Source organism: Melozone crissalis, unplaced genomic scaffold (genome assembly GCF_028551555.1).
Source record: "Melozone crissalis strain CALT ecotype California unplaced genomic scaffold, PUWL_Pcris_2 ptg000042l_1, whole genome shotgun sequence".
Taxonomy (NCBI): domain Eukaryota; kingdom Metazoa; phylum Chordata; class Aves; order Passeriformes; family Passerellidae; genus Melozone; species Melozone crissalis.
Genome location: NW_026535820.1, coordinates 17,263,398 through 17,551,755, shown reverse-complemented (window position 1 = coordinate 17,551,755; position 288,358 = coordinate 17,263,398). Strand labels below are relative to the sequence as shown.

At 41.4% G+C, this 288,358-nt stretch overlaps 3 protein-coding genes across 6 annotated transcripts; 2 read left to right on the top strand and 1 right to left on the bottom strand.

The window, feature by feature from the left end:
• Positions 1-85,119: 85,119 nt before the first annotated feature.
• RBBP8 (RB binding protein 8, endonuclease) lies at positions 85,120-119,326 on the top strand. Its single transcript, XM_054284893.1, has 19 exons — positions 85,120-85,176; positions 88,120-88,340; positions 93,416-93,458; positions 95,811-95,906; positions 97,935-98,047; positions 99,581-99,656; positions 102,716-102,882; positions 104,315-104,416; positions 105,086-105,183; positions 105,805-105,932; positions 106,858-107,743; positions 107,829-107,955; positions 109,814-109,914; positions 110,303-110,417; positions 111,318-111,470; positions 112,082-112,151; positions 113,113-113,209; positions 116,791-116,932; positions 118,779-119,326. Exons 2-19 carry the CDS (start codon positions 88,229-88,231, stop codon positions 118,874-118,876), a joined length of 2,724 nt encoding a protein of 907 aa, XP_054140868.1. The 5' UTR covers positions 85,120-85,176; positions 88,120-88,228; the 3' UTR covers positions 118,877-119,326.
• Positions 119,327-149,303: 29,977 nt separating this feature from the next.
• CABLES1 (Cdk5 and Abl enzyme substrate 1) lies at positions 149,304-220,026 on the top strand. Its single transcript, XM_054285308.1, has 10 exons — positions 149,304-149,821; positions 182,963-183,034; positions 185,280-185,372; positions 191,976-192,053; positions 201,811-201,910; positions 203,406-203,562; positions 204,329-204,432; positions 214,106-214,212; positions 215,121-215,328; positions 216,878-220,026. The coding sequence occupies exons 1-10, from the start codon at positions 149,304-149,306 to the stop codon at positions 217,016-217,018; spliced, it is 1,578 nt and encodes a 525-aa protein (XP_054141283.1). The 3' UTR covers positions 217,019-220,026.
• A 13,188-nt stretch (positions 220,027-233,214) lies between these two features.
• Positions 233,215-288,155, bottom strand: TMEM241 (transmembrane protein 241). 4 transcript variants are annotated; one of them, XM_054284881.1, is made up of 15 exons: positions 288,046-288,155; positions 284,552-284,598; positions 282,984-283,061; positions 278,520-278,601; positions 275,239-275,316; positions 273,838-273,863; positions 272,097-272,148; positions 271,318-271,366; positions 269,281-269,326; positions 268,285-268,320; positions 261,988-262,022; positions 260,681-260,750; positions 257,969-258,062; positions 237,612-237,676; positions 233,215-234,221 (listed from the first exon to the last, which is right to left on the bottom strand). In XM_054284881.1, the coding sequence occupies exons 1-15, from the start codon at positions 288,115-288,117 to the stop codon at positions 234,161-234,163; spliced, it is 891 nt and encodes a 296-aa protein (XP_054140856.1). In that variant the 5' UTR covers positions 288,118-288,155; the 3' UTR covers positions 233,215-234,160. The 4 variants fall into 4 exon arrangements, with proteins under 4 accessions (XP_054140856.1, XP_054140857.1, XP_054140858.1 ...); XM_054284882.1 differs by having other exon boundaries at positions 273,838-273,860; XM_054284883.1 differs by lacking the exon at positions 282,984-283,061.
• Positions 288,156-288,358: the final 203 nt, after the last annotated feature.

Genomic DNA, 288,358 nt, shown 5'->3' with positions numbered 1-288,358 from the left:
CAGCAGCCTGAACCCACACCAGTTCACCCAAAACCAGTTGATCTGCCAACCTAATTGCTAGTAGGAAAAAGGAGGTGGGGAAAAGGAGTTGATATTTTGAATATATCAGAAAATGTGTCCCTTGCACAGTCTTTCAGGATCCCCTGAATGACCCTCATCAGGTGGCTTGCTTTACTAGATGCAAGGGGCCACTGTTGTATCAGGCTGTATCAGAAAGCCACCTATACTCTTTCGAAGTGCCACAGTAATGTGAACAACCACAAATCACTTTTCTTCTTCACAAGGAGTGAAAATTGTGTTGAATTAGGGGCTATTGGCTTGGTCCTCCCACCATGTGCTTTACATGTACATCTCAGCCTAGTGATAGCCGGGTGTAGCTGGTAGGTACAATAATGAGTGTGAGGAAGATGATGGGTAACAGGGATACATTCTCAAAGCTCTTGGTGAGGATTAAGCTACTCAGAATAATAGAATAATAATAAAAAAAAACTTATCAGGATTTTGGCTACAGCTATATATCCCTTTTCTAGTTCTCAGAAGCTGCAGGTCATCCTTTACCAAGGGTGAAGCTGTGAGGAGATGAACAATCTCAAATCAAAGGACAGGCCCCACAACAGTAACTGTGAAATACAAGACCTGTATTTACTGCTAAATGGTCAAATGCCGTCATTCTAAGACCATTGTTGGAGACATTGAAAAGGTGGCTGGTGGCTTAGCTGGTGGCTAAGAATCCACTGAGTTTTTAGGTATATCTGTAGCCCAAATTTAGGCACCTACAGCATCTATAGGAGGCATGTAGACTGTTAAGCATCTCAGTTCTGGCTACCTCCCCCAGTCAGGAAAAATACCCAGGAGAGGACTTTGATTTAAGCTTTTCACATTTAGAGCTTAAGCCATGCTTTAAAAGGGATCACCCTGACTTCATCTAAAAGAAGAGGGCCATTTTCTAAAGACAGTCCTTTTTTAGATAGCTTTAGGGCCAGTGACAGCAGCAGTAGAACCATGTTTGGAGTTATCACTCTGGATATTTAGGCATTTTTGTGTTGAGGATTTATTGTAGCAAGCACTAGACCCTGGTTCTGCTCCCTTAGGCCAGCTCCATAACCACTGGGCAGGTACTCTTTTTTTCTCCTCACCTCTATGCTGTGAAAGTACCTAATTTTTACTTCTAATTTAGTTCCATCATTGATTATAAAAATATCAAAATATTTCTAAGACTTGATGTGACATTTGTGAAGTTTACTGTGATAAAGACTGTGCTGTTTGCCCCATTTTGACTGAAAACTCACTAATATTTTAAAAATTTAGGTTTTGCATACAGAAGTTTTAAAAACATGGCTCAGTCAAAACACAGAGGTGAAGCCTCCATGGGATTTTCTACATTTTTTTCTAGAGGTCATAGCACAAGAGAATAAGGTTTTCTGTGGAAAAACTGACAGATTTTTTCCATGTGTACTCTCTTGGTCAGAGTTTTCTGCCGAAACAACACAAACACTTGAATCATGAAGCACATCCCTTCCTTCAAGCACTTCCAAGTCACCCTTTGCCTGTGTACACTACTGTGTTAAACCTGGCCTTATGAGTTTTACAGATGGACAGGAACAAGGAGTGGAGGATGGTGGAGATCCAGAGCCAGCACAGAAATAGAAGGAAACAACCAGCTTGGAGCCTTAGCAGACATGGATACGCGTTTTTCTCTGGAAACCACTGGAACACATCAAAGAACAGATTTAATCACGTAGAACAGGTTTAATCACGTACAACTGAGTGTGAGCAAGTGTCTCTTGAGTGCTCCTTTCTTGAAACTCCAGAAAAAATTTCAAAGCAGCCTTTTTTTTTTTCCTGATAGCGTCACACAGTCCTTCTGCCAGTCTCTCTTCAGACAAAAGTCCCTGCCAAGCCATAAGTACAACGTTATGCATAGGACATAACTTTACAGCCACTTGATACAAATAATTTATGTTAAGGAAGAGGAACAGAAAAGAGCTAACAACTTTGCCTGCTTGACATAAATGTTTCCATGTATTTAATTTTACAGTGAACTTAGAAGAAGAACAGCTAGGGTAAGTTAGAAACATAGAGAAATGTATAGATCTAGAAATCTCTCTGTCCAAGATGGAGTAAGTATAAACATTACTGCAAGTATGCAGTGCCAGCACTGTCTATTCTTCCAGTTAAATCAAAACTCCTGTTAGATTTTGGTTTTCGTTCTTACAGCTGTGCCTCCCAGAATGATGTGATTTTATGATAATCTCAGCTTTTCCATCTTCATGTTTGCAGTGGAAATCCTGAATCTATGTTCCTGTGGGCTGCTGCATCAGGATGCAGGGGAACAGGCCCATTCTAACAATGCTTAAAAATATCCTGATGTTTAAGAGAATGTCACAAATTGAAGTTAGAAAAATGATGCTTAGCACCGTTTTCTGTTAAATCATGAGTGTCCATTAAAGTTCCTCTCCTGCCTACAGGCAGCAGCAAGGGAATAAACTGAGTATCCCACATTTTCCCTTCTCATCCTCTCTGTGATGCTAGGAGTCATGAATATCCCTTGATCAAGTGACACACAGGATGAGATACTAGAGGACTGATTCTTACCCTTTGATTCCTTGTTTTCATTTTACTATAAAAGACCCTTATCTTTGTAAAGCAAGAGGGGGAGTTCTTCCATTGGCACAGAGCAGAGATCTCTGTGGCTCTGACAGGGCCTTGCAAGCTTTTCCCACCTGTCAATCTTGACCCAGAGGTATTTGCACAGACCTGTTGATTTTGCACACAGTACCAGTTGAAGTTTGAAACTTTCCAAAAATCATACAAAGAAAAGAACATTTCTGTCTGTAGTACTTTTATGGCAAGTTTCACAAACCCTTCCAACAGTGTTTGTAGTTGAAACACTGGCAGCTGGTTTTTTTGTCCTTTTCTCTCTCTTTCTCCTAGTGACATTGCCAAGCTGTGTTCTAATCTGGTGGGCACTGGGAAAATGAAACAAAAAATAGTTGAAGGGCTTCTGGTAAGCTTGATCTTTCTGAGTCAAGGACGTGTGCTGTGAAGCAGTCAGAAATCCAAGAGCTCTCTCCCAGTGCATGCTCTTTGCCATCGAGGGGGCTATGTCATTTCTTTGAAGCAGGCTCTATTTTGATGGGCAAGACACCAGAGGATGATGTAAAGCTCTAAGGATGATTACTTGGGTCCTGTGTCTGTCTTAGTCTGAAAAAAACTGCCTTGAGAAATCTTTGGAGCTGCTGCTCTTTTGTCAGTCAGCAATGAAAACGAGGGAGATGTTACTGGTCACGGAGCAGCTGAGTCAAATGACAGGCATTGTGCTAGGAAAAAGTTCCCTATGATGTTTGCTTGTCCTCAGTACAGTTAGTCTTCCATTTTTGCTATGGAGGTCTCCATATAGAAGTGCCAGCTTGGGGGACGCTGTGCCAGATCTCAACCACATCATGTGCAGTTTGTCTTGATCTGACACTGTGAGTTCAGGGCTCTCCCAAGAGTGCTGGTGGTCCTCAGGCCTGTCACCCACATGGGGCTGGCTGGCCAAGCCTCTGGCTGGGCTCTGTAGCTGCTAGGGCACATTTGGGAATGACAGTGATGCTTTCCCTCAGCATCTCGGGCAGCACACGGGCACAGAAGTCAGTGAGGGTCTGCAGTCACCCTGTGCACCAGCCCCATTGCAATGGGCTGAAGATTTGGACAGTCTGTTAGTGAGCTTCTTGGTGCTCTTGTTCTTTTGATAATGACAAAAAGAAAGATAGAGAAATGGAAACGTTTCTGAGATTCGTCATGTGTCATAAACCTCTAATCTTAATCTCTGTCTTTTCAACCAATAAGCCTTCCTTCCTCATATTATCCTCCTACGCCTGCCCACCATTCCCGTTCCCAGAACAAAGCTCCCAAATTCCCATCAGTCTTGTGGCAGAGTACCAAGATCAAACTAATAATCTCAGAATTTTTCCACTTTCCCAAAATTGTCCACAATGTGACAATAGCCATACATAACAAAACAAAGTCATACTCATGCTAAAATGCTGGTGTTAAGGTTTATTTATCCTATTTGATTCTGTACACACTCTGATATCACATTTGTCATGGGAGTATCTGAGCCTCTTGCAGTGATGCATTCAGGAATGTCTCCCTCTTCCTACAGCAGAAAATGTGCAGGGAAAGGTAATATAGAAATAGGCACAAAACCAGATGAAGTACAGAAAGTGTCACTGGTGCCAACAGTGGAGAGCTGTAAGATAAGCTTTTGAAGAGGTCATTTAATTCCGTGCCACTGGTCAAGACCTGAAAAGTCCCTGATTTCTGTACAGTTTTCCCTTCTTATGAGGGGTCCTGTTAAAGGATCTTTGACCACAACTTTTGTCCCAGAGCTTAACTGCATGCCTTTTTAGGCTCCCCACTCAGGCCAAGAGGACATAGAGATAGTTCATAAAACCATAAACTTGATTCAAATTCTGCTTGGACACCATTCAAAGGAGTAGAGGACAAATGTGGCAAATCTGGAATAGCCTCAGCTGTTGAGAAAATGCAGGACCAGTTTCTGCACACGTTGATTCACTGAAGGCTTTCTGCCTTGCTGTAGCCTGGCCAGGAAGGGGCACAGGCATGAATAACTGGAGCCAGACCAATGACTGTCAGAGTGGGAGAAAATATTTTGAACAGCTCCAGATAGAACTGATCATTACTCTTGCTAAACCTCTTCAATAACCCTCTCTATAAGAATAAAAAAGAAAGTAAAACACACATCACATTACTGAGGAGAGATGTAAGGAACATCACTGGCCATAGAGAGAAAATCGGAAATGTTAAGGCAAAGCACAAGTCCCAAGGGATGCAAAGTAAAAATGAGGCATTATTTTGCAAGAGTATTGATCCAAGTTGGTTCTTTTTATTTTGGTCTTCACTAAATAGAATGAACGGTGAACAAATGCTTTATGCCAGCTCCACTGGCATAAAACTAATTTGTTAGAAGTTTTTAGTGCACCTTTAGTCAGGGGTAAAGTAGAAAATTCCAGATTGTTACCTCTTATGGAGTTAGATATTGTCAAAAATTGACTAAATATTGACTAAATTCACTACAACAAATTTGGACTCTGTATCAGTGATCCAAAAACTCCAGATAGATGGAAGAAGTCGTAGAGCGCCAGAAGAGAGCAAACATAGCACCTTAGTTTTTTTTTTTAATGAGGAGAACTCCACAAACCATGGCCTGCCTTCTTTATTTTAAATTCCAGAAAAATAATAGAGCATAATGCTCTACATGTATAGTAAAGTACAGCCATATATATAGCCAGAAGATCAGATGACAGTCAAACTACTTAGGAGATAATAGCTGCACAGGAGCATGGTTTTGTCAAACAAACACTAGCTCTCTTAAGCCTAACTCCATTTTCCTGTCTAGCAGGATATGGGTCTTTGTGAGCTGATGTCACACTGATCTGGATCCTAGCAAGGCTTTTGACGCTGTCTCATGTGACAGTTTCCTAAGGAAATTATAAGAAAACATGAGCTCAAAACTATTGTAAAGCAGGTGCTCCGCCACTTGGAAAACTTTACTTAGCAAGTAGCTCAGAACACGTCATTGCCAGACTGCAAAATTTCTTTGTAGTTCCGCAGAGGTTCCATCTTGGGTCAACATTTTTATTAAAAACTTGGAAAGTATCAGAAAGGATTTCTCACTTCTTGGAAGATGGTGGAAACATTTTGGAGGTTAGATTAGAATTCAAAAGATCTTTACACGTTGAAGAAACAGTGTTTAAAATAACATTATCAGGAGGGACTAGAGTGAAGTACTACAGCTAGAAAGACATTTTCAGCCAAAATGAAAGTGCAGGGAAGAACTGAATAGGCAACAGTTCTTCTAAAACTGAGCTAGAGAATGTGAGGACCACACATAAAGGGTAAGTCAATTTTATGACATTAATGTAAAAACTCATCTAAATTATGGGGATTTTTAGAAGGGAATATTTTATTTAAGACTAAAAGAAATCCCTCCACTTTGCTCAGCATCTAGAAGGCATCTGTGAAGAACTGTGCCCATATTGAAAAGACATTTCATAAAAGACTTGGACAAACTGGGAAAAGTCATGAATAATCAGAGGTTTAGACAACATGACTTATAGAGAAAGAATGACAAAAATATGGGCTTGTTTAGTCCAGAGGGAAGATGTGATAATACATTTGAAATACATAAAATGCAGCTGGAAAGAAAGAGTAAAAATGAATGTTCTTTCTGTCCATTAGATAGATAAAATGAGAAAATGTTAGGTGAAATTGCAGTGTGGGATGTTTTTCAATGATAAAATGAAAATTTTCAGTTCACAAAGGCAGTTAAACACTGGCATGGAAAGCTAAAACTACCATGGGCTAGTGATGATCAAGAATGTTGTGTGTTCCTCTCTTGCAGTCCAATCACAAGGCTTCTTCCAGTCCAGTGGTGCCTGAGGTTCTGAGAACAATGAGGAACACAAGAGTGCCCTTGGTGCATGGGAGTGACTGACCAGCTCTGGTTCATGCCTCCCACCAAGAGGAGCACATCTCATCCCAGCCCTTCAAAAAAACTTTCTTCTGTCAGTGTTTCTGGGTCATGACAGGCTTCAGCTTTCAGCCAATAGCTCTAATCTGTGTATTGCTCTCATCTAGATAAAGTCACCTTGGTCACATTAGCCAAACAGCAGGAATGTACCACAAGAAGGTGGATGAGAACTATCTGGGTGGTCCAAGAGTTGGGACATCATCCAGCTGGCAAGAACATACTGAATAGCAGAAGAGAGAGAATTGATCCTTGAGGGACTTGACAAGTGCTGCTGTCCTCCAACAGCAGAAACAGCTTTCTGCATCTAGCATACACTGCCATCCCTTCAAGAGGGACCTGGCCATTTGTTACATTGCCCTGTCCTGCTGTTAACACTCTGAAATGAAACAGGAGGATCTTCAGGTCAAGAGTGTAAAATGTTGAAGAAAGATCCAGGAGGATGAAAATGGATGGATGTTTTTCTATCTATTGACAAGGAGAGATCATCTGTCAATGCCACTAAAGTGGCTTGACTTCAGTGTCCCAGCCTCAATCCAAATTGAGTCATCTCTCACACCTATTATCCCTACTAGATATAAATGTTCAGGGCGTATTTCATTTTCCCATCAAATACTGGCCTGAACAAAAGGACATCTATTCTGGTACACAGCATGCCTATAGTCAGTATATGCTCTGTGCTTCTTTCCCCCCATTGGATGGTTAGTTTTTTGTAGAGAGTAGATTGCTAAGCAGCTTATTTCAGAAGCAACGTCTCACAGCTCTACAGGGAAATCGAATTATCCTGTTGGAAATAAAGATGAACTAAATTATCCAATAAGTGAATGCCAACACTGGAATCTTTGTAAGCACTCCTAGGTAATTCCTTAAAAAAAAGAGATCCATTATGCCCTAACCTGCACTTTGTCACCAGTGTTGTTCCACTGTCAAGGTAAAGAACTGAGGAATGTCCGCAGACTTGTTATGACATTAATCATATTAAGCAAGTTATGTGAACAACAACTGCAATTAAACTGCAGCAATCAAAGTCATAGGAAGCATTTACATTTTGGAAGACCATAAAGTGGTATGTTTTACTTAGAAATAGCAAAGGTTGTGTCAATCTGTAAGACAGGAGCTATATACATACCCTTCCTGAAAACTATCCCTATCTCAGGCAGAATTTGTCTGCATCTCCAGTGAAGAGTCAGAGAGTTCAAAAAGGAACTAAAACTTGACCCTGGTACATAGTGGTATAACCTCTTCAGACTCTAATGAAGTATTAACAATCCTAACTTATCTCCTAGCATTCACTTCTCATATGGCTACCAGAAAAATGCTGAGCAAATAGTCAAGGTAAATAAATTTTAGGCTCCTTGTACAGAACTATAATGCCTCCCAAACTTCTACTTCACCACTGGGAATACTGATGGGCTGACATGAATCACTGATTGCAGACATATCTGCACTGAAGAAATAAGATTTTTTTTCCCCACAGGGTTTCACATTTCTATGTGAGAAGTCTGATTGGTGAAGTCAAGATTCCTGTTCTAATCTGGGGTTGCTTAGTTGCCCCAGAGAGCTCAGGTTTGTACCTGAGCTTAGGGCAAATGAGAAATTGATCCTATGCCACCCCACCCAGACCCTGGTGACAAGCAAATCCTCCCAGACTTTTAAAGCATTCAGGCCTTGGGCATAACATAAGAATATTCTGAATATAAACCTTCCATGACTATACACAGCAAAATCAATGTCAGAGTAGTGGACCTCTAGCTTCGAGTCATAAAGGTGATCACCAAGTATGACTGAAAAGTGCTTCACATGTTCCACTTTACAACATGCTTTTCAGGGTTAATGTTATGAGAACCAACTTGTTCATGTACTGCTTTGCAGCATCAGATGAGATCCTTACAAACAAGAATGAATAATGTGCATGTGGCTACACTTAGGCATGCATCTGTCCAAGGCATCTGTATGAGGAAAGAAACTTTTGAAACAGGAAGATTCATTAACTTCACTACTGGCATTTGATCTAGGAAGATGCTTCTCATTACTCCAGGATTTGGCAAATTCAGGAGCAGAGTATGTTAGAATTTCATCTTCTGTGGCCTCCTGTCACCAAAGCTTAGTTCTTTTCTTTACTATACTAAATAATTTTGAATGCTCAGAGCAGCAGTATTCCAAAGACCATAATAACTTCCTTGGCTTTCCACTGCTCAGTAAGCACACAGTGCTGTAGGTACTGATGTGGTGATTACAGCTGCCTTTCAGCTGCAGGTCAGCCAGACCTGCTCAGTGGAGTCACTGCTCTCTGGTTCCCCAGCTTCAAGGACACTACTCACAATCTTTTTCTCTGAGGCTGAGCTGGCCTACTGCCACTGTAAACACAAAATCTCACTTACATGGTTGAAAGATTAAATATCTGATTAAAATTTCTGGCTGATAATTTGTTGAACTTGGCCATAGGGGTATATTCAATGCTACGTGCTCAGGAGTAGGGGGAGAAGAGAAAGGGGGATGTCGTATTTCAAGAAACTGCAAGCAAGCCACTTCTCAGCTGAAAATCAAGATGTAGGATATGATTTGGCCATGTCCAAAGCAAGAGGTGAACTGCATTTGGGCAGGTTGTCCTCCTTGGAGCAGCCTCTGCAGGAGCACAGCTCTGTGTAACCAAACCATGATGTGAATTCACTGCAGCCACTTTTGAGATGCAGTGCCTGACTCCATGATTTACATGGCTGTAAAACCTCACCACAGGCAGAATGTAGGGATAGTCTGTAGTTGAGGCTGAATTCAGCACGAGATGTCAGTGGGTTAGACCAAAAACTTCTCAGTCTCCATGAATAACTCAAGGTACCACCTGAGCCCTGATTCATGACACTTAGGAAATCACATGGGTTTCTGGGGGCAGACATATCAGCCTCCCTACCCAGCTTCTTCAGGGTTTGTTGGTAGCAAAGAGACCTGGACAACCCACTCCCTTTGTCACAGTCCTTGAAGGGGCTGGGGCGTGCTCAGCTGGCAGATCATGCTCAGAAACATCAGGCAAGTTGTACAGGTCATAATAAAATAAAAGGAATGGGTTTGGATTTTTTCATTACAGGGCACAGGCAACTCTGAATTAATTTGCTGGTTTTTTCAGAGACATCAAGCAGATCCATTCTAATTGCAAGTCTGACCATTTCCAAATCTCTGGGAAAAGAATTTGAATCTTTTATAATGGGAAAACTTAGGCAACATTAATATAGGAACTTTTGGTGCTCCTGTACTAAGTCTTCATTGTTGTGGCTTAATATGACATGATGGTCTCAGCCTCAAGCCTCATATTATTTCCTTGGAGTTGTTCTGACAGGACAGGAGCTTCAATCAAGCCTGTTTCCCCATGGATGTTATAATTCACATAATAAATATCAGAAAAAGCACACAATCTACTTATAGCAAGAACTGCAAATCCCCCATCACTTCTGCAGCCAAAATTCACGGATGTGGATGTGTTTAGACAACTACAGTTATATAAAAGGATATATATGTCAGGACTGTTTGTCCTGACAGTTCTGGTCTGTTTTGCCCATACACCTGTGGAGACCTAGTGTAGTCTATGGCTCCTCAAGCAAGACTTTCCAGCATTATTTTTAGCATATTCTTAGCAGTCATGTTCCTTTTGGACTCTCTTTTCACTGCAGTCTTTGTAGAGACTCAACACTGCAACAATTCCTCATACCAACCGCATTGCCTCTTTCTCTGTGCAGACGTGATCGGGCTATGTTTTTGCAAATGTGTGCAAATCCCTGGCCTGTGTTTTATCTCTTTGGATTCAGTGCAGTGAAGATAGATCCTGAACAATCTTAGCTCAGCCTGGGCAATGACCAATTTGTCTTAATTGGCGAGTGAAAGCTCATGGCATTGCTTCTGTTCTCAGCATCAGGTTTCATTCAACAAAATCAATGAGACACATCCATGTACTTAGAGTTAGTAAGTATGTTTTTGAATTGGGGCCTGGTTGTTCTTCAGAGCAAATATTGACATTTCTCCCCGAACTGGCTTTCCTTAGCACATTTGTGCCAATAAATGTCACTGCTCAAATGGTAAACAAAAGTGCAAATACAGCCAAAGCAAATTAATTCAAGCAGATACCCCCAGGCAACGTTTTGGTCTGCCACCAGATGGCTGCAGGCAGGACTGGGAGAGAACACTCTCTGTGCACGTTAATGGCAAGAAATTTCTAAATGCTGAGGGGCCAGGAACACTGGGGAGCTCTTCACAGCCACTCCACTGCTGGCAAGACATGAGACTTGACTTTTCCAGGGTTCAATCACACAGAAAAGCTCAAATAAAATGAAGAACATAGGAGGCAGCAGTGGAAGCAACCAGCAAACCCTTTAGGTTTACCACCCACAATTAAATCTCTCCTGCAAATGGGAGAAAACAAGGGGAAATTCCAACAGGCACGTTGGGGGGCTGAGCTTCTGTTTCTCTGCTGCTGCATAAAATTAATTATCCAGGTAAGGCCCATGAAATCCTTGTAGCCTGTAAAGGCTTTTGTAGTGGTGACCCAACAGGTAGTTTCCATTGTGGTCATCATGAAAAACTAAAAGGCTCAGTTTTGCTGTGAAGGCTCCAGCAAAGCATCCTACTGCTCAGGTGAATATTCATCAGAAAATCTGGGAGGGTCCCATTCAGAAAAAATTTTTTGTTTTGTTTTTCATTGGCCTACATTCCTTCATGATTTTGTCATGTCCTGTTACATTTATCCCAGAAGTTGCCATACCCTAGAATGGCTGGACAAGCCTGGTCTTCTATCACTTCCAGAGATGAAAAAGATGCTGGACTGTGCTGCTTGGAGCTCTCTGCACAAGGAAGGGGAAACCTGAAGTGCAGAGGGAAAGCAGAGCAGCAGACTCGGCATCACACTTCTGAGCAAAATATGCAACTTGATAGCCCAAAAATGTCATTGGCTGGAAGGCAGCCATTTACTTTTAAGAGTATTTAAAGTATGTTAACTACAGCCCAAAAGAATACATTGTAAACACAACATAATAACTCCTCTAACAGAGGAGAGAGGTTTTTTATTTACCTACCAGAGACATTTGATTATCAAGCAAAATTGCCATGTGAAAAGAAAAGCACTCCATCACCTTGCAGCCTCAAGTGCCAGCATACCACATATAACTTTAATGTGGTCTGTACCTGTTTAGAGGTCACTTAAAAAGTAGCTGTTTCAAAAAATGCATTCATATAAATGTTCGTTTTAATGCCTTTTGTGTGAAATGCTGAAGTTGAGTCTTGAATGCCTGTGCTCACGAAAGATCATGTAGTATTTTTAGCAAGATTAAAAAAGGGTAATCCTGGTCAAATTCCACTTTGAATACTTACACTTGGCCTACTTTAATTCTCCTGAAGTTTCAACTGTACATTGTGTTCTCCCTGGCTTTTTCTCTAATGTGTCAGCACTACCTAGCTATGACTGCATTTCAGTAGCACACTCAGTCGTGGGGCTCTCCGCCCTGCACAGGTGTGCCCTGATCCCTTTCCTTCTTCTGACACAATTGTTGCATCCTCGTGGGCCATTTCACTGGGACATGAACAAAACAGGCTTAGCCAGACTAGATGTGCAACAAGGGAGGACATTTCACCCTTTTTTTTTTCAGTGTTAAGATATTAGAGAAACAAAGTGCTTTGTAAGTAAGAAGGATCATTGCTGTTAATATCAACAGCAATATTTATAGCTCTATCTATATTCCTTTTCACTTAACTTTTTTGGTGATAAAAGAGTCCTAATTAAAAATATAAACAGGTCTTTCACTTTTTGTTTTATATTTATCTTCCACATGTGCTTGTAATAATCTGCCTTCTTGCCAACACCATCTTGTAAATGAGATCCATATCTCAAGGGTTTATCCTGGTTAAATAAACTGAATTCAATAAAACCCATCTTCAGATATTCCACATGTGAGAGTTATTACTACACTAACATGCTACTGTTGCTTCTGTTACCTAGTGTTACAGATGCATTAACTTCTCCCCTTTGCTTGAGTTATGCTCCACTGTATATCTAAGATAAGAAAATGGAGTGCCTGGAGTCTGTTCAGTGTTATCGTATAACAAACAGTGACTTTTTTATTGAAGGAGCTCCACGAGCGATGCACGTTTTATTGAAACTAATTCAGAGGGGAAAAAATATTTAAAGATAAATGTTGAACTAAAACCAAAGTAAGTAATGATGTTATTTGCCCCCTTTCTCTCCCCTTCCCTCCTCTTTGCCCCCAGATCATAAGCTTTGTGATAGTGTCACATGGAGCTGCACAGCATTTCTTTGCAGTCAGAGCTCAAAGGTTGCAGTGCAGTCTCCTAGCTGCTCCCAGTAAAGTTAGCATCAGCATTTCCTGCCCCCTGAAATTCATTCATTTATCAACCTACTTTCTGTGAGCACGTCTGCGAAGCCTGCAAGCTGGACTGTGTTCAGCATAAACCTCAGAACAAAACAGTTGTATTTGAGCTCCACTGTGCTGCCTTTTTTTCTTTTCTTTCCTTTTGTTTTTTTCCTTTTTTATTTTTTATTTTTTTCTGGGTAACTTCTTGTAGCTGCCTAGCTTGAGCTTCCTGCCTTGTTACTGCAAAATGATCTGATCTGCTGTGAGACACCGAGCCCTTGGTGTGTTTTCCTGACAGAATTTCTTTCTCAAAAGCACCCCAGGCCATCCACTAATTCAAGCAAAGTTATATATTAAAAAGGTCACTGCATTCCCTCCAGAATCCTTCTGTTGTTGTTTGGAAAAGAGTGCAGTGGACAACTGGGTGTTTTTCCAAAATTAGGGCACAGACCCCTCTGAGAGCAGGATCCCAGAAGAAGAGCACAAGTAAAAGATAAGATACAGTCACTCTTCCTGGTTTCCTATGGTCAAGCCTCCCTTCATGTCCCTTGCTATTTGTTTTTTTAATCTCTTTTTTTCTGTTGCTTTCCCAGCAAGGAATCCGCTGCATTTCATCACAACCATCAGATGTAAATCTCCAGTTGAGTTTGCAGGGATCTGGGCAGACTGAAGGTCCAGCCCTGAGTGGTTTTGACTGGCAGTGAGAGCTCAATGTTCAGAATGATTCCAAGGAATGAGTTAGAAATACAGGACCAAGGCTCTCTCCAGATGGCCACAAGGCGATTCTTGGCCCATCAGGAAAATAATTAGAACGGCATTGCAAATAGTGAGGCTTCTTTTGCAACATTTATAGCAAGTGGAGGCCTCTCAGGAAAGATTTCCAGGAGCAGAGCCAAATTCAGAAATAAAAGCCAACAAAAGGAAGATTTACACCTCCCCCGAGAAGATAGCCAATAAGATTTCAAGGTGGATTTTGAGACTTTGGCGGCTGAGCTACATTTCTCAGATTTTTCTCTTTGATTTTAATGAGGTGAACTAATGTGTTTGTTTGCTTAAAGGAATAATAATAGTAACACACAGAAACGAATACCAAAGGAACATCTTTTCTGAGCATCAAGGCCCACTTTCAGCATTTCATCTCCAGCTACACTCCCTTCTTGGTTTTTAGTTGCCAAAGCACATCCTCATGATGGGGTCAGGGACACTATGCTAGGAACTGTTTAAACAGCACAGAATAAACCTTTTTCACATAAAATTCACAATGTCAGCTTCTGCTAGAGGAATAAAAAGGAAAATAAGAAAAAAAAAGGAAAAAGAATGAGAGAAACTAGAACTACTGCAACAATAAAGTCCAGTGTGCTGCTATAAATCATACCTGAGACACAGATTAACATACTGTTCAAAATACTGTAGAAATAAAACTATTGTCATGCTCTCCTATTCTAGTTCTCTAAGAGGGTTTTTCTTTCCTTGACCTATTTCTTGTCTTTTTGTCCAAGAGATCTCCTCTTTGTCCTTTTTTCACCCTCAGCTACCTTTTCTTTGCTTGTTGGCTTGGGGTGTCTCAGCTACACCTTGTTTCATTCACTGGTCACAGGAGGAAGTGGAAGATTCAATGAATGAGGGAATAAGTCTGTTAATCAGGTAATCACCTTTTTTCCTTGTTGGATTCCTCCTTATCTTAAGTAAATACTAAACTCTATGTCAGGAAGAAAAGGTTTCACATCTCTGAAATATTAGAAAAAAAAGCATATGACAATGTCTTTTTTCTTGAGACTTCATCTATTAAACATGAAATTACATCAGTTTCTTGCATTTGCAACCCAGGTAAATAAATATGACATGATCAGAAAATGTTAACCAGTAGTTCTGTAAACAGAAAAGGCTTCCTACATATAGGCCTTAGGTGATACTGCTTTGAAGCATTGTTTCAAGCCATATCTTTCTGGCCAGGCTTAAAAGCTTTTAAGTGGTAATATCACACTGGGAATTTTTATCCAGGCTCAACAGCCTGTTGTTAGAGGAGGAGCTGAAACCTGAGTGTCATTCCTGTACTGGCCACAGCTCTCCCCTGAGATGCTGTGCTGGGTTCCAGAGTAACTAGATTTCAGAATGACAGGGTTTCAGACCAATGACTAGGACTACGAAAGAAAATTATCAGAAGGCATTGAACTTTAAAACACCCTTTTTTGTTCAAAGCTGGTACTTGACAGATTGATTGAATGTGAGGTCTCAAGCTGAGAGAGGCAATGATCAGTCTGTCTCTGATTCCCCTTCCCTGTTGCCAAGGCCTGTTTAGGCTCTAGCTCCAGGTCTCCCATAGAGGTTTCTTTTCCAAGTTGAACAGCCTTGCTCACACACTCATGACATGTGTGGAAACCTTCAGCTGCCTTCACCACCTTGATGGGACCTACTTCTCTTTCGCTGCAGAGGTGGAGAGAGGATTCAGACCTGCATGCTAGTCAATAATCATGGAAACCATGAATCTATACAGTGGTGGCACCCTGACAGTCACTGTTTTGTTCTGTATATTTTTCCTAATGCTCCCTAACATCTGATTTGCTTTTTAAGTGCTAGTGAGCACAGGGCTGACTTTTACATGCAGCTATTATAGTGCCAAGATGTTTTTCACAAGTGACAACAGCCTGGTCCTTGGCATTTTACATTTAATTTCCAGATAATTTTCTCCCATGTGCATCACCTGATGTTTATTTTCATGCAGCTTCATCTACCATTTTACCATTTGGCCACGTAATCTTGTAAAACTCTCTGCAACTATTCACAGCCAGCCATCATCTTACTATCCTGAACAATCTAAAAATGTCCCCAGTGTTATCTCACTACTAAGCTCTTTTACAGATCCCAAAATACAAATATTTTGATCAAGGGTTTTATCACAGGTCTTCTGGAACTCCACTGATAACAACCTGCCATGAAAATATATCGTGTTTTCTACTCTTTCCTTCCTATCTTCTAAGCAATTATTTATGTATACAAAGACTTTCTATGCCATGTTTTTTCAGTTTCTCTAGGAGTGACTTCTGTGGTCTCATGAAAGACTTTTAAGAATTCAATAGACTGCATCAATGGAATATCCCTACATGTTTGCTGAGTCCTCCAGAGAAATAACATTTCATAAATAATATTTTAATAGAATTTCAACGATAGACTTCCCTTTACAAGCATAATTTTGTCTTTTGTACAGCACAGATGTCAGGACATCTGTAGTTCCCCTGAAATTCCCTTGAACAAAGTTCTTTTTTAGGTAGCACAATTAAAAATTTGGTGTTAGTTCGCCAGCTGCCAGTCCTCAGCTACCAGGCTAGCTTTCAGTGTACATTTAAACACTGCAGTTCAGTTGTTTGATGCTTGGATTCCTGCATAGCCATTGGGTAAATACCATCTGGTCCTGACGACTTGGCATTGTTTGCTGTGCATATGGAGCCCATAACCTCTTCCACCAGCACTTCACTTAGAGACAGGTCCTCTGACGAGTCCCTCATAAATTAAGATCCCATTGTGGGAACCTCCCCAGATCTTTCCACACGCTCTTTTTTTCAGATGAAGTCTTGCATTCTTGATCTTAAATAATATAATACACTTGCACAACACTTTTAATGACAAAGGGTCCTAAATTTTCTTTGGAAGTTTGCAAAGCCATCATTTCCATTGTGGCTGAAAAGAAAGAAGGGGCGTAAAAATAATTTCCAAAATCATCTACCTACCAAAAGAGCTGCTGCTACAGTAAACCAGAATAGGAAAAAATTGTGGTATGTATAGTGATTTTATCTTAAATACATGTCATGGACCAAATACTGCCTGTACTGTATGCAGCCTGTGGGATCAGTCAACCTAGTACACAAGGTTTTGAAACTGACAAAATCATTGTGATTTAAAGGCTAGTATAAGTTTACTCATACACTTTTATTTGCTCAAATTACACCCCTCCATGGATCTGGAGTGTGACAACAAATAAACTGGTGCTTTTCCATTAAAATGTCAAGAAAACCCCTCCCTCAAAAGAAAAAAAAAAATAAAAAATAGGATTGTCAGCTTTACCAAATAAGTGTAGAAATGATCTTGTTTGGAGCAGAAAGAAGGAAAGAAGGCAGTAAGTGTCAGACAACTCATGGTTACTTATATAGAAGTTTCTGAATCGCTCATGGCAAGACAGAGTGCAAAGAGTGTGAATCATAAAAAAGATCTAACAAAGCTTCTAAGCACAAAACTCTCGAAATGTTTTTCATTGTTAAAACACATGAAGTCACAGAAAACAAGAGGATGCCTGCTAAGGAAGAAATAAATTTATACCAAAATTCTATCATGCTCACACTTCAGTAGGCGAATTTGATTGCGAACATCACATTTAGTCTTTTGAGGAATATTTTGTACTGAGTGGTTCATGAGCTTTTTTGTACATGCTGTAAGATTTGTGCACAAAGAAACGGTGAAAATGAGATTATGTGATTTCCCAAGATTCACTCAGAGCTAAAATCACATAACTTTGTAGGACAAAAGCTTCTGTGTGTTGCCAACACCAAATGCTGCCAATTGTATTGCTTTTCTTTCAAATAATATAAAAACTAAATCTTTGATAAAGAGAACAGATTTTAGTTTGTGGCCAATGACTCCCCGCCATTGTAATGTCAAATGTTTCAAATAGCTGTTGCTCACTAAACAGTTAGGGGAAATAATCTGTCATCTGCTGGACTGCTTTCAATGAGGCACTGAGACTGCATTAAAATATCCCATACAAGCAGAAAACATGCTATGATCACAAAGGTCCTTGGCTTCACATCACTGTTTGCACTGATAATGCCTATGATAACTCTGCGAGATACCTCTCTAGCTATCAAGTAATGAAAAATGAAAAGGATTATCAACTTGCAGAGAGCTGGTGAGCTTATGTGCTGGAAAATACAGTAATGTATCGTTTAGATAAGTTACTATTTGGTCTGGAAAATTGTGAAACATAGTATTTCAACACTTTTCCTCTCCTGCCAAAAGAACTTCAGAATCACAGAAGACAGTTTATTTCAAACATATGGAAAAGATGAGGAATGTTCTCCCAGAGATAACCATCTTTATAACCTGCAGTTGAAAGGATCTTCTTTTCCAGCTATTGGACACTGCTTTTGTATTTTAGGTGAGCATTTCCCACTTGCACTTTTAAATATTTGGAGGGAATGGAGAGATATTTAAGTGACTGAATACTTCTTCCATGTCTCAGGCAAAACAGTCTTAGTGCTTTTATGATAGGCTTAAAACTGGAACAATATGCTGTTGGATGTGCTAAAGTTTATGGCATGCAACTACAGGGCAAACTGCAACAACTGATGGCAAATTACTTGTTCATAAATGTAACCCTCATCTGATATAGCAAAGGAGGAAAAATGGAAAAGAATTTCATTCACAGTGGTACTTCAGCTTTAAAATGCTTGACTTTACCCTCCACCTTCAAGAAATTGCTCTATCTTGATCTAGACTTGATTCTTTGGAAATGGTGCTTATTTTTCAGGAAACAGCAGGCATTGATAAAGGGATAAAATTGGACAAGAGGCTGGGTAGTGACTATTTTTATGAGAAGTACTTTGTACTGAGACATTCACAAGTGTGTGTGCACATACTCTAGAGAGTTTTGCATAAAGAAATGGCGAAATGTTCAAGTTTTACTTACTACTACACAGTTTCTTAAAAGTTACAGTTTATTATACTATTCCCACCTCAAATTCAACAGTGACAAGAAATTTTTTTTCTGTCAACAGTCTAGGAGAAAGCCTGTTGATTATGTGCTTTTAGTTGAAATTTAAGGTTAAAATTATTTGCAGTTGCATAGATAATTTTTTTCTCATTTATTTAGATTGTAACTAATAACTAATTAGATTTTATCTAATTAACTAATCTTTTAACTAATAACTCTATTTTAACTAACTTTTATCTAATTAAATAATCTTTTAATTAATAATTAATAATTTTAATGTAACTGATTTGGATTTTAACTTTAACTAATATGGAACATTTAAAAATATTTAACAGCATTTTAAATAACTTATTGCAACTTTATGATGACCACGATGAGTCATTGTGGGGTGCACTACCCCGGTGCTATTTGCCTCAGCTGTAAATACAGGTAGAGCTACCTGGAGTTCCATGGAGACTGCAAAAAACATCCTGCAAAGGTGAATAAAAGCAGTGTTTCCACCTGGAGGTCAATGGCACAGCGAGCTGACTGCTAGCAATACCCAATTGAGGTGTAGTAAAACCTGGCTGGGGATGTTTGCGTGACCTGGTGCCAGACATACACCTGGCACCAAGGTGCCTTGTGAAAGTGTCCCCAGGGGCCGAGCCCACACAGCACAATGGCTCTAATGTCCTTCCAGTGAAACATCCTGGCTGGACACACCAGGTGTGAGGAGCAGGGCATGCATCCACAAAGCATCCAGTGGAGTTAGCCAAGCGCGGAACGGCTCCGTGCGCTCCATCGTGCCCAGTCTGAACATCTGCAGGTCTGGCAATGCACTGCCCTGTGTCACAGTATTTCAGTTTCTTTTTGTTCACAAAGAGCTGCAGACCCCTACAGTGCCATAGAAATAATATGCACTTTAACTTGCCAAGGACAAATCAAGTGTTTTAATTTTGCACTCTAACATAAGATAAGAAAATAAACATGAGCTGCTGGGGAGCTCAGTAAACTTGCTCATGAACTGGAGGGGTGGAATGGAGGAGGGGCAGCAGTATGTGAAAAACTTCCATTCAGTGGGAATTGGATAGAAAAGCAAATATAAAGTTACACTGCACATGAAAAATCTTGGAAACAATTCTGAAAATACCCAGGTATCACTGTAAAAACCAGGAATATGTCTTGACACAAAAAAATTGTATTTTTTCCAAAAAGCTCCAGCTATCAAACTACAATAATGCTGATTCCTATTTTCAGTCTGTCTTCAGGTTTCTCTAGCAATTTTTTTATATTAAGCCCAGTGCTGAGGAGAAATCTAGTTGACAACACTGTGGCAGTGCCAGGTTTTAGAAGGAATTGCAGATTTTTATGCTTTTACAGGGATTGTGATGCAAGAGCACAGTCTGGGTCACAACCCATTAGAAAGACATTTATTGCGTTGGCGAGTTTTCCCTCTTTTTTTGGCAATTCACAAGAGCTATAGAATGCCTCAAGAGAAACAAGAGGTTTTTTTCAATCTTGATTCTTCTTAATATTTCAAGAATTCAGAATCATCTGGGGAGCTCTTCATATCTGGGGAGCAACCATATCTCTAACACCCACTTCTCTGTCTCATGGGGCCATGAACTGCATGTTCAACAAGTGAGCAAGCCAGATCCGAGGGAGAAGGATACTTCAAATCATGAAACCATAAAACACCTTGGGTTGGGAGGGACTTTCAGATATTATCTAACTCCTCTGCCATGGGCCAGGACCATCTTTCACTGGATCCAGTTGCTCAAAGCCCCATTAAACCTGACTTTGAATGGCGATGGGATATCAACAGCTTCTTTGGGAGACACATTCCAGTGTCTCACCACCCTCATAATAAAAGAATCTCTTCCATATATCCAATCTAAATCTACCATCTTTCAGTTTAAAACTGTTGCCCCTTGTCCTGTTACTAAGGGCCCTGATAACTACTTTGTCCCCATCTTTCTTACAAACCCCCTTTAAGTACTGAAGGGTTGCTCTAAGGTCTCACCAAAGGCTTCTCTCCAGGTGAGCAACCCATCTGTCTCGGCCTCTCTTCACAGGAGAGCTGCTCCTTCCCTCTGATCATCTTCATTGTCCTCCTCTGGACCCAAAAGATCCATGTCTTTCCTGTACCACGGACCCCAGAGCTGGATGCAGCACTCCAGCTGGTGTCTCATCAGAGCAGAGCAGAGGGGCAGAATCACCTCCCTTGGCCTCTTGGCCACACTGCTTTAGTGCAGCCCAGGATGTGGTTGCTCTGCTGGGTTTGGAGTGCATATTGCTGGCTCATGTCCAGTGTTTCATCCATCAGCATCCCCAGGGCTGGTCCCAAATACATTTTCTAATGAATTAATAATGAATCGGTCAATCAATCATTCAATCAATCAATCAACCTTTTTATCAGTGAATACTTGCTACTACCTAAATCCTTTTTTTCCCAGAATGAAGTTCCCGTGTAAGACACCCAGCTGTGGCACTGTTACTAGCCTGAGTATAGTTCCAACTTTGCTTAATTGACAGCTTCAAATCAGAGCAAAGGTGCATCCCTCATTTTTTGTTCATCTGATCACAAGTCACTCTGTGTCATTCAGTGGACCCAGGGGACTACAATGTCAGCAGAACACGAGGATCAGCATCAGCTCCTTTGACTTCCAACCTAGCACTTCTGAGGTAAATTGCTGGGCTCTCAGAGGTAAACCTGGTGTTCTGATATCTGGCACAAGTAATGATTAAACAATGAGCCTGTTTTGCTGTGAGCAGGCCAAAAATGATGCATAGTTTGGATTACTTCAGGACTGTTGTGCTCATCAAACGAAACAGGCATCCAAAGCTTCCATTTTCTTGTGCATTTCAGGAACTTGGTGGCATGATCAAAAGACCAAGACTTCCAGAAACAGGAAGCAGTGATCTGTTAACTAATAAATTCTGGGGGCAGCTAAAAGCATGAGGATGTAAATTCCTCTGGAAGTGCCTTTTCATGACACTGCAGGATCATCTGATCCTATCTGTGGGTGTCTGCAACATGAGTGCTGTTCAGGAAGGAGGACTGGTCTTTAAAAGCCTCTTCTGAACATTACTGTTGTATAGGATCCAGAAGAAACTGGGCCATGAACATAAAGGTTTTGTTTTCTTGAATCAACCATTCTGAGAAAACAACAGTGTTATTAGCTGGGGCTGTATTTGATCATATTATTGTGTGAACTTTCATTAGTTCTGATTCCAGGGGGCGATGCATAACTGTAAATTTTTACAACAGGACAAGATTGGTTTGCAATTTGGGAAACAGATGGTCTGAAATACTTTCTCTAACCACACAAAAAAGGGGAAAAAGAGAAAAGTGTTCATTGCCTATCTTGCTTTTCAGATTTTCTCTGCATTTTTAGCAGACACCAGTTAAATAAATGCATCTAAAGGGTACAGAAGTGCATCATTACAAAAGGGAATAATCACAGCGCTACCTGCCTTGGCCACTGGGTATAAATCATACTAATCCTACAGATTTCTAATAACTAGAAAAAGTCTTTTCCTCCTCCTCCATGTAGTGACAGAGCAGAAGTTGTTCCTCAGTTTTTAATAGAATGGCAGACATTTCCCATAAGACTAAACCTTGTTTTCACATTTTTACATCTGGTACGAGTCTCCACCTAAGAGTCTCGCAGAAGATGACTGATTTAAGGCAGCTCAAAACATCCATAAGAGGTAGCTCTATAAAGCACAGGGACACTGACCTCCCAAATGAATTCTGTAACTCAGGTTCAAATGCTTGGTGACACCACCAAGCACAACCAGGAAAAACTGTGGGGGATAATCACAACTGGCTGCATTTGTTCCTCAGTACATTTCTCAGGACCAGACTGGCTTTTGCTGAGAAAATGCAGGTGTGGCTTAAGGCTCTTGCAAAAGGCAGCACCAGAGCATCACAGTCCCTCTGAGTGATGTGCCAGACCAGTTACTTGTTCAGTACTGACTCAGAAGAAAAGTAAAGTCATCTCCTGAGTAATCAACCCCACATCCTGAGGGATGTAATTGAATAAATCCTTTGAGATTTCCCAGGAGCTTTTTTTCTCACTTTTCAGATGTGAGGTGTCCCTACCTGAGGAATGGTGTATCTGGACCTGGTGGCAGGGTGTCTGCAGGCAAGGGGATGAAGATTGGCAAGAGCACAAGGACTTGGACACACCCTGCACCAGCATCCACAGGCTATGACAGCTTCTGCCTTGCCCCCAGCAAATCCCATTTCCTCAATGGCAGCCCAGGTGAGTCAGAAGAGGCAGTTGGAGTGGCTGAAATCTCCTACAGATGGGATTACGGATGCTTGAAAGAGAACGAAAAGTTTCTTTATGCTTTACTAAGTCATGAGGTATCAGAGCTGGTATGTTCTGGAGTTGGGATATTTAGCTGTGAAAGAGGTGAGACCCAGCATGACCCTGGGGGCAAGGAGGTCTGAGGAGACACAATCTGCCACAGGGACGATATGGCTATTGGCCCCTTCCTCTTAGCTGGGTTACCTTCCTTGCCCTTCCTGGATATTTGGGGGGTGGTTATTTTTTGGGGTTATTTTTGTTTTGTTTTGGGGTTTGGGTTTTTTTGGTAGATAAAAAGAGCAGGTGTCACTGTCACATTCAGGCCAAACCACTTCTTCGGGTAAGGAAACAACAGTAAAAGGGCATTTGATGTACCAAGGAGAGACCTCACTGTGGTTTTCTCCTCACGAGGGGAAGCAGAGGGACGGGTACTGATCTCTTCACCCTTGTGACCAGTGAGGGAGCTCGAGGAAATGGTATGCAGCTGAATCAGGGCAGGTTTAGGCTGGGTATCAGGAAAAGGTTCTTCACCCAGAGGGTGGTTGAGCACTGAACAGGCTCCCCCGAGAAGCAGTCACACCACCAAAACTGACAGAGTTCAAGAAGCCTTTGGACAACGCTCTCAGGCACACAGTGAGATTTTTGGGGTGTTCTGTGCAGGGACAGCAGTTGGACTCTATAATCCTGATGGATCCTTTCCAGGTCAGCATATTCTATGATTCCATAATTCTATGATAATAAACAGGTTCTTCATTTTCATCTTTCAGAATACAGCAGCTTTCTTTTTTTCTTTTTTCTTAGCTTTATATGGAAAAACTATAACGTAATGGAAAAAACCCTAAATAATTAAAGACCTATGCCATAATCAGTCTGTAGCCTGGTTCAGCAGTACGAATTAAAGACCTTACATAAAAGAAAACAATCTTGGTTACATAGAAAGAATAGAAAAGTTGAAATAATCTCTAAAATCTTGAACCACATATTTGCTTTATGGTCTATTAATTGGGAATTTTCAAGGTTTTTTATCTCCCAAGAGTCCCTACAGTTCCTGCAGTCAGAATCAAGTTCTATTTTAAGAAAAAATTAACTATGAGACAACTGTTAAACTGATGTATTTCCCTGTTCAGTACACAAATAGAGTTATTAAATTCTCAAAACATAAGATGAATTTATCTTCCTGTGGACATTTTAGATGGTAGCATAATGATAATTATATTTTTTTAATTGTATAAAAAATACAATTAAAGAATGAAATTATTATGTTGCCATCTAAAAAGTCATAAGACTGAAGCCCTCCCATCACGACTACTGCTATTTTACTAATTCTCTGTGTTCTTTTCAGAGGAGAGGTTGGACTGGCTATGTAAGAAACACTAAGGCAGCATAAAAAGATAAACAAGACATCCAAGAAAAAGGAGACAGGAGGATACTCAAGCAATGTCACAGGTTTTGTGCTGTCTGTACATTGTGTCATAGTTTCTCCCTCTGCAGAGCAGAAATACCTGCCCTCACTGACCACAAGAGACATTACTCAGGAGGATTAGAGATGATGAGTACATGAGCAGTTCCCCCTCTCTCAGGGATGCTTCTCTGACAGCTCTCCCTCCCATTTCAGCCTCACTGCCAGCAGCATTTCCATGAGAAAATGCTAGTTTGGCCAACTGCATCAATTCCACCAGAAACACCGAGAGAAGCCACGGTGGGTGTCCAGCCCCTCCGGCATGCAGCCTGCCTGCCTCCCTGCCAGACCAGATCCTTGACTCCACAGTGCTTTTAAATTTCAGTTTCTCTGGAAATGTTGGGTTACTGAGTTAAAATTTAAAAAGGAATCTTTCTCCTGCATTATTATTTCTAACTGTTGCATTTGGGGCACTTAATTGTTTAGAAGAGCAAGACCTGAGCTGAACAAAAAGTATCAGTACCCACAGACACTTGGCAAGCAACATGAATTTCAATATTTTCACAACAGTAAGACTAGTAATAATTCTTTAAATCCCCAGTTGATTGTTACTTTAAAACTACTGTATCATAGAAGTCTTTAGGCTGAAAAGATCTCTGAGATCATTGAGTCCATAGGTACACATCAAGGTGTACAGCAAGCTGAATATTGAGAAAAGACATGCTGTTTATTGTAAAAGAAATTAATCCATTCAGGTCTGCTGTGCAAATTATTTGCCTGTGAATCTGCTTCCAAATTAAACTTACTAAATTGAAAATTGAGTTCCTTCCCCACTTACACTATGGATTCTTTTGTTTTTCTCAATTCCGTTGGCTGTTACGTTATAGTCTCAAACAGCGTCTCCCAACTGCCTCACTGAGACTAACTGAATTTATTATATAATCTCATCTCCATTTCCAAAAAATCCAAGAGCAGTCTCAAAGAGCAGTCCTCTGAACTTGGCAGACACTCGTGTGGGAAAGTCTTTAAACAAAAACAAAATTGTTTATGTGCTGGGAGAAGGAGCTCCGCGAGGAGATAACGTGCGCCGTGAGCCAACACTGCCCTCAGCAGCGGAGCTGGGGTGGCTCCCACAGTGCAGGGGCTGCTCACAGAGCTCACAGAGCTGCTGCAGCCCCTCCACTGCCACCCCCAGCTCCTGCTGGGCACACGAGGCCTGCTTTTGCATCAGGGAAGAGGCAGACTGGGCAAAACAGCCAGCCAAGAATGCCTGAAGGGTGAAATGGTTTCACACAAAGTCACTTTGAATTTGTGGACTTCGAGGACATTTTTATAAGACTTATGTTTTTCCTCAGAAATTATTTGAATTTGTAGCAGGGTTGGCTTCCCATGAGGTTTAGTCACAAACCTTGGGAATTTTCATACTTGCAATCTAATCCCAGTTTTGACAGGACACGCAGTCAAATTTTCTGGATGGAAAAAGCCTATACTTACTCAGGATGCTGGCGCAAGAAGAATCCCCCAGTCAATTCCCACAAAAGTGGTGTTTAAGGGCTTTCAAAGAGTGTCTGTATGATCTACTACACTGAATTAGTTAGTCCTAGAGATTTAGATTATGGGTATTTTTTCAAATATGCACATTATTACCTCTTCTGGAGAGAAAATTAAAGAAGTGTGCCCTTGTGACATGGCTGGGAAAAGATGACCATGTCCCGTGCTGTCAGGTGAACCTTTTGTACTGAAACCACAATCACCAGGTACCTGCTGGCACCTGAGTCGTGGCACAGACCACCAACACAGGAACCATGCACACACCTGGTCAGCGAGGTAAACAGAAGGGCTGCCCTGGGTAGTTTTGCTTGCTTGAAACAGAGGAATCGGGTTAGCAGGCAGTGAGGGATTTGCTAGACACACGAGGACTGTTTTTGCCTCTTGCATGCAGGTGTCAAAAGGCACTGCAGTTTCAGGGTTACGCAGCTATCTCAGGTACACAGATGCCACAGCAGTCGCTGCTGTGACTGCAGGGTACAGATATCCTCTGTCCCATAGGTTAGGTTTCCTAGTTAGCAGCAGCAGAGGCATAATTTCTGAATAATGTGATGTTAAGAGCTTTATATGAAGAAGAATTCCGAGAATCTAAACCTAAGTGGTGTAAACAGTCAAAAATTTTATCCCAAGGGGCAAAAGCTGAACATTTTCCAAAGAAGCTGTGTCTTCTTTGACTGGGTTTTGCTCCAGTCTTGATTGGTCATGAGTCATGAGAGAAGCTGATCTCCTCAAAATGCTATGCCATCTTGAAGCGTGGGTTTGTCTGGCAAAGGACTTGCATGTGGCTGGTCCTTCAAGGCTGTGGCAGTCAACAAGCCCATGAACATTTCAGTGAGAAAACATGAAACTTTATTGTGCGCAAAATACAGGTGTCCCCCAAATCTAGCTGTCCATTAACATATTTATCATGGAGCTTTATAAGGAATCCAATTCAATTGCAAAGGGAACTCCCTAAATATGAATCAAATCTATCAGAAACAAAAGTGGACTGATAAACAGTGGAAGGTATGAAAAAAGAGAAAGCACTTGCCTGGAAAAAAAAACAGTGTCCAAGAAACTCCATTTTATCTGTTGTCCAAACAACAGTAAGTTCAGATGCTCTGAAGATGACAGAGAGGAGTGACACAGCCAGGCTGCCTTGACAGATATCGTTTTCCAAGCCTCTCACAACCATCACTAGTCTCACAGGAATACTGTCCAGATAGCCCCCTCATGAGTGCTCCAGAGCTGTAATCTCACAGGAAGCCAACACCTGTATGTACTAAGATCCAGTGGACAGCATCACCTGAGAATGGTACCTCTGCAAGGAAGGAGATCTCTTAATGAATGAATGAATAAAGCTGATGCATGAGACTGCCACAGAAAAAAGGCTCAGAGACACCTTGTGTATTGAGCTGACTAAGGTACGGAATCTGGAAACGAAGGGATTGGATGGAAATCACAGAGTGCCTTGAAGCCACTGGTTTTGTGGAGAGCTGTGACAAAGGCTGTGGCATTACGGGGCCCTTATCCATGTAAGGTATGGACCTTACACCGTGATGCATGTTTGGTTTGTGCTCAAGGCAGAATAAAACAGAGCCTAGTTTCCCACTAGATCCCCTAGCTTACCTTCCCTTGGCTGCTAACCACTCTGACCTGTGGCACCAGTGCAGTCACACTCCCAACACACTTCACAGCTATGGGACAAGCATGGCTGGGACCATGGGCTACACCAAGTGTAGAAGGACAAAAAAGTTCCTTTCCTGTGGAGTGAGGGGAAACCCAGCAAAGGGATTACGAGGGTGTGAGTCACCGTGTGCCTTCTGCATGACTCTGGGGACAAGGCGGCCTCTTGTTCCGGGGCTGGGGCAAAGTCACAGCTTCGCCTGTTATTATTGTTAGTCACAGCCCCAGCTATACAAAGTCCAGCAGAAACCACTCTTGCAAATGCCTCAACCTGAAATGTAAAATAAACACTAGGAAAATAGCTGCTACTTGCTTTTTCTAAATATACCCTTGAGGCCAGATCTGCTTCCACTGAAGTCAAGTCCAGTTTTGCAATCAGCAGCAGGGGCAGTGAGATCCAGGCCTTTATTTAGAAAGATGTTAATAATCAAATTGCAGTTTTAATTTGTCACCAAGGCAGGGGTGTGAAAAGACATTTTTGTTGCTGCTATAAGTAGCTCTGAGAATTTAGAGGGGCTGTTGTAGGTGCCAAAGACTTTGTGACAACCTGGCATGGCAAGGAAGGGATTCTGTGACTCTGGCATATGTCCTTGCTACAGGGAGGTGAAGAAATCCCTCTGGTTCCCCTCTGAACACCAAGGAGAGGCTGCAAGAGGAGTGGGCATGGAAAAACAGGAAGGTTGGAAGCTATAGGTCAGCTTCATTCAGTGATCTTATCAATATTTTCAGTGACTCATCTGTGACTTTTTTCCTTCTGAGATTTTTATGATGTATTCACTTCCTTCATTGCCATATAAAGAGGGGGAATTTCAGCATGAAAGGTGGAAAAGTGCTAAGTTAAGGCAGTGAGAAAAACATAACTGTTTTTAGCTTTAGCAAACTGCTGGGTCAAATCCTCCCACACTCATGGACTTTCCCAAATTCATGGACTTCATTTCATGGTGGTATTTGCTGGATCGTGTTGGCAGAATGGATGACGCAGGCTCTAGATGGTCACTTCCCAAGAACTGTGTTTCTGTGATAAGCACATTTCCACTGCACCATGTCATCCACTGTGTATCCAGCACAGTTCTAATTGCTGTGGTGTCAGCTGGAGCATTTTGAGTTGTTACTGGAACCCACCTGGGAAGCAGGGCCAGAGGAAGAGATGAGAAGGAGAAAGAGACTGCTACATTTCACGTTTCAACTCAATAGGTGCTTAGGACAAACTCTGGGAGGCATCCAGAGCTGGAAGAGCAGAGTCACTCCTGAGAACAGTTCTGTATGTCTTTTAGCACGTTGCACATATTGAAAGTGAAGACTGGTCAGCTTTGTGATTGACTCCAGAAAGAGTCAATGTAAGTTTAGCCAGACTTATTAGCTCCAATTCAGCCCTGGCTTTGCCAGATCCAACCTGCTGTTTGCACAATCTCTTAGGTATTTCTGCACTCTGCTCCAAGAGGGTGTATTAGCTAATGTGCAACCCAAAGTATGTTTGCAGCACTGCAGCCACAAGGATAAATTTTGCTGGAGCCAGGGCGTACTTAGGTGTTGCCACACAGAGTTCACTAAAGCTTTGGACTGGATCCTGGAACACTGTGCTTGAGCACATGAGTACAGATGGACCTCCTTACACAGTGCCAGCTAAGTGTCAGGGCCTTTGCAGCACAGTTAATCCACAACCTGGATAAACTGCTTGTGAATAATTGAGAATTCATTGTACACCCACCTAGCACCTCTCTTTTATGGCAGGATAAACACTTCTCCGTAAAAGTACTTGTAAAAGTGAATTCTACCATTATGAACACTCACATTTTATATATATTTCCTTGATGTTTGGGGTTTTTTTAAATTGTAACATGAATCATGCCTTTTACTGCAGTTGAAGGTACAAACTCCAAACACTGTAGGAGCAGAAGCATTTCACCTGAAGAGCTCAGCTTGAAGTGCAGGGCACACCCAGACAAGTAAGCAGCAGGATTCAGATCACAGCTTTACAAAATCTAATCACAGGAAAGTGACTCCTGTTAATTGAAGGCTTAATTTTCTGCCTTTGGGCACTGTCCTCCAGCTCTCACGTGTCATTTAGCTGTCAGATATTCTGTTGGCTCCTGGACAGTTGTATAGGGTGATTTACAGTTCTGTGTCTGTCTACTGAGAAACAATCTACTGCATATAAAAATATGAATTTAACAGCCTCAGAGGTAAGGCTTTCCCCCTTTGTCCATCTAATAGCTTTGAACTAAATTCATTGTTGGAAACGTTACAGTGGTCTAGAAAATAAAGCTCAAAAGCAGTTTGAAATAGTTGGTACAGTCAGTGGAGTCTGAGCCTGCAGCCCATGTTTCTGTGGTCCAGTAATTCCAGAGTCAGTCCTTAGCTGCATCCCTAGCACTTGGGATTTCTAATCAGTGGCCATGCAAAGGTAAAAAAATTACCCAGGTTACTTTCCAAGTTACTTTCCAAAACTTCAAGACTTCAAGTAAGACTTCAAACTAACTTTTCCTGAAAAGATGAGGGAGATTCAGCCCAGAATGACCAGGTGACATAATCTCTCTAGGCACCAGGAACAGCAACACTGTCACAGCCCCTCTTGCCCTCTGTCTCAAAGCTGTGAAATTCCCCTAATATCCATAAGGACCAGGAATTTCCAGCTAAGGTACTGACATTGGATGGGTGACTCTGGTGAGCATTTTATGGCAGTCTTTGTAGTCATTAACAACCTGACTGAAGATTATTTGCCAATAGCTCAAATACACACCCTTTACAGAGGAAAAAAGGCTAGTTAGTGGATTTAACTGGGAACAAAACATCAGTTACAGGAGCATATCATAAAAATAAAGTTTGAGTTAAAGAAAAATTTCCATGAAGTCATGAAAATATCCATGGTTGTATCCCTTGATATAGCTGTGACAGAGTGCCAAGAATGGAAAGGGGGGAGCAAGAGGTGGTCTTTGTCAGTTAACATCATTTAAGTGGCTGTCCTCTGTCTTTGCAGTTTTCTGCTTCATTTTTTCTTCATGTAAAAATTTGCTCATGTGCCCATTGCTTCTTACACTGAAGATGAGGTAAGGGGAGAAGACATAAACCAATTTTCCTTGAGTAGAAATTGTTACAAAAAGCTCTGAAAGAGACCGGCCGCGGTGACAGCCGAGGGCATGCCACCACCTGTTTTCAGCAACATGGCGGTGTTAATTCCTTCTCTTTACTCTCACCACTGTTCCTATCCCCACTGAAAAGTAAAATAAATGCCTTTGTTATTTACAGTCTGCACTGAGGGCAGGCATCAAGGTTGATTGCAGGTTCATGGTTGCCAGCCAGCCTCCCTGCTCCAGCAGGTGCCAGGCACCCTGAATTACTCCCAGTGAGTAAACTGATGAATTCTTATTTTGTCTGGGAGGCAACTGCCTCCCTCCCTCCCTCCACAAGGAACATCCCACATATAATAAAGGTTTATAGTCAACCAGAGCAAGACTTCAAACTCATTCCTTCCAGATTCATTCATGACAAGGGTGGGGATGCTAGACTGCTCAGCAATGTTTAACTCAACAAATACTAAAATCTCCAGAGCAATGGCCCTTTATCACCCATGCTTTCTTTAGATACAGAATCAAAGACCTAGCAAGAAGATCCTGCCAGTTTATGGTTATCAGAACTGGAAGAGAAGCAAGTTCTTCAGTGACAGAGTTTTTATTCAAAATAGAGTAAAACACAGTAGAGAATACAAGATTCTGGAGGGGGGCTCTGGCCTTAACATGGAAAGCAAGGCAGCATTCTCCCAAAAAGTTAATTTTTAATTATATAAATAATTATATACTATATACATATTTATATATTATATATTTATATAATATATTGTATATTGTAGAAATAATTTTTAATTATATAAAAATTTAATTATATAAAATAAAGTACTTTATCTATTAAAATAGCCTCACATGTCCTACTCCACAAGGTAAGGAGGCATACATCATCATCTTAAGGAGAGTGCTGCTAATGCATCAGACTCAAGCACCTGCAGTGTGCCCGTCTGAACCACAAAGCCTGAACAGCAAGAACCTTTATTAGCTATTTCTGGTCATGAGAAAAAAGGAGTATTCAATTTCTTCAAACAAAACAGAAAGAGAGACTATCTTATTGCATCTGAGCAAGATCAATGGCTCTCCATTGCAGGGGACCATTTTCCATGTCCTCCAAAGAGGACTTGCAAATGGCCAAACAAACCCTTACACTGTCCTGCTTCATACAACTGACAGAGCTGCAGCATGTCAAATTTTATCAAGTATCACTTTGGAGATAGCAAGGAGCAGCAGAACAGGTTAGAGAGCAGAGAAACTTGTTAGTGTCAGAAGGTCTGCATGGAGAGGGATCATGCAGATTTTCAGGGATCTTTCAGATTTTGACTACTGATTTTGACCACTCACAGAAATACTAGAGAGCAACAAGTGGCATGCGTGTCTCCAGTATGAATTCTCTAGGATTTTGTAAGCTTGGAAGTCTCACTAGGTGAACAGAGATTTAAACTACCTTCATTAAAGGAAATTCAGGGCGGGAGGAGGAGAGATCATCTTGCATTATTTTATATTTCAACTGGAAAACTGATTCACCGCTTCTGAAAATAAATTTTCAGGGGTATTGTTGACAATTAGGGGTTTTAAACCTGGAAACAACTGGTTTCAGTGTCTTCCATTTCTGAAATCTGTCTTCCTTTTGTCCTAAAAGACTCCTGTGTATTTAATTCCTAAAGTCTCGCACTATGAACAATATCATGGCTTGGGCTAGCACACTGCAAGGCCCCAGCACATTTTCCATCTCAACATTTTACTAATTTTGCACATTAGACATAACTAAAAAACACCAATTTAATTTTTGAATATTTCTGAATTTTGCTCTTCTGGCATGGAATGAAGGCCTTGAAGATGTGTCAAGAGAGTGTCCCAAAACCACCGAGAGTCAGGGAAACTGGGCTGGGATGAAGAACAGAACTATATTTCCAAAACCTTAAATGCACCAGATTTCTTGAAGTCTTTACCCTGTTTCTGTCAGCTCCTAGAAAGGGCCCTAAGGAAGATGCGAGCTGTACTTTCTCTTGACAAGAGGAAGAAAGAAAAGTCACTGTAATGGACACAAGTTTGCAAAATGGATCAGGCTATCTGAAACAAGACTTTATTTCGATAGGAAAGGGTGGAGAAGGGTGTCATTAGAAAAGTTACCTGGTTCCAATAGGAATCTCTTTGACACAAATAGATGAGCCTACCAAGTTTCATGGCGAACTCGTGAAATGAGAGAATATCACTGAACACCTATTGCAAAACCCCAAAACAATTCCCTTTATGTAAGCTGGACTTGCATCAAGCTCTCCAGTGTTCTTGAAGGGCCACATAGGAAGAAGTCAGGCAGGAATGAAAGATTTGCTGTCAGATTTGGGGAACTTTGTACCAGAAGTAGGATGTGGTATCAGGCCTCTTAAAGGACAGAAGTGCTCCATGTGAGTTTGCAAGATGAAACACAGTCTTAGGCACTCCTATTTATGAGCTTTTAACTTTACAGTGCATTTAAAAATCAGAGTTTACAAATACTGAAAAAAAAAAAAATTCATTTGAAATTGGCAGCTGTGCAAGTAGGAGGAAGTATTACCCGCCCCACCTTGCTCCGTGCCTGGCTCTGGGAAGATCCTGGCTCATTCCAAAGGAAAGAGTCAGTGAGTGTGGTACTACCCGGTGGAGCTACCCAAGCTGAGTCTAGGAGAGCAGCACTTCCCAGCATGGACCTCTAAAGCAAGAAATACTCCTGCATTATTTTTTTCCAAGAAGCCCCAGAGTTTGTTAATTTTCATTTGCAGAGCATCAGGAAACCATTCCTGCCAAAACTAATCAGCAGCTATCCCCCGATGTTGAAGGATACCTTTAGACTCCTCTGGACTTGGCACCCTCCAGACTGGTTTGTCAGACCCCATAAATTTAAAAGAAATTTAAGAAAAAAATACAAAACAAAAAAAAAAGAAATACCCTGCTGAACTTTTCTGTTTTGCTGTTCTTGTAACATATATGAAACAGATCTGACAGGAGAGTTTCCTTCAGCTCATATCTCAGCAGTAAGTAAGGGTATGGGCTTTTTTTCTTTCTTTTTTTTTCAACAACTTTTTCTAAAAATAACTCTTTTAAGACTATGGAAGGAGATTTCCAGCCATGTAAGTTCAGATGTGCCTGTGTTCATTCAGAAGGTTGATCTGGATTTAATATGCACAGCGCTGTCAATACCGTGTTAAGCCCTCTGGCACCAGAGGGTCCAGGCAGCCTCTCTGTATTGTATCCCAACCCCAAGCATCAAGAGGGGTGTAATCCATCACATCAGCTCTTGAACCAAAACTGCTGCAATTACATGCTCTCAATACAGGCCCATTAACCTATCAAAAGCATTTGAGAAGGAGTGTAATGTTGTCAGTTATTGTTCACGGGGGAGGAGTGAAGATAATTCTTATCTTGCAAATAGATTCATGCAAAACCAATTGCAATTTGTGTTTCTCTAATTGATTTAACCCATTTTCTAGTCTATGAAAATTCCAGGGTCGAGTGCTCACACACACACACACAAAGGGTAATGCCATTTCCCAAGAGTGAATTAGAGGTACACCCTGTGCCTGGCCCACTCCAGGAGTGCAGAATCTAGTCAGCCACAAAGAGCCAAGCATGTTCCCAAGAAAGGCAGGAAACACCAAAGGAGATGAAAAAGGTGGCAAAGGCAGTTCCATTCATACCAAACAGCAATGGATGGGGCAGTGGTAATATTCACATCTCACTTAGGTGCTTCCATGCATCAGCAGCAATTAGAGGTAAGCTGCACCCAGAGCACTTTTTGTTTCCACAAAATAAGGCTGGAGAGTTCAATAGCCTCCAATAACCTAGTCATCCCCTTTGCAAACAGGATGACCCCCTGGCACTCAAAGCAGTCCTCTATTGGGAAATAATTGCTACAAGTAAGAATAATAGTTTGCTAAGCTTCACTGAAACAAAGAGAAAGGGCTCCAGATCAGGTAAGCCTGGATACAAAATGTTCAGAAAATTTCCTGTCCTGTTTACCAAATGGGAAGTATGCCCTGTAAACCCTCACTTTGGTGGAGATCTAGAAGAGGAGATCATTGTAATGGTGACAGTTCTTATGCTCCTTGAGTAGTCAAGAGAGAAAGCATCCATATAACTTAAATCTCTGTCATGATGAGATAGGGATTCTTAGAAGCCCTCCTTAGTCAGGGACAATAGTTCTCCTAAATTAGTCACCAAATAAGTGTCTGCAGTTAAGCAATGTCCATACCTGTTATCTGCACCTTCCCAGGTAATCCAGGGCTCTCTGAGGTTTCGTGCTGGCTCCGAGCTGATCAAAGCACAGATGGGCCTGAGTCACCCTTTCCCAAGAGGCACAGGAAAAGAGCTGTCCTGCCCAAAGCCAGGGGATGGAGCAGCCATTTCCACACTCCCCACATAACAGAGAGGCCTTGGGAGAGCTCAGCTCCTCACCAACAACACCCTCAGCAGCATTCAGACCCTCATCAGCTCTGTGTCCCACAGAGGAAACACAAGGCCCACTTGCTCATGCTGGACAACTCAGAGGAGCATTTTCTGAATGCACATGACAAATTCATGTGTCTCTGTCTCTTTTCCTCAACACACCATACTGCACAGCCTCCTCCCAGGTGACCACCCAGCCTCTGCCATGACTGCCAGAGGAGAGTGCATGATGACACAGCCTACATTCTCAAAAATAAGGTCCTGTCCCTCCTTGTGACTCCTCCCAAAACAAATCTCCTGGTGACTTTTTTCATTGTCGCTGGATTCCTTCTGTTGTGATGACTTACACATGTCACAGAGAATGCTGCTCCAAAAATAATAGGAAAGATTCTTCTTTGAATGTTTGCAGTCTTGCGGTCTATTTCCTTAGTTTAAGCAGTGGAGCAGTGAAACTGTGTTCGTCTTGTACTTTGCCCCAAACCAGGTTGTAGTCACCACTGCTGGGGGATTCCTGGGCTGCTGGATGGCAGGTCAGACCTACCAAGGCAAGCCTTGTCTCCTTTCTTCTGTCACTACATCCTTCCTTGCCCACGTTGTAGTTGTGGAGGACTGTATTTTCCTCTGTTTGTTTGTTCGTTTGTTTGTTTATTTTTAATTCCAGGGGAAAAAAAAAGCCATTCCTAAGATATTTCCATTTGCTGTGGAGAAGGACAAGAAATACAGACATTTGGAGAATGAAAGCTTGGAATCTCTTTAAGTTCCTAGTTCTCTCAGATGAGTGGGGCCGGTGGATGCAGACTGCATGGAGCCTAAGGGCCAGCTGTGTACAAAAGGGCAGAGGCAGTTCCTGTATGTGCTCCATAACAGCGTGACACATAGCAGGGTTTTTGGACGAAAGGATGTAATTTTTATGTGAAATTGTTCCTTAGCTGTATATTTCTTTGTCCTCTGCCCATGGGAATAATGCTATCAGGCCAAGAATGAAAGACTCCTTTAAATTTCTCCATGAAAATAGATTTGTTGTTAGTATTTCTTCCTGACTGGAGGAGCTGACAGGTTGAGGCAATACTAAAAGCTTCATGGCAATGAAGAAGGGTACCTGAAATCTGAACATTTTTAAACGCACACAAATACACACTCCATTGAGAGCTACCCTTTCCAAAATGAGGTGGCGTGTGGGGGGTGTTCAGATAAAATTACTTCAGTAATTCCTCCCTGTCCTATAAACTGAATTGATAAGATTTAAGCTAACATTTCATCTTGACATTACTAACACATGTGTGTGAGCATTCAGTTTACACTTTCAATACAGCCTGTCAGATTAGATCTGTATACCTGCTACCCAATAACAAGGGTACTATTGATTTTTCATTATATTCAAGTATTTGTTTTCTTCACTTGAGCACATTCTATTTATTTTGGCATGGCTAACAGAGAAACCAAAGCAACTTAACCTCTTTTCACAGAGAAGATTTAAGACTTGACAGGCATTAGAGTTTCAACAAACTGTTTGTTCCCATAGTGGTCTGTAACAAAGAACTGTTCTGCTAATTACTTTATTCACTGTTTATTCACTTAATTTTATAACTAAATCTGCAGTGCAGAGTGCAGGCAGAGGTGGTCTGCAGGTTATGGAGCAACTTTTCTTCCAGAAAAACTTGAAATGTACTAGCAATGTGTTTTGTGATCTTGTGGCTCAGTTCTGAGGCTCAGCCAGGTACCCACCTGGCATCCTCCATCTCAAGTGTCATCCCGCTTTCTACTGCAAAAGCATCTGCAGTGAAGAGCAAAGGCAGTTTATAAAATTATTTATACTCAGCAGGAGTTTAGCAATGAGTGTTGCCAGTTGGTTTAATGAAAATAAAAAAGGATCCCAAACATGTTTGTTTTTTTCTGATAAAACCCTTGATTTGACAATTAGCTATTCTTCCAGCAGCAAGTACCATCAGGTGATGTGGCTGCTTCCCAGCTAGATGGAAGTGGACAGGCTCTGTCCATGGCAACCCATTTAGGGCTGGCATTGCCCAGGGAGAGTGGGGGCCACTCAAAGGCTGCAGCCCCTGGGTGCCCTCTCTCCTGATCCACCTAACATTTTAATAGCAATAGTGGCCTGTGGGGATTGGTTTAGACACTACTGGCCACCCCCTGCAAGATTCAGAATTAAGTAAAATCTGAGGACACTACAAACACATGTCTGTTTAAAAACACATTTTCAAGCACATGTACGTTTGAAAAGTCTTAACCATGCCTTTCTCTCCCTCCTGGAGGCGGATGTGCAGTGGTGCGCTCCTATACTGGCACCTAGTGGGGAGTGCTGGGGAGATGGGCAGATGGGGAGGGCAGGCTGCGCTGACAAACACGCTCACCCTGCCAAACACCTGGGACACTTTTTTTATCCTGGTTCTTCAGAAGCGCTGCTGGATTAGCACATTTTTAGCAGGTTTACTTCTCGCTGCTGATTTTGCAGCCTTCCTCTTCTGTCTAGCAGCTATGCCAGATTCTCTCCTGAGAGTCCTCACCATGCCAAGCCATTGCTCCCAGCCAATTCTCTGGGACTGTACCCTCCTTCATACAAGCTGGCATTCCCACCTGCTCCCGTGGTTTTTGCTGGATCCCCTCCCAGTAGCCAATGCACTTTTCCTCCTCCAGGTCGCCCTGCCTTGACCTGGGCCTAACGGGTCTCTCAGGAAGGCTGGTGGCCACTGGTGCTGCTTCCTGCCTCGGAGCTTGTGTTCCCTCTCTGGCCTCAGAGGAAAGGGCTACCTCTTACCCAGCAAAGGACTTCCTCCACCAGTTCCCATCGCCCTCAGGAATCTTGTGTCCCACAATTGTCCCATTTTAGCTGAAACAGCAGAAGTCCCAACCTACCACTTCTCCCAAGGTCCACCCTGCCTCGTTAGAGCATCTGAAAGGAAACACTGCAAAGACAGGACGTTCTGCCAAAAAACATTTATCTTCTTCTTCTTACCATCTTTACAAAAGGACAACTCTCCTGAGGAATCTCCAAAGTTGGTCTCAGATACACCAACCCAAATTAGACCTCCTGAGTATCCCAGTGATACCAACATAATTGTATTTGCCCTATAGTCCCTCTGGTTTATACCACAGCAGTTAAGGCAAATATTTTCAAGCATTTAAAGCAGCAAGAGCATTTTCAAGCTCAGCTTCTTCCAGCAAGGAACTGGAAAACAGGAGGGATAGGTGAATTGCAGTCCTACAGGACAGCTGACCACCTGACAAATGTGCTTCCCAAGCATGGCACTGTTTTACTTCTAAATTCAGTGAGGAGCAACAGAAACACCTGCTGATTCCCTAGGGTTATTTCTTGTCCCACCGAGGATTTCCTAAACTTCTCCCACTTGAGCTAGAAGTTCAGTCAGAGGGTGATGTCTTTCCTTTTGTCTACCCATTCATTTTCCATTGTGGAAGAATTCTTTGCTTCCATCTTGAAGGAATCTTATTGTTGGTTATGTTGTTAAACAGCCTCCATACCTCATGACCTGGAGCCATGATTTACGGCCTGTTTCTGGCTCCACCGTGATTCAGCTGAGTTTTCCATAGAGCAGTCGATGTGAATGCTGAACCTATTCAAGCCTAGCAGCATTTCTGTGATTCATTCAACTTGAGGAAACACTGGAAATTTATTAGGATGCCTTTACAGTCCCGGAAATTGCTATGGGACTCTGTCAGTAACAAAGGAACAGGAATGGCCCACAATTTTATTGCTCTTTCTCATCTGCATTAGGTAATGTGGCCTTTGTCTTTGTTTTGGTTTTTCAGTCAAACTCTGTCATGGGCTGAGGGTCTGTGAGACTTCCTGATCCTGCAATTTTGTCATTAGTTTCACTATTATTTGGTGCTTTGTGTAATGCTCCAGCTATTGGAGTCACTTGATTTTTCTACCTGAGAACCTGGGCTTCATGAAGAAACCAAAACTCCATCCCTTGCAACAGTGAAGAGCAGCAAAAAACAGGAACTAAAGATACTCCCAAGCCAGACAGCAAAGGAAAGCTAGATCTCATGTTTCCAGACATTTTTACACCACTGATTTTGGCCTGTGATATCTGAATCTCTGAGTGCTGTTGGGGATGTTAACTGAAAGAAAAGGGAGAAGGAAAAGAATTCACTTACAGCTCTTTGTCCCTCTGTTTGCAATAGCCTCAAGCCACCTTAGCACACCAGCTGAAATCAGAGAGTGGTCAGCAAGTTTGGCTTATTTTTTTTCCTTTCGGGCTCTATCCTCCAACCTAGAGAGGCAGGTATCTGCAGAGGCAGCTGCTCTGCCCTCTCAGCAATGTGTCACTCTGGACTTCCCTCCCCTGATGGCTGCCAGAGCAGCCGTAGCCAAGCAGCGACAAGGCTTGGGATTAAGGTAGAAATTTTTTTCATAGTTTGGAAAAGAGGAGCCCGGCTTATGCAGATGGCTGCACCCAAGGCACAGAGTCCTGGGGAGCTCTGCCATGTGTGCTTTTGCCCTTATCTCTCCCCGACAGCGCTGCGCTGGGTGTCAGTCACAGCGGCGCCAAAGGCCTGCTGGCTCCTGACACCCAGGGACAGATGTGGGGAGCTGTGAGCCCTGGCCATGCTGCAGAGACAAGGCACAGCAGGAGGGCTCACACTCGCCCCTGCTGAAGGCCCAGATCCACTCTGAAGATATCCTTGCATTTAGCCAGCCAAGGAGAAGGGGATCCCATCACATCTTTCCCTCCCTCACTCCCACTGGGAGCTGGCACATCCCGGGCTGCTCCTGCCAAGGCCACACGGTGAGTGGGCAGGCTGTGCTTGCCCTGCACCAGCATGGTGGGTGCAGCATCCCACCTCCCATGGATATCTTCTCTGTACAGTGGGGTTTAGTTCAGCACTGCACACGGCCAGAGAGGAGAACATGATGCAGCCTTAGCAGCCATGGCAGGGAACTACACCACTTACACCACTGAGTCAACCTAGTGCTCAGGAGAAGGGTACAAACCACAGTTCTGGGAAGGCCATCCTTTCAGGTGACTGGTCTCTTTCCAAAGTACCCATAGCAGCGATATCAGGGCCAGCAGTGTTCTCGTTAAAGGAAAAAAAATCTTCTAGAGTAGTGCATAGTAGCCCACAGCCTTGGCTCAAAGCTCTTTCTGTAATTTAATACAAGATGTAACAAATTGCTGTTACATAGAAAGGGAGGGAGCAGCAGAGATAGCAGGGTGGCACTTTGGATACTTGGATCTTGAGCTTCATGGCTATGAATCCTTCAGGCTGAGATTTTCAACCAGCCTTAGGTAGTAGGACTTGCAAAAGGATAGACTGAAAAAAAAAAGGCATAACCCATTTTTTCCCTTAGTATTTTACAATATCCATAACCTTTTGAACCCTCTACTCACATTCATGACTACTTACTCCAACAAGGAGTCATGTTATGTGCTGCAAAAAGAAGCCTCCTTGTTTTTAAGACATTTGGTTGTGTTTCAAAATAGCATAAAATCTTTTTAGTTGCTGATAGAGAGAGGCCACAGTCAAACAAAAAGACTGGTGGATTGGAACTCAAAGGGAAAAGCAGCCTTTAGGGATACCAAACAATGTTCACACAGCACTCAGTTATGAAGATTTCATTATGTACCAATTTAAGTTTATACATACCAAATGTTCTTGAGTCAGCAAAACAAGAGGGTCTGCCTCATTCCAGAAGATCTTTTTTCCACCCTTACGATGGATTTTTTAAAATAAAGGATCATCAATAACCATGACAGGGTTCCCTCAGAGGATGGACATCCCAGCATGCCATGAAGTTGTCTCTCTCGAGAAGAATTTCCACAGGCTTGAGGGAAATCATAAACTATGTAGGAGGAATGAGATTCACAAAGCCCTCCCAGCCAGCTGCATCACTGCTTGTGAGCAGGTCCTGGAGGACAGCTAAAGACACTGGAGCCCATCAAGGAAAGTCAACAGCCAAGAGCCTTGCCCAGTTGTGAACAGATGGGAAAGACAGAGGGTGAATCAGAAGACAAAAGAGAAGAGTGGGGAAGTTACAATCTCCTCATGCTCTCTAAACATTGGCTTTGGGAATATACACTATGTGCATATATTGCTTACTATATAACAATACTTGTGTCCGAAGCTTACAGAGGCAGTCACCAAATAAATTGAAGGAGATTTTAAGAAAATGACAAACTTGCAGCCCTGAGGAGCCTTTGCTGGGGAGCCGCACCAGTTAAGGGTGGTTAATGTATTTTACAGATACTGCTGTTCAGATACAGGTACTGTATCTGCACAGGTACTGTTGGACAGGTACTGTAGATATTGTACCACACCATCAGCAGTGATTCATGCCAAATTTTGTCCAAGGCCTTGATGAGGAGGTCAACAAAAGAACTGAACTAGGCTGGAGCTAGCTTTAAAGACTGACCAGTTTGCTGAATACTCCAGAATCATTTTGTGTCAGAACAGGAGTCTGGCAGTGGCAACTCTCTCCCCACCATTCAGACACTTACCCCACCCCTTGCATTAGAGGTGTGCCCACCTCTGACTACAGCTCACATAAACAGCAACAGCTCACTGATAAGATAATCAAACCAAATGGTTTGTATTAGATGGCAGCTTAGTCCATCTTTCAAAGAAAGCCATTCAGTTAGACACAAAAGTAGCATCCAAACCAGCAGCCTGTTTTCCAAGAACCATTAAGCAGCAGGTATATGCCCTGCATAGTTCCAGCATACATATATATATATATATATATATATATATTATATATATATATATATATACCCCATATTTGGGAAACTGACTTCAGGCTTTTTTTTTTCCTTTTTTTCTCTGTTTTTTTTTCCTCCTTTTTTTATTAATCTTGGCCATAAATTCTATCATGAATGAGTCAAAACCCCATCTGCTCTAAATTTACACTTGATTTCATGCACAAATAGGGTTCACACATGTAAGTCCTGTCATTTGTGTGTTCCCAGAGGCAGTGCATAAATTACCTGTGCACAAAACAAGAGGTCGGTCAGCTTTACCTCGTGTGCTGCTGAGTAAGTGCACATCAAAGAGCATATTGTGCTCCTGGAATGAGAATGAGGAGTCCTGACATGGGTCTCCAACTCCACAGAGAAATTCTGCTTTCCTTGGGCACAAAGAAAGCCCCTAAAACCTTTTTTAAAAGTCTGCCAGAATTATTCAGCCAGTGGAAAGTTCAGAAGGAGCCAGGGCTTGGGCTAGCACTAACAACTAAACAGTAGATCTCACAAAGTTGTTTGAAACCTGGTTTTGGTCTTAGAACAGGCAGTAGATAGAAATAATGTCCATTTTATAACAGAGGTGTGAGAAGTTTAATGTGAAGTTAAAATGCTTCTATGTGATCAGTATGAACGGAGGTAAGACATTCAAAACCTGTTAGATGGAGACTATCAAGCTCTGTGAAAATCACAGGGTAAACACAGACCAGACAATGTGAAGTTCAATATGGAATGCTCCTGCAATTGTGCTATCTGCAAAAGGGTGTTCAGCAGCACAGGGAGCGTCATGTCACTCCTTCAGTCCCTTTTCTAGGTGAATTTTTGTTGGAAGACAAGTGCTTTGAAAAATTTGTCATCTTACTTTGGCTATTTTATGCTCTGGTCATAATCTGTACAAAAAGCAGGATCTTAGTGAGAATTGAGGAAGGAAAAACACTGACTCTGAGTGGATCTTTCCCAGATAAATAAATTAAAAGCATAGTAAAACACAATGACTACCACAGCTTGTAAATTAAGGGAGTAACTGGTGCATAGTGAGGCACTGATGTATAGCCTGGAGGAGGAACAACTTCATCGAAACTACAAACAATTCATTTTTTGAAAAATACTTTGAAGAAAAAAAATTGTCTCCAGACCAGCTTGTGAATAAAGCACACCAAAAGGCAACTCTGATGCTCCATTAGCAGCACAAAAATGGAACTGCCCTCTAAGTCTGGCATAAAATTTAATTACTTTTTGTTAGAAATATAGTTGTTTTGACATCTCAAGCTAACTGCTCTAGTGCTGCTTGGACAATACTCAGCACCAAAAAATACAGTGCCCTTCACAGGCATGTGAAGCTGTTTGAATGGAGCTCAGGCCAGGCTCTGCTCTGAGCCCTGTGGGGCTGGCAAAGGCCATCAGCCCACACCACACTTCTGCTGCCGGAGCTGAGCCATCCTGGCCACGAGGTAGCGCCTCCAAAGTGAGACATTGGTCAGAGCCACCTGGCTGTCTCTGAGTGGTGACACCCTGTGAGGTGCACCTCGTGTCATCTGGCCGCATGGGCCATGGGAAGAGGGAATTAATTTTGTTTGTCTTTATTTCATCCATCATTCCACTCCCAAGGCCAAAGCCATCACCTTTAAGCCAGCCTAGCAGGATCCCTCTGGTGACCTGATGAAAATGGGAGTCACAGCTTCAGAAAATGTGCAAGCAACAGAGCTACAGATTTACCAGATTAAAGTGGAGGGAAAAGAGAGTTCAACATTTCTCCCTCCAAAATGGCCACAGCCATTTGGGTTAAAGCAAGAGTGAGATTCCCAAAGTGGTCATAGGAGGCTAGGCACAGCCCTAAAGGCCTCCAAGAACCTTTCAGTTTCTGGATGTGTTTTCTGGAAGTAGTTTTTTATTTTCCTCACAGATGTTCCTTTCTTCCAAAATCCTGAGGGACGTTATTTTCCTTTTTTCCCCCCTTTTCCTCAAGGATAACAAACAGTCCCATTTGCAGTTTCCTGTTGCATTTTATGTTTGTTACTTCTAAAAGTTACAGAAAAACTATCTTCAAGTCTTACTCAAGATCTGGATGAAGTTTCAACTGCTTTAAAAAACAAAGTTTTGGCCTAAACTTACTTCACATTAAAAGTCAGACTGGTGACTATTTAACATTAAGTGTCTTGCTTCCCTTATGAGCAGAATTTTGTGAGTGCTACTTTAACAACCACATGGGTACAAGCGTGGAAGTCCATAGTGACAAAGAGATTTTACAGAGGCAAATGTGTGTCTGGGTAGGTTTTTTTAGATGTTCAAGTGATACAAAGATGTAACATATACATGTTCAGGATGCAGGTAGGTACAGTCAAAATCTACATCTCAGTCTTATTTGGAAATAAAAGTCAGAGAGTAATAGGCAGAACTTGGCGAGACATCTTCCTTGGAGTTCAAGTAAGGAAGACTTTGACAAAGAATGCTTCAGTAAAAACATGTCTTAAGACTCTTTTTTCTCTACTTCTTCAGTCAAAATACCAATAGCAAATAATTTTTTAATCACTTCCCTGACTTTGTAATACACAGTTAGGTTACACTGTCTATATGCTAGGAGCTCCATGCACAAAAATGATTGATTCCTCAGTCATTAAGAAAACATGCAGTACCAGCATTAGCTTGTAACTTTTCAAATCTTGGCAGAGCTTGCATTCAACCTCTCAGCTTCCACTCAACTTTCTTGTCTTGTTTTTAAGTTTGTTACTTTTAACCACAACTAAAGGAATTTGCTCTCCCTCCCCCCCTCCTCAAAACCAGACTTTTGCATCAATCAGTCTCACTGGCACCTTCACCACTAGGCTTCATATATTTCTGTGCTGTGATTGCAGATAAGTTCTTTAAAACAAAATCTTTTAAAAATCCAAGTTTAACAGCATCTGAAGGGTAAATACTGTGCAAGGCAAGAGAAGACAGTGACAGGAGAGCACTCAATCACCCTATAGTTTCTCATCCCAATGAAAGCATCCTTTGAGAGTGTGCCTAGGTGTTGTCTAGCTGATATGATACAGTGCAGTGCCCATCAGCACTTCTGTTTGGAAGTTTGCTGCTTAGAAATCACCATCAGGCTCATTACTCATAAATCAGGAGCAGGCTTTCAACCAGGCCTGGGAATCTGGATGCACTGCATGCAGAGGAAGCTCTGTCTGCTCCATGGGTTTCAGGCTGTGGTGGGGGCTGGCTTGGCTTCCTACCCCGGTGCATTCAATCAAGTGCATTGCACAATCCTGCTGCTTGGCTCCACTTCACGTAACATTTCCTGAAATGTCACTTGTGAGCAGTGTAAGTTATGGTTGTTGGAAGGGGTTACAGTTATTAATGTAAAAGAAGGTATCTAAGGGAGAAGGGAAGACAGGAAAGTATTCTGACCATTGGATAGATTGAAAAGTGCCTGTGTAATTAACACGTACTTTTTGTCCCTGCAACACCATGTTGGTGTTGCAGGGACAAAAAGGGAAGGATCTCCTTGCAGCTAGATAGGTTCCTACTGATTATCGTAGTCATGGGTTATCTTGTTGGCTGCAGTCTGATTTTGCAAGTCTTGACCTTAGAATTTGCATCTAAGCGTTCTTTGTTGATGTTTATAAGTCTCACCTAAACTGAAAAACACTCAAGAGAAGAATACTTGGAGAAAGAATTCTTGTCCTCAGAGGCTCTGGAGATGCCTCATCCCTTCTCCTTTGACAGGACAGAGGTTGTACAAAAGAGATTGCTCAAGGTCTGTCTTTCAATACGATTTCCAAAACAGGAATTTCTGCAGATGGACAAGATAGCATTAGTAATAACTCCCTCACAGGATCAGGACTTCAGGCTCCAAAATTTTCCAAATTCTCTTTCCAAAGAGAAGGGTCAATGGAAATGAGTATTGGTCCATTTTGGATACATATGTGTAGAGACCAAAGATACAGTCTCTAAGCTGATCAGTACACACACCAATTTAGTGTGGTCTCTGTATTTCAACTACCCCAGAGGTTCCAAGAAACTGCTAAATCCAATGGGAGTTTTCCAGTGATATCAGTGTACTCTGCAGCAGGGCATTCACCTAAAAACCCAAAGGTAAGAAGCTTTCTTGTACTTCTCTTATCTGCTGAAGAAGCCAAGGTGCATTTTTGTGCTAGTGTAAACAGAAATGTATGTGGTTGAGGAACATCAGTAATTTAAAGTATCAAATAACTGATTTCCACCTGGGATGATTATTATATGAAACACACTAGTGATGTCTCCAACCTCTTTTATCATGGAAATGCTGAATAAGGAAAAAAGTAGTAGGGTGGGTAATAGCATATTCTACAGGGAGAACAAACACTATTGCTAATTCAAATCCATCAGCTGTGTTAAGAGAGGAAAAGGTGGTTCATCCCCATTCTTCTCTACTTCAGTACACAGCAGCTGCTTTTTAGTCGTCAGGGATGCTGTGTCACTGAAACAGAGACTGCTAGCTGGATTACCAAAAAAACTTGCCAATTAATTAATTAAATTAATTATTTTAATTAAAGCAAAAAATAATAGCACTTATATAGCACTCATTTGGCCTGTATCTGTAGAGAACAGACATCTCTTTGCTCTGGTAGCTATGGAGAACTAGAGCCTCGAGGAAAAAGAATGCAATATATTGACTGATATCTGAGCATTTTGGAAAGCTCACTGGCTGTTCTTTATATTCTTCACATTTCTGCCTTTCAGTCTGTACTTCTACAAGACCCTCCTGTAGAATAAGATTCACTAATCTGTGTTATTAGGACCACCTCCATGTGCAGCTGCTGTTAGCAACCAGCATTGAGGCAAACACATTTCTGCTTTAGAATAGCATAAAAAACCTACAGTAAAATCATGGAAATTACTAGTAGTCAGTAAAAAATTAAAAATAGTTCGGTACCACAATATGCTTCTATTTCTGTATTTCCAGCCATACAGTTTTTCAGTAGGTAGTGGGAATGTGCTGTCTTCTTCTTACCATTTGCCATCATCATGGCATCACCACAAAATCTGTAAGCATGCACAAGACAACCTGTGTGTTGTACGCCCCACTGATAAAGTGAAGAAGTGCTCTCAGAGGATAACAAAAGTAATGCTGGGTATTTGCTCAACTGCTGTACTTCTAGACTCATTTTAAGTCTATGTGGCCAGTAATCCACCATATTTCAAAAGGGTCCTGCTAGAAAGGCAGGGGTATTAGTAAATATTTTTCTGTAAATTTTGCAGAACTGGGACTGCAACTTTGTATTTGTTTATTTAAAACTAAATGCTTTGACTCTGACTCAGTTCCTTAGAATCATTAGTGAAACAACTGACAAAAGTCAAATGTTATTTTAGTGACAATATTTCTAGAAGAATAAAAAGAGGCTGTGCTGGTTTGGGCTGGGATAAAGTCAGTATTTTTCATGGTAGTTAGGATGGGGCAATGGCTTGGATCTGTGCTAAAAACAGTGCTGATAACACAGGGATGTTCTAGTTACTGCTGAGCAGCACTTGCACAGCATCAAGGCCTTTTTTGCTCCTTACACCATCCAACCAGTGACCAGGCTGGGGGTGCAAAAGGTGTTTAGAGGGGACACAGGTGGGACAGCTGAGCACAACTAACCAAAGGGATATTCCATACCATATGTCATCATGGTCAGCATATAAGGCTGGGAGGAGAAGAAGGGAGGGAGACATTCTGCAGTGATAGTGTTTGTGTTCCCAAGTCACCATTAAACATGATGGAGCTGAGCTTTGCCAAGGATAGCCCAACACCTGCTCATGAGAAGTGATGAATGGATTCCTTGTTTTTCTTAGCTTGTGCATGGCTTTTGCTTTACTTATTAGACTGTCTTTAGCTCAAACCACAAGATTTTTCACTTTTACCCTTCCCATTCTCTTCTCCATCCCACTGTGAGGGGAGTGAGTAAGCGGCTGCATAGGATTTGGCTGTTGGCTGGGATTAAACAATGACAGAGGCAAAGATTTGTTTTGTTCCTTGAGTACCTTTTCTGTATGTCAGTCTCTTTTGGTAGGTTTTTATTTACTGTCTCATGTGACTTCTTTGCTACTGAAAATTCTTCTGAATCCATACCTGAGGGAGAATAAACATCACTCCCTACCTCAAATTCATCTATATGTATGAGATATATTCAAACAACAAACTCCATGTTGTTTGCCTCTGTTACTATTGCTGATTGTTCTTAGAGATGCTACCTGGATCAAAAAAGATGTTTGCTCTGCGCTAGATTTTTAACATTTTCTAGCTGGAAAAAGTTAAACAATTTGGATGCCAGATAAAAGTGAACATGCTATCCATGTTCACTGGTTTTTCTGAACAAGAACTGTCTTCAGTGCACTAAAGAGAAACAAAGCCAGGGTAAGACAGAGTAAATCTTGCTTAGTCAGTGCCTTCTGATACATTTCATAGCAAAATAGAGTGTATGCTGCCTTCAGCTTGCTTTAAAAGCACAGTCCTGATCAAGTCTGGGCTGGGGTTTTCTTGAATCATGGTGTGCTCTTTCCAGCTAAGTGATGTTTTGCTTGAATTTCATCCCTTTGATTAATAGAGTGTGTTTACACCCCTTCCCTCTTGTTTGTGGATGGAAACAGATCTGCTGAATGACATGGGGAAATGTTTCCACCAGGGACTAATACTATAGAAAATAAAACGTGTATGAGAGAGAGCATGCGAGTGGGAAAAAATGCCTCCCTTTATTTCCTGTCAAACTGCTGGTGAGACTGGAGAAGACCCAATTCCTCTGGAGAGTTCATTTAAACCATGATACAAAAGATATTTTGAAAAGACAGAGGGACCTCTGGCATCACTCAGCTGTTTTATTGACTGTGGTAACAAATTTGCTCTTGGTTTGAACCCCTGGACCAAAAAGTAGCTTGAAGGAAGAATCTGAGCTTGAGGCAGTTAGAACTTGGGGAAGGATTTGGGATAAGGAGAGCTGCAGCTGACATGAAGTTTGTTGCTGCTCAGTGGTTAAAATTGCTGAAGCATTCTTTAGTGTGGACACTGTGGAACTGAGATTCTCAGTCTGAGGAGTGTTTTGCAGGTATATCCTTCATCACACCGAACTTCACACACATCCCATGGAGGGGCAGAAGTACCATTTTACCCATGGAAGGGGCAAGGGAAATACAAAGCTACCAGGAAATTTATCTGTGAGTTTGTGGGTTGTCCTGCTGTAAGTGGGGAGTGAATTTTTATTGACTCTCTATCATTGAAGGGACTCATGCTAGCCAGTAAAGAAGATCCAGAGCTCTCAATCTGGCTTGGGCTTTCAGTCAGACTGTCTTTGCTCCTGACACACCCCATGAAAGGAAAACCTGGACTTGTCAACATGTCTCTGATGGGAATGGTCTTGTCCCATGTCCCTGAAAGAGGCCAAAACCTCACAGGGACTGTGGTACCAGCTGAACATCATAGGCAGGGATATGCCAGTGCTGAAATTCTGCCCAGATCCCATTCTTTTTGCTAACATAGGTGCAACATAACAGATGCCATGCAAGATGACTGATGTACAGTATGCATGAGAAAAGGGGTCCAAAATAAGTAGTTTAGCCTGATTTGAAAGAGAAGGTTTTATGCTCTGTACACTGTTCCTTTCACATTCATCTCAAATCTGTTGATCAGTAGGTTGGAGATGACTTACAGAGTTTGTCAGTTCCTAGAAGCTTCATAACAAGGAGGAGAGCAAAGAGGGTAATGCAAACAGCTAAGTCAGGGTCCACATTGAGATGAGACCATGATTTCAACCTTGTTTGCATCCAGAGGCTCTTTCCAGCAAAAACATCTTACACTTGTCCTACTATTTAGGCTCAAATTCCAGCCTACAACCAACAAGTGCAATCATTTCTGGATGAAACTAGAAGAAACTATGCTTATTTAATCCCAGTTCTCAGGCAGCTGTGTATTGGTCTCTGGTGTGCACATGATTGCAGGGAGGTTTTGTGTTGTCCTGTTGTGATCTGAAAGTTCTGTTGTGGGAGTGGAAAGCCCTAAAGTGGTGACCACCTGAAACACCATGATATCACCTTGAGGTGATTGTTTCCAGCTACAGGTTTCCTAGCAAATTATCAAGGTGGAAATAATTGCAGTACAATCTGATAGAATGGCAGGATTAAGTTTACAGGCAGGAGATGTGGAAAAGTGACTCAAAATGTTATTTCCAACTAATAATCTGTTACTATTTTAAATGGATTTTTTCTGATAGCAGTCTGAAGTCATCCACAGGAAGGACCATATGATAGCCATTTCTTTCCTTCAGGATTTAGAAGCTTGTAACTCTTCATGAAAGGCAATAATCCATTTGAATATTTCTTGAATTTGGTTTTAGATGGGGTTGTATTAATTGTTGCAGTTGGTTGGTAGAGTTTATGATAACATTAGGTACACTACTGAACTACTTCATCTGTCCTGAGCAAATGCTGTCAGCAGGTGGAAAACTGCACAAGGAAGGGCTAGTGGAAATCTGGAAAACAGCTCTGTGTCCTTGAGATGGCACTTGGGGACCTCAGAGCAATGGAAAGTTTATTTTTGTTCCCCAGGCCAGACTATTTTCAGGCAATGAGTTTTGTATACTCTACACATCTGTTATTGGTGGGCAAGGCAGCACAACGTGTACTGCTGAGAGATTTCTGCTCTTCTAGTGGGATGGACAAAGAGGTGAGGAAAGATGTGTTTAAAAGTGCAGGTATTTATTAGCATGTTAGCAATTGTTTTGCAGCATTACAGCAACCAGCAAAGTCAGCTGATGAAGTGCTAATGAAATCAGAGTTGAATAATTTGAAGCTTTTTCCTGCCATGTGATGCCATGGGATTGCAGGATAAATGTTATAGTTTGATATATTGTACAATTTTTGAGAGAAACCCACAGAATTAATTAGCTAGAAGAGTATTTGGCATCTGCTCAGCAAGAACATGTGGGAAACTCAGTAAGGTGAGGGTGGGCAGCCTAGTCTCCCTGGTCCTGGCATGGTTTAAATCTCACAACTAAAGGAGAACAATTTGTATTTAGCACTACTGGAAACAGAAGTTATTCTTTGATGAGTAGTACACTATGAGTGTGACATGGCTGGGTTCTCACACAGTTAGAAAAAGAGTTTCAAACCCTTCACTTCCACGTTCTCTCCATCCTTTCTGCAGCATTTTGTAATCTTTCAGTGATCTCTTACATACAGGCTTGTTCAGATCATTATTTCATAAAATCTTTTTCCTCAAGGAGAGAGGAGGGTTGGATAAGGGGAACTAGAAGCAAGTCATCCTGGACACAGACTGCAAAACATCAGCCACCATTTTCCATTTTCACCAAGAGACAAGAGGAAATACCAGGGAAAAGCAGCTAGAGGTCATGGAATGGCACATTTTTTTGTGTAGTTTACCAGAAGTACATGAAAACAGCTGTAGAGAGAATGGATAAATTATGTTTTAACTTTGGATTGAACTCAGAATTTTGAACAAAAAAAATATCTACCTATGCTATTTATAGCCAGTTCTGTCACAATATTATATGCTATTGCAAATTTATTAGCTGGCAATGTTTTCTAATAAATCAGTGTGCAAGCCATCCTCATAATAAGGATGCTATAATGAGAAGGATTTTTGATTGAGTTCCTTGATATTTTTTTCCTTGGGACTGTTTATCTCCTGTCTTTTTAGGAAATGTCTACGTTTATATGCCCATATGCTGAGAGAATGAAATACCAGCATGCCAGTGGAAAGTTTTTGTTCTTATGGACAATGTTTCAGTGCTGGTGGCCTCTGCAGAAGATGGGGTCATATTTTTTTGACATACAATTGCTCAGCTGCCACCAGAGCATGAAACAATAACGAATTATTATATATTATGTATGGCAAAACAGTTCTTAGCCAGACACGGACTTATTCACATGAAAATTTAGCTTAGAAGCAGTTTTGCATTCATTCTTTTGCCAGTAATATTTGACACAAAATAAAATGTTACTAAAAAGCGTTGTAATTGTAAATAAAAAAAATTTGTAAATTTATACACGAGTGAATCTAGGTACTCCCTTTTGTCACTGTGAATTTTTATTAATCTTGAAAGATTTAATAAACATAATAACATGGAGAAAGAAATCACCTTGCCCCTTAATGCAAATATTTAAAGAATGCAACAGGATCATCAGTGAGTTTAACTCTTAATTTGAACTATTTTGTGAAGTCTTAGAAATCATATGAAAAGAATGGGCTTAGGAAAATGCTCATATTTGAATCAAAGGCAAATTTAAATTCAAGTATTTTCACAGCTATGAGTTGCCATTCATTTCTAATAATACTGTTTTCTTTTCTTCTCCTTTTCTGAATAGTACAATAAATGAGTATTGAATTTGAACATGCCACTGGCAAACAAGGGATATTAACTATCAAATAAAATTCATGGTTCAAAAGTCATGTTTTCTTTTGTATTTTTTACACCCCTTCTACCAGCCTAACTTACATAATTAGCAGACACTGATTGCTTGCAGACTTTCACTACAGAACGTGGACCATTCATTGTTGGAAAACTACCTGTTAAGGAGGCAGATTCATGAAAAATTTCAATAAATAATTTCAAATTTCCTAGAAGGGAGATGACAATCTTAACAAACAGGTTTTCTCAAACTGCTTGCCCAGATACATATGGGGGATTTCAGACAATGACAACTGAGCACTGTGCTTCCCCTATCACATTCCTTATTGCCTTTTTTTGCTTTGATTATCAAGACAACAGAGCTCTCAACTGCAAAAGATACAGAGGCTGGTGGAGCCCAGCAGGGCACAGTCCTGTGGTACAAGATGTAAAACACATCAACCTTCCCACAGAAGGATCTTGACTTCAGTTCCCAGATGCTTCATGGAAGAAGAACTCACTCCACATCTTCATAGAAACATCAATATGTTTATTTTGCTTCATTTCTTACAAACCAGTAATTCAATAAAATTTCATCTGTACACAGAAATGGATGCAATTAACCAGAAATCCACTGAGTGCCCCAAAGAAAGGCAAGTAACTGTAAAGTGCATTAAATTTCAAAGTAGTGATTACATGCACTAAACTCAGACCTTGACCAGCAGAGCTCCACTGATGACAATAATTGTTTCAGCTTTAAATGAAGATCAGAACCAGATAAGGACTGATTTGATTCTTCAGGGTGCTATTCAGTCATAAAGTGGGTGACTGTGAGCAAGAGGCAAGGTAGACAAAGGAGGCCAAGTCAGCTCCCTATGAAAGTGGTGATAATAAATGTTGTCAACTGCAATGGTGAAAGGGTTAATGTTTCCCTGCTTATGCACAATCAATAATTTTATTAACTTGTTTTCATTCCATTCTAATGTTTTTGTTCATTTTCAGATTCCATTTTTAATATTTTAAATTCAGCTTTAATATTCTCCACAGGAATTTAAAAACAATCTTCTCTTTAAAACTTAATTGTAGCATTTGTTATGCCATAAAAATACGTTTTACATTTTCAGAGCCAATTTTGTGAAGTAATTGGATAATAAATGAAAAATAAGAACAACCAGACCCTTACTAACTTTTTAGTCATTAAAGTGACCTAACGTTTCAGAAAGAACAATAACTTTTCCAATAATGTTCCAGAATAGTGATTATAATTATAGTGCACCAAAACAAATGTAGAAAATGATGCTGTCTTTCTTGGACAGTAGGATGGAAATTTGTAATTATTTGCATTTTACCCAAGCAGCATAAATCACCAGCGTTTCTGTCCCAGAAGGAGCTGTGCCCCCTCCCTTTGTAAGGAGCACAACCAACATCTCAGCCTTCACAAGAGTGACCCCTCAGCAGCGCTGCCAGGCAGTCCCTGCAATGAACCCCCTTCTCCTGAGCAAGGGTTTGAGGCACTGGTCAGTGCTCTGGGTGCTCCCCTGGGGTCAGCCTGGGACACAGCTGGTCAATCCAAACCCCTGCCCATCTCTGCTGTTGGAATAAGGCCCCATAAAAGCTCAGGAGATGCCACCAGCTCAGCTGTCAGCAGCGCTTTCACAGCACTGCCATACCAAGCACAAAGAACAGCCTTCACTGTTTCCCCAGTGCCAGCTCAGGGTAAGAGGAGATGCCCAAAGTGATGTAGAGCCTCTTTCACTGCTTTTCTTGTCACAAAGGTCCCCCAGGCAGGGGCTTGGCCTGAGCCAGGGTGCCTCAGAGAGCTGAGGCAAGGCTGGGCTCTTGGTGCCGATATTGTGAGACACCCGCGCTCCTTCCCAAGCGTAGATGTCAGTGGAGTGCTCCTACACCCTTGGGACCTCCCCCACCAATTAGTACAGTTTATTGTCATGGGTTTGGTCCTGGATGGGGTCAGGAGAGCCTCATCTGGAGCAGAACAGATCAGCCCTGTCTGGCAGTGGCTGTACCACCTCATGTACCTGCAGAATGGTCACAAGTGATACCAGAGAACATACTGCTATGTAGTTAAGTCCAGGCCTCAACACTGTACAAAGTACCACTTTGGCACCTCACACCACTTTACAACTTATTCAGACTTGTCAATCCATTATCTCAATCACCTAATGCTCTTTTCCTTATTAAAAAAATCCAGGTGAAATCTGGAGAGCAAGAGACTCTGGAGCCCCCAAATTATTTGTAACACCTTACAACCAAACATAAGTGGGTACTCTGACAAAGTGTCGACTAAACTTTTCCTGTCACCTAATCAGCTGGAAATCTCCCAGTACAAAATATCTTCTGTCTGAGTAAGAGCTGTTTTTCAGTCCTCTCAAGCAGTCCATGAGGACTGGACTTCAGCCTGGTTTCTCATCCCAGTTCTCATCACTCATGCTGCCATTGCAGTTCAGGAGGAGACTTTAAATGCATGCTAACCCTTAATCATGCCAGCACAGCCTTTGAAGTCACAGAGGACTTAATTTTAAACACTTTTCTCCCACAGTTCTAAAATAGCCACTGATACAATAAGCAATGGATGACCACAGCGTTTCTCAAGCAGCACTGAGAACAGGGGTCATGTCACAGGCAACACAAACTTTGGAGAAGTCTGGGAGAAAGAGCACTAGCAAGAGCACTGCCCTGGCTGCACTGAGCAGGACTTTGTTTTTTAAGATCAAGTAAATACAATTAATCTCTTTCTTTGAAAAAACAAACAAACAAAAAAAGCATCAGTTGTCCATGGGCTTTCCTTTTCATACTTAGGTATAGTAGGTTGAAAACCAAGGGACAAAAAAGGACAGGTGACAACAATCTCAGCCCAGAACTATTGTGTTGGGCCCAGCTCTGCTGCCCCAGCCACAACACTTGGAGGAAGTGCCACACAAACAGAGGAAGCAGGATTCGGGCTGAGAAGGATTTAGTAACTGCATTACTACGCTCTCAGCACTGATGCCTGTAAAAGATAAAACCTGGGAAAAGACCTCAGGTTCCTACTCCTTATTGTTGCTGCCTGGGATTTAACTTGTATGTCTGAACTATGTACATATTTCACTGATTTAGGTGGGGCGCCATGAACATATTTATATGGGCTGAGACAGTGACAGGACTGCTGATGTTTACAGTAACAGGTTAGAGAGGCTTTGCCAAAGCATTCTTAGTTTTTAAAAGGATTGGTCCGACCCAGCCTCCTTCCCCCTCTCCATTGTTATTTTGTCTGCTGGATTTACGGAAGGAGGAAATGGTAAATTACAAGAAAAAAATAGCATTTATCTTGCCAGGACGTGTTGCTTTGAACTTGGATGATATTAACATATCAATCAGATTCAGTGATATGTTAAACAAGGTTGTCCCTGGTTTATGGCTCACCAGAGCTGGGAGTTGAACCACAGCTTTGTCTGCAAGGTGGGTAGGGAGCTTAACTCCACCCGTCTGAGTCCTTCACATGGCACAGGGCACCATTTATTTCTTCTGAGTTATGTTGATCCAAAATAAAGTTCAGTTTATAGTTTAATTGGGACTGAAAATTTGCCCAGGTGAGGCAGTTACAGTAGCCACAAATACAGTGACTATGGCTGAAAATCCTTGTAGGATAAAAACACAGAACTTAATGCAATGTTCTGGGAATAAACTGGGAATATAATGACAGGCTACAATCACTCTGTTTAGAGTAGTCGTGTAAGAGGAAATATTTTTAGATGACATTTCCAGTTCCCAATCAGAGCTTGGCCAATTAGATGGAAACTTAATTCAGAAAGGAAACATTAATTAGGTTTTGATGCAGATCCTAATTCCAACATTTCATGAGGCTTCAACGATTCGTCTTCTCCCCTCCGCCATTTCCTTACTATGGAATATTCATTATTTTACAATAACTCTTCAGGCTGGGGACAGCTTAATTTAACTAGATTGCTTCCTTTGGGGACAACTGAGGACTTGCTTTTTAAGTGTTAAATGGCAGTCCTGAACTGGATGGTGATTTGAACTGGACTGAATTGGATTTACCATGCAAAGAAGCATGCCATGCACCAACAAACTGGCTACATGGAATTCAGAACAGAAGAAAGAATAAATAAATTAAGTAATTCATACAATTAATAGCTTAAAGAAAAAAGTTTTACCCTCTCCCTTCTTGGGAGAGAGTTCTAGGAAAGAAATGAAGAAATGCATATAAACAATATTTAGTCTTGTTTGTTACTGCTTTTCCTCCCATATGTAAGCCAAGAGTGAAAACAGATCTCACTAAATAAATGCTATAAAACCAAATAAATAATTTAATAAACAGTAAAAATTCCCCCAAGCAAATTAATCCTCAGGGATTTAAATAAATACAGACAAGTTAACTCAAAAGTACATTTTTCTCCTCAAGGAATTGTAAGCCAAGAGCTATAGTGAAATCTTGATGTAACCATAACCACAGCATCTACTATAAATGAGTTGCACACACATTATTGTTTGGAAAATTAAATCAGCCCTTGGAAAGGTACTTTTACTTACTATCTTTACAAGCAGTAAAACTCTACAATTAATCAGCAGACAGACATCACAAGTACATTTTGAATACTCAGACTTACTACCCACACTTTCCCAATTAACTTTTACATTCATGAAGCATTACAAACTAATAGAAAAAGAGCTGCAGTTAAAAAATAAAAATGCTGTAAGTTCAAAGCCCAGGATCATAACACAGTAATAATTCTCTGGAAGTGAAGAGAGGGGAAAACCCCAAATATTCTGATTTAAGAAAACAACTAGCTACAGAAAATGAAGTCCATTTTCCTGTGGCTTTGCGTCTTGTGGTTGAATTATCTTGTGCCTAATAAGATGCAAACTCTGATTGAAGCTTTTCCTGAGGTTGAGGCATCTATTGGGTCTTTTTGTCTCCCATGGAGATTTTTTGATGTCCAGTGATAATGTTTGGCTCATAATGAAGTCTTTCCCTCAGCAGAAACATAAGCCAGACCCCTCAACTCTGCTCAGCTACTAATTTTCACTAAACACAGAAGAAATTATTGTCAACTTTCCTACATCAAATAAACAGAAATTCATCAGCAAATTCAAGGATTGTACCAGGAGAGGGTCAGATTAGATATTAGAATAAATTTTCTCTACAAGAGCAGCTAGGCACTGGAACATACTGTCCAGGGAAGTGGCAGAGTCACCAGCTCTAGAAGTGTTCAAGAGGCATCTGGATGTGGCCCCTGGGATAGGGGTTTAGGGGTGGTTATAATGGTACCAACTTGGACTAGATGAACTTGAGGATCTCTTCCAACCTTTACAAATCTGTGATTCTGTGAGATTCAAAAGTTAGAGGCCTGAAAGATAGGCACCTGAGCAGTGTGAGAAAAATAGACTTTTTTTTATGAAGCAGATTGAAAGTGAAAGTAATCTGGGTGCACTTGCTTTTGTTGCAGATCAAGTTTTCTCTCTCTGAGTACCAAGCTTTTCCTCATATGCCAGTTTTATATAAACAAGGTGTGTGTTCTTTTTGTAAGTAAGAAAAACTGTAGTAATAGTGGGGGAAAGGAATCCAGCAGAGGTACATCAGGAGAGGAAAGTAAAAGATCTGTGAAGCTGCTACTCAGTACAGCTAATTCTGGTAATGAGGCTAAGAAAACATTTCTTGGAACATATTCTGATGTGCTTTAATACCATCAAAAATCAGGGCTCAAATAAATAAATCTTAATTCTGTACTCTGCAAGAGCTCTTTTGTGCTTAAAGTAAACTCTCTTTGAGTGGAGAACAAAGTTTCTAGGGCAAGGCCAAAAAGGATAAAGGAGGACATATATTCTGCTTCAGCCTTTCCTTATGTCTGTATTCAAATATTCACTTTGGCATTTTGACTTCAAAAAAAACCCCTTCTCCTTGCTCAGCTTTTGCCTAAAATGCAGTTACATCCTTTGTTGAGAAGAGCACGCAGAAGGATGAATGGCTATATTCAATTCTGAAAGTGCTTCCATAAAACATCTCTACAGCAGGGGTAGAGGCTGTACAGCCAAACCTTGCCAGCAGCCCCTCTGCTACTGCAGGGCAGCAGTGGCACTGTTCTCTCCTCTCTGCCAGATCTCCCAGGGGGTGAATATCAATTTACTGCTAAGTGTGGATGAGGCCTCAAAGACCTTCCATGACAAGTCAAAGCAACACCAGGGTCTTATTTGGCTACTCAAAAAATAATTTAGTGTATGCTTTTAAAACTAAAGTCATCTGATGAATTTAAAGATGTATTTCATCTGGTGAGACAAATTTTACAACAGGGAAGGATTAGCAAACTTGTAAGAATATCTCTTTGTCACAACAATTTCCACTCTTGTCTAAGTCTAACAGATTTCAGCTATGTTCTCCCAGAAAAAGAACCAGAGGTCATGCATATTGTAGCTATGGTTTACCTCAGCCAGTAAAGCAAATTGTTCTTTGCATCCTTCTCTTCACTTTTTCATAGGGAGATAATTCCTTCTGGGACTGTTGACTCATGACATCTGGCTGGGATCTAGGGATATATTTGAATGTCCTTTATATGAATCCTTAGGTCAGAATTAGCTTACACAGGGATGCAGAAGTAACCCACCAGATACAAAAAGCTTTAGTCATCAACTCAACTCTGTTGACAACATTTTTCCATCTAGCTTTCTTTGAGAAGAAGGAATCTGATGAGTTAAGGCACATGTTTGGGATGAGTCTGCCACAAGTTTGAGACCCAGGGTCCCAAATTTGTACTCTGTTTGTGAGTATGAGAAGCATACACAGGAATATACATTAGGCATACAAGTCTCCTCTCTGATGAATCTCTGGTGGCACTTGGGTCTCCATTTAGGAACCTCTAAAACACATCTGTTATTTGATCCTTCCTGAGCCAACTACATCTGGTACCTTCAGTAGGGAAGACCAAATGGGATATTCTAAATACCATCTACTTAAAACTACTTGGCCTCAGTGGCCCAGAAAGGTCATGGATAAAATTTAAACCCTTCAAATACTTTTTGCTGAGGTTTTGAAACCAGTTGTTGGAAATGAGCACCTGAAGGACCGTGATTTTCATAGGCTGTCTGTGGAAGTCACTTCTTAATCTACCTGGACTACCGAAACCAAGAGAGGAGTCAGCCAGCACAGATTTTCCATGTAATTTACCTTAGATTTTAATTACCAGCCAAACCAAACAGCAGAGGGTTCAGGAAACACAGAATCCACTTGGGAATTCACCACCTGCCTGGTTCAAAAAGCACTCACAAAACCACATTGTTTTATATAGGCTTCAAAAAGAGAAGGAGGATGAAAAATAGTAAGCATTTGATTGCTTTTCTTCCAGAAAATCTCTTTTTCCAGAAAATTTCTCTTGCAGTTCGATTTTAACAGAACTACTATAGGAAACTGAAACATTTCAGTGGTCCAGACTGTAACTTTGGGTCCATCCTCTGCATTTTACCAGAGATAAAACTAATAGAATCTGGATATTTTTTTCTGAGAATATAGCCCAGACTATGCAATTAAGGGCTCTATGGGGAAAAAGCATGTAAATGTCATGGACATGGAGGAGACAATGTAACAGAGACAACTTATTTCTGATATTTTGTTACTTTGTAGTGCTTGACTTGCAAGCTGAATAATGTAGGTTTTACATGCAATTCCATTAAAGGAAAAAAGAATGAGGGACAGACAACTGGAAAACTTCATGAGTAGTCATCAGGTCCCAAAAGCTTAGATCCACAGCACAGCCTACGATTGTCCTAATCTGCTTGAGCATTTGGTGACACAGTAGAAGACTATTGTCTATGCTCAGCCACGGGAGGCAGATGAGACAGAACTTTAATGAGTATATTTCAAAGCTATTTGTTAGACAGCAAATGAAAGATGAAAGTTGGGAAAGCACAGTTCAATCACAGAAGAAAAATATATTTTCTTTTTGGAAAACTCTGCTGTTCTTATTCTCCCTGGCTTGTCTCTCCATCCCCACATCTGTTCCCACTTACCCTGCGCCCATTTTCTCACTGGGAAGCCTCAGACAATCTTTACTGCAGGCACAAATATCCATTCCAAGTGTCTTCGAGGGAATACATTCTTAGTCATGCCTCTGCTCTACTGGGTGTCCTTACTTTATATGCAAGTCTGGGTCCACATGTGTCCCAGGCTTCAACTCAGCAAAATACTTGTGCAGGAATCTCACAGTACAGATGTGCTTCACCCCCCAAATGTCCAGCACACATTTCATTTTGAGAATTCATTCCACTGAAGCTGGCAGAAGTGCAGTGTTTGTCACTGTCTTCTCCTAAACTGAGGCTTGAGGCTTGCATATTGCACTTTGTGACACTGACAGCCAAAATGCACATTAATTATACCACAAATGTAATGTTTTTGTTTTTAAAAATGTGTAAGCTGGCAAGAAAGTTGGCTGCTATTTCCCCCACACTTTCTCCAGATGAGTTAATAATTTTCTCCCTTATTTTGTTACACACTCAAAAACTCAGAGCAAGACTTTACTTGTCTGGCTTGTGACACTGCTGTGAATTTTTTTGTGTCCCTTGTGTGTTTCCCAGGAAGAACCAGTGGGCCCTCGGGGGTCTCCTTCTCACTCCTTCATTGACTTTCTCCCAGGGAAGTCTCGTTCCCCTCAGCCCTCTAGGTGGCTCAGGTGTCCTTTACCGACAAAGCAGACCATGAACACTTGGATGAAGGGGGGAAAGATGCCCAAAACCACAACAACATCCTTATTTGCCTATTGCTTGTGGGTAAATGATTGTGATCCATGGGAGGAATAGAGAACTGGCATGGATAGGGAAACAATACCATAAGGCAAACAGGTTGCTATGCAAAATTATGACTTAATAGGCAATGCCTGTAAGCATTTGTTATTAAATAATTGCAATTAACCTGTTTCAACTACTAGGAAGATTTTCATTCAGTTAGAAATACTAATGTTCAGCATGCAATGAAGCCACTAAATGTAGAAAATCATTGCTCAGAAAATCATAACTTTGCAAGAAAAGAACATTGTTGCCAGCAGTTTTTTATTTCCCCCCCCCCCCCAAGGAAAAAAGCAGCTGATACAACAGGACAGGACATTTTCCACTCAGAAAACATGCATGCTCAGGCAGGCTGGAGGACTGTGTAAAACAGGCAGCTGTGAGAGATGAGTAAGTCCCATCCATTCAGAGATAAAACAACTTTTTTTTCCTTTCTTTTTTCTTTTTTTTTACATAGGCTAGTCTAGTGTGGAGACTGCCAATCCTTTCCTCTCACTACTTCTTTGATGTTCATTTGCTTTAAAATTTTTCCCCATGATGAACAACAGAGATTGCCAGCAAGTATTTGCAAGCTCAGCAGCAAAGCAGAAGGAGTTGAAGACTTGCTGCTCCAAATGAATCCTTGAAAATGACTCTACAATCATTCTCTTCTGTTTGCCTCACTTAGTGAGTTATAGGATAAAGGGAAACAAAGAAAGTATCGTGGTAATAGCTGCAATAACAATAACAACTCATTACTGTTTGTAAAATCTCTGTTGGAGGCATGTAAGTGTGCAAAGTATCACTCTGAAAGGGATACTGAAGAAAGCCCATTTATTTCCTCATGGGCTGCCTCTTATTACTAATACATTTTTGGTTTTGATAACATCACTGATTTTTGATAGCAAATTTCAATGCCATAAAAAATACCACAAGAACAGTGAAAAGTGTACCCAAAGCAGTGCACTGTCCATGATGCTTTGGGAGGAGCGCAAGAACAGTGTTAGAATGTTGGAAGGTGGCAATATCTCCTCCAGACAGACTCCCCATCGCAAACCATCGCCTGGGTTGCACATTATGAACACGGCGAGCATAACCTGCTCCTTCAGAAGCCAGCCGTGCTGGGAGCTCCCCTCGCCGGAGATGTCACCTGCCCGGAGCAGGAGGGTGGGTGGCGGCACTAGGTGGCACTGGAAGCCCTGCGGTTAAGGCAATTTTAGCGCTATTTTGGGCTTTAAGCGCCATCTGGCGTTACTGTCGGCTTTTTCTTGAAAAGTCTGGTTATGAGACCCTGACACCGGCCACCTCCACTTTTCATGGTTTGCAATAAATGTGCATAGCTAGATATTAAAATACAGTACCATCGAGTTTTGCTGAACAGATTAGTATTTCCCCTCCTTTCTTGTAGTGCTTTTGGAAAGGAGCTCAATATGCAATGCACTTATCAATTCTGATTTTTAGCCAAAAACATTTAATCAGAGAAGCTTTGGCTTAAAGGCATGAATGTGCTGCCAGATGCACTCCTGCTTCTGGATGCAAGAGCGTTTCAATGCCCTTTCCTTCGCAGTTCCTTGGCTTCCCCTCCTTTAGGCTTCCTCTTGAAAACTCAAACAGGTTAGACAAATCAGAGAGACTGCCATGGGAGGCAAGAGCACAAAGATCAAACAAACAAAATCACACATCCATACTTCCAGCTCCCGTCCACCCTGCCTGCCCTTACAAAAAGAAACACCAAACCAAAACAATAACAAAGATCTAGTCCTTCACAAACCCCCCAAAGCCTGGAATGGATCTCATCCATCAAGATGCTGAACACAAATGCCAACCACCCAGTAAGGATTTTTTTTCTATGCAAGTTTATTGCAAATCTTCTCATTCCTGTCTCCATTCTTTGCTTGTTTGGCCTGAAATGCTTTAGAAACAAATGGCAACTTATTTTATTCCCCTAGACTATTCCTTCTGGATAGAAGAGTGTATTATTTGTGTATGCAAAACTGTAGATGTTGTTTTGCCATTTCCTGGACAACATACAACCTGTGTTGAAGGCAGTGTGCAACAGGTACACACCAAGCTTCCCAAAAGCAAGCATCTGTTCCACATTTTGAAAGACTCTTGCACTAATGTAAAAGCTGGGAGGGCAGGGGCAGGCTTCTTCTCAGTCTTGCTCATGTTGAGTCTAACAGAGAAAGTTTCTTTCAGTTTCTTTTGGAGCATACAGTGGATTTTGTCTTTCCTACTACCTTGTAAACTGATGCTGTAAGAAGGAATTGCTGACACAGTGTGACAAGGAGAAAAAGCTCTGTCTCTAGGAGCTGGTGGGTGACTGATGCTGGGGCAGCAGCTGGCTGAACCACCCAGATCCCAGCTACAGACAGGGCAGGGGGCTCCACTGACTCCACCTTGAAAGGCAGAAGGGCCAACTTCTTCTTCCTGGCATTACCAACACTGGCACACTAAAGCAAAAACTCAGATTTCCTTTGTACAACTTGCCAACAATTCATTTTCCCTGTTGTTATCCAACATCCCATCACCTGGGGGCAAGGATGGAGGGCGGTGGCAGGTAAACACCAGGGCACAGGGTGGGCACTTCTGCAAACTGCCAGACCAAGCAGGTTAGCCAGGGGAATTCAGAAAGGAGTTGACCTACCTAAAAATGAATCCTCTCACAGACATAATGAAGACAGAATTTGCATTAGAAATTCATACAGCTGTTTGGAAAGGAGAATGTTGCCCTCAGGGACAAATCCACTCCCTAACACCCAGCCTTGGCGTCTCCCTCATGCCTGGCCAAGGTCCTCCCCCTCATGAGGAAGAATCCTGCCCCCGAGGCACCTAAGCAACAGTGGAGCAATCCTGAGGAGGCTGCTTTATTAAATTAAATGTCCTCGTGGGAGGATGCAATTCAGGGTTATTTTCCTTTTTTCTTTCTTTTTTTTCCCCCTCCCCTCAAATGAAGTTTCCTTCTCAGAGAAGAGAGTTTCATTTGGAAAAATTAATTCTGTGTGGCATGATTCAATCTGAATGTTGTCTCTTTGTTCCTTTTTTAAAGTCAAGTTGCATAAAAAGTAATACATTACCAAAATCAGATTGTCTCCTTCTTCAGATCTGATTACTTACTCCAAGTTCATCATTAGGATAGTGTAATGTGGATCCATGGTTTAAGCAGGACTCTCCAGTGAAAACAATGAGTGTTCTGCCTTCTGCCTAAATTAATAACACAACATGTTCAGCAGAAAATGACTAAGAGATAAATCAAGCCAAGTTAGTTTCATTTAGGCTAAATGTGGGAGTTTTGCTTTGAAGTAAGAACATAGAAATTTGGTCTTGTTCTGTTCTAAAAGAAATTAATTTGAGAAACATATCCTAAATAATCAAGACAGGCAAGCATTTTGTATATAAGTAATAAGGATTACATCCCTGAAATACAATCAGGTTTCTTTGCAGTTTTAATATAAGGTTTTCCATACAAAATACTCAACATAAACTCTCAAATCCAATATTCCTCTTCACTTTTTATAATTAGCTTTTTTTGTTTTTTTTTACTTTAGTCAGTGTAACTCCTTAACAACACACTCCTTTTGCCTATTTTGTACTATTCTGCTCATACTAGACCACAAAAATAAAACAATTTCTTAGAAGAAGCTTAGGAGGTCTGTACTTTTCTTAAGTATGTGCTTTACTTGGTGTATCTGCACCACAAATAAACAGAAGCAGGAGGTCACATCATTGTGCCCCTGTGTGGCTCCAGGACTTTGGGCTACAGTCTGCACAGTTGTGGGCAGCACAATGGTCACTTTTAGACTGCATTTCAAGCTTGTGTCCCAGTGCATGTTTAAGCTCAAACTGGTTTCATGTCCAAATAATTTCAATATTAACACCCAAAACAGAGCTTCAAACAGAGATCTGGAGTCATACTACTATTTAGTCCAGATTCAAACAGGTTGGCATGCAGCAAAATCGCACAAGGCAGACAAGGCAGTGTAGGTGCCTTCTAAAAAGGCTGGTACCTGCAGCAAGGATAGGTAGGCTGCTGAGCTGTCCTTCAGGGCCAGAACTGCAGACACACAGATGAGAAAGTGCATTTTGTTTCACACAGCTTTCTGTCTTGTGCTTTATCCACAAGGGTAGGGGAGATGCAGCCTATGTGGCCCAATATTTCCTGATTCTTCTTAGAAAAAACACAATTTGTTAAGTAAGTCCTATTTTAACCTAATGGCCACTTCCACCTCTGCAAGACAGTCCCCACATGGAGATTCTTTTCACAGGACAGAAAAGACAGTTAGCCTGTCAGAAGGGCTTTTCAGCCTGCCTTTGTTCATTATATCTTTTCAGCTCTTGAAGGTGCCGAGCAAAGTGGCAACAGCTGTTGTGAGAAGGGAAAGTGCATCAAAAACAGACCTTGTGATCTTCTCTTCCTACCAGCCTGTTCTCACTGCCTGTGTTCTACCATCTTGTACTTACATTGTTTAGACATTTTACTCTTACCAGGGGATTTGTGTTGTTTTCATCTAAGTATCTTTCTGTATAGAACAATTTCACATAGAGCAACTTCACCCAGCTGAGAGAGAAGTATTCAAATAAAATTTTCACTGAACTGTAGACTGGAAGAATGAAGGGTGGTCACACCTCATCTACCCATGCTGTACAAAGCTCTTATTCATGTAGGTATGGTCACTGATGTAGAGTGGGCTTTAAATAACTTGTTAAGAAGAAAATGAGTATCTGAAAAGTAAACAAAATTACAAATTTCTTGACTCTTCAGCTTTGCTGAGACCCACAGCCTCCTTCTCATGCCTTCCTCCAAACATAAAAGGCACCTTAACATTCCTTGTCATGCAAAAATTCTCAGTTGTGTGAGACTCTAGTGACTTGTCTCACTGGCCTTTTAGGGCATAAATACCTCTTCTAAAAAGAAGAAAAAGGTCAGATTCGTTAAAGACTTCACTCTACTCATGACTACCAGGCTATTGCAACGTAATGACTCCAGGAGATAGGTCTTCAGTCCTAGTGTTAAGGAATGCGATTTGAGCCGCTGCCGGTACAGACATGTCACTGATGCTACTAAAACAAAACTTGAGCTAAAATTTGTTTCAAGTCTTTACTTGCTTGCAATGGAAAGTTTGCTGGCAGCTGTTGTCATCATTAGCCTTGTGGCGATGTTTTTTTCTGAAGTGTCTTGTGTCTTACTGAAGCTTAACGCTTGTTAAGTTGGGAGGGGACCTTGGGTGATCTGCCAGCAGGAGACAATAAAGTGTTCTTTTCTCCTGTTGTAACAGAGTCGTAAGTTTTGGTTTATGGATAATGGCAGCTACACACAGTAAATTAAAGCACACACAAAAAAGAGGAAAACATGAGGGCTTCTCTCTAAGTAGTCTATTTAGCCTATTACAGGCTCCCCTCGGGTTTTAAATACAACCATAAAAACACTCTAATTTTTCATCATTAACTTTTTTTTTTCTTAGTAAGCTAAGAGCAGGCATTTTTATAGCACTGTCCCTCTCCAGGGACCCCAGCTTTACATGATTTGAGCAGCATTACCCCTTTGCTGTGGGTCCCTAGACATGCAGGGAAAGGTGTGATCTGGAGAACACCCCTTTCTCTGCACAGCTCTCTGGGAAGGAGCTGAAATTCATCATCTGCCAGTACACTGTCCACTGGTTTTGCCTTCTCACTCTGGATTGCTGGGATGGATGGTGGTCTAGCTTTTAAATATGGATCAACTACATCATCTTTATCCTTTCAACTGACACAGGGCTGTACCTCAAAGCATGCCAGAAAGCCCAGGAAAGAACCACTGAACGAAACAATGCAGTCTCAAGTACATTGGTTCTATGCAGTGAAGCCTCACATATGGCTTAGGAAGGTCTGTCAGGGCCATGGGACCCAATGCAGACATCTGGTAATTTGTTGGTATAAAACACCAAATGCACCAGAACCACTTAACTTCAGCAGCTTCTGTGCAGAGGCCCTGTAATATGTCCTGCAAGCAGATGGGGAGGTACTATATCACTCTGCAGAAACACACAGCAGTCTCAGACTGCTGTTAGGTTCAAGTTTAGGTTCATTATTCTAAAACAGGTCCAGTGAAAGCTAATCAGATTAAGATAATTAAAAAGCAACCAGGCACCTTCAGCTGAAAAAACAAGACTAGAAGTCCGAGCAAGGAGCAGCATGTTTTTGCCCATTGATTGTGGTTTTCCTTGTTTGCTCAAGTTACCTGAGTCCTTGAAGTTACATGGAGCAAGCATGGCCAGGTACTGGCATTGTTTTAGCAGCATGATGAAACTAAACTGTAAAGAAATCTCAAAGGTTTGTGTGATTTAACACAGAGTTCTGTGGCTAGGTCCTGGGCTGGAGACACAGGTTACAAAGGGAATTCGGTTCCTTACAGTAATCCCAGCTCCTCAGGGCAACTTTGGACTCATCACTTCAACTCTCCGTGTCTTTTCTCCTCCTTCACATTACAGCCAGAATGATGATGCATTGCTGCCTTACCCTTTCCTGCCTCACCTCCTGGAACAGGAGCTCCATGGGAAGCAAGGCACTGGCAGCTGCTTGCAGGAGCGCAGCCTGGCACAGCAGAACCACTGGTGCAGATCCTCACAGCTCCAGCAGCAGCAGCAGGGCGCATGGCACTCCTGTGTCACCACAAGAGCACACACAGCAAGGTTCACTGTCCCTGCCACAGCACAGACAGAAAGACAGCAGGCAATAACCACCCTCTGCACACTTAATCATTTAAAGGAGGTAATTGCCATACATAACTTAAACCTTATGGGTAATTCAGGGAAAGTGGAATTAATTAACTATCTTGGCACTTGGTCTTGATTCTGCTGCTAGGACGTATTATAAAACATATAAACATCATAGAAGTGTTGTTCTATTTGTCATGCTGTGTAACAAACAGGGAAAATACTACTGGATAGGAAGCCAACATATTTCCTCACATACACTCTGCCTTAAGAAATCATCTCTTCCAGTACAGATCTGAGGCAACAGCATTCCTGCCATTAGCTATCTTCTAATTACAAAGAAATATGAAGTACAGAAATAAAATTCCACTTGTATTACATCTGCCTTTCCTAAGTGGCCAGTGAATACACCTTGCTCAATTTAATTCTGGAATCTCAGGCCCAGCCAGAAGCCAGCTCAGTCTCCTCAACACCACTCACTTGGCAGTCTTTTGCCAGGTTCTTTCCACTTGCAGCTTCTCCTAATTTTCTTTCATGATGTTTGTGTGTCTTTTGATCTATCTGAATGATAAAACAAGGTAACCTAACAAAAAAAAAAAAAATAGGAAAGGAATAGAAAAGCTATTTTAGCATGTGTAACAACAATCTCATTGGAATTTCTCTGGAAGGCTTGTAGTCTGATCTTGTAGAGGCAAACACCTCAGACTGAGTCCTTTTTCTTGTTCTGACCCAAACATTTGCATAAAATGGGCAGTCTTATCTCTTTTTTTCTCATAGGATCTAGATTTTTTAAAAAGAATATTTCACATTTCACACAACAGCTTTCACTTAGGTATTGAGACAGCCCTGATGGAAATGCAGAGATCCCAGCTGAGCTGAGTGTCCCCTCAAAGTAAAAGTAGGGTAATGGCAGTTTAAAATAAGGCAACTGTCATGTTCTCAGTGGCAAAACTTTATAAAGAGACCAGACTAAACAACTGTGCCAGAGAGATGTTATGTTCTTTTGCTTTTAAAGTGTCCCTAAAGCTCAGGTTTAGGCACCAGGGCTTTCCTCAGGTGCCAGAGCTCTGTAAGCAGCAGTAGCATATGTATTTCAAACATCAGCCACTGCTGAAAGACAATGAACAAAGGGCATGCAAAAGGGAGGAAAGAACTCAGAGCCAAATTCTCTCAGGTCACATACCAGGTGAGATGACACTAGTTCAGGCTGTGCACTTGCCCAAATGAGGCCCTCCTGCCATCTGCCCACATATTTCTATCTTTCCGGTGTTGTTGTCACAGCAAGTCCTTCATTCTTTTGGGAAAAAAAAAAAAAGGAGAAAAAAAAAAGCCACCTGAACTATTGTATGTGTATTGATTTGGTTGATTTGCTGCCTGTGTAACTCAGAGCATCGTTAATCTGATACAGAGAGCACCATTTGAAAGGCTTTGACTAAGTACAATATCAAGTGTCACCCTGGGCTTTAGAGTACAAAAAGTACAGATAGCACAAACAAAAGGGCCATATTCACCCTGGTTTAACTCTTCCAGCCTTGCTAACAACTGCCATAATGTGCTTATTCTGGAGTCGAATCAGAGGAAAATCTGAACCAGAATAGAAATGGGAGAAAGTTGCTTGGACAAAGATGTTTTCTTGATTTCTTTTGCTTGACTGATACCACTGAAAACACCAGATGATTGGAAACATTCATGATGTTGTTTCTCAGATGTTGGAATTTTCTGGTTTCTGGATAGCAATATGCTTATCAAAGGTGCTAATCGCTTCCTCCACATAAATAAGATTAATTTCTCTCTTGAAAATTAATATGCAGGTAGCCTCTGACCAGGACTGGTGAAGTGCTTCATAAGCAGTTGGGTAACAGTAAAACCCCCTGAGAGTATATTTAGAGGAAGTAGCAGCAGACATTCACTTTCACAACAAGAAACCTTTAAAACTCAAATACACCTTGTGTTCTTGTCCAAATTCCTTCCCCTCACCTGTATTCTGGTCCATACTTCCATTGCTGTGTCAGCTATCATCCTTGCTGTTCCCATGCCCTCCTTCTCTGATTCTCAACAACTGCTCTTAGCTGCTGCCTTCTCCAACAAGACTTAACAACTACAGCACACAGGGCTGCTGTACAAGCTGCAGGTCACCAGCCATGTGCTTTGGAGTATGCTCTGTGATCCCACATGCATTTTCAGTAAGTTTCCCCTGTTCCTACAACCTGCACATATGCATCCAGAAGAAGAGGTAGACTTTCATTATGCCAGCTAGGAAAAAAAAAAAAAAAGGATGTCAAATCTCCAGTGCAATAAGGCCATCATAAGCCTGAAGCAAAACAAATCTCAGCACCCTGTCCAGCCTTCCTGCCCTTGATCACTCCTGATATTACTCACCCACAGGGGCTCAGTCAAACCTTTATGTCATGCCTGTGGCAGACAGAAACTCCTATAGTTTTATGGAAGCTGAATATTTTCAGTCTTTCAGGTGTCCTTTAAAAAAAACTTAGTAAGGCATTTCAATTACTTGACCTGTGTCCTACCAATAAAATCCTTTTTCTGTTGAAAAGGGTATTTTGATCTGAATGACAGAGGCTGGGCTGAACCCTGCCTTGTTTTCAAGCCACCAAAGTGGTAGAGGGCCAGGACACACTTCAGCTTTCAGGTTTTTACACAGCCCAGAAATGGGCAAAACATGATCTAGAAACTTTAAATAAGATGAGAGGGGGAAACCAAAACAACTGTGAGCATTTTTAAACCAGTTCCAGTACTGGTCGAAATCAGCCCCATGTGCCTTGAAATTCGCTGAGACCAGAACATATGTGTGTGTGTGCATGTGTGTGTGTGTGTGTGTGTGTGCTTGTGCTATTCTTCTGGTTTAGCACTGCAAAAATGTAAAACAGTAAAAAATTCTAAATAAACTCATGTTGCTGCTGACCCAGGTAGAGTACCTATGACAAAAAAACAACTTCTCTCTGTCACTGAATTATTGTTTCTCGCTGACATTAAGAAAACAACGTGGAGATTAGGCATTGATAAATGGTTTCTACTTCCCCAAAGGGAACTTTCTCGTTCTACGCTGCTGTGCAGACAATCGAGCCTATGTCAGGTTGTCAGCAACGCGTGACACAGGCTTCCTGTGACAAACAGGCCATGTTCCAGTCTGTACATTCCTATTCCATTAATCCTTGTAGTGCTCTGTGTTTAAAGTATAAGTAGCATGATTGGAAAACCAATAAAGATATCATCTGTGAAATAAGTATATAAGGGTGCAGAATTCTTAGAAAACAGTATTGCTGACACCTGACTGTCCCTGGTCTTATCAACATGTAGGGAAGATGACACCTTGACACCCTAAAAACAGGTTAACATAATTCACATGTGCTGACAAAACTCAGGAACTGAGGGTTTAACCCCTGCTGCTGCAGTGAAGAAGCAACAGATTGCCCCTGCAAAAAGCAATCACCCCTCTGCTCTCGAGTCCCCATTCATCTATTTTGCTGGCCTTTTACTGAGGAGGAGCTGGATAGCTGGTTGCACAGGGGATGCAGGTGTCCCTTCCAGCACAGATATTCAGGCAGCAGAATCCTTGCCAGCCCAGTTTATGAAAAGGGGGACCCATTTCATTCCTTGGTTTTGTGTGCCCCCACAGACTAAACAGGGACAAGTCTTTGAAGAGCCCTAAATCACAAAACCTACAGAGCAGCAAATTAGTGAAAGGAGAAAGAACAACTGGACAATTTCCTCACACACCTACAGTGAGATCACCCATTTCAGGATGAAAAATTATTTTATGCACTTCCTTAATGAAATAACAATCCCTTAATTTCTAACACGGAAGCTTGCTTTAACAGTAGCAGAGCCTAGATCAATACCCTGGATGTGGTTTAACACTTTATGCTTTTGTTTCACTGCCTTTTAAAGCATAACTCAAGAATGAGTCCCTGATATTTGTTCTTAGAATTAATTATATTCCTGTGTTTGCTTGAATACAAGCCAGAAAGTAATGAACTACAGACCTGAGTGTTAGAAAAAATATATGATCAAAGGTACAAATACGCTATTCACTATTCCATACATTCTTTAAATTGCTGGGGTGGGTAAAAATGTTCTCCAATTTAGCTCACACATTTTCATTTATCGAATTAAAAAACCATTTGTTGGTCAGTATTCTTTGCTTTCTTTTAGGTTCCTAGTTGCTGCCATTTTACAGAGCATAGTGTCTGGTCCTGACTGCATATGAGTCAGCCCAGTTTTAAGAAGGTAGGTGGAGAATTAGTGTTTGGGCCAAGTGAGGAGAGTGATATTTGTTTCCCAGTTAGTTTTGACTAGAAGTAGTTTATTGGGGAGCATGGGGTGGGTGCCTGCAGAAATGCAATTGTGTTAATTCTAGAGGGTGCATCAGAGTGATTTTTCTAGGTGTTGTGCCCAGGAAGGAATGGTTTCACCACTGTGTTCTGATTTTGCATTTCTAGATGCTTACATAAGAAAAACACCTTGCTGATTTGCAAATAGAAACACACAAGGCCTACACACTGTATGGGTAAGTCCCTTTTTTAAACTCTAGAACAAATTTCAATTATTTTACTTTCAAAAAAGCATCTGTCAAAACATTTATTTCCTACAGAAGACCATACTGCAAGAACCTTCACAAAGGATGATTAGGACAATTCCTTTTAGACAATTGTATTACATAGCACCAAATTAAATGACACACTTTACCTGTAAAAGCACCAATTTAGAGGACATGCTCCAGGTCAGCTTTACTGACTTTGTTACCCACTTTTTGCTTATCATGGAGGAATACAAATTAATCTCACAAGTGGAATATGAGCAAGTTTCAGTGGATTAAGTCCCAGCTATAAAAGGTAACCCCTGCCAAAAGGACTAGGGACCACCATCAGAATTCACTGGTTAGTCCACTTTGACAGTAGGATACATTGACACTTCCTACAAGAATTTGTTCAGAAGGGACTAGGGCATGGTATCCAAAATGCTGTAAATTTTCACCTTATCTTACTTCTCTCTAATCTGCCTATGTTAGACACAGTAATGAAAGAAGAGATTTTAAACTGATTACACTGAGCAAATCCAAAGTCTGATCACTGAAGTTCACCTTCAAAACCAGACTTCCTGTCTTAGCTTAGCTGATTCAGAATGGAAGTCAAACTAAGTGGCTGCAGATGAATTTGGTCTAGCTTAAGTGAATCATCCAAAAAGCTCTTCTTCACTAAAATCCTGTAGTATCTGTTTTCTCAGAAAACATGACTCAATCCTTAGCTATCAGCTGGATTCTGACCTTGCCTTAGGTGGAGGCTTGGACAAAGGCAACCTGAGCCATCAGTCCTGACAATTCTGCCTTCTGTCAGGAGCTTATGGAAGCACCAGAAAAAAAATACACTTTCCTTAAGGCAAATTAGCACTTCCCTTGGAATTTTCAGAAGCTCATTACTACTTTAGGAAACAAAAATTCTTACATTGTGTCTGCATTGTACTGCCTTTTTTTTTTTTTTTTGATCACTAGAGCATTGAAAAAGCCATGGTGTTATGCTCAGCACAGTAAACACAGTGCAAAACAAAATTTGACTGGCGTCGTGTAATGAAGAATCACTTCAAAGTTCATATCTTTCCTGTGCAGGTGAAGAGTTTATGTTTTAGCCATGCGGTTTTCCTGAGGGAGGAAAATAACTGTAATACAAAAGATACTGTTAAATCACCATTAACTTTTCTGTGTTTGTCTTTTGTGGGGTTTTTTTCAGTTGATCCCACCTCTTTAGTGATAAAGCAGTTGGAAATTAGGAAAATATATAGTTTCATTTCTCGACTCAGTTCAGTAATGTGCTCATACCATAGCTGTCAGCTCATTATACAGTTTCTTCATGAAATTTTAAAGCCTTTAACAGCATTCATATCATACAAAGTAAAGTTTTTGGTCACTGTGCATGTGCCAGTTTCCCAAAAGTTTGATCTCTGTCATGCATTGAAAAGTTTGGAGCATGTGCTCCTCAGACATGCTACAACTCCTTTATTTCAAAATGAAACGTTTTGCTTTAAAAAATAATCCCGTGAGCCCACCACTTTTGTCTGCCCTGCCAAGGTTTGCTGGTACTTTGGCTGTCCTGATACAGATTTTGTGTGGTTGTGCTATTATATTTATTTAATAATTGTGGTTTTAAAATTTCTTTTGTTTAAGTATAAAATTTTTAAACCAGACTATTCCACTGATACCCTCCACCAAGAAAGCCCACCAACACTTTCATTGGAATATTTTGGAGACAATGGCAAAGTTGGCTTCTGGACAAATCAAAAAGGTGAGTGACAGCCTCTCTGCCACTCGTGAATGTCAGGGCTTCAGATGTGTGTCTCAGAGGAAGGTGGACAGAAGCTCTGCAGAGACCTGTGCTGGGGAAAGGCACTGCCACATCTTTTGCACTGCTCTTCCCCTCCTTCTGCCACAAGATATCTCCTCCTGGAATTTCCCAGAGGTAGCTAATCTGAAACAGGATAAAGAAGAGGGACTGAATGAGGCATAAAAAGAAGACACTCTGTTCATGAAGTTTCAATAATGCTGCAAGATTGCTGTGAGCTCTTCCCTTTTAAAGCCCTAAGAGAGCTGGGAACAGGTTAAACAGCGTGACTGTGGTAGCCGCTGAGTATTAAAAACTGATCAGAAGTTGAACAACATGACAGAAGTTGAAGAAGTGAGAGAGAGAGAAGATGTAGAGCTAGTGATCTGCTGGGTGATGTGCTGAACTGATACAAGCACATTTATGGTTTAAGTCACAGGCTGAAGGTCAAAGGTGGAGGCTTGAAGGGTCTGTCTTGATTTTGTGTTTTTATCATCCATGGTCAGGAAGGGAATCTTGAGTCACAATAAAGCGTGGTTCTGGATACTGTGTATGGACCAGCAGCACAGAGAAATGGCTGCCTAAGTTTGTACTTCCCCCTTGCTTCAAAAAGTGAGTGGCTCCCTTAACCGCTCAAGCCAGAAAACATACACTGGAACAGTAATTTTTTCAAAATTGTTTTATCATACAAGATAACAAAAGAGGATTAAAAATCTGGCTCCAGTAAGATCATTAGCAAAGCTCCTTCTAACTTTAGAAGCTTGGAATTTTCTGTGAAAGACATTAACTGCAAAAGTCAAAAGCTTTGCTTTTGAAAAGTTGGAACATATATTCACATTCAACTAATGTTTTCCTTATACTCTCTTCCTCTTGCTGTTTTTAAGTACAAGAACCAGGAGAGACCAACAAAGCCTTAGGTATTGGAAGAAAAAATTCTGCAGCAGGACTGAACAAAGTAGCAGAATGTAAGAGTGGTTGGGTTTTCTCAATGTTCTGAATTCTGAAGACGCTTAATACCAATGTGGCATCTAAAGTTTCTAACAAAATATATTGTCTCAGTAACATTGGGTTTCAGAACAAAAAACATATTTTCTCACTCAGTGAACCAGAAAGCAACAAATAACATATTCTTTTTTAAAATACAGACCTATTGAAAGTTTAGTGAGTCTTTCTTCAGTAATAGCTTTATTTAAACTACCTTTTTGTTTTGCACATGAGACACAAAGAGAGATCTAATGTGCTAAGAATATTTCAGGAGGACTCCTACAATAGAAAATTGTAACTCCTTAACAAAACTATCTGGTGTATTAGTAAAACAGTAGACAAACGACTAGTAGACAATCTACTCAGATTTTCTAAGGTCTTTGACCAAGACCTGCAGAGGATACCATAAATACAGATTAAGGGATGGGAAAGTAGTTCTCATATTTAAAATAACTGAAGGCCTAGATGAAAACAAGAAAAATTCAATATCTGATTTCACTTTGTGAAAAGATAGCTGTGAGGTCCATGATATCCCATGCTTCCATGTCTTCATATAGAAAGCCTTTTCCCTAATACAGTATCATTTGAAAAAGAAGATTAATAACAAAAAAATGTTTATTATTCAGACACTCAAACAATGACAGCAATCCTTCTTCTGGTTCCTGCTTTATAAGTCTCTCTTTACAGCAAATACTCACACTTCTGTAAGGATTAATCTCCATGAAAAAAAGGCAAAGCAGTCCTAAATGTCTGTAAGACATCAAAAAATAATAGCATTTCAAGACTTTTTCCTCTCAGAGAAAAATTGCAAGATTTTGTATCAGGCTTACTTTTATAGCGAGTATAGTGATAGTTCTCTTGTAATTAATTTTTATATCCTGCTGTCTCAGACAAGGTAAAGGAGAAACTGTTGTTATCAACAAATTAGTTACAACAAGTTCTAAACCTGTTTTTGCTCAGGAAAGCATCAAAAATGCTTTAGGTTGCGTCCCTTGGCTCACTTGAAGGCATTTTTCTTTAGTTAGCCTCTAGGTCAGAAATTAACTGCTGCTCCCTCTCTTCCTTTTCCAAGGTTGGACTTGGCCTACTTTTCATTATGCCCTTTAAGAACCAACAGTCTCCTGCCCTTACAGTGCTACACAACTAGTCAAGAGGAAAGAAATATTATCTAACTGTGATAAGGGGTGGGAGCATGTGTGTTATCTGAATTTGCTTGTGAATGTACTGAACAGCTCTTGATAGCTACAGGGAGGTATGTTGTAAACTCTCTGTAATGAATACTTGTAGACATGAATGTTTGTGCATACCTTCACTATAAGAACAAGTTGAAGCCTGCACCATTTATATTGTCTTACTTTTCAGAATTGCACCTCTCTGAGACTCCTCTCCTGAGGAAGATTTTATGTGATCACTGTATAAATTGGTAGAGTTCACAGATAATTATTACAAGACTTTTCTTGATGGAAGCTGGAGATGACAAACAACTTATACTTTATTCTCAACTGGAAAAACATGTAACAGTAGGTTTGATTTTGAAGAGAATTTATCTGTGAAATCCATTTAATGCAAATTATATTTGAAATAAGAGAGAAATAGGTCCTTCAGATAATTATGCTGCCTTCTTCAGGAGAAAAAATTATCTCTCCCACAGAGAACTCCGAGGAAGCCTGATACTACAATATTTATGTTTGTGGTAAGTTTACATTTAGAACTGCTATGAGTTATGAGGATGAGAACAACAGTCAACTGATGTCAAAATATGTGTTGATACATACAATAACTTCCTTGTCTTATACTTTTGCCTTTCACTTATGAAAAATTAAATTTCTGTAACATGTGGAAATTATTATAAAAGCATAACTTAAAATTTCAGTCCTGACAGTGACACTGTATGAGAAGCCCTAACTAAGGAAAAGCCCCTGCTGAATCTCTAAGGTGTGTACATGGTGGGCTTTGTTTGGGGGGAACAAGAGTCTGGAAGCAACAAGGTCCTTAAAAGCTCTCAAGTCAAAGGTAGAGGGAGTAAACATCCCCTTTTCCCTAGGCTTTTCAGAGTCAGTAAAGAGTTCAATGGCAAGTACAATGCCTTTAAAGACCCACCATCAGGTTCACTATAAGACTCCAAGTTTAATGGTGAGCTCAGGACGCAGAAAGGAACATTTCAGACCCTATCTTTTATGAGACCAGCTGACATAGTTGGAAGCAGACCAGCTTTGAAGCAAGCACACCATCCCTCCTTAAGTCTAGTATACAGGCAGAACCTTAGCCACATTGTACATTCTTACAGCTATTTTGGGTGGTAATTTACTTGTGTAATCAGTTACACCGTTTGTACAATTATGCGACGCTCATAAAACCAAATCGTAGGTAGACAACAGTATACTCACACTGGATAGGGATTTACAGTTCAAGATTAAGAGCTTGTGGAAAGAGCTTTGGAGTTTATAAAACTTCCGTTTAATATGGCACCAAGACTGGGGCATACCCAAAACCCAATGTCCCCGTCACATTTGGCAGTGATGCCTGATTATTCAGTACAGCCTCCTGAATCACCAAAACCACTTCCTGCAGCGGACTCTCTGTAAATCCCTTATCCAAGTACTGACCCAGCCCAACCCTGCTTAGCTGTATGCAATCATAGCCTAAGGTGGTGTGAGTGCAAGCACAAACAGCATACATCTGGCATTTCAGCTCAGTTAGCTGCCTTCTTCAGAAAAGAGCCTTCCTTTCAAGGCAGTTTTATAGGAAAGGTTACTTTTCTGTAGGAAAATCATCTGAGTATATTCAAATGTCAGCTTGTTCTTCATATTCAGGTCAATGGTGAAAACACCATTGCCTATCCTACACAGCACCATTTGAATTTGGTGGTAACTTCCTGTTCTAATCACAAGTTGTCTAGTAACTATTACTAAAATCAGTAAGAAAGAAAAGATGATCTAAAAAATGATAAATATCATTGTGGAATCATTTTATGAACAAACACAGCTTTCTAGAGTTACACATAGCCTTTGACAACATTCAATACAGCAAACCTTTTCAAGCCTGAGTGTTTCAATTCTGGGTGCCTAAACAAAAAAGCCAACTGATTGTATATGTACCCATGATTACACTTCCAGAAGTGTTAATTACAGTTCTTACTGATTTAACTCAACATCTACGACAATCACAGCAGGAGACCTAAAAATTATGGTCTATATTTGTATTTGAAAAAAAAAAAAAGAGTACTAAGTTTACACAGATGCAGGCTTCAGCTTCTGTCAGGGCATATGCTGATCACTGCCTACAGCCTGAATAACTATGCAATCTGCAGGAGTGCCGTGCAAGTATTCTTGCCCCACAGCCATGAACAAGAAGCAGCACAGTTGCTATTGCAGCCCATGTGCTATTGTAGCTGGGCAACTGCTGTAGTTCCTCGCAGTTATGGCCCAAATATGCCATGTTCTCTGACCTGTTTCACCTTGAAATAGGCTGTGCAGTAACTCAGGGTCAGCTTGCACAGACTTGGGCTCCACCAAAGTCACAAGGTGGATATTCCACGTGCAAGCTCCCAGTATGCTGTTTCTCATGTGGTAACAAAGATACACTGAACTCTATGAACACCATAAATACACTTTTCATTGGAAAGAAATCTGAATTAGTGCATAATTTTGGGTGTTTTAGCTGGTCACACTAAAGATTTGGTGTTACATTATAATAAGTCTGTACTGTTAGTGTTATAAAAAAAGGGCATTTCCTTCTCTGTTTCTCTTTGCACTTATGCTGGGCAGACCTCTAGCCCAGTTCATCTGCATATAAAATGAAAAAAAGTTTATAACAATAAGATCTTGCTACACTTAACAAGGATGTATCACTCCCCCACCCCTCGGTAAATTATTTTGCTGGAGGCTACATCATTCCCTCGGAGTAGTATGTTGGGAGTTGACAGAGGCGTGAATAATTCGCGGCGGAGCAGCCTCCCCAGCCGAGCTGAGCTGCAGCATGTTGGGCTGGCCTTTGATGCAGACTGGTTGGGCAGGTTCCTGGGTGCCCCGGGAACCGGTCTGACGGGCCTGTTATGCCAACAAATTCTGGTATGATTCCATGCTCTCCAGAATGCAGAAACCTGCCCAGCCAGTTAAATGAAAGGCATATTAGGTTATCCATTGCACATTGTATATATCTTAGGTGCAGCAGATCTCCTCTCGGCACTCTCTAGTGTGGTCCACAGTGGCTTCCTCATCTCACATACACTTGAGGTTTATAGCTGGAGGGGAAGTCAATAGTAAATATTTATCACCCCGACCAAGAACAGAACTTTTCACAATTCAAACAGAAGGGTGAGTTTTGAAAATCTTTCTTTAAAATTAATTTAAGATAACCTTAAGCAAAAAATTTCTCTGATGCTTGAAGTGGTGTAGTGTCTATTTCCTTAATGTGTCTGAGTACTGCCAGTCTCTACAGCACTGGTTGACAGAATTTTGGTAATTGCAGCTGTTTGAGCTTTCTGTGTGCAGCTCAACAACATCTGCTGTCTGCAGGGTATTTACTGCAAAGACAGTTCAATGGACCTAGCACAGCAGTGAGAGATAGACACTCCACAGCCAATGACTTGGTATTTTGAGCAGTTCACTTAAGTATTGCTTATATTGCTTTTCTTTTATACAGCATTTTTGTAATACCTTCATATAACAGCAGTGTTGTGATAAGGCACAGTGTCATTACAGTAAGGTGTGTGGTTACTAATTCCTGTCAGACTAATTTTTTTAACAGTTCAATTTTATAGAGTGAGCTACTTAAGCCTAGATTTACCTATTTCATGGTGAGATAGGAAAACTACTTGTCATTCTTACTGCTTTCTTTCTACATACTTATTAGAAATTTACCTGTTTAGAATGAGTAACGGAGGTGGTAATGGCAATAAAAAGCAGTGCTAGTCATAAAGGGTAGGCTGACCTGAAAGTTGTACCTGTATCTGCAGCTGAATCCATTCACAGGTTCTGTGTCAAATAAGAAAAATTAAACAGTGTGAAAACAAAAGCTGTGGAATCTGGTAACTGATTAACTACTGGGGCACAGAAGTACTTGCTGAGCTGAATAGAAAGGAATGAAGACAGGTTTTGTCATGCCTGTTAGGACAAAATAACTCTTTAACTTAAGTAAAAGTGAATCTTCTCAACATCTGTGTAGCTACATTTTTAAAAACCCTCACATAGCTACTTCTGTCTCCTGGGAATTCTCAATTTTTTTGCTAACTTTAAGCAAAACAATTACCATTCTCTTTTGCGATGTGAGAAAAACCCATATCAGAATCAGTGGATACAAACCACTAGATACAAAATATCTATATTGGATTATGTAAGATTTTATGGTAGTCACATAACAGGAAGCTTCAATTATGTTTACTGCCAGCTATTTCCAGGCTGATGCTAGAATTAATATTATTCTTTTGTAGAGTGCCAAGAAAAAGGCCCCTTGAGCCTCTTAAAAAAATCAATGAATTGAAATCACTTTCTCATTAGCTGCACTGTAAGTGTGTGTAAATTTTTTTCTTCAAAGTGTAGATAAACAGAAAAGAACATAGGAAAATTTTATAGTCTCACAGAGGCTGATAATATTCATCAGAAAAAAAAAGTTCCATTTTCTTATATTCAGTTGATTCTACTATCAGTTGATTCTACTATCAAATACATAATGAAAACTTGGTATGGGATAAACCATTATCCAAAGAAAAATTACAGCTGGCTGAGCTATATGGTTTGCATAAGAACTCTGTGTAGAGCCTCTAAAATGCTACAAGAGAGCATTGATTTCTAAAGCTATAGGATTTTAACACAGAACATGTTGAATATATTTAAAATTCAAACTAAATAAACCACTTTTTCAAAATGCTGCTTGCCATCCCCTCTTCCCCTCTCCAGTTTACGTGTTCTGTTTTGTTTGGGTTTTCCTCAGCTGCCTTTTCTTTTTTTTAGGGGGCTGGAAGCACAGGGGCTATTGTTTGGGAATTTCTTTTTCCCAAATGGTAAGTAAAATATTACAAATATTACTTCCTATATGTTGTTTCTTTTCTGTCCCTGAATTCATGTTGTTTACTACAGGAAAAGGTAGGTGGCATGATTTTTTGCACAGATCTGTTAACTTTTACTTCAGCCTTCCAAAGCTGAGATAAATATGCATAACTACTCAAACTGGTCATGTTACCCTAAGTAACATTAGTCTGAGCAAAACATTTCCACATGCAGCTAACACAAATAGGTGCTGCTGCTTAGAGCCTGAAGACCAGGAACACCACACTGGGGTCCTGCAACAGCATCCCTCAGGTTGCCTTTTTGGTTTTTCCCCCTCCATCAGGTCTTCCTAAGAGACCTGAGAGTTTGAGTTGAGTAAGCCCTGGCAGTTTCTGACTATAGATGAGGAGCAGTGAAAGCACTTCAAAGAAGAGGGCTCCTTAAAATGAACAGTGCTACTGGCATCGGGAAATTTGATCTTGGCTCAGTTTCAAATGTGGCTACGCAAGCAGCTTGAGAAGAATCAAATTCAACTAGTGGGGTGATGGAGTGGCTCCTCCCTATTTTTCCAGAGAAAGCAACCACCTGTGCCAGTCAGCAGTGGTGGGGTCTGTTGCCTGTGTGCCTTCCCAGCTGTAAGAAATCATGCTACTCAGAGCACTTCCAGTTCCAACACTTCCAGTTCAAATCCCATTTAGGTAGCAGCTGAATTGTGCCACATACTCTTATTTATTGCATCTGAAGTTGGGCTCCTTTTGATGTCCTTATTGGCAATTGCAACGTAAAGTGCATTAAATGAACATGACCAGAGAATTAAACAATATATTTACCCTTCAGTTGCAGATCTGCAAGTCGAGGAGGTTGTGAACACACTGGTCATGTATATATATGTGTGATCTATTAAATGTGATGCAAATACATAAAGACCTCACTATTTTATTTTATACACACACACATATATATATATATTTATTTTATACACACATACATAAATATATGCAAAGAACGAAATAGTTACCTTTGTGCATAAAGCAAATAAAATATTTAAACAGGACTTCCCATTGTAATTAAAATCTGGTTTTAATCTTTGCATCTAAATTTAAAGTAATAGAAACAAACAAAAAAAAAAGTAAGCTTTCTGCTAACATCTTTTAGTCCTACTCTGTATGCATATGCAGTGAACTATGTCATCTGCTGCTATCTGAGTGGTTAGAAACACTGATGAAGTCTCTGTACTACCCCTCAAAAAGGGAGGGGGGTGTGTGTGAATTAAAGGCTATTTTTAATTTTATCTGTGCTGCAACATTGCAGTACTCTTACAACAGAACTTCAGTTATTAGCTGAATTGCTGGTAAATAGTCCAGCCATCAAGAAGAAAGGCATTGCCACTAAAATGTAACTGAAAATTGACAGCTCCACCTACTATTATAGGATGAAACAGTTCAGACCATCCAGGACTAAAATGGGCTAGGACAAAATAAGATTCCTGCTGTGCAGAATTGCTCATGGATAAAGGTTCTGTCACCTAGTTCAATGTGCCACAGTAAGGGTTATTTTGAAATCTGGACACAAGCCACGACACCACAGGAAGTTTCATATCTGTTCAAGCGCAGCAACGGTGAAGCATTTTTCCCACAGTTTTATTGTCTAGGTGTGTGTGTTTACTCTCATGAGGTGAATGAGATGTAGTTCCAGTTAGACTAGTCATCTCAAGACACCCAGTGTGTGAATGGGGAATATCAGACTCTCCAGTAGTTTTCTGGCACATTCAATGAGCCAGGAATCTATTCAGTGGCCAGCTATGTGATTATGGAGTACATAAAATCAAATAAATCTGGAAGGGAGATAAAAGTAAAGTTCAACCGTTAACGTTAATCCGTTTTCACTTACTGTGGTGTAGATAAGGATAACGCTGTAGAAGTCAGTGGATTTATACTGCTGTAAAGATCAACATGAGAGACTATGAAAACAAACGGCTCAGAGTTTATTGGGAAATAAAAGGGATGACATAATTATTTGCCAGAGTGCTTCCTATAAATAGTAAGAAAGGTACAGTTTATGGTAAAATATCTGATCGATCAGCAAGAGGACTATTTTATTGCTACTTATCAGATCTGTGCGTAGCTTTAAGACATCTGCTTCTCTTAATATGAGGAAATGATTGCTTGCCTACATCACAAATTTTTCGATTACAGAAGTTTCAAAAGTAGAATGAAAAGCTGCCAACAAGCATTATTTAGAAAGACTGGAGCGTCTATCACAATCTATTATGACATGACAGCTTCCTCCAAAACAGCTAGCGAATTTTAGTTCTACCATATGTCTACTGATCTGATAATGCATCAAACTTACAATTTGATCTTACAATAAGTAATCTGCTGCTGAGGTCCTGAACAACATGTTCATTTTATTTAAGTCAAAAAATAAGTGGTTAAACAATGATAAGGAATGAGTAGAAAAGTTAAGTACATGATTTTTTAAAAATACTTCAGAATTCATGGTACGTACTTGGTGGGAAACCAAGAATATTTTCAACAATGGGAACAACAGATTTGAAGCTTGAATCATGAGCCATCTCCTGTCGGACAGTGTTTCAAAATACCTCAAAAATGTTGAAATAGTATTTCAGATACACTTTTGTTTATGCTGTAGCTCCTTATTTATGTTTTCTTGAGACCTGAGTGATCTGAGTAATGTAAAAAGAATTAGATGGAACAGCTATTAAAAATTATGAAATACCAAAACACCTAACTTTTTAAATATTGCTATTAACAATCTAGAAAGTATGAGTTTGCAGCACTGTCCCTTTCAAATTGATCACTATTATGTATTCTAGTCACGCCACCAAGCTGCTTCTGCACGAGTTCCTATACATATCAAAATGGTCCAGTGGAATCATGTGAAGACAGAATAGTAATAGTGAAAAACTCTGTTTTGTTTCTATTTCATCACTAAGAACTACCTAAAATCAAGAGGTTTATCTCATTGCAGACAGCAGGGCTGGTCCCAATGAATGAAGGAACATTGATCTGCAATTTGGGCAAAAAAAAATAACACTGAGAAGTAACAAAACAATTTAGCAGCCTTATATTGTACTAATTATATGTGTCTACTGGTTCCCATGCTCACATAAAACACAAGAATATGCCTAAGCTGCTCTGTTGTACAGTAAAATGATGAGCCATGGAAACTGTTAAGATCAAGAGAGTGGGGGGAAGCCCTCCCACAAACTTCTGTGTGTAAGCCCCAACAACCAGAATACACATACTGATTTGAAACACAGACAAGATTTAACAGCATAGCCTTAAAGGCAAGGCCACTTCTGGCACAGTTGTACACCCCGATGATCCTTTTTACATCTAAACCAGCAAGAACTTCTTTCAGGAAGGCAGGGGCAGCATTTGTTTCAATGCAGGCTCCCGCTCACACCCTTGATTTTCCAGAGTGTTCTGTGCCTGCTGTGACACTGAACTGTGGCACCAGCCAGGGCTTGGCTTGTCCCCTTGGCTGTCCTCTGGCAGCTCTTTGTGGAAACCCCAAGTTCTGGGCCAGAGAAGGAAAGGGCTGAGACAACACCTAGTGGTGTTGATGAACGAACACAAGCCAGCAGTGTGGCCAAGAAGGACAATGGCATCCTGGCCTGTGTCAGAAATAGTGTGGCCAGCAGGATCCTGTACTTGGCACTGGTGAGGCCATCAGGCTTGGGCCCCTCAGTTCAGGAAGGACATTGAGGTGCTGGAGTGTGTCAGAGAAGGGCAGCAAAGCTGGTGTAGGGTCTGGAGCACATGTCCCTGAGGAGCTGCTGAGGAAGGTGGGGCTGTTTGGCCTGGAGGAGGCTCAGATAAGGCCTTATGGATGTCTACAACCACCAGGAGAGAGGGGGCAGCCAGGCGGAGGTTAACCTTCCCTCCCAGGCAACAAGTGACAGGACAAAAAGAAGTGGCCTCAGATTGCTCCACAGGTGGCTTAGGTTGGACATTGGGAAAAGTTTCTTCACAGAAAGAGTGATTAGACATTGGAATGGACTACTCAGGGAGGTGGTAGCCACACTCGCTGGAGGTGTTAAGGAAAGACTGGACGTTGCACTCAGTGCCGTGGTCTGGTTGACACGGTGGTGTTCGATCAAAGGCTGGACACGATGACCTCAGTGGTGTTTTCCAACTCAGCTCATCCTGTGACCCTGCCACTGTGTCCCCCCCGCCACCCACGCCCCCCGGCGACCGCCCAGGCGGGCACCTCAGACCCTCACGCTCCCCTCTCTCGCGAGAGCAGCGCGGAAGCCTCGCGAGAGCTGCCCTCGGCCCCGCCTCCCCTGGCGGGGAAGGCGCTCGCTGCGGTTTTTCCTAATTTCCCGCCGCTGGCGCGCGGAGCCGCCGGGAGCCAACCAGGTAACGGCGCGCGCTCTCCTCATCCTCCGCCGGGGAGCGACCGCGAGCGCGCCGCCCCCGCTCCGCCCCGGGGACGGGCCCAACACGGCCCCTCCGGCCCCGGGACCCCGCCGGGCGCTCCTCAGGCGCTGCCCCGCCTGCCCGAGGGAGCCCCGTTCTCTCCGGCTGGGACGCTCCCGCCGCTCGGGACAAGCGGCGTGTGGGACATGCCGTACCCCTCCTCCGGCGTCCCGGCGGCGGGGTGTGACCCGAGCCTGGCGGGAAGCTCCCAAGTGTTGGTCATGGCAGGATTTCCCAGAGCATCCCGGCGTGTCTGTGAGTGAGTTTTCTGTGCGGTGTTGGTGCAGGAGGGAAAGGAGAGCGAAGTTCACCGCCGGGAAGTGCAGCAGAGTTGAGTTTGTAGGAGCAGCCGGCGGGGATCGGGGCCGTGTGCTCCCCGCAATCCCGGAGCGGCGGTGTGGCCCCGGCGGAAAGGTATCGGCACCGATAAGCGGCCTCGGTGCGTTATCGGTGCTGATGGATTCCTGGAGGCAGTCACTGCTGAGGCCGTGGAAAGCCTGACCGTGCCGGAGGGAGTTGGGTCGTGGAAGAAGAGGGAAATAAATGGACGCTTTCAGGTGGTTCTATGGAAGCGGCGGTCGGCAGGATGGCAGCAGGGCAGGACATCCGGGAGAGGGGCTGGCTCTGTGCTTCCATCCCCAAACAGCTCCCAGTGCTGACCCTGCCTGCCAGTGTCCCTACATCCAGCTCTGGCGCTTTTCCCCCTAAGGACTGGAACGCGCTTCCTTGGGGCTGGAGACTAAGCCATCACTTTTACACCTGTGCAGCTGCCCAGGCCCGTCAAAGGCTCCACTTGAACGCTTCTTGCATTCCCTGAGTTTTAGGAGAGGTTGAACCATCTGCAGGAAGCAATGTCTCATTTTGGGATCTTGAAGCAGATGAAGCTTGGGAAAATGCCTTGCTCTTTTTTCCCTGTTTGTAGTCGGTTGATGCACTAATAATTTGCAAAAAACTTTGAGTGGGTTTTGTGTATTTTTTTTCTTGCAGTCATCTTGGGGATAAAAAGCCCAAAACAAACCCTACGGACACCACTCACGGTCTAGAGTCAGGTGGCTTTTCCATGGGGATGAGTCATCTGACAGACTTAAATGTGAAACAGTAAGTGAAAGCAAGCATGTGGTTTTCACTGCCCTAGTGCTTGATAGAGAAAAAGCTTGATCCTGAAGCATCTGTTGAAGGTGCAAAGCCAGAGTTTAAAAGCCATTCCTAATTTGACTAGGCAACTGGTTCCACAAAGAAGCGTTGTAAGATGGCTTAATGTAGCTGCACACAAAGTGGAGCATTTCAGCTGCAAAGATGCAAGCAAATCACTGCTCAACTTCTGTTGAAGACATGTAGGCATTTCTAATTTCAAAGGGTAATTTTATTTTCTATTAAGGATTTCTCTGAAGATAACATTTGCTAACATGAAGCCATATCCTGAAATAGGCACTGAATTTGCTATGGACGGAGCAGGTTAAAGCAAATGTGGAGCTGCTGGCTTCATTAGTGTAACATTTAAATATCCTTATACTATAGAAAACATACAGATCAAGTGTTTCTGTTAAGAATAATGTTTTGATCCATTATTTTTATTCCGTTGTAAAGACAGCCAGACTGCAAAAAAGAGACTTAAAACGGTGCACAGAGAGATGAGACAGGAGAGTAGAACCAAAGCCTCCAGGCCCTACACTTGGTTACTGACCACTGGACTGAACATTTTACTGTGGTGAATCTGGGGGACCAGCTAAACCAGCAGCTGCATTCAGATACTCTAAGTTGTTTGAAGGCTTTCAAGATAAGAAATGCAGCTTCTTGACTAATCATACACCTTGTATCATCTCAACTATAGCTTATACCTCAAAAATTTGAGAGAAAATTGTTCCTTCCATTTGGCAGTATAGGCATGGGGGTTTGCTTGCTCAAGTTGCTAATTTAGGAATAGTACAAAATATCTAGGGTTTTTTTTCCTTACTGCATTTTGTATTACAAGGTCACAGAGATAGCTATGTCCACCTGGCACTGACAGTCCCTGTTTAGAAGTGTTTGTTTTAAACTGGCTGCTTAAAAATGGGGGAAACTTAGAATGTCCAGTTTCACACAGAGGGAACTGAAGGACAGAGATTACAGGAGTATTGCAGTATTGGACACCCAGTGCCAGTAGAATTGAATCTTGCCTTGGTTCAGAGCCAGATCTGAGGACCCTGCTTCCTCTGCAGTTTGCCTGAAGGCATCATCTCTGTAAAAAGACCCTTTTTTTGGGGGTTTTGAAAATTACAGGTAAGATTATCCTAAATTTTGTAGGCAGTCAAGCTTCTAAGATAGAGATAACTGACTTTGATTATTCTTCTCAAATATTAATGTTTAGGTGATTTATAGATTTTTGTGATTACTCTCCAATTATTTTTTTCAACAGTGAATGAGAATCATTTTAATATAGAATTGTGAACACTTTAAGGGCATGTGAGCTTTTCTTTACAGAAGTGTGTCATTTGAATCCAAGTTTATATAAAGGATGTATACAGACAAATCCATCTCTGATAAAACTTTTGACAAATGCTTTTGCTGACAGCCAGATTTTGGCACTATGGCTTACTTTTGGAAAACAGGAATTCGGTAGAATTCGGTATAATTCTATATTGAGATTAAAAAAAATAGAGACTCTTAAGTGTTTTAGCCTAATTTTAAATTGATAGCTTTTTAAGGAGAGGAAAATTCTGTTAGTTTGTAATTAACTGCAGCAAAATACTTAGCAGCATCTAAGCTTTCAGGGTGGCTGTCAGTGTGAAAGTGTTTAAATACATATCCTCAGCAAGGATAGACAGTAAATTTTGCATTTGATCCATGGCTACAAGTTATGCTCTGATAAATTCAAATGTAAGTGTTTTCATTCTGTTGTTACAGATGTACATCCCTCTTCAGAAACAGTTTCATAACTATGTAGTTTAAAATATAAAGTTTGAGAGTGAGCCAGCTCTGCAAGTCAAAGAAGCTGGGAGCAGGAAAAATCAAGATGAATGCATCTGGAGGAAGCTGTGGCAGCCCTAGTTCTGCAGAACCTGCAGGAGATTTCTTCAAAGAACTGTGGTCCAAACTGAAGGAATGTCATGATAAAGAAGTACAAGGTAAATCATTGAAGGTTGGGTTTCAGGTTAAAGTTGGTGTTTGTCAGTTACCACAGGACAACTTTGAACCAAAATATTCTGCATTGAACTAAATAGATTTTTAATGTTTTCAGTTGTGCAGAAAGTTGGACCTGATGATTACAAATGATCCTTAGAGATTGACCACCTAAGCCTGGTTTAACAAGATTAAACTATCAACACATATAAATAATTTGCTAGGTCAGTGAATAAAAAGTAACACAATGTTACATGGAGTCTCGGCTTGCCTACAAAATATCTATGTGTTACTTCACCTTTACTGGATTGTGATTCAAATTTCCAAACCATGTTATTCAATGGATTATTTTCTTTTTCTTTGGGCTTTAGTTACTTCAGATACATTAAAATTATTTGCATTGTTTATTTCCCCTATTGATTGTGCAAAATCACACTGCAGAATAATGTTACTGAAGGGAAAATTATTACTTCAGACTTTAGTGTTCTGCATTTTCTCAACAGAATTTGTAATTTTTTTATAATATGATTATTCTTACAATATGTGACTTTTAGTAACAATTTTACTACAGATTGGCTGTTACTGTCTGTTCATTCTTCAGTAATTCAGAAAAGATGAATTATTGCACTATGTGTATTGCTATTGTAATATTGTTTTACAAGGACTATTCACAAGGGATTTTTGCTAAAAACATTAAATAAGTTAACATTTTGTTCTGCTAATCTAAAGTCACACAATCCATTATTTTTGGATGGAATTGAAACAGTATTAGACTGTCTTCTAAGAAGTTTATCCTTATGTATGAAATAGTATTTATATTAGGCTAGAATAAAAGTAGTTGAGTTTTTGTGATTTAAGAGCTGTAGTTATGCAAGTGGATCTTTACCTAGGACATTTCAGTGGCCTTGGTTGTTTCTACTAACTTCAAAACAGTTTCAGGTCTTTCCATTTTGGCCCAGTTAGACCATCACTTCTTGGTTTCAAAAACTCTTGGAGATTGTTTTATAATTAATAAATGTTACATGCCTCCTACTGAAAGTCTTGATTCAATTATTTGCAGCACTAGGCTGTGACACTTTGTTGTTGATTATTAAAAAAACCAGACCAAACAAGCAACCCAAAAGCATATACCAATATGGCAACTGGAAAAAAACTATAGCAGACAGTAGCATTTCTTTACATTAACATATGGGCTACAGTTTTACAAAAAAAAACCTTTTTTTAATAATTATTTTTTAAATTGTTGATGGTTCTTTTTGGAGTGGGTGTGATGTCAGCCACAGATAAACGCGGAAGTGCTGACAGAATGGGATCTGGCAATCTATGGCATGTCTGAACAACAAAAACTTAACAAACAAAAAGCTCTGATGTAGAGACTTATGTTAAGTGACCCTTTCTCTAGTTTCTTGGGGTGTGCAGCATGTGATTTGCAAGTTTGGGTTTTCTTTATGCCAGCAAGATACTCTTTAGAATGCATGCAGGGTGTGGCCAGGTAATTTTGCCACCAGGCAGTCTTTTTCATGCCTAGCCCTTTGTCAGTATGTCCCACACTGTGTTAGGTAAAATTAGGTCTTCCATGATAACATCAAAGACATGCCTGAAGGATAGTTAATTTTTTCAGAAGGTGGGGATCCTCTTATAGAAAATGGTACTGGAAGATATTTTAGAAACATCAAATACAGACTTGCCTAGACTTTGCTTGTTTCTGAAGTCTATAAATAAGAATTAAAATTGACTCATGAGTTTCCAATCTGAATGTCAGCAAAAATTATTTTAAAGGTGGTAGAAGGTGGATTAAGGGAAAGTTAGTAGTTGTTGAAAAAGCTTCTTTCATGTACAATGTACTGAACACTGAAATGGTGGAATTCTTCTTACTTAAAATCCATGAAAAGTAGAATTTATGACAGATGAACTTGACATGCTATATGAGTTGTATCTATAGAATGTAGACTGAAGAATACTTTAAACTCCTGCAGTTTGAAAGGGATTTTATTGAATTTTGATATTACTATATTGTAAAGAATGTGTTTTTTCACCATTATGTAAAGAAATCCAGCTTCTTGTTCTTTTAAACTGATCACTTCCAAAAAGATCCAAATTTTGGCCTTCCTCAGCCAAAAATAGCTATTGCTAAACTTAAATTCATTATGAAGCAATGGATAGGACACCTACATCCCAGTTTCCAAAATGTTGGGTATATGGTCAGTGTCAGTTGACTTTTCATGGAGCTCAGAAGTTCTCAACAACACAGAATAATGGTCATTAAAAAACTCTTTGCTTTTATTTCCTATGTGTGAGATACTTCCACAATGCCCAGAGGATTCAAAGGAATTTAATAATGCTTTTTGTGAACTGATTTATTTCTACAGGTGGTAATTTTTACCTCTTGCTTTAAATAATTATATAGATGCTTGCTGCATATGGATCAAGATGGTTTCTGAGGATTAATTTAAATCTAAAACTCTAAAATATCTATCAGTGTAGAGATGTGAGCAGTATTTTATGTAGAAGAATGGTCTAGTTTTTTTAGTTATTGCTTACCTCTGAAAAGCAGAAGGTATCAATGGACAAAGACTGTAGTCATAGAAGGAGAGAAACTTATGAGGAAAGCAATCTCCTTGATAGATTGCTGTAGGAAAGGAAATGGCTGGAAGTTCCTCAAAAGTAAATAATTATAGAAAACAGAGCTGGAAGGGATTTTAGGAGGTCATCTAGTCCATCTCTGTACCCTTGAGGTAGGATTATCTCTGTGTCATTGCTGACAGTAGCTTGTCCAACTTGTTTCAAGAAATCCTCAGTGATAAAGATTCTGTGGTCTTCCCAGGCACTGTCAGCTTTAAGGAAATGCATTTAATGCTTTTGAAAATTCATCAGAACAGAAATCACCATAGCCATTAATTGAAATATTACAGCTATTTAGTCTATTCAAATAAAAAGTTTCATAAAGTAGTTTAATTAATCTGCCTAATGATAGTTTAAATAAGGTCTCTGTTGCTTTAATAGGTGTAGAATGTCATTTACTAATACACTTACAGGCTCTAGGTAATGTAGATTTATATAGTCTACAACTTGTCTATTCCATAAAAATATTGTGCAAAAGATAAAATTGAATTGGGAAGGGACATAGTGTAGTTCCACAGAGTTTTATGTGCTCCTTATGTTAAATAAGGAAACCTGAAAAAGCAAAGCTCCTTAAATGAGCATGCTTAAAAACTCTCAATGCTCTGGAAAAGCAAAAGGGAGAGACTGCAGCAGATGGAGTAATTCAAGGCTCTTGGATAAATGTAGCAGGCTGGTTTCCTGCCTTCTCATTGCAGTCATTTGAACTAAGAAAAAATGCAACCTTTAAGTTCCTAGTTTAGTTCCTCCTGAATTCAGGTGAGAGGGGAGATAGTGTTACCTGTAGCACAGTACTGGGCCTTTTGAGCCCTGCCTCTTCAATTGGTTGCTCAGGTTGCCAAAGTTACAACCCTAAATACTTGCTGAAGAGAGTACCTGTTCGTACAGGAGATGCATTGTTGTGCAGCTTCATTCCTTCCGATGGGCGTGGGGCAGCTTTAAAGCAAGCTTTATAGGGCTTCTAATTGCAGATGCCTAATTGACTTGATGAATAGCAACTGCTTAAAAAAATAAACCCTCTTTCTGTGCTGATCTGCATGATAGAACATAACTTCTCACAGGTGCTGAACACTTGGAGATAAAAGAACTCTTGCTAGATTTCCTAAGAATTTTTTGAAGTAGTGTGTCTGCGTTTTTAACTCATTGTCTCACTGGCATCTTGTAGCAAGTATGGGTTCACTGCGTCTGTGGCTGGCTTGACATTTTAAGTGGCCTGAGGAGTGCACCTTCTCAAGCAATTAATTTTTCCCTTAGAGCTATTCCTAGTTGAGTGTGGTAGTGGAGAAAAAATAGTCTGTTAGCTGCCTTAACCTACATTTTCTATAGTAAGATGTAGTATCAGCTCTGTATTTAGGCTAAAATTCAAAATTGTCTGAAGTTTTCTTACAAGTGTTGTGGTTTTATAAGTTTATCCTGCTATCCTAAATGCATAATGCTTTTCCATGAGAGCTTACAAAGCACCTCGTGTTCAACCTGAAGTTGGTAGCAACCTTTCATAGTTAGAAGAAAATAACCATGCTAGGAAATGTTATTTTCTGATGTGATATGGAAATTTCTCTTGGATTTCTGTTTAAGAAACTGTTCTGTCATTGGGATCTGATTATTTCTGTTTGTTTGGAATAGGAGTGGCCAGCATGTGTGTGGGTAATATCGTATAAATTTCCATAACACCCAAGTCCCGCTTGTTAAATTTTGTGCATGAATATCTTCTTGTCTCTGTGCACATACAAATGCACCCAAGGCCTTGCAAGCAGATTGGCTGGAAAGTGTTCTGTCCCCTGGGCTGTCAGCTGCCCACTCCAGCTGAGAACATCAGTTGTATTTGAAAACCTTTTTCCTTCTGCTCAGAATATAGAGTTAGGAGTGTGGAACTCTCAGGGGGAGAAAGGCCACAGATGAAATATCATTCATCAATTCACTTTCAGATGTTTCAAGGAAGCTTTGACTGAGGGAGTCTGGTAGCACATCTCTGAAGAAGGATGATGTCCTTCTGTGCTTTAAAGCCTTGAATCACATATTTTTATTGTTTCCTTTTTGTGTATACACTGTAAAGCATTTCTCAGTTCAGTGATTGGATGCTTCATTTCCAGTGTTGTATTATGAATTTATGTGCACACAGAACATATTTTATGCTAATTCTGTGGGTATAGTCAATGAAATATTGACAGTGCTCGCTATTCATATGTGGTTATTTCACAAAGGTGTTTGTTTACTTGTGTAAGTTGAAATCTGTGTGTTTGCTTAAGTCCTTATTTCCTGGAGATCACAATGACTGTATTTGTTTTCAAGATCCTGTAGAACACACTCAAAAAGTCCAGAAGGAACCTTTTTCTCTCCAGATTAGTGACATTTTTTGTCTCTCTTTGCAGATAACTGTGGCAAACAGGGAGTTAATTTGTTGTGTCGCTCATTTTTTAAAATCAAAATTCTATAACATGTAATTCTTCTTTCCACTTTTCAGGCTTACAGCTGAAAATATCTAAGTTGAAAAAGGAAAGATGCTTGTAAGTACTCATCCTAATGGTATAATTTATTAAAGGAGAGTCAGAGTCCCATTAATGAGATGCAATTCTTGTAAGATCAATTAAGGTTTCATGGATTCTTCCTTTAGATGTGTAAAAAACTGCTTACTTTAATAATTCAGCTAAAGTTGTCTGAAGATGTACAGTGCTCTTTACAAGGTGTCTTATTTCTTAAGTATAATTTTTAAATTAAATAGTTGCTCATTTTTAATCTGAAATTATGAAACTTACTTTTGATATTAGCCTGCTGTATCATAAGTTGCTTCCCTGTTCTGGAATCTTAAATTGATCATTCAGTTTTCTAGATGAGAAATATTATCAGTGATGTGGCTGAACAAGTACCAAATAGGTTAGTCATTGTTTGTTGGAATCTTTCTACAGCTGCCACATTGTGGATACAGTACTGTTACATAGGAGGTCTTGTTCTCCTTGCTGCATCTGAATACCTGGGGTTTAGTATTTCAAACTTGGTAATCAGCTGACAATGAGCACCTTATTTTGTATCCCACTCCAGCATTGGAGCTAATGACTTGTAAACCCTGGGTCAGAGACCGGCCATTATGCAGTGCCTTCATAGCCACAGAGTCTGTCGTGTTTATCAGGTGCACTGGAATTATTTGAAGGAAAGAAAACCCAACCAAAAGCCTAGTTCCTTCTGTTGTTCTACTGTCTTCATGGGGCATTTTACAGGGTTTAGGTGAAAGGCATGTAGTATTAGTGTACATTAATATCTTACTTATTTATTGCAAATGACTTATTCCATAGAATGTCATCTAATTGACAAGAAACAGTTTTTAAATTTGCTATTTTAAGCCTCCTGTGAGTGGCATAAACAGAAAAAATAAGGGAATTTTTTGTAGATTTAGTTTTTTGTTGGAGGGAATTTTTAATGTCCTAAACATCAGGAAAATACAGCCTGCTTTTGTCAGACTTTGAATTTTGCCATGGCCTGGCTGTATTAGTTAGTGAACTGAGGTAAGAGAACTTTAACATTTTGTGTTTCTCAAGTAGAAGTACAAGCCTTAAGTAGTCCCTCATGCTGTTTACATGTAACTGTTTTATAGGTTGAATATGCAGTTGGAATGGCCTATGTGGGTCTGTGTGATAGTACAGAAAAATAAGGCATCTGTTCTTAAATTTAAAGATTAATAAAATGTGACTGCCCACTGTAGAAGCTTCCAGCTATCCCATTCACTTTATGACCTATGATTGCTAGTTTCTTGAACTACTGTAATGCCAGCAATATGAAAATGTGGTTGGCTAAACATATGTTAAAGGGATAGTGCCAATTTAAAAGTTTGTTTGTGTAAAAGAACTGTATCAAGTTAGTAAATATGTTTTCATTTCCTGGTGTGTGTGCTTAACAGCCTTTCATGAGCCAATTTCATGTCTTCCACAAATAATCCATCTCAGGCACACTGAAAACAAACAACTGCTTTCATGGATATATACAAAGGATTCCATGATAGAAAGAAGAACTGGGAATTTCTCAGAAGTTAGTCACTGTCACGTTGCACAGATTCAGGCACTTAGCTTTTATTGAACATTAATATCCCTGTAGAAAATAATCATGTCTTGTCACTCGTACCATGTTTGCATCTTGAAGAGATGTTGTGATCTGATAGTAACATTCAAAGGGAGCTGAAACTGGGGAGTTAACATGACTATTTTTCCTTAGCTCTTTTAAGGAGAAAATATTCTTTGTCAATTAGTTAGTTTTGATTTTTAGAGAAGGAGTTTTCTACAAGATGAACTGCTTCTGAGCGTTTTGTAAAGAGACTTCTTTTGTCTTTATACATATTATGGGAATACATGCTCTACAGAGAATTTCTTCTTGAGGAAGTAAACCTCGAATGGAGCTAAAGACTTTTCAGAGATTTCCAAACTAATGTGGTTTGCCACACTGCAGAATTTACTCACTGATATGCCAAGAACAAAATGACCTTATTGTGAAAGGTCCCATTAGATTCCCTACAGCTCCACAACACAGTAAGGTGTAAGAGAAGTGTTTGAGTTTATTCTCTGAAATTGTTGCTTGAACATTGTTAGCTTTTATGTCTTGACTGTCATTAATTCTAGTTTTTACCTGAACAAAAGGTATATAACAGAAGATCACCTGTATTATGAATTAGAAACTAGCTGCATCTTTCCTCTAATTTGTAAATTATTATTAATCAGACACACTAACTTCTTGTATGTTCAACATAATATTTGTACTCATGATAATCGCATTTCCCAAGGATATGAAAGAAACATGCCAGAGAAAATTCTCTAGTGAAAAAGTAATTACTGCAATTTAAAGCTAGAACTAATTTTTCCTCCTTTTCTTTTCAGGGATGCAGAGAGGCTTGAAGAGTTCTATACCAAAAACCAACAGCTCAGAGAACAGCAAAAAGCACTTCATGACACTATCAAGGTTTTAGAGGACAGGTGAAGTACTGTCTTCTGGCTTTTGACTTGGCTGAATTTTACTCTTGCAGAGTAGCTCTGGATACTTTGCAAGTTGAGTTTGTTGTGTTTTAGTGTGGGATTATTGATTTTTATTTTTTTTTAGTGAGCCAATTCTTTTCTAATGCAATGCAAATAGTGTGTTATGGAGAAAGGTGTAGAATTTACATTTTTCTGAAGAGCAATCAATAAATATATAACATATATTTATTTATCTCATCTATATAATTAAACATAAAATCAGTAATGAATAAAATAAATAACAATTTCTGTTGTATTGTTATCTTCAAAGTGCTTAACTTGTTTAGTTCAGTTTCAATAGAAGTTAGACTAGAGCAGCTTGGAAGCAAACAGACATTTTAAGGTTTGTTCTTTTGTATCCATCTTTGTACAGTTAAATTTTAAATTGATCAAGATGTAATACAAGTACAAAACCCAAAGGCTATATACTATGTTGTGAAACTAATGAAATAACTCACTAGGAGATGTTTTAATGTGAGGGTGTTTTTTACCTGTTTTACCTGAATTAGATCCCATGTTCTGTCTGTTACCATATTTTGGATTTAGGTGCTCTCCTCACGTTTTGATCCATTCTGCCTTTTCCTAATTTGTTTCTGTTTAATCTAGTGCAGCAAAGCAAAACCAATAGACATGAAATTACAGTGCATTTTTCCTTCTTTAAAAACTATACCTGTTTTGGAAAGTATATGTGAAATTTGCTGTTAATAGGCTCTCAGAAGCTTTCTAGGAGCAGGAAATGGTTTACCACTGTTCCTGTGCTACCTCAAGTTTTGAGCTGTGATACTCTACTTTTACTTTCAACTCTATTCTCATGAAAGGCATTAGGGATAAGCTTGTAGCCATGCAGGTAATAAACTTTCATACCATGTAAGTAGAGAGGATGGTCTGGATGGACCTTTCTAATCCCTTGGCAGATTAATTACTCACATTGTGAAAAACAAAAGAAGTATTTCAACTGACTTAATACAAGGAAATTGTAATGCTGTGTTTGTTACACATTCAGATAAGCTAGTATGAAAAGGCATTTCAGTATTTTATTCTTGCCATAATTCCACAATACTAAAACACCAATAAATAAGTGTGGTTTTTGCTTCCAATATTCAGCTGTGAAATTGGAAAGTTACACAGTTTGTTTAGTTGGGATTTAATACTTGATGTAGTAGCATCAGCAATGGAGAACTTTCGACTAACTGGTTTCTTATTTAGCAGGCAAAGGAGAGTCTGGTTTTCACTTTGGTAATACTGTTAGCTTTTTGCTGTGTACCAGAAATAAATACATTCCATTTATCAACTATAAAATGAGCACATATTTCATTGCATGAATGAATGTGTCAGGTAAGATGGAGTGATTCTAACCAGTCCTTTTCTGATCATGGATGTGTTTTAAACAGCTAATCTGAACTATTAGAGACAGTGGAGTCAATGCCTCTCATGAACTTTTGCGTCCACTTCAAATTATTTGTGCTTAGATAAAGGATTTCACATTTACTTGGCAGTTGTTAAGAGTCAAATTGCTTTTTGTCCCTTTTATTTTAGTATTTTGCTTAATGACAGTACATATCCTTCTTAAATGAGGTAGTAATTCTATCTAGTGAAGTGATTTGCTTATTTGTGTTTTCTTGAATGAACTTTACATAAAATGGTGATTTACATCCAACAGTATTTTTAGTAGGATGCTTTACAAAGGATTTCAGTGGCAAGGTGTAGCATGCTCCACTTTGTTATATAAAGTAATGCAGGTTGCTTTGGTATTATCCAGTACTTACAATCATTTATGCAAATGTTAGACCATATAGTATTAGATAGTTCAGAAATCTCAAAACATTGCTATGTGAACATATGAAACCACAGTACTTAGTGGTGCTCTGCATAGCTCTCATAAGTTCTCTGGTTTTCATTGTTCAAAAGGTCTGTTAAACATTGGTATCTGCTTCATGCATGGCAATATTTTTTTAACAGAGGGACCTTTTTCTGTTCATTTTTTTGTAGATTGAGAGCGGGGTTATGTGATCGCTGTGCTGTAACCGAAGAACATATGAGAAAGAAGCAGCAAGAGTTTGAAAATATCCGGCAGCAGAACCTCAAACTTATAACTGAGCTTAGTGAGTTTTATCCCCAAGCCTGAAGACAAAACATGCTATTTTGTAAACTAGTTCTCCAGTAATTCCTGTAACTTGATATAATTTATATGTGGTGTGTTCAGTAAGCCCAAAAAGTTCAGTCAGGGGATACTTAACTGTACAGTCTGAAAATATGTAACATACCAGTGACTAGTCATTTGACCCACCTTCTGAGATTGAAGTGCTGATACTGAAAGTGAACTGACGTGGAAAATCTTACACTGTAAAGTAGCTACTTTAGATAAAATGTGACTGCTGCTGTTTATTCCTACAGCTAGAATGATTGCCAGCTTTCCTAAGAAAACCCTGACTTCAAAAGGAACTGGTGATTGCAAAGTATCAAGTTCAGACAGAAGTGGATCCAGCTTGTGTCCTGTAGTTGATCTTGGACTTTAACTGCAGTAAACCCATAACTGTCACATAACCAACTGAGGCCGCAAAAACTAGCTGTATACCTGGCAGCTTGTAGCCAGCTCATTTTGAAATCAAGAAATAGAACATGTGACACAAATTACTCTGTTTGTTTCGGGTGATACACAAGCAGGACAGGAATATGTTCATGAAGAGTGTTTGGAAAGATTGGTTGTATAAAGCGTACAATAATAAAGGACAGAATTTTTAAATGTTAATGGTATCTTTACCATTAATTATTTTGTATCATTTAGTTGTCTTTATTTGTCAAGAACAAGCAGACATTAAAAGAGATTTAAAATAGAGGAAATGCTAGACAAAAAATACCTTTTTGGTGCTTAATTAAATTATGGAAACATTATGCTAATACAGAACACATCAGTGTTTTAAGCACTTCTAATATTGAGTGCTTACATAAAATTATTCTGAGTTGTGAGTTTAACGATGAACAGCAAACAGGGTACAGCCAATCTCTAAATATAGCTCTGAACCTTAAAAATCAGGGTGGCACCTATTAGGTACAAATCTTGACCTGTGACACAGCAGTAGGCTCCCATGGGTTTGGCTTGAGATCTGGAGAACAATGAAAAAGATAATTTGAGGAATCTAGAGGCAAAATAGACAACAGCAAAATAAAAACAAAAACATAAAAATTAAAGTGGACAGAAGAGTTGGAGCTATCACTGCATTAGTTTGAGACAGCGTGGAAGAAAGGCTTAATGGTTGTACTAGTGGCTAAAAGCAAATTCAAATTGCTTTGTATTTCATAGGTTATCCTTAGTCTAAGGTATAAATTTTGTCCATGGAGGCAAGTGAGCAATTCACTCATCTTTACAACACAGTCTCACTTGTGTGTATGTGGACAAAAGTAGTTAATGATTGTGTAGAACTAATGTTGTGATACAGTAATTGTGTCACCTCTCCCTTTTCTAACTTGTCATTTTACTACTTTTTCAATAACTAGCCTGAAACTTAATTTTTGTAAACCACAGAGAAGCTGTATGGTATTACATTTTACAATTGGTTCTGTTTCCTTCAAGGACAAGATTGTTCTGTTAACATGTGTATATTGATTTTTTAAATACTTTTTTCTATAAATTTCAGTGAATGAAAAAAACAACTTACAAGATGAGAATAAAAAGTTAACTGAACAGTTCCAGCAATTACAGAAGGAGCTAGAGTAAGTTTTGGGTTGTTTGGGATATTCCCCCATTCCTCAGTAGAAATGTCTGGGAATATAAATATCAGCTTTTAAGTCTTAAAATCTTGTTTCCTCTTTCTGATAGATAGACTGTGAATAAGGTAGCCTACTGCCACAACATAAGCCCAGCTGCTTTCTGTTGTGCAGATTTTTATTTTCTTTTATCTGTGTGCATCTTGCTTTAAACTGAGAGTAAAACTGAGAGAAGTGAATTTATCATAGAAATTTTTCTTGACTTCTGATCACAGTGTATAGCAAAGCCTTACATCTCATGCTTTTATTCCTTGGTTGCCTCTTTACCTTTTCTTTCCTCCTAGACTAAGACTTCAGAAAAGTATAGTCAAATAGTCAAAAAGTCCCAGGATCTTGCAATACATTTTTAAAATAAACTTACTATAATTTTGCAATTTTAAAAGAGAAATACTGTAGTAAATTTTGAAAAAAAGACATAGAAATAACGAGCTACAAATTGACTGAAATTTTAATCTGCTATAGTAAGAATGTGCCATCTAATGTTGCTGTTAATATGTGAATGTGGTGTACTGTGCAAGGCAGCAGTAGTGTTCCTTTCTTGTTATGGTCTGACATCATCTGAAACTTATCTCACTTTTCCCTATCTGTGACTAAGTTGTGTACATGCCTGGGAGAAATGAGACAGGATGTGTGGACTTGATACAGAAGGGTTTTTATGCATGTGGCTTATTTCTTGTCTCTGTCAGAATTCAACTTCAGTAGGGAGTGAAACAAGTAGAGTTCAGATCAGAATGACTGCAGCTCTATTCCTTTGTATTTCTTGGTTTGTCTCCCATCTTTGCACCTTCATTGTCCTTTCTATTTTATGTATGCATTTAATTTTCTTGGGGTAACATACTTCATGACCCCAGCTTCCACTAAAAATCTCTGGCCAATGCAGGAAAACTGACAATGACCAATGTCACAATACTTTATTTGCTTTGCATGTTAGGTGATCATTTAAATAAGTGCAGAGTTGAGTGGATGAACAGTAATTTACAAGGATGGAACTGCAGTTTTAATACTACTGCATTTGGTTGGTTTGGTTGAGCTATAGTCATGGTACTTTATTTAGAATTAGCAACTTAGATTGATATAATATCACATTGTAGGTGCAAAGTAGCAGATTGTTTCTACTGCATGATATGAAATGAGATTTTTGCATTCTTCTGTATTTTGTAACCAAGTTATAATATTAGGAATAAAAACCTGAGAATTCTCCATATAAGTGAAATCAGTGGAAGTGTAGAAGAACTGTGTTATCTGATGCTTTATGACATTGAGATTTATGATGCATGGATGGGAGCAGCAAGGAAATTTCTGCAAAAACCTCTCCTGGGGCCTCAGATAAATCCATGATTCAGAAGTTATTTATTACATAGTTATGATGTACAGTATGTATGGCAGCTGCTTCATTTGATGGTTTTTTTCTGTGATGGGATGTAGAAACTACCTCTTGGTTTATATAGAAGTATGGTGCAGAAAAATATATTTTTAGTAGGTTCATTTGTCAAACAAGGCCATGTGTGCCAGTAAATTTAAAGAGAACTCAAACAGCTAACTTAAATTTGCAAAGTAAATTGATTAGTATATTTCTCTGTTGTTTATTTTGATTTTTGTCTTAAGAAATTGCTAGTAGATAATACAGTTTTCCAGTGCTTTCTTTGTAAATGTGCTAGAAAAGAGAAATTACAAAATCACACAAGGGATTCATCAAGACTTGAGAACATTGGTGCATCAGTATTTGTCATTAAGGGTTCAAAGTTAGTAGTGGTAAAAAGCCTAACTGCAAAAATGCTTTTTGTCTCAAGCCAGACAGCTTTTTTAAGTTTTCCATTACCTTATTTTATATGAGATGTTGTGGTTCAGCTTCAATGCAAGCAAAAATTTATCTGTATTTCCTCTTCTTCCCTTAAATCAAAGCCTTATATCCTTCTCTTTATAGTTAGGAAGTTATCTTTTGGCCTGTGTTTTCTCTTGAGAATCTTAAGGGAAAATGCAACTGCAGGAAGATGACCAAGCAGGCTGAGTTAGATTTCTGTGTGCTTTTCTTTAACTGTCTCTTCCACATCTCACTGCTACTACCATAGGGCAGTTAGCCCCTTGTGAAGTACCAAACAAACTATTTTAAATTCAAAGATCCAAAATCAGTCCTTTTTTGTTGCTATTTCCTTGCTATGTATAGATAGAATTTTTGGAAAGAAAAGACATTGTTGTTTGTTACACCAGTTTTTATATACTGATGCTCCAGCAGGCTGCTAGAGCTGACAGTGTGAGAGAAGGTAAACTTCATAACTCATCTTGTATTTCACATTACTCGTTTTCCATGCTTTTTACATTATTTCCTGAAGACCTTTCTGAGTTGAGTTCGAGGTAACATCAGTGCTTTGGAGGGGGATTGCTTTGAATACAGTGCTATTCAGTACTATTTGAAATTATCCAAAAGCTTTTATTTTGTATTTAAGGCAGTATTTCTGATCACTGAATATATTCTGAATTGGAAAGGACCCAACAAGTCCAGCTCTTAAGCAAATGGCCCATGCAGGGGTTGAACCCAGGATCTTGGTGTTATCCAGCACCATGCTCTAACCAGCTCAGCCAATCTCAGGGTCATAAACTGTGAAGATGTACAGGGATTTCCATACAGGGGAGGAGACACTGATCCATCCATTTCAGCCTTCTTTTGCTAAAGAAGCACCTGCTTCAGAGGACAAGCTATAACTTCTACAGTACCTACCTTCTTATTTGCAAAGGGTCTTCCATAATGCAGTTGTATGTTGACTTCAAAGGTGAAGAGCTAGGGTTGTATTCTGTTCTTGGGCTTGATGGAGCAATTGTCAGTCTTTTGTTAGATGTATCTAAAAACTGGGTTGAATATAACTTTTTTTACAGTGTAATGTTATTGAGGTGGCTGTATTTCCAGAATTGTTGGGCTCTCGTACTGTGTGATTGTCCTGCTTGCTGAAGTGAAAACTCTTCATCTTGCTGACTTGGACTTTTATTTGACCATTTGATTTGGTCTCCAGGGTGCAAAAGCAGCAAGCAGTGGAGGCAGAAGAAGTTATTCCAGATTCTCCAGTTCTAGCATCTTCGTTTTCTGTGGTTAATCGGATGAGAAGGAAAAAAGAGAATAGGCATGTCCGGTATGCAGAACATGCACCCCCAGATTTGGAACTTAGGGAAAGCAACAGTGGTAAGAGTAATTTTTTTTTTTTTGTAATTCATTAAGGGCTAAAGAAAAGATGGTATATAAACTTGATTGCAAAGGGCAAAAACTAAAAAAACCCAAGCAACTCCTGTGCTTTTTTTTTGCTCTGCTTTTTCTCTTTTGGTGTGATAATGCATGAGTCCGGGGGGGGGGGGGGGGGAAAGTCTATAGCAGTAACTGTTACATCAGTTCAACTGTTACATACGCTCAGAACTTATCTCAACCTTCTACTTTTATTCACCCATGTGCACATGCAAATGTAACCGTTTTCCAGTCTATGTTTCTTTTCTACGTGCAAATTGGCTGATAAACTATCTGTTCGGGTTTGACTTGTGCACGCAGCAATGTCACCACCTAGTGGAGAGTGAAATAGATATTTTGCCACATTCTGAAAGTATTCTGCAACTGAAGTAATGTAACTGGAACTGGTAGATATCTACATGATCTCTCTGTATTCCACACTGTTTGCATTTCTTTTGTGTCTTAAATTCAAAAGTACTGTGTGCCTTTAATTTCCAGACTTTGTTCTGTCAAGAAATAGAAATGTGTCATAGAAATAACTCTAATATATTTTGTCTACAAAAAGTATTTTTGTGAAATAAAGCACTTTGTGCTTGTATTTTATTGATACACAGGAAATATTATAATCCAGGTAAATTCATCTTGTGGCATAAAAAAGGTATTTTAAGTATGAATACATCTAAGTATTAGTCTTGACTAAAAGCCTCTTCCCAAGAATAAAAATAGGATAACTGTGGGATGAAAAGGGTGGGCTGGTTATTCATGCTCTTTATTTTGCATTTGAAATTTTAAGTGCTGTGAGTAGTTTCTCCTTTCTAGGCATACCTGTCTCTCTCCATATTCTGTATAAAAAATGGAGCTACTAAATGAATCCAAAGTTTAGTATGTAAGAAGTGGTGTGAATACCTATCACAGTTAATGGCTTTGAAAAGCTTTTGGTCATCAAGATAGAAAGGACTGCATGGCATATGTTTGTCATGATTCAGATCTCAGGTTTTTCACCTTTTTATTACCTTAGCTGATGCAGAGCATTGTTGCCTTTGGTGTTTTATCCTTCAATAATTTTATTGCCCTATTAACAGGCCAAATACAGCTTGAATAACTATTTTTATGTGGTCAGATTAGATGGTGGTGTCATTTTGTGTCAGTAGTGTTTTAGGCCTGACTGGCTGAGATCATATTTGTGAGAAAAAGGATTAATATATAATATTTATCATATTTTTTTATTCTGACACATCATTGTCACAAATTATCAGATGTGCTTACATTGCTGGATCTACTGAAATATTAAATCTCGCATTTAAGTGCTTTTAAGATCTAGGTCATTGTTTGTATCTGTACAAAATTATCACAAAAGGATAATTTCACCATGTGAAAATGTTTCCACATTTCCTAGAGTTTGGAAAAATTCCATTCTTTTCTACACAAGTGAGCACTCACCATGGAGGAGAGATACTAGTGACAGACACCTGCGATCCACAACTGTCCCCTGTGCCAAGTAAGTGTATTAATAGATTTAGTACTAATTCCATTCAAAATAAGGCAAAAATATTGTAAAACTGAGGTTTAATCTCTTTAACCTTTTTTAACACAGAAACCTAATAAAGTGCAAACCTTTTAAAATAATGACTGAGAATCAGCATGGAATTATTCATGCATGTCAGGATTGTGGTGGTTGCTCTTCTTGTGCTTTCCAATATTATTGTCTTGCCCCAGTTTAATGAACAGAGTAATGTTAAACCCCTCAAAGAGGAGAAACTCTTGTTTTCCTAGTAAAAACAAATTAAAAATAATGGAAATATGCAAGACAAGCATTGTATTATAAATACATTATCTCTGTTCTACATGCTTTTATCAGATTATTTGTGTCCTGGACCAGGAGTGTGAAAAGCAACTTATACAATGATTTTTAATTCTGGGGAGCTGTATGATTCAAATTTGACACATATTTCTCTGTATCAAACTGATACAGCAGTTTGCTCTCATCAGAAATTCTTTTGCCACTTACAGCTTCCAGATACGACTTTTATCTGACAGAGATCTATTTCCATAAATGCCAGTTTTAATTTGTGATCTTTTTTCTTCTATGTTTGTACCATCTCTGTGAGTCAAGCAAGATACTATAATGCATATGTATCTTATTGTGATCTTCTTTCTACTCACAAAGATAAACCAAGGGTGGGAGGATACCCTGTTCCAAAGCCATCTTTTAACTTGGCTGCAGTCGTTGCAGAAACAATTGGACTTAGCGTTGAAGAGGAATCTGTAAGTATTACCAAATTTCTTACATAACCAACTTTTTGGGCCAGTTGTTTACAAAACCAGTTTTTCTCTTTTGCATTAAAATTCTGCAAAAGTATTCTGAGTTCCAGTAAGCTCACTTTGGTTTGCTTATCCTTAGTCTTTGCTGACTTGAGCATGAAGAGATATTACTGTGCTGACCTGTCTGGGGGGGTTGAGGAAGGTAGAGACATGGTTCTTCCTTTCAAGTTTTGTTAGTACAGTGATCTAAATCCTTGGGTCTGGTAAATTCCCTTTGTGCAGTAATCAAATCTAAGACATTGAAAAATGTTTCTTGGCCATGAGACTGGTCGGTGACTCAGGTGAGATTATTTGATGGTTTTGGTTGGTAACTACCTTGAAAATTATAGTATGGAGAATATTTTTGTGTCCATGCATGTGAATGAATTTTTTCAGTTTCCATAAGATTTCTTTAAAGCTTCTGGTCCAAATTTCATCTCTTAGCTTTCATGATTTTTCAGAGTTTTGAATGTTTTGATTTTAATTGGTCTTCAGAATATTTATGTGCCAACTGAGCATATTTCTAATTTTAATTCCAATATCTTCTCACACTTCTTTTCTTTGTTTTCCTTCACCACTTGCAAGGAGTCCCAGAGTGTACTGAATCTTCCCCTCACTAATACAGTTATGAGCCAGGCCTCAGAGACCATGCAGCCTGAAGACTCAAGAAAACTGCCAGCTTCTGAATCAAGAAATGATGACAACAATTTAGGGTGTGTTTCCACTCAGTTATAATAGTAATAATTGTTTTAAGTAGGCTTATAGAAGTTTGTAGAATTTCAAATCATGCAGCATTTTGCTTTAAAGGTATAGAAATGGAAACAAATATTTTGTATCAGAGGGGTTTCTTTCAAGTAAATAACATGAGAAGCAGTGATACTGATAGAATGCAAAACTGTAGGCTTTTACTTAATTCACAAACTTCTTCTTTGGGCTTCTTGTATACACAGTCCCTTCTTTCCTAACTTCTCATTATTGCAAGATATCTTCTACAGTCCATAACCCTGTGGACAGTGGGCCTAGAGCTGGAATGCAAGAAGGATCCTATTGCTCTGATTAGGTGTCAAGCCAATTGACTGCTGCCCTTCCCACTCTCCTCAGGATATTGTAGTCTAAACTGATTTTTTTTTTTGGCCCTATTTGTTGTCTTGAATCTATGTTTTGTTGATGACAGGCAAAAAACAGTACCTGAAAGGAGCTTGCAGTTTTTTCCTTCACTTGCAGAAGCTTTGAGAATCTGCTGTGGTTTTAAGATGTATACAAGAACATAAATAGACTTCTGTTGCAACCATTCTCACTTTCTTCCTTTTCATTGCACTGAGAAATAGGGAGTCCTTGGATAGAAGAGATACTTAGGCAGACTTAACTCTGTCCTTGGTTCTCAGTTGAATGTGGAACAGAATTTCACACCATACACCAAAGTGAAGGATGAGATCTGTATTTTGTTTGCCTTCTATAGCTCCAAGTGCAACAGTACCTATCCCTAGCATTTTGTTTTTCCTTCCATTTTCAGTTAATACTAGCAGCTCACACAGCTTTAAAGCAGATCAGCAATAGGAAACGTTATATTTTTTTAATATCACTTTCTCTCCTTCCATCTGTACACCAGAAAAATCTCTCATGTTTCATTGTATTCAGTATTTCAGATCCATCTCATAACACTCCACCACGTGATGACTGGGATTCTCGGGTAGCTTCCCCTGTTTTTGGAGCTTCTAGCACCATGAAGAACAACTCAAGTACAGTTCATGCTCCTTGTATTTTAGATTCGGGATTGAAGCCTCATCTCAAAACCAACCTCTTCAACAATCCATCCAGTTCCAGATCTCATAAAAGTAGATCAAAATCTGAAGATGTTGCTTTTGTTGCACCTCTGAATCTTGGGACAGAAATCAACTCTGTTATCAGCCAGGCCTCTGTCCATAGGCAAATGGTTGTGAGAAAGAATTCTAATGAGGCTGTGACCTGTGCTGGAAACACCTGCACAGCTAAAAATGAGGTGATCAAGAGCGATGTCCTGCTTGTATACCAGAAGCAGCTAGAAGGCAGGTGTGCTAAGAGAAAGAAAGCTGAAGATGATAATGGAGTTAGCTGTGAGAAAACATCATTCAGCAAGGAGACCTCTGTGCCCTTTAGGTCTGATGTTCAGCAGGTTAATGGGGAACATACAGGGGATAAGCCCTTGGATCTGTCTGATCGCTTCTCTGGAGTTCGTGGGCAAGAGAAAAAACAAGGAAGTGAGGAGACATATAAAAACAGACTGAAGCAAGTGACTCTGCATGACATTTTTTCACACATAGGGAAGACCATTCCTGAAGGTTCATCATCCATTCCAAATGCCAACAATGAGAGCTGTTTGTTTGGCAGAGATGTACAAGAGGAATCCTGTGTACAAGAGGCAGTGCTGGGAAGAGCATTCCCTGACAGGAAAAACCAGATCCCAACGAAAGAAGAAGTTCCCCCCTTCAAATTTGCACCACTGCCGAGTTCTGCAGAGACAGAGGAACTTTTTGATGATGTAAAGGTATGCTTTTCTGACTCTTTTTTCTTCTCCTTTGAAGTATTTTATTTGAGTTTTGGGTAATAGTAAAGTTGCAATATGTTGTTAGGTTGCCAGTGGCCATGTACCCAGTAGAAAGAAAACAAGGACAGGACATGGAGAGTCTGAACCAGCATCTGTACTTCAGCCAAACCCTTGTAGACTATCAAAAAGTAAAGCACAGCAAAATGAGCAAGGTAACTTGATGAAAATATTCCTTTTACTGCCTGCCTACCCCTTCAGCCTGTGCTCAGATTGAATAGAATTTTTCCTGTCTTCCTTTCTTCCACTTTAATCCTTTGCTCTGCTTCTAACTCAGTCACATTCTATTTGGGATTCCTCAAGATCACCCCCAACATGTACAAGTCTCTGTCTTCCTGGCATACTTTTGCCACTGTATAATAAAAATATCATTGGTATTCAGGTGTACATTCGACAGGCTAGGAATCTTCTTCTTTGCTGTTTGTTTAGCATTGTTATTTATTACAGTGTAATAATAAAATCTCATGAAGTTTGAGTTTAAACTGTCTATATCAAATACTTCAAAACTACTCAAGTGTAAGCATAAGTCATTTTTTTTATTCCTAATGGTCTGGTAAGGAAATTTCTATCTTCATTGATAATCAACACTGGCTGTCATATATTCTTTCCAGAGCATGTATCTTTCCTCTTAAGTTCTCCCAGGTGGAAAACTTCTTGAACTAGCATTGTAGAATCAAAGCTTCTGTACTCCTCAGCCAAGCTGTTACACTGCATACTGTATTTAGAAATACTGCATTATGAATTTAAAAGATATTTGCCAATAGTTGGTGTGGCCATGTAGCTTGAAATCTAAATATTCCCCTCAAAGCTAAATCAAGAGGCATCTTTGGAGCAATGACCAGACACTTGTACTCTTTGCTTAAACCTGACACTTGAATTGTCATTGATGTAACTTCAATAGTGACCCATCTAGGGAAGGCACCTCCTGGACCTGTTGTTTGTAAGCAGAGAAGGACTGGTAGGTAAAGTGATGGTTGGGGGCCATCTTGAGCATGACAGTCACAAAATGATAGTTTTCCATTCTCAGAGAAATTAGTGGGAGATAGCAGAACTGCTGCCTTGAACTTTTGGAGGGCAGATTTTGGCCTGTTTAGGAGATCACGTGGTAGTCCTCTCTTGGGAGGTGGTCCTGAAGGGCAGAGGAGTCCAAGAAGTGTGGGAATTCTTGAAGAAGGAAATCTTAAAGGTGTAGGAGCAGGCTGTCCATGTGCTGCAAGGTGAGCTGATGGGAAAGAAGGCCAGCCTGTGAACAGAGAGCATTGGCTAGAACTCAGATATAAAGAGTTTATGACTTTTGGAAGAGGGAGCAGGCAGCTTCAGGAGAACTACAAGGATGTTGTGAAGTTACACATAAAATAAGAATATAAAGTATGAAATATAAAGTATGAAAATAAGAATGGCCAAAGTCTAGTTAGAGCTTAACCTGGCTACTGCCATAAAAAGTATTTCTGAAAATCCATCAACAACAAAAGTAGGGCTAAGGAGAATGAGCTTTATTGGATTTGGGGGAAACAAAGGATGAGGAAAAGAATGAGGTACTTAGTGCATTTTTGCCTAAATCCTTAGTAGTAATTCTCAGGGTACCCAGCCCCTGAGCTGGAAGACTGGAATAGGGAGCAGATTGAAGCCCCCATATTCCAAGGGGAAATTGTCAGTGACTTCCTGCACCACTTAAACACACACAAGTCTGTGGGGCCAGATGGGATCCACATGAGGGTACTGAGGCAGTGGGCAGAAGTGCTCAGCGAGCCACTTTCCATAATTTATCAGCACTCCTGGATAACCAGGGAGGTCCTATCTGACTGGAGGTGAGCAAATGTGACACCCATGCACAAGAAGGGCTGGAGTGAGGATCCAGGGAGCTACAAGCCTGTCAGCCTGACCCAGGCTGACCCCAGATCACCTTGAGTGCCATCATAAAGCACATACACAGGACAGCCAGCAGATCAGATGCTTCTGGCAGAGTTGCATTCTAATTATTTGTCTTTTGTTTCTCATATTCTGTGCATACAGACCTGAAAGATAAACCTTCTTTAGAAAACTTCCAGTGGAGCATAGACCCAGGAGCTGATCTTTCGCAGTACAAAATGGACATTACTGTGATTGATACAAAGGTGAACTTTTATAATAAGTCTGCATGTTCTATGATATTGAAAAAGCCTGCAAAGCAGTATTGTGAACATTGTTCTGGGCAGACCAAACCCACTTTGTAACAAAATTCAGAATTTGGCTCATTTGATATTGTTCATGCTACAGATATCCTAAAACATGTCCACTGTTTAGTTGTATTTCATAAACTCAGCAGGAATAATCTCAGTATGAAAGTGGACAAATGGTTGTGAGAAAGAATTCTAATGAGGCTGTAACCTGCAGGAAAGAAATAAATCAGTGTCCAAAAAGAAGCCAGTTTCTGCTTTGAAAGTATTTCTGATACACAGCATTGACACTGACTGACCAATTGCTTCTGGGTGGAATTGTCATGTTTGCTTCTTTTTCCCCTAGGGCGGTTCTCAGACCAGAGTTGGAGGGGAAGTTGTTGATATGGATTATACTTATGTTAGTGACAGTGTGCTATTAGAAATGAAAAGTCAACAGCAAAATCAGGAAGGCAGTCCACGTAAGACTTTTTTTTTCTCTTCAGTTTAGTTTGCTTTTTTGTGGTATGGTGGGGGTTTGGGGATTTGTTGGAGTTCTTTTGTTTGGTTGGTTTTTTGAGGAAGAGGAGGAGGAAAGAGTAAAAGGGCAGGTTTTTTCCTATATGGCTAGATAGTAGAAAATGATTTGCAGTAAAAAACTGGTGATGAATTTTTATAGGTTACACAGGGTCAGTCTGTTTCCTAGAGAGTTGGTGGTGGGTTTTGAGGTGTTTTTTTTTTCAACCTAGGTTAAGAAAAAAGACAGGATTTGTGCTGAGAGAGCCAGTACCTAGCTATTCCTTTACAGTGCTTAAAGGATGAAATACTTAACCACATAACACTTCTGATCTCACCTGCAGTGAACAGCTTCAAAAGTTTTCTATGTAATCACCTCATTCTTTGTATGAGAAGACTAATTTCATTTTTAATGACATATAAATAGAACTAGTATGTTTAAAATAAATCCAAATGTGTTTATATCACTTTTACCATATGGTATGTGGTGAATCATGGCTGCAGGGCACTGACTATTTCCTACCCACAAAAAGTATTTCCTTTTGCTTGGATAAGTCCATAATTACAAGAACAAAAATTTCACATATCCAGTATTAAGGTTAAAGGTACCTCACAATGATTTTAGCAGTTAATCAGATTTTAGAAATGGGATCCAAGGTATCTGAAAAATAAATAAGCATTGGCCACATTTGAAAGATTGACAGAGAAGTTGCAGCAAGAATTAAGGTGTAGCTGTTTTTGAGTTAATTGGTACTGGAGCAATAAGTAAATGTTAATTATTTTGATACACATTTAGTCAAAATGCAGTTTCTTGACTAAAATCATTGAGACACTGATTTGGATGTTCTTTGTGATTTTAATAACAGGAGGAGAAATAACAGATATGTTTGATCGGACAAGCCATGAAGAATATGAATCCTGCCTACCAGAAGACAGTGCTCCTGCATGTGATGAAAGAGAAACTCTTCATGATGAAGAGCAGGATAAGGGAAGAACAGCAGCAAGCAAGAAACTAAAGAGTGGGATATAATTTGGTTTTGTCTTTATTAGCTTACTTAAACTACAAGAGTTGATTTGAAATCAGACTCTGTTCTTTAGGAACAAATATGCCAAATTAACCACCAGTTCTTTTTGCATCAGTTTGTGGTAGAGTTGATTACTTTTAAGGACAAAACATAAGGCAATATGAATTTCTTTTTTTGTTTTTTTTGGTAGTTCATTTATCACCACACAAATGTGGAATGTATAGTGGAAGTTGGCACAGCAGCAGAACATTAAATTGACTCTTAAAAGAAACACCAGGTTTTGGCTACAGTTATTTACTTCCTTTCTTCTCACTATTCTAGGTTCTGTGGAAGATTTTACAGTATGTTGTATTTTAAGCAGCCTTTCCTTTGATGTTCTTCTCTTTTTTGCTTGTGTCACTGCTGCTTTCCTTCTGCTCCAGTAATGCTTTTTGATTGATGGTTCTAGCAATTCTGTATTATTTTTTGTATCTATTTGAATCTGTCGTCTCAGACTGAACTGTACATGGCATTTTTGTATTTCTTAAAAGTTAATTAATAATTTTACAGAAGTTTCTGCAGGCAGTCTGTTAACCTTATATTTCATTTTGCATGTCTGTTTACAGAACATGAGGATAAACAAGATAAAGCCAAGCAGAAAGCTTTTGTGGAGCCTTATTACAAAAGTGATGAGAGGTAATTTAGTTTGTTCTCTATGGGCATTTTAAGGCTCTTTGTATCTTCCCTATAGGAAACTTGATCCTCCATAAAATAAATGTGTTTGTGTGTAACAGCCTAGCAGTTGCAGAAGATGCAGAAGTAGATCTACTACATCAGATAAAAGACTTTAGATAAAAACTGGGGTAAGGGAAAAAAATGTTGAAATGCCTATTACATTTGCTGAAGAGAAGGGATTGCCTCTTCTGCTTTTTATAATTTTAGTGAATGCAGTGTTTTGTAATCTGTGTGGCTTCTCGCAGGTGTGTGGTCATGCCTGAATTTATGAGCCAAGGACCTGTGGGCTGCTTGTACAAATGAAAACTTTTCCTTCTCTGTTTTTTTTACCCCTTGCTCTCTAGGCAATAAATGAATAGTTTTCAACAACTGCACCTCTTAGTGCCTCCTCTGTTGCCTTCCAGTATAATCATAATTAGAAGTCTGAGTCTTCCTTTTGTAATGACACCAAGCCCTTCAGTTAACTTATATTTTATCTCAGTGCATGTTTTCTTTGTGGAGGAAAACTTGTTTACTGTTTTGAAAGCAGTTAAGTTGAAAAGAAACTACTGATCTTGAACCCCAACATAAGTTCCTCTCATGGAAATCATTGCAAGCACAACTCTGTCTTGGACAAAAAGATTCTATAGAAGATCTCTATTTGAGTAATTTCTATATAGGAATTACTGTTACACTATGAAAAGCCATAATAATGAGACACACATCTCTGGTTATGTAAAAGTTCATATTATGTTTGAAAACTGTTTTATTTATAGAAATTGCCCAGTTCAACTATGAAAGGCAGTATGATTTGGGTTTTGTAGACATTTTCTGAATTATTTTTTAACTTGTCTGTCTATCATTGTGTTGTAAAAAGTTTGAAAATTCCAGTCATGTGGAAGAAATAAAAGTACTATTATGTGAAAACATTTTTGTTTTTCAGAAAGAATACTGTGTTAGATTTTCCTCATATTGAGGTTATTCGGAAAAAAGACGAAAGAAGGAAATTACTTGGCCACACTTGTAAGGAATGTGAAATAGTAAGTAGTGCTTTAAAATTTGTCAGTCTTCCATTCTTCTAACTCCAGACAGTATCTTAAGTGCTGAAGTGCTGTTTTTAATTGTTAATCTGGTTGCATCATCATCATAACCTACAGTAGCTGGGAAGTAAGTGTTTACCAAAGCTGGATAACCAAATTTGCAGGTGGTTTGTTTGTTTTTATTGCAGTAACCACATATAGCATGGAAAGACTTGGGTTTCATTTTTTTGTGTGTATCTGCATGACAGAAGAGCTTCTTACATCATGGTTGCAGTACAATTACTGTTAATAAAAAATACCTTAGTAGTTCAAAGAGCTATTACAGGTTTCCATACTTTAGCTCAAAAGCTCTACTGAACTTTATGGGTGCTGGAATAAGTCAGTTCTGTATCCTATTGTACCTTTATACGTCTATCTATAGACAGATCTCGTTTTGGTTGATTTTTTCTTTCTTTTCTGGGTTAATTTTTTCAGGTAATTACACCAGCATAGGAGACAATGTGTATATTTATGCAAATGCATGCAAAAGTGTTTAAAGTTACTTGTTTAAAATACTTGTTAAAAAGTATAAAATTTTTGATTTCACATTGCACATTTTTTTTCTCCTTTCATTTACTAAGCTGCTTTCAGATACTTGGTGTAGAGATAAAATATTGACGTAATTACATGTGTAATAAGAACATATTTTATTTAGCCATTAACAGAGTTATGAGCTCATAAATGATGACTCAGTAGAAGTGTGGATTAATGACTGAACAATGATGGATTTTCTGGAATCTTTCCACTTAATTTCCACATGTATCTAGAACTAACATTTTTCAGAGATTCTCCTGCTATTCACTTTATAGTCAAGTCCCATTTACTTAGATGAAGAAATTAATTAGAGTATGTTTTTAATGAAAATATTTTCTGAAAAATATTGGTGAAACTCCCTAAATACAAATACTTAATTTTTACAGTCAACTATAAATACCATTTAAAAAATATGTTTGATTTAAAGAGTTTGGAAGAAAACAAAACAACCCCCAACTCTCAGTCTGTTTCATGGTTCCAGAGCCATGTGTTAAGCATTTTAATTTCCTGTTTCTGTAAGCTAGAGATCTTCCTTCTCTTAATCCAATTTGTGTTACTTTCTGTCAAATTGGAGTGATAACTATAGTGTCTGGAAACATTCACAGCTCCAGTTTTGTAACAGTAGGTTTCTACATTAAATGCTAGGAAAGTTTGGGTTTGTTGTTGGTTTTGGCTTTTGGGGGCTTTTTTTTAAGTCTACACCATTCAAGATTAATGTCTTGGAATGTGTGGAATGCTTGGCTGTGTCATTGCACAATAATAAAACTAGCTTTGAATTAAATGCCTGTGAGAGAAGGGAGTATTGGATAAAGTATAAATGATGCTTTAGAAAAGTCTTGGCTTGCTGATTAGCCATATGGGTTTGAAAAGCTGCCACAGTCTAAGGGAATATTTAGGGAGTGGAGAGAGATCAGTAAATTGATTCTGGCCCTGTACTGCAAGTCATGCCAGTGGGGTTAGTTACTGTCACTCTGAGAGGACCTGGGATTTAACTTCTGCACATGCCACAGCAGGCTGATAATAAAGTCCTTTATAAGCTTTATCTTAAAGCTTTGTGGAAGCATCTCATTCACTTTACAGTGTAGAACTTTTGGTAAGTCTTGTTTTGGTTTTTTATGACCTTGTGATGCTATCAGAGAAGGACTGTAGGCAGAAGTTACAGGTAGCTTGTAAAAGTAACATTTGTTAGTGTGGTTGTTAAGTGTAGCTACACTTAGGTGAGTAGGAGGATCACTCAGATGCATTTTTACATGCATTTAGATTACAGGAATTATTCTGCAAATTTTTGCTAAACTAATGGGAGGAACATTTTTAGGGTTTGCTCGCTTTCTGAAACTGCAAATTGTAGAGTTCTATAAACAATTCTTTTACAGGGAAGACAGGATGAGATTGCAGTATCTTCACACTTGGAAAAGCCTGGCTTGAATGTTTTGTGTGGATTAAAAATGCTATGGACAGTGAGATCAGACCAGAAAACAGCTGAGAGTTCTTTTTGCGGTTTAGCTGACTTACATAAATCTCATTCTCTGTCAACCCTAATAGATTCCTAAAGAAACCAAAGAAGAAGTTTCTTTCTAATTTATTTTTTAAACATGCTTATCTTGATTTTTGATTGTTCTTATTTTCTGTTCCCACTAAACTGTACTGTACTTTTCATTGTTGGATCTGTAATTATGCCTTACTTATCATGATTGTTTAATTTTAAAAAATGCAACACACCAACAACTTTTAGTAGATTAATTTCTAAAATTTCAGGCTATTTACAGGACAAAATAAGGAGCACTGCTAATTATCCCTAAGTAAAACTCAGCTATATTTGTCTTATACAGACACTCTAGAATTCTTATAGTTAATTTTGTTGACTTAACACCTCGTTCTTAACTTTTGTCAGTAAAAATTGAATGAGCATACTTTACAATTCCAAGTAGGTTTTCTGAAATCATGCCAGTAGCTGAGAGCATGAAATAATTTCTTTTGATAGAGGTATCCTGTTCTCTTCCTGAGTTCCCCAGTCTAGGTCACTTTCCATCTGATTGAATGAGTTATAAACTTTAATTTGCCTTTTTGAATTGCAAGACTGACATTTCAGTAGAATTGTTTTACTGTTTTCACAAAGGTCAGGTTTCTTGTGTGGCTCTGACTGTTGACTTACCAGTTGAATCAAGCAGTGCGTTCACTTTTAAAATATTTTGACCCTCTATGTGCTCTAAGGTCCAGATTTGTATTTTTAGGAAATACAACTAGAATTACAACTAGAATTAAAACAGAGAAAACTGCATGGAAAAAAATATACTCTACCTTTCTATGATGCTACTCAGGGAAACACCCAGCAAAAAGGTTTGGAGGGAGTATATACTTTTCTCACTGCAGCCCCCAGTACAGCTGACAGGGGTGAAAGAGTGTAGCCAATTTACTGTAGAGAATGCTCAGCTGACAGATAATTTCTGGAGTCCCAGTGTCAGTCAGCTATTTAAACTAACTCTTTATTTACTTCTAATTTGAGGCTAAGTAAGTAGGAAACATTTTGACTTAAGTTTGCTGTTACTACTGTAAATCTGGATACTGGAAACAATTCTGCAGCATGGGGTGTGTAGTGGGTTTTTTTCCTTTTTTAATTTTATTTCTAGATGCAAGCTGACACATAATAAATTTCAAAATTCCAATCTCTTTCAACACCTGTGCTACTTAGCTTTGTAAAATCAGACAGTAGACTGTTGACATAAGTAATTGTACACATACCTCAACCTTGTTATGGTATGTTAAAAGATAGAAGGTTAACAGATTTGCCAGAATAAATTTGTTATACTTAGTCTGTAAATTCAGTGAGCTTTTAGGATAATTGCCAGGTGTTTGTCACTTGGATAACAAATCTCTACTCTAGCTGTCCTCACCATTGTTTTTAGATAACTGTGTTAATAAACACAGTGATTGATAATGTCAATTGTGTAAAGCAGTTTCTATTATGTATGAATTTGTTAACTGGGATTTTTCCCCCTGCTTACATTCAGTATTATGCAGACATTCCAGAAGAAGAGAGAGAGAAGAAACTCGCTTCCTGTTCAAGACATAGATTTCGCTACATTCCTCCAAATACTCCTGAAAATTTCTGGGAGGTTGGATTTCCTTCCACCCAAACCTGTGTGGAAAGAGGTTTGTACCAAAAAAATCTTGAAAAGTACTTTTAAAGCTGCTCTTTTTTTTTTTTTTTTTTTTTCCTCTCCCCTGAAATTATCCACCATTGTCTGGCATTAGCAGTTCCTGTACTACTAGAAAGGAATATAGGGAGATTTTCTTAGAGAAGGCATTGGGAAATAATTGGGATTTTCACAGAACTTAAACTCTATATTTTGACCATAAGCAAGAATTGGATTTTCAGAGTGAAAGGCCAAGAGATTGTACTTACTCAGGAGAGACAGGCAGCACTATTGATGTCCATTGTCAGTGTTTTTAGAGTTTCACAATACCAGGTAAGAATGGAAATGTTGCAGGTAAGGTGTAGTTAAACAGTTTTTCATACATATACCCTGCTTGCTAGTGACAATGAAAAGATGTGGTGTTTGGTTTTGGGGTTTTTTTTAACTGATCTTCACATAGAAGTTTGTTCTTTCTAAATAATTTTTCAAAATCTTAGAGCCTGGTGTAAAAATGAGGTTCTACAAATTATGTTAAAACACAGTGAGTTTGTAGTGTACTCTAGGTACAATTCTTCAGAAGTGGTGAAGTGCTGGGGTGAGCAGGCCCACAGGAACTCTCTGAGTTCCATTTATATATTTACTTGTGCATTGGCTGTGAAACATTAATCTTTGCTTTTATCTGTTCTTGTAACAGTGTCAGGTCAGGCGTAGGAAAATGTAGCCAGAGTTGTGTATGTGTGTTGTGTGATAGTGTTGCAGTGTCATCCTTAATCTTTCACAACAGGGAGCCTTGATTTTTATGGACCATGTAACTTGTTACTACCCATTTGGAATCTGCTTGCAGCCTCATTAAAAATTAGCTTCTTGGCTGTCTCCTTGTTCTTCTGGAGGAAGAGCTGTTCAGATGTTGATGGTTCTCAACAGCATATCAGAGGCAGACTTTAGATCAACCCTCCCTTGGAAAAGGAAATAATTTTATAGCAGTGCAGCAAGAGAATTGAAACACGAGGGAGTTCCCATGATGAGCAATTGCTCTTGCCACTCTGGTGTAGTGGGGTACAACATAGGTATTTTCTACTCCTTATTGGTATCTTGAACTGTCTGTTTGTGTTGTTTTGGTTTTTTTAAATAACTGAGTTACATAGACAGAATTTCCAACTATGAAGTAGAAATCTCCTACTCTCATTTTGGTGGGCATTGTTGCTGATCAACAGTAAGGAATTGACAAAAGCCAGGTGCTGAAACTGACTTGCACAAAATGTCTGTTCACTGTCAGTGTTAGCTAAGTTGAGTATGTTATAGAAATTTTCTATCCACTTCTCTTATCAGAGAGCTTTCACGGTGTGTTTGATCCATAGGCTCATGTTCAGCTTTTTCCAGTCTTTATAAATCTGGGTGCTCTTAAAACAGAGGGAGGTACTGTTTATATATGTGCCTGAAGTTTCCTCTGTATGACTAGGATTTACATTTTCAAAAGTGATTTTTGTTAGTGAACTGAATTAGCAGTTCTTGCATACTTTGTTACTCTTAAGTAAAATCCTTGGTAAAAGAAAATGACAAGTGCAGTTTTGTTTTGAATAGATGAACAATTCATAGTTTCCAGTCTGTTCTTCACTGTTAACTGTCTGTATGGCATTACTGTGCAGTCAAACTTTCTAGCATTACTAGAAAGCTGCTGTGTATTTTAATGAATGATATTTGCACACTGGGATCTCCAAACTTTTATGTGAAGTCAGAACCCCAAAGTTCCCCAAAAAGAAAAAAAAAGTTACAAGTCATTTTTTGAGGCTAAACACACATTAAAGCTAAAGTTATTCCTGTTTTTGTATAGTATTTCTTACCCCAGGTTTATTCTTTTTAAGGGTACATTAAAGAGGACCTTGCTCCCTGTCAACGTCCAAAGAGGCGGCAGCCTTACGCTGTGATGTTTTCTCCAAAAGGCAAAGAGCAGAAGACATAAAGGATGGGGAAGTGAGGAGTGCCTGCCTGAAGTGGATCTCTCCTGTCCGTAGATATTTATAGTTAATATAAACTTGAAATAAAGAACTGTGTTTTCCACAATGATAGATAAATTGTTTAATTGAATATGTAAATTTTATAAAATTCGTTTGCAAGTCTGATGTACCAGGAGACAAAACTATTTAATGTATGTGTGTTTCATATTGTGTTAATACATTTTGTATTGTTTTTGCACCTGCCAGAGAAGTCTCCTACTTTTTTTTTTTTCTTTAAGGCCAGCAGCTGAAATTCCAGCAATTCCTGTCTGAACTTTGTGTCAGTGAATAACTGCTTTGAAGTCACTGAAATCAGTTGTTCTTGCAAGAGTAATGTCTGTTAATGGGAACAGAAATGACAATTTTCTAGGGTGCTTTTATTTTGCTCCGGATTTTCTTGTATTTCTTTTCTCTTATTGCAATAATGGTTGTATCTATTTGGAATAAAGCTGCATTAAATACGAAATGTGTCTACTGTTCATACTTTGGGAGTGTGAAAACCAGGAAGTCTAAGTGTCTTTCTTCAGTTCTGGTGTTAAATGTATAGCACCATGTTTTCCTCAGTGTTTAAATTAGAATGTCCAATATTCCTTTTATTTTTTCCTTGAAATCTCTTTGCAGATATGTGTCTCATTTATTGGTAGAGATAAGCATTATTATTTCTAAATCTGGGTGACAGCTCTGCCCAGAGTTCTCCTAGTGGACAGCAGTAGTCATCACCTAGGTTACAAATTATTATCCAGGGATAATTTAAATTAATCTTTTGTAGGAGGTGATATATTTCCATACTTGCATTGGGAAAGTAAGATCATACAGTATCACAGAGGCAGGGTAGTACCTACATAGGTAGGCAAGCCAAAGATCACCATAAGATCCCTAGGAATAAAGAAGCTACAATCAGAGTTAGGTTCAAGCACTGAGAAAACTCTTTTTAAAAGAGATCATCAAGCAAGCAACTGTTGAAATGCCTGAAGTAAAAATAAAAGAATAGAAAGTATACATACATCTGGGGGTTTATCTGTATATATATAAAAAAAGGGATCTGTAATTTCTATTCTTATACTTTATGTATAGGTATAAAAATATATTTAAAATCTTGATGGATAGGACTATTTAAATTCAGCTATTTTTATATAGGAATGGTGGCAGGTTCTGCTGGTGGAGAAGTTGTAGCATAGGTCCAAGAAGAAAACTAAAACAAATGTGATCAATTTAACTGTAACACTGAGTGCCACAAAATCCTTTTAGGTTGAAGTTACTGGCCTTGCAGAAAAGTAGAAGAAGGGATAACATTAGGCACTGTCCCCATCCTACCTGCTTAGTTGGTTTTCTTACTTCAGCACTTCACAGGGGTGTATCCTAAGGAATGCCAAAGGCATAAAGCCAAATAACAATGAAAGTCTTTAGTCCTTCCCATATATACGAATTCATGCTGACAATAAATGTTTACAACAATGTGAAATCATTTCTTGGAACAGGCAGTCAACCCATTCCAAAGTAAGTCTGGTTTCCTGGAATTTTTTTTTAATTAAAAAAAAAACAGGTGCTGCCAAAAAGTGGAATTCTTGCAGGTATCTTGAAAATTGTTTTAGAACAACTCTGAGATGGTCTGCATAAATATTTATCCATTAGAAAAGATGTTTTAGCAAGAAGAGTAGGGTAGGAGACTGCTTTTAACTAGGGAGAGCCTTTCCACAGTAAAAGCTACATCCACCAAAAGAAAAGTAGAGGCACTCTGCAACTAGTCAAATGTAAATTTTGCTATGAAGTAGGCTGTTTTGATGCCTTAAGTTTTAGTTTCATATTTTCCAGATTCTGTACTGCATTAGCATATAACTGAACTTTTATGTAAAGTGTTAGCAAGTTCTCTTCACGGCTTAGTTAGACAAAACAATCCTTTTCCAGCCTGGGAACCAAGGACACCATTACAGCTTCAGGCCCAAAAAGTATAAACAGCAAATTCAGGAGAGCAATCTGGGAGGATGGGACTTCATAACCTGAAGCTGTAATTGGACAATTAACCCAAATATGTAAATTTAGACCAAAACTTAGAAAAGTGTGAAAACTTGGGACCCGCCATCCATCTTGGCTGGAGCCATGGCCAGGCTCTTGTACTGCCCAAGATGTATCCTTTGAAGGCCATTTAATAAATTATTTATTCCTTCCTCCTTTATTCCTTTAACACTATCTAGCCTCTGTTCTAGGTAGCCTCTCAAGGCATCAGTTTGAGACCGTTTCTGAAAGAAATAATTATAAATCCTATTTTGAGAACTTGATCAGTTAAAGTGAAAGGTAAAGTGAAAGATCAAACAACAATGGGAACATTTAAAGGTAAGATGACAAGGAAAGATGGGATTTTTACAGCAATGTTCATTATGGAAGTGCCTGGGAACCTTTCTTTGCAGGGTGGGTGGGCAGAGCTGTTGGGAACTGAAATGGCAGAGAAGGTCAATGATGTGGGTGTTGGCAAGCGGACAGGATTGGAGCCTGCTCCCATGGATTGGAAAGTGAGAGAAAAAACTGCTAAATCCCTCACTATAGCATGGAACATGAGCCTCAAACCAGCTGTGGTTGTCAAGGAGAACAAAGTAACAATTCTGCCTTGAGGCCCTAAAGAAGACCCCAAGGACATCAGTGGGGCTGCAGCCCGATGAGTTTTATGGAGTCATGGGAGCTGGGCTAATTGATAGAGGAGTGTAATGAACAAAATTTTCAGACCTTTATAAATACAGTGTGGAAAGATGACACTTTTTACAGCTGCCATTCTGATGGCTTTTTAGATACTCTGAAGGTGTCAAAATATGATTTATCTGACAGCCTGTTTAAAGGCATATAAGACATTACAGTGGGATTCTGCTACATTTTAGCAGAATTTTATTCAGCCTATTTGTGTTCTGAGAAAGGGTGAAGGCAGAAGTCTGTTAAATTATTAACTGCGCAAGTGGAACTGGGATATAGAAGAGGGGGAAATTGCAGAGCAGAACCCCTTCACACGCAAAAGGGATGTCATGGATGCTGATGAAGTCATGAAGAGGAAAGGAAAGAGCAAGGATTGCTCTCCAAGGGCATCAGGTTTAGTTACAAGAAGAAAGGAGCACAGGGTCTATGAAGATATTACTGCCCCACTAGAGGGCAGTAAGGAGCTGCTTTTGAGCTTAAAGCAGTGTAAGAATTACTCTCTTACCCTTCGATAGTTGGCCAGTTTTATAAGATTTATATTGACTTTTAAAATGTAGATCTCTTGTCTAGCTCTTCTAATGTCAGAAAAACTGTTTCACTTCATCTTGAGAAGCAAGAGATCAATTGTAAAAATCAAGAAACAAGAAGAAAAACAGGCTGATTTCTCCTCCAAAAGTAAGGATAAAGAAATACCAGAAGTCTAAGCACCTTTGTGTACCAAAGAGATTATTGAAATTTGTAAATTTTAAAAATTTAGTTAAATATTTCTATTTGCAGAAATTTATGATTATGACTTGCTTGCATTTTTAGGACACTCTTGGAATATTATGTATCTTTTGCCCAGAAGGAATGGAAGAAAAAAAGGGACCCAATCAGAGCCAGTAAGGAAATTGTGCTAAAAATGTCACTTTAAATATTGTTATATTTATACATATTGGGTTTGTCCTCTTTATGGCATGGCAGCACATTATAATTGCAGTCAGCTGGGCTGTCAAGAGGAGTGGACTGTGTTCTTTGAGATTTGTGAGGTTTTCCACAGTTGGCAGTGGAAAAAAAAATCAGATAAAAACCATGAGCTGAAGGAGGTTTCTGTCTTTGGAGGAGATTGGGGCTAAAGCCAATGTTTGTGAGCTAAATATTCAATGGCTTCTTACCTGAAGGCTTTACTCAGAAGTTGAGAGAGTGGGAGAAATTTCTTCAGGTTTATTGAAGTACGAGCATCCAAATGGGAATCTCTGGTGACTATTGGGTCGTGCATCCACCAGCTGGCAGAACAGCCAGGACAGCCACAGCTGTCTCCTAGTTTCCTGTCCTCTGCTGGGACTAAATCTTAGGATTCATGCTGCCTCTTCTCATTTTATAAGGGAAAACTTAGTAATCAATGCCAGGATTTGTGTATCTTGCAGTTATGTAAATAAATGCTGATATAGTATTGGTCATGACTGGAAGAGCTTGAGGACATGACATTCATGTAGGAAATACCCCCAAAGAAACAATAGTACCTAGGAACTCATCCATTCAACAACAGCAAGAACAGCCCTCCCTGGAATGGGCTGAAAACTGGAATGGGCTTCTGAGTTTTTCTGAACTCAGATCGAGGTAAATCTCTTGGCTTCCAGCTGAGGTTATGGCCTGCTGGAGTACAGCACATTCCTAGTGATTCTTAGCATATATTTCAACCTGTGACATTCAGACACTGTGTGGACCCAACAATTGCACAACTTCAAGTTGGTGGCTTAGTGTCATTCCCAAAAACATAAAGATGGCAAAGTCATGGCTTTAGCATTTCCAAAGTGTAATCTGCCCACTCTGCAAACAATCTCAGCCTGAGAAGGGAGCCTTTGACCAAAAAAAATGGTTTTTTAGACTGCTTGGAGCACAGAAGTCAAATTGCTGGTAAAATGTCCACAGGCAAGCTGTTTCCTGCACTGCCCATGAGGCCAACTTGGTTGCTAGTTGCTTTTAATTAGATGTGCTTTTGAACTTTGCCTTTCTCATGCAGAAAGGATAAATGCCTTGTCTCTAATGAAGCAGAAGGAAAACTATGTCTGTGTGCTGGTAATTAGAAATTCCCGTTAAAAGAAAAATAGAAAAATAATACAAGAGCAGAAAAATCATAGGCCAGGGGAAAACAGGAGAGAGCAGAAGATAATGATGAGGTTCTTGTTGGTGGTACATCATGGGATATCAGTGGACCCTTGTTTTTAGAAATAATAAACACCAGCCCTGATCCTCAAGAGAAGGAGTTTGCTATGTTTAAATAAATCAGCTGTGGAGCATTTGGAAGAAGAAGCTGACACTTCCCTTGTCCAGTGTGTCTCTTAGTGTAGAAAGACTGCTCGTTCTCAACATAATCTGTCTTTGTTGTGTTCCTGCACAGAGCATGAAGTTTCCAGGAGTGTTCTCTGTCTACAAGTATGAGCACCTAACTATGAAGGAAAGGTAGCAAGATACTGCAGAAATAAACCCAAGGTTTACCTCGCTGGAAGATGGACCTTACCTTAGGCTTAGTTTCTTTCAATAAAACCTGAAATGTAGAGTGTTTTCCTCTGATTTCATCTTGCTTTTTTAGTCTGTGCATTGCAATTTGTATGTCACTGTATCAAAAAATTAGGTGCTATAAATGATAAAAATAGCATTGTCCTCTGTGAATTATTTTACAGGTTACAAAGTGACAGCACAGCTTGGGTTGTTGTGTCTTAGAACAAGGATGTGCTATAAAAATACACAATTCATTTTGATCATCAAGTTCAAAATTATGATTCCTCTAAATATACATCAATCTCTCTCAATGATAAATATGAGATTTTTTTCCTGAATTGCAATTGTCTTCTGTCTCACAGCACTCCTTTAAAAGCTACTTCTCCTCTTTAGAATATTTTTTAGGATACATCTGTGGCTGGATATTTGGCATCCTGGGCACAGTGCCTGAGGTGCAAGCAGCATCACAGCAGAGCCACGTGGACTTGCTGGGGCCTGGGAGAAGTTACTCTATCGTGTTCTTTGTGAAGAGAGCCTCCAGTCAAGGGCAGTGAGGTCTGTCCCCCACACTTGGCAGTGGTGGGAGATAACCCTGCCCTGCAGGAACTTTGAGAAGGACATTTGAGGACTGCTTGCCCTTGGGTGGCTTTTGTCTGCATTCCAGCTGCAGCCATGGACAAGGCTTATCAGTCTCAGTTATAGCCAAGGCTCCTGTCTAGCATCTCGTTAGGAAAATCAGTTGGCGTTCAGGTCAACATGGGAGAAAGGTTTTTTCATTACAGATGGGAAAGCTGATTTAAGCTAAAAGTGTGCATTTATTGGGAAGGCATCCTCAAACTAGATAGAACATGTTATCAAATCAGGACAGTAACATTTGTTACATGCTTGCTACACCGGTTAGTGACTACACTTGCAACTAATCAATGCACCAACAAAGTTATCAGTACAAACTGGTGACATCCATGACATACTCAGACAAAAAAGTGAGAAAAATATTCCCAGAAATAATTGCAGGAAGGGTTCCATGTCTACCTCTATTCTTCTACAAAGATATTACACACATGTGGCAATAATGCTCATTAATATATTTCAGGTACTGTACCAGAATAAATAAAATATTAACAACAATTTGGAAATACAGAAGATCTCCCTTTCCCCCCCTTTCTTATTTCTGAGTGGTCTACCCAGGCCTTTAAACTTCAAAGAAGATACCAGTTAGATTTTTGGGTTTGGTTTGGGTTTTTTTCACTTTTGATAGTCACTAACTTTAATAACTGTTTTGAATTCATTTATTTTCAGTTACTTAGTACCTTACTTGGCATGGTTCCTACTTAAAATAACAATTTCATGCAGAAAATGCTTTAAGAAAAAAAAATGTAGTGATACAGAGGAAAAAACCTTTCTATGCCTGTATTCCAGAGCCAGTAGGAATAGACAGGAGACAGTGCTGTGGATCAAACACACATAAAACAAGAAGCAGAGGAGACAAAATTCAGATCTAGTCATCGGCTCCAATCCATATGGTGATAAAAGCCGCTCAATTCCCTCACAGTCAAAATTACCAACTCTATGAGTCTTTTTAGAACAGTTTTAAATAAAGTGAGAATAAAATAAAGCTAGATAAGGAAGAAATAACAATTTAGGGGCTTTTAAGAATATGTTTTGTGTGCTTTACTTGTGCCCGTGGGTAAATCAGTTGTGGGAAAAGATAAAGAGATTAAATACAGTCTTTGAAATTACATTCCTAATGACTCACCATTTCAGAGAGCTTGGGAATTTAGGCTGCAATTGAAAAGAAGCATAAAATGAAAAAAAGCTAACATTATCTTGGATAATGTGTATCAGATAATGAGTTGATACTCTTTTAATGTTGAACAGATGTCCTAGAAGAGACAATTATTTTAATTCAAATTTTCTTTTACTTAAGCCAGTTTGCAAAAATACAGGTACCCTCTCACACAAATGTAAGGATGAATATCATTAGAACCAAGACGCTATAGCTGCAAGTCAGAAAATCTAATTTTCTATTGCTATTCCATGGAAATATCCTGCATCGCAAATTGTAGTAGTCTTACACTTTGGAACAAAATAGCAAAATTTTCCATTAAATGAAATCTAAAATAATTGAGTTTGAAATATTAGACTTCTTGAAGTATTTCATTCTGCCCTAGCAATTGAACTTATATCATTACTGTCAAATTAATAGAAGCAGGCAAGAAACTCAAACTCATCATGACAACCCTCTCTGAAATCACTGCACTCTTTATATGAGTCTCTAAAGTGTTTTGCTTGCTGGATGTGAAATGAATACTTCCCAGCTTGCTAGCCTGCCAAGCACACTCTAATAATTGCTAATAGATCAGTAAATGCTTGGCAAACCATTCAGAGAAACCAGTGGGACTTTTGAAGTTTAATCCTAATAATTTGACTTCAGCAAGGAAAAGAAGAAATGTAAAATGTCCTAAGAATGGTTTTTTAGCCATACTTCCCCCTACTTCTTTTTTGGTCAGTAATAGAGAAGCACATGAAGTTATTTGAAATATGATTCTCTTCTTCTCAAACTTGTGTTGGAAGAGTTAACTGTTCAGGGGGGTGTCAGAAAGCCTTTTTTATTCCTCAGCCTCTGAGTATTGACAGAGAATATTTCCTTAGCAATCCTAGAAAAGTATTATGCATTCCCAAGAAAGAAATTCCATTTATGTCCCATCTGCTCCATCTTCTGCTGTGGTAAACAGAGAGCATTGAGCCAGGGAGCTCTGGGGTTGGTGGCACCTCACCGTAAGGATAAGCAAAGGAGGCTCTTTTGAAAATGTTGTCAAGACATTAAATGGCCATGTTGTTCTGATACAATATTGTGGAAATACATGTGGAAATATATATGCCTTATTTCACACATCATTACATCTGATCAATATTTCTTTTAAAAGACAGGTATGTGCTGTGGAGACTGGTGGTTTCCAGGCAGTGCCAGCTCTTTGAAGTTACTGCATGTATGATTTTCTCACAGAACTGGGTTCATTTATAAAAAGACATTTATGTTAAAGCAAATGTGAGCTGGCACTGAAACAATTGCTATTAAAATATATTTCCCTTTGAGATGTCAACAATTTCCAACTCAGTATATATAAAAATAGCTGTCATCGGCTTTCTCAGAAGAAAACTTCTGCAGAATCTGCTTATCCCAGGACTGACCTGGGAGGGACATGAGAATAGGAACAGTAAGATTTAAGGCATTTATTACTCAGAGAGGCTACAAATTGTTATTCCAAATGGGTCTGTAGACTTGACATGACCTATTCTAGAGGCTCTCACCCATGTCCCCAAAACCCATGGCAGCTCTTTTACACCCAGCAAAGACGCCCATGAGCTGCGGCACACACTGAGTCATTCCAGAGGGAACTGCCTTCAATATGCAGTTATGAGACTCACAGGAGACTCCCAAAGACAAACATTTCTTCTTTTTGTCGCTCTAATTTGCTACCTAGAGGCAGCAGCCTGCTTTGTTCTGCTCTTCCAAGTTCTAGATGTACCTCCACTTCCAGGAACAAAACTGACGCTTGCCTGCCAAGGTCCATCAAGGGCCTGCATTCCTGGTGGTGAAATCTTTTCCCTCACAATTCCCCATCTCTCCCACAATTCTGGATTCAGGCTTTCGGCTCAGACTAACTGGAAGTGTTTTGAAAAGGGGCCCTTACTTCAAAGAGACTCAAGATGCTCTAGAATGTGACGGAGTTCGGCAATCAGAAAGGGAGGTGCTGTAATTCACATCCCATTGCAGAAAGCTCAGATATAGGTGGGGCACTGGCAGAGAGCAACTCATGGGGAGGGAGTTTTGTGTGAAAATATTTCAGTTTCTCAAAGAAGCATCTTAACTTTAGGATACTCCAAGACCATTTTGGCCAGATCCTGGCCTACTCTACTGCCACTTTTAAAACTCACTCATCTGTAAAAAACCTACTCTAGTAGCTTTCCTTGTGCCACCATGCAACTGATGGCTGTTGAATCAAATGCTTCAAGCTGGCTTACAGTATTTTAAATCCTATTGCCTATTTGTTGTGGTTTTAGCACTCAGACAAAGGGACCTACAGCTTTTGTATAGATTTATGCTATATAGTTGCCAAGAATAAATCATGCAAGTGGAAAAATATCAAGGACAGAGTGTAGAAAAGTAAGATAATGTGATTATGTGTGTGGCTGCTGTCTTTGCAGTACTCAAGCAGAATATCTGCTGCTCTGCACATCTCTCATTTTTTTGAAAGCTAAAAAAATAAAAAAACATAAAAGACCTGCTATTCCTTGGCCATGGCTGAAGTTGAAGGGAAGAATTTTTCAGGGAGGATTTCCAAGCTCCCACTCACTAGTCAATTCAATTTTTTAAGGCTTTGGGATAATACAGACTCATTTATTGCTCAGAAGTGGCCTGCTTGTAACTTTATACCAAGGAGGTTTGATGAATTTTCAACATGTGAAATTCCAATGTTTTCCTGGCCTACTGCCAGCACTTCTGAGATCTTCCTCTTTTACTACTTATGTGTCTGCAATCAGGTATTTTGGTTGTGTTTTCAGACCATTTCCCTTTCCTATTTTCATTGCTGCGCTTTGAGGATCCTGATCTCACCACCAAGCCCACGTTTTTTTGTATAAACAAAGCTGCAGCCTCTAAAATCCAAAGATTGTATAAATTTCTGCTTTTCCTTAAGCAAAGCTTTCAAAGTCACCTGAGAGGGCAAAAAGGCTTTCATATGCCAGACCCAGTGCTGTTATAGGACAAAAGGTAGGGGACCCTGGTGGCCTCACTGGGGACATGATCCCTCCCTGCCCTTTGCTGGCTGCCCCAGGGAACCCTCAGCCCCATGGGCCAAGGGTGACATCCATCAGGGTGACAAAACAGGAGAGGCTCACCTGGGGGGTTTGGCACATTATGGAGTGCAGGGGAAAATGTCTTGGGATGCAACAAATTTAGAGGATATTATGGGGAGGAATCAGTGTGGCAAAAGGGAGGGATCATGGTGGCTTGGGGAATAATGTGCAGGCGAGAGTTAAGGGATATAAGAGACCAAGAGACCAGTCAGTGCCCTTGTCTGGCCATGCCCTGCACCTCATTGCTGCCATCTATCCTGTCTGCTCATCAAACTGTGTCCATACACATCCCTAGCTAGAGGCTCCACTGTTGCTGGCAGGCAAATGGAATAGGTGGCTTGGGAGACAGATAGCAAAGCAGAAATATCCTGGGCCAGTTATTTCTCCATCCCTACCTGCAAAACAGCTGGAGGAGCCGGCTACTGATCCAGGCCAAACACAGGGGAGAGTGTGAGGTCTGGGGTTCACTGTGAGACCTGTCTGCATGTGTGTGTGTGTGTGTGTCCAAAGATTGATAAGGGCACCCAGGGCCAGCTGCCAGGTGGGCTGGGTGTCCATGCCTGGTCACAGGAGGGGTCCATAGCCTCATGTGGGTGTGTGTGTGTTTGTCTCTGCACATGAGTGGGGCTGGAGCCCCACTGGTAGGTGCTGGATAGATTAGATTGGATGTATGAGCACAGTTCCTGCCCACATGGTGTGTCTGCATGTATTTCCAACACAAAAACCTTCATGTGGATCACACACAGAGGGGGACAGAACTAAAACTTTTGTGCTGCTTGTGCAAGTGCTGTGTTTTCTAGGTGTGCTGGTTTTGACTGGGACAGAGCTGGTATTTTCAGTGCAGCTGGTGCAGGGCTGTGTTTTGGATCTGTGTTGAAAAGAGTGTTGAAAACACAGGGATGTTTTTGTTGTGCCTGAGCAGCACTTACACAGGTCAAGGCCTTCTGTGCTCCTCAGTGCCCCTGGCAGGCAGGAGCCCGGGATGCACAAGGAGCTGGGAGGGGTCAGCTGAGCATTCCAGTGTAGCTGGTGCATTCCAAACCATATGGCATCGTGGTCGGCATGTGGAGCTGGGGGGAGAAGGAGGAAGGGAGGCATGCTCAGAGTGATGGAGTTTGTCTCCCCAAGCCACCATCAGGTGTGATGGAGCCTGGCTTTCCTGGAGGTGACTGAACACCCACCAGGTAGGAGTGAGTGAGCACTGAGCTCCAGCTGGGCTTAAAACACCACACTGGGTTGTGGTGTGTGGCCACATGTATACAGGGTTTGTGTGTGTGCCAGTTTGGAATTCATACTCAACCTGCCCACAGACTGTTTTTAACTGGTGGGCTTCTGAATCCAGTGACCTCCAATCCCACATGCCCAGGTCTCTGCTGAATGCAGTGGGAATAAATAAGTGACCTAAAGTCTGATACTAACTGAGTTTTAGACTTTTGGGGTTTCTAAATGAAGGTTTTTTCTTACACGGGGAAGGCTTACAGACACATGGGGTCCACCCATTCTCTGCTGGTGGCTGCTCAAGGACCTGCACAGGGGAAAGCAATTTCTGACTGCTGCACAGCCACCATGCAAAAATTAGAGAAACAAACTATGGAGGGAGAAACTTTTAGCTGCCATTAGTGTAGAGGCTGCAGCTTCTCCCACCAAATTTAACTAATGCAAGGCCATGCCTCCGGGATGGCCGTGCCTGTGAGTCTCATTCTCTCGTGCTGAGACGGACTGCACAGCTTCCTGCTCAGGATCATGAGATACATGACCTGGGGCTGCAGGTCCCTCCCACTATCCAGTTACTAGGAATTTTCCAGTAAGTGAGACCCCATAAAGAGGTATCAGTGATAAAAGCCAACCTGAGAAGAACCCTCTCAGCATCAGCACTGAGCACACTAATAAATCATTTAGCCCAGCACCTCCTAAATCCCAGCCTCAAAGCAGCAATATTTATACAAGTTTCTCCAGCCCATGCACAGCTGGTCTCTGATTGCTCATGTCAGAGAGCTCTCAGCATGAACAAGAAGTGCCCTGACTGGGGGAACAGCTCAGACTTTTCACAGGGACAGTTTGCATGGTTAGCTTTGGGTACTAAACAGTGCAAAATAAAACAGAGAGTATTTCCTACGAGTCTGGGGATTCTGACTTAATTCTAAACAAGCATCTGTTTGCTCCAAGCATCAAAGCCATGAATAAGCACAGTAAAATCCTTCTTCTAAGAGTGATGGAAAGCTTTCAAACCCTTTAAAATCCCTGAGACTCTTTAATATTCCCTTTCAGACTTGTGTGTTGTGGTATCAAGTAGAAATGTCACCTCAGCACCTGCTAGGACGACAGGCTGGGTTGGCTGTGACACTGTTTGGAGCACCTGAGCCACCACCCAACTGAGAGGACAGGAGATTGTACAGGTGACGCCTCATGTCCTCCCACCAGGACAGCAAGCAGCACAGTGGAAGCAGGTCAGCCTTATCTCCTTTTCTGCCTTTTGGGACAAGTGGGACAGTTTCTCTCCTGCAAACATTGCTCAGTGTGAGTAGCTGGTCCACACTCTCACTTTCCCTCAAAAACATAACCTTTTTAAGCCATGCATTAATACAGGCTGTCCTAAGAGATGCATCATCAAAGGAGATGCACACACAGCTGGGGCTGTGACATTGTCCTGTGCTGGAGTCTTACACTGCAGCCCTAGGTTAAAAAAAAAAAAGAAAAGAAGCATTAATTCCTGATTTCTAATCTTTTGCATAAAAGAGGCAATAGCAAACACAGAAAAAAAACCCCAAATCTAACCAACCAACCAAACAAAAACCTCACCCAAAACCCACAGGAAAAGAACCCAAACCAAACGAACAAGAAAAAGGAAGCAATAAACATGTCAGTTCCATAGGGCTGTTTTGGAGGTGTCCTGGAGGCAAGGTTGGGTTTACCTGATGGTATTTGCAAGTTGGGCATACAGCATCATTTGGCCTCCTCTTTTTCTCTATATTGTCATCTCCTGTTTGCTGCTGTTGGAGCTGTGCTTCTGCAGGGGCTTTGATAGGCAGAACGCTCACTCAGAGTCCTGCCTGCAGGATGGGGACAGGCACCTGTCCCCATCTGCATCACACTGCACTGACATCCACCCCCCCATGCAGGAATGACCATGCTACAACAAAGCAGGAACATCCTCTGCCTCCAGCAGCTGTGCCAGCAGGAGTGTGGAGTACATCTCTACATGATAGCCCCTCAGCATACACCACTTTCCAGCCCCCACTGACATTTTCAGCTCCTAGATGGGTGTGAGTTAAGATTTAATTCTACCCAACAGCCTCATGATAAGAAAAAAAATTAAAACTTGGAGGAGCATAGTAATTTAAAAGCCATAACACAGAAACTGTGGACAATGCACCAGCTGCATGGAGTAACATGGAGCCCAGAACAACAGTGCCAGGGCCCAAGACCACCATGCAATTTTCCTTGCAGGTCTTTTGTCCCATTATGCAGCACATTGCACACCTCAGATTGTTCCCCCTTTTTTACAACAGACCCATCTCCCTGGCTTGTTCCTGTATGCCAATCTCCTCTTTAATGCCAGAGCATTTCTAGCTTAACTGAACTCCCTTCTCTGAGACTGGGAAGGAGAAATTCCTATGGTCCCCCATCTCTTCCCTTGCTTAGATAAGCAGTTCATTCTTCTTAGTTTAGTTCCTTGAGGCAGCAGAGCAGCCATGAACATGGGACCAGGGGGCCTCAAAAGACAGGGGAGACCCCCTTCTCCATCCTCCTGTGCCACTTGGGGAAAGAGGGAGATAAATTGGGAGTGAAGTTAAGCCCAGGAAGAAGGGAGAGATGGGAGGAAGGTGTTCTAAGATTTGGATTTTATTTCTCATTACCCTACTCTGATTTGATTAGTAATAAATTAATTTCCTGGAGTCAAGTCTATTTTGTCAGTGATAGCAGTCGGTGCATGATCTCTCTGTCCTTATTTTGACCCATGAACTTTTCTATATATTTCGTTACTTTTTAACTCCCCCCTGTTGAGGGTGTTTGGGCTTCTTTGATGAACCCCTAGCATCCAACCAGGGTCAAAAGACCACAGCCTGTGCATGCTGTAAGCAAAGGAACAAGGATCTGTCTGGCATCCACCCAATATTCAGTCTGCTCCCTCAGCAGGTAAATACTTCTGGAGCAGGGATTTCTAAAATGTGTGCTGAGGAGATGCACAGTGAATCACCCAGGTCAAAGTAAGCAGTCAATAGAGTGACCCAAATGCAAAATGGTCTGGCACAATCTGTTCCACACCAGCACACCGAGCACCCATGCATGCTGCTGGAACAGTCTTCCTCACTCAGAGACAGACCCCAACAAACCTCCCCTTCCACCTGGCTGGAAATTTTAAGAATGGAAGGCAGCGGTAGGAAGAACACCTCCACTAAATTACTGCTGTGCCTTGAAGAAAGAGTCTAGAAAAAGCACAAAGTGTAGCAAGCCATTCTTCCTGCAGCGCAGCATCCCAGCTCCCAGAAGTTCAGAGGTTTCTCATGCCAGAGGTTATTCACTGGACCATCATGTGAATACACAGCTTGCTCTCACCCTCCATGGAGGAGGGAGGCTTGTTCCCATGTGAAATAAGCAGATATCTTAGTGGAAGTGAACAAAATGTGTCCAAGGGACCGTGCCACCTCATTTGGCCCAACACCAAGGCGCATCAGCATCCTGCCATCCTGCCCAATGCTGGTGCAGCTTGGAGTGAGCTAAAGCTGCGAGTCAATAGCAGGATCCCTGTGCTGTGCATTAAAGGAGATATTTCCATATTCTCCTTTCAGATTGTGTTGAGATTGCCTCTGCGCTGTGGCCCTGACTTGGTAATGCTTGCTCACAGCAGGAAAAACCCAAGTGTCAGGTGATGTGGAATCCCTTCCAGGTCTCGCCTTAGGTCCCTCAAGCAGAGGAATGAGCTGTAGTCCAATGAGCTTTAAGCCAAGGAGAGGGAGCAGGCCAGCCAGCAGAGGCTGGCAGTATCACAGTGACTTGTGACCCACCTGGAGGTGCCAGGAGGAGCTCAGGAGGTGCAATGTTCAGTTGCAGAGAGGGACTTTTCCCCCTGACAACCAGAATGCCAGCTTGGGGCACTGCTGCTTTCCATCAGCTGAGCTAATGTTACAGTATAGACTGTTTCCTAAAAACCCTCAGGGAAAGCAATCTCCTGACATTATGCTGAGGAGGAAGAGGATGCAGTCCTCAGAGAAGCCCTGCTGGAAGCTGAAATCTGTCCACCAGACTTTACCAGCTGGATTAGGACAGGCAGGGGAAGAAGAGGGTTTCCTACAGCCCTTCATCTCCTCGTTTTGGCACGTGCATGGCTCCAGACACAGGCTTGGATCTGTGAAGGCTAAAACTTGGTTTTAATCACATCTCTAAGAGAATATGACAAAAAGCTATTAGCATGTTTGTTTGCAGTATGAATAACTAATGAAGTAAATACCAACCAAAACTAAACCTGTTGTAATTAACCACTGTGTAACAGAGACTTCAGTTCAACACAGTACTTTTAAATTAGGGGGTTATCTGCACATAAATTGTAAGTATTATTTAGAAAGGGAGAAATCTTAGAACAACTTGATTTGTGCTAGGAACACATTCTGGAAGTCAAATTTCTCTTTATTTACAGACAACCAAAATGAAAATATTATGTCTATTTTCATGTGACAGGCTTAGAAAACAAAAACAGTCACAGGAAAAGCATTTCTGATGGAAAGTTACTGTTCTCTCACTGGGACTTCTCAGACTGTGAGAAAAGACAGAAATGGGAGGGAAGGAATATATATATGTGTGTATGTGTGTGTGTATATATAGATGTATATATTTATCAATATATATTTAGTGCATGTTTATTTATGCATATTTACATAGAGAAGTAAGAATCACAATGTTGGGAGAAACCAATATGAGTATTTTTAGTTGACATGAGAATAAATAACATTGTTTCTTAGGCTGGAAGGGAGCAATGTGTGCACACAAATGCATGCATCCCTGGTGGGAACTGGAGCCTGAACTATTGTAGTTTTGATGATGGCACAAATGGAAGACAACTAAATCCAGGCTCCAGCTGTCACCATAACTCATGTCCTGAAGGCTGGGTATGGAGAAGCATGAGGGGGCGGGCTGCAGTTCTTCCCCAAGTTTCCCCTGCAAAACCTTCAGAGGAGATATGTGTTCTATAAAGACCTTATACACAGCACTCTGTGAATGTGGAAAGTGACTGTAGGGACAATTAGCATACTGGTCTCCTTTCCCTGTAATAAGGAACATCTCTAAGAGAGATACACAGAAAGAGAAGGAACAGAGAGAGAGCAAGCAGCTATCTCACTCAAACTCCTTTGTTCTGCTGCACCCTGTATTTCCCCAGCTTTGATTAAGCCAGTCCCAACAAACACCAGCCCTGACCTTGCTTCTCCCTCCATCTGCCCCAGGGGCTCAGCCCCTCTGAGGAAAGACAGGGAAAGAGAGAGGCTGTGGCCCAAAAAATCAGCATGTCAAAACGTCAGCCGGTGCTTTTATAACTGAAAAGGCAGAGCCATTGGATGAGCCCCTGCGAGGCCAGGGGGATGCTTGGAGCCCACGCCTGTGCACAGACACGGTGCCACCTGCGCGGGTGGGCGTGCAGCGGGCAGCGAGGCAAACCTCACGTGCAGCAATGCTGCCTGACTTGTGGAGAACAAAACCCTCCACCAACCCTTCCAGAAAAGAAAACAAAAGCCTTGAACAAACCATGCCCAGGCCATTTCAGCCAGCAACAAAGCTAACAAGCAAATCAAACAGAGAAATATCCCAGCAGACCTCAAATGGCTGAACAAACAAACAGAGAAACTCAGGTTCCAAAGAGCAGGGGGGCTGGGTTATGAAACAAGATTTTTGATACAAAAGGAAGCTTACAGCTATCGCTGGTGATTAGACATGGAAGAGAAAGGTCACTCTGGGTGCTAGACCACACTTCACACACACATACACACAGAGGTTATTCAATCAATATTTGTCCTGGAATCACATGCAGTAGAAAAAATTTCAAGTGAATGGTCAGCAGAATTTAATGCTCGCATTCATTCATGTTGTGCTCTTGGATGAACTTGTGTTTTTATATCTAGTACAACCTAAGCTTCAGAATCCACGAGGTTTTTAATCAAAATACAGGCAAGTCTTGGAATTAAACACTATATTAGTATATGCCTTTCAATTACATTTTCAGCAGGACAGGAACACCTCCCTATTTTAGAAAGGGATCTGTGATAGGAGGGAGATTATTTGAATGTCCAAGTTCTGGAACTAAGAGGAAAAATAATTCAGTTAATGCTCCAGAAAGACAACACTGTCCACAGAAACTTCCCCAAAGCAGAAGGGAGGGACTTATTCCTGCCACTACTATGTCCTCCAGCCATGCTGCTGTGCTGGCATTAGAGGTTTTATTTAGGGTCACAGCAGTAACAGCAGGAAGATATAATCCTCTGATGAACAAGCAGCTGTTACCCCCCGCCTTTGTGAAAATTATGATCTCAGGTTGAGGATATTGTTGCCTTGAATCATCATATTTTTTTACCCCCCTGTGAGTTTGTCACAACACACTGTTTGCTTATATTCAGATCATAAAGCCATGGCTCAATTTTCTCCCCTCAGCAAGAGTTAAAGAAAATTTGACCGTAGGTACCCTAACCATGGACTTTAGAATTTGGGTACAAATAATGATGATCAAAGCACAAACAAAGCAAAACAAAGACAAAACCCAACCCTCTTGCCTAGTGACTTAATTACAAAATATTTGTGAGGCACAGCAGAACATCCAGTTTGGGTTATGATATACCTGATGGGTGGCATTCAGTCACAAAGGCAGGATGCCTCTAAGCCCTTCAAACAGTGTCACAGTGTGACCAAAGTGACATATTAGTGCTCTCTAAGGTTGCAGAGGGGTTCATTTCAGCTGCACAGGGGATAGCCTTGGAGAGGAGAGCCACAGTGAACACCAAAGAGAGTAATAGCACAAAGGCAAATACAGGGTGGCTGCTTCAAGGCAGAAGCTGTTGGAAATTCACTGGAAAAACAGCTCCATTGGCCCTGGTCAGGAAGAATGAGAGGGCAAAGATGATGTTCTTCTGGCAGTCGGTCCTGATGAAGCTCCCGTGCTCCAGCTCAGGACAAAGTGTTGCCACGTCCTGCATCCAGTGGCTGTGCTTTCTTCCTCATGCAGCTAACGCAAAAGAAAAAAAGCCGTAAGTTGGTCACACTGCGTTAATGATCGCTTTGATGGACTTCAAAGAGCCTGCTGAAATCACTGCTGTGCACGCAGTGCCAGAGGAGATGCTGCAGGAGGGCAGGGAGCAATCCCAGGTCCGGCACCGGTCCCGTTTCTCCTGCAAACCATTTTTCTTCACCTGCGCACCTCCTCCCCTCTACAAACACCCTCAGGGAAGTGCTGATGACCCACGCCGGGGCTGTCTGCGGAGAGGAAACTCCCTGTTCCAAGCGGGACACCTTGGCACAAATCAGGGTTTATCCTGCAAATGGGTTGGCAGGTTTCACACGGGGATTTGCTCTTTCTAGGTTTCACCCACATGAGGCTATTGAATTTATATTTTGTAACACTTGTAAGGGAATATTCAAGGCAGAGAGGGAAAACAAAGATTATCCATGGGTGTGATTTGTTACCCTCGGAGATTTGGCTCTCACTCTGTTGGGCATTGAGTGCCCTGTCTCACTGCTTCTCCGGCTCTGCATTGGGGCAAAACTGCACAGATTCAGGCATAATTAAAATGACGTTTCATGGGAGTCACTCAATGCTCTGCAATGTATTTCCTTAAATAGCCACAGATTTGGCCTAATATTACTTGGCTTGATGCCCTTTAGAGATGTCCACTTCAGAAACAACTGCAAGCTGGATTTGAGCATTTGAAGTTTTGGGGCTGATTACCCTACATGCATTTGTCTTCCTCTTACCTTTATGGGCCATCATCCTCTTCCTTCCCTCTGCAATCCAGGAATATTGTACAGAACAATAAAAACAACATATCCCTCACCTATCTCATTCTATTGGCAAGCAAATACTAAAGGCTCAAGACCAGCAGATGGCTGTTCAAACAAATTCAGGTCTTATCAAGCCTAGGAGGGATTGACACACCCATGTTTTCACTGTGTGGCTCTCCTCTGAGCTGTAAGGGCCATTCTGAAGACGGAAACCACAATTTGTTTTTTCCAAGGGCAGAGTATGCTTCATGATACAGTATCAAAAACTGCATTTGGTCCTGATTAGGTGTCAGACAGTTTAAAATTCCTATGAATTCTTAAGAACAAAAACAGGGAGAGGTGACAACATGTCATTACTGTTTAGAGCAGCATGAAATTCAAACTAGGAAATTTCTTGACCTTAGAAAGAGGAAATTCAACACTAATTGAAGTTCTGCCATTTTCAAACATTTCTCTACAGCCTGTTCCTCTTGACATTTTTTTCCCTCACAAACATGCTTACACCTCCCAAAATACACAATCACTCAGGTGAAACTGTACAGGCAGGTGGCACCTCAAGGCATCTTGTGAGCTGCTGAGGTGGTCGAAAACACCAGTACCACAAAAATCAGTGAAGACAACTCCTGAAACGTGCTTCAACTTTCTCAGCACCAAGTGTCAATCCCACCACAACATGACCAAAAACACCCTTGGATGTTTTCACTGGTGCCTCAAACATAAGGGTTTCTTAGACACCTTCAGGATTTTCTTCTTAGGGCCTCCTCACCACACTCTTCCCTAAGGGTGACAGGGGAAATGGCACTCACAAATGGTCCCCACACCTGTGGCATGTTAATGTCTCATCCTGGCCCTCAGAACCTCAAGCAGGGTGCAAGAGAAGCTGTACTGGTTTAAGAGCAGCAGTGAGGCCAACCAGGGCTGTATCAGCAGATATAGAACAAGATACAGATGAACCAGGACTAAGAACAGAGCCAGAGAAGGCATTTGAGCAGTGGTTAAGAGGGGTCTTGGAGGGGTAAGACCCTGACTGGAAGACACATCCAGTCAGGGTGGACATCTGACATCCTTGTTTTATTTCTTTGCATTGGAAAACTTGTATTTCTGCACTCCTAGTACTAGATGGAACATAATGAGACCACACTTGGGGTTTCATTTACAGATCTACCCTTGATGCTCAGGACTTCTGACTCCTTTTAACTGTGTAATTCCCCCAACTTACAATCTTGCCTTGAAATCTGAGTTCTAGTGTCCCTCTAACTTCCAGTCTGTTCATTCATTGCCTGCTGACAAAGAACTGCAGGTGAAGTTCTGTTTCCCTCATATCACTTACAGACATAAAAACTACTTTGCTGGCAATTGTAGCAGCTCAGAGTTAAAAGTAAAGCACAGATATCTTTGATCAGCTTCACATCAGGGAATGAACACTCAGAATACAGATTCAAATAAGTATTCAGCTAACTGTAGCAATTGCTCTGGTCTCTGACCAACTGGGCAGATGAGTGTTTTTCTTCCCAGAATCCCTTCTTTTCAAGGCATATCATAGAGCTGCAGAATATCCCAAGTTGCAAGGGACTCACAAGGATCACTGGAGTACAGTTCCTGGCCCTGCACAGGACAAACCAAGAATGGAGTGCCATGTGCCTGAGAGCATTGTCCAAATGCTTCCTCAGCTCTGTCAGGTCGGGTGCTGTGCCCACTTCCCTGGGGAGCCTGTTCCAACCTCTGGGTGAAGAACTTTTTTCTAATGTCTAACCTAAACCTCCCCTGACACAGTTTCATGACACTGCCTTGGGTCCTGGTCACCAGAGAGAAGAGATCAGTACCTGCCCCTCCATTTTCCCCTGAGAGTAAGCTGCGCACTGCTAGGAGGTCTCCCCTCAGCCTCTTCTTCTCCAGGCTGAACAAGCCAAGTGACCTCAGCCACTCCTCATATGGCTTCCCCTCTAGGTCCTTCCCCATGGAGCCTCCTTTGGATGCTCTCTCATGGCTTTGTAACTTCCATATATTGTGTTGCCCACACAGGGCTCGAGGTGAGGCTGTCCCAGTGCAGGGCAGAGCAGGACAATCCCTGCCCAGCTGGCAATGCTGTGCCTGAGGCACCCCAGGACATGACTGGCCCTCCCAGCTGCCTCATATCCAACTTGCCATTAACCAAGGCCCTTTTCCACAGTGCCACGCTGCAGAGTTTCATTCTGGCCTGTACACATATCCAGGGTTGCCCTGTTCCAGGTGCAAAATCCATCACTTGTTAAACTCCATACACTTGGGAATTGCCCAGTCTGATGTCACCCCACTCACTTTGCACTCAAGCTGTGAGCAGTTACTCACCCATCCCATGATGTTTATAATATTCAAGAGAGCTTTGAAGTTCCAGAGTTTTCTTCTAGAAAACATTGTTTGCACTACAAGTCAACATTAAGACAACATAAACCACTTAAAATATACAACACAGGACCTTGTTTTTCAGAAGAGACCTGCATTTAAGGCAAACACTAACCTAAAGCCAGACCCCAGTGTGCTCCCTCCCACAGTGCTTAAATCAAGCAGCAGTCCTATTAAATCCCCTATGGGATTACACCTGCAGTAAGGTGCTTTTCACTAGGATGCAACTCTGAGAAGTAACACTGTTGGTTGCATGGAGGGTGCAAACAAGCTTTTACTGCCCAGGATGTCCTCGTTAGTCCTAATGACAGTTTGAATGTGACTGATTGCATCTTGCCTCGTTGGCAGAGTCGAAAAGAACTATTTCAATTAGTTTTGAAAATGAGTGAATTTAATTAGAATATTGCAGAATGCTCCATATTTACAGAATATTTAATTTTGTGCTAAACACCAAGTTTTTAGCCAGGATTTTTGTACTCTTGCTATAAAACCCTTTTGCTTTGAAGGAGCTTGTTCCCATAGGAACACAGTCACTCTGGCCACATGGAGACAGCTCAAACATTTCCAAAATCATCCAGCAGAATAATTCTGCTATGTATTCCTTCTACTGCTCTGGTTTGAGTGTATGTATTATGTCCTATTATATCTAGTTGGAATTACATGCCCACAGGGCAAAGTGAAAAAAAGAAATATATATACTTATGCACAAACACACACACACACACACACACAGAGAACCAAAATCTTGTTAATTCTTTTTGCTGTGCACCTGAACTATTTCCTTGTTCTTCTCTTTTTCCTGGGGGACTGGCCCAAAAAACAGCCATCTCCAAAGACATTGCAGTAAGTTAGAACTAAATTATTCACTTATACTTTGGAAGAAGGAATCACCAGTGTGTCAAACATCCCAACAGAGACACCTGCAGATGCACCAAGTATGTACCAAATGCCACGCCAGGAGAGCTGTACCCTCCTGCTACATAGTCATTTCTTTCCATTTCTTTTCTGGCCCCTAAGTAAGTTTTATTTTGTCATAAGTTTTAGGAGGGATCAGACAGATTCTTTCCAGGTCTTACTCTTCCCAGGTCTTATTTCTTCACAACTTAATGGATTTATCCTTTCCTTGGGGCTCAAGAAAGCATGAATTTTAATCTTTCAAGCTGAATGCCATCTCTCTCTCTTCCCTTACTTTCTTCTACACTTGAATGCTTCATTTATTTAACAACCTCATTGATCTCAACATGAAAATTATTACACTGAGGTGCTATTCAGTTTGAGCAGAGAAAGCAGAACACTGGATCTGTCTTGCCAGGGGATTGCCTTTCCGTTTATGTATTTTCCATTTGTTGCGTACAAAACTTCCCTGTCAAAACACTGAGAGCACAAATGTATCCTGTTTAGGACCAATTTTTAGCAGCTTTAATTGCTATCAGACCATGTGAAACATGTATGTGGCAAGCTGTGGTTATTGGGGGTAGGACTGAGCTGCTGTTTTTCCCTGCAATGGCAGTAAGACATCCCCACCCCACAGGCAGGCCCCACTGTGCACGCATGGCCATTCCTCTGGAGGTAAATTTGCTGCTCCTCTAGCAGCAACATGAAGGCAAGCGGGAGGATTTGGGAAGTGGAGGCAGCAGCCCCACAAGAGCACCACAGCCATGGTCCAGGGCAGCAGGGAGCAGTGAAAGACCCCTGGAGGGCTGTGATGGGAAGCCTGTGACTTGACCTGGCTGTAATGAGAACTGCAGCCTTTGGCAGCTTACAGGTCTGGGGACAGAGAAGCTGCCCATCATCCTCCTCCCACCCAGCCTGCAGCTGAGGCTGCACCCAAATTCCCCTGCCACCAAAGTCGCTGCCATTTCACCTTCCTTCTCAGTAGCCCACTCACTTGTGCCTGCTTTTCTGACCACTCTGGAACAGAGGCAGAGCTGACCTGGCTGAGTTTTATCACGTTGGAAATTTGCCAGTGGCAAATATTTAGCTGGGAATATTGCTCAGGGGATCCAGGCAAGATCTGTGCCCTATCCTGGGGGCAAGGTGAAGTGGCTGCAGACCCTTGGGACTCCCATGCAGGTGGCCCAAGGTGACAGACCACAAAGATGGAGGTGCAAGTTTTATTTCTCCCCTCTGACTGCAAGCTTTCCACACCAGCCTGCAATGAGCACTGCCCACTGAGGATCTCCCAAAGTTAAAATGGCTCTGAAACCTTCCCTGAAATTTTGGAACGAACCAAGTGTGGTGCTCATGGGATATCGTGTTGCCTGCAGACCGGAAACCGCCACGAAGCTGAACACAAAAACCCAGCTTCTGCCACCAGAAGTTTTCCATTTGCTTCCTTCATTCCCCTTTGAGTCACACTCCTTGAATATTTTCAAGAGGAGGGGGGGAAAAAAAATCCTTTGAACATTTTTTTTTCTTTTTCTTGGATATTAAACATTTCCAGTCAAGCTGAACTTGTAGGAGAGTCTCTGAAACACTCCACCAACATGTCCCTCTGGGAACTTTAGATTCTGTTTATTTAGTGTTTTTACTCACTGAAGGCTGTGTCTGAGAAGGTGTCAACAGTGTTTTCCTTCTCATCCAGCTCCTTGGTCTAACTGTCCTGTGAATTGGAGGGTTTTCTTAGTCTCAGCAACCAGCAAAGTGAAAGACTTGCCAACATGAATGTTTCAGAGACCTGCAGCCTGTTTTAAAATTATCCCGAGGTGATTAAAAATTAACAGACACTGTGACAAAGACGGATGTTCTTCCAGGCTTCCCTCTGAAATCTTAATGTCCAGTGATTCTGTACTTGATTCCAAATTGCCTCAGAAGGGTAAAGAACAGGATAAATCATTGCTGTCACTTAATGAAAACCTTAAAACAGCTCTTCTTAGCAACAAGTCATTCTGTTCTACTGCAGCTGGAAGTTGATTTTTATTTACACCACTGCCTAAGGCGATTTCCAAGCAAACAGGACATTTACCCCTTGCTTGTTTCAATAAAGATGACTCCATTTTGAACCTCATGCCTATGTTAACTTATGACACTGAAAAAAACCCAAAACCCAAACTCTGATTTCAAAGAGGAAAACTGCAGGAAGACAAGGACAAACAGAAACAGGGGTTGTTTTCTGTACAAATGCCCACAGTTTTTGTTTTTCAAGGGAGGGAGTAGCTATGTGGCCCTGTTCCCATTTAATCACTCTAGTAGAAGCCAGTAGGAGCCAGCAACAGCTACATTCCAGTTGCAGTTTCTACATGGCCACCCTCTTTGTTTTGTCTAGTAATCCTGCAAGCTCACTGAGACATGGGAGAGTATTTTAGCAGCACCCAGTAAAATGGAGCTTCTGGTGTGGTGTGGTGTGTCTAAGGGATCCAATGGTATATAAAGTGAAAAAACAACAGTAGCAACAACAAAAAATCCTCAAAGCCAGCTTAAGTTGAATGAGGAACTTTTAAAATTCAGGGATGCAAGAAAGAAGTGAGGAGGAATCCATGCTGGATGTGCAAGCCCTCAGCCCCCCTGCCGTGTGCATGCATGTTTTTCATGGTCTGGGCCTTGGTGCCCACATAACCATTTTGACCAGTTTCCCAAGAAATGCTTGGCCTGAATCAGATCTAGCATGGATCTAGCAATGAAAAATATTAATTATCCTTAGTGAAGGTGCAGTAAATTGGAATAATGATACAGAGGCCAGTTTTGACTTAACTAGAATGTCCTAAATTCCTTAAGAGACAAACAACTATCAAATTGGTTCTACCACCAATAGACTGGTAGTGCATGTGTGTGCACTACCAGCTCATTGATGATCTCAGGAACTCAACACAAACACAAACACCGTGCATGCCACACCTCTGACAAGCAAAATAATTGGCAGGTTGGGTGCCCTGACCATCCACCCCTCAGCTGATTTGAGGAAACACTGTTTCATCTTTGCTGAGGGCACCTGCCTCTGTCTATGGGTCCTGCCCCACAGTCACATACACCGCTCCAACCATGATGGTTGGTGCTCACAGATTTCTCTCACTTTCCCACTACTGCATTTGAATCTCGTTTCATGTCAATTTGGTGATGACAGCACCACTTGGAATGATGCAAGCAAAATTAGGTTCTGCACAGAGAGGCAAGCATGGACCAGTCCTACCCAAGGAACACTGCTTTTCCAAGAAGGTGACACTCTTCTTAGTCTCAAAATTCTACATTTTAATTAGCAAAGGTGACCCTTAACAAGAAAAACATTCAGGCTCCTCAAAAATCACCAGTGAAAAGCACAAGCACTTAGCATTTCCAAGAATCAGGCTAAATTTACAACAGACTGAAGGTTTGGGCCTGGCACTAAAACAGGTCTTGCTATCCAGATGCAGTATTAGTCCTTTGTAAAGAATTTGTACTGTCTTTATCCAATTTCCATTCTTAACTATGGCGCTCAGTGAAATTTCTTCCAACTCCCCCAACATTTTTTCTGCCAGACACTCCTTCTAAACAGAAGGATTATTAAATTCACATTCCAAACCTTCTCCAATGCTACAACTGCTGTCCCCTTTTGAAGTGCAATTCTCTTCTGCAAAGTAAAGGAAAAAGAAAGTGTTTATAAAGATTGGATTTGGATCGTTTCTCCAAAGTCTTGCACAGCAAGATTAGAGTACTCACATGCTACAGGCACTCTGCCTGGCTATGGGGATCTGATAGTGATATCCAAGACCACTGGTAATAATTATCTGTGTTCTCACCTACAGGAGCACTATCACCAGACATCTTGGCTGAACTTCACATAACAGCATTACCTGACTGAGCCTGACAGTCAGGAAACAAGATTGTCAAAATTACAAGTAACAATTGCATTTACTCTTTCTTCCCCTCAGCTGCCCAGGTCCTGCAGCTCTAACAAGTACCAGTGACAATAAGAAACTTGTTTTTGTCCCCAAAGCAGGCAAGCACTGTGCAGAGGCCACTCAAGAACCAGCCTGGTGACTCACACTGGTGACTCAGGACTGGTTATTCTCGCAGGGTTAACTCTCAGTAAAACACAAATCTTGCCTCTAACTCAAATCCTGGGTGAAGTTTTCAACTCATCTGCAAAGATATTTTTAAGCTTGGCCTGACAAACTACTCAGGACCCCAACTTTAGCTCAAGGTCTGTGGCCTTTCTGGCTGGCTTTTCACATCCTGCTGGCCACACTTGCTTTGCAGCAGGACTGCACCCACACCATTTAAACTAAACTAAAGACAACATGAGGATTCTACATGTGTTAACTTTCCTCTGAGGGCAGGTACATAGAGGCACTGTTTCTCTGATCCCATTCTTCAGAAAGGTAAACTGCTAAGCTTTTGTTTTTGTCCAAACTCCTCCACCCTCTTCAATCTCTACAAAGAAAGCCTCTCCATCACCTGTGTTAACAGGACCCCCAAATTCCATGCTGCCACTGAACACCCACAACCAATGAGTCTCTCCTGCAGGTCTTGGTGCACTGGGTGAAAAAGCCATCATGCTCCATCACTCCCATTAACACTTGTCATCTAAGCGCTTACATAAGCCTGTGACCTCTGAAATAAAAACATTTACTTGCACTTGGGTAGAGCTGGTTGGTTGGAAGAGAACTTGGAGAAGGAAATGATTGAAAAAACAGTCACAGAAGCAAGCTTCCAGAATGTGCCTTTTTGGTTTTCCTTTCAACTTTGCTATTTCCTCCAGTCAACCACTGCTTCTCCATCAAACAAAAAAGTTTCAACCAGCAAAATCAATTTGTTTAACATTTTCACATATCCTCCAGCACACAGGACTTCTACAGCTCATGCTTCCACATAAAGTTTTGCTAAGCACAGATCAAGAGAACATAAGTAACTGGAAAAAGAAATTGTATTATGTTGTGCACATTAATTTAAATTTGCTACTAAATGTATAAATAGGTCTAGAGAACCGGGAATTTCTAACTTGCCAATTATCTTTGTACTGTGGTACCCAACTTGTTATCAAAAATAGCTTCAGACTAGAAAAGTAATTTTCCTCTTGCACGTGGGTTTCTCAAATGGGCTTATTTTCACTTGCAATGGACAAGATGTTATAACCAACCTTCAGTGTGATTTTTGGAAAAGACAGTATACCCCAGAGGCAGCTTGTGCATATTAGACCAGAGCATCTGTTTGGGTCCATGGGAGGATTTAGGATTTAGTGGGCACAGAGATGCACCTTGCAAAGTGACAAAGTGAGCTCAGCTGGATGAGCCAGGCCTGGAAACACCTACAATCCATCCTGACCACTCTAATTTTGATGTAAGGAAGTTGATAGGCTCAACCATTCACATAAGTGTTCCTGATAGCAGAGACTGTAAAAAATGATTTTGTAGAATTCAGGTGCCAAAATCATTTGGATGCACACATGGACAAGGGAAGGGCTAACGTTTCTCTCTGGGTCAGCTGTAGAGGAGCTCTAAAACAGAGGTTGTGGATTCATTTAAAATAATGCTTCCAACAGACAGAAATTTACTGCATCACAAGAGTAATCTTGTGAAAGGAGTGCACACTTCTGCACTCATAAAAGATGTCCTAAGTTAAACCAACCTCTGGAACCCCATCTGGCATCTTGGTGGTGGTTCTCTTTCCCAGACCTGTGTACTGTGAGAAGCTGAATTTGGGACATACACACCAGCACTCAGTTGCCATACAGAGTTTTTGAGCTCCAGAGGAAAGTACACACTTGCTGCTGCCCCACAGAAATGTAAGAGGAAAAAAATATTCCAGTGTGTATCTTACTTGGTTCCAAGGTGGGAGGCCCGAGTTCCATCACCTATTTACCATTTGGTAGTAGCCCCCGACCAGGGGTCAGCATTCGGTAACATAACAAGTGCCAGGCTACAGAGCTGTGATATTTTTCTGTGACCCAGGAGTCCTCCTCCAGAAAGTCCTGAACTCTTTCAGAAGTGATAAAAGAAGCCTGGAACTCCTCCACAGGAACCAAGTGCATCAGTGCCCTGACATCTCACAGGTTGCCACAATGCCGTAGGTCAGAAAAAGGCATTGCCATCAAATGAAGGTGGCAGGCCTGAAACTCCTCAGCCTACCTCTCCCAAACAGAAGTTTGAAGGAACCACTTTGCAACCACAGGGGTACAGAGCATCCTTCCAATGGATGGGACATGTCAGTTAGGCTTTTCTCTGGGGAGGAGAGTTTAGCACTCTGGCCTACCCACTTTCCATCCAAATGATCCATCCTTGACATGCCACAGGGACACGCACAGAAGTACCCTCTGGTAAGAAAGAAAAAAAACAGTGTAAACCTCAGGAGAGCAGGCTGAAATGAGAATGTCCATCTCAAAATAGCACTCACCTACCTCTCTAAGAAGGTGTGACATGGAAAATATCTCTTTCCTCCATCATTTCCCTTCCATTTCTCACTGCTACTGCTCAGGATGCTGCCCATGCAGTGTCCCTTACCAAAAAAGTATCACACCCCAGAGACTTGGTGCCTAAACTTGGGAGTTATGGTACTCAGTGTTAGTAAAGGCCAAAGGTTCAGAAGTAAATCGAAGTCAGAGTGCGATTCTAAGATCTTTGAATGTTCAAAATATCACTTTTGAGAGAAACACATACCTGGGTCCAAATCTTCCTCTAACAATGGGATCGGGTTCTTCTTTCTTTTTTTTTGAAAAAAAAAAATTTTTTTTTTCAATCATCAAATTAGCAAGGTTTTGATAAAATTGTAGGAGACATCACAATATTTTGTGACAGTTTGGGATGGCTTGTGAATCATCCACCAGCTATAACTGGAATGCAATACAAGCCATTGTAATGCTTTATGAAGAAAGCACGTGCTGCTATCTTGCGACAACCATATGTTCCTCCGTTTGTATGTATCTGTTATCCAACCCTTACATAAGCCCTTGATGAAATTATCATCACAGGACAAGCACGCTTATAGCACGGTTGAGTTGATCACAATAAAGTAATGAAGGAATGGAGGAGTTCGATGCTGAGGTGGACTGGCCACCCGCCTTGGCAGGCCACAGCTGCAGACGGTGCAGACCTGCAGTCAGCTCTGCCCAACAGCCCTCACTTTGGGGACGACACGAATACAGACATTTGGGGCTTGGGCTACATGCCCTTTTGGGAAAGAGTGAAGCAATGTGCTTTTTCTGGTGCAGGAGAGAGGGAAGGGTTGGGAACGGAGTTGAAGGAAAGGCTGGGGAGGAGGTTGCTTTAATGTTTTAGAGAACCCGTCAGATGTTACTTGCACACACAGAGGCACTCGCACGCCTCAGACTGCAGCAGGGGCAGCGGGGACCGGGACAGCCCAGGTTTGCCGCACCGCAGAACGCACCGTCGGTACCCAAGCGCATCCCCGGGGGCCGCTCCCCGTCCCTGACTGTCCTCCGTGCCCACCGGGCACTACAGCGCCTGCCCGGGCACCAGCCCCCGCCCGGGAAAACCGGCGGGCAGCGCCAGGGCCGCTTGGCACGGCACGGCTGCATCCCGGTGCCGCTCCCGGTGCTGTTCCCGGGGCCGCAGACGGACCGGACCGGGCCGGGCCGGGCCGAGCCGCAGCCCCGGGTCCGGGTCGGTCTGCGCCGGGCTCCGAGGGCCATGTGCCGAGTACTACGGGCACTGACTCCACCTTCCCCGGCTCCCGCCCGCCCCCACGCATCCAGGAAGGGAAAAAGAGGAGGAGGAGGAGGAGGGAAGGGGGTGAAAGGGAAGAAAAAAAAAAAAAAAAAAAGAGAGAGGTTGAAAGGAGGGAGCTCGCCGAGACCCACCCTTCTCCCTCCTCCTCCGGGCTGCTGGCCGGGCTTTTGTTTTCCTCCAGCGCCCCGTTTCCCACACGTGATTGCCGTGTTATTGCACAGGGCGCTCGGCGGCGCGGCTGCTGCACCTATAAATACGGAGCGGGCGGGCGGCGGGGGCCCGGGGCAGAGCGGCGCGGCCGGGCGGAGCGCACCCCTGGGCACCCCCATGCACCCCGCGGCGCCCCTGCCCCGCCGCCCGCCCGCCTGACGGGCCGGCAGCGAGAGCCAGCGCCGAGGGGAGGGGGAGCCGGCCGACAATGGCGGCGGCCGCCACCGCCGCCAGCCCTGGCAGTCCCGCCGCCGGGCCCCTGCCGCCGCCGGCGGAGCCCTGCCCCAGGAAAGCGCCGCAGCCGCCGCCGCTGCAGCCGCCGCCGCCGGCGCGCAGCGACCCCCGCCGCAGGCAGGCCGCGCTCTCCTTCCTCACCAGCATCTCCCTCGACGGGCGGCCCCCGCCGCCGGGCAGCGACGGCCCCGCCGCCCGGCCCCGCCAGGCGCAGCCGCTGCCGCGGCTGGCCAGCCCCCCGGCGGCGCCCGCCGAGCCCCCGGAGGAGGAGGAAGACGAGGAGGAGGAGGAGGACGCCTTCGCCGCGGTGCAGGTGCCGCCCGCCGTGTTCCTGGGCGCCGCGGCGGCGGGGAGCCGCGGCCGCCTCAACTCCTTCACGGCGGGGGTGCTGCCGGCGCCCTTCGGCCGCACCAGCCCCCAGGGCAGCATCGGCGGCAGCGGGGAGCTGGGGCAGCCCGGCCCCGCCGCCGCCTTCGAGCTGCAGCGCTCCCGGTAAGCAGCGCCGCGGGGACGAGGGATGCTCGGCATGCGGGGATGAGGGATGCGCAGGATGGCGACGGGCTCGGTACGGGCGGGCACGGCCGGGGGAAGCCGTGGGGAGAGGGAGGCCCGAGAGCCGCGGGGCGGGAGCTCCCTCCGCGGGGCCGGCCCCGCTGCCGTCCGCCCGGGGCAGCAGCAGCGGCAGGGATGTGCGGGCGTGCAGGGGCAGGTCCGCCGAGGTGCCCGAGCCTCCCGGGCGGCAGCAGCCCGTCCGTCCGTGCGTCGGTCGGTCCCGCCTGGGCGCGAGTGGCTGAAAGTTTCCCTGCCGCTCAGCAGAGCGGGCGTGCGGCTGCACAGCGCCGTGCCCGCCGCAGCCCAGACCAGCCCCGCCGCACAGCCGCTGTCACCCCGCGCTCCCGGCTGGCGGCGGGTTCAGCCCGCCGTGCTGTCTGTCCTATAGACAGCAGGCTGGGAACCGGCTCTGAGTCAAGTGAGCTGTAGCCAGGTCTGGTAGCCCGCAAGGGGGAAGGAAATCTGCATGGAAATCGCGGATTACGGTGCGAGCGCATGGTTCAAGCATCGTCCCGCTACCACCCTAAATAAGCTCTTTATCTCCAAGCACTTTGTTCCTCTGGGTCGTTTCTCGCCGCCGGGTACTCTTTTGCCTTTTAATTCCCAAAGGAACAACCTCACCTGCTTCAGCTCTCAAGCTGAGACTTCTGGCTAAGACGGTGCAATCATGTAAAAATGTGTGAATGCCTGTGGATACAGAATCACCTTCCTTGACTTCCTCAACAACATACTCAGATATCAAAGACGGAGGGGGGGAAGAAGCTGGAGGAAATGACTCTGCTCCCCAAGCCCACATCGGTAGCCACTCCCACATTCCCCATTTGCCACACTCCCTCCTTGTTTCTCCCTTGGACAAATAGGTAGACTTTGAGTCACATGTTATTGCAAGGGTTTATAAGGGTAATTGAGCATAGATCGCTGTAGAAAAGTCCCTTTCAAAACCAACCAGCTTGGAGAAATTGGAAGTATTCCAGGGGAAAGTTATCTTAGCTGCATGCCCCACTGTTGGTTGTTTGTTTTTCCCCCTCCCCCCTTCCATCTGGGTTGTATTGGTGTCTTTTTTGAGCCCCTTTTCAGGTGCTGTGCTAGAGGGAGCCCCACCTTCCCAAGCAGCGTGCCTGCTGGTGAGTTACCACCCTTCTTCTCCCAGTCATGTGTCTCTCAAAACAATTTCTGCAGTGACAACCCTCTAATTGCTCCGTAGATCAACTGTACAGCTGTGTCACACACACACACACACTCGTGCATTTCACTCTGTGATGTGATTCTGCCCACAGCCTTGTGGGGGAGAAGTGACCCACAGACCATGATTTGGGAAGTGCTTTTCTACTCTTGAACTAAGCATTCGAGAGGCTGGGTTCTTCTTGACCTTCTACTTAGTGAGTTTATTATTGATGCAGGACTCCAGTATTAATTTTCTTGATTCCCAGGGATCATCCTTGGTTTTTGTGTCTTGCATGCTTTGATCTTCTGCTTGGTTCTGGGAAGGATGCTTAGATCTCACTGCTGTCACTTCACTTAGCCCTTCCTCTTCCAGTCATTTAGTCCCTTTGCTCCTTTCCCCCACTTTCTGAAGGTCTTGTACAGCTACCTATGTGGGGTTTTTGGTTGGTTTGGTTTTTTCATTACATGAGAACAGAGTGCAGTTTAAGAGGGAAAGGTAATTACTGTTCTTGTTTACAGCCTAGAAATCCAGAGTCTTGCAAGTTCAGCTGTGCTGCTAGCATGCAAACAAACTGAATGGATAGTCCAAGTCCATGGCCAGGGAAGTCACCTAAGGAAACCCTTCCAGGATGCTCCTCCAGTCCTAGGGTGGCTGTCATTTGTGCTGTATAATTTCTTGTGATGCAGGCTGCAAGGAAGGTGCTGGTCTTCTTGTACCATTTTGTTTTCCTGAGAGCTGGATTCAGTTGTGGTGAAGACTTTGCATTACTGCACTGACAAGTATGAGGCTCTCCATTGTAGCACTGGTGCAGGAGAGCTCTGGGTAGTGTCCCCTGCCTTTGCTGGCTGTCCTGATGCTGCACATGTGCAGTCCAGGACAGAATTTCCCTTCAATAGATCTGTTTCTGTTCTGGGAAAAGTGTATATTTTTAAACACCGGGAACGGGCAGCTGCAGACCACAGAGCTTGCACAGAGCGTTAGCAGCTCATGTTCTTAATGAAAAGGTGTGGCAGGAGCTCTGGTTGCTGGGTTCACCCGTGCTGCACAGAAGTTAAATCACAGGCATGCACTGGGCTGGCACAAGCCCAAGAACAGAGGGTTGCAGCAGCCCTTCTGCTGCTCTCTTAATGGAGAGGCAGGAGCCAAATCCCCAGCACACAGCCAGCCCTTCTCAGGGTGACAGGCTGAAAGTCACAGCACTTGCCTAGGGACAGGCATTAGCTCATCTGAAGGATGATGCAGGGAGGAAAATTAGATTTTTTTTTGGTAGTTCACGTGTGCACTGGCTGCCTTTCCTCCCACCCTTCTGCTCTCCTTGCAGTGAGTGAGCTTGAAATTGAATTTGAGGAGTTGTTTGACAGACGAGTCCTGTGTGCTGAGACACAGAAGTTATAACATGAAACCTTCTTCTGTTACAGTATCAGGCAAGACAGGTTGCCTTATGTTGTTATTTTTATTTGGTTTTCAGAAACCATTGTGAACGTATAATCAGAGTTCCCTGGCTTTTTTGTTTGTGTTAGCAGTTTGTATAATTGCATACTAGTTTATATTTAACAAGGTTATCATTAATGTGGTTTGGGTTTGTGCTCTATGTGTGTTCACAAGAAACAAACAATACAAAAAAAGGAACATGGAGCTTCTAGCTGCTTGGAGGCTAGTATGTAATTATATGTAAATGGCAAAAAATAGGCTTGTTCAGAGGTTGGCTGGTTGGTGCCGAAGGCTCCTGTCTTCCTGCAGGTGTTTATTTCAATTTGTGGTGAATAGGTGGACAAGGACATGAGTTTATTAGAAGCTAGGGCCAGGATTTCTTTCATGTGAAATTATAATTCATTTTAATAGAATTATCTGAAATTAGTGAGGACTTCTGTGAAGCCGGGTGTCAGCAACAGAGGTTTAAAATAGTTGCACATCCTGTGCATTAGAGGGTTTCTAAACATAATTTCTAAACCTGGTTTTGTTTATGCCTAGAATTCTTCTTGCCATAGTTTTCTTTGGGACAAATATTGCTGTTTCCATACGTGAAGTTTCCTTCTCCAGTGGGACAGGTGGTAAGAAACAAGCACATGCTCTTTTTTTTGTTGTTTGGTTTTGGATTTTTTTCTGTTTTGCTAAGGAAGCGAATTGGTGATTGGATTTGGAGTTCAAATGTTGCTTACAGTTTCATTTGTCTGTGCCACCACCATGTCAGGTTTGAAGGCAGATGGGCAGAAGAATTCCTTCTGGGAGCAGCAGGTGCTGGGAAGCAAGGAGAGAGTATCTGCTGAGTAATCACTGAGGAGGGGTCCACTCAGAAGGACACTGAAGTTATCATGGTCCAAATAGATTTTTCTTCAGAATTTACTGACCTACAATATACCTCCTTTCCTGATTAATTCTAAAATTAATTTACAGTTAGTAAAGCTTGTGAAAATTCAATTTATTTCTACCTATTAGAAAGGACATAGATGCATTTGGTTTGCAAAGTTCAGTGGGTTGTTAGTGCTGGAGGAAGCCCCCAGGATGCTGAATGCTGCCATTAAGTATTTGTGATGGAGGGCTGAGAGGTCAGAATCCAGTTCTGCATGGCCCTGGGCAGGCAGGCAGTGCAGTGTCAGCCCATAGCAGAAGGTGCCTCCAAACTGGACACGCAAGAGACAAAAGAAGAGTCTCTCAGAAACAACAGTCTTACAGGCAGAGTCCTGAAAGGGGAGCAGAACAAAGAGCTGGGGGCACCCTCCACCCCATGGGGTCATCCCAGCATCAGGAGGTGGCTTGTGAGCTGCTGGAAACACATCAGCCCTTTAGTGTGTGATGCACACTCTGCTATTCACTGAACCTAAAGCCCTCTGGGCAGCCTGAATTTCAGAATGATGTATACAAGCATAGCGTGAAAACAGTGATTTAATGGTCTGAGAAGTCAGTGGGAAGTGCACATGCTAAACAAAGTCTTTCCTTAGGTGTGTGAGCTTGTATACCACGGATAGCTGCTGGCTCTAAAGAAAGAGATGCTTGTTGACCTCAGCTGTGACTTCAGGAGGCTGAATTCCTGTGCCTCCCTGAAGGGGGAATGTTCAACAGCAGGGTTAAGGCTCAGGTAGTAAGGGCTGTTTCAGTAGTAGCACACAGTGTACAAGTTCCATGAGTCCTGGAAGGAGCATGTCCTGCAGCACGAGCACACTGAGAGGCTGGGTCCTCACGCTCACCATGAGCTGTGCAGGGGCACTCAGTGATGCTGCTGGGCTCTCTGAACTGTGCAGGGGCACTCACTGGTGCTGCAGGGCTCTCTGAGCTGTGCATGTGCTGACCATGGCCAGCCCCACATTGCAGGGGGCTTTCACCACCACTGGTCTCTGCCAGCCATTTCCCTTGCTCAGGGCACAGGTGTTTGTGCCTCCTTCTGCTACTTCCTTTGAAACTGGTGGAAATGGGGTCATCTTCCAGGTGTTAGCTGAAGCTGACCAGTGGTTGAGAAGTCACTGGAGTAGAATGGCACACACATGGATGGACACCATAGATGCAGCACCCTTGTTCCCTTAGTACACAAGCTTTTAAAAACAAATCCCAGAGGAATTGGCTCTGGCGTATTTTAGGCTCTTATTATACTATTTAGTGAGCATCTCTGTCAGATTAAAAAGGTTAATATTCATCAGACAAGGAAAAGAACCCCTTTGCTGTCAATTCTGAAGAGTAGAACAGTGGGACAGAACATGGTGTTCATGAGTACTAGGGAATTAATTAGAGAGCTTCACAGAGGGACAGAGGCTGAGAGGCAGCTGTGTCTGCCAGAGCCTCAGGACTGTGCAGGTTTCAGAGTGAGGCAGCCTTGGAGCTGGACAGGTGAGAGGGATATTCCTGTGTGGGTGCACAATAACCCCTGTGAGGAGACCTGAGCTGGTAACACATGAAAAGTCCTGTTTGCCCTAGCTGGCTGCCAATTCAAAGCTTTCTGGGTCCAGCCCTGCCACGGGAAGTGCTGTGGTTATACCACACTGGTGCTTGGCTGGTGTGCAGTGACCCCTCATTAGCTGTCAGGGGAGCAGAAGGAGCAATTTTCAGCGGGTTTGCTTATGTGGTGGGTGCATTTCCACTACTTGATCTTTCTTTTCACCCTTTTCTTCACCAGCAAATCTCCTGTGCAGGCAGCCAAACTGGGTCTTTGCCTTAGAAGCCTGCTACACAGCTGTTGTCTGCACATTAGTAGTGTTGAAAGCACCTTGAAATGGTGAAGATTGGTAGCAGCTGTGTGAGTCACTAGCCCTCCAGACCATGACAAAAACAGTTCCATGGTAGATAAATAGGATAATGACAGATCGTAGTTTGATGATAGCTTTTGAATATGAAGTGTGCTTTAGTCTGCAATTATTATGACTTTGAGAATTCTTCTGGTGGAAGATACCGCTTAGCTTGGAGCAGTTCAAAACACCTAAAACACAAATACGAGATTGCCAAGTATGCTCTCTGAAAAGGAAAAAAACTAAAACAATCCTCTAGTAATTCTGTGATTTCCTTGTTTCGAAAAAGTAGATATCAGCTGGGCTGTCTGCAGACTCAGTAGTGCAGTATGATGGAAGGTAAAGATGAGAAGAACCAAATCTTGATTTATTAATTTTCTTTTTATTTTTTTCCCCTCTGATTTCAGCTGTACTACTCTTGTAGCATAAGTCCCCCACTACACAAATGAGAAGACTACTCTTTATAATTTAACCAAAAAATGCAGAAGTTAGTTTATATGTTGGGACTTGGATACCCTGAAGCTTCTGTAGGCACCAGCTTGTCCCTTACGAAGCGTGGGAAAACAGATTCTATTTGCAAACGGGACAAGCTGGTGTCTACAGAAATCTATATGCAAATATCCACAGAATTCACCCCTGAACATTTGCCAGTACCTCTGAGGGTATACTCAGCCTTTATGACAAACTCTTTTCTGGACCCAGAATTGCTATGGATGGCTGTGGGGCTGCCACCAGATACCAGACTTAGCAACGCAGCAGGTGCAGCAAGACACAGAGCTGGCTCTTTTCACAACCCAACTGAAAAAACCCTTGCCAGTTTGCTGTGAGAAGTATTCTTTCTAGAAAATGGAAATGACATAATCTGGCATATGGAGAGTATCTGCTTGCTGGCCTGTCGTTTGCAAATAACATGCTGAGAAATTTAAGGAATGGTATTTGTTTTCATAGGAAGGGCTTTCAGAAGTTTTCAGGGTTTTGTGATTTTTTTTTTTCTGTTTTTCTGTTTTGTTTTGGTTGGTTGTTTTTTTTTTTTGTCTGTGTCTGTGGGGGGGGGTTGATTGTTTTGTGTTTTGGGAGGGTTTTTTTTTACTCCAAAGGTAGGGTAGAGAGTCTGGTCAGGCATTTAGCAGAAGCAAGTTTAATGGTAGTTGGAGAAAACGTGATGTGCCAGTGGGAGACTTCCAGGACTCTTGCAATTTGCTTTTCAGTGTGCAATATGCAGATTTAGGGGGATACATATTTAAGGAACTGAGAGGTTCCTTCACAAGAGCTACTGTGTTATTTTCATAGCAACTGCTTTCCTGTCATCAGTGCTAAATGTATTTTCTGTTCCCATTATGTATTTCAAAGCCAGCACTGCTTTTAGGAGCAGTGTTTCAGGGTGTTTGCCTAAGGAGGGTTTTCTGTTGTGGAAAATTGAGAAATGAATGAGTGGTGAAGCAAAGGCTACTTTTTTCTAGAAAAAATCTTTTTTAAAAAATAACCTTTCACCTCATCTGTGAATATAAAGCACAATTGCATGTTCTTAGCAAGCAGTGATGTTTTCCCCTGTGCTGTTACAGATCAGGCTAGCAATTTTGTGAAATTTAGGTTTGGGGAAAGATTCACTCACCACAATTGAAATGTTTTCCACTCATTGTCTTGGATGACAGAGGAAGGTATGTCCTCTCTGACAAGAGAACCTGAAAAGCCTGGGCTGTATGTTTGCTTATATATAAACTGCTCAGTTAAATCAAGCACCAGTGTATGATGTTTTCCTAGTAAGTAAATCTCTGCAATATCAGGGATTTGACTCTATAGTATTGGTGGGATTAAAAAATGGAAAGCTAGAGAAGTTTATCATAATTTTTCAGTCAACAATGGATTGCATTTTGGTGCTCCTAGAGATAATCATATTACCAAGGTAAATATGATTAAATCTTCGAATCTACATGCTGTCAAGGCAAATCAGACAGAGGCACATCGATTTGTAGGTAAAGGCATTCAAACGAAACATACATTTTCCTGCAAAGAAAAAAAAATCCCCTCATTGTGTAACAGGAAAAATCTGTAGGGTGACATTATGACTTCTTTCTGCACCATGTAGCTGGAACTGAGCTGTGTGAAACAAACAGGGATGAAGCTCTTGAGCTTGCTTTTCCCTTTCTCTGGGTTTTGGGTAGGATTTTGGGCACCAAGAATTCATCAGTGCCTCTGGGTTAGCAGCCTGCTTGCACTAAGCTGTATTTTTCTGCCATCCATGTGCTGTCTGCTGTGTGTGGCTTCACCCGTGACTGTGCAGGTCATACCTGCAGATTTTTTATCTACACAAAGGACAGAGAAGGATACTGGGATGTGGTGGTGGTGCAGCCTCAGTAGGTACCAACCACAGGCACTGTTGCTGTCCTTGCGGCTTGTGTCTTCTGTAGTGTGGGAAGGCTGGTGACAGGTTTCTCTCTGTCTTCTCCCTTCATCATTTTTTTTCCCATTCCAGAATGAAGAAGGAGCCACTGCAGGTGGCTAACAGGATTAGTAACTCCCAGGAGTTACTAAGGAGATTGAATGGACAAATGTCCATCAAATGGAAGGCTCTAGCATTTCCAGCATCATTGTTTCTGGAAGATCTGCCATGGGTGGAAGTGCAGGGAGATGTCCCAGCCCTCCAACACGGCTGCATGACACAGAGGTTCATGTACCAGAAAGGGGAAAGAAGTCAAGAGACCCCAAACTGGGTTCTCTCCCTTTTTGACAAGGAGGTGTACATGCTGGCAGAGCGGCATGGATTTAATTTCATCATGATTGAAGGGTCAGATATTATTACCATTGCTTTTTACAGAGATCACTCACAGCACTGGAGCAGTCTGTTGCCCACTGCAGCTGCTAGCAGAGAAGTGGATTCTGCCCCCAGCCTTGTGGTGTGCCCTTAGAAGGGTGCAAGCAGCGCAGCTTCACCAGCCTGCTTCAGAAAGAGGGCTGCTGAATTTGAGTTTCCTGGGTGCATGGTGCTGGAGGAGGGGAGAGCAGAGCCTCACTGCCCCAAGGAGATGGGATGCCTTTGGCACTCAGGGAGGACCACTGTGGCAGCTGGGGGGTTGTCTGGCTTCATGCAGTATCCCCAGCACATGTAGGGATGGAGAAAGGGGAGCCAGGAGCTGAATGTCACATAAGGCCCTTTGCCTTCAGGCCTGCTTGGATCATTTACATACATTTGCATATGCACAGGTGCAGCCCATACCTACAGTTCATAAAGCTCTCATTGCTCCCTGTTCACAAGGACATGTTCTAGGCACCTGCCCTCCCCACCCCACTGTACTCAGCCCTCAGTGTGAAGGGTGGAGCATAAAGCAGAAGCTAGATGTCAGCTGTGGTCTGAAATGTGTCTTGAGGATATCTTTCTGGGGTTTTACCTCACCAACTTTATGCCTTGTGTTTTGTCAAACTTTGTTTTCCTGTTGCTTCTGCACCTCTGTTAGTACCTACACACAAAGGAGATGAATTTCCTCCTTTTCCAGCCAAGGTTGCAATCGGCTCCACCCAGGCAAATGCTGGGTGACAGAAGTACTGCCCTCGTGTCTGTGGGGTGTGGTGGATGGGCACAGCAGGAGTGAAGTCCTCATTAGGTGACAGCTACTTGAAAATGAAGACACCCATCTTGTTACCTGGGACGTGGGCACAGTTGAGGAGGTTTGGTACTTGCAAGCACGCTCTGCGGTTCCCTGAATTTAGTTAAGTGAATGATACCATCTCTGACTAGAAAACATGGAGGTGTCTTTTTGGGTAATAGGAAGAGAGGTAAAACAGCTTTCAGGTGCTACAGTGCAAAGTGCAGTTTAATGGCTTAGGTAGGTGTGTCATGCAGGTGCTGCATCAGGTTATGTAAAAAGGTGTGGAAAACTCTCCATCTGCTATTAATAGACTTGGAAGTGTGGCCTTTAAAACACAAAGGGTTGTGTTTGTATTTTTGAAAATACAAGTTCACGTAAGCCTCTGTCTTCAGCATTGTGGAACCTCCTTAATTTTATGAGGCTGTTTTCCTAAAGCAAAGCTGGGTTTGATTTTTAATTGATGGTGTTCGCTGCTTTGTAGAGTCCCATCTTTTAGCATAAACTAATCCAGAAGAAGTGGCAGCTCAGAGGTGGTTGCTTAAAAAGGCAGAATTATTTACAGCAGAACACAAAGTGCCACTCTCAAGTACCTCCATTGTGACCTTTGAGATTTATTTGGAAAATCTGTATTTTTCCATGTGCATGCGCTGCCTCAAGATAAAATATTCTCCTATTTTAGAAGGCACTCCAGGTACTGCAGAACTCGAGAGCAGCCTCACAAGTAGCAAGTGACTGCACACATTTGTTTTAAGGAATAGACTTCATTGTCCCAGGCTTTTTACTTCTGTTTGTTTTAAAGAGATTATTAGAAATACTAGTTTCTTGTTTGTTCATTAGTTTCATTATTGATGTTAGGCTATTCAAATCAAAGACAGTGCTAGGGTGCAACAGGAAGCAACTTTGAGCAGATGTGTTTGAAAATAAAAACTGCAAATTGTATGAATTTGCCAGCACCCTTAAGCAGGCACTTGCAAGACTGTTTTCTGTTGCTGCCTTCATGCTCTGTGGGAAGGTTGAATAGATGATGTGAATGGAAATGTGTATTTTCTTGCAGTGTGTTTGAGCTCACAGGCTTCCTTCTCCTGGAAGATGTAGCGTTGCTGCAGGAGTGAGGATGTTTTTCCCAGTGCAGTACCGGTGCTGTGCTCAGTGCTGTACAAAATGCCATTATTCCTCCATGTTCCTTGGTGCTAAGCCCCAAGACCTGTTTAGTGCAGTAGGGCACAGCAGAAGGGTGTGGGTTGTAATTAGGATTCACTCCCTTGAGGAGGATGGGCTGGGAGCACAGAGGCTGGCGTGAAAAAGTGCTTGTAAGCCACGGCCTGTTTGCAAGGATCAGGGCATCTGAAAACGACCAACCTCTGCAGTAATTGCAGGGTTGCTCAGGTACAAATGAGAACAGGATTAGACCTGTCTTTTCTATTTTGAGTGCAGAGGTAGTATTTCCAACCCTTGGAGCGATTGCATATCTTGAATATCTTACTGGATAAATGAATGTGATAGCAACACTCAAGGGTGGCACGGTCTTTTGTGTAACTGGCACTAACCTTGCAGTTGTTGCAGCTCTTGGTTTTGTATGATTCCCCAGCAATATTTCAACACAGTCTTGCTTGGTTTTTTGTTTGTTTGTTTTGGTTTTTGTGTCATTTTCATATGTTAGAAGAAGCTGTCTTTTGAGAGGCTCTTGACCCTCATATCCACTTTCCAAGATGAGGGGTTATGGTAGTGAAAACTTGATCCCTGGTGACATGGCGAGGGAACTGTTTTCTTTTTACTGGTCAGTTGTGGACTCTCTAAATTTTAATTTTGTAATGTGGTAGATTCTGAAAAAATTGATATTACATTTTTTTTATTAAGTTGTTCACATTAACAGACATATTTCCTGTCTGTTTAGTGGAAAAGGTGAAACAGGAAAACCAAAATTTCAACATTTCAAAACTGCCATTGCACACTGATGGCAGTTTGTGAGCAGTGTAGTGGTCTGATGTCATACCCAGCATGGTTTTACCCTTGTCCAGGGCTTTTTTTAGATGCGAACATGCAGTGACTGAGGAAGTAGTGGTTTCTGTTTGTGTGGTCTGGCAATGGGGGGCTCATTTTTTTAATCAAAAGAAAATAAACAGCCCAATTTTATACAAAGTATAGCTGATTTCACTTTCAGTGGAAGCAATAAGGCAGCGTTTTACCTGTGATTTCTATGTACGTAGCTACCAAATGAGCCTTCATGTTGTATCTCTCCAGAGATTTGCCGGGGGAACCACACCGAGGCACAGAGGGGGAGGGTTGTGGTCTTCTCTTGGTGCTGCTGTCTGCAGCGTCTCAGCCTTGTGAGAAGCACCTTTGTGTTTCTTCCTTATCCCAGCCAGATGCAAGTGGGCTTTGGCGAGCACATCTCTGCAGTTATCTGTTCTGACCCATCCAAGCACAAAGCCATTCCACCCTTTCCTCCGTGCTAGACAAGCTCATTATTGTTCAGGTCTGAGGAGGCAAAGGGTGACAGAAGCAAAACAGTGCAAGTTTTGCAGAATCTGTTTTTTTTCCTGCGGCTCTGGGGGCCGTGGCCCTTGTATAGTGGCACTTTGTTCAACCTTCTTCCTTTGCAGAGACTACTGGGAAGGACAGAAAATGCTGTGGGTTCTCGGGCAGTTGAAGAGACAGCAACAGAAGTGTGGTTTTGGTTCCGTATCTGGACAGATTATTAAGGTCCTGCTGCTTGAAACCGAAAAATAAAGGCATATGAATCGCCTGTTTTCCAAATAGCAGTTAGCAGATCCTGCCAGGAAAGGAAATCTTCACAGGTCTCATTGTTGCTCTGTCACAGGTAGCTGAGTGCTGCTCTGTTAGCACTTGCATCCCTCATTTTACTTGTTGAATTTGTGGAGATGGTTTCCTGCTGTCAGATCCAGTATCCCAACTACCACTGCCCCACAACCACGCCCGTGGGGGACCCTCAGCAGGGGCTGCACACCCCGTGTCTGCTCCCCTCCCCACTGCTGCAGCCTCCTGACACCTCCTTGCTCTGTAAGGCTCCACCACAGGCTCATGGTGGTGACCATCAGGTTACCTGACCATCCCTTTCCTTGCTGACACTGTCCTGGCAGTCTGCAATGCTGACAGAGCATGGCAGGGGGCTGGAGCTGTCACTGTGAAAGCTTTGGATGTGCCTTTCTTCAAGCAATAGCTGTGTGTCTACATTATATTCTTATTAGTACAATCAAGGATGTTTGTTCTGTATTCATAGCTGTATTTGTTCTTTGTGAGGTGCACGAGTAAGTTTTTCTGGTTTCTAAAACATAGTTTTTCCTGTCTAGAACTGCAGCAGTTCTACTCCCAAATTTGTTCTGGTTTTTTTATTTTCTTTTTCTTAAAAACCTTCAAACTATGTATGCTTGCTATGGTTAGGTGAAAAATTAGTTCATATATTAAAAAAAGGGAAGGAGTACTCACTCCTAGGGCCTCTTTCTCTAGACTCCTCTCTAATACGAATACTGAAAATATTTTGCATGCAAACAGCATCAAAAGGATGCTGAACAACTTGTATTCATGTGTTGTTACATTGTCATCAGGATACTATTTTCTGTGTATTACTTACCCAGATATTACATTACATATAATTTGAAAGCTTTAAATTACCAAAAATACTCTACAGGAGTTTCATGGGCACATACTTAAAGCAAAGAGAGAGACATTTGCGGATGTACATTTACAGATGATGAAACTTAATGTTTGGGGGAGGATTACTGTTACTTTAATTGCCTGTCTGATATCCTCCTTGGAAGATTAAGTATTTTTGGTAGCAGCTTTGTGGTCTGTACCCTGTTGGCTTAATATCTGTCAGAAAATGATGTAACTGTTACTGGCACAGGTAAAATTGAGCTTGTGTTCAGCTCCCTGGGAGGGTGTTGTGAATGGGAAACTGTTGTATATACATAATCCCATTAGTCAATATTGTTCAAAATCCTTTTTTTTTTTTCCTTCCCTTTCTCCTCTCACAACAAAGCTCCTAGGTCTGTGGCGAAGTGTTTTGTGACACATTTTTGAATGGGCCTTTTGCCCTGCATTCAGTTCTTTAATGCAAGAAGCTTTACCAGGAAACAAGAATCTCTTTCTTCTCTGTCTGTGTTTTTTCAGCTTGGGGCTGTGATGTTGAATATGCAGACAGACACACAAGTCAGATGATCTGAGATGTGTGATATTATGAGGTTATCCATTTCACATGATTAGTATCTGTACTGGAGTTGTTCGGTCTGTTTCATGTCTGTGCCATCTAAATATGTCTTAATCCTTTTTAGAAGATAGATTTTTGTGTGTTTTAGCACACCCTCAAGGCTGTTATAAAGTAAATCTTCCTTGTATTATATTTAGTGCCATCTCGTGAATGAGGAAATTTTTTAAATTAGCTTTTGTCATTGATAAAAGGCTGTATAAAAATAGAGCCTGATACTGCAAACACTTGCAAATATGTTCAGTCTTACTTTTCCAGGTAACTTGTTGCCTTTCACTCATAAAGACATTACCTAAAATAGTAAAATTTAGTAGTTTTGTAGTTTTGATTTAGGCATGAGCCCCATCAGCTGAGGTTTCTGAAGAAATGCACCATTAGTCATGCAGTTAGCACCTTTGTTAAGAATACTGAAGTGTGTTGAGTTTTTACAGGATTGGAACAATTTATTGGTATAAGTGACTTCTTTGCACTGCTAGGCTGGTATATTTTAAAATCTTAGAGGGAAAGATTTAAGATGTTCTTGTAAATGAATGTGTGCAATTAGTTCTTGTAATACTGAAAGCTGAATGTAGCCTGCGAGAATACTGGACACTAAGTCTGAAGTCTGTGACAAAAAATCATTTTTATCCAAAGTGGGGTCAAAATTAGATTTTTTTTGCAAGGCACTTCATGCTTTAAGTTCTTTTTAATATACTTAAACTAAGAAGACATGATGAGCTGCTATCAGACTTTCCCCAGCTGGTTTTACCTTTAAGAGTTTTGTTGTCTGGGTAATGCTGCTTATAGAGCAAAGATTTTCTGCCTGGAGGTGCCTCTAGGTGATTTGGGGCAATTAAAGGGATTAGGGGCCCCAAAGCAGAGGTTCACTGAAGCAAATATGTTCAAAATTCCAAGATTTTATTTCACAACCCAAAGTATCACCTTAAACTCAAATAGCCACTGGGTTAGCCAGCAGAGAGGTCTGCCTCTGCTCTCATATTACCCCACATTTAATTTTTTCAGCTTTCAGAAGTACACAGCTTAATTGATTGAATGGAGTAGGGGAGCGCCAGATCAATATTATCCATTTTCAGGGACTCAAATTTTATTTCTTTCTGCATAAGATTTTAATATGCTTTTTTATGATGGTTGGAGGCATTAGTAACATTTCTTAGTCACATGACCTAATAAAGGGTCTCGTGTCTCCTTTCCATCTTTGTGGCAGAGGAAGTTATTTCAGTATTTCCAGCTCCAGAGTCTTCCAATCTATGGTAGAGACTTTTCAAAGTCAGTGGATTGTTGAGAAGAGGTGGAGATGCTCAGTCTAATCCCATTGCATTCAGCCATTTTGACAAAGTTTCTAGCTTTCAAGATTAAAAAAAAAAAAAAAAAAAAAAGATGTACCCCTAAAGAGCCACATAACAGAAGGCAGAAAATGAGCTTCATTAAGGATTCACAGAAATTCATGAATGTTTAATATGCTTTAGCTTTGTTTTTGTTGTTTAAACAGAGTCACAGATCTCTCATGCCTTCCACTTTCAGAGAATCAGCGATGAATACTGAATGCAGCATAAGCGCATGCAGAGTCTTTTTGTATATGTTTTCATGGAGATCAGGCTCTCTGGAAAATGCTGGATATCTCCATGGAAGTGGTCACAACTGTGCCCATTGCAGTGCTGCTTTTAGTGTCTGCCTTGGTCCTGCTGTCATGGGAAGATGCAGCTGCTGGGGCAGCTCAGGTGCCAAAGGGTGCCCCAGGAGTAGGGAGGGCTGTGTGGGGAGCTGCCTCTGCACTGGCATCTGGAGCCAGGGTAGATGTCAAACTGGAAAACAAGCCACCACACCCTAATGGTCAGCAGTGTGGTTCCTGAGTTTGTAGGAGGAGGTGTAACAAAATGCAAGGGGAACAGTCCATCCTTGTGGCTGCTTGACTCTGTTCTTGCATCTTCCACCCACCTACCCAGTGGTATTTGAGGTTATGGCCTGGGTGTGTGGATAGCTTTTGTTCTCTTCTCTCAGAAACTTGTGATACTGAAGTCCATCAGGAGGGGCTTCTGATTTTATTTCTTTTTTTGATTACTTTTCTTTTTCAGCAAGGCAATTACCTCCTCTTTCAAAACCACCTTCTTCTGGATGTGACCCAGGGCCACCATTGCCTGTCACAACAGAACCAGCCAGCTGCTCTGGGGCATGCCAAATCCCCAACAGGTTGTCAGCCTGTAGTGAGATGGGGTGTCATCTCCTGCTGGATGGAGATGTTCACATCCAGCTTGGAGCTTTTTTAGAGTTACCTGTTTTGTGGTCGTACCCGCAGCAGTGCCTGTGAGTAGCTCACTGCCTGCTCTTGCTGGAACTTGTCCCAGCAGCAGCTGCTGCTTTGTGGGTGCTGTGGAGCTGACAGTCCTGGCTTTGGGGTATGAATCCTGCTGCATGGTGTCTGATTAAAATGCCTGGGTGTGGTTGAACAGTCTTTGACAATAATACATTCACTGACAATAGTGAAAGTACCTTGAAAACTGAGCAGTGGCACTGCAGGGTTGTCCCAACATGTATTGTCAGGCTGGGACAAACAGCTGCCCCTTGAACTTGTGAGCCTTATTTATAAGAATTTCTCTCTAGTTGTTGCTGTAATCTGTGAATCGGAATAAAGTTGTATCTCTCCCAAATATTCATGAACTTAGGCAATTTCATGGCCAGCTTCCCAGTCCATAGCTGGGGAGCTTGGTGTTACTGAATTTCCTTTCAGTTTCTGATTTTTTTATGTGTGTATGGTCTGTCAAATCATTTGTCCATGGAGTCAGAAGTTAGAGTGAGCATCTTTGAGATGAAGATAAGTATTTTTGAAATTTAAGACTTGATTCTGTGGAAAGTTTAATGGACTTTTTGTTATGCTCTGGAGTAGTTCACTGGGCTTCAAATGGGAATTAAAACTAAATGCTGGGAGTGACAGTTGTTTTTGCACAGGATTCTGCAGCTCAGCAAAAGATGTTGCTTCAGCTCCCCAGCAAAACTGGCAGGGATAGGGTAGATAATTTTAAAGAGTAAAGGAGGATAAGGTTTTTTTGTCCATCATTTTGCAGGACAGAGGAAAAGAAAGTATCTCCTGTTATACTCTATGTATAAAGTGGAGATCAAAGCTTTCAGAAGAGATACCAGGTTGGGAAGGGGAAGCAGCTGTTTCCTTCTTCCTTCCACTTTCCTCTTCACTTCCCTGTCCTCCCCCATAGCTGGGAGGATCTCAGAATGCTGCAGAGATTTGGGCTCAAGACTTTTATGGTGAGATGTGGATTGTGAGAGTGGTTGGGGGATATGGCTTCATGTGATTTTTTCCTACATTTGCATTAAGTGCAGAGCTGGGGGCACCATTCCTGAAGCCTGCCCTAGAGAGGCAGGCTGTTGTGTCATCCTTGTGTTGCCCTGGGAAACTGAAATTTCATTGACATAAAAAAGTGTCTCTTGACTGTTCCTCTTTAAGAATAGGATAGATAATTTGGTGTTCCCTGGTGAAACCTTGCCACCTCCAAGTTTTTGATTACTTTGCAAAATAATTTGAAACTTTTTTTTTCCTTTTCTGTCCTCCACTGGAGGACAGCAGTAGCAGAATACCTCCTGCTCCTCCTCTAGTTACAGCTTGGAACTAGCAGCTGAAACGATTTCTAGGGAATAAAATTGAGGGGTAATAGAGGGTAGAGAACAGCATGGCCACGCTTCATATGTTATCTGTGATGCCTAACAGAGCTTCTTTAATAGAAGACAATTCTTCTCTGCTGTCCTTGTGTTAGCAGGACACAATCCTACAAGAAAAAAAATTGGATAAGTGAATATTAATGTAATCTGTCATTAATTATCACCAGAGCAGACTGAGGAGAATTGGGTTGCATTTTCAGTGGATTTAAACATAACTTTGCTTATGCAATCCTGTTAAAAATTGTTGAAATATGTCACTGAGAAAGCTCATTATATTTGCTATATAAAGATTACGACTTTTGGGGGAGATTAAAGTTTTAGCAGCGGCCGCCGTCCTTCTTGTGGCCACAACAGCGACCTGTTAAATGTGGAGCGGGGGGAGGAAGCTGTGGGTAAGCCAGATTTTCTGTCTGTCTGGAAGCACAGCATTTAAAGCTGTTAAGCCAAACCAGAGGAAACTCTGTGAACTTTTTTTCAGGGAGCAAAATTCTTCAGAAAGGGGACATGCTCAAACAGTGGGAAACATTCTTTTGTTTTCCTGAGTATGTATCTTTTGTATCATAGGTATCATAGATGAAAGCGTATATAAAAAGAAAATAAAATCTAATAAAACATTGGCTTTGGGCAAATCAAAATGCTCTGTTCCCCATGAAATAGGAGATATTTTGATGGTTTTTTGCTGTGAATAGTGTCAAAAATAAAAGCAGAAAGTGGGAGCTGGGCGCACGAGGAAGCAGGGCTGCCTTGGCTCACAGCTTTGGTGTGCTGGGATGTGTCTCGGGGAGCTGCTGTGCACACACTGCCCTGCAGGGAGGGCATTTTATTCACCCCAGGCTGCACTTGCTCCAACAAGTCATCTGCCAGTCTGAGTTAAAGCAGTGTCTGCAGATCGATAGCTCTAATTAGACACAAGGCACCTGGTGTAACAGTGATTAAAAATAAGAAACATTATGACTAGTTATTGTACAACTTGCTAGAAACCACTGTATAATGATGGTACATTTGCCATCAGATTAGGTCATGAAGCAGCTTTACTGCAGCTTGGAAAATTAGGATCAAAAATAGTCCTCTGATTAAAACTTGAGCTTTTGAAAGCTCTTCAGAGAAGAAAGATATGCAAATGCAGATGTATGAGAGAAATTAAGCAATCTGGATATGCATGATTCTTGAATTTAAAGAGAGTAATTGATGTAACCACTGTGCTACTCATTTCTCACAGTCACTCTGTCTTAATACAATTAAATGAAACATCAGAATGAGTTGCCTAAAATACAATCCATAATGGCTCAATAGATTAACTTAAGAGTTTCTGTGGTCATGAGTTCTTCTGCATGTACCAATGTCAGCCTGCAATGGCAGTTTTCTTGAGTTAGATTTATGAATTTCTCCCACATTTAAAAAAATCCCATAACTTTATCACATATTTATCAGTAGTCAAATAATTTCTTTTTGAAATAACATTTGCTTTCTGATATCCTCAGGAGTTGGTCTCCTCCTCTTTTGCCCTTTGCTGCAGCAGTATGATTCTATCAGCTTCAGGGCATCTGCAGGTCCCTTACGTCCTGTCAGGCAATTTTTAAACACTGGGAGAAAAATTATTATTTCAACCAATGGGAAAAAATTGGTTCAAAGACTGGATGTGACCAATATTAGCCACAGGCCTGTTTGGCATGTCTGTCTCTTGATCTTGAAGCAGTCCAGCCTATTCCCTGTGGCTGTTGTAGATGCTGCTCATGGCTGGGCTGAAGGAGGTGCAGTGGAGGAAGGTGTGAGCACAGCCAGCAGCTACGGGAGAACCTCCTGGGATACAGGAACAGTTAAGCACTTCTTGTGATTTGGACAGCGTTTTGTGCTGACCCCATTGAGCACAGCAGATCTTTTTCTCCCTCGCAAAACCGAAGAGAAGCTGATCACTAATTGTTTGTGTGCTTCCCTTACCTGGCTGGCTGCAGGAGACCTTCTGCTGGTGTGATGCAGGGGGTGGTAGATGGCTGAAGCAGCACGGTGCCTTTTGGTCACAGCATCAGCTTATTAGTATAAATGAGGCTGTTTTAAACCAATTTGAAGCTGTAGTTTGTAGGAGGTCGTTGCAGGGGCTGACCTTTACTTTGCTTAATCTTACTCTGATGTCAGGATATTCTGCAGGTCTCCAGGGGTTAAGTTGTCCATGAAGACAGTTTCTCTGTACATCAAGCCTGCAGTTGTGGGCTGTTCTGCATGTAAGGCTTGATAAGAGTTTGATAAGTCTTGATGGTATTCACTTCTTAAAACCTCATACCCATTTTAGCTGAAATTCAGCGCTGTGTTTGTTGACATGTGTTTAGCTGATGTTTGTTTACACCTGGCCCCAGCCCAGTTTTGTGTATTAGAAGTGATGCTCTGTTGAAGCAGATGTTGCCTGTTGTCTGTGACATGACTTGATTTATGGTGCTCATGAAGTGCCATGATCATGGTGACTCCAGTTGCTGCCTGCTCCCTGTGCAGCAGCTCCAGAAGCCTGAACCACCTACTAGTGTGCTCTTGGAGAGGAGCAAGGAATTACAGAACATAAAATCAACTGATGCTACAAGCAAGCAGTGTCCAGTAGGATGTTCCCCAAGTTCAAACACCATGTGCCCCAAAGTCAGAGGTCAGCACAAGTCTCGTGCTTATTCAGAAAATTCCCACAGGCTGGGCTGGAAAGGGCAGTGGTCCTGGCAGTGAGCACACTCCCTCATAGCTGGGGCAGTCACATCCCTTCCCTGTTTATCAGTGCTCCCAGTCTGAAGCGCTGATAGAAAAAGCTTCCTGATCAGCATGATAAATGGAATTTAGCATGATAATTATGTTTACAGCAGGACAGATGTACTAATGACATGTTCCCTAAAGACTTCAAATGAGCTATAAAAGAATCAAATCTCTGCTGAAAATGCTGGCAGCAGTATTATTGATTGTGTAAGTTACAGCTGATAATTGTCTTGTTTCATTTGAATGAGACAGTCAGCTATTAATGGCTTGTGCTCTGTAATACCAAAACAGCAGACTGTGCAAAATTTGTCAGTCTGGATAATATAGTTGTATATTAGCAATGTGTCCTAGTGGACATACTCTGGTGGCTAGGGATGGGAAGAAGTGTTACAGTTAATTTCTAATGCTGTTTCATCTTTTCTATCAAAATACTTGCATATGTGCCTTCAGGAAGAGAACTGGTTTTTCTTATCTACAAATTGTTTGATGTAAGACAATGCCTGCAGTAAAAAAACAAGCTCTCTTTGTGGTTATCGAGGATTGAAATGGAGAATGACTAATTAGCTGTCTTGTTCCACTTACCTCTTCCACGGTGGTGAAATGAATGGAAATCTTACCCTTTTTTTTTATATGTGAGAGATCCCACAAATCTGTTGTGCAGATCTGTTACAGAGCATCCATAAGTGTGCAGTGGCATAGACACATATATACTTATAATAGAGACATGACCTGAAAATCTGTTAGTAGTTATCAGGCCTGATTTTTAAACTAGCAGTAAAATGAATTTCAAATTGGAAATCATAGTAAGTATAGTACCAGGTTTACAGTTAAATAAAGGTCTTGTATGTAACTAACCAAATTCAAAACCCCACTGCTGCAAATTGAATTACTTTTTGTGACATCCTATTTCATTTGCATTCCCAAAGCACGTTTCATTTCATCTTGGGTAAGTCGAGCTGCAGATAATATCCCAGAGGAGCACAGTTCTTGTAGTCCTAACCTACATCCATGCTCTGGCTGATTAATCTGTAAATCCTTCAAAATTTCTCTCCCCTGCTATTACATCAAAGCATGCCTGAGTAAAAAAAACATGTGAGCAGAATTCTGAAATGTGTTCCCATAGCATGAGAAGGACTCTTTGTGTGTTTCATTAGGCAATACTTTGGGAATTTTTTATGGGGAAACAGGCGGTTGGCTTTCTAAAGAGTGTGAGATGTGTTCCTGGGTTAGCAAAAGAGAGCTGATGGTCTGGAAAAACTGCCTGGAGATGCTTTGTAAAAATTGTCCTTGGTTCCTTGTGACCTTTCATCAACTTAATTCATTGCTAATGAGCTGCAAATTCATTGCAATTCATTGCAGAGCTTTAAAATTGCCACTGAGTCAGATGACAAAGTGCCTTGTTTTATGTTATCAAGAAAAGTCCTCTGACTGAAGGAGGACTAGGCCATAATGCAACTCGGAAAAAAAGTCACAGACCCTTTGTCTCTAAAGGCTGCTGGTGGAAGTGCAGAGATTTTGATAAGAGAAGAGGAGGGGGAGACCAGAAAAAGTGAAAGTCTGACATCCGCATAGGTTCTATCCGTATGCCTGTTCGCCCCAGGGAAATGGTAATGTGATTGATTTGTTCCACATAGCTAGGCAGAGCCTTTAAAAATCAAATATATCCATTTCTGCATTGGCTTAGTGGTTTTTCTTCCTAAAGGCATTTAAAAAGTGCATGTATATAAAGAAATTAAACACCAACAAGAAAAAACACACACAGAAAAGGGTCTCCGCTAAGGAAGAATTAAATATGTTTTTGCCTCTACAGTCATGGCATTTGCCATCCAAAGGTCTGCTTAAGGTTGTACTTAGCATGGCTACAGCTACAGCCACAGCACTACTCTTCCAGACCCTGGAAATCACTCAAACTAGGTCATTTCAGACTAACTCAGTGGACCACACCCCAGCTTTGGAGGAACCAACCACCACATCAGCTCAGGGCCCCATGGCAGGTGTTTTTCAGGTGTGATGCTGTGATTTGCTCCTGTGCTTCCCAGATACTTGGAGACAGAGACCTTGGGCAGCCAGCTTTGACTGCTAGGAGGATTTGATGTGTGGAGTGGTGCTTTATGCCCTTCTGAATGCTTTTTTATAAAGCTATTGACAAGGGGATGTCCTTCATCAAATGTGGTATATGGAAGCCATCCCTGCCTCTCTTGAGCCTCAGAAGAGGAGGGATATGCGCTATCAAACTGCCTGTCCTAGGGCTTTACAGTAATTTTTAGACTTTTTGCCCCCACTTCCTGAGTGTATAGATGTCTGAAGTAATGCACAGGTTATATAAACTCATCATAGCTTAAATGTTGTGTTGTTTGTTTGTGATAGGGAGAGGTCGGTAACTCAGGTCCTCCAGACTTCCTGTAAGGTCAGGGTGTGACTCCATTCCAATTAATCATCTCTACCAGGAGATGGGTTTGTAACTGCAGTTAATTGTTGGCTACTTTGCTTTAATGATTGCTTTATCTATTTATTTGCTTGTATGCTCTGTGGACTAGATCAAACTGGGGGCTCAGGACACATTTGAAGTGGATCACTGCGAACATTGGGGTTGGTCAGCCAACCTCTACCCTTCCTCTTTGGATAGTATGGATGCAACAGATCTTTTGAGTGGGCTGGCAAGTCAGGAATCATCACTGAGGTTGTTTGGTATCAGTGGTGCTTTAAGGTGGCTGCCTGCTCTTGCATCTGCCAGAGCTGCTGCCTCTGATCCTTCTGGCACAGCATGAGGAAACCAAGACAGGGAAACATAGAAAAAGTGAAATTTGTATCTTGTGCTGCATTCTAATATCGGTCCCCTAAACTGTTGTTGGCCAGCTTTGTCACCATGAGATGTTCTTTTGTCATTCTGATAATATAAAGTATCAGTAGACTCAGTCTAACAGAGTGCTCTGGCAATTTTCCTCGCTTCTGATGTGTTAATGAATCTGCTTTTAGAATAAAATAGAATAAAATATTGCAGTTGGAAGGGGCCTGCAAGGATCATCTAGTCCAACTGCCTGACCAAAAGTTAAAGCATATTGTTAAGGGTATCATCCAAATTTTTTGAAGGTTTTTTTTTTGTGTTTTCTCCCCCCCCCAAAACTGATTGAAAACTGATATCTCATTGCTGAGTATTTCCTAGCCAGCCAACTTGCTGGCACCCACAAAAATTCAGTTCTCCAGTAATTACATAATTTACTAAGCAGGAGATTGCTCCGATTACATTTTATAACCCAGCACTGTGGCAGTATGTGGGGAATATAAGAAAATAAAAGGCCATAAATTTGGAAACCATTCAAGTCTGCACATGCAGCTGTTTGTGGGGTGGCAGAGCAGCATGTGTTCCCTGAGTGAGTGGGGATGGTGCCCTGCAAAGAGGCTGTTTTCAGCAGAGAGCTGGGGGGTGCTTTCTGGCCTCAGGCCTCAGCCCATTGCCATGTGTGCTCTTGGGGGTGTATTGATCCTGGGAAAGGCAGTCCCCAGCCTGCAGATGTAGGCTCCATTTGCCAAGTCAATGAATTGTTCATTAGGGGGCCTGCTGGGTACTCTGTGTTGTGAAAACAGGTGGGGAGGCTTCTTGGCCAGCTTCTCTGAATATTGGAGAGGACTGAACCCACCGTACCTTCAAAGAGAGCAATGATACAGCTCACCGCCAAATGTTGCCAGTGTTGTGAGAATTCCTGCAATACTTCCTTACTGAAAGTAGGGGGAAGTGAGGGTTCCCTGTGGAGATCCAATCTTTTAAATGTCACCTTTTAAACCATGATCAGTCTTTGTGCACCTGTGATAGGCTGAACCACGGTGTTCAGTCTGTGTGTGGTCTTTCACCTTGCAGAACTAAATGTTCACAGAGGAGTAAACTGGTTCTTGGAAACATTTACATTTTTATTAGAGTTCTGTACCAGGAGAGTGTAACTTCAGACTGGGAATGAGCCAATTGTGTAAGCCATGCTGAGCAAAGGACCTCAAAAGAGAGAGAAGAAATGATCTGACCCTCTGCTACCAGCAGAAACCCAGTGGCCAAGTGACAGGAAGATGTTGTGCCCAGTTGTGGTGGCAGGGATGGGGGAAAGAGGAGGGTGTTTGCTTTTCTCAGAGTGAAAAATGCTGAGTGGCTCCAAGATCTGTCCCTGGTGAGACCAGCAGGGAAGAACTGAGCTCTCTCCTGCAAGACTCAGGTCCACAAGCTCATTGGTACATTGAAACAGTTCTCCTGGACAGTAAGCACCTGCCTTTACCCTAGTAATGGATCTGGTGGTTCTGTTTTTGGAACATGTCTCCTGTATTGGAAATATGTTTCTCAGTAAAGCATAGGCAATTGCAGTATTTTAAGTAAATACATATTTTTGTACTCAAAGGTCTTTGGCATTGAAAGTGACCATGTATGAACTAGCAAGCAACAAGGCATTAATTCCTGTAGATGTAATAGTATTTAAAATTATAGCACTGGACTGTCTCACCTTATCACAGATAACAAAAAGTTAAGATATCTAAACTGTCCAATATGATAGTAATCTCTGAACAATATGCATAGGCTTGCTCGTCAGCAATGGATGGCCAGGGAAAACAGGGCATTGACTCTTGGGCATGTAATGAGATGCTGGGAAAAGTGCTTGATGGCAGGGGTATGTGTAGCATGTGTAGCCAGAACTAAATTCAAAGTACTCACCAGTGAACACTCAGATTGCCACCACCTGTGCCAGCATTCATATCTCATGCCCAAAATGCCTCATGCTAGTAAGATTTCTCCTATTTGTTTGTTCTTTGTGCCTTGCTCACACAGAGGCTTTTTCTTTCTCTGTCAAGAACTCTATTCAGAGCATTCATAGTGTCTAGGATATATTTTTTTAGCAGTGCAATTAATTGTATGTTCAGATCTCTTCTAAGTCTAAGAATATTAAGATGTGGAATCGTGGAATGTGTTCCCCTAGCTAGCACACGTGTGTCTGGAAGCAAGACAGGGATATGAGGTTGGGCTGTAGATAACCTAAAAAACACCTCAAATGGAAGAGGAAAAGGCTGGAAGTTTAATTGCGTGGTTATGTATGCAGGCTAGAATTAAAGTATTTTTTTTTCAGATGACTTAGTAGTGCATGCCTGTGTTTCCATGTTTTCTGGTATCTACTGCTTTTAGCCTTGACTTGCAAGCGAGTTTCTTAGTTAATTACAGGACTTTGGGTGTTATGGAGTACAACATCTTGTGATTTGATACTTTAGAGACTTGCACACACTCTGGCAGTGTGTGGTTTTCTCAAATACTTGGTTTGAAAGTTGATGCTTCATTTCCCTGGGATGTGATGTTTAAGGGGAAACACTGCTTTTGAACAGAACAAAGTATTTATTGTTTTGCAGTGCACAGAGTTTTGTCAGGGATAAATGATACATGAAGAATCTGTTAGATTCATGTTAATCCAACGAAGGCTATTAGGGTGTGGGTTTTGCTGCCACAAAAGGACCCAAAGATGGACAGTTTGTATGTTCTTTACACTGCTATTGTATCTGCTTTGGCAAGCATTCTTGTTTTCATAAGGTCAGGTGATTAAGCTTGTTGTTTGCTTCTTCCCTAGTTTTGAGTGTCTCTAATTAAGCTGATGCCCATTGATGTCTTACTGTGATAATGTGTGTTAGGTTATGAGGTAATGGTTGTTCTGAAAAATACAGCTATGGCAGTGTTGGGGCATACTCAGAATAAATCACTGCACAGAAGCCTTCTGAAAGCTATCAGACTGCTGCAGAGTCAGTAAAGTGAAGACAGTGAATCTGTAAATCACTGGATAAAGGTAACAGGATGTAGATTTTTGTCGCTTCAGCATCTGTGGGAGCTGTGTGTAAATGAATCTCACTGAATTGTGGCTGTAGCTCCTCATTATGGCTTGGGCAGAGCCAACAGTATGAGGATTGGCTGCAGAGGCAGTTGCCTGCAGAGGGAAGATAGCATCACTGAATCATGGAATCATTTAGACTGACCTTTAAGTTCATTGTGTCCAACCATTAGCAAGCACTGCCAAATCCACCACTAAACCATGATAGTAGGTTTCAAACAAGATATATCTTTGAAGGACTGGGAATCCTACTGGGGGAGGTGAACATTAAGTGTTCCCCAGAGTTAGCAACATGTGGTGATTGCTCTTCTGTTCTCCCTAGACTAAATGCTGGGAGTTGTTTTCCCTTCACTAGAGATTTCTTGAAATCATGTCTTCTAGAAAGACTGACAGTGTGTCAAGTTGAACTGTGCATGATGCTAAAAAAGCCCAAAAAGTCCAAAAATCCTGTTCTCCCATACCTTCTGTTTTTCTGCACAGTTGAACGTACACATTCACACTTTACAAATGCTTTGTCAGTGAAGTGCTTGCTACTCAGCACTTGTAGTGAAAGTTCCTTATCTTTTTGGAGTGCTGGTAATCTTGATTTTGTATTTGATTTAACTAGACCCAGATGATCCCTCTGGGGCATTGGGACAGGGCTGTGCTAGAATTTTGTGTGCTATTTGAAGGATCATGTGTGTAAAACTGCATAATAATATGTGAACAGAACATTGTGTTGCAATGTGAAAGGTCGGTGAGATATTTTGGTATTGTCATGTTTATTTTCTTCATTGTTTCTTAACCTCTTTCCTCATTCTTACGTAATAAATTCTTACTTACATTCTACCTCTGGGATGGCAGTGTAAGTATTTTTCATGTTGAGATATTATGTGCAGACAGGTCAGGAGGCAGCAGTTCAAGTACTGCTGTATTTCAGAGCTTCTGCCTTGGATATTGTGGGAGGATGAGGCCTGGAGAAGGAGTTGGATAACAATATAGGTGAAATACTAAAATATAGGTGAGTGCAGGGGGTAACCTTGGTTTAGGAGGAGGGTGTAGCATGGAGCCATATTCTTACCATACTCTCCTGTCATCTCTTTGTTTCTATCCATCTTCCTGCTTATGCCCAAAAGGTTGATGGAGACATTTGCCATGGCATTATTCTCCTAGTTATCACTAGATTTGAAGGTCTGTCTCCTTGCATGCATATCCCAGGAAAGCAGGTTGTTGAGAGTCCTGCTAGCTCAGGATCTCTGCTTCCAGGACTTTCTCCACAGCCCACTGCAGAAAGCTGTGGTCTTAGCATGTGTTGGCATCCTGCCTGCACACAGGTGACAGCTACATGGAGGGCTCTCGATATGTTCTCTGTGTGTTTGGGTTGGGCTGCTGAATTAACAAAATAACCCATTTTCAGCATGTGCCAGATGCTTTTAACTCCCATTGTGTGCAGCCTTGACAATACACTGCACAGTGTGGAAGTCCTAAATGGAGTTTGATGTTCTTTGCAGATAATGGCTCTGCTGTGTAATTATGATAGCACACAATTAAAAACGGCTTTATATCGCTTTGGGTAGCTCCTGGAAATTCTATTTCCCTTAATAATTTTCAGTAGTCTCAGGGTTTGTTTTTCCTGTGTTTGTCTTCCTGTAATATTGGCAAAAGATAGGAAGAAAATGAGCTGGGACATAAGAATCCCAGTAAAAACTTCAGAGGGAGGGTGAGAGGTGACTCATTAGCGGGTCTTTCATCTGGGTTCATGCTGGGGCATGGAGTCAGGGGTCAGGAAGTGAATGGGGATTCGTTCACAGCTGATGTCTTGTATAATATTTCAGAAGAGTGAATTAATTGTTGCGGCTTAGCCCGGGAGTTTGGGCAGAGGCGTTCGGCTGGCTGGCTGAGGAGGGCTTGGAGAGAAGTGGCATTTGAGTTTCCCTGAAGTGACAAAGGGACTGGAGCTGCAGGGGACAGGGCATGGCCTGTGTCTGGCAGCTCTGCTTATACCCTATCCCCTGGCCACAGAGGGGCAAGAGAGCCAGCAGCTGCACTTCTGTTCATACCCAACTCCAAAGGAGTTAGGGAAGAGAATGGCAAATGATGACTTACTCACAGCTCAGAGAAGCCTGCAACATATGTTTGTAGCCATAGTGCTGTAATATATAGCATACATATATATGCATATATTATTTACTTTTAGTGGTTTTTGTTTTGTTTTGTTTTGTTGGTTTTTTTTCCCATTCTACTACATGGAAGCCTGATCTTAGATCTCACTGAAGGTTCTCTTTGTTTTCTTTTTACTGTTCGAACCATTTTGGTGCTGGAAGAAACAATAAGAAGCGCAAATGAAAAAAACAGCACTAGTGTTGCTGTTCCCACAGAGCATTAAGGTGATGCTCTGCCTGGACTGACCTATGGGAACTGCAAGTCCACAGTATGTTTTGGTAGCTCCTGGGGGAGTGCTTGCTAAGGACAGGTTGGCTTTTGAGCAAGACCTCTCTGAGTGTGGAGCTGGCACCTTTCAGAGGTTAGATGGATGCAGAGGGAGACCCTTCACTTGCACCTCTAGGCAAGCCCTGGGTATCCTTACGGGTATCCTGATCTCATTCCCAATCACTGTGAGTTTATGGTTACTTTCTTTCCACTCCCCTTCTGCACCTATCCAGGGTAGTGTTTCTGTGTGTAGGATACATCTTTTGTGATGAAGGCACTGTGGAAATAAAGAATCCGACATTATTAAAGTGTCGAGCAGTCCTGTGCTTGTCTGATGCTTCCAAGCCACATTAGAGTAAACACAGCTGTGATCAGGAGGTAATAGCCCAGAGGTTTCTGCCCCGTGATTTTGCCTGGCCACCTGAAGGGAGGAGGTAGCCCAGTGGATGTGGGAACTGCCAACAGTCCTCAGCTCTGGAAATGTCTCTGTCCTCCCGTCAGTGTTAATGCAGCCAGCAGGCATTCAGATGGCTGGCACTTGTGTGTCCCATGTCACTGCGTCTCTGAAGGGATGCAGGTGTTCCAGACAAAGTGAAGAAGCTTATCCTGAAGGGGTGTTTTTTGTTCTGGGAGCCAGCAGCACCCACACTGCTGGCTTCAGCTGTTACAGGTTTGTGATTTTAACAGAAGCAGGGGGGAAATTAGACTCCCAACTTTCACAGAAATTAGTTGTATTTGAAATACAGCTTTTTTTTCCTGGTTTTGTAGCTGTGCTAGAAAGTCATTACACATGGATTTACTTTTCCTTATCTCTTGGATTATCATTTGCTTCCTTCCTTCCTTCCTGCCTTCCTGGATGAATTTATCCAGTGTTCTCATTGCAGCTCCTTCTTTTTTTTTATCACCTCCTGTCTATGTGGCTTAAGATTTTGTGTGTTTAACATAACTGAACTGAGTATTTTGCAGCAGCTGAGAACAAAGATAATATTCCACGGATTTATGAGGTTATGGTGAATATATTTGCAGTCTACTGGCTTTGGCTATTTGCTGTTTTGGCTACAGACCTGCCTTATTTCATTTTTCCTTATATTTAGTTTGGGTTTTTTTTTTTTCCCTTGTATTTTATTTAATTTTTGCAACTGAGCCACACATTAATCTGACTTTGGAGAGGGGAAATGAAGACAACATTTTAGCTTTTAAGAAATTTCCACAGAGATTCAGACAGCTGGTCAAAGATAAATCCAGTATGCAAGCAGAGTCATGAGTATTGTAGAAAATAGCCATTTAAAATACTATGGCATCAAATGTTTCTCTCAAATGTTTTTTTCTTTGGTCTGCACTTGGAATTCGATTGCAGGGTACTGGTTATTTCTGGGTACATGCACAGGGAACCATCAGCAAGGAAACAGACGAAAAGTGTTTTAGGTAGGTGTTGAAGGGAAAGTGATATTATTTGGTTTTTAAACAAAACAAGTCTGTAAGTTGCGTGAGACTGTGACCATTGTCCTGCAAGGGCTGATGATTAGAATGAGGAGGTCATCATCTTTCTAGCTGCACTGAGCTGCCTTTTTCTGTAGGGAGCAAGGTGAATTTGGTATACCTTGAATGTGATAATAAACTAGGAGGAAGTTTTTAAGGCTTTCTGTGGACTAGGAGAAATTAACATTTTTGTTGAAACATCTTTAATTTGGTTATTAAGGTCAATTTTATTTGTTATGTTAGTTTGACATTTAGTCTACAAAAGTTTTAAAGCATTTTGTATTGAGATTGCATCTGCTTAGAGACTTACCCCAAAGCCTGAATCCTGTGTGAGTCACACGGTGCTGTTTTGTTTTGTTCTGCATATATTCGTCCTCCACAGTAGAACGATTTTCCCATGATTATTATTGAAATAGGGCATTTTTAAACACAAAATAGGTATCAACACAGCTTTACATCAGAATGATGGTGATGTGTGGTATGAAACAGTTTGGGTTATTTCAGTGCAAGTGTCTACATATACCAGCTGCTATAGCATGCTAATCAATTTTTGAAAAATAACCCTTTTAGGAGCTCTGTAGACAAATCCTGGCTGCTTGCCTGAAGAGAGAAAGATGATTAATTTAAATACTAAACACCAGTTGAGGTGATTAATTCTTAATGAAGTCAGTGGAAAACTGATTTTTCTTGTATTCCCTGGAAGATCCTTTCAAAAGCTTTCCTTTTCCAGAGATGTTTTTTGTCCCGTGTCTGTGGCACAGGATGTGACTTTGTTCACAGCAGGTAGGTTCATTAGTTGGCATTTCTAGTATAATATCCAGCTGTGGAAAGCTTATAAAATACTGGTATTTAGGTCATCTTAATTAGGCCTTGAAATAAAGATTTAAGATAAAGTGGAATAATTGTACATCCTTCATTGCAGCTGAGCTTCTTCAGTGAAAAGAGGATGTGATTCCCAGACAGTATGAACTGATTTCAACAGTGTTGCTCCAAATCCACCTCTCTGATCCTCCTTTGACAGTGCTGGGAGTTGAAGTGATTAAAACTAATAATTCTGGGGAGAGCTGAAAGATGTGGCAGTTTTCAGCTGGGTTAGGGGCTGGGCTGGATATCCTTGCTCTCACTGCTACCTGTGTCAGTACCTTTTATGTGTGTTTTCGTCCTTTCTTCCTGGATGGCTTTATCCAGTTATGCTTGTCTCATGCTCTAGTAGTGAGGGAGCTCAGGTATAAGTGCTCCTTTCCCAAGTTGGGGTGAACAGTTTCCCCCACTCCTTTGTGCCAATTCACTTGCCATGTAAGGTACCCAAAATGCTGCAAAGTCAGTACTGGTGAAAATTGGTGTGAGGTCTTTCACACTGAGAGGGGTGGCAGGGATTCCCACCCAGCCTATGCTGCGTTTGAGGTTAGCAAGCAAAAACCAGGAGGCAGCATCCCTCGTGCTGGGTTTAAGAAGTTGAGAGCAGTGAGGGAAGGCAGAGGAGCCCAGCAGGCAGCTGGATGACCAGCTGGTGAAATGCATTTGTGTGTGCTCCTGCCATTCACTGCCACCCACTGCATCTGCCTTAATGACAGATGCAGATGTAGGATCTTCAAACCCATGTCTGACAAACTATCAGCAATGAAGCTGAGGATGGTGCATAGCTTTGGGCAAGGAGACTCTTGGAAAAAGGCTTCGACGACAGCTGGAATATGCACCGGATGCTGTATTAGCACCTGGCATCTGCAGGAGATACAGCATGACTAATTTGATACATTTAGCATGAAGAAGGTGGTAAGGTTGTACCATTGTTTGTCTCCCTTTGACTAACAACATGCCAAGAATGCTTTTGGTGTTGTAACGCCACAAGATGGGAGCATGCCATTATTTGTGTTATTAAGCTAATGATGTATAAAGAGGTAGTAAAAAGCCAACAGCTATCATCTGCCACGTCATCTACTACTTGAAACTTCCAGCTTTTGCTTATGGATCAGTGAAACTGAAAAAGGAGGAGGAGCTCCTCCTGATCTGAATTTCTCCCAATAAAAGCATTCCTGTATCCTCTGTGATTATGGATGGAGCTGTGGGAGCACCCATGGGTGCAGGAGACAGGTGTTTGGTCTCTTCTCCTTTGTCTATGCCAACACATCCTGAAATGCAGACTCTTTTTTTTAGCATTTTGAAGGTGTATCCTATCTTGCACCAGGTCTTCTAAAATCCTAGTTTAGACAAAGCCTGAGGGCATTTAGGTTTGCATATTTTTCCTAAGAGGATTATGCTTCACACTTAGTTGATCTATAAATTGTTTGAGGGGTTTTCTGTGATTTTCTAAGGACAGAAGAAGCTGCATGCTGATTCAAATTATCCTGAAATGTGTTGTCTCTGGGTTAGTGATGGAAATTTGGTGTTTGAATTAATAACAAATGGAATTGCTGAACCTCAGGGTTATTTTGAACTGAAAAACATTTTGGTAATCAGATTTGCAGCACGGCTGCAGGAACAGTTGTAGCAGCACAACTGGAGGGGTAAGGGAATTGCAGGAAGGATTAGAAACTGCTTACACTGGCCACAGAAAAAACAATTCATTGTGAAAATGCAGCCCAGAAATAAATTAATGAGCACCTTTCAAGCACATAGGAGTGCTCATGACATTCTTTAAACTCTTTGCTTGCCAATGAAGGGAGTAAGGCAGCTCAGTGGGAATTAGGCAAGAAGCAGTAATAGTCTTTGCAGACTTTTGTCGTTCATACCCATGAAGTCACTGGAAGGTGCTGTGTGCCTCAGCCATGGCCCTGGGGATGGAAGGGTGCTGGCACAGCTCCTGCCAGCCGGGTGCAGGGGCACAGTGCCACGGCTCTGCTGGCTGCTGCAGCTGCTTTGACGCCCATCGACGACGGAGTAGCTTCCATGATTGCCAGCTTAATTTCTCTTTGTGTGCCTGAGGGTGGGCTGTGTCTTACACATTCATTTATGGTATTTACTGTAGTTTTGTGGAGGGTTGGGTGCAGTTCTTGTTTTGTGCTGCTGTCAGGGTGTTTGGAGGTTGTGCAGCAGCAATGGCTGCTGAAACAAAGACTGTACTGGGGCATCTTCCCTGCTTGCTAGAACAGCCAGAAAACCTGTAATGCTAAGATTTCCATAATTATTTCTTTGAAGGTGGAGGAAGGATGTGACTCAGACCTAGGAAAATGGTTTAAAACAGAGCTTAGCTCACCTGTGCTGCTCATGGGGATGGTCAGAGCTTTTGTTTGAATGGCTGCTTTATAACCAGTGTCGCTGGCACTATCATCCTTCATCTCACTTCAGACACTCCTCACAGGAGTGATGAGATGGACATCATGGAGAAACAAGTGGCACTTGCTTGGTAGAAAGTGCAAGGGGCAAAGAGAAGTGCCCCTGTGGCAGTGTGAAGGACAGGCAGTCTCTGTGGATCTACGTCTGCATTATTTTGTCAGAGCTCTATACTTGTAACATTGCCAGCTGTACTGCAGCATATGTGGGACTGTGTTAGATGGGTGTTAAACCCTTGAAGGAAGGGGAGCACAAACTGAGGAGGAGCTGTTGCAAAGCTGAAGCTTCTGCTGTGCTGTAGCAGCTTGTATGGAGTAAGTTTGCTTCTGGGTGGAATCAAACAGATTAAGATAAGCAGAACGGAACAAAATTTATTAATATCCAAAGGTGTGGCTTGGCTAGTGAAGGGCAGTTTGTGATCTTTACTCAGTAACAGCTCTGAGGACTTCCTTGTGCCCTCTAATCAGCAGTGATGTTTTGTGTTCTGCTTTCTCTGCAGACGTCGGCTGATCTCCCAGCGATCTTCTCTGGAGACTCTGGAGGACATCGAGGAAAACGCCCCACTGCGGAGGTCATTTTATTTACTCTCTCTCTCTGGCTTCTTGTCTCTAAAGCACATGCATGGCAGGCTTGCTCTCCCTCCTCTTGTTGGAAACTAGCTGGGTCTTCACATTAAGATATCCTTCATAGCGAGTAAAAGTGTTGAAACTTCACACGCCCTGCAAGGTGGTGGCTGATATGAATTGCACATTCCCTGGCTTTAGGTCATTAAACAAAAAGGCAGTATTTAGATGAAATGTCAGGAATTAAAATGCCAGATTTGAATAATAGAAAAGTTTCGTTTTTACCAATATGAATGACTAGCCCCTAGTCAGTAGTACCCTAACATCTGTGGTACATTTAAAAAATATGTACAGATGGATTAATAAAGTATGTTTTTGAAGGCTAGTATTTTTAATGACGTTTTAGTCTATTCTCTCAGCACAGGCAAGCTTATTTTTTTGGTTACCAGCATTGCTGTCTGTGTGTTGGCTGGTAGGTTTGTGACTGCTACCCCACTAATAAAACTGCTCCCATCCTTGTTATATTGGCTGCTCCAGTGTGGTTTGATCTGTGCTTCTGGGAGACCACAGCTTCCTCCTCTGGGGACCGCAGCAATTAGTCTCTAGGCAGTCCTCTGGGGTGATGGAAAATGGAGCAACTGCTTAACAGGTCAGAAACTGGCTGGTCAGTAATCTGACCAGTGCATGGAATGCTTCCAGGTCAGCAGTTCCGCAAGACAGCAGCCCAAGTTTGTCTGCCTCTTTATCTTAGGACCTGTAATTCAGCTGGTTTATATTGGTGTTTAGCCTGCAGCCTTGTTTATCCACATGCAGATTAGCTGTCTCTCCTTACCTCGAAGCAAAGAATAGCAGAGGCTGTACCAATTGGCTTATTACCAAAGCTTGATTATTTTTACAAAGCTCACTGTTGCATGCTTACCAGCATGTTATGAAGTGTTCCCATAAGTGATTCAAACATGTATAATTGGTAAAAGATATAAACAAAGTATGGTTTGCCAGGCAGTATTTTTACTTGCTAATTTGCAGAATTGGTGGTAGAATGTCTCTCTTGGTGCATTTTCCTGTGAAGAATCTAACAAGGCTAATTGCAATCAGAAGGTGAGGGAATCTCGGAGCCTTTACTAGCAGGAGGAAGGCAGAAATGGCAAAGGGATGGGGTGCCCCTCTTGGGGTGTGCCCATGCAGCACGATGGTACAAGTGGTAGGGACTGGCACAGTGGTCTGTGGTTTCAGTCCAAGATAATGACCTCATGGGCTTGAGAAGTGCTGAACTCTGCCTGTGCAGAGAGAGGATGGAAAACATGGGTTAGGGAAGCTCACCATGCACCAGCAGAGGATGCTGGTCCCGTGGGTGCCACGGGGCATGCAGCAGCCACGGTGCAGCCCTGGCTGTGCTGAGAGCACAGGACTCATCTCCAGTGCCTGCGAGGGAGCTCTGCCTCGCCCTGCACCAAAACAGGCCTGAGATGAAACAGAGAACGCTTTCACATGCGCTGTGGTTTCAGCTGATTAGAAGGAGCAAGGGTGGAAGGCAGGGGGAGGATATTGCTGTTTGTCTCATCTCTCCTCCCTCTGGCAATTTCTATCAGTAACTGCAATTTATAAAGCGCATTCAGATGTAAAATAGATTTAAGGCTTAATGTTTTGAAGAACGATTATTTTTTTTCCTGGGGTAGTTTATTTTATTTTCAGTTGTTTTGTATACTATCAGGAATGTGAAAAGTAATATTTAGAGTTAAAATCAAATAGGAATTATCTTTGCAAATAGGAGATTTTTAATCTTTCTAAAATTAAAACAAGAAAGAACTTTCCTCAATGGCTCCTTTATCAATAGCTGAGGAGCATGCAAAAGCGTGGGTGTTGGTGCGAGCGGGGAAAATTGCATATTTACTAGGTTTTGGTTTGGTTTAATTTTTTTTTTTCTTCTGAAAGCTTGGGCTTAGCTGTCATGGCAGATTACAGGAAGTTTTACTTTGCTGAGATTATTTTATGAATTTTTTTTTTTTTGCATGAAGGGAGGGGGATGGTGCTTTTTCTCATTATTACTTTAAATATTTTTTTTTGTTTGAGCTGTCGCGTTTCCAGACTTATTGTCTTTATTGTTCTTGCTGATTCCTAACACAGGGTGACTTGAATCATTTGTCTCGTCTTTCCTTCCTGCTTTTGTGTAGGCTTCTTGGCGGTACAGCAGGGAACTGAAAACTTTTTTTTTTTCTTCTCCCTCCCCTCCCTTGCAACTGATTTATTTTTCAGATGTCGGACACTCTCAGGATCACCCAGACCAAAGAACTTTAAGAAGGTTCATTTTATCAAGAACATGCGGCAGCACGATACCAGAAACGGCAGGTACTGTGCATGCAGGGGCTGCTTCTGCTGAGGCAACCCCTGGGGTGTGAGGGAAGGGGCAGGATCAGCATCCCCCTGCAGCAGCACAGCCATTGCCACTCACCACCCAATGGTCCTTGCCAGGAAATCCCTGAGGGTGCAGGCTGCAGTGCATGCTCCATCCCCCAGGGAAGTGCTGGCCCACAGATTTTAAGACCTGTGTCTCCTTAATGCAAATGACCTGCAAAAAAGGAAAATCTGTGATGATGTCGGAGCAAACGAGGCATAATCTGGTTGTGTTTCTTCAAGGATGCTGCCAGGTTCTAAGTGTGAGAGGGGCACACAGCTGAACCTGCCTGGACCAAGTTTAGCAATGGTTCAAGGATACTGCCAACATCTCTTAGTGGATACAGCGTGCTGGTAAATGCACAGCCCAGGATGGTTGTGGCAAGGTGAGGCATGGGATCCTAGTTTCCATGGCAGATGTAGGCAGAGATGTAGGTTTCCAGGGGATGTGTGAGAGGTCTGGCTTACTGCAAAGGCCTATTCCCTTAGCTGAAGGTGTATTGATCAGCAAAAAGGGTTCTCTGCTCTGGCGTCATCCAGCTCAGAAGTGAAACTGGCTCCTCCCTGCTTATAAAGAACATATCTGTCCTCCCTGATTTTTCCAATTATAATTTCTCCCTGTGCTTCATGATTTTTTTTACTCTTGTTCTTCCAAATCTGAGTAGTTTTGAACTAGGCCACCTGAATAGGTTGCATGTAGGCTAAACTAGCCCAGTGAGAGTTGACCCTTGCACATGCCTGTTCTCATCAAACTGAGAACCATGTATGCTCTGTTGGACTGATTTGTGCCTGTAGCCTTTGATTTCCATCAGACATGGAACAATGTCAGTAGAAATTCTAACATTGCATTGAATCACAGGTTTTATGAATTGAATTCTGATAGGTGTTAATTGGCTCAAGAAAAATTTTCTTCACTGTTATTCTCACACATATGATTGAATGCAGTGAAAGGTAGTAATCAACATGAATGTCGTGCAAGGTGGCCCTGAGGGATTTTAGAAATGGCTTTTAGACCCAGCTTTAGTATCAAACAGACACATGCAGAACTATTGAACTGTCGACTATTGTCTGACTAGCTGCTGATTATTGTCTTTATAAGAAACACATGTGGAATCAAACACTGCAAAGCAACCCTTTAATTTTAGTCCATTTTGAGCATAAGTAGATATATGCTCTGGGAATTTCTTATAGCAAAATATACTTACGAGGTATTAGGCAAATTCCGCAGAGAAAAATTTCTGAGATGTGTACATAAAATCTAGGCATAAACTTGAGAGAAATAATACCTGCAAAAGAATGAATAAACATTTGATTTGTAAACTTCTTTCTCAATGTTTTGCAAAGAAGTATTTGTAAATGTTGCATATATGCAACATTTTACCTTAATTCAAAGATCAGTCATTATGTCTGACAATGTAACTGAATATTTTTCTTGCTAAGAAAGCTGTGAGAAAGCTTCTGTTATTCAGCTGGCTTCTTATCTTTATCAGCAGACACAGCTTTCCAGAATATTTCCACAATCATAATAAAGATCTCTTTATCTAGAATACAAATACAATAAGAATGAGAGACACAATTTTGGCAATAGTTTTCATCTTATGGTCGTAGAGCCACAGTGATGCTAGCTAAAAATGAAATGCAGAGTTAACACTTTGTGTCACCCCTATGTCTAGCAGTAAGTAATTTGAGTGCAGACTGTTTTTCCCAGGGGTCTGGATGTAGTCACTGGAGTTAATAGGCATTCTGGATTAAAAGGACCTCTAGAAATACAGGTGGATCTCCTTTGTGTATTCATCCTAAACTCAACAGTGATTTTGAGCACATTAAAACCTTTGAAGCTGGTCTCTTCCCCAGCTGCCTCTGACACAGAGGAGCACAGGTGTTGTAATGGATAGAAAACCCTCCTGGGACTCCTTTCCTTGCTTGAGACCTTGTCCCAGGTGGCTCATGCATAGTTGTGCAGGATGCAGGTGCTGAGCTGGGCTGGAGTCAGGCTCTGAGCCCCCTCCAAAACCCCCGATCCTTCAGTCACAGCATGTCAGCCTTTCACTTAAGATGAGGAACCCAGCTTTGAAAAAATCTACACTGAATATATTTTTGGGTGGTGAATTTGATGACTGGGCTTTAAAATAGCCAGCACTTTCAGAACTTGTTTCACTGGCTTGTGACTGTGTCAGAGCAAAGAAAACTGCAGTGTGAGTGATAGCTCAGGGCTCCTCTCTCCAGTAGCTGCCCTTGTTTGCATCTCTCAGCCTGTAACGTGATGTGTCCTTGTCCTGTGGCACTGAGAGCTCTTCCCCTCTCAGCCTCAGGGGTGACATGTGTTGAGCAGCAATGCTCTGGGTCCAGCCTTTGGCAGTCCTGCAGCAAGGCAGGACCTGCTGTGGTTAAAATAAGAGTTCAGCTATTTAACACAGAGAGAAAGCTCCTATAGAAAAATACACAGACTGGAGCTTAATCAGAGAGTCCTTGTAAAGCGTCCTGTTGATAGTTCTGATCACTGGTTAAACCGGTTTCTTTGGATTTCTAGGTCGTGGCTTATTAAAGGAGTTGGAAAATGAGGGTTCCTAGACTATGCTAGCAAAGCAGTCTTGTAAAACAGCACAAAATAAATTTTCTTTTTAAAGACGAAGACAAGTCAACCGTGACATACAAACTAGCACAGGTAGGCACCAGCATATGGTTTTACCCACTTTACTCAGCAGGTTTATTGGTGATGTCCTCCATAAACACTGAAGCACAGGATTAGCAAAAACGAGCCACTGAAATGGCAACCTGAGCCAGCTGAACAAACAGTTACTGGTGAGAATGGGACAAGGAACTCCAGAGTTATCATATATGGCAGGTACAAAAGCAGTAAAAAAACGTTCCTCTCCCACCCCCATGCCATTGCTTTCTCTGTTTTGTTACACACATCTGAGTGAAGGCCAAACACCATCATGAAATATCTCTTTTGCTGCTCTCTTAATTGCACACACATGCAGGCTAAGAGGTTGATGATTGGCAGCACCCTCATGGTTCATAATAACTCTCAGCCACCTTCTAATTGCCCTTGAACTTCTGACCCTGCACAATGAAGGCCACCCTGGCAGCATCCATGTTTTTTGTGTTCACCTTTGTGTGCAGGGCAACAGAGCCCTGGCAGTCAAAAATCATCAATCAGGAGCAAGAAAAGAGTCTGCAATATTCCACGTGTGGATGGTATATATGATGTATATTGTATTGCCTGATGGCAGCCTTTTGGTGGAACACAATCAAACCTAGACAGATGCTGGGAGAAGCAGACATTATTCTTCAAGTCTATCAAATTACTGATTCTGTTGAGAGCTTTGTGCTCATTAAGGTTTTTTGCAGTATACACTTCATAGAGAAATTGGAAGATTAGTTTTTATATCCTTTTTCACATTGTCAGAATTCTCTTGCAAAATAATGGTTGCTCTGAACTATAATAATTAGTACAACTTTTCAGTGAAATGTGAGAATTAAAGAATGAAAACCTTTTTGTGAAGTGGTTTTAAACATGTCTAGGTGGCGCAATTGGAATCAAGGTATGTAAACACTCTCACACAGCTTCTGAGATAACTCCTTCAGAGGTGTGCAGGATCATAGATGCCCTTTGTTGAAGAGTTGAAATCCAGGAAAACACTTTTCTCCCATAAGCAATAATTTGATTTTCTTGAGCAGCAATGGACTTCCACCATGACTTCTTCTCCAAAGCATACTTTGTGGCAAGTTTCTGGACTTTCTGCCCCAGCAAACCATTGCAGGCCTTCAGAAATTTTTTTGCTTCCGTGCATGTCATCAGACCTATACATAAAATACCTTTTTATCCCTCCACAATGAGTATCTGGCCACTGCTTTCCCTGCTTCCTTTCCAGTCCAGCTCCTAAAGCTGTTTTGCATCACTGTCCCTTGGCAGCTTTGCAGATGAGGTTTTGTGGCATCCTAGCAGTGGAGGCTGTGGGCTCCTCTCGTGCTCTGCCTGGGAGATCTTTGTGTAAGAAGGATCTGCTGATTTATGGAAAGAGAGGCAATACTTGGGTCCCAAGGGAAAGAAATCTGAAAAAAATACAGGCTGGGCTGGTGCTTTTTATTTCCTTTCTTGTCTGATTCTTTCTGATACACACAGTTCTGTGGTAACTTCCTACTGTTGTCTTTGCTTGTGGACATGGAAGCACCAGTTTGTTTTTCTTTTAAGTATTAAGAGTTGAGTGGTATTTTTAGGGAGGTGTAGGGCGTTGGTGGAGGATCTGTATTTCCAGAAGCAGCCAGAGGGAGGGGGATAATGTGCTTAGTGGGTACTGTGGTTTTCCAAATTCAAAGATGCTTTCTGATGTCAGCCTCGAAACCTGTGCCAAGTTTCATACATCAGCAAACAAGGCTTCCAGTGAACAAGCAAGCTGTTGTGAGTAGCAACCATTCAGCAGTAAGCAGTGGCAAGCACAAAATTAATCATATGCCAGGGTTTTTTTGCTTGTGGATTGCTGTTCTCAAATGGGAAAAATCATTCCTCCCTGCTCTGTAACTCAGTGCCGCACCATGAGACCATCTTGAAGGATCTGAGATTTCCCTTAGGTAAGGAGTGTTACAGCATTCAGACAACAATGAAATTGTACTTCATCTGCTGCAGGAGAACTTCCTAAAGCTGTATGTCTATTTATTATTAGAAACCCTTCTTCATTAAAGGGTAAATCCCTCTTTGCTTTCAAACAGGATTTTAAGGAAGAAAATAGGATTGCCATAACGGAGTAATCCAGGAGAGGGAAAATCGATCATTCTGCATTTTTCCAAGGATTACAGCAGCAGCTCTCTTGGGAAGCTAAACCTTTTCCAAGAATGATGACTAAGCTGGTCCCTTAAGGAAACAGTGTTCTAATAACAGGGTGACTGGTATGAGGTTCACAGGTGCATGTGCTGGTTTTCAGACAAGAAAGAGCAAAAGGGTTTGTTGTCCAGCTTTGACCAGTGCAGGACAAAGGATGAAAAATTCAGGTTAAATCCTCACGTACAGATCTGTGGGACACAATGTCAGAAAAATCAATGTTGGAGAGCGAAGCAAGGAAGTGCAATAGCCCTGACAGCCAATGTAGTGGTAGGTCCTAGCATTTTCGCCACAAGTGGAGATTTTTAGAAAGATAAAATATCAGAAAACTCTAACACTAATCAGGTCAGAAAACATCAGAAATTGCTGTCACTGTGTCTTAGAGGAATTTGACATGGTGCAGCCTGTTAGCCAGCTTTAGAGGGAGGAAGGGTCAGTTGTACAATGGTACAATTCTCGGTGTCCTGATGGTAATAAGGAAAAAGGGACTATTTGTAAGCAGTTACTGACTGGCATTTTATATCTTACTTCTTGACCAAACTTCTCTTGGCTTCTTGCAAGTCTGCATCTCCCAGAACTTTAATAATGTAGCTGCTGGCATCCCATTCTGTTTTATGGGAAGTGGGTCTTGACTTCAAGGTGGTGTTGATGTTGTTTAATATGTCAGATCCTGATGGCTGAAGGCAGCAGTGTGGCTGTGTAACAGACAGGTTGCTCCAAGCTATTTGATTTAAAGGAGATGAACTCTATCTGAGCTGAAACCAGGACAGTATCACACAGTGACTTTGCAGATGTTGCAGAGATTTAGAGACTGGTTAGAAATACAAGGCACTTTCTTTAACTGTCCTGGATTCTGAGATAAGCTCTCTGCAGGCAGATGATGTATGATTTCATGTAGCCAAATCTTGGCTAACTGCCTATGAGGAGCAAAGGCAAGCCATGCTTAGAGGAGGAGGGATTCAGCCCTGACACTGACAGATGGGAGCTGTGGGGTCAGTTATGCCTGAGTATCAATGCAGCATCATAACCAAGAGGGCTAATGTGATTATTGAGCACAGAGGCTGGCAGAGTGTCATGGCTAGATGCTGATCTTAAAGGTAAGACTGGATAGATGTGCAACTTCTGAGGTCAGGGATAATGCCTGGAGACCAAGAAAGGTGATGGGGCAAAACTGGAGAAGACTCAAGAGAGGAAGCTTGGAAACATCTGGAAACATAATAGCAAACCTAGCCTATGGATAAAGCCTGTTTCAGAAACATGAAGCTGACAACCAAGGGAGTCCATTGGTTTAGCAGAGAAGGGTCACAACCAGCAGCCAGAGTGTGTATTTGTTGGTGTGTATCACCTGGTTGCTGCTGGGTTTGTCTGTTGGGTTTCAGCCATTGTAGTGAGTTGACAGAATGGTCCCGTGCCTCTGTGGGTAGACTCCTTTCACTAGGAAAGCATGTGTCCTGGATTCCAAGTCACGTATTCAAGATAGTCCTCCTAGAAAGCCTGTAGAGGGAATGGGGCTCTACTACTCATTCACTGCTCATTTGCTGTGGCACAGGCTTCAGCACTTCTGTAAAGACTCCGTAGCACAATATCTGCGAGATGTAAAAGAGGACGGAGAAATCGTCCATTATGGAAGTTTTGTGATTGCAAATTCCTCAATGGTAACATCTATTGCTTTGCTTATTGTGGTGGGATTTTTAAATTTTAGTCTTTGATTTCTTTTATTTTCTTTTATATTTTAGAATAGTCCTTATCAGCAGCAGAAGATCCTTCTGTAGCATATTTTCAGTGCTGCCATATCGAGACTGTACCCAAGTCGGGTATGTATATCCATACGTGTACTGCATAGTCTTTCTGGGCCTGCATGTAGACCTGATAACAGAACACAGCATGATGGAGCCTAATGCTTTTACATGTCTGCTCTGAGAAGAGATAAATGCTCTTAGGTGTATTTGCTTTGTGGACTATTACCAGGTTAAAACTACAGCTCTCAGTCCCCACTTTATTTATATGTGTTGTGGTATCTTTGATTATTAAGCTGGAGAAAACTACTCCCATGAAATCAATGTTCTTGAAAATAATGCACTTTTTTATTGTTTCTTCTGGTTTCACTCATCTTTGACAGAACAAATACTCTAGTCAGCATGACTTTAATTGTATAAGCCATCTTAGCTGTCTCTTTCTCCTAGGCAGACATAGTGCTACTAAATCTAGATTTCTAGAACAATAAATACTTGGATTTAAACAGAATACTTTTTTATTTAATACTTTTAGTCACTGGTCAGATCATTCAGTCAGTGAAAGCATTATTTTGGTGATAATTTTATACAGGTTCATAGCCGTCTGTGCAGCTGCCTCGCATCCCCTGATGTGCTGAGACTCTGTAACTCTGATAGAAAAGTTCCTTTGGAACGAACTAGTTCTCCAGAGACTGAGAAGGCTTTTAGCTCTTCCACCGAAACCACAGAAGTGGAAGGAACTGGATTTGGCTGGGAGATGTGGCCTGGCAGGCTGTGATGGCCAGCTGGGTGCAGAGCAAGGCTGGGATGGGCAGTGCTGGTGGGCAGCAGCTCTGTGACCCTGGCACAGGGGAATAGCACGGCTGCCATGCTCACTTGCCAGAGACCTGAGAAGTCCTTGTGGTTGACTCAGAGCACAAAATGTGTGGGAAACAGTCAGATGATACACTGAGGGGGGTTTGGAAGATCCACAAATCATCTACAGTCAAATCTTTCCACTGTATAAAAGACAAATTTGGCTCATACTTTCCAGCTGTCTCTTTAGTTCTGGAGAGCAATTTGTCACAATCTCCTTGTGCACCAGTAATCCAAAACAAAGGGAGATTATTTTTAATGCACAAAGGAAGCACCTTTGTCAGGAGGTTGACTCTGTCTGCTCACTCTTACAGTAAATTTTTTCCCTTAATTAAACTGTGATGACACATCAGGCAAATTCTTGACAGACTGGCAGATTTGTTCTTTGTTCTTGAGTACACTGTCATTCTTTTATGGTCATCATCCTGTGGAAATTGCCTCTTTATTGAAAATTGAACACATTTTGAAACTTTGATGACTGGTTATACCTTCTGAATTACAGCAGTAACGAGCCCAGCTGCAAAACTAAATATTATTTCAGCATGTCATGTCTTGTACTGTGCTTGCACAGCAAGAAGGGCATGGGATGAGAAGGTAGAAAGTGCCAGTACACAACAATCCAACCCTGTTCCCTTGGCAGAAAAAGCCAAGATTTAAAAAAATGCCCTCTGTCTTTCTTCTAGAGCATCAGAGGAAGAGAGAAACAATTCAGTGGCACCTCCTTCCAGGAACAGCTGGTGCAAAGAACAGATGAGGCAGTATAGCATAAACTGTAGCCACTCTGTTCAGGCTGCACAGTGCTTGCTTGCTTGCACATTTTGGATGTGAAGTAGGAGGGGGGAGAGACACTGGATACTCTTGTGAAGTACTGTAATGACAGCATCCTTTAGCTTTGCTTTCTCTGAATCCCTGGATTGCTGATGTCTGTCCCCAGGTAAGATGTCCCAGCTGGTTTGTGCTCTGCAACTACCACTAAGTAGTAAATGAAAAGAAGCAGGTCCTTGCAGGGAGCTGTGGACACACCTGAAATTTGAACTGAAGAGAGCCCCAGCAGGAGTGGGAGAGCAGGATGGATGAGCAGGCAGGAGGAGCTGTTCTGTGTGAGAGGGGCACATAGTGGAGCTGCTGCTGCTTCTCCACCTCTGCTCCAACTCCCAGGCACTGTGGCCAGTGAGGAAATCTCCAGGCACAGCTGTTTGTGGAGGCTGCCAGCCCATGTTGTACTCGAGGCAGTGCAGAAGAGCTGTACTCCACCAGTGCTGGTAGATACAGTCTGCAGAAGCAGATGCATTATAAAAACATGATAAAAGGCACTTTCTGAAGTCCCAACTCTATGTACCTGTCCTGTGTGGATGGGGCAGCATCACCCCTCACCAGTGAGGTGTGAGAAGTGTATTCCAGACTGTGGTCCTCAATTGCCTGCCCTCCATGCAGAGGTCAAACTACAACAGCAAGAACCCTCCCCAGAAACCTCTAAACCATGATTTTAAGTGGTTGTACCAATACAAATGGAGGTCTGGGGAGAGAGACATAGTTGTACATGAGGGGATGAAGTTTGAGGTGTCCCTGGAATAAGTTTCCTAAATGCTTACTTTTCTTCTATGTAGACCAGCAGAGCAAGTGTGAGAGCAGATATAGCCAGATGAAGGCAATGTAAGGAAAGCTTCACTGCAAGTCAGGAGCTGAAGGAGGTGCTGAGCATCTTGGCTGCTGGCATTCCTTGCCCTACAGTACCTCTTGATGTTACAGCCCATCAGAATCTAGGCCGGGTTTAGTGGCAGCTAAGGGGAGTGATGTAGTGATGTGAAAACACTTGTAACAGTGTTATTGCCTGTGTTCTTAATTGGACAGACACAGAGAAAGGTTTCCTGAATGTTTGGTTTTATGGCATACAGAGTCATTGTGTGATGCACAGATTAGAGGCAAGCACTAGTACTGCAGGTTTGGGTTGTGCAGTTGCCTCTCATTTTTCAATACATTGGAAACCTTAATGGATAAAGCAGTCCTCTTTCTTTTTTAAATACAATATTCCAAAAGATGCAAGATCTACTTTGTGAACCATGTTGAAACTGCCTCAGTATCCATTTCATATCTTCCTTGCCACAGATAAGCATTAATCCCCATCTAGTTCTTGAGATGGGCAGAAAATTGGAGGTTTTGACCTCTCATTTTAATCAGAGGTGCACCTTGTGCATCCCCTGAGCTGCTGTGGCACACACCCTATACTGCTCCACTTCCAGGACAGGGGAAGATGCCTCAGGTCAGCAGCAGGGATCCTACCACACACACCCCCTCAGCACAGGCGTGTGCACCCTCATGCCAACCTGCTCTGGGCCCTCAGAGGGGATTTGTGTCACGGCAAACCAAAGAGTGAAGCCGTTTGCAGATGGATTAAATAAGACTTGAAGGAATTATTTGTTTAGAGATGGGTTCCAGATGGTTTGAGGTGAATTGGATTTCAGCCCTTTGAGACAGGAGACGGGGATCAGACACAGCAGATATTATCCTTTTAGCCATTAGGGAGGTCATGCTCCGGACACTCGAGTCCCTAAAGAGAAGCTGTTACAGCTAGACTCTGGGAACATTCCTGAAGGTTTCTGCCCACCCCACTCCCCAGCTTGGTGTGTGCAAGGGCACTCTGTGGACCCACCTTGTGGCCCCAACCAGGATGGAGAAGAACCAGGTTCAATTCTGCCTACCCTGGAAAAAGCAGGTATCCTGGGCAGGGGAGAAGGGAGACAATTCTCCATTGCTTGCCTGTTCCTGAAGCTTCCCTGCGCACCACTTCTCCATCAGCTTCCAAGGACATGGTGCAACTCTGGCAGTGCTCACAGATGTTGTCAACATTGCTCTCTGTGGCCAGCAGGCCTGCAAAAATGGTCTGCGTATGTTTGCAGCCAAGTGAGAACAATCCAGTCATTAGTACAGCCTAAGCAATTTCCATAAAGAACAGTGACAATGTCTGTCACTGTTAGAGGTGTTAAAAAGGAGGAGGAAGGTACCCTGTTGATTTTCACCCCAAAAATAAAAGGTATTGCAGTTAGTTGGGTTTACAGTTCTGACACAGTGTGGTTTGTTTTTTATCTTTGGCACACGCACCATTATGCTTCATGATTTAAAAATGTGTTTTGGAAAAGGCACTTTTTAGGCTTGTTTTTATCAATGGCAAAATCATCCACAGACTGAAATTGTACCTATTCTGATGATATCTTTTGTGATGTTGTAAGAATTCTTTTAAGAGCTTCCAAGTGCCTGTGAAGTCCTGTCCAGAAGATGAATCTGGAGGACCTGGGGGAGGAGGAGAGCTGGCAGTAGGACACAAATGCAGCACTGCAGTCTGCTTATTCTTACATGCGCACTCAGACCTGGGCTTGCAGTGACTGACTGACAGCAGGGCTGGAGGTGATGAGCTGCAGGACAGAAAACTCAAAGCATCAGATAGTGCACATCCTTATAAAGATGGCCAGTTCACCTCATCTTTTCTTCTTCCTGGCATTGAATTCATTAAGTGGATAGAAATTTACCTGCAGCAGGCGTAGCTGCTGAATATTGCTGTCTTGACAAAAATGCAGGTACTCCTCTGACGAAACTTGCCTCCAGCTAAAGGAAATAATGCAGCATGAGTAATCAAATGGATTGATGCCCAGGAAACAAACCATTCTTCTTAAGTAAAGCAGCAAGTCACTAGATAAAAAGAATTTGTGTCCTTCTCAGAAATGCTACTAACCAGCTTCATCGAGTTTCTAAAGATAAGTCACTGCTGAATTTAACTTCAGATTTAACTAAATGCTGGCCAGGACAATATGTTCAATGATGCCAGGAGCAAGAGGTTTTGAATACCATCCCCCCAATTAGTATCTAACCAAAATGATCAATTAGTCCACAGACCTGGCATTCCCAACAGCCTTCTTTATCTAAACTCTGCAATCTTTGTTCATATTTAATGTTTAAACTGGGTAAGAAAGCCATATGCAAAATGAGGCGAAAAGAAGGACTCGTGTGGTTGTCTTGCTGCCATCAGTAATTTGGCAGGTTAGTGAGTGTGGAAAACAGGGCAATATTTACAGGAGAAATGAGAGCATCTAAATTGCCATATGGATAGTTGCAATAAGCAGACAGCAAAGCAGGATGCTCTGTTACATCCTTCAGAGTTCCTTGCTGCTCTTCCCCAACAGATTTTGTATGCAAGGCAGTTTTGATTAAGTCATCAATCTTGAGTGCTTTTCCTGAGCAGGTATCATTCTGTAGGCCTGGGGAAGAAAAACTATCTGTTTTTAGCCTGTGACAGGGAAGCTGAAATATCCCTGCATTTCTTTACCATTTTCCCTGCTTCTCACAAATTGAACAAAAAATGGAACCAAGCGAATATTAGCTTTACAGAAAGACACGTAAATCTGAAGGTTTTTTCCTCACAATAGGAGATTTCAAAACTCATCATCTCATATATGTATTTTATAGAGCCACTATTGCTCATTCTTGAGTGAGTTGTCCTGTTCCCTTAGATTGAAATTGACAAATGGATCTCCAAAAGCTAGTAAGTTTAAATTTTGAACTTCTACTCTGTGTTGGGCAAAACATCAGGGAAAGAGCTGGCATGCTGACAGCTAAATATCTTTGGAGAGAGAAAAAGGAGACTGACCCATTAGACCCATCTTTCCAGGAGTTTTTTTGCTCCTTCTCCCTGTAAATTGCAGCTGGAGTTGTTCTGGCAACACTAATGGCATTAGGATCTGAAAGCTCTTGATCAATTATAGCAGGCAGTCTCAGGCAGTGGGAGATCTGCTGCTGGTCTGACTGCAGTGCATCTTCTCCAGAGCTCTCAGTGTCTCTATAAACAGAGATGATAAGTAAAAATTATTTACACTGACAGATGAGAATGGCATCTTTTCTTGATGTCTCATGAACCTCTTTTACTTTCAGAATAAATCTTAGCAGTGGGGGGGCCGGGATAGCTAAGCATAAAATGCAGGCACAGAGGGCTGACATCTCTAAACAACAATTATCAGATTCCTTTTTGCAATAAGCAGAAGGCTTTTTCATGTATCTGGAAGTCTATTTAATATTTCATGGACTCCTAAATTATTCACAGGTTAGAGTGCTCAACTGTTACTGTCATTTAAAGAGCAAGTGCCCAGCAGGAGTGTTGCATGGGACTTTGTAGATCATGTCAAAACATAACATTTGGTTCATTAAAGAAGTGCTATACTTCCGAAGGTAACAGCTTCCAATTTATACTCTGTTAATCCTGGCCTGGCTAGTAGAAGACATGGGATTGCTTTTTTGATTCTTATCTATTTGCTCAGTAAAGCTTTTCACCATCTGACAACAAATCTGGGATCCCATGTCACCTGGTATGGTTCCTAGAAAATCTGTGAATTCTGTTAGATGGAGAAACTTTGATTTTTTTTCTTGCTAAGGAAACTACCCAGTCTGACTGCTCAAGAGAACTGCTGGTCACATTCCAATGCCAGAGACTTGCACTGCTGGGATTGAAGCTGCTTCTTGGTGGGTGGCTCCAGTGACCCAGTGGGTCCCCATTTGACCCCATTCAGACCAGGTTTCCTCGGCAGTTTGACACCAGGTTTCCCAAGGCAAAGTCCCAGATATCTCATTCCATAAAGCCATTTATTCACAGTGCAGTAGCACAGGAACAGCCAGAGCTGGGGCCTCTGAGGTGGATCCCTAGCCAAGGAACCCCTGGGCATTTATACCCTCACAGTCTCCAGAGGTCTCCTCTTCCTCCCAAGTCTTTGGTTCCTGCCCCCCTCTCTGTGTCCATCCACCTTGCTGGCTCACTGGTTTTCCTTTCCTTTATTATCCAAAAGGCTGCAATTCCCAGCTCTCGTGTGTTTCCCAGTGTCCATTCACCTGGCTGGTGTCACCCACCACCATGCCCTGTGTTATCCCAAAGGCTGGCAGTCCATGGCCTCTCTTCTCAGGCTCCTGCCTGGAGCTCTGCATTTCAATCTGCATCTCAGTCTGTTGTGAGCCAGCTACTTGTACCTCATGTATTCCTCAACATTCTGCACTCATGGATAACTGAGACAATATATTTAGTTTCGAGGGTAGTTTCTAACACTGCTCAGTCTTCCATAAATGGTATCCATGAATAGAATATCCAGAGCTTGACATTGATGTAAATCAGGGTAACTCCCCAAACTTTGTCAGAAATTGAGATATAGGTTTTTTTGCCTCCTAAGGAAATCTTATCCCTGATCTTCTCATTTTCTCAAGCTTTCCCTGCTCAAATAAAGTGAAGGTAGTAAAATTAGTTCCCATGGTTTATTTTTGGATTTGGGTGTCTGCTTGAATTCTTTGAAGTTTCCTAAAAAGCACTTTTGGAAATAAAGCATGAAAATCAAAACTGAGGAAGAGGAGGAAGGAAGTTTTCCTTACTGAAATGCCTCTTTGGCAAGGACTGCTGTTCCTTTTCTGCAATTTCTAAGCATCATTTACTACTGGACAGTGGTTTGTGCAGTTCCTCAGTCCCATCGGTAATTTAAATAACTTTAACACAGTGAAAGCTTGATTGGTTTTTTCTATGAAGTACCTGTCCTCCATATGCTCCTGCTTCCCTTGACCCTGATGCCATGTAAGGACATGTCCTACAAAACCTGGTGGCAGTGGATGGCCACACCAGTGCAGTGGCTGTACCCAAACAAGTGTCCTGACCCTTCCCAGGCACGAGTCACCCATTTGGAGAGCTCTAAGGGAGAGCATCCCCCAGATCTTTCCTAGTTGTTCTTGGGATGTTGGGGCTGTGTGGAGGAAGCAGCTGTGCTGGGGTCCCCCAGCAGTGGGCAGGCAGCCTTTGGGCTGGCTCTCTCAGCAAGAGCTTTGCCAAGACCTTCTTGAGCTCTTTGTCTTTAATAGGAGTGAGGAAAAAAAATAAAGGCTTGTCATGCAAAATATTTTATTTGCTTGCTGTTGATCATACTGATAGGGAACTCAAAAAGGATACAGTAAAGTTGCTTAGGAATTCCTTATGAGGTGTTAACCAAGCTCTTTTACAAGAGAGAGGAGGATGTGTATAAGCCAGGATGAGCCTTTCCATTTATATGCTCATAAGAAACTGCACATTGTTTAGTACTGATTTTCCTCAAGAGAGGGAGTTTAATTCTCTGTTTTATGGACAGATTTCTCTCCAAACAGTAACACTTTATTACTCCATTTTACAACACAAGCAGTCATATACTTTCTAGAAATATAGAGCATATGTGGAGAAGGGGAACACCCCAAGTAGCTTTTGCAAAACAGGAAGAATTACTGCAGTGCTGTTCAGAGGGTCCTGAAAGGAGAATCCTCTTTAGAAACATCAGAAAGATGGGGAATGGAGGCAATAGTGTCCATCAAACTTCAGCTAATGTCCAGGAATCATTCCTGCATGTGCTCGCACTTGCCAGCTGACCCTGCTCCCCGCTTCAAAGGCACTGATTTCTTTCCAGTCCTCAGAGCTGTTTTTTTATTTTTTAAAGCTGCTGTGCTGACTCTTCAAAGGGTGCTAGGTTTCCATTTGATGAATGACAGAGTTATCTATCCATGTCTGTTAATTACATGGAAAAATTTCTCCATGACATGTTTTCAGAGTTGTAACAGCATTATTTCTTGCTCTGTATCTGTAGGGTCTTGAATGGAAAGAAACTACACTATTCAGATTTCAGGTAGTTCAGATATTTGTTTTCATTTTGGGGTTCAGAGGCTTCCTCAGGTTGTGTGTTTGTTTCATAGATAACTGCTGAAATAGTTACAATTTGGCATTTATCTCTGTGAGAAATAGTTCCCTTAAGCTCTTTCTGCGCAGGAGCAGAGAGGCTGATACCATGCTTGTGACAGAGAGCTATTTTTACATCATTATTAGTCCAACCCCTCAGTAACATGATATCAGGAAACAAGAATGATAATATGACACTGTGCTAAGTGAACTCCAGTCAAGAAACTAAGAGGACTTTGTTGGGATTAGAAACTTGATACAGCCTTTTCCTTTATCAGTGAACTATGTTTTCCAGAAGACAGATGTTTTGGATTTTTCCAGCAGTGAGGTACATGACTTACTGGGGGCTCAGGATGGCCGTGTTTCAGAGAAATAAAATGTTTGATAGGTTGGAAACAGGGTGTATTGTATGTCACAGCAGGAGATAGCCCAGCCTGCGACTGAGTGAACAGCCTGCAGGGCTTCTCCTGGCCTCCATGTCAGCATCTCTCCCACATGGAGTTTTGAGCACACACTTGGACTCCAGCAGCAACCAGCCAGGAAAATATTGCAAAATATATATTGTGGAGTTTCATATAGCTCTCATTTGTGAAGCACAGATTTGCTTCTAGTCTTTTCTACCTCTGCTCACATTTTGGTCATGATGCTAAAGCATGGGATACAGCCTGCTCATCTCAGGCATCTCATATCTCCAAATGGAAGATGCCAGGTGGGTCAGTCCTTCTAAAGTAGATCCTGGAGTTTCCATGCCAGGGTGATGGAAAACTGGCTTTCTCCTGTCAGCCTCCAGCAGAAGGGTCACTGGGCTTTGGCCACTCTGTTGTGTTCTCAAAGGAGCAGGAATCCTTCCTGGAATCTTCCACAGGAAATTACCTCTGTTTCATGTAGGGGAATGTGGGGATGTGCTGTGGGAACATCTGCCTGCTGGATACATGGCAGTCGAGTGTTCAGGCTGGATTGTTGTATCTCACCTGTAGTGTGTATGACTTCCATTTCCTTCCCAGTGCCAGGTCCTGTCAGAGGTACCCAGCAAAGGGGAACCTTGCTCTGTGCCACAGGCTGGGCTTTGAGCTGCAGCCGTGAGCAAAGTGGGGGTTTTCTCTGTAAGGTGTTTCAGACAACAAAAGTGCTTCCCATAGGAAAAGTTGTCTGGTCTGTGCTTTGCATTGGCATGTCTGGATTAATGCTGCGCCTTGTTTCAGCATTTGGTGGTGGGAGGTGAACAAGGTGTGTGTACTAAGAGCTGTTTCTGCTCTTCTTTCTGCTTCCCAGGGACATGAAGCTGGATGGTGGACGCCAGTGCCATTCTACTGGAGTGTGTCTGAAAGAAATAATTGGTCTTGAAGGTGTGGAGCTCGGAGCAGATGGGAAGGTGAGGATGCTTCAGTTCCTACTCCCTTAGATTTGATGTTATAAGGGGGAAAAGTGGTTAACTAATAACAAGCACAAATACAACATGCAGCATAACACAGTAGTTAAAGGACAGTATGTGCCACTGTAAATAAGCTTAGCAGAAATCTATGAGGACTGCCCAAGCTGTCAACACAGACAACTCTGTATCCTTGAAGAAATTTGCCTCTGGCAATATCTGAGTGTGTAAAGCATTACTGAATTACACAGCCTTCCCCTTGCTCTAGCAGGAGGTACCACTGCAGTGTATATTGTCAGGAGCTTGAGAATAATTTCTGCTGAGAGTTGTAGCTGTAATTCTATTTGCTTTCAATTGTATTTAATAACATTTTGCTCAATATTTTTCCAGAGAGCAGGAAGACAGTGGCACAAAGCTGATGAGTCTTTCAAAATCCAGAAGCTCATTCACTTGAATAGAATTAGCAAATATGAATGTTTAGGGAACTGATTGATTTTAAATAAATATATAGAGGAGAGACAGTTTTAATTGTAGAAGAAAACATTTCTTCCTGAAATCCTGATTTGCTTTCTACAGTTCAGTTTTACTCAGTCTGCTGTCATCTATGGATTTAAAGGCCCTGGGTCAATGCTGCTACACATGTTGTGCTCACCTAACCAGGTGTCAGGCCAGACCACAGGCTGTAAATTCCTGAGGACAATCTGTCTGCTTATAAATAATGAAAGCTCACATGTAACATGTTTTATTTGATACCTGTTCTGACCTCCTCATAAACCAGTCTAGAGTCTCAAACTCATTTTTTTTCTTCAATGTAATGTTATTGTTGGAAAATGAGCCAACAAGAAGCAAGACATAGCTTTTTCTTGGCCAGGGGTACAAGCAGAGAATCAGTGCACTCTAAAAATAATTTTGTCACAAGTTACTCATTCACACTTAGTCCATGTTGGGGGGGTAGTAAATGATCTCCCACAATGATTGCTGTGAACTGGAGCTCACTTATTACATCAATAAGACTCTGCCACACAAAGTCCTGGGAAAGAAAAATAGCAGACAAAGTGCTTTAGTTTAGCAGTGTTTAAGTGATTTGCCTCTGGCAGCTGTGTGCTGAGGGACCCATATAGATGATGCTAGTTCAGTAAAGAAGCTGCTGAAATGTGTTACAGAGAAGGCTCACTGGAAAAACCTGACCAAACTGATATATTTTTAAATCTGACCCTTGAGTAGGATTTTGTAAATCCAGTGTATTAGGGCGTGTGTGTGTGTGTTTTGCTGAAGAGCTAATGCCTTTGCAAAAGCATTTTTTGCATGAATAAACTGACTGCACTGAAGCAAATGTAGGTGACTGGTTTATATTCATCTGTGCCAAACTACTAAATCCAGAAAACCCTTCATTAATTTGGCTTCTCTTGCTTCCAGTTGGAGTGCACCAAAAGCATCCCACTGCATCCAGGCTGGGCTGAAATTAACTGTCTGTCCATTCTGACTTTTTTTTTTTTAGACGGTTTCTTATACACAGTTCCTATTTCCCACCAATGCCCTGGGAACTCGGAGGAATACAATAGACTCCACCTCATCTTTCTCCCAATTTCGCAATGCAAGCCATCGTAGCCTTTCTTTGGGAAGAGCTAACAGCACCCAGGGGAGCATTGATGCAGGTAACGTCTCAAGTAGCTCTTTTTAATACCCTGATGGTAGGCAGTTATTGCAAAGGACTGACGTGTGTTTTAGTCCCCCCATTAGCTTAAATTAAATAAATACAGTCTTCTGTTGTGGGTGAAGCACAGCTTATTCCATATTTGCTTAGAAGGCTTGCTTGTGGAGGATGGAGGCTAAATAAACAAGCACCTTGGTGGTATTGACAGCCCTGATGGCCCCCAGCGTGCCTCCTCCTGTCATCAGCATTGCTTGCTCCTCCTGCATCAGGCTTGTCCTTACCTTCCTTTGCTATGGAAAATTTACAGTGGCAACACAGTAGTCACAAGCTGAAGGTGTAAATTCCACTGGTGACCTTTGTTAGGCTGGAAAGAGCTGTGTTTACAAAACCGGACACAAAACATAAGCCAAAGCACTATATGCTTAAAATATTTTGGCATGATAAATGAAACAAATCAAAACATCTGCTTGAACAGATGAAAACTTGTTGCCGGGAATAAAAGTCACTGTGCAGCTTTATATAATTCTGCCCTAAATTCACATTTAGCAGGTAATTCATAAGCTTTAGGTCCTCTATGTCTTGACAAATCACATTAATATAGAAATATTTAGAGTACTCAGAACAATTTTTCATCTCTTTAAAAAATCTTGCATAGAGATAATATTGTGCATTATCTGTGAACTCATTTGCCACTTCTTTTAAGTCCGGAGATGTCTTGATGTGGTGAATTCCTTTCAAAATTCTATATCTAAACTGTTGTTTTATAGGTAGCGACCTGGGAGACTTTGTTGAATATGACCCAAATCTTTTAGATGATCCCCAGTGGCCATGTGGCAAACATAAGCGGGTTTTAATATTTCCTTCATATATGGTAAGTGATTCTCTGTAGGACAGAGGAATTCCCGTAACAAAATTCCGAAGGTTGAGGTTTCATTTGGCCGTATTTTAAGAAGACTGTTATTATTTTTAATCTACTAATAAGAGCTGTTCAGAATGCTTTGTTCTAAATGACAGTTACTTCTCAAGGCATGTTAAAACAAACTCTTGGAGGTATTACAAAAGCAAACACTTTTATTACCACTGTATTTCATAAATGCTTTAGATGAAAGACTTGTTCAAACAATGCACTCATTCTCTGGCATTCAGAGGAAAATTTATACTTCCTCAGACTGGCACCTATTACAAAATAGGAGGATGCCCATTGGGGTTTTTCTGAAGTCATGAAGCTACGCTGTGTTTTGATGCTAATCATTCACTGCTCTGAACAGCTTGGTTTCCCAGGTATTTATTTCACCATGGGATAGTCCTTCCTTTAATTGCAGCAATTACGAGCAGAGTCTGTATATTTCCCACTATATCCAAACCCTTAACAATACAGAGACATAATTGTTCTGTGCTCTGTGCTCTGACTAAATGTTTTCTGTGGTGAGATACTTGTGTAGCCTTTGTTTTGATTGCTCCAAGTCTGTAGATTATTTTAGCAGGACTGTTGCAAGAGGCAGTGCAGTCATACACATGTGAGCATGGATCTGTCTGGACTGTACATCCAGGGTAACAGTAGGCAGTAGGGAAAATATAATTTTTTTTCCCTAAAGTGGTGACCTACTTCTCTTATCTATATACAGATATGATAGGATTTGAAACACTGAGGTCTAAAGTGCTGTCCATGTTCTTGTTTAATTTGGAACAGAAGACATTATTTAAGAAACTGCTAATGTATGTAAAGATACAGCCTTTGTATGTTCTCATCTGCCCCCTGGCTCATGGGTAATTTGGCTCCTGGGTGCTCCTTCTTCAAAATAAGCTCTAAGTGCTGCATGTGGATGTTTATCTGGTTGCACACAGAGGCTTAACTGAGTTCTAAGGCTGTGTTTATTCTAGATTTTCAAATGGCATATCCAGAGTGTCCTCTGCTTACTTGCTACCAGTTTTCCTTTAAGGGCTGGCGAGTTATTTTTTGGCTGCCAACCCACAAAGTCACAACCTTTTATAGCAGCTACATATGTTTGGGAAAATATTTGTCAGGTTTTGATATGGTTACTGTCATGGACAGGGAACTGTCTTCCCTCAAGAGAAAGCCATTGTTAGCCAACATCCAAAGGGAACACATCTCTAGCAGTCGTGGCTGTGTTTCTGACCTTCCTCAGGCTGTGAGTGTCTGCCAGGCAGTACAGGTCCCCTGGAATCACCTGAGATCTTCGAGCCCCTTTTAACTTGATGTTCTCGTGGACATGATTAAATGAGTAAAAAGGAAGCAGCCAGGCTGGCATCCTGCAAGGGAGTTCTCCATCCAGGAGTGGGTATTCAGTGCCATTCTTCTCTGTATGCTGGTTGACCACAGCATTTCAAAGTCTTGTGTTTGTACTTCTGTTGTAAAAAGAAGCTGCCTGGGGATTTGACAAGGGGTATGACTAGATGCCCTAAAGGTGAAAAATTACTTCAAGGACAGTTGTTAAAATCAATGTCATTGTTTATCTAGAATATATTTGCATTGACAGGGGTCTCCCCGCTTTTAAATTTTCTCTAGGGTTAATTACTTCTGTGTCTGAAATAATGTCTTATTTGACATTTGAGGGTTTTTTTCCTGAATGTACCTTTCCAGGCATCACTTCTTCAGCACTGTCTGAGGGTCTGTGGACTTCCACCTCCCTCTCTGAAGGCAGGCACTAATCTAAGAAAGGGTTGAAGGACATTAAGTGCTCTGTTTCTTTTGTTGAGGTAGGTCACAGGCAGGTGCCAAGGGCTCTCTCAGCCGGGGTTTTGCCTGCCCACAGCCAAGCAGCATAGCTGTGGTCCCATGCAGGGGCTGCGTGGCTCTGCAAGAAACTAAGGGTGGATGGTTGTTCTTCAGTGCTCAGCTGAAAGATTTTACAAGGTGTTGGTGCTTCCTTCAGCCAAGAGAAGGGAGAAATAGTAGTGCTGCAGTGTCTGGGGAGCTTGCAGGTTAAGTAAGATTTTTCTGTTTGGGCGATAAAGCTGAATATAAAGCCATTTTGGATATGTTGGAGACTTCACTCACATCTGTTTTAGACTTTCCTGGCTCTCCTGACATTCCCTCCCCCTCTCCCTGCAGTTCACATCAGTCTGAGCAGGAGCATAATAGCCTTATAATTTCAAGTCATTTTCTTCCCCCCCCCCCAAATATAAAAATTGGCTCACACTGCAATTAAAACAAATTGCAGTCTGGGGCCAGCGAGAGACCTGTGCTCTTTTCCTGACCATCACAGCCACTGCAGCAGTGCCAGACCTCTGCCAGAAGAGTGCAGAGGCTGGAGCAGCCACCGGGGCTGGGTGGAATGGGGCTGGAATTGCTGCCTCTCAGTGCTGGACTGAATGTGGCTGGAATTGCTGCCTCAGTGCTGGGTGGAATGGAACTGGAATTGCTGCCTCAGTGCTGGGGGGAATGGGGCTGGAATTGCTGCCTCAGTGCTGGGTGGAATGGGGCTGGAATTGCTCCCTGTCAGTGCTGGGGGGAATGGGGCTGGAATTGCTGCCTCAGTGCTGGGTGGAATGGGGCTGGAATTGCTGCCTTTCACAAGCACCGGAGCAGCTGAGAGCGGCTCTGCTGTCAGTGCCCAGCATTCTGTTGTGCGTGGAGGGCTGCAGCTTGTAATTAAAGTTTTGTTACTTGGCTGGGATTTAGCATTAATGCTTGACAGCTGCAAGCTTGTCGATATTCCCCTCACCCCTCCTTATGGATGTCAGAGCAATTAATGGGGGGAAGGTGTGGAAGAGGAGGGGATGCTGGGCTGCGTCACTGCCGGCGGGATAGAGCTGCCTGCGCTGCTGTTACTCCCATGAGCCTGGCTTGTGCTTCTTAGGCCAGGATTTCTGTGCTTGCTGGGAAAGCTCTGTTGAGGTCTGTGTGAATGCTGCATCAGCAAACACTGCAGGCTTTAACCTGAGGGATGGGACAGACCAAATGTGTGGTCCGGTTTAGACTTTACTCAGAAATACAGCTAGCACTCAGTGTGCTCACTTAGGCTTTTGTGGAGCCTAAGTTTATCATCACTGACATTGACTTTATAGTCTTTTAATTTTACTGAGCTGAATTAGCCCTGACTCTTGGAGAGAAGTGTTAGCTGCAAGTCCTCAGCTGTTCTCAAGGAGAAGCTGAGCTTCCTCCTTGAAGATAGCTCTGGGGAAGCAGAAGTGCTTTTGGTTTAGTCTGGTTTGAGGTTTTTTTGATTTTTTGATTTTCAGTGGGTTTTTTGTTGTTGTTGGTTTTTTGGGGGGGGGGGGGTTGCTTTTTTTTGTTGTTGTTTGTTCTTTTTTGGTTTGGTTTGGTTTAGTTTTTTCAATAATGAAGTCTCAGGCTTAAGAGAGCATACACTTCCCTGTTGCATTTCTAGAAGTAATACCCACAAATTGCCTGTCAGGGGACAATTCTGAAAAGTATTCTTCGATACTTCCCCAGTACCAACTCTATGGCTTCTATTAATTGTATTAGCTGTATTTAAAGTCTAGTCTGCTCTGGATAAATTATTTCATTTTGTGTTGTCTTTGTCAGAGAGTCTGCACTCTCTGCTGCAGGATAAACAGTAAGAGTTAGAAAAAATTCATGCTAGGGGGTTGGGGGGAAGGGAAACATCATGTCATGGTTAACAGATGTCTTCCTGGCTGATACTGCTAAAACAGGAATTCGTGCAGATTCTTAAATCTCTCTAGAACAGGAACTTTATCTACCAGACTAAGCATTAATTTCTTTCCTCTAATCTCACGCTGACTAGCCTATGTACAGACTCGTCAGTGCTCCCCTGGTCTCTCTGCATTTTTTCCAGCAGAAACTCCTTCTGTGCTGGACTAGAAAACTCATTCTCAACAGGCTTGAGGCTGAACCTGCAGTACTGCTTCTGTTGGTAACACAGAAGCACAGAAGCATGTTAGCTGGTCACTGTGTGCTGCCAAAACTTGCAGCAGAAGAAGAAAAGCCCAGATCAGCAGCACGTTGACTTTGAGTGACCCATTCTGTATTCTCATCCCTGAAATATCCATCCATCTGTGCTCAGAGGATACACATGGAATTAGGTTTGGGTACTGAGCTGCAGTGTCAGTGTGTTGGTTTAATTATATAAAAATAAATTGGCATCTCCACACCACTAATACAAGAAGCAGGTCACAAAACTCTGCAGAGCTGCTGCGGTGCCTGCCTGCCTCGCTTGCCAGGTACCGCGCTAGTGGCGAGCACAGCCGGGCTGCGTTATTCAATAGCAGTCCTCCAGTGGGATTTTAAAATTAGAACTGCTTGCTGCCCTGGCCCTTTGGTCCAACAAAAGCCCTGCAGGATGATATAATGCATTTGGTCTGTCATTCTCTCGTTCTGCCTTTCACAAGGAGCACCAAGGTCAGGCAGACTCCACTTTCAGCCAGTGAGTGTCCTTCAGTGCTGTCACCCTATTCTTTGAGCCTCTTCTGTAGCTGTGTATTAAGTATCTCCAGGCTGCTTCTTTATCAGCTACTGACCTTGTACCCAAAAGTCTCAGTGAGCAGAGGATAGCAGTGGTAGATAATCATGTATAAATCCTGTGCTCTATGCATTTGATGCTATATTTGGCTGAGATTCCAATAAATAACTATTTTGAGAATAATTCCTGAGTGTTAACAATATGAAATAAACCGGTGTCCTTCCATGTACTTAATTTCAAAGAGGCAGTTTTTGAGACTGTTTGCCTTGTGAAATTTAAAATCTTCCAGTTTAAGGTCCTTGAATGTTAGTAACTTTGTAACAACAGAAACATCTTATTTTACTCAAGCTTCCTTTTTTAGAATTTTAATTATGATTCGGAATCACTCCTATTTTCCATCACAGTTTAAAGTCTCTTGTCTGTCAGGATTTCTCATATATATGCATCATAAGCCATAAGTGTATGAATTAGGTTACTGGCCGTTGATAGGTACATAGCTGGTCTCGTATGGGATGCATTAAAGTAGTCAGAGAATGCAGAGTTATTGACTTCTTTTCACTTCTTGTGTGGCTGAGACCTTATCAGTGACCTACCAAAAGTCTGTTTCAGGTGTCAGTCTTCTGTCTGCCCTCTGTGAAGCAGATTTATCAGGGATACACAGTAACAGCAGCTAAGAGAGCCTATCATTCATCTTTCATTTTATTCACCTATTTGATTCTGATTTTATCCTTCTTAAGCTAAGAGATAGAGGCATCCAAGGCTAGATCATCTTTTACTGGTTGCATGCCAAAGTAGGATTTATTTTCTACAATATTTCACCCTGCCAGTCTTACCAACCATTTCAGGCATTCTCTCTCCTCCCATATTTATGAAACTATATATACAGCTTTCCTATGAGAAAGCAGCTGCCTGAAAACACTTGTGAATAACACACGAGCCGAGCTCCAAGTTCAAAACCGCCAGCCAAGCAAAAAGTGTGCAGAGTAGAGACTTGGGCTGAAGCATTTATCACTCTGTCCAGGCATCTGTCAGCTACCATATATCAAGGTTTTCATTTGTTTTATGCAGCTTCCATCACCAAAGTAAAATATACAGACACAGATTTGTACACATAGAATGTCACAGAGCCCACAAAGGAATATTGCTGAATGCTGAACTGAAATGTGCTCCCTGCAAATAAGCTGTGAGAAACAAGACAGACGGTTCTGGATGACAGAAGTTAAAAACATTGGAGATTAGACTCTGAGAGAGACAGTTTGGTAGTTCCCAGTGCCTTGTTCATGTGTCTGACAGCTCTGGGAGTACAGAGTGCCTGCCTGGTAGGGAATAATATTATGTATAAGAAAGCGTGTTTGGATGGAGAAAAGCTGTGCTCCTTTTAGGGAAATATTTGCAAACCTTTTGTAAAGTTTTGGAGCATCAATATTGATGAGAGCCCTGACACAGGCAATACCCGAATTGTCCTGGACAGACAGTCATGTGTTTTTCTTCACATGGCAGCTTCGTGGGGGACACACAGGAAGCTCAAGGGCAGTGGCGTGGCCTGAAACAGAGGAGAAGCGTAAATGCTGAGCAGGGAGCAGGCAGAGGAGCATGGCGTTGTGTCCAAGCCCTCCCCTGTCAGATCCCAGCTGCTTCTTGTGGGTTGCTGGACCACCCCAGAGCTCAGCTTCACTCCCTTACTCGTGGGCAGGGGCAGCAGTGGGGGCTGCTGCTCAGTGCAAGCTGTTTGCAGGGTGCATAAGGTGCCCTGGGCAGGATCAGGGCTGGGGACCAAGATTTCTGTGTAACCTCGTGAGTGCTGTGCCCCAGCAACAGGGGTGCTCAGGTGCCTGGTCAGAAACCATTTGAAAGGGTAACTGATTTGATCACTCAACAGATGTTAATCCAACGTTGCTTTTAAACTACCTCTCAACAGATATATTTAGGGTTATTTTCTGCCTGCCTCTATGCTGGGCAGGGTCCTGCATGCACAGGATGCATTTCTGTAGGTACCAGCTGGACAAGCAGCATCCTGTTGCTCAAAGTCCAGCTTCTGCAGCAGCTATGAAGGAAAAAAAAAACCAAGGGACAAAAAAAAAACTTGCACAAATGCTTTTCTTGAGAATAAGGGCAGTTAGCTGAGCTCTCCAGCATGGCACTGACAAGATGAGACAGCTGCCTTCGAGCCAGTGTGTTCAAACATGCTGCTGTTATCCTGTTACATGAATCAAAACCAGCACACACCAGCTTTCATCTGGATTTCATTATTGTGATTTGTATCGTAGAGACTGTTGTCTCGCAGGAAGCAGCAGTATTCAGGGTTGGAGAGGGGGAGATCCTTATCAACAGGACAAAATTGACAAATCTCTGGGTTTAAAAATAACTGTACCTCTGTGCTGTTCTTAGCTTTAAGCTGTCTGCTTAGACTCAAGCGCCTGAGCGCTTTGCTTTAAATGAAATTTTTAAAAAGAGCTTTTCCCCTTCTAAAGAGAATTCAGCTGAATTCTGGCAAACCTCCCACAGGCTGGAGGAGTCCCAGGTAAAACAAGTCGGTGCCTGCAGAGCAGCCATGGGGAAAGGTGCATCCCAGGGGGCGGCTGCTGCTGCTGCTGCTGCTGAGTGGCAGAGCCCAGGGCTCACTGCCCCTCTGCACAGTGACCCCCAGAGCCACCCTGACTTGTTGGAGGTGAAAGCAGCTGAAACTTGCTGTGTGGCACAACTTCTGTGCAGCCCTTCAGCTGAGCCTGGAGGATGGACTTTGCTGCTGTGCCCTTTCTGTTGGGAACTGGTTTCTGTTGTGCCTGTAAGCAAAAGAAGAAGATAACCTGGAGAGAGCTAAAGACAAGTTAATTAAGATAAAACTATGAGCTCTGTGCAAATGAAGAACAAACAATGGGCAGTTAGGTTTGTAGTGAAGCATGAAATAAGGTGTCAGGTAGCTTTGTAAGGTAACACCGAGCTCACTATTTATAGGATTGCCCAAGACAACCAAAAAATACTGGTAGTAACTAAAGTCATCTTTACATTGCATAGGATGTATCTGGTTAGTGTCTCTTGGCTCTGTAAGGAGGAGCAGCATGGACCCATGTTTCTATACCCTGAGCAGCAGACAGCAGTGGTCTAAATTAGATGTGGCTTGTTTCAGTGTCCTCTTGCAGCAGTACTGAGAGGAAGCCTCTTACCACATAAAACTCCCAGCATATCTGTGCATCAGCAGCACCCAGCTTGGTGATGATCCTTTGGCAACAATACCAAGGAGCAGGCAGGCCAGCTGAAACACTCCAGGGAAAGAAAAGAAAAGGGTTAGTTGTTAAGATCTTAATTCTTCTGCTTTAGAGGTCTGATCCCTGCCAGGGGAGATGAAGCATGTGAGAAGCTGTCTGCAGTGCAGAGCCCCGGCTGCACAGTGCATGTGTACATCCCTCCAGCCTCTGCAGGGTTAAAACCAGGCAGGCCCACACATTCCATTGAGGCTTTCCCACCCGGGCAGGGCAAGGCTTCTCCCTTCTGTCTTTTCTTCTCTTCCTTTTATTCAGGTGTGGCAGCACATTGCCTGCTTCAGCATCAAGGCAGCTGATGAATTTTTAGCCTCGGGGGCTCTGCACTGTCTGCCTGCACCTGCAGTCAGGCTCATCCCTACACGTGCAGGGAAGCAGGTGTGGCTGAGGAGTGTTGATGTGGCAGAATGGCCTATGTTTTAAAACCTGTGCATGACCATAACAACACCCCGTGGCAAAAACCTGGGTTTTCCTGTCTATTTTGTTTGCATCAAATACTGCCAGGCATTATTCAGGAGAAACACATGCTCTGCTCTTTTTTAATTTGCTAATAATTCAGTACCATATCTCATAAGTAAAGTGCAGGAAAAGTTAGGTGTGTTTTACTCTCCTTCATGCTTATTTTGGAAGCAGAGAACAATATGATTGGATAAAGGGAATTGTGTGCTTTCTCTCTAGAGCCATTGCACTTTGTACTCCCCAAGCCCTTCCATATATTATTTTTATGACAGAAAAAAAAGCCTGAAAGCATATTCAGTCAGTCTTTTTGGCTGATTTCAATTCCCATGAGGATACATTTCAGCAGAGCTCCACCTTCTATAAAGGCATAACATGCAGCAAGGGTTTCATATACCTCTTTCCACCTCTAGTGTGGTGTTAACAGCCCTTTGCCATAAAACAAATTAATCAAAACCAGAAATCAGATTTGAAATATTGTTTTATGAGCAAGAGAATGCACTGCACTATCCACTCCTGCTTTCTTACATGCTTGAAGCTGGCAGGGGGCTGTATGCCTGGGGACCAGACTGGTGCCCAAGCTGGGGCTCCTCTCCACTTCTGTCCAGTGGGCAGAACTGCTAAAGCTTGGAAGAGAATTGACACATTCCCAAAATAAAGGTTGGTTTGTTGGTGAGGTGTTAGATTTTGGCCAGGTGAATGGTGACAGAGGGTTTGGGCAAAGTGCTACCTGAGCAAAGACTAAGGGAACAAGAGAAGTGCTGGACACACACAGATGCAAGGGCTGTGTTGGCCAGGAGAACCCTCTGCAACTTGGGGAGATTCATTAGGTTGTAACAAAAAGGAATAGGAAGCTCAAAAGAAATAGACTGTACACTTTGAATGTTGTCCTTACTCTTTTGTCCATTTACTGCCTAACTTACCACAGCATTCCTGCCTTCCACTCTATTGAGTGACCTGCCATACAAGCTGGTTACTTACTTTATTATCAATTTGTGCTACAGCAGGCAAGAGTTTGTACCTGTGGTTTCTTTAAAGAATCAATCTGAGAGAAATTCACAATGGGTCTCAGAACCACATGGAGGTACACACCAAAATCTGGTCATCCTATCAGTTATTGTGATGAATATTTTTTTATCTTACAAGACTTCTCAGGTAGGTTTCATCCAGCCACATTTATCTTCAAATCACTCTTAGCAATACTTAGAGCATGCTAATGAGGGATGTATTGTTCAAGGCTTGTGCTGAACAGGTCACTTGTTTTGTCAGTCACAAATAGTTGCCTTAGTTCAGACTTAATTTTCCTGTCTGCTGAAAGTGTTGGGACTGGCTGGAACTTGTTTGGTATTCCTTGCTTCTGGGAATCGAGTGACCTTCTTTGTTACAAACTGAAAGAGTAATTCTCTCTTGCCCTGTGTTACAGACCACGGTCATAGACTATGTGAAGCCATCAGATCTCAAGAAGGACATGAATGAGACCTTTAAGGAGAAGTTCCCTCACATCAAGCTAACCCTCAGCAAGATAAGAAGGTAAGTTGCAAAGCTCAATAAGGCTGCAGTGTGGTGCAGCTGTCTCACATGTCAGTGCAACTTCTGCTGTACAGGAGGGGAAGCACAGCACTGATTGATCTCCCAGAAGCAGTGACCAGCAGAGGTGCAGAGTTAGTCAGATGACTGCTTGGATTACTGGGATGAGTAAACAGGATAGAGGAATGTGCAAACATGTGCTGGTCAGGTGTCAAACACCACATCTAACGGGATGAGGATGAGAACTGGGCATGCACTACATTAAAATAGCCAGAAAAATAACCCAACAGAGTCTCTAAGCTCATGGGAATTGGCTTAAAAAGAGACTGAGGAAAGAGAAGTGCTGCTTTTGTGCCTTGGCCAGAAGCAAAAAGAGTATTTGGCTTCACAGCAAAGTTGTAATATTCCATCTCTGTTTTTGGTGTAGCATATTGCTCCACTGAAGTAATGATAATTTCATTTGACCCTAGTGGCCAGAAGGACACTGAGCCACACTGCTCTGTAACCAGACAGTGCTGCAGTACATGGACAGAGCTGTCAGCTTGGATTTGGCCAGCCATAACCAGCAGCAAAAGCTGCATACAGAGCACCAGTAATCAAAACATTGTTACAAAACAAATGGTATGCAGTGAAGGACCTCTGATAAAATATTGTTGCTAAAACTGTCACAGCTTTTTTGGTTGCTTTTATAGTTTGACACAACTGTCTGTTGGGGGCAGTGAGGGTCACTGGTGATGTAAAAATGTGCCATGAAATGTGCCCCCAAAACAGCATAAAAATATCTGCCCAGTAAATTATGTTTTCCCTTCCAATTGACTAAGCAGGAATCTCTGAAAGCATGGCTCTTAGGGTGAAATGAGAAATGCTTTAAAACCCATCTCACAGCATACTTGTCTGGTCTCTTTACTCAGCTTGAAGAGAGAAATGCGCAAGCTTGCTCAAGAAGAATGTGGTTTTGAAGAGCCCACAGTGGCCATGGCCTTTGTCTACTTTGAGAAGCTCGCTCTCAAGGGGAAGCTGAACAAGCAGAATAGAAAGCTTTGTGCTGGAGCTTGTGTTCTTTTAGCAGCCAAAATTGGCAGTGACCTCAGAAAACATGAAGTCAAGCATCTTATAGATGTACGTATCCATAGGTTTCCAGTGTTCCATATGCATGAAGTGCCAGTGTGTGGTGTGTGCAAGCCTGTTTGTCAGTGGATATGCTCTCTTTTAGGCTCCCAGATGTACAGCCAGCTAAATATCTTTTTTTTATACATTTTTGTGGAAGTAGTAGTGATCAATGTCCCTGCAGAGGTGTGGGAAGCTTGTTTGGTGGGATAGAAGGCCCTGGTGTCAGATACTGTGAGGTTTGAGATGTGTCTGCGCATCATTTTGTCAATACAAGGCAACAGGTGAACCCTCAGGAAATTAATTTTGCTTTTAGTTATGTTTTCAAGAGTGTCAGTAAGGATTCTCCTTTGGGAATGAAATGCAGATACTAATTTCAGATAGAGTCAAATAGACGTTTTTATTTATCAAGTTCAGCTTTTGGGCAAGAAAACCTAAGGAGATGTTCCCATCAGAACACCTCATTTGATATGTTTTTTTTTAGAGTAAGGTGTTTTGTCTTCTACCCACTCCACATGACAGAGGTAACATGAGGGTGTTATGCCATAATCCTCTGCAAGTACTGAGGTACCAATCTGATTTAATGCTACACAAAGTTAGGCTGGTGTCTTGGTATGTGGCTACAACCATCTCACTCAATGGAACAGACCTGGGATCATGGCCGGACTGGACTCATGCTCTCCTCCCACAGTCACAGAGCTGGGTTGACAGTCAGTTTATTAGAAAGCCCTCTGAATAATCACAAAAAAAATTCAGCCAAGTGGGAATTGTAAGATCTGGCCTCTTGCTATCTTGAATAAGACATTGAACTTTGCAGTAGGCAGACAAGTAGCAAGCCAGGGAGATCCTAAGAAGAGGATGAGGGGGAAATATCCCTGAGCATAGGTTAGGGAAATATCCCTAACCTAACTGGTTGCCTGCTTGTAGCATCCAAATCCAGTGAAAACAGCAGAGCATATGGGAGGTTTAGTACACTACAGCACAAAAACAACTATGAAACCCATCTCATCCCCCCCTGAGGATAGCAGCTTCTATTACTCACTGTTCTTACGACACCTTCTGCCTCTGAAGTATTAAGATCAAATTGTGGCAAAATAATTTCCCCAACAGGGCGTTGTAGCACAGTCTAATGCTGAAAGGAAAACTAGTGATTTCAAGCAGTGCAGGAAGTTTGTGGACAATTACAAGATGCATGTCTTCCATTACACAAGTGATTTTGCTGTTTGCATGAAGCTAGGAATTTCCTGTTGCTGCTGTGGTAATCACTGTGATCATTAGAAGATGTATGTGCTCACAGTGGAATGGGTGAAGTGACGAAGGTGTCAGAAATAGCATGGCTGGCTGAGCTCTGTGAGTTCACCTTCACAGTAAGGATTCGGAACATCCAGTTCACACAGCTCTGGTTTTCTGACCCCAGAGCCGTGCAAGTCCATCAGGACAGAAGTTTAATGACAGCAGCATGCGTGTTTTGAATAATGCCATTTGTGGGAAAGCTCTAGAAGGGCAAACCCTCGTTCCATTTTTGCTCATTTGTGTTTTTTCCCTCCGGCTGTGGTTGCAGAAACTGGAAGAGAAGTTCCGGCTGAACAGGCGAGAGCTGATTGCCTTCGAGTTCCCGGTGCTGGTGGCCCTGGAGTTTGCTCTGCACCTGCCCGAGCACGAGGTGATGCCGCACTACAGACGCCTGGTGCAGAACTCCTAGCGCCGGCTGCCGCCGGGGAAGGGGCTCCCGACTGTTCCCGCTTGGCTCTCCCAAGCCGCAGTTACTACTGGAAATGCAAAATCAGACTCCTAACACTTCACACTCTCTCCCCCCACCCCCAAACAGTTTTCCTGGCTACAGGAAATACTGCGTTGACTCTTGGCTTTGACGAATTTATGTATCGCTACTTTCTCAAAGCAGGTGAAGACTGAGCTGTTGGTGAATGGTTCACGTGCTGAAACTGGGTGGCGACTGACCCTACCTGTAGGGACTACAGCTATAAAAGTAGGCAAAAATTAGAAGGGCAGCCTCCATGACCACCCCTCGCCATCACACAAACCCTGGAAGCCCACTGAGTGCATTCTCGTAGCGCTTTTTCTACAGACCTGCTGCAAATTCCAAGAGAACTTCTTGAAGTGAAAAAGCTTTTAAAGAAGATATCTTCACTGTGTCAAAAAGAATGTGCCAATCTATTTTTGTATCAGCAATTGAAAGTGCACTTTTTCCTGTGGGGTATTTGTGTGTGTATCCGTGTGTGTGTGTGTGTGTGTGTGCGACACCAAACTGATCTCAGTCCAGGTGGTTGGCTTAGCTGTTTCCAAGTGTATCAGTTACTGATGGTGAAGATCAAGGTGACCTTACACGTTTACTCCTTTAAAAATGTAACTACTGGAAAAGTGGTAAATGGGATCATTTTTGGACACTTGGGTTTTTTTATTCTCTGATCTTTCCAACATTGTACCTTTGAAAGGATTACACTACTACTACTACTACTGCTGGAGAAGGATCAGCAATTGACCTTAAGTTTTCAGTCATGTTTGTGGTAAAGATGAAAGCATTAGTATAAGATTTCCGTGTCATGTTTTTTAAAAATATCTTGTGTTAAGCCACATGCATATTTTTAACCTTCGCACTTTTCCCACTGTGGAGATGGTTAGACTTGCACTCTGTAGTGTTGTATTTCTGTGCTCTATGTTAGAGTGCGTAATAAGCACATTTATTGTGCTTTATCTTAAAACAGTGTTTTATTAAAAAAAAAAAAGTGTAGGGCTCAGCAGTTAACGGGTGTCTTAAGGCTCCAACAGCAGGGGCATCAGCCATTATACTTTTGGATTTTTAATTAGGATTGACTGTGCAAAACCTAAAATCTGTGCCCATTGAGATTCAGTTCCTGTAGACACTGCAGTGCTGGAGTTTTATGGTAAAACTTCTTGCAGCCTCCCTGGTTCTGACTGGACACCCAGAAAGCTTGAAGGTTTTATCCAAGCTCCTGATGTTATATCCACACTAAGCTAATGCCATGCTGATGGATATTGTTGAGTTGCTGTTGCTGAATCATGTGGGATTGCACGCCTGTCCAATCTTCTCCTGTGCTGGTTCACTTAACAAGCCTTGTCCTCAACATGCCCCACATGGATCTGCTAAAATCAAGTTATTACATTTGTGGTAATTACAAAACAAATAATAGTCTCAGCTATGAGATTTCAGCTGAAGCCTTACCTCTCTAAGTTTGGGAATGCTTGCTCAGAGTATGAAAAGGGCTTGTGAGCAGAACACAGAGAAGTGGGACATATCAGAGGATGCGAACACACTAATGCTTACTTTCTTTCACTCTTACTTTAATCAGTTTTATTATTTCCTTCAGTTAAGCCAGGAAACATCCAGTTTCTTTACCAGCTTTGACTCCTTTAAATTCTAGTATGAAAAAAGCCTGCATATAATTGCTCTACAGGATCTAGAAAGGTTACACGTCAGGACAAATGGGAATTTGTTTGATGCTATTGCTCTCCCCCTATTCTAAAGAGGAGGGTGACCATGCTAGCTTACAGTTATTAGTAATACTTACCTGATTACTGATATAGATACATTCCAACAGGACTGGGGAGGAGGGGGTAAAGAGAAAAGTGTGCACTTAAACCTTCCCAGTATAACATCCCATGTCGCTGCAACCCACGCGTCACTCAGCCAGCTGCAAAGTGAGGGGAGGGAGGACCATGTTACTCCTTCCTCCTCCTCCTCCTCTTTCTCCTCCTTCTCCTCCTTCTCCTCCTTCCCCTGGCCCCCACACAGCCCAGGAGCAGTGGAGCAAAGAGCCTGGAGGGCACCTGGAGCCTGTGGCTGCCTTGCTAGTTTATTCAGACCAAAACGGCAGTGGGTGTAGTATGGACCTACAATCTAAAACAGTCTGTGGGTCAGCTAGGAGGGCTTTCACCCTTGGCCATGTCCCTTTCCACCCAAATTGTGTATATACATTCAAGATTTGTTTCTGATTGTGGACATCTGTTTCTAGTAGCAACCGCTCAAACTAAGCAGAAGCTTTACCTTTCCATGAAGGCTTCTACCTTTTGCTTTTGAGTCTGATTTTTTCTTATATTGCTTTATAGCATTGCAGGGGAAAAGCAAATTGTGATTGCAACATGCAGACTAAAGAATGACAGTCTTACAGTAGTCTTTAGAGATGCTATTGAATCAAGCTGTCACATCTTTTGCCTTCTGTGCTGCTACCCAACCCTCATCTACAGTTTACACAGATTTCTGGATGAAATCTGATTGCTGGAGACTTTCTGCTTCTCATTGTTATCACTGTTGTTTTGGGGCAGAAAAGGGTTTCTGAGTGATGTTCAGTTACAGTCTGAATGTGGAATAAACACTTAAGGTGGAGATGATGTTGCACTGTTCACTTAGGAACGTATAATAAGCCATATGTTGCTAGATCTCAGAGCACAAAGCTTGGTCAGTACAATTATGATTAGGACAATGGGCAGGATTTGCCCCCCTTTTCTGCCCAGCCCTGGGAAAATTCAGGCTGAAGAGGTAGAGAAAATCTGTACCAAACAGAAAACATGTTGATTGTTTTCCTTTGTCTTACATGGCAATGAGTGTTGATTTACAAATGATTTTAGGTTCAACTTTAAATAGTTTGGGAAAATAATCCATTCCATATAACTTCTTCTGTTTTGAAATTATATACCGTACACTCTACCATGCAGAGTTATTCCTTTTCTAAAAAAAAAAAATAAAAGTTTAAAAAAAAATGAAAAACACGGTCTGTTTTTCACCAATGACAATATGTAAAATTATTCTGACTCTCATCTGTATGTGAAAAGGGTTTGGTTTTGTCTCCCCCTGGGACACACAGCTGCTTATTAATAAGCCTGTGGTGGGCTTGCCAAAGAACCCTGGCCATCTCCTGGTGTTCAGCTCCCTGCAGAGCCCTCACTTCAAACATTTTCCCTCCGTTCAAGATCATAACCTTTTTCCCAGACCACTGTTTTGGGGTTGTTGGGATTATCAGCACTTCTTTTTTGGCAGCACCTGGATCTGCCAGAAGCAGGGTCTCTGAGTCCCAGCTGTCGGTGTGCCAGAGGATGAGGCACAGGCAGGCTCTCCGGGCAGGCTCTGTTCATATCTCACGACCCCTTGTTCACAGGACAGTTTGGAAGATGCTACTTTGGGTTCGTCCAGGTGGTGGTAAAACTTACAACCAGCCCACGTGCCAGTTGTGGTTCACAATCAGCTGCTTCCTCTTTGGAGGCTGAAAGTTGTGGTTTGGACATTCATGTGTTGCACACCCAATTGCCCACCACGTGTTTGCATTCAAGCAATGTTTTTTGCACCTATGACACCCCCTAAATCCAATGCCTGTCTAGGTGGTCTCATCAAACACACCCATTTAATTGTAGTTTCATTCTATGTTAATGAAATTATGGGAAAGGTTTGCCTCCCTATCTTTACCCATCGCTCCAGAGACCCACAGCTTTAAATCATATTTGTGACAATATTAACATTACCATGGTTTACACAGACTCCAGAACATGCAAACAGACAGAAAAATACTTGGCAGTCATTTTCCTAAACTACTTATTAACTTGCAGTGGCTTATTTGGAATAGTTTGTAACATATCTAAATGACACAACTTCAGCTAATTGCTCCAGCTTCCTAAAATCCAGAGCATGAGACTTGTGTGGAAGCAGTGAGGAGAGGTTTGCTAAGAGATGATTGCACCTTCCCACGATGCTGAAGGATTTTGGCACCAGGCCCCACAATAAACATGTAAAAATACACAAACAAGGTAAAAGTAGTTGAGTGAGGCGAGAGACTGAGCAATCAGAGTAACAATGCCAACGTCACTAGCTGAGCCTGAAATCTGTCCCAGGTTGCACCTTTGGGAAGGGAGGAGAGTGTGGGAAGCAGATTTGAACTTAATTTGTTCATCTACCATTGTAAACTCTACTGATGAGGGAGGAAAAAAAGAGGGGGAAAAAAGCATCAGGTTCATCCTTTCACTGAATGTTGTGTGCAAAGTAAAAAGGCCTTTGCAAAATCCTAAACTGATACATCAATCCTAAACTTCGCATCAACTTCATGAGAAGCAGTAACAGGCAGAGATCCTCACCTCAGCGTGGAACCTGATGGTCCAGATGAGCTCAGAGGAGAGCTCTTCAGTCCCTGAAAAAAACCAACAAACATACACGTGCCCAGACCCAGCAGCAAATCCCAGGGCCCCCAGAGAGAGAGGAGAGGAGGTGCTTAAAGTACAGTCCTGGGAAAGAGCTGGAACCGTGATCCTGGAAAATGGCCTGCACACCTTCAAAGCAAGGCAGGGGTGAACCAAGAAGTTGCTGCTGTCTTGAGCAGCAAACACATCCTGTCCTTAACAGGACCTAAATATTGGCTGCTATCGTAAATTGCCCTTCCTACACATTCATTTATCCTGTCATACACTCCTTTCCATAACCTTGCTAAACATCATCTTGAGCCAGCTAGGACTCTTGCTGCTGTTACACTGTTTAGACAGATGCTCCAGGGCTTAATTCCTCAAACCTGAAGAAGTCTTCCAGTTTGCAGTCAGATTTCACTGGTGACCAATTTGTACCTTTTTGAATTCATGTTAGTTTTTCATCTAACTTGAAACTGAAATCTCTCCCCTAAGTGAACTCTGGTGTGTGGTGCTCCTTAACAGCAATCCTTAACAAAATTCTGGAATGTAGTTAAGCAAGACACTAAAAGGAGAAAGTAGAGGCAAGAAAAACAATCCTCTCCCAGGGGCCTCCAAGTGTAGTGAAGTGTTGTCTTGGTTAATATCAATGGGCACAACCACCGGGGAAGAAGCTGTGCAAGTCAGGTTTTCAGAAACACTGACACAAGACCTAAACTTCCCTCATTTTCAACGCAGCAGCATCCATGAGCAAGCCTTTGTACCCTTCTATCCCTTCTTTCACCCAAAGGGCAAGTTTCTCTTTCCTCCATTGCTTCCTTTTACCAACAGCTGAAGGATTTTTACCCTTGAGAGTTAACTGGGAGAGCAGAAGGATGAAGAGGCAGAAGGGTTTATTTACAAACCAATGTTACATCACCCATGTTCAAAAACAAAGACCGGTTTACCAGGAATGGATTCTGTTCGTTGATTTAGGAGAGGAATATCGGGATTTTCTCTTAGATCTTACATGGAGCTTTAGTTAAACTTTTCTTTAGGCTGAAGCCTTCCAGCAAGGAGGGGTTTGGAGACATCTAGACTAACTTAAACCACCTGTTCTTCCCCTGTTGGTGTACCATTTATAGTGAACTGTGCTGGGTTTTTACAAAGGACAATGGCAGTGTTTCACAGCACAAAAATTACAGGCACGACACCGGCTTGTAAACTCCCACACCAGAAGACTAAAAGAACCAACCCTGTTCTGGTCCCCAGATTTTTTCCCATCTGTTTGTGTATCAGGAATCTCCAGGAGTGCACAGGTCTCAGCTCTTTCTCCTCATCTCACACTTCTCCAATCATCACATGCATCCAAATTAAAATAAAAAGGAGGTAAGATGGCAAATCTCAACATATTTATGGAGTGCTAAGAAAAGAGCAAGCTCACCAAACAGTAAGCACAAGACTTCCATGCTGGTTTGCTCCCTTCTTGCAAGGAATGCTCGTGGCAGTCACTGGCTGGGGAGCAGCACACTCGTGACGGCCTCCCCCAGCCCTTCACAACTGAACGTGCTGTTAACTGAACAACCACTCTGGATGGGGAGGGAAGAGAACACGCCAGGAATAGATTCAGAAGAATTGCAGAGCTGAAGAGTCTGACAGGCTGCGTGAGGGAAGGAGGAATGGTTTGCAAAATTACAAATATGCAGAAAACAACAGGAGGCTCTGGCTTCTAGTGGTATTTTTTGTTGACAACCAAAGAAGCCTGAATATTGGGGTGGGAGTTTTGTTGAAAAAGAGAAAAAACTACTGAAGAAACAGTAGCTGTGAAGTTTTAAAAAGACACGTAAGATGCTTTTATTTCTGAACTGCTGTCATCCCACTCAGTCAAAAAAGATTGAATTGCAACCATTTGAGTTGGATTAATGGTCTAGACCACACTGTTCCCCCAGTCCCTTGCCACTTGCCAGCACATCTGCAACCAGAAACATGAGCCTCAGACACCTTCTTCATGTTGCCTTGCACCTGTGAGTGCTCACAGCTCAGAGCTTCACAGCCTGTGAAGCAATTAACACCTGTCAATTAAACTGCCTCATGCAGTCCTTTTTAATTGGGAAAGATGTAGTTCTGTCCTCAGTGCAGGGCAGGAGTGCACGGTGGGCCTGGATGCCACCTGGGTACGTTGGCTGCTGCTTAGTTACATGCTGGGATAAGACCTGGCTGTGCACCCACCCACACCCATTCAGCTTTCTTTGCAAAAGAACCCACAGCACTGACAAGAAGGGAAGAAAGAGATCATCACCACAATTGTCCATGGTAACATCCCTAGAGGAAAAGGGAGAAGAAGGGAGAACTGAAGCAGGGACTACCCAGTCATCATCATTGTCAGCATAGTCAGCATCATCTTCATCTTCACCTTCATCTCAAGGAGTGGGCCTCTCTTCTCCCAGCAGCTGTGAGAGGGCTAAGAGGTTGCTGAATCAACAGCATTATTGAGGTGCAGCCATTAGCAGCCTTCCTTCTGCCTCCAAGGTCTGAAGGGGGCTTTTGAAGAGGGCTCAGTCTGAGCTCTGGCCTCCCACAATGCAGCCAGGCATGACTGCACTGGGGCTCCCCATGGAACACAAGCATTTCAGCAAAACAGCAAAGCTCTGGCTTAGATTTTTGAGGTGGACTAAGTCCAACAGGTCTCCAAACATCAGTAAGTTGCAACTCTGTCAGTCTCTTCTAGTTGTGAACATTTTTTCTAGTCAAAGCTAGACCAACTCCAGCTTAATAAGCAACCCTAAGGCATTTACATCATTTACATGCAGATCTTCCAAAAGCACAGCATGTTTTTGAAAGCTCAATATTTAATGCCTTCCTCCAGAGCAACATCTTCCCATGAGCAGCAGAAACTGTGGTACCAACATCTGGCCTATTTCCATGGGCCAGGAAGACAACAAACAAAACCAGCACCAGAACTGCAAAGTGCTCATCTCCCTGACAGCCCAAAAGGTTCATTCATATTTTCTGAATACAAGACTCTGCAAGCTGCCATCTGCCTGCCAGGGCAGCCTGTGTATCTGTACAGAATGAAGGTAAATTAAGACAACAATAGAAAAAAAAAAAAGAAAGAAAAAATTACTTTTCCTTTTTTTTGGTCTCATATATAATCTTTCATGTCCTCAAACCTGAGAAATACCAGGCCAAGTCAGACCTCCACCAGTCAGTGGAGCACAGGAGGCATTGCATTCAGATGTACTTTCTAAGGAACACTTCAGATCACAGTTTAAATTATGTATTGTGCAGATGCATAAAGAACTAGACCCCATTTCCTCTTTTATTTCATGTTATGTGTTTTTCTCTTGACTGCTGCTGTCTAGGCATCTTATTTTCCTCCCCCCCCCCCCCCCCCCCCCTTTTTGTTCACTTTTTATTATTTCACTAAGCGTGAAGATAAACAGAAAGAAGCTGATGCAGTGCTGGGAGTTGGGTCTGGCTGACTCTTTCACATGGTGCATCTGGAGCTGCAGACTCCACCCTTCGTCTGATTTATTTTAAAAGCCTGCTGTGTCCATTAATGGAAAATTGGACCCTGTTCAGGCTGTGATGGTGTCCATGGACAGGAAAATGGAAAGTTTCAGATTAAAGCTGCAGGAGACCAGGAAGAAAAATATCTGGAGAATTTAATTGATGGTGGCAGCACAATAATTGCAGGCAGATATTAAAGAAATGGCAGTCTGTGACCCAAAGCAGATCCTTGGGTCACAAGGAGGGGAGCATGAACGTCTGCAAGGCCACAGGGCTATGGAATTAAAATATTCCTCACCAGCAGGAAGTTCAAACATTTTGCAAAACTGAACACATAGGATAGAACCAGTATCACTGTGACGTTACATTTGCTAACCATTCGAGTTATTCACCTCTTAAAGATGTGAGACATATCTGATTACACTCATCTGATTTGAGAAATTGGTAGGGATCTTGAAGAAGTCATTCTGCAGTTTCATTAGAATAAAGAGCTTAGAGAAGTCACCTTTACTGAAAACCTGATCAGATATTGGGGAAGCTGCTCCAGGCACATGGAAAACAATCTACACCTGGGTGGCTGCTGTCCATGGAGCAGAAGACAGTGAAGAGACTTTTCAAATCCTCCCAAGCTTAGAGCCTAGCAATGGGATTCCTAGGGGGAAAATAAATACATTAAAAGCTGTAAAACCACGCAGAATTACAGCTTTAAAACCCACTGATTGATATAATAACAATACCGTCCTCATATTATTTTTGGGGGGTTTTTTTGCTGTTAACAGTGTAGCAATAAAGTAACAGAATCACTGTAATTATGACTACTTATATAAATTTACCATAGAATACAGGAGAAGATGAAACCACTATGACGAAATGGAAACTTAATTCATTTTACAACCACTCCCCCACACCCCCCCCAAGAAAACAAAACCTTAAAGAATGCTCTAGCAGAAATCTCATGCCATGGTCTTGCTTTATTGTTTGTTTTTAAAATGTCACATGGAAAATGATGGTAGAATTCTATAGCAGGAACATACTTGTGGAGTGGTCAAAAATATTTTGGGCTACTTGGTACCTTCCTATTAAGGCAAGCCAGCCAAATCTCCAGCCCATGAAAGAATTTGTCATGAAGTGAGTTCGTGAAGTCTCCCAGAGAGACCAACATGATTAAGAGCATGTTCCATTCTCTCCTTTCCCTAAGAAACACAAACACTTGCAAAACCTTTCCAGTCTTTAGTTTTGGATGAAATGATTGCAAGGACTGGGAGGTGGTGCAACATAATATTCCATTCTTTTCCTCCTGCTAGCTGAAGCCACAGCCTAAGACATTCCCATCAGCACAGCCATCTGTTTACAGGAGCTGTATCTAGCCTGAAGCCCATACAAAGGGGAGAGAGGAACATGATTGACACAGAATATTTGATTTGCATCAGTTTAAAAGATTTGGCTTATTATCTTATGGTGCAGAACACAGTACTAGACCCAAGTTACCTTCAGTCTAAAAACCCCTCCCTGATTTCCCACGATCTGTTGGAGCCCCAGATGCTGGCAGCAAGAGGTAACACAGCCACCTCAGCTGTTTTCCACTGCATCTACTCCTTCAAAACTGACTTTCTATGGTTTCAAAGAGGGGTTTGAACCAGAATGGTGCCTTTGTGCCACGTTTTCAGAAACAAGAAGAGTAAAAAACATAATAGGGACTTTGAAGGGAAAGGGGAAGTTATCCTATAGCTTTTACACTTATTTTGTAGCAGGAGGTTAAGGGTTCCTCTGGCAATATTTTCAGTGGCGCTGCCTTTGCAATTCAGCATTTGCTCTGGTGAGCTACACTGCTTCTCTCCAAACATTTCTGAATCACAGAGGGTTTGTTTTATGGGTTTGTTTGTTTGTTTTAACCCAGAAGAAAACACTATAGTTGAGTTTTTTCCATCTGAGAGACTGCGGTAAGCAACTTACCCATACAGACGGCTATTCACAACAGGAGCCATTCAATTCTTTGCTCAGCAATTTTAATATTCCCCTTTGAATACAGCTGAACCACATGAAATTCTGTTGTGTAAGGCTCTCCTTCAAAGTAGAGATTTATTTTCTTTGGTAACAGCTCATCAAGTCTTGAGGCTACAGCCATCTGTGTTAATCTCTGCACAGTCTGTTCTTATTCATCATCAATAATAAGACCAAGGAGCACCCATGCTGAAGACAATATGAACAGACAACTATAATAAAGAAATAAAAGCTGCCTTGCTGAAATTTTTAGCTTCTGTGTCTATCCTACATCATAATTCTTTGACCATAACTGGAGACACCAAATGAGGGAAAACAATTAACTTCACCCAAAAGGAACATAATGTTTGAAAGAAAGTTCAACTATGTTTTCTGAGTGGCCATTATGGGAGTGATTTGCAGATCTCAGGCTTTGGCAGGGAGTCAGCCAACAGCAGAATGGAGAAGAGAAGAACTTGGAGGCTGTTTGCTTCTGCCTGCTAAAATTTATTGTGTCTCTTACACTGCAGCTATGGGGATGTTCTCTACTAACTACTAACTGAAGCTTCCTGCACAAGCAGACCGGGTCGTTCAAATGCTGGCAGGTGAGATCCAGGGCAATGCCTGCAGAGTCACATAATAGCAGTACCTCCAGCTTGATCTCCACTGCCACTGAAATGGGGCTGTCATTTTTGTCATTCAGCTTAAATGAGAAACTCACTGTAAGGGCTGAGCATGCTGAGCATCCTTTGCAACATGCTGATAATCTTTTTCCAGGCATTGGATTGCCCACAGGGTTGCAGACTTATGGGCATGAAGGGTCTCAATTAAAATTTCTCCTGCCTGCCCAAACCTGAAAGAACCTAATTTGCTAACTTGTGATGGCAACTGGCACACAGATCTCTTCCCTGAGAGGGCAAAGAACAGACCAGTTTCTAGGTGATTAGTAAGGGAGAAGTGACTCCTTAAGAGATGTTTTCCATGTTTGAGGCCAAGCTCATCCCTTGGCGCCCCAGAAGGTTTGTGACAGAGAAACAGCAAAAACCCCTTTTTGGTTTCTGCCTCTAGCCAGGGCTAGAGGGGACGATTAGCCAGACTAGCTTGGTCTCCACAGCTTTCAAAGGAAGATCTGAGAAATATTTGCCTCAAGGTGTTTCCCACCCCAGTCAATAAATGCTTTCTGCTTTTGCCATGTGACTGCTAATTACAGCCACACAGTCCTTACAGTGGACATGTGCAAATCTCCAAAACCTTTCTGCTTAACAACAGCTTCATGCCTGAAACACAGTCCTTTTAGCAGAAACTCCAGCCCTCTTGTTAGTCTAACTGGTGTCAGTGATACTTCTTCTGTGCTTATGCATGGCAAACAGCGTTCCCAGCTCTCCACTTTCCATCTTCATTGCCTAATGACCCAGATTCAATCTGAATAACCATTTCCTGCAAACAACATCAACCCTTCTCCTTATCAGTTTCAAAAGGGCTGTGCTGGTTGTTTTATTCAGCCAGCTTGCTCCAGGCAGGTGCTGTTCTCACACAGTATCACAAGGCACTGTTTGCCTGCAACTGCAGCATAAACAAACTTGTTGGTGCACCAGCCTTCCCCATGGGCAGCGGTACAGAAATCTGAAGTTTGAGTGTAAACAGGGATCAAACTCCTACAGGAAAATGGGCCTGGCCTTTGATTCCCAAGCTGTACTGCCCCTCAAGTACTTGAACCAACATGAATCTTAGGGTAGAGCAACCACTTCTTCACCAGCCTCACCTATGAATGTGCAAGTTTTCCTCCCTCTGAAAGCCATGTTTGTCAGGAGTCCTCAAAGGTACAGGACTGCTGATGGCAAACAGGAAGCAGAAAAGCTCAAGCAGTCACAGGGTTTCCCACAGCCACAGCTGTGAGTGCAGTTCTGGGATCTCACCCATTGCCTGGCAAGGGCACAGAGAGAGACACACCCATGTCACAATATTCTTCCATTACTGCCTTCCCTATAGGGGCAGCAAGTTCACAGCTGAACAAGTCCTGGGCTATATGTTTGTAAATCTTAATGACAGAACAAAAGACAAAATTTACTAATCATGCTCCCGGTGTGGCTTTCAAAGGGGTTTTGCATACCACCAAATCAAGAACTTAACATGCTGGCTGGCTACTCCCACCTACTGTGGAAGCCAAGGCAATAATTAAAAGGTAGGAGAGTAGTGTGACTCCTTCCCATCATAGATACTGAAGATTCCCCATCTTGGTGATCAAGAAGAGAGCACAACTTTTTTCCCAGCATTATTACAAGAACCAGTCCGTTTTCCAGAAGAAAGCAAGGCTTACACATGGACACTTTAGTTAAAAAAAGGGCTAAGCTTCCCAAACCAGGCAAATAATATGGAAATAGTTACACAACCTTCATAGGCTCCTCTAATTCCTTTTTGGGACTAAACAGACATGAATTTATAATACACCCTAATTTTTACAAAGCAAAACAACAAGCCCACAAAGAAAAGCCCCAGCCCCCCCCCCCTCCAAAGCTATGAATAAGAAACACATTTTCAGAAGCAAATCTCATCCCATTTTATCTCCTTGTACAAAAGTATACCAGCCTCAATTTGTTTTAGTCCTGGCCCCAATCTCCTTCCCCTCACCCACGCCTTCTTTTCAAACCAAATGAGCCTGTCCCTGTGTCTATCCTCTGGAACAGGATTAAAGTTTCACACTGAGCCTGTTGCTGGGTTCACAGCAGCAGATGAGCTGTTTGAAAGCTGTTCATTCAGCTCTGGGCAAGGCAAATTCGCCATGGAGTTTTCTTCAACCCATCATCTCCTTTAGCTTACAGGAGATTGAGAAAACCTTTCCTCAGCACTCAGTACAGCTCCCAGCAACTAACTTTTCTATAATACTTAATAAAGCATCGTTTTCAAAGCTTATGCTATGTTGACATCACATTTCTTGAATTCTTTAGATCTTGTTTGAGGGTGGGAAAGGAACATATGTGTGTATATATATATATATATATATATATATATATATATATATATATGTATATATACTCATCCACCAACTCAGATACAGGTGTTACAAAGAGTAACAGTAAATCAGAATTCTATCCCTTACCAAATATATTAACAGGTACAGAGCTTCTTTAAAAAGAATTTTAAAAGTTTTCCTATTGCTTTTTGCTAAGATTACTTGCTCTTCAAATTTTCAGCTTCTATTGAAAGGGGCTGGCATAAATTCTCTGCCAACACAACATAGCAATAAGCAATAAAAGATTCACTTCAGTGTTAAGTATCAGGTTCATTTAATTAATTTAATAACATTTTCTGCTGGAATCTATGTTACAGCCACCAGATCCAGAAGATTGTTTCAAAACAGAATCCCTGTGGCCTGCATTTTTGTAATCCACTTGTAGTCCATATCCAGCAGCTTTACTCTTCAAGTCTTCTTTTGATGGCACTTGGTTTAAGCAGATGCTCTCTGTGATGAAGGCCAGCCACATGCATGAGTCATGCCACTGCAGTGGATAACAAAAGCTTTGTCCCAATTACTTGGTAAGAAAAAAAAAGACACTTGGAAAATAGGTGTAAGCCAGGTAGGATCAAAAGGGTATGACAGGATTCAGGACCATCTCTGTCAGTGATTTGATCAAAACCAGTAGATGTGAAAAGGGCATGATGGGACAGCCTCCAGCTGCCTTTTAGAAAGACCAGCACACTCCATTTTTTCTCTGTAGTCTCACGTGTTGACAACCCAAGAACAGTGAATTCCTTAAATGCTGGACACCAATCAATGTGGAGTGTTTTGTATCAGCTGAGCTGCAGACCCACTGCTTTGCACTCAGGCAGGAATCAGTGTCGTTGCTTCTCTGCAAACTAAAGGAGCTCCTCCTTCCTCAGATCTGTGTGTTCAGCACTTTACATTTTTGACTGACTCAAAAAAGGTCAATTAGATAGAAATGGTCCAACCTTGCATGTTCCTGCTTCAAATTACCTAACATAACTGTCATGAATCCTGCAAGAGCCATTTTAAGCTTGAGCTTCTGAGGTTTCCTGCTTTGAAGATCACTTAACCCTGAAGTGTGTTCTTTATTATGCAGCATCCCTCTTTCTGTGGAGAGCTGAATGAAAGACCAGGGCACTGCTTTCTCAGGAAATCACCAGGTTTGCTCTACCCCATCCCCTCCAGTGCCCAACCTCTGCAAGCAGCCAGTAGTGCCTGCCCTGCCCTGCCCACATTTCTCCTCTGCTGCCACTGCCTGCTCACCCAGGGCTGTGAGGACCAGGGAGCCCAACCAGCTCTGTGTCTCTGCTGTCTTGGGTGCCACTGGTGGGAACATACACCTTCCCAAGGGCAGTGGTGGAGAGCCAGGGTCTTCTTGGTGCTATTCCAGAGCTGACCTTTAGGTTTGTATGACCTGCTCTGCTCTGGCAGCTGAGATGCCATCTTGGGGCTTTGCAACTGCTGCTGGTGACCAGCTCCAGGCTGGCATTCCCAACTCAGCACACATGTGTTGAGAAAGGCACCACTTGCTCCAACAGCCAGAAGTCCCCCAAGGGCTCTCTCCCCACCACTCTTAGCCCCATCACAGGCTGACCCTTTGACAGCTCACTGTGAGCAGCACTGAACAGCCCTTGGCTTACAGGACTCTCCCAGAGGCCAGATGCCACACTGGAACCTGGCCCTGCTGGCTCCCCTGCCTGAGAAAGAAGGATGCCAAGCCGTGCCTTCAACACCTTAAAACAAGTCCAAATATGCAAAGATGGATTTTGAAGGCCACTGAGCTCTATTTCCACCCTAATCTGAGTTTTCAGCAAGACTGATGAGCTTCATGCTGCTCTGCATGTTTGACAGAGGAGCCCAACTCCACTGCTCACTGTGGTTCTTTGATTTGCCTATGTAGCAATCAGTTTAAACCTGAGGTAAAAACCAGAGGTAAAAACCTCTGCTTTTTACTCACCTCAAGCAGAGTCTCAGAAATGCAAGACACAAAAAATGCAAGGAGAAGTTAAAACAGTTCAGTGTTGTTTAACATGCGTGAGTTAAATAAAGCTGCCTTACTGTGCAGGAGGATTCTAATGCAGTATCTGCAGGCCCAGAATTCCCCCAGAAATGCCTGTTGCAGCCAAAAAGGCTTCCTGCAGCCATGCCAAGCTGCCCTCTGATCAAAGTGCTGTTGCAACCCTGGCTGCTGGTTTGGCCTCTGCCTTTCCACTGAGACCACCAGCAAGAAAGCAAATGGGTGTTCTGCACGTTGCTATGAACAGCACAGGCGAGATAGAGGAAGAAAAAAAACCAGACTGTAGCCTACCCTTGAAAGTTATGCAAGAAGAGAGGTACAAGATGAGCTTTTCCCACAGCAAGGGTTCCAGCTACGATTGCAAAACCTCGGCAGTCACGCAGAGACTCTTCCATGAGGTCTCCCAGGGTCACTGTTCACTTCAAAGTCAGCAGAGAGGTGGCACAGCAAGGATCCTACTGCATTGGCACAACTGGCTGGCAGAGAGAATTGAGGGGAAAGCCAGAATGCTGCAGCCATCACTCCCAGCACTGTGAATTTACAGACTGGAATGCCATGGGGACCCATGGTTGGCTGTGTCATGGCTCACTGGGTGTATGGGCCCAACTTCCCATGAGGCTCACGCTGGTTTCTGGACTAGTGCTCAATTCAAGCATTTATTTTTTCATGCTTGTCCCTCTCTTCCCCCTTTCTTCTCAAACTTGAGTTTTACCACCTGGCTAAAAAATGGCTCACACCAAACTCAAGCCAGAGTGGGACCCAACATACACAGACAGCAGGCCCATGTGAGGAGACCTTTTGTGATAGACTGAGATCAGCTTAGGTACAATATTGACCAGAGTACTTACCTTTTAAGCTTCTCTTTGCAGCAATTTTTTTTTTTATGAAAACCAACTAATCTCTTTTTAAAATTCTCCAGTCATAGAAACTGAGTGCAAACATTTGTAAAATTTACCTTCTTTGTTAACCTATGGTGTTTTATTTGAAATTAAAATGTAGCCATATTTTCAAGCCCATCTGGTGGAATTTGTTAGATTGAAGCCTCCGGTAACTGTAGCCCTATAGAAACCATGTGTCTTGTCTAGACTAGAAATTCAGTTTCTATCTACAGAGAAAAATGCACTTCCTAACATAGCAATCCATTCAAGAAGGATCATCTCTGTGAGGGCAACCCTCTTTCCATTGACCATGAAGGAAATTTGGTCAGCTTAGATTGAGGGACTGCACGCTACATATCTAACAACAAGTGAGACGAGTCTCTTTCCACGTTGAAGATTTGTTATCAAGTGCCTTTTACCATGTAGACCGTTCCCACAATATAAACTCATCATTTAATATTACTTTCACATAGATTGCAGGCTCTAATATATCAAGTCTAATTTCTAACAGCCATTAAGCAACCAGAAGTGAAATTACCTTAAGAACACTTGAGATTAATTTCCTTACACTCTTTATGACATTCATTCAAGGTTCATGTTCTTTGTTTCCCCTTGCAATAATTTAAAAGACAAACCACTGCTGGGAACAGTACGTGTCCCTCCACCCCCTCCAGCTGACAAAAACTGGCAGAGTTCAAGAGAAATCTCAGCGAATGGGGGAGAAAAAAATTCACAAAGAGCAATCACTACAGATATTGAGATTTATTGCTGATTTTCCCTTTCTGAAAGGCTGTCAAACTGCCACAGTTCCAGAAGGGGATTATCTCCACAAGCCCTTTGGCCTCAGTCCCTGTGCCAGTTTAGACAACATGACCAGAGACCTGTGTGTGGCAGCTTGCTGCTTACAGAACAGTTGGAGGCAAAATCCATCCTTCCAGATCCTGAATTTATACATTGTTTGGTATGACCTGCTGTCTGCTTCAAACAAAAAAAAAGCCACTGGGGCATCCAGTGGGGAATTCCTGAGTTTAGCTCCCTGTGCAGGAAGCTGCTACTGAGTGGTGCTCACACAGAGCCATCAGCATGATACAGTGCAGTTTTTTCTTTACCACATCAATCTGATATAGTTGGTCTTGTGCTTTGAGGCAAAGGCTCCTTACCATCTCTGCCAACTCTGCTGCTCCCTTACCAGCACTATTAATAGCATAGGTTCTTTTCTTAATTTAAAAAAAAACAACAATAGATCTCTTTCCTCATGTTTGGTTGCACTTCTTCATTCCTGCTGCCACTTTTTTCATGATAGTGTCTCTAGGCTGCAAGTCAGCTCTGTTCCAACTGGCGAGATCTGGTTCCTCTTTATGTGCCTGTCCTTTCAGTGTAAACAAGCAATGCTTCTCCAACTCCACCGACCACAAGGCTGTAAACAAAGTATATCACAAATTTAGCATCATGCAAGTCCTTCTACTTGATACAAAAAGGCATTATTTTATCTAAACACATTCCAACCTAGAGACAGTAACCCAGGTGATTTTTTCATTTGTCTCACTAAGAAAATGCTGAAGCCCAAAATATCTTATTTAAATGATCTCATCAGAAATTACCTTTCCTGTGTTTTCGGGCTGGTGCTATTCAGTAAAAATGCACAGACAGGAATCTAAATGGAGAAGGTTGCCCCTAGTTACAATAGCTGCACACCCCTTCACTAGCAAGAATAGAAAAAGGAGGCAAGAGAGTTTGAACCTTATTAGCCTATTGATTCCCTCTTGCAATTTCTGTTTGTATTCTGTCCTGAAAACTTGCCACTTGACAACATCAGGAAGAGATGTAAAGCCTAGGTTTTGTGGACAGGGTGAAATCTGGGAAAACCTTTTTGTGCTGGGGTGATCCCATTGGCACAGCGAGGCAGTAGAAATTCCTGTGTTTGTCTCTCTTGGTGAGGTTAAAGGAGCTGCCCCAGCCAAAAAGGCACCTGTGCCCAAGGACTCCTTTCCTGTGCTGCTCTCAGCACAGCCTTGGCATTAAGGCTGCTCCCTAAGAGTCAGCCTAGGAGCAGGGTTCCAAGTCAGGATGAATGGTTTTACAAAAGCCTTCCCTTAAATATGCTATCAACCCACTCAATGCATGCAATAGTTAATCCCCAAGTCTCCTCTGTTATCTCTCACTGCTGACAGGAATATGGTAAGATGCCGACTCTTCTCTCCTTTTAGAACAGTGCAAAGCTAAGTGTACTGACCTTTCATCTTAGCCCCATGGCTTAATTAGCTTATGAAACAGAAAAGCTCCTTACTGAACTTTATAAACAAAACAAACTTCTGTTAAGTTCATTTCTAAGAGTACTTTTTTTTCCTTTGGAAAAAAAAAGCATGTAAAGCTGAAGGCTCTTTGGTCTAATAGCATTACATTCATTTAAATCTTAGCTTTGGTGAGCTGTTTTAAAAACCACATAATTGCCCTTGTTCCTGAGAGGAAAAAAATATTGTATAACAACAGCACAATATCTTACAATTCCACGGTAAACAGCCCTGGAAAGTAGGTGCTACAGACAGTCTGTGAAGGTCCACTGGGAAGACAGAATAGCTTTGGTGTGCAATTACCAACAAGGAGCAAAAGGCTACAAGGGCTGTAAGCTTTTCAAAAAGGGTCTAAACCACTGAGTCTGGCCACCTGCAGTTGGTAACAACATCTGAGTGCTTTTTTCTGGAGAGGGTTAACCCCCATGTCTTATTTCAGCTCCAGTTATAAACACACCCTATGCATTAACTCCTTTGGAATCTATGGTTAGATAATATACCCTTCACCCTAAAGGAAAAAATTCCAAAACGCTACATACAGAAGACCTCAGAAATATTTTTCTTGTTTCTGTAGTTGTGTTGTTTTCTAAATTTTTAACAGAGATTAAAAAATAAATCTGTCTCTGACATACCATTTCAAAAATGAGACTGGCAATTATGTACAAAACATAATAAACTGCCCAGCCTTGTTCTGTAAAAAGATGCCTGTACCAGAACTGTTCTTTAATATCATATGTCTTACATCAGAGAAGAAGAATCCCTTTCTGAAGGACTTGAAATCTTGGGATCCACATGCCCATGCAGTCCAAATTACTAGGCAAATGGAAACCATTGTTATATCTTCAAGATGAAGCAGAGCAAAAATCACAGCTAAATGCCAGCCCTTGATTTTACCTTCATTTTCCCTTGTGGCAAACTCTCCAGCTTCTGTTTATAGTGGGGTGACAGATAACTGCACTTGCCCATAGCTCAAAAATTAACATATGATATTGTCCATGACCACACTGGAGCAGCACTAAAATCCTCAGTGATTAATGTTCTCATGAGTACTCTGCAGCTGCTATCATCCAACAAACTATTTCCAGAGCTTTGCTGCTAAGTCAAGGCACTGCCAATGCACAAGCACTAACAGAATTAAAATTTTTAAAATATATAAATAAAAGAAATAGTTTTCTTTTTTAATTATGACAATCAAAATGTAACAGTGGCCCAAGGGCTAAAGCAAATTTTCTTGTAAACATACAGATGTGTTCATCATTTATAGAAGTTTCAGTCCATATAGGGCAGGTGGCATGTGTGCAACTACATGGGTCTGTGCGCTCACATTAACAAAGGTGCACATTAATAAAGGTACACATGAATTTTTAGTGCAGATGTCAGTGAATACAGATGTATAATCAAAGCCTGCCTCTAGCACACATGTGACAGACCTGCACAAACACATGCAAAACATAGTGAAGAGCAGCAAGTTAATGGCCTGGACTAGGAGTGTGTTGTAGTTGCTTTGACATTGCTTAAGTCTCTGACATGCACAGGCAGCATGTATTACCTAGAGCTAAAAAAAAGCACAACTTACTTTAGCATTTGAGACTACATGTGCCTAAAATACAGACAGGAATCCATATCAACACATAAGTAAATGGGGCCAGTCTGAACTGGAGAGTCTCCTTTCTATAAGGCTCTTATCACACCTGAAGAAAGAATATGCTAATTCCATTCAGTGCAGAGCTGAATCTTTAGGATGGCAATCAAACTGAATGAATCATGAATCAAGTAGAAAGAAAGAAGCTTAGAGCTTTTCAAAAGTAAGTAGATTTTTATTTCCATTAAAAAATCTGTCCTCAGAGACACAAGCCTAACCCCATATTGAGAAGTTATTTGCATGGCAGAAGCCTTTAGGAGCACCAGCCATGCTCCTTTGACTGTGTGCTACACAAACACAGACCAAAAACACTGCCTTGAACCAAAGAAGCTTGCACCCCAATTCTTTATATTACTACCTAAAAAATTCAGGTTTGGTGATTTGTACTGTGTGGCCATACATTACAAAATCCAGATACAGCTCTGGAAAATGTTTATCATCATTATTTTTCTCCAGATTAATTTTATGCATTCACAGCACGCAGTGTGTTAGGGAAACTTGAATTCACTCTCTTGGTTAAAAAGATACTGTCAGCAAACCTTGACTCCTGTGTTTTACTTCCAGTTCCATCACTAAATTGCAGCATGACTTTGAATGGGTCATTTATTTGCTTATTGGATCCATTTGCCTCACTGTAAAATGTGCTGAGTGAATTTTGGTGAGGCTTAATGTCTAAAATGTCCATGTTCTCCCACAGAGGTAGAAAAAACACTTTTCTATTACTGTACTGCATCCATCATTGCACACCTAGTTCTCCTTACATGCAAAATAACACTGACAGCAATAGAACTTGACATTTAAAAATATTTCCACATGAAGCACTGTGTGAAAATTCATCTTTACTGTTAAACAAAAAGCTCATGTAGGCACTTACCAAGAAATTGTTAGTACATTGGCAGTCATGACAAAGAAGAACGGCGATAAACCAGCAGTGATAACCTGTTAAATTGAAAAGAAGGAAAAAACATTTTGTGAACTTGTGATATCACAAATGAAAACTAAAATACTTTTGCTGAAATTCAATTTCCATGTGTGCAGTCACATCTTCCTCTTTCAGTTGAAGATAGCATGATAGTCACACATCACAATTCGATTTTGACCCCGACAGAATCCAGGACAGAGCAGAGGCAGAGCAGGGAACCAGAGCAAGGGATCCCTTGTCACATATCCCAGCTGGCCTGGCCTAGCAGCCTGCTGGCTTTTACTTGTTGACAGCAGGCTGGGGAGAGCAGTCGGATCCCAGGTTTGGAAAGCCTTATATTTCTGAGAATGAGAGTTTGAAATGTGTTTATAGGTGTATAAAAACAAAACAAAAAATAACAGGGTACAGGGTTAAGAAAAACAACACAACTTCAGTAGGTTTATGATACAAGTCTCTCGTTACCCCCAGGTGTTCTGGGCAGAGAAACTAAAGACAAATGACTCTGCTTTCCAAGTCCTGATCCCAGAAACAGCTAAATCCTGACGTACAATGGTTTGTAATAGATCCCTGCCTCAGCAGCTACGGAGCCACCACATCTGCAGCCTGCGTGCAGTTTTGGATGTTTTGCTGCCAGATGGATAATGTAAAATGGAAAGAGTTCAAAGAACAGTGACAGAGTCATTAGATGGGGGGATTGATTTTCAGTCAACAGTTAGGATAAGCAATGCCTGTGGGAAAGGAAGACTTGGTAGTGGTTTACAAAAACTTGAGAAACACAAGCGCTGAGGAATGAAAGGAACTATTTAGGTTAATAAAAAATTGCCCAAGGAAAAAAATGAAATTAAGAAACAAAACATTTAAACAATTATCAGCTAAGATTTCCTAATCATTGTTTGCCTAGTTGACTCCCAGGGGAGACAGCAGAAACTTCATTCTGTAATCTATTACTTGTTAAAGCATTGCTACACGTGCAGTAGGGAACCAAATGCCATTTTAGAGTAGATTCTGTGCACCAGAGCTTGGACTAACAGTCTGTTAGTCAATACCTGCTACAATTGTTATGGCCACATTTTAAAAGGCAGACTCTGAATCTGCCTGGAGTGTAATCAACTCCCAGGCAGGAGTGGCAGGTGAAGAAGAGAATGTTGTGTGTCCTCTCTCTGGAGTCCCATTCTATAGTTAGGTGGAGAGGGGACAACAATCTAAATGCAGCAGTGAGACCATGCAGTGCCACAGAAGCAAAGGTGTTCAGTAGGGACTACACAAGGCATGCCTCCTCTGGCCTCTTTGGGGATGTTTGCTACTTTAGGGACATTCAGGTGTGCAAGTGGCATTTTGCTTCCTAGATATTACCATAACTCACACCTTGATTGTTGTCCATGTGCCTGCAGCCCAGGCCCCTGTCAGAGGAAATTAGGCAGGAGATGGACTTGATCCAGACAGGACAACACATGACTGCAGGCCCACTCCATCCCTGCTCAGCAATCAAATTGCTGGTACCAATACAACCACAGACACACCTCCTGATAAAAACTTCACCTGACTTCAGTGTTTTCACACTTCCAGCCACAGAAGTGTACAGCACAGGCAACACTGTATAGCTCCAAGCCAACAGAAAAAGTGAACTCCTACTGCTAGGGAAAGTCAAAGATATGTATCTATTCCTAAAGCCTTGTATCTATACATGTAAGCAAACATACAGCTTAACATGCATACTCAAAAGAGACTGAGAGAGGACAAGTCACAAACAGAGAGTTATGCTTCAAAACTCAAGATCATATTGCAACTGTGCACATTCAGTGGCCTGTCTCACAGTTATTTGCACCCAGAGACAGCTGATATCTACTCCAAACAGTAGAAGTTAACTATTCAGGAGCTGAATCTTTCATGCACTTTACCTAAAATCCAGCTGCAAGGCTGAATATCCATTAGTTCAAAACCAGTGCTCTAAAATAAGTTTGCACCTTGTTCTAGTGGGCTGGGTTCTCCCCTTACAAAGAGTGCAGCAGATGCACTGACCTACAAGGAATCATTCCTCATTTACTCTGGTGTGAATGCTTCTGGAATTAACTGTACTGAGCTTATTTTAGGTTAATGCTAACTTATTACATAAAAATATACAATACCAATTACCGACCATGTAAAGAGAAACTAACAAAGGATGGCAGCTGTGGTACGCACAGAGCGTTCTTTTCCTAAAGCTCATCTCCTCAAAGAAACTGAAGTGCTGTGTTTGAGAAGTGGCACAAGCTAAAGTTGTGCCACCCACTCCCTTGTTGAGCCCTGTTTATTAGAAACTTGAGAAGAGGCCAAGGGCAGAGAAACAGGCATTCAAGAAACCTCCGAAAACAGGCCCTATCAGAAACAATACACCATTCTACTGTGATCATCCCAAACCTCTGCAAAAATGCAGGCTGTACCCTTTTGGACTACTATAGCTGAACACTGTTGTATTTTTGAGAAATTATGTAAGAGAGTCTCAGTGCCAAAGACAAACAAAATGTGGGTTGGAAGAGCGCATGAAGTAAGTGTGTGTAAGGAAAGAAAAAACAAATCACAAACAAACCAAAAGGAAAAGGCGTTGCTAAAATGTCTACCTTTGATGATTTATCTAAAAGAAGAATATGTTTAAAAATGAAAAACAAGTTTTCAGAGAAGCTAACAATGTCATTTGTTCCGGGGAAGAATCTAAATACTAGAGACACAGTAGAGAACGTAATTTTCCTTTAAGTACATTTCAGAATTATCTAAAGTGTTTTAAGTGCACATTTAGTTGGAAAAAAACCCACCCACCTACACTGATGTTCTGAATGGCCTTAAAATAAAAAAAGAGAAAAACCAACAAAATAAATTCACAACAAGCTAAGTGCAGTAATCTTTCTTTCTTCACTTTAAAGGTCACAGTTGTCCTCCTAGGCATTTAGATGCTTTAGTAAAAGGAATGAGTTTTCAAGACAAAAGAAAGCAAGTTAAAGGGCAAACTAAAGTTAATGATTTCCAAATATATTTTGATGCCTAATCTGTGAAACTAAGAGGTGGAAAGGAAAATTTTAATTAGCTATAATATGCCTATTTTCAACAAAGCTCCCCAAGATTTTGACATACAGTCACTAATTCTATCAAATTGTACAAGCTGGATGGTTGAACGCCAACTATTTTGGAAACAGGAATAGCTCCATGGACTCTGCCTACTTTTAAAGGAACTGTGACCAGTCAGTATTACGAAAGCTACTTTAAAAACATTCTTACCCGGAAATTTTCTAACAAAATTCTGACACAGCTTTCGATGATTAGGAAAAAAATTCAAGCGCAGCATAACTTAACAAAACATTTCCATGTGAGCTGAAATTTTTCCTAAGAAATCATTTCAAACCCTTCCTTGCATGAAAAATCAAATCAAAACAAAACAACCTCCCCTCAAGATTGTTGCTTAAAATAAATCAGTCTAAGTTTATTCTGCCGTTCCATTGTACCGCAAAAATAAGACTCATTTTAAAGGAGCACTTTATTAACACCTATTTGTCTTGATTCCAGCTATTTCTGTAGTTCAAATCACTGAGTTATTCACGAGTCATTTGAAATTTAACCAAAAACCTTGGCATTTCAAATTGTGCTTTGTACCTCAACCAAAACCAGTTCTAGTTCTTTACATATGTATCAGCATTGCAAGAAATCGTGTATCCTTGATACTTCTCTGGGATTAGGTCTGTGGAGAGTGGGTTGGTCCCCTCCACACAAGAGATTGGGCCTGAATAGTCAGGGAACAAAACACATAAATACTCCAATATTCTTCACATGAATACTCTAGTTCAAGGGATCAGATCCTGTTTCTCCTGGAACAGAAACCAGGAGAAAAAACAGAGCCACTCAGCCAGTTAGAGGCTTCAAACTTTTTGGTTTCAGGAGATCCCCAAATTCAGGTCCCCATTTAAAAGGTGAAAACTTCAAGCATCCCCATTATTCTGGGAAACCGAGAAGGACTCAGGTGCCATAAAACATTCCACACATTGTTTACATTTCCATTTACATTTAACAAGCTGCTATCAAGGACAACACAGCACTCAACCTCAGGATCCAAAGAAATTAATTCAATACCAGAGTTCTAGAGTTTGCTCCTTACCAGGCTGAATTAGTGGCAACTAGAAAAACAATGGTATAATTGAAATGCTGGGTAACAGACCCATGAAGCAGAAATATCCCAATGTGTGGAAGAACTTGTTGCACAGTAGGAATAAATTCAGCACATAAAATCACTTCTGCACAGGAAAATAGTAGGCATAGGAATAAATATGCTCCAATGCGCCCACGTTTTCTAAATCTGCTTTAGTGATTCCTGAGTGGAGGGAGGCACAATTGCCACTAGCTTTAAAGGGTTCCCAAGGACTTTGACAGACAGACCACTGCACAACTCATGATGTGAATGATTTCCTCCTTTCACCCTATCACTTTGGTCAGATAAGAAAAAATTTCCAAAGAGAAAGTAAAATTTGTTTCATAAATGTTGTTTTAAGAAAATATGAGAGGAAATGGAATTTATTTTGGAATAAGAGATTAATTCAGTTAACAGATAACAAAATAAAAAATAAAGACTGGAGAATTTCTAGCTGTAGACATTAAGAACAGGTAAGATAATTACTGAGCCAGCTTCCCTCTTAGATGTTTTTCTTGAACATATAACATCAGAAAACTCTGATAAGTCTGATATGCGGCTTGAACACAGGAGATGGCACCCTAAGGGTTCCTGGTCCTTGGCAGTGCACAAACTTGGATCCTGGGAGATAAAGGAATGTGGAACTCTGCATTCTTTGCTGCCTTGAGTTCTCCCCTGACCAGCTGTGGTTATACCACAGACTCTGGAGTGTCCAATTTCGAGTGGTTCAAACCAGACATCCCTGCCAGATAAAAGTGTCATTCCTGACCAAGCTATCATGGATCCCCTTCAGCCCTGACTTTACAATCACTTCAGAGAAAGATTTTCAGGCTGCAGAAGCTTGCTGCAGATTTTGAATATTTAGCATTTCTGAGTTGTTCAGGAAGATATTGTTTATATAGCCAAGAACACCGATGAGGACATTTTCAAAAATTAGATTCTGATTTAATCTTTCTATCTGGAATGGAAAGATATGGTGGGGATTTAGTCCTGACATGACCATGATTTGTTAATATTAGCACTCTACTTGTACATTCCATATAAAACTATGTTTTCTTAAAACTTTTAAACTGCTAAGAAGTTAAATGTCATAGTTCTCACTGTGAAGTGAACACAGAATACTTTACAAAAGTTTTCTTTAGTTTATGTACACAGAGCCAATCCTTGTAACTTCACTTCCCCAAACTGCCAAAACCTCTGTCCTTACAAAGACGCGTATTTTTTCCAAAGAGAGTGTTTTGAAACAGCTCATCAAGTTCACTCACTGTTCAAAATAAATCATTCTATTTACCATTGGGTCATCTTCTCAAAACATCAGGAAAAAGATTCTGATGTATGTAACATTTGTTTTCATTCTACTGTCGGAATTAAAGTAATATCAAGCTTTTTATAGACATAATATTTGTTCTGTCCCTCTTCTGCATGGTTTAACCAGCTGCTAAGATAATCATCAAAAATCGCCAGGGAAATGGATCATTGTTAGGGCCACGGAAAACAGCTACATCAAGATAATCCAGTGCTACCAAAAAGATAAAAATTACAGCAGGAAAACATCAATAACAACACATAATTTTTTTCTTGATGGAGAGCCACTGAAATAATTTCCCAGATTTAAGAGTTATATCTCCTTTGTACATATGTTTACTGCAGAGTAAGCATATGTTACATGAGCATACAAAATGTTTGGAATGGAAATATATCGAAATCTTCAGAATAGAAAAAAAGAACAACTAATATTTTAATGCCATCCTCTGTATTCATTAATTCACATGAATTTTCTAAGCTTTTAACACCATTTCTCTTTGTTTGCATACATTTTCCATCTCAGGTGGCCTACAAGCCATTTCCATCTAGCTCTCCTCTACTTTCCTTCATCCAAATTTAAGACAACGAAACATTGCCAGATGGGTAAATTCTCTGCACTTTAGCAAGAATACTTTCATTCACACACATCCAGCAGCTACAGAACCAGTTGAACAGATGAAGGCATTTACTGGGACAGCCAAATACATGGAAGAACACTGAGGGACTGGGATCTCCGCTGTCCAAACCCCAACTGATGTGGTCCAGCATGTACTGCCAAGTCTTTTTAAAATAACCCAGACTTGTGAGATTTTTATAGAGCAGGTGCTGACTGTGAGGTTTCAAGCTGCAGAAAGTCAGCAATGTTTAAGGAGAGGCACCAATGACCACCTGTAAGCTCACTGATTGTGCAGGGCTGGTACTGTCACTGGAAATCTGACATGAGTTGGCAGCAAAAATTCCTGCTAAATATGACAAACATGGTACGTCCCCTCCCTCACAAGAAAGAGAGGATGGGACTAGAACTAATGTCAAGTCTGACTGGATTGCTGGCATTTGGGCAAGGAAAAAAAAGTACAAACAAAGTGTGTAGAAAAAAACCTATTTTTTTTTCCTATGGTGATGAAACAAAATAAAGCACTGTTAGCAGCAGCAGATACTGTGCACAGGAGATGTCTTCCATTGTGAGCAGAATTAAGCATCTGAATGAATCATGCATGCAGAAACAGACCAAAATCAAAGTAGCATTAGCTATTTAATTTTAGGTCAGCTTTGGAGACGATCACAGAAAAGAAACTTCCCTGGAAGCTTTGAATTATATTGCCTATTGCAATGACAAAACTTTCCATGAAATCATTAGAAGCTCAAAGGCTCTTCACAAATCGGTTTTACCATACCAAGGTCAATCTCTGGTTAAAAAAGATATAGCAAATTCAGGCAAAATCCCTCTGACCAACTCTCCTTTAAAGTCTCCTCTCCCTAGATATTCATTTAGTTGTGTTAATCAATACAATGAAACAAAGTCTGAGACCTTTCAACTTTGTTCTGAGGGTCTGTTACCAATCAAAAAGCAAGACAAAATTTGCTGCTTAACATAAGGGCTTCAGGTGATAGTCCAGCCCCTGAAGGAGCACTGCTAGTAAATCCACTGACAAGGAAGGGTTCCAGTCAGCCACACAACTTTTTCCAAGGAAAGGTAACGAAGCTTTAACCTTGAACCACTAAAATAATGGCTCTTCCCAAAAGAAACAGTAATGCCATGATCCTGCCTGAAAAGCTGAGGAGCCCAAACAAGGGAAAGAAACAATTCAAAGTGAAATAAATTGGAGGAAAGGGGAAAGCAAAACAGGCTTCACTCTCAGTTCTGCCCATTAGTTTAACACCAACTCGAGCACATCTGCTGTGTTACCCTCAGCCTGACCAAAGTGTAGACGTGCCCTGAGGGATTTCATCCCCGACAGACTTCACTGGGGACTGTCAGCCTATGAAATCAGCAGACAATGCAAGGAGTTTGTGCATTGCAGCATACTTAGGCGCACATTGCTTGTAGGAGGAGCAATGCTCTGCTCCAGTCTTCTGAAGGAAGAAAACCCTTTAACCCTTCTGAAATACAAGCTGCTCCTTAAAGGATAACCTGGTGATGCTGGCACCATGGCAACAGTGGCACCATGGCAACGGTGACAGTCAGTACCTTCATGATCCACACAGCTTTGATCCAGCTACACAGAAGTTTTTTCAGCTGCTGTAAATTTCTTTAAGAACATTTATTTCATATTTGGCCAAATGCCTGCACTCATCCCCTTCTCTAAAGCATCTATTTTCTAAAAGGAGGTTTTGGGCACTCTCTTCTGCCTTTTCTTTATATTTTATCTTTCTTCTTTCTATGTTTTTTTTAGCATTACAAAAGTAATGATGTAATATCCAGGGGTTAAGAACACAATTAATTCCATGTATTGTGACTCAAAAGCAGGCAGAGTTTCAACATGCCTTAGCAGTCAAATGCCTAATGATAATGATAAAACTTAGTTCTAGAGTAAATGAGTCTATCTGTATTTCATAGGAATAGATTCTGACAAAGCTTAAAATCACCTACATGTTACGTTTAAAATATAGAACATACTAAAAGCAGAGGGAGAGGGTAGATCAAATAACACACAACCAGCAACTCGCCCTTGAAAATATTTTCACAACAAAAGCAGGACAAATGCATGCCTCTAGAAAAATCATCAGATATTTTAGGGTGGTTTCTCTTTCTTTACATTACAAATACCTAAACCAATAATCTCTGTACTGCAGATGAATATTTCTATATATTAGCTTTTTGACTGCTATGAAAAAATAGATTTCCTAATTAGCCCTATGTGCTTAGAGAGAAGATAATCCTCTGTATTTCTGTGGCTGAGTACCTCTGTGCAGTTCCAGTATTTAAAGAATTAGGTATGCATCCTCTCTACTTTCTATCACATTTATGAAGATTTTTTTTCAGTAAGTTCTTTTTTTCCCAGGATTTGATTACCAGTACAACCCTGATGCTGATCCTACAAGTGCAAGGTGGGACCAACAGGTGGTTGAATCATTAAAGCTTCCTTAAAGTCATTGAGCATCCTGTTTTACCAGATTAATACATGATCAATGTACAATCCTTTTAGATTAATATGCTATAATAACTAGTTTTTAGCCCTGAGCATCATGTGAATATCAAAAGAACTGCTGAACTGCTGTCTAACTTCATAATTTTTTAATTCTGCATAAGATAAAAGTGGCCAAGCTATTGTGCCTGCACCGTATGCATCTGATCAGAGTTTGGCTGCAGGAGTAAATGAACCATTAAGGTGTCATTTCTTGCCTTTGAATCACTTCTAGAGAATCCTCTGCCTTCACCTCTTTGAGGTATGTGCCACCTGTCTTGCTGCTCTCAGCCATACCAAGACTTTAAATATAGCTCATAGATGGCCATTTTGAATCCTGGCCTTAATTTTCTTGTCTCTCCAGTGTAGCTTTCTTTTTTAAACTTTACAATAGCCACCACAAAGATATGATGATTATTTTATGTTGCAGAAACATATTGCAATGTTAAAGTACAGTAAGGAGAGAAGGATATGTGGATTACAGAGTGTAATTAATAGAATCTATGTAAGAAAATTCTCCTCTTATGAGAAACAGGATATCATGGTCACATTTACAATGATCAAAGGAACAAGGCAAGACAAGACTCTTCCTTTTCAGCAAGTCCTACATTTATCAATGTATAAACATGTATCTATATATGCATTTACTCATAAATGTGTACTATATATGTACACACTGCAGAAATACATAAATATATATGACTGATGAGATAGGACAGAACTATTACAAGCACATTATAATTTATTCTGCTTTCCTCAAAAAAAGTCATACATTTAAAGAAAATCAAAACTCTTTGCTCCTTGGAAAATACCACATTGGGTTGAAAAGTATGGTGATTATAGTGCTTTCCTTCCGAACAACAAATAGCCACTTTACACTACATTCAGACATAAAGATCAGAATTTCTGATAAAAGACAAAGCCACAAGAAGAATCATTTGCCCTCTACTATTGGAGAAAATGCCCAACACATCCATTTTCTCTTCTAAGACTAAGAGCTCGAGCAGTGACACCAATCTTCAGCCTATAAAGGGGCTATAGTACAGAACCCAATTTTAACAGTACCTCTGCTCATATTTTAAATATTTCTCTTACACGTGCCCATCTGTAATCCAGATACTGTTATTACTTTCAGAGTTCCAGTTCTAAGGACACAGCCTGCACAGTTCTTGTATAATTGCTGTTCCTAAGCCTGCTTTGCTGATCTGGAAACACGATCAATCATGACCCAAACAGGTGTGTGCACATGCTCCAGACTAACAGCATCTGTTCAGGTCAGGTCTGCAAACAAGAGGCACAATCCATACAGCTGAAGCTTTGCCAAGCAAGGACAACAAAAGTCATTAAATGGGGGACACAAGAAGGCTTCTTTATACCAAATAAATTTGATTTTCTTTGAATTTGCTGAGAAGCATTTTGCCCATTCTTGCTATTTCACCAAATTTAAGACCCAACACCCCCTGTTTCCTGTAGATGCTTCATGCATTATAATGCTTAACTGTACTTTTCCTGTATCTTTTCAGCATGTCAAGGAGTCTCTTTTGCTTATATGCTGCCTCATTACTGCAAAGGCCTTAAATGGCTCCTGACATTTAGCTTCTCCCCTGAAACTTCTAAGTTCAGAAGCTGACAGTGCAATATGATTCATCATCTTGTTAATATTTTATGAATTATTAAATATTTGTGCAATGGAATAAGCATTTCAACAACAACCACAACTGTAAAGTTTTACCTGCTAGGACCACAGACAAAAACTGTATTGGACTAAGATAAGGTTGAATCAAGTATTGGATGATGGCAGAGGATTTGGGAGAATTTATGAATCTCCCCTAATGCAGCAAGTCTGGCATCACAGAAAAGGAGGCATTTGTATCTTGACTTTAGCTGATACAAAACTTACATCTCATGGCATGAAGGTTTTTAATCTTTCCTTTTATCTCCAAGAGAAACTTCCATAAAATGTCTACTATTGCTGAAATTGCTCAGTCCCTTGGAACCTTTTAAGCAGATCCAAGCCTGTAAAATATCTCTTTACTTTTACTCAGTCTCAGTATTATCTTCTCCTTCAGACACTGAATTTTACTGATCAATAATAGGGTACACTGTGTAAAACAATTACTTTTTCTATCTGTTTTGAGAAGTATTGACTTTCAGTTTTGAGCAGCAGTCAGCTGTACTAACTCTCTGCTGCTGCAAAATACCACAATGAAATACACTTCATTTCATGTTAAGCTCAGCAAGAGCTAGCCTTCTGGCATTCCAAGTTATTCTTCATCTCATGAGACCATGAAGGTAATCCAGATGAAACAACCATGATTTTCATTGTCACACTTAAGTGGTGAATTCAACAGCCACACTGACAGTTTGCTATGTATATCTGGCAAGAAAGGAGCTGGCTCCTTAGGGAGGAATGAGCTCAGCATCTGCCTGTGCCTATCTTCTTCCCAAATGCTGGATGCCCATGAGTGGGCATCAATCAGGTTACTATAACTGCCTTGCAGGAGAGGATGCACTTCCAAACAGGTGAACCATGACCTCCACAGCAGCAGCTCAGTGCTGGCTCAGCTGGCATCCAGGAGAAATGAAAAAGCTGGTTCCAGCACACAGTGTGTACATTAGATAAAACCTTCACAAAACAGAGAAGCCTGAGAGCAGTAAATGCCCTTTGAGCAACCTGGGAATCCAACAGCAAAATTTTCTTTTCCATATAGGCCTCAGGTGGGTGAATACCCACCCAGCTGTGCACTCTGAAGTCACTGCCATACTCTGGCCCAAAGATCCAGATGGGGACTAGGCCAAGACTGATCACATGTGGAGCACTTTACCATAGAGGGGGTGTTGAGTGGGATGCTGCACACATTCTCAGAGACTGCTCTTTCCATGCCAGATTGCCCTCATGCTGAACATTGCAGACTGAGGCTGTTTTCAGTACAAGATCTGTGCATTTCTTGAGTGCATCTTCAAATGCCTCCTTGCCCCCAGAGTCACTGCTACAGGAGAAGAAACCTTGTACATGCTGCTTTTCTTATGTGTGGAAAGGCCAAATGCTGCTAAAAAGGTTCAAGGGGGCTGTGAGAACCAACAAGGATGCCCAGCTTAAGGGGAATATTTTAGTGAAAAGAAATGCAATGCTATTCTCCATTGTTAAAATCTATAAACATACCTGAACAGCCTATGTTCCTTGTCAACATTATCAGATGTAAAACATTTTTCTGTCATGACTAATTCAGAACTCTGTGGAGGATATCAGCAGTATCAAAATAGCATAGGAAACTTTGGAATGCGTAATCAAGGGTTTTTTAAAAAATCTGTTAGCAAAAATAGCAAGTTTCCATCAGCCTCTCTCCCAGATGACACTTACAGATTTGGTATTTCTATGCATGTATAAAGTCCATTTCCTATTGTATTTCCCATCTCACAGCTCCTTTGGGAAAACCTAATTCATAAACAAAAAATTCCCAGAGAAGATAACTAAATCTCTCCACTGACCCCTTTCCATACTACCCAACAAGAATAACAGAAGCACAGTCTCTACATTGCCATTCTTTGGCGTGTTTATACTGTTTTAGTAATGATGTAATGGAAAGAAAGTGACATGCTATTATTACTGTTGTTATGCTAAGGACTGCAAGGAAGAATTGATTTTCTTTAAGGTTTTATTTTTCCATTTAAAAATGACAGCCTTTCCAGGGCTTTCTAACCATTAAATGCTACAAAAGGTCAAAATATTCCATCAGAAGCCTTAAAAAATGTGATACTTGAAAAAATATTTTTTAAAAGCATTTATTTAGCTGATCAATTTTGAGCAATGTCACAAGCTTACACACTCAGCAGTCTCTGTGCTCCCCATGCATGGGAAGACAGTGACAGAACCGACTATAGCTGACTATACTCCAAACATTTCCTCCAAAAAGAGTTGGGGAAGCCTCTGCAAGGCAGGTCCATTCCCCTCTGGTCCCTTAGAACAGCCATGCATAGCAACATGCATAGAGAGAAAGCTGGACTCTGCCCTCCTCCTCTCCATGCTATAAGACCTGTGTACAGGTCAAGAAAAGCCCACTGCCACCTCCTGACATTGTCTGGAGCCTATGGGACTTCCCTGAGTACCACATATTTCAGGAACAGAACATAATCCATTCAGTCTGCCTTCGCTAGAGCTCTGTGGCTGGTTGCTGACTTTTGTCAAAGTCAAAATCTAATCCTTAAACAGGTGTATGGAGATGGACTGAGAAATGAATGCACTTGGGGTTTTGCAAAGAGTTGGTATGAGTTGGGGAGGAAGAGGAAGACACAGAGACCTGTTTCAGAGAGCAGCATCTGAAGTTTCTGAAGGAAGCCACCTGAAGTGTGACATCCAGTGCCTACCATAGAGGTCAAGGCTCAAGATCTGTGAGACAGCCTGGAGACATTTCACCCACAAAGGTATTTAAAAATCAACAGGGAACATTCTGAAAAGAACAGAGAACCAGCAAATCAGAAGAATGTGGCTATATCTTTCTTGGTTTTGGAAGTCCAGCCTTATCTAGCTTTGGAGCCTTCTACATTGGTATGTAAAAGAGTGCACAGTTCTCCCATGTAATTTTGGCATTTACAACAGTGCATTAGCAACGGAAATGACTTCCAAAACAGTTCTCATTCTTTTGATTTCTCTTTGTCACAATAATGATTCATCTCCCAGCCTCAACTCTCCATATGCTAGTAACTCCAGGAGACTAAATAAAAACATGGGAGACTAGCAATCTATTATGCAGAGGAACAAATAAACCTGCATTCTCTGCAATTCAAAATTGTTAGATTTGAAAAAATTTCCTTTTGAACTGTTGTTTTGTACTGTCAAGCACATAGAGATGGTTTGTCAAGGCTAGGAATGATAAAGTATATTCCAAATACATACTCCAAACCCACGGTTCTGCCTTAGCTTTACATTAAAGAACATGCCAGTACTAAACATACACTTCAAATGGATATCATAATAGATAAAAGGAAACAAATTATTTCAGAGCACCTCTTAGGGCTCAAAGTTAAAGTCTGCTGAGACTGGATTTATTATATTAAGCAAAGCTGAAAAATTGTTCTGTGATACCACCCCTGAGTCACAGCACATAAGTTTGTGTGACCATGCCATGCCTAAAAGCTGTGTAGCTGACTTTTTCAGTGGATACACAATTGCAGCCATTTACACCACCCTCACAATATTAAAACTTTCCATTACCTGGCAATTCAAAATCTCCAACAAGTCTCAGCTGTTCTTGCAAGACAGCTTCCTTAAATTGCAACAGTGCCCCAGGGAGCCTGTGTCACTGAGCTTAGTGGCCATGGAGCACACAATGAAGTTGTTATGGAGACTGACGTCTCCCCAGTAATTATATGCTGCAATTATTGTTGGCTGCTACAATGTAACTATGAAGCTGTCTCCATGGAAACTGCCCTAAAACCGGTATTTTTAAGGTTTCAGCAACTAGTCTTTTTTACAGACCCTAACAATGCAGTGACGTTCACACTGATTGCCTTCTTTGCTTGAAGCTCAGCTGAGAAACACATTTTCTTTTCCAAGGTATTTGCATAGTCCCCATGGTGACTCACAGGAATCAACTATATGTAGCAAGAATAAATGTACATATTTCATACAGTGAGGACCAATCAGAAAGCAATAAGGATTTTTAGCATTTTTAATTGTCTTCATCCATGTATGTGTGCACATCTACATGCATGACAGTGCACAAGGTGTGTAGGTGGAAGAAGTTCAGTTCTACTTTTATGAACCCCTTCTTGGAATCCTTGAAAACTTCAGGGTCACAGAACCTTCCTCTCTCAGATTAGAGATGCACTTCTAACCACAATGTTGCCACAAAGAGCTCCTACCAGTAGAGTCCAGATGGGTCTAGGACACAATTCTTTCTCTCTCACAGGGTTTTGGCTTGCAGCTGCACAGTCTTCCCAGGTTGGTGAGCAGAGATCTTGCACAAAGTGCAGGATCTTTGCTGCATGAAAATGCACTCTGTTTATGGAACTTCAACAGGAGTTTAAGACATTTTTGCCTAAAGCTTTATGAGGTCCAAGCCAAGAAAGAAATGGGATTTTCAGCCAAGAATCTCACTGTCACTTTTTCCTGAGCCAGCAGCATGCAAAGAAGACACTACTTCAGTCCACAATATTACCAAGTGGGCAAGTGCCAGAAAACCAAACACATTCTTGTTCTAGTTATGATATTCATATAAAATTTTTAAACAGGTTTTTAAATCCAGAATCCTGTTCTATTAAGGCAGAGAAGAGCAAGGGAGAGACATTTACTACAGAAGGTACCCATGGCAGGACTCTTTTATAAATTTCCTGCAAGTAAATAGCCCCCAGCAGAATATATTCTAGCACTTGCATGCTAAGCAGCAGTGGGAAAGGAATTAAGATGTATACAAATTGAAGCAAATGTTTTGGCAGCGGCTTTAAGATTGCAACAATGTGGAAAAGCATGAATTCATTTCATTTCTCTTGGTCGGTTTGCCCCTAGAATTACAGCAGATAAAATTCTCATGTGAAATGCTATATGTGAAGAGAGGTGCAGTGAGCATAACAAGGCTAGGAGCCCCAGAAGGCTGCAGTTGTGGCTCTCCATTTTATGAGAAGCAGAAAAAAGAGAATTTGTGCTTTAATAAAAACATCAGTACTTTTCCTACCATTAAGATGGATATCATCAATTATTTTTGCACTGACACAAAGAGGGATCTAGTCTATCCATTCTCTTCAAGACACCATGGGGAACAAAGAAGCAAAAATACAGACACAAAATATAAAATCCAAGACTACAGGAGTCATTCTGAATAGCAGGAGGGATTCTGAACAGCCATTATACATTTGGGGGGACGACTAAAGCTGCTGTGGTATAAGTACAGTTGGTACACAGAACCCACAGATAAGAGATGCTTTCAGACACTCCTGCAAAGCTGCTTTCGCAATGTCTGGCAGCCAGCATTAAACACAGGATGACCTGGGGCATACACATCTAAAGTTAACAAACAAGGAACCAAAGCAGCTGTCAGAGGATGCTTTTATGTACTAGGGAGCCTCCAACACTGTTCAGATAAATTAAAGATTACATAATAGTGCCTGGGATGTTTATATAGAAAATAGTTGCATACTCCTGATCCGATTATTCTATATTTCCTTCCAACCCATGCATAGGAAAATCAGTAAACCTCAATGCAATTTAATTTCAGTTATTGAATTTCCTTTCTTCAGGTGAGGGAGGAAGAAAAAGAGAATTCAAAATCCACTGACCTTCCCATTTGTTCTTCCTGTTTATAACAAGCTTATTCAATAGGCTCTTACTGGAAACAAGCTGAATTCCCTACTACAAGTTTTTTAGGATAACACTAAACATGACATGGGAATACAAATTCATAAGTAACCAGTATCTTGCTGAATTTTTCCATTCTGTAAATGATTTAAATTATTTCTGCTGGTTAACTTTTAGAGACCCTAACAGGCTTCATCACCAGATATAGATTGGCAACCTTAATCAAAACAAACTCACTGACAGTGCTGTTAGAGCTCATTACCATCCTCACCAGATGCTTCTGTCTGTATATATGAACATCTCCAGTTTTTTCTTTCCAGTACATGACCCAGGATACTAGTACAGCTTTCAAATTAAAACAAGAAATCTCAGTACAGCTTCAAATCCTTGCTCTTCCGGGGATTAAATCTGTGCAAGGCTATGACAAAGCATTTTGTATTTCTTGGACTTCTTAAAAACTTTTTTTTTATACAGATCACTTCACTGATTTTTTTTGCATTTCTCAGGAATTTACAGAGATATAACTAACACATACACTGTTTGCTTTCACAGAAAAAGTGCAGAGAGCATTTGTCACTATAATTATCACACAGGACTTTATACACAGATGAAACCTGTGCTTCTGTGACTGTGCAAAGCGAAGCCCTAACATGAGAGCTGTCAGAAATCATCACAGGAAAGAATTTTAAAACCTCGTGCATTGATTAAGTTTTCACAGCCAAAGTAAAGATCATAACAACAAGTTACGACCCAGCTCCAGTTTTTCAGTGAATGAAAAATTAGAGGGTAGGGAGGCCAAATATGTGGGCTTCACAAAGAATGTGTCCTTGGATGTGCAAAGCAGAGCCGATCAGATCCCATGGTTAATTTATTGGAAATGAAGTTGTGACAACGATCTCAGCCCCAGCTCATCAGTCACATAGGTACAAAGCATCCAAATGGAAAACAGATTTTCTGATTCCCTGCACCTCCCTGGAGGCCTGTGCTGCTGTCTGAGGACTGCAGCATTCTCCTTTCTTGGCTCATTTGCAAGATAAACATATTCTAGCCTCAAACACTGCTCCTTTCCAACTGCTGGTGAAAACTCCAATCAGTCTGAGAGATTAGGAGGATGATCTAGGGCACTACTCAATCCAAGAAAAATGCTCATGTGGGAACACAAAGCTGTTGTTGTGACCAGAGGTTTTTTTTTCCACTGGATCCCATTCTGCAAGTCCAGATACAAATACTTTCTATCTTTATTCTTTATCCATATTAACTTCCTTCCTTTTCTGTTTTTTTTCAAGGGAGCCAGACACTTAGACTTAAACAGATTTTTACAGTGCTAGTTAAATGCTGCTTTTCTGCACTTGATTTAAGATGTGACTCACACAGCCCTCATACCTGGGCAATACTGAGTTAGATCAGGACATAGTTTTACCATTTTCAAACACTTGCAGGAAGTAGTATTAATGATCAGACAGATGGAACTCAAATCTTAACTGCACAGTACATAAATTTATAGCTCCTTGTAGATAGAAGGTTCCTTGGGTTTTTGGGAGCCAGTAGATCAGCCCCTACCCTTAAGGCAAGCTACAGTTCAGCTGCTGCTTTCTGCCTGTCTGTGTCTGTCTCTGCTTTGGTCCCTGTTCTAAAACTGATGTATGGTGCTTCCAAACTTTTCAAGCATTCACTGACTTTTAACCCCAAATCAACTGCATTTCAGCACTTGGAGCAGCAGTTCCTCCATGCTCCTCATGAGTCCTTAGATGGGTATGGTAGAACCCTAAAATAAGTCACATAGCAAGTTTTAAAACACTAGTGGAAGACTTAGGGAAACTGCTAGTGTTGATAAAATTATTAGTGCTACAGACAGATCTCATGTCTTCATTATTATTGCCCTCTTCAAACTCAAGACATATAATTTGAGCACTGGGTTAGAAGCTACAACAGGAAAAGGACTAATTGCTCTGTTACAAAAACCTTCCAAGCAAGATAATTAAACAGTGTACATTGAAAAGCATGCACTTTAAAGGATAAAGAACAGATTAAATTCTTCCAGTGACACAGAGACAAGCTTTAAGTTGCTATGAAGGCACACAATTTCATTGACAACAGTGGCTAGAACAAACTTCATATCACTTATGTCTAGAGATGGCCAAACCCCCACAAATCTAGAAACCCTTGAACTCTGGGAAAACTTTGATCCAATCCAGACTTTATGGCTCTGATTCACTTCATCTGGGATGGACCCAAATCTGCTTAAAATATATTTCACAACACATTTTTGCTTGCATTTTTTTCCAATAGGTCATAAATACCACATGTAAAACCATTTACCCTCATTCACAACACCTAGCAGAGACAGCTATTCCATTCTCCAACCCAGAATGTTAAACAAAAAACTAAACTAAAACAAAACAAAAAGCCACAACAACAACAACAACAACAAAAGACTCAAGAGCAAGTTTTAGATCTTAGACTTTGCTATGAAGCAGTAAGAAGAAAGCTAAGGTACTAAAATCTGCACACTCAGAATGTTTGGAAGAAATTCAAACTAGTGAGAAACTCTCTGTGACTTGTACAGTGGAGAAGAGCTTACAAAGCTCAAACCAAGTCATATCAGTCCACTCTTGTTATCCCCACAAAAAAAAAAAAGGACTCATTTGATTACAGTTTCTAAAGAAGCATATTATGCAAATCTAGGGTTTGGGGTGGGGAGGCTGATAATGTAACAGCTTCATTCACTGTAGCAGGAAAGGTGAGATCACAAACCACATCGGAAGGTTGTGGTTTTCAGATGACCTAGATGAAAGTGACGAGACTAAGTAAAATCTAAGCAGGGAAAAGGAGTCTGAGAAGTTGTTTTGACTGCATTCACCACCAATAATTTAAAAACTGAGCTGTTAATAGCTTAAATCAAGTACAGCCAGACCTCAGATCACAGGATAATTCCAGAAGGAATGGACCTTAGGAGCTCAGACTGGGTTACTTAGGGCTTTATCCAGTTGGGTCTTGTAAACCTTCAGAGTCGGAAACAGCACAGCCTTCCTGGGCAACCTCTGCCCTTGCCTGACTTGACTTTGGGGTGAAAAAAATTTCCCTCACACCTAACCTGAACCTCTCTGTTTACTTAACACAACCCTACACAGCACTGTGAATAGCCTGGATCTGTCTTCTGGATGACTTCTCCATAGCTACTGGGTGGCTGCTGTTTCTTAGGTGCTCCCAAAGATGTCCCTCTTCCAGGCTGAACAAGCCTGATCCAGCAGCCACTCCCCAAAATGCAAGCGATCCAGTCCCCTGACTTTCGTGGCAACCCTCTGCCAAACTCATTCCAGTTTAACAATATCTTCCCTGTACTGAGGTGCCTGAAACAAGGCTCCCTATTCCAGATGTTGACTAACAAGTGCTGAGAAGATCATGATCACTACCATGGATTTTCTGTCTATCCTATTGTAAATATAGCCCAGGATATTTTGGGGTTTTTAGTTGCCAGGGCACACTACTGCATCATGTCCTACTTGCTGTCTACCAAAATCCCAGGTCCTTTTCCACAGAGTTGCTTCCCAACTATGCAGCCTTCAGGCTCTATTATTGCCATCAACTGTTCCTTCCCATGTGCAGGGTTTCACATCTGCCCTTGATGAATTTTCTAAGATTTCTGTTGGCCCATTCCTCCAGCCTGTCCAGATCCCTCTGGAAGGCAACCCTATACTCCAGTGTTATTGACAGGTCCTCCCAGTTTGGTGTCCCTTGGAAATGCGAGTGCACACTCTTACTTCTCATTCTTCAATAAAGATGTTAAATAGGAAAGGACCCAGGACAGATCCCTGTGCCATTCCACTTGTCACAAGACTCCAGTCAGAGTAGGAATCATTAACCTCTACCTTCTGAACCTGATCCTCCAACCATTTTTTATCCATCTAATTATCTGCCCATCCAGACTGTAGTACTCTAATTTTTATATAATATTATTGTGGGACATACCATCAAAAGCCCTGGTAATGTCAAGGCAAATGACATCCTCAGCTCTCTCCTGCAACAAAAACAGTGAGAGTTCTGGTATTGAACTTCAGGGAATTAGCTGTAACTGTTGGCTCAGGAAAGACACACTGTGTGCAAAATGGCTGGTGCATACACTCATAGAAGTATTCTCCAAAACACTGTGGAAAGTATAGGTTTGTATTACTGGGATGCCATACTCCAAATCCTTAGCTGCAATAATCATCCCAGTTCCATTAGGCTCAGTCTACACACAGTATTTCATCTCAGATAATGATTCTGGGATATTACACACATGATATTTGTTGCCACAGCTGTATGTGCAGGTTGCACAAACAGGACCAAGGAAGCATAAAGGAGGAATAACAAGAGAAACTACAGAGATGCAGAAATTCCTCAGTCCTCCTGGGAGATGCACAGATCCTCTGTGTTCCTGTGAGGGTCTTTCTCTTACCTTTGCAAGGAAATTCCAGGCTGCATATTGCCCTGAGGTTGTGCTGCTTTTTAGCTTCACTGTGTGCAACATCAGAAAGAATCCCAAGAGTCCACTGCAAAGGATGGGGAAAGCTTGTTAATAAAATCTCTTAACTTCAACTAAACAACCTCTTACAGACACCTTGGTTTTCCTAATGAAGAACTGCAGTGTTAATCCCATTTGGAGAAGGAAAGCTGGTGGACAAGAGGCTTACACTATGTCCAGTACACCTAGTGTTTTGTTCAGCCAGGGACTAGAATCTGAAAAAAGTAAGTCTGATACCCTTATGGCTGGTGTCTAATGCACTTGCATAATCAGAAAAGTAGAGATTATTGAAAACATGAGGTGAAATATTAACTTCAGGCATTGAAATGGCTCTGAATAACAGCAATGCTAATTTCAGCAGGAACCACACATATTTGGCAACTAACTCACTTCAACCTCCACAGAGCCTTGAACTGAAAAAATAACCACTGGAAAGTTTCTGCCTGAAGCTTTTAAGCTGTTTAAACTTCGTGAAGCCAAAATTCCAATTAGGAAGTCAAATACATCTCTACTGTATAACAAATAAATGGCTCAGTAGTGCTGGGAAAAGGATACTCCAAAGTTTTCTGCTGACAATTAAGAGAATTTTGATTCTCAAGTCTTATAGGACAGCAGTTCGGAGCTCTCCTGTAGCCAAGACTACCCTTAAGGAAATTTTGTTCCACATCTCAACAGACTTTATGGAGCTCATGAGGTTGGATATGTACAACCCACTCATTGTGAACCAGGGGAACAGTGTAAACCAGCAGGGAACAGAAGGGACTTCAAAATATGTAAGGCAAAAATTACTGTGAGGCATAAGAGACAACAAAGTGCTGTGGGAAAGGAGATAGGATCAACACAGCAGACAGGTGGTGAAGCAAAAAGTGCCTTGGTATTCACAGAGGGTATGCTGCTCTGGATAGAGGTGCCATGCAGTTGGTCCCCTCTCTACAGCAGCAGGAAGGGTGGAAAATGGTGGCTCCTCAGGTCAGAAGTCCTGTGCTGGGCTCCAGTATATTAGCCAAATGTTGTTCCTGTGCAACACATGTGGCCAAGTTCCAGCCCAGCTGCATGTCCATACAGGCACCAAAGAGCAGGGTAAGATAACTTGTCAGGAGTAGAAGGCATTGAGAATTTTTGCATTGAGCCATAACACAAGATACTTTGGGATGTATGTGAAGTCTGAAGCCAAGGAAGCAGATGCTAATTTGATGACAAAAGATAAGCCTAAACTCAGCAACTTGTTGCAGAGGATGGAGTGCTGAGCAGTAAAGCATTCCGCTCTGAGAAATGAATGAGTTCAATGAACCAACATTGCCCATACTTTTAAGAGTTCAGTAGCTTATTTCAGATCTTCTGCCCTGCTGTGAAGGGCCTTCAGTCATGAAGATCTGAAGATATTTAGTGCAACTCAAGATATAAAAAAGTGAAACAGCAAATTATAATACCTAAAATGTTGATGCGACAATTAACAGCGTTTTATTCCATTAAATAAATTGAGCACTTTCCACCTTACTGCTGATGCTTCAGACATTTTTCAAAAGCAGTATGAATTGCCCTTACCTTACATTGCATAGGTTTTCCTCCAAATCCCACATAGCTAAACAGACACTCAATTATGAAATGTAGGAGAGCAACTGAGATGTTTGTCTCTCCATCTAACCATTCCTTTCCCTTTCCTGCAGCGCACAGTGCTATCTACTACACATGTACTGAAGGTGGGCCAATGGAAACAGATGTGGGAAGCTACCACAGAGGTAAATAAAGTGAATAAAATAATATCTGGGCTAGACTGATATCCATTAGAACCTGCATTTAGGCCTCACCTTCAAGAAAAATAGATTTCACCCACTGACAGAATACCTAATTGTGAGTTACTTGTAGTGTGGATAGACCACACTTGGAAAAACATAACAAAAACCTATACACATTAGAAATTATTTAACAGTCATTCCCAATATACCCTTTCAATAGAAAATCCAGATACCAGTCAGAAAATGCCTTTCAAGAAATATTTTTTCCATTAGTTAGAATGAAAATATCTCTTTTCCCCTCTTAAAAAATAATTTGGTAAAAGACTGGGGAGGAAAGACAGGAATTAAAAAAAATTAAGATCTATGGGAAACATATTTATGTTGTCCTGTGAGAATTATGCCAATATGCAGTGAACTTTTGCTACTGAAAATAATGGAAGGCTTGTTAAAGCTTTTCCTTTTTACCCAAAACAGCATTCTGCCAAATCACAAGATGTACAGGCAAATAAATCCATGTACACCCATATACTGCTGAAGACTAATACTTAGTAATTGCTGCAAACAGCAAGTTTGGGTTAATCTGACTCCAGAAGCATTTGAGAGATGCTATGTATCAAAGCTCTGCTACATTGGGTAAACATTATTTTACTGGTGACTGTGAACTCTCCCAGTCAGAATGCACTCACTCAAGAACAAACATACTTTCAGCACATTTGAATCTCAGGCCATCAAATGCATATCCACAGACATGCAAAGATTTATTCTTTGCAATTCTACTGGCTTATGGCAGCAGAAACCAGTATAAGTAAGGCTTTACATGCTACAAAATTTTTAACTGAGAGTATAGGCTGGAAGTCAATTGAGCCTCTTATTTTGAAAACATTTACATGACCTATTATAGAGAGGTTACCTGGCACAGCAGCTGCTATGAAACCTGTAGAAGTACAGGAATGGAAAATCCAAGGCACTGAAGAGATCACCTGAGGGACAAAGCAATACACTCAGTAGGTGGGAAAAAAATTACCCACTGTTACAAGCAATGCAACAGCAATTACATGAACATTACTAGTGTAACATTCCTTTGAGCCTTTACAGCTGGCTGGCTTTTCATTTATGATGCTTTCCACATTTCTGGCGTGTTTAATGATTTCTCTCTGACCTTGCTTCTAGCCAGTTCTTGCCTTTGGTTGAAAAAGGGAAAAGGGATACCTAAGAGTATTTATTCTTTTCCAGTGTTCAGAAGGTCCTGTTTAAGCAAAAGTTGCCAGTGGACAGACATGTATCATACCCACTTCTTTTACTGTGCAGCATGAGATAGCTCCTACTGAAACAACAGGAAACACAGACATATGGTATCTGCTTCCCCCTCTGGCATTTGAACTCTGTAATACAGAGCATGTTGAGAGGTTCAAAGAGTTCTCCTAGGTCTAAGTAGAGCTCTTGAGTACTTGCATTTCCAGGAACCTGGACTTGGGTGCTCTTGGTGGCAATTCCCAGAGTTCTCTGGCCTTCAGGCTCTACAGAGTTACATGAAGCTCCATCTTTCACTTTATGAAATGCAAGACTGTTTCACTTAACATGTATGTCTATCCTGGTGGGGGTTTCCTATATATGCAATCTGCACCACCAGGGAAAGAGAGAATTTATGTTTCTTTAAATGCTTCCTTCTTTGTTTTCCTGGCTGAACAAATGTAAGAAACAGATGATCACCTTTACCCTCCTAATTATGAACACACCAGAAGGTAGGAATATTAACCACTATAAAATTTCTCAGTTTTTACCACCTGATGTGCTGCTACTTCAAATCCTGCAATGGGCCCAAGCAATGGGGTCCTTGTTAGGAAAGCAACAAAAGAAAAACTCTGCACAGCACTGGGGACAATGCAGAGAAGGAAACTCAGTTCTGGACTGCTGGGACACTGCTCTGAAGAGGATATGATGGCTTAGGGAATCCTTGTTCTTTACCATGCATCACCTCAAAAACTGTTCTTTGTTGTCAGCCCCATACTGCTTGTTTGCATGGGACAACTAAGAATGGTATTGGGAAATATCATGCAACTTACACCAAGTTATATGCCCTTCTCTCCTCTTCCTACATGACAACATATTATTGGCCATATTCAGCGCTAAAATCCTAAGGGTTTGGTCACTAAAAACATACACAGAAAGCAAAAGCAACATGGAAACTCCAGAAAGAAAGAACTCAGTTCACTTTACCTGCTGGATGGGATGCAGAGGCCAACAGCACCACACTAAAAAAAAAAAAATAAAATAATTGGATACTACAGAATTTATGACATGGGCTGAAGACTATAAATTGATAGCTTTGTGTTTGTTTTTCCATGGTGAAACTTATTCCAGTTAAGTAGAATAACTGAGACACAAATACCAATTAAAAGAAAACACAAGTTGATTGGAAAGGAATGTCTGGGTCACCTAATAAAATTTCTGACCTGAAGCAGGACTATCACAAATATTTGGTGATGCCCTCTGGTACTGTCTAAAAAGGCATGTCTCAAAAACCTACCAGCACAGAGATTCCACACCTCTCTGGGTAACTTTCCCAGGGCCACTCTACCCTCCCAGCAAAGAAGTTTTTCCTGCTGTCCCATTTTTAAACCACCAAAGTTGTAATGTATAGTTGTTGCTCCATATTATGCTTAATATTGCATGTAGACAAGTTTAAAAACACATGAAAATAAAACCAAGCACCAGCCCAAATTATTCACACTTTCCAGATACAAGTGAACAAGAAAACCAGTTGTGACCAGTTCTTTATCTGAAGTATTATCACTTAGGTTTTCTGAGGTCTTACAAAGACCTCACCCTTTAGCATTTGCAGTATAGGTTGTACAGAGTCTTTCTTTTTTAGTGTTACTGATTCTTCTTGTAAATTTCTCTCTGTTTTTATTTTAATTTTTATTATTATTATTTTTATTTTTATTATTATTATTATTTTTCACTCCTAATCGCTTCTAAGGTTAGAGAGCTACAAAAACATTCTGGGGTGCAGTGAGATGAGATAAGCATGCGTGTCTGTAGAGCTACAGCTTCTTCCAGTTACCAACAACATACATCCATGACAGTGGGAGAAGAAGAAAATAGTATCTCAAGAGTTTGCTTCCACTGCACTTACAGAGGTAAAAAGACATTCATTAATGTTATGAATGCTCAAGCATTCCAGGCCAACTCCCTTTTCCAGTGTTAACACAGCGACCATTTCCAAACCTGTTTCCTCACAGTTGGTCCCAGCTCTCTACAGGACCAAGCTTCCATGCTTGGTGACCTGCCCTTGGCAAGCTTTGGAGGACCCCAGCATCAGTCACAGAATCACCTGCAGCAAAAGGAACTGCAGAGAGCATGGAAATCCCATGGCCAAGGAAGCCCTGGGGGGAAGCTTGTCACTGAAATCAGCTGTGGAATACAATAGGCTGAAGGAGAAAAGGGTTTATGAGAGACAGACAGACAGGTATTACAGGCTTCACAATTTATAAGTCTTTGAAAGACATCAGATGGTACAGTATGTCTGCATTCTCAATATTTATACATGGTTTTAAAAGATGTTATTGCCACAAAGGTATTAAACAAGGCAAAGCAGATCACTTACAATAGGTAATTTGCCCTACCCCTCCTCCCCACACATGGATGGTCTCCCTGTAAAGGGATGCCAAGAGTAACTCACAATAAACAGGCCCAGTTCCTCAGTTTCCTGGTAAAGAGAGAAAAGGAAGCAAAGGTCTACTGCTTTTGACTGAATAACAGAGAAAATAGGAGACTGATTGGAAAAGTGAAACTGTATCAACAGTGATGAGAAGTAAGGCTAAACCATGTTTCTTCACTTACTTTTTGAATTATTATATTTTAAACAAAAATCCACTGAGACTGGGAAATAGTCAGAGAGAAACTTCCTTCTGCAACCAAGAGGAATTGATAACCTTAACGGACATCCCAGGTTTTGGTCCAAACAAAACAACAGGAGGAAACAAAACCTTCATTGTGAAGTGCAGGGCAGGTTAAGGCAAATGGATTAGATGGCATTACAGCTGCTCTGCAGCCCTGCTCTGAATGAAGCATCTGTAAAAAGACATGATGATGCTGTAAAACCAGATTAGGGATTCAGAGGTTTCTAGCAGGACAGCCTGGATGGATATGAGGCTGCAGCAAAAACAAATTCCATGGGCTGGATTTTTCTGCTCCTCTCTTTTTCCCCCTGTACTAAATACTGAGGGCTGGGTCACTCGTGGTTTCCTTTCTGAAAAAAAGGTTTTGTCAGCAAGAAAAGCAATTTATGCCTGCAAAGCTGCTCTCCCCTATTGCAGAAAATCTACTGCAGCATTTTTAATTCAGAAAAGTGACAGATTAGCAGCTCTTGCAGAAGCCAGATGTAGTTTTGCTGCATAGAGTAGAGCCTTTACCTCATAACTTTGCCATTTATTCACCATTTGAAATTTTCCTGTATCTGTTCTCTCCACACCAATGGCTGCAAGGCCACCTAGGCATGCCTTTCTGAACAAATTTCAGACAGAGATGGTATTGGGATGCACTGAACCTTGCAGGTTCTTCACAAGAAGTAAAGTACCTCTACCTGCCTCAGCATAGGAGAAAGCCCAAGAGGAGCTACAACTTGCTTCTAAGACATTTATGTCTCCCTCAACATGCCAGGCAGGCATTACTGCTCCTCCTCTCATGCTACCCCTCACCAGCTAAGGGGGAGAAATCTGGCTTCCCCTTTGATAAAAAGTGGGGGAAGAGAAAGGAATAAAAGAAAATGTAAGATTATGAGAAAAAAAACCCCACTATGAAGTAGAACACTAATGCAGAAGTCAGAGTACAGAGAAATACAATACTGCAGTTGAAAAAAGGGGGAGGATCAAGAAGATTGGAGGATTAGAGGCAGATCTTGGAAGTACATTGACCCTCTTCTCTTCCTCCCTGCCCCAGATGCTTAAACACAAGGGAGAGAGATGAGCTGGATGGGGCTGGGCACTGAGAAGCAACATTACCCCTCCCTTCTCTGCATAGCACAGCTCTGCTTTCCCTCCTACACTTGTTCCTGGCCTGGCTCCCTCTTCAAAAGCCATTGAATAATCATGTTGGAAGTGATGAAGTGAGAAGAATGCCAGACTTTCAACATCAGCAAATATTTCTTCAGATCTGTTTGATTCTGGAAAGTTCCCATTCATATACATTTACTTAGGGTGTTCTTTTCTTTCAAACTGTTCCAGATTTCAGAACAAGAAATAGTGCATGGTGTGTAAGGACAGCATATGTTAGGAGACTGCTCATTTCAGTTGCACGTCTGGAAGCATCCAACAGAGCCTTCTCTTTAATATATATATAAAAATATTTATTTATTTATTTATTTTTGCTCTAACATATTGGTATATTCTAACATCCAGTAATTTGTGGCAGATCTTTTAATCTGTTTCATGCAGGCAGTCTCTACACTCAGTAGAGTACAACTGTGCTTTCATACTGGACTGAGAAACACTTTGAACATAATAACATGAACATTTTTAATCTAATGAACACTTTGAACATAATCCTATGTGTTTTTCCTATGCATTAGGAAAAATTTCTTCACTAAAAGGCATGGAATAGGCTGTCCAGGGCAGTGTCTGAGTCACCATCCTTAGAGGTATTTTAGAGACATGTGGGGCTTGGAGACAAGGTTCAGTGGTGGTCTTGGTAGTGCTTGGTTAATGCACTCAATGACCTTAAGGGTCTTCTCCAACCTAAAAGATTGGATGATTCTAAACCCTATCTAGCTGTGCCCACATAGCTGCATGTCTGATCTAGGTTAGAAATAAAGAGCTTTAAAAACCTATTGATAATAGTTTTAGAAGGAGAAAGTTGCACTGATACCACACTAGCAAGTTCTTTAATAAATCATAGAATCATACAATCATGCTTGTATAGACAAGAGTACAAGTTCCAGTACACATTAAACTGTCCTGTCCTGAAGGTGGAACTCTGATCCAGTCATGGCCAGAACAGTCGTTGAGAAGGCCTGAGAAGAGGAAGCAGCATATGCTTAACACCTTCTAAATCACAAAATTTACTGCTGGGCACCCTCTGACAGAGATAATCCATGTCTACAGTAACTCTGACCCAGAGCTGCCTGTGAGGAGTTAGTGCTCATTCAGAGACCATTCCTTTAGTCAGTGATATTTAAAAGTATTTTGGATTGTTTTCTACAGAAATCAAGTTTGTGCAGTAAAGCTGGGTGTACACAGCTCCACATAGCTCTCAAGCATGCTGAACAGCTTCATCCAGATTTGTGAAGTGGCAGTGGTCTCTGAGATAACTACATATGCACGGGTCTCACACAGAGGCAAACCTTGCCAGTGCCTCCTGCAGCAGGATTCCAGTCCCATTAGACACTGGAGGAGACGTGTCATAGAGGTTGCAGACCAGGAGAGAATTTCTGCCAAACTTTACACCCTTTTAAACATCATTAGCTATTTTGACAAAACAAAACTCTAAAAGAATTCAGATGTCACTTATCCCATTGTCCATGGTACTGCTTGTTTTCCCTAGGCAAGATGAGATCCAAATGCTATGGATTGTGAACTTCTCTAACACACAGAAATGTATACCCATACAGACACACATACAGATATACACAGACCCAAACAAAAAAAATAAGCATCCAGTTGGCCACCTCCCTTAAGCCACCTGCTTTCCAGCAAGTTGCTTTGCACCATCATCTTGTGAGCTACGCTGACCTTTAAGCCTCTTCTTGGGGAAAAACTTTGGAAGCTTTGATAACAAATTTTTGCTCTTAAACAGATGCTGAAAATAGCAATCTTCTAATTTGCACAAATCCATTGTTGGATTGTTTGTTAGTTTCTTTTCTGTAAAAAGAACAGTATTAGAGACATATACTGCTGCACCTCAGAGTTCCTTAATGAGAAGTTTCTCCCTTTCAAAAGCTTCCAAATAAATTATTGTACTTTTCATGTAATGTGGGACTCCTGCTCTCTGCTGGACACAAGTTCACAGACTTCAAAGGGCCAAGATCATGAACTAACAGAGAAACAGCCCAGCCTTGACTTTTCAATCAAAGCTGAAAAATTAAGACTTTTGGCCAAAATTTGAATTTAAAGGTTCAGGCCTAGATGCAATTTTCAGCTAAAATGACAACTGAGAGACAGTCAGGCAGCTGCCAAATGAAAATCAATTGATTTTACTGCTTGGTTCATGATTTCCCTTCAACACAGAGAGATAGCTACATCTCATTCCAGACTTCATAGGTTATTTCTGCATGTCGCAGCATATTTGCAAATTCCACAACTAATTCTTCCAAAGTTTCAATAAACACACCTATCCTCTTTGTGCAAAATTGATTTGCTTTGCATTTCATAGTAGATGGAAAACAACAACTGACTTAAACAAGAGCCTACTTCAAGCAAACTGATATCCAGATATTGTCCATTAATGAGGCCCTGGTGAATCATAAAGGCAAAAGCAGAGGCCTGCATTACTTATTTTCAGAAACAGGAGATTTGATTGAACTAAGACAGAAAGAGACACAGTGTTATCATATTGACTATGCTCACAAGACGAATGGGAATTGAAGGAAAGCAACTGTCATACATTGGTGTCCCTGATGTACTTTTATCAAGGATCTTTCATGTGGCCAGACAAGAGCATATATCCATCTAATCAAATAGACTAGCACAACTTCATTTTTGTTATGCTTATTCCCAACTTCTGCTCCCTCTTTCACTCCTTCTGACCATATAAGGAATTTCTTTGAATTTATTATTCATACTTTGTGTTCCCAAATGACCTTAGGTGTGAACCCAAGAAAAGAGGCCAACATATATTAGATGCGATTTCAGATGGAAGAAAATTGAATCAAGTCTCTAGATGCCTTGCTTGAAATAAAGCCTCACAAAAACCTAACAGACGCCATGTACACTGAGTGTCCTGGTTTGCGGCTCTTTGAAGAAAGGACTGGATTTAAAAAAGCAGGGGAATCTGGTCAGTGACTCAGACTCTTTCACCAGCTCCAAAATAACAAGCCACTCTTCTATCTCCAAATCAGAAAAACAACTGAAAGTCAGAATTACTCAATCCCACTAATGGCACTCTGAACAATCAGTTACTGCTCGTGTTCTCTGCACACAGTACTTTTGTAATCACTACCTCCTCTTCTGGCAATTTTGTACAAGTTTTATTTTCTGAAGTGGGGTATTGCCAGGGAGTTACTCTGTAAATATTATTTCTGGAAGTGATAGATCACTTGTGCACGTGGTGATTTAAAAATTCATAATTAACACTTCGTTACCTCCTCAGGTGTATATTGGCATGTCCATCTACAACTGGAGCCAAAAAAATTCAGCTGCTAAGCCATTCAGCTTAGCTCTGTTCTTTCAGTGAATGTCCTGCTAAATAAATGCATTTAAGTAGTGGTAGCTCTGAGTTCCTTCAACAAGCCAAGGTTGAAAATGAAAACATATACCACATAAAACCAGCTCTGGTGTACCAAAGACTTATTCATTTTACCTGAATACATAGTTGATGTACTGTTGGTCCAGATCACTGTGGGAGAAGGCAAAGAAAAAAAGGTGGTTTTTTTTAGCAATGCACTTCATTTGGTGTAACAGATCAGTATATTAAGCAGTAATATACAGTAATGCTGTAATATTACATTATATTAATTTATATAATATATAATAAGGTTAATATTAGGCAATACTAACATTATATTATAATTATATACATTATTAAGATAACACAGAAAGAATTATATCAACACCAATCAATTAATTATCAATTAACCAACATATTAATTTACACAAGATTCACACATTATTTCTGTTGTTACTATTAATAGGAGTTTTATTTAAAATTAAGATAAAGTGAGACTGATTAAAATTTAGATCCTTTAACCAGAGATGGAAAATGGTTTTGAAATAAAAAAGCTTATCCATGCATGTATATTATACATCATATACAGTGTCAACATACTCATCCCCATCCATAAAGAAAACTGCAGATTACAGACACTGTGAACATGCAATGCCACCTGATTCCAAGACTACTATTGTGTGGCTGCAGTTCTAACATGCACATGGGATTAGTGCAAGGTTCCAAGGTGTTTAAGGTACTCAGCCATTCCCATCCTGTGGTAAGCCACCAGCTGCTGAACACTTTTGAGACTGTGTCACAAAGGCAGATACTGAGAGATTCAAATCATGTAGCTTTCCACATGAACACAGACTAATATCTCCTCTTAACACCTGTGCCAGTAATTAGGGGTTCTTTTTCCAGGGCTGAGTCATCACCCTTGGATAATACAGTGTTTAAAACTAATTCAGTGTTCCAGTTAGAAGAATAACTATCAATAACCACATGCTGTTGCTACCAACAATAAATAAGGCTCATCTTGCAAGAGAAGTCATTAATGATTAACCAGGAGTGGCCCAGCTCCTGCTGATTGTGCAGAGCTCCCTACATCACAGTCATCTCTCTTTATGAAAAAATAGGAAAACACATTACCTTAAAGATCCAGGTTTCCACAACTTGTGAAATACTTTGTAAGCCCCTGTAATTGAAATGACATGTGTAATTGTCATATCGTGCAATCATTCTGACAAACAACAGCTTGTTTGGCCATGGTACTGGCAGACATGGAACCCCTCTGAATTACAGTTTAGCAACACAGCACAAAAGATTCCTAAACCATGAGTAAAATGAACCTATTGCTTCAAATTAATGGCTTTCAAAGTGTTATCAGCTCTGAGCACAGTCACACTTCGTGGTTCTGCTAGTCCTTCTGAGGACATCATCTAGCTTACAGCAACAACAAAGGAGAGATTGTGTGTTTGTGCATGGTTTTGTGTGTAAATACAAACAGAAAAGTGTCACAGAATGGGTTCTTCAGCCCACGCCATTTTGGAGGTAAGTTCTAAGATATATATGATCATGTACATAGAGCTGTCAGGTCTGAGCCATCTTTCCTATTTAAAGTTCTCTCAGCTCTACTGTCTCCAGGTTCTTCACATTCTTGACCCACCCATCTACCTCTTGTTAGCTTCCATTTCTGTCCTGGGTAAAGATTTGAGCACTCATGAAAGAAATGACACAGTTTCAGGCTCTGTTTTTTCATATCCTTTCTTCCAGGCTTTGATTCACAGAGAAAATCAGAATATGAAAAGTCAATCCAGTAGAAGACTATGAAATAGATATCCTCAATTCTGCCTCCAGTACACAAGTTGAAGGGTATCACACTCATCCTTTCGGTAATGCTCTCTCTTGATTTACTATGCAGTAAGTTAGTTCATCTCTTTGCTCTCTCTCGTAGCACCTTCATTCCAGCAGATAGGAAATCTAATTACACAAATAACTCCCAAGAGTGACATCAACAACTCTCAAAACCAGGAGAAATGGAAGGCAGCTATATTTTGAGCATAAACACTCTGTTGGCACTTCCTACATGTTTCAAACACACAAATGAAGCCTTCTGAATATTCTCTAAGCAATTTTCCACCTCCATGACCAAGCATTGCTTTACAAATGAGACTCCTTGGCTCTGAGAAAGCAAGAACATCACTCATTGCAGCAAAAAAGTATTTGAAGTGGAAAATCCACAGCTTTTACTTTTATATAAATGAGCAAATGTTTACTATATGATATTTCTCAAAAAACCACCACAACTATTTCTTATTTGTATGTTAACAACATTTCAGATGGGGATCTCTAGACCTTCCTAGACAAGAATACATATAAACATATTACCTCTGCCCTGAAAATTTTACAGTATGAATAGAAGAATAAAGAAGGAATCATCCCTAATCTGCAGACAAGACTTAACATATGAATGAGTCACTCACTCAGTATATAGGACAGATAAGAATCAAATACAAGTCCCTTATTATCCCCCAAAATACTCCAAAAACCAAAAATCTCCTATTAAATATTACTGCTCTTGTTTTCTTCAGATTTTCTAGCTGACTGTTTCTAGCTTTTCGGGGAACAACTATGATTTATCCAAATAAACATTGGTCTGAAAAAAAAGACAAAAGAAAACCTGATAGGTTATGCAACTTATTGTTAAATTGTTTAAAAAATGCATATGATTGCCTAAAAAACTCCAATATTTCAACATCCTTCCTCTGGGACTACAGTCCATGATATTTTAGGATATTTTTGACAGTTTTAAAATAAAATCTGTGTGTGCAATGAAGCTCCAAGTACAAATTATTGCTTGTTTTTTTTTCATATTTCTTCTCCCCTCAAAAAGAAGTCTCTCTCAGTAGGCAACCATCAAAAAACAAACAGAAAAGCTTAGTGCTGATTAAAATTGTATGTGCATTTTCTCATCCACTGTTAACAGACTGCAATATGCAGTGTGTTCTGTTGCTGTTTTCAACATAAAAGCTATAAAAAGAATGCACTTTCTTATATTTACTGATCTCCATTCTTTCCAAGTGTTTCTTACATATAGAGTTTGAAATATCAGTAAGTACATAATAAAGCTGGTTTCTCCCACACATTTTCTCCTCTTAATTCTTTTTCTAGAAGAAAATTACTTACCAAGACAGATCAAGTGAATTAGAGCCCATAAATATCCGTTTGGATCAAACTGCAATAAAGAACATCTACATAAATAAAAGTATGAACATGTAAACATACATATTGCATTTTCCCTGCAGTTAGCTTTGCAAAGCAAGTACAGCAAGTGGAAGCTGTGCTACAAAGAAAGGGAATATGACTAAAGAAGACTAGATAGACTGAAATTTTTCCTGTCACACTCAGAAACCTGGCATATGCCAATTATGCAGGCTCTCAGCTCGTCTCAGCAGGGATAATTCTATTTCAGATGTGTACACCGGTTTCCAGACTCATCTGACTTCAGATATTAACTGAGGTATCTAAGTAAGGAAGCAGCTTTCCTAAGTCTCCAAAGGAGAATCTCCAATGATTAGATCTTTCCTGAATGGAGCTCTCTGGAGGCACCTCCTTTCCTTCTCAGGCAGCCACAGAAAGAGTGTACAGTGAATAAAAAAAGTAACTCAAGAAATTCCTGAAAGACAACTAGCTCAAACCTAAGTGATTTGCTGTAAGCACTACTAAGAAGTAAAACTGTGGTTTCCCCAGCCACCACCTGAGCTGTATGTCCACACTGCTCGGAGGTTTTACCATGATGCAAACACAGTAAACCCAGCAAGACTATAACACAGCAACAGGAAACATTCACAATTCCCTTGCAGGAATCCTACTCTAGCTTACCAGTAAAAGCTGCATCCCTCATATGCTAACAAGAGGTCAAGCATCAAGGCCTAGCTCAAGCTGCTTTACAAAGCAGAGCTCACCTGTGTGTCACACAAAGGAAGGCACACTGCTGCTGCCAGGAGGAACAGCACACTGTGGAGAAGGGAAAGAAAACAAAACAAAACAAAACAAAAAAAAAAGCTTTCAACCTGGATTTCTACTCCCAGCAAAGTAGAGGCAATTCCACTCAATTTTACACTGACACTTCACTTCTTTAATTTTTTTATTCCATGTTTAAGAAATAATTTCTGTCACCAAATTTTTTACATAATGCATTCCTCATAACTTGTACACAAAGTTTTATGGGAAGAGAATCAGCACAAAACACCTCAGAAGTGATAATAAGCAAGCTTTTTTTGGTAGAGAATATTTTTCTTCACTAGCCATCTGGCTTCCCTAGGCTTTTTCAAAAAGCCAAAATCAGCCAATATCTGGCTGAATGGCTACCAAAAAGTTCTTTCATTGAGATTAATTGCCTGTTACAGCAATTCCAGCAGATGTGACTCCATTACAAGTGACATTGTTACTCCAGAGCACAGAGCAAGGCAGAATTGACTGGTATATACTGGAAATGTCTTAAGGACAGCACAGGTCCTCTCCTAGTCCACCAACTTAAGCTAAAAAAATTCTTAACCTGTGGCTGAGTCAGTATTTCTTTAAGCTACAGGGAATACACTGTGGAATTTCTGTGGACTGTCACTATTAATATTAATGTACACTTGGTTTTGCAGCTTATTTTCTTACTCTCTAAGGGCATGGGAAAAGACAGAATAAAGATTATTTCAAAAATGGTATCCTTGACAATACTCCAGTGGTGAAGACAAGGCCACATTGTCAGATAATGGAAACAACAGGAAGAAATTAGGAAGATAATGCCTCTAAGTACACTAAATAACCCAACATTATCCATTCTAAAGTACAGCTAAAAGATTACAGGATGTGGAAGAAAGTAAATATCCATTCTTCAAGAGGATGTGGGGGCATAGAATCAAAATTTTAATACATGACTGTTGATTTCTGTTTGGCTCTTTCCATCTCCTTTTTGAAGCCTAAACAACCAGGGCCACCAAGGGTTGGCAGTTGTGCAGTTTAATATCACAGAATTACAGAATCATCAAGGTTGGAAGAGACCTTCAAGATCATCTGTCCAACTGTCAACCCAGTGCCACCATAATCACCCTAAGCCATATCCCCAAGTGCCACATCTTGAACTCTTCCAGAGATGGTGACTCTACCATCTCCCTGGGCAATTTATTCCAATGACAAACCACTCTTGTAGCGAATTTTTTTTCTAATATCTAATCTGCACCTCCCCTGGTGAAATTAAAGGCCACTTCCTCTTGTCCCTTCATTTGAGATATGGCAGAAGAGACTGACTCCCACCTCGCTATGAAAGATTCTAGCTGAAATGGATCTTATTTACTTTCATTTCTAAGGCAGGGAATTTTTAGCTACCTTCTAACACACTAATTATCTTTCTCTTACTGCTTACAATTACCCACTGGAAGTTCAAACCTTCCAAGCCTTTCCAAAAGCATTGTTACAGGTTGTTTTATCATTAATTTCATTTTTGTAAGGAGAAAAAACATATCAAACTATTCAAGCAATTGCTAAAAAAACCCCTAAAATATTTAATTACTCCTGTGTTGCAACTTAGGCTCACTGCCCACAGGAATGTGCATTACATTCTTCATTGTTTTGGTGTGTCATTATCTGAAGCAAATACAGAAGCTGGAGCCAAAACAAGTCTGAATCTGAATCTGAGTAGTTTTAAAAGCTTACCTACAGACTTTCAGATGAGAGGTCTGCTGTAAAAAAGAAAGTATGATTAAAACATTAAAATTTAATGATAAAAATGGTAAAATAGTGTTTTCTTCTTCCAAAAACTGGAAAGTGATGACAGCTGATCTTACTGCACCATACACATTAAAACTGCAATGAGCAGCATTCAAAATTTGAGCACTGCTTAGCAAATTTAATTTGATAAAGAAGAACAAGGATTATGGATCAGCCTACTTCACCTTGATTTATATTTTCAGATTACTTACCAGCAAGTAAACTTAAAACCGGACATGAACTTTATACCTGCTCCTCAAACTTCACTTGAATTGTACCAAAACTGTGTAACATGTGTATTCAAATATTGAGTTTTCCTAATTAGGTACTACCTCATACAAACTAATCTTGATTTAAACTCATTACATTTTCCCAATATTTTGGTATAAAATTATTCCTGAGGAGCTTTCTGTTAGGCCTGTGTTTGCATTATCCTTGTCTGTGCTTTTGTTTTTAAAGAGGGGAGTCATAAGCTTGTGACATAGAAGAAAAATATGAAACACTTTGACAAGGACACTAATCAGAGGACAATGACACAGGGACATGCCATGGTACACGCTGCTATGTCCCTTGGGCATAACCTCAGTGATCTCTTCTGTTTGTTAGATGAAGTAAACATCCATTTATCTGTCTTCTATACAGAAAACAGTTATAATGAATGGAAGATGCCTTTCACAGCAAGCCAGAGGCCACTGTAGAAACAACTTTGTGATGAATGATTTCCCAGTGTTAGTTCACACAACAACTCTGTAGTCAGTTAGAAAAACGTTTCAGAAAAAGCCTAAAAAGAAGGCTCCTGAATGCAGTTTGTAAAAAAAAAAAACAACCCAGTTCTTACAAAAGGGTGCAAGAGTTATTCTCCTGACTTTCATAGGGGCAAAATCTCAAGCATTCAAAACAAATTCAAAAATGCACTGTTCCTCCTGCATTTTATGTGGAGATGTGACCTATCTGTAATTATACAATACACAAGATCTATTATACTGATTAGATCTAAGGGCATAGTCCTCATTCCTCTCAGCTCAAACAATGAGATTTTTATGTGGGGCATAAGAGAGAGGGAATATTAATTTTCAAAAGCAAAAGATAAGCAGGGCCAAGCCAGTCTTAAAAATGCAGATCAGACTGGTGATATGTATTTGCAGTATTTCATCAAATAAAGGGAAAGGAAACATCAGTATAGATACTTGTCACCAGCAAAAAGCTCTCTCAGGGTCTCAGTAATGAATTGCTATCACAGTGAGTCCACAAAAGTACATAGCACTAATGCCTGTATTAAGAGAAATTAGGTATCTTGTTCTAGGGCAGTTCTATCACAGGAGTGACCTTGACTAATGGATCAATTACCTCTTTCTGCACAAACTTCTGGAACCCACAGGTTATGACTTCTGCGGCGTTGTGCACAGTGAGGAACACCGGGATTGGCTGCCATGGGGAGAGAACAAAAATGTCAAATCAACCCAGAGCAGTCACACACATAGGATGGGGCACTCCTCCTAGAAACAGCTGCCCCACACGTCTGTGGTTTGGGGTTTTGTTTTTGAAGCTGTAAACCCATGCCACATCACCTACAAGAGACTTAACCCCTTCCAATCACTAGCACATGGGCACAGGCATCTTTAAATGCAGACCCCCCTGCAGACCTGCTTGCTGTGTCTCCCACTGCTGAGTGCTCAGTCAGTTTGTTTGTACCCAGCTACCCCAGGGAGATTTGCTCCAGGTTTCAGTCTCTAGTCTTCCCTCTCTGATCCAGGATCTTCAGCCTCCACAGCAAACAGTTCTCATTTGTTGTCCCATCTCTGTCTGCTGGTACTAAGAATACAGTGCAACTCCTAGCAACAGATTTGTGGGCAAGACAATTTTAGGTGATTGCTTTCAGTTACTGCTAGGAAGAGCTGCCCAAAATTAGGATAAAAATGCAATAGTTCATACACAATGATGTTGAAATTATACCCACTGAGGTATCTGGACACCATCCCAACATGAAATCATTAAGAAACAAACCCCAATGATAACAATAATGAATCAAACACCCATTGCCCCAGGCATACCCAACCAGAATTAGTGGTTCATAATACTTCCTCCTAATCAGTTCCATGGTCTCTCAGACAGCTGAAGCAGAAGCAATTCTCTACTCTGATTAAGATAATCTAAAGACTAAGCCATTTTAGGAAGCAGTATTTCCCCACTCGTGTACGGTATTTAAATGACAGTAGCAGAGAATGGAATTATTTCTCAGTAATGTCCAAACTTTTAAGTACCAGGTGATATAAGCAGCAAATATCTCTCAAATATGACTTTGCATATTTTTTGTACTTTTCTTTTCTTTACATGTTAGAGAAAAGAAGCCAGACAAGCATTGCTGATTAAACATTTAAAGTCATAATGACAACTGGGGTGGGTCTATAGTCTCAACAGTTGCACCAAAATAAGAATAGAAATCACACAAACAAAACTGGCATTAAGTTGTTGGACCCAGCTTCACTGGCACTGAAAACCACTTCTCAACCCTGTTGCTGGATAACTGAGAACATAAACCCAGAAGTATTAAACATAAAAGTACTCTGAGCTTGACACAGTAATAGGAAATACAAGAAATACCCATAAACAAGGAAAGTTGACAGCAGAATTTACATTCTCTCCTTTGTGAAAGCCAATTTCTTGGGTTTTTCTTTCCTCCCTTCTGCTTTTGGCTCTTCCAAATGTGTTTTGGAGCCAACAATGGCTCCAGTTTGCCTAGCCCACTTAACCTTCTCCATATGTCTATTGCCTTTGATGCAAGCATTTCTTAAATTTGTGAGTGGGCTTAATGCTTATGAAAAGAAAGGTTTACTGGTTGGGCAGGCAGGATGAATACACTCTGAACAAATCTGCAGTCATGGCTCTTCATACTTTTTTTAATCATCACAGTCTAGAGCTAAGCAGTCCTCCTCCAGTTCTAGCCCTGAATCCTTGGTCGGGGGAGATTGCCAGCACCTCTAGGAAGAGGCACAAACAGAGATTAAAGTTGTAGCTTTGCCAGTATACAGGAGTGTTTGAAAGTAGGTCCCCTTGGATTTGTTAATAAAAGTACACATAATTTCTGCTTTAGAAATAAACCCTCTTAATTAAAATATGCTGTTGAGATGAGCCAATTCAGCTATGAGTTTGGGAGAGTCCATTTTCATTTTCAGTGTGTCATAAAATTGTTATAGACAAAGTTATTGTAAGTAAAGCTTCTACATAGGATTGAATTTAGCCCCACTGCAATAATAATTATGGCCTAAAACTGCTTTTCATTTTGTCTTGCCTAGTAAAATCGCCACAGAATTAAATCTCTAAATCCCCATTCACGTACAACAAAAGCCATTAAGAAATGTGAGATGCTCCTTAAGAAAGATTTGGGATACAAATCAAAACCCTGCACAGCCCTTCTGCCACTCCAGTGCAGTTCACTCATGAATGACCAGAGCAGGAGCAGGAGGCAAATACAGTAACTTGCAGGATGACCAGGAAGTAAGAAGAAATAACAGAGAGGATGTGATTCTTATCTTCTCCACAACCCAGGTGAGCAAGGAGAAAAGAGGCTGCTGCCAAGGCTTTATTGGTGCTTCCAGACAGGGCTTTCCTTATGGGACTTTGCTCACCTTACACTAAAGAAGGCAAGCAGAACTTCCTTTGACAAGGAAGCAAGAGGAAGTAAATGCAATCACACTGAGAGAGAACTGATCTGGGATCATGGGGCTTCTAAGCACATGCCTTCCCAAGATTATTTGTGTCCAAGATAAGGCCCCCAGCCTTGCTTACAAGGACAGAGACCTCCTGTTCTTTTCTGCTCTATCTCTCTACTGGGATTTTCAAGGGATCCCTGCAATCAGAATCTGGTAAAAAAAGTCCCTTTTGATTCTGCTTAGGGCTAAGGAGGTGACAGGGGCAAGCTGGCTCTGGAGCTACATTAAGATACATTGACAGAATGCAGAAGGGAACTAGTGCAGGATCTGAGCTTGCAGACTGCACAACAGCAGCAAAATATTGTTATTTTTAAAAAATAAATGCCACCAATTTCTTTTACTTTTTTAGGGAAGACTATATAATTTAAGCATAAAGCATTCAAGTTTCATGAAAGGAGATTTGACATTCTATGAACATTTGGTAAATTACTGTGATGCAAATGAATCCTAAAATGGAGTAATCTAACCCTTCCCATAATCTCTTTCCAACTTTCTATTTATTTTTTCAAATCCTTCAAAGAATCAAAACCTTCTCATTGAAACAGTCTTCATCAGTTTCCTGGAAGGATTTTCCACAGATCCCACAAACCCATTCCTCCTTTTGCAAAGTTACAGCTACTGATTTCTTCAGCTTCTTCCCTACCTGTACAATTCAGACCACTGAGGACCTGTTCAGTAAAACACTAAGTGCTCTGTAGAGATGCTGAGTGCTTCAGACTGTCACAGAGATGCTTTTTGATGTTTAGTAGGATTGGACCACTGCATTAGCTCCGCTAACAATGGATCTATTATTTAAAGTCCTCCTCCCTCCTTCTCCCTCAACCCAGGAACAGCATTAAACGCCATGTATGAAGGGAATGGTCTTTGTTTACAAAGTAGAGGTAATAAAGAGCTGACTTCTACTGGTTTGTTTCTTACCAATCTAGACAGTGCCCTGGAGCCAGCATAAATAATGCCCACAAAAAGTACTGATGCAGGAAGCCATGACAGGATTTCAGACCTGTGAAAGCAATTAAAATCCCATTATTTCACCACATTCTGTTTACAAACAGAAAGCAACAGTTGCTTGCAATGAATGTAATAATACATATATATGTACATTAATTTCAAACATGTGCATGTTAAAGTCAGTATGAGATTGCTCAGTATTCTTCCCATTTACTAAGGAGTCCAAATTAGAAATTATTCATTTTGTCTAATCCAAGAGAGGAACTAACTGCAGATATATTTTCTTTGTTTTATTCTTTCCCTGTCTCCTCTCCCTCCAAAATCACGCTGTTTTTTGGGGTTTTTTCCTCTTGTAGAAATGACTGCCATTGGTATTAAAGGAAAGACATTTCAACTAATTTCCTTGATGTTCTGTGAAAGGAACGAAACCCGACAAATGAAGGCATAAAATGGCTCACTTGCATAGACAGCACACATTTTCACTATCTACAAATACACTGGGCCACCCACACATTCATTTCTCAGCCAGATTTACAAAGAGATTCTTCATAAAGATCAGGTTGTCTCTGTGGAAGTCTATCTCTTGAGATTTCCTAATCATATTCCTTTGACTAAGCCAAACTCCTAGAGGCAGTTTGACAACTAATGGAGGAATGAAGTCATCAGATTGATCTGATTAATTTTTTTTTAGCCATGGTTACTGCAGTAGGGTCAGGTTTCAGTTCTGAGAGGGGCTTCAGAACTTGCATTTCTCTTATTTTTGGTCTTGTTACTTAAGGGGAAAAAAGGGGACAGGTAGGTGGTAAATTCCAAAGAGAATAATGTATGATTTTTGGCAAGGGAAGAAAGCAGTAGCTGTGAGGTAAAGGCCTGAATCAAGGGCCTCCCAGGACTGAAGACATGGCTGACCCATTCACTCTTCCCAACCTTGGAATTAAAGCGGAGAAAATGTTAATGGGCAGTGCTAGTTCTCAAAAAACCAAACTGCTTGTTCTCAAACAAAACCAAACTGCTTGTTCTCAAAACAAAACCAAACTCCTTAGTTTGCATTACACTTCCAATTAACATGTAAGACTTAAATGTAATTGTAGATACTGGTACACCAGCACATTTCATGGAACACAAGAAAACAGGCCACTAAACAATGAAATCAAAACAGGACGAATAAAGATAAAACATGCACAAAGATTCATGCAATCACAGACAAGGGAAAAACCATAAATACCACATTTCCTCTGTTATTATACATATAATTTTCCAAGACGACAAAAACCCAGGGTCACAAAAATAATGTTTAGATCTTTTAACTGGCATAAATATTTGCCCTGGGTTTTCTTGACTAGTCTCCATAAATTTTTATAAAAACACTGTTCCTTTTGAGGTTACTGACTTCAACTGGAGTCTCATCAAGTCCAAGATCTAATACTGTCATACCTCATTACCAATGAATTCACATCAGACACTAATAAAAATACCCCTGCACTATTGGAACAGCAACAAATTGAAGAAAGGGGGAGGGAAGAAAAGAAAGTGGCTCTGGGAAGATAAAAGGAACACACGATAAAAACCAAATTTTCATTTAGAACATAAAAATACCACTCTTTCATGTTCCCCACCACTAAATTGTAGGAATCCCAAATATGTCTTCATCTCCAAAGCAATTCTGCGAAGTGCAATGGAAAAGGACTTCAGATGCTTTTTCCATGATGTAAGGGTAGAATTTTATGCTGCCAAGTGGGAATTTCAGGACTGAAAAAGAATGCACGGATGTTTGATGTAACGTGTCAGCATCAACAATCTGTCTTATATGTAAACCAATTAACAGCTTCTCCTGTTGGCAATACACTGATGTACATGAAAAGTAGGAAGAGAAATAGAGAAATAATGAGTTTGTGGTTGTTGTAGGGCTAAATCCAAATCCCATGATAGGCAATGGGTAGGTTCCCCCAAACAACACTTAAAGAAAGGCTCTGAGCTGCTGCTTGGATATGGGTGAAATGCAGCACTACAAGATATGCCAATCAGAACACATCAGACTTATGTGCCTACAAGGCAGAAGCTGGGCAGCAGACTGGAAGCATTATGCAGATGCTGCATGTTGCTCTGTGTTCCACAGAGCCCTTGTTTTGGATAAAAAAAAAAGCTTTGCAGACAGCCAACATTTGCTGTAAAGAAGCAAAGACAGAAAATTCCTTATAGTATGTCCTGGGGGAAGCAGAGACAAAGCAGGTTATCCATAAAACCTGAGTGAGATTACTTTAAATAATAAGGTTTTATTTGGTCTTTATAGTGAGGTTAGTATTCTGGACTTTGGACAAAGGGCAATGATCCCTATGTAATAACTTAATTCTGCTGAGACACTTTGGGATAACCTGAACTGGCTCAGAAAGTATATGAGATCAGTCCATGTGACAGAAAAATCGAGACTTCATGGACATAAACAAACAAATGGATGGCAGTTTATTATTTGAAGCACGATGAGACTGACTGAAGACTGGGTATGATATTCCTAAGTATCCTACACATAGACAAAACCCTCCCCTCTAACCAACAGATAGATTCAGAGACATATTTTGTAAGGGGGGATGGAAATGTCCATATCCCAGTGGTAGCATTAAAATCACGTTTGCACGTTATGCTTGTTTGTTTGTTTATTGATGAGCTTTTTTATTGGTAATGCTTTGGAGGTTTAAAGGGTTTCCATGTTTGGGTTTTCAGGCTGCTTTTTGTTTTGGCTTTGATTTTTTTTTTTTAATACAGGAAATGTTACAAATCCACCTCTGCACAGCAATAAAGCATGTGCCTAATCTTTGTGAAGAAAGGCAGGTTTAAACTCATGCTTAAATAGCTGGATGAATTATAGCCAAAACATGTAAATTAATTCTGCTTGTTCCATTCAGTTTATTCTAGAACAGGTATTCTGTATTAATCAAGCTAACTAAGAGGTTTCTCAAGAGGGATTTCAACCCCTTTCCCTACAGTGCGCTGACATCTAGTGGCCCCAAGTCTCCAGGGTCAAAACATGAACTAATTTTTCATCCAAGTCTTAATATAAAAACAATCTCTTCAACATCAGCGAGTAGTTCTTGTCCTCTATTTTCTTTAATGTCTTCCCAGGTTTTGAAAAGAAAAAAGTCTCTTTTCCAAGCTGGGAAAAAAAGATTCAACTTCTTCAATTTAATAATTTAAAGCAGAAGTAATCATTAGTGTAGAAAAGCTGAACTATAAAAGGACTTTACTGATGGCTGTATTCTTCTAGACTGTTTTGTGATGACAAAATCTGCATAAACAATATAAATTTGATAATAATATATATATATGTATCAAAGTAACTGCCAGTAAAGCAAGGTTTGGACCCTAATCCTGTCTCTGCCAAAGTCACTGCCAAAGACAGCTTTTATGATATCCTCAGTTTATTGCAGCTATAAAATAGGGAACTGAATTATGTTTTCATTTATGACCTCCCTTATATTTCCATAATGATGTAATCACTTGTATGGACATGAAAACAGAACACAGCCTGGTTTTTCTGACATGCAGGACTTCATTCCAAGTGAGGAAATTCAATTTTTCAAGCCAACTGTCTGAATCTCAAACAGAAAATTCATCAGTTGTCACTTGCTAATACAGAATCACTGAGTAAAGGTTACTTTAGAAGGGGTGTGTGGCAGTCATTTAGTCCAAACACTCCCAGCTTCAGAGTCAAGTCACATTACTCAGGTCATTACCCAGGAAAGATTTTAGTATCTCCTGAGATGAAGATCCAATGATTGCTGTGGGCATACATCTTCTAAATGATACCATTTTGCACAATGAAAAAGATGCTGCATTCCATACTGCAGAATGAATCCACCTGAGCAGAGCATGATGACTCTTCTGAATTGTGCTGTCACACTCACTTCAAGCAATGATCTTTGTCTACAAAGCACCATTTAATTTGGAGTTTTATTGTTAACATCGGTTAGGAAAAGGCAAATAATGCCCATTTATGTGACACAGCTCTCAGAAAAAGGCAGATCACCTTTGTAGACTTCACAGCCCCGAGGGTTTTGCAGAAGACTGTGTCAATGCTCTTAACTAACATTACCAAGGTTTCTCTTACAATACTAAGAAACAATCCAGGGAAGAGATTGTTTCTTAGGGACAGATGTTTGGATAAGACATCCTTATTGTTTTCACTATGGGGTTTTTGGTTGTCTTACCAAGGTTAAATTAAATCCACTTTATAAAAGTAGTTGGTTTAAATGTGTGTCATTGAACACCCATTTAAGTAAAATGTGAGTTCTCTTCTACATCTGTGAAGCAGAACACCCACACCCCCACATACATCAAACTCTATTTTAGCCAGTTAATAACATCCATGAGCAACTTAACTGTGTTGTAATCCAGGTACAGAAAAGAAGTGTTTGGCAGATAGCAAAAAACCTTCAGTACCTTGAACACAAGTTTATCTCCACCCAGCCCAGCTTCCAGGAGATGTGAAGCAGAAGTCCACCCACCAATGTTTGCCACCTGAAACAGAATGACACTAGGAAATAATATGTGAAGCCTAGGGAATATGTGCAGAAAAGTTAGAAAAAGTACCAAGTAATGCACACTGATTTCTTTTACACTTTAAAATAAGTTATCAGCTTTCTTCTTCCTTAAGCCAGTGGTTTTCAGAGAGGTGTTCCATGTTCCTTGGGTGGAAATCCTCGAATATCTATCCTTTTTTTGGATGAAGAGCACATGAGAGCTTAAAAGCCAGGTTTCCCTGACATTTGCTGCAGGTTTGACTATGCTCTATCCAAACCAGTGGTGAAATCCCATCTGCTTCATTGTGAAAAATTTTCTCTTCTCTCAGGTTTTAAGGACAGAAGCTTGTGACAGTTTCAGATGCTTAGGAGTATGCAGTATTGTCTCAGATTATACAGAGAACAAAACCAAGGACAATGAACAGTAACAGCATGAACTGAGAGTTACATTCTTTTCCTCTTTCCTCATCTGTCACAGGTCTAAATGAAAGTGCATCTGAGCCACTAAAAAAATTCCAAGGAAAGGTCACTTTTAAAAGCCAGAACTTAGGGAAAAGTATTAATATTATGGTAATATTAAGATATCAAATGCATTTCCAAACAATAGAAAAAGGTAATAACTGTGGTAATACATATGCCATAAGGAGGTTGCTTGCCATTGAAATACACTTTTCTGTTGATTCATGTCTATTTTACACAAATTACTCAAAACCCTCTCCCCAAATGATAAAAGCTTTGCACAAGAGAGAATCTCTGTGTGTGTGCCAAAACTCAAGAAAGCATTCACTGCATATCTACTTGAGCTGAATAGATTCAAAGTAAGTGGAGATTCCCAAGGCAACTATTCCTAGAGTTGATTGTAGTCCTGGGACTATAAGTCAGGCAAAAATGTAAGCCATGCTAAGCAGCAGAAGAGGAAGTAAAGATACCCAGTGTCTGCAGATTTTAACACAGTCTCAAAAATGGGAGAAGTCTTGGCTCCAAGAGACCAGATTTTCACTAAATGTCTCATCAACAGCATTGATGGTATATATGGACATTTGTCAGAACATTAAATTTCTCATTACAGTCATTAAGATATGATAGTTACTCATGATGCAGACTTACAACCAAAGCTAAGCAGGAAAAGAAGACTAAGCATGGTTTTCTCTAGCACAGCAAAAGAATGCACCATAAATGCACATTTTCCACATTTTCCTCTCTTCCAAAGAAGACAGGTTGTACTGTAATTGCTACTTTTCTATGCTGAAGTTTAGGATTTTAAGAAAAATCAGAAATTATGAACTCTACGTATCTCAATTACATCACCTCCATGATATTTAAAAATTAACCAAGACACATTAATGAATGCTTTATTAAGGCTTCATGAAGCATGATCTCTAGACAGCAAAAGCCAGTAAGAACAAGAAGTAGTAAAGTTAGCTTCAGCATGGAACAACAAGATGGTAAAGTCATTTTTCAAACCACAATTCTTAAAACCATACTTACCCTTGAAAAAGGGTAGGGTAGGTAAATTGCAGGACAGACAGGACATACTGGAAAACAAATAGCAAATTAATGGATATAAACAGCCACAGTTCATAATATTAACAAACAATCACAAGCAACAAAACAAACACAAAAAGCACTCATTTTGCTTTGTTTTGGTAGAAAAGACAAAAAAAAAAGTTTATTAATTTCACTTGTGGTGTATTTCCTGCCCATTCCCTCATAGGGCTGCACTATGACCTCTGAAATGGTTGACAGGTCACAATCTCAATGAACAGCACCTGGGCTAAGTTCCACTTGAGCTTATCAGAAACACTGTTGGCTCTCAGGAACTTAATGCTGTCCAGTGAGCTCCTGCTTTTTAACACACAGCCTTGGAGATTAATTTTTCTTGCCTGTATAAGAACCCAAGTAGAACAACATTTTTATTATTGAACTTTCAAAGAAAGTTACCAACCCACATTGAGGCCAGGAAGGAAAATCACTTCATCTAAACCCAACTCTCTTGTGACCCTATAAACAGCAGTCCTGAGTGAGACTCTTTAAGCTCTCCTGGATCACAGCAGGATGCAATCAGCATCCTCCCTCTGAGTGGGACACCTCTCAGAGCCAGCTGGTTTGCTACACTTGGAAGATCTCTGAAGGATGATGATGGATCCTGGGCTGATACCAACCACTACTCAAGACTCAACCTTTTGCTCATGAAGAAGATGCAAGGACATACAAAGTGAGTACTTCACTGAATTTGAGGGGAATTTTTCCGAGGTATACCTTGTACATGTCCCTTTAGGTCTGAGTGTGTGTGAATGTGGATATGCTGTAGCAAATTCATTATGAATATTGCTCTCTTTGATTCTTAAGTACATCAGGCTTGTAAGTAAGATAGTGAGTCACTGTCATGCCTATATTAAATTCTATATTAATATTTTGTTAAATTGTTGAAATTAGGCTTTTGATTAAAAGCTGCTATGTTTAAGTGCTGCTATAACCTTTAGACTAAACCATTGATCAAATCTGGAGTTAAGTGTGTCCACTATGAATGCTGTGACTCAGTGTCTTATTCCCTTTCCTGTTCTTACTTCCACACAGAAAATTTTTGGTTTATTGATTTTTAGACTGATTGATTTTAGTTTGATTTTTCTCTGTCTGCTTTAACCATCTAATAATGATGGCATAGATGTAATGATGTAGTAATGCAATAATGATGTAACATTGTTATAATGTAGTATTGATGGCAGTAGAAAGAACCTCACCAACAAACTTTATTGTCATTTCACTTTAATATTAAATCTGCTTTTGCCCATCCCTTTGCTGGTGATTCTCTGAGTGACTAAATCACTCATTCATGCCACTTCTCATGCCAGAACTGCTGGATGCTGCCTCAGTCACTGTGGAAAGTAACAGACACTAAATACATGAGGCATGGACACACTGAAAAATGGAGAAGGCTGTCATCTGAACTGCACTTTCACTTCCTGAACACAGTCCATACATCACACTGAATGGAAAAGGATGAACAGGAACAAAAAGCTATGAGCACCAGTCAATTAAAATCCTATCATACCAAACAGGCAATCTTTGGCAGAACCAAGGGCAATAATCTAAGCATCTGTCTCCTTATGGCTAATGTATCTCACAGACTTAACATTCTGCTTACACATTGTGTAAAATATTAAGCAGCCCATAAAGCCCATCAGAGATGTAATACATGGGGGTAAAAAGCAAAATCTGTGTCATTGCTTTAGCCTGCTTTGTCTGGGCCTGCACAAACGGATGCTAGTGTCTCTTCACACTAAATATGTATATATGCAGATGTGAGGCACAAATACATGCCTTCCAGGTCTAACATCTTCCCATGATGAAGTAGATAAATACCACTTCTGCAAAGGAGAAGAATGATTGAAGCTTCCTCAGAGGAAATGAAAGGTACCTGCTGTTCCTTCCAGGAGCCAGCAGAAGCTGTCAAGGGCAAAAAGAGAAGCTGAAAGCTTTCAGCAGAGAGAAAACTGTGCTGAGCACCTTGCAAGGTCCAGTTTTCAGGTTTGTGGGGTGTCACTAAGAAGGTGGCATCAGTATACAGAGACAAGGCATGTTGATTCACAACAAGTCCTCTTACACAGCTGTCAGAAATGCCACGTGCATTTTAAATCAGGATGATCTACCTACACATCTGTACCCCTGCTTGCATTTGCACACCACCTTCAACATGTGAAATGTCTATATTCTGGCTATTTTAAACTTTATTACACTGAAACCTACATGCAGGTCTGAAAATGGAGGCCCTATGTCAATGTCCCTATGACTTCCCCTCAATCACAGTTAAGCCAAATAAATACCTTTCCCAATCCATGATGCAACCTGGCAGCTCTTTTAGCCCCTTTCTATTTAACTAATCACTGCTCCCAGCAGTCTATCAAATCAAGTGCATTATCTCTCCCTACCAGTTTGCTTCATGTCTGGACTTCAGTCTACTTTTGAGCATCCTTAATGGCAAATGTATCTTGGAACAACTGGCCAATGCCCAGAAAAGATTTCATTTTCAACTCTGAAATGCTGCTTTTCTCTAATCCTCCCTCTGAATATTCATACCCTGATTGTTTCACCAATATTTTTTTCTTTCAGAAATCTGCACTAGAAATACAGACACGCTCCCTGACAAACAGGATAGCACGGAGTAGTTACTCTAACTCCTCCTCCCAGAGTGAAAAAACTACTTTCAAATTATGCTTAAATTATACATTTTTATTCACAATGTGGCCATCTTCAGCTTACTTCTTACACTTAGACACTTCAGCAACACTAATATGAAATTGTTACACAGTGGAAAACAAAGTTCTTGTCCTTAATTTGTGTGTTAATTAAGTAGTCAAAGGAACAAAGTTGCCATGGAAGTTAATATTTGTTTCACTTCTAAAATAATACTTTGAATATTTCACATTTTCCCCTTGGATAGTTGATATCATTGTTCCAGTTAACAGATCTTCTTTTGGGAACGAGGGCAGTTGCCATACACCCGATAATGAAATATATACAGCATCAGCGATACTTTCAGTGCAGCATAACTTCTGGCTCTATAACACTTCATTCATTGGAACGATATGATGTCAACCTCCTTGCCCTCCTAAACAAGACAATACTGGAACTCATTTATCGTGGAAGGGTAAAGCTGTCACACACTGAGCAGCTTTAACTGTTCAGTGTGCGACAGCACCCTATCCGCAGTCTGGGGAGCACACAGGGATGGGCGGCTGGCCGGAGTGCCCCGGACTTTTTCACTCGTGGGGCAGTCCCGTCCGGGAAGGGCTGCTCCTCCGTCTCTCCCTGAGCAGGGCAGGGAAAGCACAGGGCACCGTCTCTCCTTTTTCTCCTCCTCCCGCCCCTGCATCCTGCACTTCCCTGGCCCCCGCTCCCGCAGCCCGGCAGCCGGCGCCCCCCACCTCCCTGCGCCCCGCCCGGCCCGTCCGAGTGCGGGGCGGCCCCGCGCCCGCGCTCACCTTGTTGGTGAAGCTGGAGGCCAGGTAGAAGAGGCAGAAGGCGAGCCCGCCCGCCGGCCTCTTCAAATACATCGGTCAGCGCGGGCGCGGCGGGCGGCGGCCATCGGCCGGGCCGGGGACACGTCGCCTCAGCGGGCGCCGCCTCTGCGGGGCCGCTGCTGCCGCCCGGCGGCCGTGCCGGGCCCCTTGCGGCCGTGCCGGGCCCAGGGCGGCCGGAGCGGCCGCAGCGCCGCAGCCCGGGCACAGCCGAGGCCCAAGCGGCGCCGCCGAACGGCGACCGGCCGGGGAGGGAGGACATTGTCCCCTCTCCTCT

What these genes read in the sequence shown, in the direction of transcription:
- RBBP8 (XM_054284893.1), top strand. Translation starts at nt 88,229, where the DNA reads ATGAATGCATCTGGAGGAAGCTGTGGCAGCCCTAGTTCTGCAGAACCT. An exon ending in TTAGCGTTGAAGAGGAATCT is followed by an intron (nt 105,184 to 105,804) that starts GTAAGTATTACC and finishes ACCACTTGCAAG; the next exon opens with GAGTCCCAGAGTGTACTGAA. An exon ending in CTTGTAAGGAATGTGAAATA is followed by an intron (nt 113,210 to 116,790) that starts GTAAGTAGTGCT and finishes GCTTACATTCAG; the next exon opens with TATTATGCAGACATTCCAGA.
- CABLES1 (XM_054285308.1), top strand. Translation starts at nt 149,304, where the DNA reads ATGGCGGCGGCCGCCACCGCCGCCAGCCCTGGCAGTCCCGCCGCCGGG. An exon ending in GAAAACGCCCCACTGCGGAG is followed by an intron (nt 183,035 to 185,279) that starts GTCATTTTATTT and finishes TTTATTTTTCAG; the next exon opens with ATGTCGGACACTCTCAGGAT. An exon ending in CGAGACTGTACCCAAGTCGG is followed by an intron (nt 192,054 to 201,810) that starts GTATGTATATCC and finishes TCTGCTTCCCAG; the next exon opens with GGACATGAAGCTGGATGGTG.
- TMEM241 (XM_054284881.1), bottom strand. Translation starts at nt 288,117, where the DNA reads ATGTATTTGAAGAGGCCGGCGGGCGGGCTCGCCTTCTGCCTCTTCTAC. An exon ending in TACCCTACCCTTTTTCAAGG is followed by an intron (nt 283,062 to 284,551) that starts GTAAGTATGGTT and finishes ATTCTGTTTCAG; the next exon opens with GTGGCAAACATTGGTGGGTG. An exon ending in CCTGGAATTTCCTTGCAAAG is followed by an intron (nt 237,677 to 257,968) that starts GTAAGAGAAAGA and finishes TCAATTTAACAG; the next exon opens with GTTATCACTGCTGGTTTATC.